This window comes from Diceros bicornis, chromosome 23 (genome assembly GCF_020826845.1).
Source record: "Diceros bicornis minor isolate mBicDic1 chromosome 23, mDicBic1.mat.cur, whole genome shotgun sequence".
NCBI lineage: Eukaryota > Metazoa > Chordata > Mammalia > Perissodactyla > Rhinocerotidae > Diceros > Diceros bicornis.
The window spans coordinates 262,513-511,608 of NC_080762.1; the positions used below are offsets into that span (position 1 = coordinate 262,513).

The 249,096-nt window shown below is 45.7% G+C and overlaps 1 protein-coding gene across 5 annotated transcripts; it reads left to right on the plus strand.

Annotated features, from left to right (window-relative positions):
• The first annotated feature begins 122,783 nt into the window (after positions 1-122,783).
• NHSL1 (NHS like 1) lies at positions 122,784-243,418 on the plus strand. 5 transcript variants are annotated; one of them, XM_058566178.1, is made up of 8 exons: positions 122,791-123,822; positions 186,509-186,661; positions 205,969-206,096; positions 223,180-223,372; positions 227,794-227,925; positions 233,137-236,043; positions 236,496-236,628; positions 240,705-243,418. In XM_058566178.1, exons 1-8 carry the CDS (start codon positions 123,621-123,623, stop codon positions 241,438-241,440), a joined length of 4,584 nt encoding a protein of 1,527 aa, XP_058422161.1. In that variant the 5' UTR covers positions 122,791-123,620; the 3' UTR covers positions 241,441-243,418. The 5 variants fall into 5 exon arrangements, with proteins under 5 accessions (XP_058422162.1, XP_058422161.1, XP_058422163.1 ...); XM_058566180.1 differs by lacking the exon at positions 122,791-123,822 and adding an exon at positions 183,485-183,777; XM_058566181.1 differs by lacking the exon at positions 122,791-123,822 and adding an exon at positions 205,060-205,219 and having other exon boundaries at positions 186,620-186,661.
• The last annotated feature ends 5,678 nt before the right edge of the window (positions 243,419-249,096 follow it).

Sequence of the window (249,096 nt, forward strand, 5' to 3'; positions counted from 1 at the left end):
TCCCTCCCCCATTCCCCTCTGGTAACTACCAATCCAATCTCTGTCTCTATGTGTTTGTTTATTGTTGTTATTATCTACTACTTAATGAAGGAAATCATACGGTATTTGACCTTCTCCCTCTGACTTATTTCACTTTGCATTATACCTTCAATGTCCATCCATGTTGTCACAAATGGCTGGATTTCATCGTTTCTTATGGCTGAGTAGTATTCCATTGTGTATATATACCACATCTTCTTTATCCATTCGTCCCTTGATGGGCACTTAGGTTGCTTCCAAGTCTTGGCTATTGTGAATAACGCTGCAATGAACACAGGGGTGCACGTACCTTTACAAATTGGTGTTTTCAAGTTCTTTGGATAAATACCCAGCAGTGGAATAGCTGGATCATACGGTAGTTCTATCCTTGCTTTTTTGAGGAATCTCCATACTGTTTTCCATAGTGGCTGCACCAGTTTGCACTCCCACCAGCAGTGTATGAGAGTTCCCTTCTCTCCACATCCTCTCCAACACATATTGTTTCCTGTCTTGTTAATTATAGCCATTCTGACGGGCGTGAGGTGATATCTCATTGTAGTTTTGATTTGCATTTCCCTGATAGTTAGTGATTTTGAACATCTTTTCATGTGTCTGTTGGCCATCTGTATATCTTCTTTGAAGAAATGTCTGTTCAGGTCTTTTGCCCATTTTTTAATTGGGTTGGTAGTTTTTTTGTTGGTGAGATGCATGAGTTCTTTATATATTTTGGAGATTAAGCCCTTATCAGAAGTATGGTTTGCAAATATCTTCTCTCAATTGTTAGATTGTCTTTTCGTTTTGTTGATGGTTTCCTTTGCTGTGCAGAAGCTTTTGAGTTTGATGTAGTCCCATTTGTTTATTTTTTCTATTGTTTCTCTTGCCCGGTCAGACATGGTGTTTGAAAAGATGTTGCTAAGACTGATGTCAAAGAGCGTACTGCCTATGTTTTCTTCTAGAAGTTTCACAGTTTCAGGTCTTACATTCAAGTCTTTAATCCATTTGGAGTTAATATTTGTGTATGGTGTAAGGTAAGGGTCTACTTTCATTTTTTTGCATATGGCTATCCAGTTTTCCCAACACCATTTGTTGAAGAGACTTTCTTTTCTCCATTGTATGTTCTTGGCTCCTTTGTCAAAGATTAGCTGTCCATAGATGTGTGGGTTTATTTCTGGGCTTTCGATTCTATTCCATTGATCTGTGTGTCTGTTTTTGTGCCAGTACCATGCTGTTTTGGTTACTATAGCTTTGTAGTATATTTTGAAATCAGGGAGTGTGATACCTCCAGCTTTGTTCTTTTTTCTCAGGATTCCTTTAGCTATTCGGGGTCTTTTGTTGTTCCATATAAATTTTAGGATTCTTTGTTCTATTTCTGTGAAAAATGTTGTTGGAACTTTGATAGGGATTGCACTGAATCTATAGATGGCTTTAGGAAGTATGGACATCTTAACTATGTTAATTCTTCCAATCCAAGAGCACAGAATATCTTTCCATTTCTTTGTGTCTTCTTCAATTTCTTTCAGAAATGTTTTATAGTTTTCGGTGTACAGATCTTTCACCTCTTTGGTTAAGTTTATTCCTAGGTATTTTATTCTTTTTGTTGCAATTGTAAATGAGATGGTATTCTTAATTTCTCTTTCTGCTACTTCGTTGTTAGTGTACAGAAATGCAACTGATTTTTGTATGTTGATTTTGTATCCTGCAACTTTACCATATTCGTTTATTACTTCTAAAAATTTTCTGGTGGATTCTTTAGGGTTTTCTATATATAAAATCATGTCATCTGCAAAGAGTGACAGTTTCACTTCTTCCTTTCCAATTTGGATCCCTTTTATTTCTTTCCCTTGCCTGATTGCTCTGGCTAGGACTTCCAGTACTATGTTAAATAGGAGTGGTAAGAGTGGGCATCCTTGTCTGGTTCCTGTTCTTAGAGGGATGGCTTTCAGTTTTTCACCATTGAGGATGATATTAGCTGTGGGTTTCTCATATAGGGTCTTTATTATGTTGAGGTACTTTCCTTCTATACCCATTTTATTCAGAGTTTTTATCATAAATGGATGCTGTATCTTGTCAGATGCTTTCTGTGCATCTATTGAGATGATCATGTGATTTTTATTCTTCATTTTATTAATGTGGTGTATTACGTTGATTGATTTGCGAATGTTAAACCATCCCTGCATCCCTGGAATAAATCCCACTTGATCATGGTGTATAATCTTTTTAACGTATTGTTGTATGCGATTTGCTAGTATTTTGTTGAGGATTTTTGCATCGATGTTCATCAGTGATATTGGCCTGTAATTTTCTTTTTTGTGTGTTGTCCTTGTCTGGTTTTGGTATCAGGGTAATGTCAGCTTCGTAGAATGAGTTAGGGAGCTTCCCCTCCTCCTCAATTTTTTGGAAGAGTTTGAGAAGGATAGGTATTAAGTCTTCTTTGAATGTTTGGTAGAATTCACCAGGGAAGCCGTCTGGTCCTGGACTTTTATTTTTGGGGAGGTTTGTGATTACTGGGACACAGTTTTAATAGCCTAATATTTGATCATATTTCCCCATTTCTTCTTTTTTCTTTTTTTGGTGAGGAAAATCAGCCTGAGCTAACATCCATGCTAATTCCTCCTCTTTTTGCTGAGGAAGACCGGCTCTGAGCTAACATCTATTGCCAATCCTCCTCCTTTTTTTCTTCCCCCAAAGCCCCAGTAGATAGTTGTATGTCATAGTTGCACATCCTTCTAGTTTCTGTATGTGGGACGTGGCCTCAGTGTGGCCAGACAAGCGGTGCGTCGGTGCGCGCCCCGGATCCGAACCCGGGCCCCTGAACCCAGGCCACCAGTAGCGGAGTGTGAGCATTTAACAGCTAAGCCATGGGGCCGGCCCCCCATTTCTTCTTTTTGAAGATGAAGAATGAAATAATTAAATTGCTCGAAGAGAGGGAAGAAGGGGAAAGAGGCATAGAATTAGGATTCTCGTTGGGAATTTGAGAAGGAAATGATATGAATTTATTGAATAATAAATTCGTCTGACCCACCTCATCCTCTCATGAAACCATACTGGGGCATGGACACTGGGGAAGAGAGGCCCTGTGTACGTGGAACGGTTTGGCACCCGATGGGCAGGACCTGCTTGTCTGTCCAGACTGTGTGGCTGGTGGTCACTGCAACTGCCAGGTGGGCCCACTCGGTTCAGATGCCGCCCCTTGAGGATGGAAAACTGTATTTGCAACCTTAGAATGTTAAAAATAAGAAGAAGGGTTAGTTGAGAATGATGGCACTCATATTAAGTAATTAATTCATAATTAATTTAAATTTAATGCACACTCACCTTTTTCAACCAAGGATTTGAAGCAGCTCACCAGATACACATGTACAAAGTAAATGAATACAGTTTCTTAAAAAGTATGGCCGTTGAAAATGGAGTAGAAGTTAGTAATTGTGGTGGTGGTATTGGGAGCAGATAGAACACATACGTCCTGGCCAGGAGGGCACAAGACAACAGGACAATCGATTTGTCTTGAAGCTTCTTAGAAGCCAATGTGAAGAGAGAGCTATGGTCAGTTAAAAATTTAATTAACCATGAGAGAAAAAACACACTCATTTCTTCTGGGAAGCAGTGCTTTTCCTAATTCCAAAAAAAAAAGGAAACTGTCAAGTGAAGCTGTAGTAAACAGTATCCGTAGCAAACAACACAATGGGTCTATAAGCTGTTTCTTATATGGTCAGTTGACGAAGGCCGGCTGAGTCTTCAGAAGGCTGCTGGGTGGAATTAGCTCTGCGGAGAGTAGTCTGTACAGTTTACCAAGCAGTTACCCAAAGCGTGAAGAGGGAAGCAGTAAGCTCAGATAGTCTGTGGTCTGATACCAGCACCTCCAGTCCCCCTCCATGAAGTGCTGCTGAAGCTGGCTGAGACAGATGTCTCTGCCCTGGATCTGACTCAGGTTCTGCTGTCTTTGCCCTTGTTCTTTGTAAGCTTCATATATTATAGTTGAATAACTGGAAAATACTTTTTTCTAACTGCTCTGGTTGAGATTTTAAAGGATTTTTATTTGCTGCATTTCTTTTTTTTTTTTTCCTGAGGAAGACTGGCCCTGAGCTAACATCTGTTGCTAATATTCCTTTTTTTTTTGCGTGAGGAACGTTAGCCCTGAGCTAACGTCTGTGCCAGTCTTCCTCTACTTTGTATGTGGGTTGCTGCCACAGCATGGCTGTTGAGTGGTGTAGATCCGCACCTGAGATCCAAACACGCGAACCCCGGACCACCAAAGCGTAGTGTGCCGAACTTAACCACTACACCACCAGGCCGGCCCCTGCATTTCATTTTCTATAGTTATTTTCTCTCTGAGTAACAGGTCCATTGATCCTTCTTGAGATGGTTACTTGTAGAACAGAAGGGTGGAAACGTGCTTCAGTGAGGCATCTGATGGGTTCCCATGATATCTTATAGACAAGATGGAGGAATATAATTTGGGTGGCAGATTTGTAGCCAGTTGAACAACGGTATCCCAAAAATGTTGATGGATAGCTGGCTGTCATTCTGGAGGGAGGACTCTGGCATGCTGTGAGGGTAGTCCAGGGTAAGAAAAGCTGAGGGAAGAGCCGGTGTGGTGGTGGAGTAGATGAGCTCAGTTTTGGACATTTTTGTGGGACTTTCAGGTTGAAATGTCCTTTATCAGTTGAGTAAGTTGATTTGGAGCAGGGAGAGAGAGAGAGAGACCTAGTTATATAGCAAACATTTATTAAGTACTAATCAGCTATGTATCAGGTGATGTCTAAGCACACGTTGTAACTCATGTGGGTCTCACAACCACCGTATAAGGATTATCCTATTATGATCTCTGTGTTACAGACGCAGACCTGAGATATGAGAGGTGAACCTTGTCCCAAGGCCACATGGCTGGTAGGTGGTAAAAGCTGAGAGGCGAGCCCTGTCCCGGGGCCACACGGCTGGTAGGTGGTAAGAGCTGAGAGGTGAGCCCTGGTAAAGATGGAGAGTTGGGCATTTGCACAATCGCTGAAGTCGCAGGTATGGTTGAGTTGCTCAGAGAACCTGTATGAACTGAGGTACGTCAACTCCTCGAGGATCTCTGTGTTGGCTTTAGAGGTTCAGGAAAATAAAAGCCACATTTTCTGTGTGTGTGCATTTTCTGAAGAGTGTATTCATAGCTTTTAGCCCCCAAATTAGGAAAATATGATATAGAGACAGTAAAAAGAGGAGCAGGGCAGAAACCCGAGACAGTTTCACAACAGTGGAATGGTCAATGATGGGGGATGCAGTGCAGTCAAGGCCGAAGCAGGCACAAGGACATTGGTGACATCAGCAGAGCTGTTTCAAGGAGGGATGGGGAGAAAGGAGACCACAGTGGCTTGGTTTGTGGACCTGGAGACATTGAATGCAGACTATTCTAGAAGCTTGACTATGAAGGGAAAGAGGGAGAAGGGGGGTGCTAATTATACAGGGAATCAGGATGAAGGGAAGAGTTTTACTCTTTTTTTTTTTTTTTAAGATTTTATTTATTTTTTATTTTTTGCCCCCAAAGCCCCAGTAGATAATTGTATGTCATAGCTGCACACCCTTCTAGTTGCTGTATGTGGGACTCGGCCTCAGGATGGACAGACAAGTGGTGCCTGGATGCGCACCCGGGATCCGAACCCGGACCGCCAGCATCGCAGCGCGCGCACTTAACCACCAAGCCACAGGGCCGGCCAAAGTTTTACTCTTAATGAGAGACTTGAGTGTGTTCTAAATGCTGGAGTGGCAAATAGAGAGAGACAGCTCGAAGATAGCAGAAAAGGGGGTCATCGTAGGAGCAAGGTGTTGGAGGATGCAGGCACGGATGGAGCCCTAAGCCCAGGCAGGAAGCACACCCATGTGGCGATGGGGAGTGATGAGTATGAATGCAGGTAAGTTTGTAGTAGAGGAGACGCCTCTATGCTTCTCGTCGAGAGGAAAGAGAGCCCAGGTAAGCCAAGTGGGTGGTGTAGGGTCTCACAGCCAGCTTGCAGTACTTCCAGAACTGGAATCCACTGTTTTCCATGACATTATATTCTCTCCCAATGGAAAACTTTCCCCTTCCTTGACTTCCAAGATACGAGGTTATTTTTGGATCTTCTCAGGCTTATTTGAAGAACTCTTTTCTATTTCTTTTTCTGGATTTTTTTTCTTCTCTTGCCATTTAAATGTATTCTGGGCACCCTTGTAGTGTGCTGTGGTTGAAAGCTAGGGATCTTGGTGCCTGACCTGGGCTCAGACGCTGACTCCGCTGCTTCCTAGCTTTGTGATCCTGAGCCTCTCAGTTCCCTCGTCTGTAAAGTGGGTACAATAAAACTTAACTTCAGATCACACGAGGATTGAGTGAGATAACATGCACAAAATGCCTGGCACAGTCCCTGGTATGTGAGAGGCACTCAGAAATACCCCTTCCGGTCTAGTCTCCTCCCTTGGTGCCGTCCTTGGAGACCCAGGCTCCCCGCCTCTATGCAATTTTGAGAAAGTCACTTAATCTTTCTGAATCTATTTGCTCAAAAATGGAGACAGTCCTCTTACTACAGCACACTGTAGTGAAGATGAAGATGACTGTGGCTCCAGGAGGGGGCTCAGTAGATCTTTGTTGAACCTAAATCTCACCTACTTCCTGAGCTTCTCTTATCACCCCTGCAAATCTCTCTCCAGGCATATTTTCCAGCCTGTTCTTGCTTGAGCATTAGGCCCTTAATTCCAGCTGCCTATTGGACGTTGCTACCTGGATCATCTGCCAAGTGGTATAATTGTTTTTATTTTTAACTTGTTGTATTCACAACTCATCTATGATGTCTCCCATGTCTCAGATCCTGCAGGGTGAAGGTTTGGGTCACCCAGCAGGTGCTGCCTCAGGGTGCGGAGGACGTGGAGCGGGTGGTAGAAAGAGGGGTTGTGATCACCAGCTGTGACCCAGGGCTAGGTATAGACATGGGTGCATAACTTATGCTATTGATTTTTTTCTTTATCCTTCCACTTTCCTGCTACCCTATATGAAGTTCCAAAGGCAGTTAACATTACGATTTAGGTCCTGCTCAGAATGTGACTGACATGTGACTTGTGACTGACACTAGTTAAAGGTGTTTCCCACGTGTTGGGGTCAGAGTTTCTTTGAGGGAAGAGCAAAAGTGATACTGAGGGGCAGAGTGGTTAACCTGCATTTGTGTCACTGCCATCTCCCCAGCACATCTGTTCTCTGCTCTGTGCCACCCCAGGGCCTGATCCCTGTGGATTATATCACCTAGCGGCTCCCACTAGTGGGAAGTACAGGCAGAGACCGGAAGTGGGGCGAGGAGATTGGATAGTTCTTCTCCACCCCTCCCTGCCCAAGTGCTGTGTTTTTGGCAGTGAACACTTTTTCATGTTTACAGGGGACCTCCTTCTCCATGGCACCAGCTCTTATGGTGCTTAGGTGACACTTTCTTCCCCTGGGCCCTTTTTCCAGGCCAGGTTCTGTGGGAACGGACTCTGATTCTGCCTGTAGGAGGTTTGCTGGGGAGGCTCTCGGGTCCCTACTTGGGGTGGGGGAGTGAGAAGCAGGATTGGGTAGAGCCAGCTGGGATGGCCCTGCAGTTGGTAGACCCGACTTGGGGCAAGTGGGCTGGACCTTGATACCCCTGTGTAGACCAGCGTTGGGTGTGGTTGCTCCTGGGGAAGGGCGTGTCTTTGTGAGGAAGTTCCCTTCAGTAGAGGACAAGTCCCAGAGAGGGATTAGGCCAACACCCCCCAGCACCACCAACTGCTGATGGATGAGAGCTTCAGTCCTGGAGGGGAAGGAGGTGGTGCCCCCACACCCCTCAAACCAGGGCTCCTAAAGGCTTCCTGCTGTTGCTCATCCCTGGTGTCTCAGCATCCATGGTTGGTTCTCTTAACCTGCCCACACCTCTGTCTATTGTCTGTGTGTTAAGTTCTCTTAATTGAACCATCTGAGTTGATTTATTTCCTTTCAGGGCCCTGACATTAATAGATATTAATAAAATCTATAATTAATAGATATTAATAAAAAATCATATAAATATATAAATACAAACTCTCATGTGTTGAAGAAGGTGAAGTACAGTATCCTGTACAGGGAGACCTGATCTGGCTGCAAAGGTGATGGCAGGTTTTGTCAAGGAAGTGACATTTGAATCAAAATCTGAAGGAGGAGCCAGATTAGGTGTGAAGAACAGAGAGAGGGAGAAGAACATGGAGTCGTATGGCCTGAACCTCCAGTGAGGGGGAGAGGGGAGGAGGCAGGAAATAGAGCTGGAAAGAAAGGCAGCCACTGCACCCTCTGGGCTGTATGGCCTTCATTAAGGATAACCCTAAAAGTAATGGAAAAGCTCTGAAGGTTTTTAAGCTGAGGAGGGACACAATCAGATTTGCATTTGAAGAAGATCTGTCTAATCAAAGTCCAGTGTCATTTTAGTTTGTGGGAAAATTACCACTTTCCTGTCTGTGTCTGTTTAAAGCAGAAAAGACTTTTTGGTTTATAGAAGTCTCCAGACTGGCACACTCCGCAGATGCGACATACAAGCTGCAGCATTTCCTGGACAGAAGAATGTTACGTGCTGACACATCATGATAATTTGTTGCTTTTTTCCCCTACAGAGTAAGATAATGCTATCAGCCATCAACCAGTAGTGTGTTACTGTATTAAAATACAGTAACAATTTGTACTATATATCAAAAAGTTGGAAAATGTTATATACTGTATCAGGACTTCTTATTTTCCTTTCCATTCGTTTTTGGAGGCTTTACAACATATATAACTTCCACAGTTTTGGTCTTGGAATTAATTTAATAGGATTTCTCTTTATTCTTTCTTCAGATGTGTTAATGAAAAGGTGGGCCTAGGGTGCTGGTCATGATTTCACATATAGGTGTAGCTTAGGACCTCAGCTCCTTTCCTCCTGTCTCAGTCTTGATGATAGTTGAGCAGAGGTTAGCGGCCCATGAGACAGAGCCCAATCGCTCGCTGAATTGATAGGGTGAGGAAGAGGGGGTGACGCTCCAGCAGTAGCAGCAGCAGTGCTGTGACTGGAGCCAGAGCACCAGCATCACCCAGTCTCTATTGCGCTGCCCTCCCCAGCGCCCCCGGCCTCCCCGGAAAGGTCCAGAACCAGGACCTGGGAGGGATGTGCCATTGTTTTTTTGCCTCTAGTAATTTGGGCATGAAGATTCTCTTGATCTAAGTAATTGACCTAAAAACAGTTTGTTTCTGTCATCTTATTGGGTCAATATTATTGGTTGAATTGTGTCCCTTAAAAAGATATGTTTAGGGGCCGGCCCGGTGGCGCAAGTGGTTAAGTGCGCGTGCTCCGCTGCGGCGGCCTGGGGTTCACAGGTTCGGATCCCAAGCACAGACCAATGCACCGCTTGTCAAGCCATGCTGTGGCGGCATCCCATATAAAGGGGAGGAAGATGGGCATGGATGTTAGCCCAGGGCCAGTCTTCCTCAGCAAAAAGAGGAGGATTGGCAGATGTTAGCTCAGGGCCGATCTTCCTACAAAAAAAAAAGATATGTTTATGTCCTATCCCCTAATACCTCAGAATGTGAGCTTATTTGGAAATAGGATGTTGGCAGATGTAATTGGTTTAGATGAAGGCTTGCTGGAGTAGGGTGGGCCCTTAATCCAGTATGACTAGTGTCCTTGTCAGAAGCCCTTACAGAGACAGAGACACAGGGAGAACTGGCCATGTGACAATGGAGGCAGGGATTGGAATGGGAGACCGGTCTATAAGGCAAGGAGCACCCAAGATGGTCAGCAAGTACCAGAAGCTAGAAGAGGCAAGGAAGGGTTCTCCCCTGCAGGTTCCAGGGGGGCAGGGCCCTGCTCCCACCGCGATTTCAGACTTCTAGCCGCCAGAGGGGGAGACCATACATTTCTGTTGTTTGAAGCCCCCGGCAGCCTGAGGAAACTAATACAGTTGCCTTTCGTTTTCATCATAAGCCCCTGAGCTGAAAGCCCATAACTACTATTATTTAAAGTGTGAGTCATTTTTGAGAAGATTTACTGAGTACTGTGAGGATAAAAAAAGATTTATTAAGCACTGTAGAAAATATTTTGTTTCAAAAGGGGTGAAATATTTATTTTATTTCTATTAAAGATAGATTTTACTTTTTACCTTTTGGATAATCATCTGGTTGGTTGGTGCAGTCTGCTTTTCCTTCTCATCAAGAACATTTGTTTTTTGGTTCACAGGACTGTAAGTCATCATCCAGCTCACGTCTCAGCTCTGGTGTCTGTCTACCCCCATGTTCTGGGCTGTTTCCCCTCATGCCCCCAAGCACCTGGGTGTCCTGGGCCCAGGGCTCCCTCGCTGCACTCAGTCTGGTCTCTTACTTTTGTCACCGCATTCTTTAGTCTACCCCCTACTCCACGGTCAGCCCTTTAAAGATGATCTTAATCGTGACCTGGTCCCCGAAGTTCCCGCGCTGTTAACCTGTTCCCTCTGCTCTCTGCTTGGGCTCTAGGCTGCAGGAAGTTAGTTTGTTCCTCTCAAGCCCTCACTCAGTGATTCTTTTATTCACCACTTGCTGAATCACTAGCAACTCCCCACCATTTCCTTTCTCATGTCCACTCCACACAGATGATTTTTACTCTCTCCTTACTGAGACCTAGGCCTTCTGGCAACTTCACTTATATCCTTGCTTGAATCCTTCCACAGTCATTTAATTCTCTCCAGAATCTTCAATCCCTTAATCACCTACTACTTCTCCCCCTCATAAATTCCTGTGTTTTCAACTGAAAGTAACAGAAAAACCCAGCCAACAGGAGTTTAAACCAGTGCTTCTCCAAGTGTAAAATACATACGTATCACCTGGGAGCTTGTTAAAATACAGATTCTCACTTGGTGGGTCTGGGGTGGGGCCTGAGACTCTGCATTCCAACAAGCTGCTGGGCGATGGTGCTGCTCCTGGTCCCCAGACCACAAGGCTTTACACCATCCGTGCGTATGGGCTTGTCCTCATGGGGTAGGTTCAGCCTTCTCTAGTTGCCCCTTTTGGTGTCACGACCCTGCTGCAGCTCCAGACATCACATCCTAAGGCAGGAGCAAGGGTTTGACCAGAGATGAAAATGAGAGGCTTTCTCCTCCCTCTTTCTCCTGTCATCGGGGAGGCGAACATTTCTCAGAAGCTTCCCGCCTCCCCTGACAATTTCATTGGCTTAGAACTGGATGACAGCTGACCCACACTGTCAGAACACAGTGGGCTAGACGAATTATGATCTCAAGAGGTTGGACGTGCTAGTAAACAAATTGGGCTGTCAGCAAAAAGAGAGAGGACAGCCCAGCAGGATGTGCAGTTTCAGCCATACCTAGTTTCAAGCACTACCTTGAGGAAAATATCTTGTTGACATTGCTTCATCCACCAGGGTTTGCGCTGCTCGTCCCTGCGGTCTCCTCTCTGAAGGCTCCAGCCCTGTCTCACGTGTGTCCCCTCTGTTCACCTCACTGGCATCTGGGTTCCGCCCCCACTGTCACAGCACAGTTACTCTTTCGAAGGCGGCGGTGACCTTTCCCTGCCGCCCTCTCTCTGCCTCTGTGGGCCCTTTCTCTGCCTCTGGGATGGGGGAAGCCACACTCAGATTTCCTCCTGGTTCCTTGAAGGCTCCTTTCTTCTCCTCTTGCCCCCTGGCTGGGAGCTTTCCCTCACCGGGACCTTGGTTCTCTGCCATCCGTCCTTATGCTCCTCTGTTAGCTCTGAGGACATCTGACTCTCATCTGCGGCTCCCAGTCCTCGTCTGAATCCCCCTCGAGTCTTGACCTGCCCACCAGACCCTCCTCACCACTGGCCTGTCACACTAAACTTCTTCTCTCCCAGACTGGTTTCTTTTCGCACTTCCGTAGCTTAGGAGGTGGCACTAAATTCTTCTTGGAGTGAGTCCGCGTAGCGTTTTGTTCTGGTCTGTATGTTACTTATAGGATGTTAAGTGGGTCGTGATGGAGGCACCAAGAAGTGACAGGTGTCAGACACCAAAGTGAGTTGTGATGGAGACCACAGTGTGGACATTTCAGAGTAAATGGCTGAGGGCTGGTTAGACACTCAGTCACACAGAGGGGACCAAAGAGTCGGGTGGTGAAGACAGGGGGCTTTGGGAGGAGGGCTTGATGGATAGAGCCACACTGGGGGTCCTGCCCTCGCCCGCAGTGGGCAGGGCACTGCATCTAGCACCAGCTGGGAGAGAGAGACGCGCCCAGCACCCCCCAGAGAGCTCGCTGGATGACGCCCGACTCCCACCTGAGGCAGGTCGTGCATCCCGTGGCAGCAGAGAAGAGGGCTCTGCCTGGGAGGTTGTTAGTCCGTCTTCCAACCATGAGCTTTTTAAAGGTCGTGAGTCTCAGAGACCATATGTGGAGTCCACGGGAGGAAGGTCGGCGGGGGTCACTTTAAAAGGGATTCTGTCTAAATGGTCTCACTGGAGGGTTGACGGGACCCCAACAGCGAGTCTGTGTGGGGTGGACGGAAGGAAGAAACAAGATTGAGGTGGAGTAAGCAGTTAGAATTCATTGCCTGTCTCAGGCATTCTTGCCAGACATTCCCAGGAGGGGACCACAGAAGTGTTTACGACAGGCTCAGCCTCCCAGGTCCCCAGGCCCAGAGGGTGCAACGCAACTCGGTCAGAGTGCCAGTGGGTCCAGACTCTCCTGCGGCCTCCTCTCCCCCTCGTTATTGTCCGCACGCTGGTGGCCGGGCGGAGGGGAGATGAATAGGACCAAAGCCCCTGCCCTGAGTTCTGCCCACAGAAAGCCCTGCTGGGGAAGGGTGAGATTTTAATGACTGAATTGAGATGTGTTTTCTCTCTTGAAGTGATGCTAAGATTTTCTTTATCTGAGAGAGAACAAAATGGTTGTGGGACTTCTCGAGTTGTCATTCAGTGGAAAGGAGGAACTATCCTCATTGAGCAGATTCTTTTTGTGCGTGTGAGTGAGGAAGACCAGTCCTGAGCTAACATCTGTTGCCAATCCTCCTCTTTTTGCTGAGGAATATTGACCCTGGGCTAATGTCCGTGCTCATCTTCCTTTACTTTATATGTGGGGCACCGCCGCAGCATGGCTTGACAAGCAGTGCGTAGGTCAGCGCTTGGGATCCGAACCTGTGAACCCTGGGCCGCCAAAGCAGAGCCCATGAACTTAACCACTGCACCACCAGGCCAGGCCCATCACTGAGCAGATTCTTAATGGGACAGCAGGCAACAAAAATTAAGTTGATTTTATGGGTACACTCCACAGATCCTGTTTATTCAATGTTCTGGTTACACATAGAGTTTAAATTCAGCTTCTGGAGCAGTGAAATCATTTTATCAAAAAATTGCATTCATATTGTCCCAGGATTACAAATTTACAAAAATACCCCTGCTCTTCTTCTGTTAGTTTATGTGGTTAAACCATATGTCTTTTCAGATCAAGAAGATAGGCTCAAGGGATGAGAAGAATGAACACAAACAACAATGCTTAACCACAACACACTGTTGAAGCAGCTGGTAAGTAAATGTTACACATGATAGAGGACATGTATCTAGAATAAATAAAGACTTGGGGCCAGCCTGGTGGTGTAGTGGGTAAAGTTTGTGCGCTTCGCTTCAGCAGCCCAGGTTTGCGAGTTCAGACCCCTGGTGGGGTGCTACACCACTCATCGAGCCATGCTGTCGTGGCAACCCACATACACAATAGAGGAAGTCTGGCACAGATGTTAGCTCAGGTCCAATCTTCCTCACCAAAAAAATAAATAAAAATAAAAATAAATAAATAAATAGAATAGAATAGAATATATAAAGACCTGTGACATCTTAATAGTAAAAGGCGATAATCCAATTAAAAATGGGCAAAGGTGGGACTGCCCGGTGGCGCAAGCGGTTAAGTGTGTACCCTCTGCTGTGGCGGCCCGGGGTTCGCAGGTTCGGATCCCGGGCACGCACCGACGCACTGCTTGGCCAGCCATGTTGTGGCAGCGTCCCATATAAAGTGGAGGAAGATGGGCATGGATGTTAGCCCAGGGCCAGTCTTCCTCAGCAAAAAAAAAAAAAAAAAAAAAGAGGAGGATTGGCAGATGTTAGCACAGGGCTGATCTCCTCACGAAAAAAAAAAAAAAGGGCAAAGGATCTGAACAGACATCTCTCCAAATGTGTGTTATCTTCTTCCAAAGAAGATAAACAAATGGCCAATAAGCACATGAAAAGATGCTCAGCATCATGAACTGTTAGGGAAATGCAAATTAGAACCACAATGAGATACCACTTCACAACCATTAGGATGGCTATAATCAAAAAGACAGATAATTATAAGTATTGGTGAGGATGTGGAGAAATTGGAACCCTCACACACTGCTAATGGGAATGTAAAATGGTGCAGTTGATTTGGAAAACAGTATGGTAGTTCCTCAAAAAGTTAAACATAGTTAGCATACGACCCAGCAATTCTACTCCTAGGTATATACCTAAGAGAAATGAAAACATGTGTCCACACAAAAACTTGTACATGAATGTTCATAGCAGCAGTATTCATAATAGCCAAAAAGTGGAAACCCAGATGTCTATCAACAGATGAATGGATAAACAAAATGTGGATCATCCACACAATGGAATGTCATTCAGCCATGCAAAGGAGTGAAGTACAGATACGTGTACATGGATGAACCTTGAGAACATTATGCGAAGTGAACGAATTCACTAAAGGGCCCCTATTGTATGATTTCCTTTATGTGAGTGTCCAGAAGAGGCAAATCCATAGAAACAACGTGATGAAGGAGTAAAGAGAAGTGCTTTTCTGGAGGAGGGGAGGAGTGGTGATTAACATGTTCTAAAACTGATTGTAGTGGTGTTTGCAGAACACTGTGAGTATACTAAAAATCAATGAATTGTACATTTTAAATGTCCTTGTGGAGCCACCTGCGGATGGGATGGAGCCAGCTCTGCACATCACCTTGTCTCTAGGCAGCGCCCCACACGCAGGCACCCGCCAACACTTCTTGAGGAAACAGCACTCTATACTGTACCCGGTGGGAACAGAGCTTCGTAAACGTCAAAGCTCTGATGTCAGGATAGCAGCAGCTCCTGACAGCCCTGAGGGGCTCAGAGTGATGAGGTTGTTATTCGCCCATATTGTGAAAAATGAGCTGCTGGACAACAGGGGAAAGACCGAAAACCGTTTCTGTCTACTGAATTCCCCCTGGAGATGCTCCCTCAGGACTGTTTGTTCTGCGTTTCTGAGAGGGAATCCACCTCGTGGGACGGTCAGCACCGCTCCGAGAGACTGACTGCCCCGCTGCAATCACAGTGCGGCGACTCGGCCCCTTGGGGGCCTGAAACCGAGGACCCGAGATTCTCCTCTGAGCAAACACAGCGAAGAGGCCAGTGGGACTGTCGCTTCGGGGTAGTGGATTCGGGCTTCCCAGATACTTGTAACCAGGTTTGCGTTAGCGAGGTGTGTCGTGACCATGACTTACACAGCATTTAGCTTAACCGTCTTCCAGGCACCGAATTCAGGGTTCTAGGTTCTGGTTCTACCCCCCACGCCCCCCTCGCTTGGGGGAAGAAACTCAGATTTGGCACATTTCAGCTGTGCCCTTTCCAGTTGTCGGGGGAAGAGCCATTCCCCACCCGACCCCGCCAAAAAGAAGAGGTCCTCTGAGTTTTTTCCGAGTGGGACTCGGACTCCTAGTCGGCTACAGACCCCCTGCCCACTGGACGATTTAATGGCGTGCTCTTTTAGGTCCACCGAAGCAGCCCAGGAGCCTTGGCCGCCTTGCAGAGGACTGGGAGAGACCAGAGGGACCCCGGAGGCCTCGGGCGTTCCCCGTGGGGCGGGGCGCGCCTGACTCAGCGCCGCCGCGGGCCGGAGCGCAGGTGAGCCGCCCAGGTGAGCTGCCCGAGCGAGGCTCCTCGGCCCCGCCCCGCCCCCGCGGCGCCCCGCCTTCCCGCGCAGGGCCGGGGCCGAGGGCCGAGCCCACCCGCCGGGGCTCGGAGGGCGCGGGGCGCGGGCCGCACCTCCCGGCGCCGCAGGTGGCTCCGGCCGGCCCCTGTCTCCTCCCCTTCCCCCGCCTCCCTCCCTCTGCCCGGTGTCGGCGGCACTTCCCCCGCTTCCTCCTCCCTCTCCAATCGCGAGGGAGGGAAGGAGCGCGGCGCTTTCCTGCTCCTGCAAACTTCGGCGGGACCCGCGCCCCGCCCAGAGGGGCTCCGCAGACGTGTCCCCGCGCGGCCCGGCGCCGGCGGTGGGGACCCGAGCCTCCCGCGACCCCTGGGCAGGGCCCGGCTCCGCCCGCCGGGCCCCCTTTGTCCGGCGCCGCCCGCCATGCCCTTCCACCAGAGGACCGTGCGCGCCGGGCCGCCGGGGGCCGCGCTCTTCCGCTCGCTGGAGCAGGTCAGCGCGCGCGCCCTGGTCCGCCTGCTGGCGCAGCTGGCCGACCTGTCGCGCTGCGCCGGGGACATCTTCGGCGAGCTGGAGGGCCAGGCGGCCGCGCTGGGCCGCCGCACCGCCGCGGTGAGCCGCCGCCTGGACGCCCTGCTCGCGGCCGCTGCGCGCCTGGACCCCCGCCGGGTGCAGATCCGTGAGTGGCCGGGCGGGCGGGAGGGCGGGGTGGACGCGGGCGGCTCCCTCCTGACCCCTGGTGGCCGGGCGCCCATGCAGGTGGCGGCGCTGAGACCCCCGGATTCCGGGGGGGCCGGGCCGCTGGGAGGAGTGGGCGCCGAGGTGGGCAACCGGCCGGCCGTCCCGCGGTCCGGGCCCCTGGCGGTTTGTTTGTGTGGGCGGCTGGGAGGAGACCGGGTCGCTGTAGACGGGGGAGGAGCCAGGGTCGTGGGAAGGGGCAGGGGAAGGTGGCCTGTGCGGGAGCCAGGGGTCGATGTAGGTACGGATGTAGGGTGGCAGTTCTGGAGACTTCGGGATCTCGGCGAGCGGGGGTCTGCCTGTCCCCACCTGCCCGCCGTCCCGGTACTCTAACTGCGAGCCAATGAGCAGAGTTTTCGCTGGAGTGTCTTTGTTGGCGCTCCCTTTTGTCTCTCCTCGCCCCGCACTGACCCGTCGGCTCCTTGTGATTGAGACGGCTGGCCGTGACCTTGAGCTCAGACTCCGAATCCCATTCATCTTTGACCGCCTCCACGCCTGAAAATCAAGTCTGTCCTGACGTAGTGAGCTCTCCAAGCACCCATCTCATTTCGGCAGCTCTGACTAGCTTAACTAGTCAATGAAGTAGCTGGACTTTCCTGCTGGTCCAAAGGGGAGAAACGTTCTGTGTGATGTTTGCGAGCTCTGTCTCCTTTCCGTACAGGGGTTGCGCATCACCCTGGTGTGGAGGGTACACTGGGGAAGGCGGTTGGAGTGAGGGCGGGAGGGGAGGCGTTGGTGTAACACGCCTGGATTTCAGCAGCTCTGGATGAAATGCCGTCTGTCTCAGAATCACTTCAGATGCTGTCTCCGGGAGCTGGTTTTCCATGCTAGAAAAACTTAGCTGTGTTTTAACTACCTTACAACTGGAAGAGTTCAAGTTTTCAGTACTTTAATACCAGTGAGGTTGCTTGCTATAATACATGCTTCTCCAGGTTGTGAAGTTACCACGTGATGGACTTACATTTACAGTTCATCTCTCTCTGCTGTCAACACATCCTTATAAGTTGTGGACAGTTCCCAGCAGGGGGTAGTGCTCCAGCCTCCCCCTCCAACCAAAGAAACGAAAGTCAGAGAGGGGAGAAAATGAAAGAGGTCTCCTAGCGTTGTTGGACGTAAACAGAACATATTTACCTGATGTGAGTCATGACCTCCTGCGCCGGGATGCACTGTCCTGGTGGATCGTAATCAGTAGTTGCTTCTTCGCCTGTCCTGTGTAGAGTGTCTGTGGGCGAAAGAGAATTTCGCCTTGAGGAATGATGTGATGAGGCAGATCTGCTGGGTGAACTGATCTGTTGTGGGAATTAAAAACAACGAAACCCCTGAAGGTCAAGAATGCCTTCCTTTGCTAGTTCTGTTTTACATCTAAACACATCACTTTTCTCTGTGCCTACATGAGTGTCAGTAGGCTAATGTCTGGACCCAAATTCCCTAAATTAACTAAGATTCTCCTAATTAGAGACGGAAAGAACTCTCTTTAAAACTTGTCACAAGTTTGTTTGAATCTTAAAGGGCTTTGATTTCATACCGGAAAGCCTGGCTCACTGTTTCGTGTACGATGGAGAAAGAAGGCTTTTACTGAGTATACTTATGTCTGAGAGGAGAAGTACACGTATAGAGAAGAAAGCTGAACTATAAAGACATTAGTTTTTGTGGGTTTTCACCTTCACACACTTGTTTACGTGGTAAAAAGCAATGAAACACCTGTGCATTCATTTTATTTAGCCTCTGTTAGGATTCTTTTTAAAAAATGTGTCAAACCTTGTTCCTATATAAAAGCCATGTTTTGAAGTCATTTTGGTGCCTTTTTAGGCAGGTCTTCAGAATAACATACTCCACTAGAATGGATGTGTGGACTTTTAGACTTGGAGTTGACTGTAAGGGCCGTCTGTTTCATTAACTCCTAACAAGAGAGGAAATCGAGTGGAGAGAGTTGAAGTGATTCACCCCAGGTTATGCAGGTGGTGGTGGTGGGTGAGGGGGTGGGGAGGGGTTGGGGGGGGTGATGGGACGGTGGTCTGGAGCCCAGAGCCTCTGATTGGCTTGCCTGCCATCCCACCGCGTATGTCCCTTCTCTTTAGGATCTGGGGGAAAGGCAGAACAAAGTTCAAATATATTCCATAAACAGTCCCAAGGATAACTATAACTGTTAATTTCATCCTTCGTGTCAGATAAACTTTTTATGTCTCCCAAAGAGCAAGTAACAAAACTTGCCGAGAAGCCGAGTGCAGAGGGAGACTGCATATTTCACTGCCTGGTAGGCCTTTACCAATAATGAAGGGTGTGGTGGAGCTGTTGTAACGCTGTGTAGACTGTCTTTGCACTAGAGACAGCATTTTAGTCGTGTAGGCAAGCCCTGCTGGTCTCAGTGATTCTAACTGGGTCATCAAGTTTGCCGTTTCTCAAAATCTCGTAGGTAGGAAGTCACCCAAAATAACTTGTTGTCATAAGTTGGAGAGAATGCATGTTACTGTTTTTCTCCGTTCATCCTGAAGGCATCCCCTAATGCTTTCTGTGACACCTGCAGGCTGGAGGGAGTGCTCACGGGCACCTAGCACGGGCATCAGGTGTGTCCCTCGGTTGCTGCACTTACCAGTGTGGACGGAAGCTGTGCTCACTTCTGCTCCCTCGGCTGGGTGGCGAGCTCCTTGCGGTCAAGGATGGCTCCCCTTTGTTTTCCAGAGCTCAGAACGGTACCTGGAATGCGGCAGGTCGGTAGAGATTTGAACTGAACTAGTGGTTAGTTTTTTGGTGCTCAGCGTCAGGGAGATAACTCCACAAACTTTCTGGAGGGACTGCCGTCCTGGCTGCTGCAAATCGGAGTGAGCAAGACAGTTACTTGAAAAAGCAATGAGAGGGCCGGCCCCATGGCTTAGAGGTTAAGAGCGCTCGCTCCGCGACCAGAGGCCCGGGTTCTGATCCCGGGCGCGCACCAACGCACCGCTTCTCCGGCCATGCTGAGGCTGAGTCCCCCATACAGCAACTAGAAGGATGTGCAGCTGTGACATACAACTATCTACTGGGGCTTTGGGGAAAAAAAGGAGGAGGATTGGCAATAGATGTTAGCTCAGAGCCGGTCTTCCTCAGCAAAAAGAGGAGGATTAGCATGGATGTTAGCTCAGGGCTGATCTTCCTCATAAAAAAAAATAAATAAATAAAACATCATTTAAAAAAAAAAAAAGAGGGCCGGCCCTGTGGCTTAGTGGTTAAGTGCGCACGCTCGGCTACTGGCGGCCCGGTTCAGATCCCGGGCGTGCACCAACGCACCGCTTCTCCGGCCATGCTGAGGCCACGTCCCACATACAGGCAACTAGAAGGATGTGCATCTATGACATACAACTATCTACTGGGGCTTTGGGGGGGCAAAAAAAAAGGCAACGAAAAAGTGAACTTTCTACCTTCTTAAGGTTTTGTGCTTGATGACCAGTGTTCTTCTTTCTATCAAAGTCAAACTTCGTTAATTTTGCTGACTCAATAAGTTCTCATTGAAAATAGTGACAGTAGCCCAAAATGTGGAGAGTTATGTCTGGGCTCTGTAAACAACCAAGACAGACAGCAGAAATCAGCAGACACCCAACGTAATAGCCCTGTTTCATTTTTAAGACTGGTGTGATTGGTTTCTTTTCATAATTAATTAACACTACACTTGTGTAGTGCTTTTATGATTGAAAAAATGTTTTTCAGGTTCATTATTTGACTCAAAAACCTTGTGAGGTGGTAAGACCAGGTTGTGTTGTATCCGTTTTACAGACAAGAAGGGCGGTTCTGGAATGGGGAAGAGGTGTACCTACGCTAGACGTTGTCTTCTGATTCCTGCTCCCGACTGTTTCCACTGCACCTTAACAGTGCTTCCTGGGGAAACATGAAACATATTTGTTGAAACAAAATAGGAGAAAAGATGACTTGCTGGCTTTTTTTATTTTTTAATAATTCCAGAATTATAGAGGTGACCTTCTAGAAGGTCAGGGAGGTTGTCATGTTGCCCAACTCCAGAGACAGCATCCATGCCTCTGTGCAGGTGAATGGTGCTGCCGTAGAGTCGACGTGGCTCTTGGCCTGTGCACCTGCACGTGATGGAGGGATGTGCACAGTTGTTACAGGTGAGACCAGTGGTGTTCAGTGTGGCTGGTGGGCAGGGAGGCTGTGTGGGCACTGTCTGCATGGACGAGGTGTGAGTCGTAGTGTCTGTGTTAGGCAGACCCTGCAGCCTGATACTTTCCAGATAGTGATAGTGCTCTAGGTGTCAGGCTGCGCTGTCCTGTCTCACAGTGGACTGTCTCTGACCTACCTGGAGGGTTGGCTGGTCCTGATGTCAGAAAGCTTTGCTGCTTCCTCAGGATGAACTTTTTATGCAAGGTGCTTGTCAGAGTTCTAAAGACGGAGAGTAGAGACGTCTCTGCACTTTTTTTTTTTTGGTGAGGAAGATTGGCCCTGAGCTCACATCTGTGCCAGTCTTCCTCTTTTTGCTTGAGGAAGATTTTTGCTGAGCTAACATCTGTGCCCATCTTTCTCTATTTAATATGTGGGTTGCTGCCACAGCATGGCCACTGTGGGTCCGCACCTGGGATCTGAACCCGGGGCACTGAAGCAGAGCACACCGAACTTAACCACTAGCCCTCGGGGCTGGCCCCTTCACTGCTCTTTTAAGAACAGGTCGTGTGATTGTTTTTGTCCCTGCCTGCTAATAAATGTATTTCTTGTGAAATTGGCATAAGTCTTGCCTTCATTGAGGATGCCATCTACTAGGAAGGTTGTTGGTAGGGGTGTGGTCTCCACTCACCCCGAATCCCTGGCAGGCCCCTAAATGTATTAACGGAAACTGACAGCGGCTGAGCAGCCAGGCTAGTGGCGTGTGAGGTGAAGCAGGTTCCCACACGTGCCTGCCTTAAGAATGGCCTGGAACTCGTGTTGATGTTCTGGGTTCCCAGCCCTCCCCAAGCCCTGCTCTGCTGGAGTCCCTGTTAACAAGTGCCACCATGCTCTTGGGCGCTGCGAGAGCGTGAAGTAGGCAGGAAAGCTCACTGGGTTGCGGCGGGGAGGCTTGAATCTGGCTTCCCCTCTGCCGTTTTCTAACGCGGATTTTGAGCGGTTTATTCAACACCTCCAGGCCTTAGTTTCCTTGTCAGTAAATGGAGACTTTGACTGAAGTAACCTCTGAGGGCCTTTCCAGTGGGGTGTGGGCATTTTGTGATTCTAAGGGGGGTAACTGTTTGATAGTAGTCATAGCTCTGATGACCTTGTAAATACAACTTTGATCAATAATCTCTGATTCTTATGATTAGGGATTTTAAAAAATCTTTGGGTCTGAAATAAACGCTTCATGACAGTATGGACTCTTTTAGTTTATGTGTTACCTGCTCCGAGCGTGAGCTGCACGTCTTGAGGGGTTAGTTGTTTTCCAAGTGGATCAGGCAGGGACTTGTTTCACACTTGCGTGTCCTGCCCACAGTCCACTCACAGCTTCCTCCGCATCTTTAGAAAGTGCTAACATTGGGGCTGGTCCAGGGGCATAGTAGTTGGGTTTGCATGCTCCACGTCGGCAGCCGGGTTTATGGGTTTAGTTCTCGGATGTGGACCAACACCACTCATCAGCCATGCTGTGGCGGTGACCCACATACAAAATAGAGGAAAACGGGCATGGACATTAGCTCAGGACCAGGCTTCCTCAGGAAAAAAAAAAGTGCTAACGTCATTATGAGAAGAAAACCGTTGTTTACAGACATTGCCATATGTCAGATTTCTGAAAAAGAGAGTTTTTTTTTTTTTTTTAATTCCGGGAGTGTGTTGTTTAAGCCAAAACATCAAGCTACTCATTGACTCTTGGGTATTGAAGATATATGTACGTGGTTCAGAAAGCTATCTAGATTTAGGTTGAAATGATTTATTTAGCAATAATCTAATTTTCCTCTATATTAGAAGAAAAGTCAACATTAGAATTTCATCTGTATTGTGTTGTTTTAGGATTGGGACCAGCAAATGAAAAACATTTTAAAAATGAGAGAAATATTTGAGATTCTTAATATTTTGGGAAAAAATTCAGAAACACAACAGTAATGCAGTGTTTTCCTCTGGCTATCTTTTTAATATCTTTAATAATTTTATTTATTTATTTTTTTTCCCCCTAAGCCCCAGTAGATAGTTGTATGTCATAGCTGCACACCCTTCTAGTTGCTGTATGTGGGACGCAGCCTCAGCATGGCCGGAGAAGCGGTGCGTCGGTGCGCGCCGGAGATCCGAACCCCGGGCCGCCAGCAGCGGAGCACGCGCACTTAACCACTAAGCCACGGGGCCGGCCCAATCTTTTTAATATCTTTAAAAAAATCAAGTTTTAAGTATAAAATAAAACGGTTTGCACTTAACAAGTCAGCTAGTAGTATAGTTATTTAATTCTGTTTCTTCTCGAATTGGTTTACATCCTGGGATGAACGGATTCTGCAGGATGTGAAGTTCAGAGTCGTCAGGATGGTGCTGACGACCGTCTTGAGTTCACGTGTCACGTCCGTGGTCTGCGCTTCCCAGAACGCACGCCTGGGCTGCACTTGAGACAAACGTAGCAGAAGAGAGGGAGCTTCTGTCTCTGGATGAGGTCTCAGCCTCAGTACCTCTCCTTGTGGATTAAATGACTTGTCTTGAGAAGTTGTTAGTATCACTCCACACAAATGGCACCACTGGTGCCAGTATCTGGGCAGCAGTATGGCTCCTGTCTGGGGTTGGGCCGTCCTTTTGGTGACTCTGTACAGCCTGGTGATGCCAACACTCGCTGTACAGACCGTGCATTTCAGTACTGCAACAGCTCTGTGTGGTGGGCTGTTGTTATTTCTGTGTCACAGACGGTATGATGAAGGCACAGGTAGTTTATCTGCCCACGTTCCCAGCTCATAAGCGGCGGGGCTGGGTTTTGAACTGGGCGGGCTTGTCTCCAGAGCCTGTCCTTAACCATTTTGTCTCTTGAAGTAATGACCTTCTGTACTCAGGTGAGGGAAATGATGCAAAGAAGAGATGGCGAAAGCCTGTCAAATATCTGAGGGGAAGAAACCCTAAGTCTTTTTGGTCTTTTCCCTTTTCCTTCTCTTTTTTGTTTTGAAACCTCTAAGAGGCAGACTGCCAAGAAATCTGAGACGTGCATCTGAAGCATGGACACAGGGCCTGGCACGCGTAACATGTGCTCAGCAGTTACTGTGTTTGGATGACAGAGAAGGCTGAGTTAGCGTCTCTGGGCACACTGATGTCCGTGGACCCAGACGGCTGGTCCCTGTGAGGCTGCTCAGCTGAAGCCTGGGAGGCGAGAGCTTGCATCAGAGAAGGTACAAGTTCTTCTGGTTTGAAGACCAGTGAGTTCTGCCCAGGGTATGTGGTGGGTGTGGTTACACTTAACATGCTAACACGTATTATACATGTACTCAGCGTAGATGCAGTTCCTGGCAGGACTGCATGAAGGTGGTGGTTTCTTTCTGCCTTACAGAGTTGGGGGCTGGGCAGCCGGCCCTTCTCCTGGGCCCCTGCGTAGACGGCCTTTCTCAGAGTCCCTTTTGCCTCCGTTTCCCACATTGTGGGAACTGCAGACTGACTTCCCAGCTGTAAGAGCTTCCGCTTTGCCTCAGTTGCCCAGGGAGTTGTCAGGGCCTAAACCTCCCTCCTGCCTGATTCCATGATCCCACTCAGAGGCGGAGGGGCTCGGTGGGGCCCTCAGCCTTCCTGGGCCTCCTGGGACTCAGGGCACTTGTTAGCACGCTCATTCCGCTCGGGTTTCCCACACCTTCTGAATCATCAGAGTCACCGGGGGCTTGTTAAAAACAGATTCCCAGAGCTTTTGGAGACTCTGAGTCAGCGAGTCTGGGGCGAGGCCAGGACACGCCTGGCAGGTGCCCCAGGTGAGTCTGATCAGCCAGGTTTGGAAACACCCGTCCGTGTTGTTAGGAATCTTGTCCATCGAGGGCGGCAGGCCGTTCCTCCATTCATGAGGCCGTCTGGGTTATTCTGCTGGTGCTGAGGTGTGAGGGCCACACGATGGATAGGACGGGCGCCTGCCTTCAGGTACTTCACAATTTCCTGTGGGTGGTTAGATATGTAAGTAAATATTAATGAGTAGAATTAATCGTTATTTACAACATTTCTAGGAGAAAATCTGTTCTGAATTCCAAATTACCAATTTAAATTGGATTTTTAGAAGGTATCTAACTTGTAAGACCTGCCTGTAAGTTTGTGGGACAGGGCACTCCCGCACATGTGAAATGCCGATTTTAAATGTTTATAGCATGTTTTGTCTAAAAATTATATTTCGAAAAACAAATATAAACCCTTCTGGAATAAGATTTTTTTCCTCTGGGATGGTGGAAATTTTCTTCTGTTAGTACTGCTTTGTTTTCGTTTATTCTTCTCATTTGTTTCATGAGAAATTTCCCCCCATGCAGAAAAGCCACGTCTTGCTTTGGGAGGACAGAGGGCTGTTTCAGGTTGTTCCCGCAGGGAAATCCTCCACTGCACTTCTCTCTACTTTCCCCCTTCTGATCCAAAGCTGGTGAGGGTGTTCTCAGTGACACGCAGAGGACTGTGTCGTCACTGCTGGTTCAGTTGCAGTAACACATGTAAGATATAGTGGGCCTTTCTGTATGACGATGTTAGACATCTGATGAAATGCTCTGAGGACTCAGAGAACATGGTGAGTCGCCGAGGAAATTGAATTAAGCAGGGGCTCTGCTGTGCGTAGTCAAATTATGCCTGATGATGTTGGCGCCTGTTGCGGTGCAGTGCGCCTTGCCCGCTGACAGTCTGGCTTCTGTGACCACCGTCCAGGCAGGTGCTGCCTTCCCTCCCTCTCTCACATTTTCCATTTGTGCCAACGAGCTGGTGGTGGCATCTCGGGCAGCTCCGGGCAGCCTGACTGCACGGCCGGGTTCTTTACTTCTGTGTAACGTGAGGCCTGAGGTTGGTGGAAAATTATGATGCAGCCCAGTTGATCGTAGCATAAATTTTCATTGAATTTATCGAATAGGCAATACATCTACATTGTTGAAAATATATATAAAAAGTTATGCATCAAAAAGTTTCATTCCTGCTTCTGCCCCTTTCCGCCTGCCCTTCCGGCCCCCCAGAACACTTTTGTTAGTTTCTCTTATTCTTAGAGTTTCTTCAAACATAAAAATATTAATTTATGTTATTTTCCCTCCATTTCCCATTCACATAATTTCTGGATTATCCTGTTGCTTTTCTTTATTCCTATATATAATCCAAAGGGATTATTTTCATTACTTTTATGTATGTTTTTCAGTTGGTTTCTTTTCTATTTGTGAATTCCCAGTTAACCTGTTTTTTTTGATATTGTTAGAGAATACAACTGATTTGGGAAAAATAAGATTAACTAACATTGAAGTGGATTGTAAATTTAAGCTCTTTCTAAATTTTTTTTTATTGCTAATGCTTTGATTGTAGGTATATTTTAAATATGAGCTTCTAAGAGATAGTTAAGCTTTTCCTGTGTTGAGAAAGGAAGAGGGAGGAGAGACTTCTGTTAAATGTCTGTGACAACACAGTGTAAGTTGAGTTTATGTAGAAGCGGGCGTTTTCTGACCTTTGTCTGGGTATCCTGCGTGCTGAGTGTGGATTCCGTCCTGACTCGGAAGGGGACAGTTGCTGGCACAGGGCTGCATTTGAGTTCTAGTGTGGAATGTTCTGCTCTGAGATGGTGACTTTGTTAACTAAATAAATGTGTTCGGTCTTGAGGTCTGCATGGCATGTTCATTTCCCCGGGTGTTTGAGACCACCTCGACTGCGGAGTCCAGGGGTGCTGTGACCCTGCAGACGACGCTGACAGCTTTGAATGAAGCACCTGTGGTTGTTTGAGTTCTTCTTTTTCTGGTTGTTACTCTGCTTAAGACCAAAGGTAGGTGCTGAATTAGTATAGAAATGACTAGTTAATGCATTATTCATGACTGTAGACTCAGAAGCGTACTCATTGAGTTGCACAACCTACTGTGTAAGTTTTGTGTAAATAAAAGTACATTAAAAGGCTTTCAGTCTTAACGATGTATGCCACAAAATAGTTCTGATTATAAAATTAATGTATATTCATCGTACTTTTCAAACCTATAAAGTGCAGAAAAGATGAAGAGGAAAAAATATTACAACCAGGGAGTGTCCGTTTGTTCTCTTTCTCGCTGGTCTGTCCTGTGTGTGGCTCTGTCTGTATCCACGTGTGGCTCTGTCTGTCCTGTGTGTGGCTCTGTCTGTACCCACGTGCAGCTCTGTCTGTCCTGTGTGTGGCTCTGTCTGTACCCACGTGTGGCTCTGTCTGTCCTGTATGTGGCTCTGTACCCACGTGTGGCTCTGTCTGTACCCATGTGTGGCTCTGTCTGTCCTGTGTGTGGCTCTGTCCGTACCCACATGTGGCTCTGTCTGTACCCACGTGCAGCTCTGTCTGTCCTGTGTGTGGCTCCGTCTGTCCTGTATGTGGCTCCGTCTGTACCCACCTGCAGCTCAGTCTGTCCTGTGTGCGGCTCTGTCTGTCCCCACATGTGGCTCTGTCTGTACCCACATGTTGGTCTGTCTGTCCTGTGTGTGGCTCTGTCTGTCCCCACACGTGGCTCTGTCTGTCCTGTGTGCGGCTCTGTCTGTACCCGCGTGCAGCAGCAGAGAGCATGTGGCAGACAGGAGATGTCGTTCTCTGTGTCCTGATTTTTTAAAACTTAGCTTTTATTGAGAGAATTTTCCCGTGTCGTAGACGTCAGAAGCTATTATAAATGGGAGAGGCTTTGGATGCCTCCGTGACAGTCTCTTATTTTGCTCTGGCTCCCCGGTGAGGTCCTTATGACGTCCCGGGCCTGTGTGTCCACACACGAGTTGTCTGGTGCACAGACGAGTGTTGTTCCTCTGGTGCTTTTTGGAGTTCCCTCTCTGTTGAGTGACGTGTGAACTGTAAACCGCGCTCGTGAGGTGGTGTCCAGGAGTCGATGTTGGGGTCGGTCACTTAGGCCAGGAGATTGCTGAGTCTTTGACGTCATCCCCCCTTCTGGAACAACGCACCATCTTTTATGTCTCAGATTGTTTACCACAGTGACGGCTCTCTGTTATCTTTACAGCGAACAAATCCTCGAGTGCGAGATAGTCTTCGCCCTCCTTCCTGACTGGTTCTTCAGTCGAGCCATGTGTCTGTCGTACTTAGAAAGTATTATGCCGCTGTTTTTCCTGTGAAGTTACATTTCTCTTTTTCCCTTAAAAAACAAATGTTTCCCTTCCCCCTTCACCCAAATGGCAACCAGACATCTGTGTCAAGGTTTCTCCCTTGGGGGGAGCCTGGTCTTGGCCACGTGTGGGGTTTGCTCCGAGTGAGCTCAACAAACTTTAAGACAGAGGTCTGTCAGCTGTCTCCTGCTCCAACTTTGGTTCTTGTTTTGTGGACAGATGAAAATATGCTTGTTCTTTTTATTATAAACGTTGGGTGGTTTAATTGAAAAATATATGGTAATTAGTAGAAAAATGAGACTGGGCAAATTCACCATGGTAGTGGAGGCAGGGATGAGGGGTGAAATGGGCTTTGAGTGCCTTTAGAACTTTTCACGTGATCTAGATATGTTGTTTGCCAGTTAGTTGCAAGGTCTGTTCTATAATAATATTAATAATAATTTATATTAACATTAAGGGGGAACATGTATAGCTAACATTTATAGGATACGTTCATATGCCAGTTTCATTTAATCCTCATAAAAACCACGTAAGAGAGACATGTTACCACCCCCATTTGACTGATTTTCCTGAGTGGTACAGAGACATAAAGTAGTCTGCCCAAGGTCACACAACTGCTAAGTAGTAGAGACAAAATACGGTAGAGGTGAGGTCTGTGTTAAACACTTTATTTGAGTGATTATCATGAATTTTTGTGAACTTTTAAGTTCATTGTAACATTGAAAAATTTCTGAGTTTGGTGAGGAGTTGATAGGTATTTTCTGTTTTATTCTGGTTGTTTTAAATCCTTGTGGCACCAGCCCGGGGTGTGACCAGGGAGGTGAATTAGGCGTTGTCAGGCTGTGACAGTGCTGCTGGGGATCTGTGTTGGTCTGGTCTCTGAGCTGCGCTGATGGCAGGTACTCTGCTCTCTAAATACAAAGTCTTTTTGTTGGTGCTTCCCGTCGTTCCAGCCTCTTTTCCTCTGCCAGACATTCATCATCAGTGTCAGAAGCAAGGTGGTGTAGGAGCACGTTCACTGTCTGGCTTATTGTTATCCGGTGCGTTAGGGGAAGACTTCTCTCCTTCTCTCTCCCCATCTGCCCGAGCTTGCTGTGTTTGAGCGCTGTGACTCTGAGGTGCTGTCTTGCTCATGCCTCGAGGACGTTGCTTCGTTTACTTGTTAGAGATGGAGGAGGCGAAGCAGGATGTGCCCAGCTGGCTGTGACTCTGCTCTCTAGTATGTTTACCTGGATAGGTGGAAAATACCTTTACCTACGTGGTAAGGTGGCTCCAGCAAGAGAACTGGGACCCGTAACAATTAACTTGAGTCAGCAGTTCTCAAAGTGGGGTCCCTGGGCAGCATCAGCATCTCCTGGGCACTTGCTAGAAATGCAGGATCTCAACCCCACCCCAGGCCTCCTAATCAGAGTCGGTGGGGGTGGGCCCAGTGTCACCAGCCTTCCGGTCAACAGCCCTCCTGGTGATTCTGATGTTGAAGTCTGAGACCCAGCGTGCAGGATCAGCTGGGCAGAGGAGTGAATCTGGAGAGCCCTGTGGCCTGTGCTGTGCAGGCAGTGATGGGGCTGCCAAAGCCTGTCTCCCAGAGGGGGCTTGACAAAGCTTCTGCCTCTGGTCTGGCACCACACGGTTTATGAACTAACGCTTCGTTACCGGACGGCAGTGCAAGTCCTGCTGTGAGAGCTCAAGTCCCTGCTGGTTGGTGCGCAGAGGGACACGTGCTGGTGGCCCTTTGCTGTTTGGGGATCAGTAACCTGGCCGATGGGCTTGCTCGTCGTCCTCAGGGCTGAGGGAAGCCTCTCTGGTCTCCCTCCTCCCAGGGACTTAAAGAGCGTCCAGAGAGCAGGGAGGTGACTCACCACAATCACAGGGTAGGGTCATACATTCTAAACAGAATCTGGGGAGAGAAGGTTGTTCTTTCTAAATACTGATTATGTAAAACCCCCATCTTGATATTCTAGTGAGTGCCTCCTAAAAACATAACCAGGAAAACTCGAGGCAGACGTGGGAAATTTTACTTGTGGACGGGAGGTTTAAATAAACAGGAGGAAAATATTCAAGCAGGAATGTCCTGACTGGTTGGTGTTCTGCTGCTGGTGGCGGAATCCTGTTTTGCTTTACCCAGTGTATTCAGCTTGTCAACTGATTAGTTTCTTACTTATGTGATCTGTCCATCAATTAGCCATTAGTACAATATAATCCTCTGTAATTTGGAGACGTCAAAGGTAATTGAAGGAGTTTCATGGAAAGCAGCAGAGCACAGTGGTTAAGAGACAAGATTTGCTAGCTGTATGACCTTGAATAGATTACTGAACCTCTCTGTACTTCAGTTTTCTCCTCTGTAAAATGAGCACTATACTAATGGTTTTTGTGCGGATAAAATGAGATTTTACAACAGTGCCTGGCCTGTAATGAACAATAAATATTAACTGATAGATACTTTGCACTGGCCCTTACTATTTTTTAAAACTATTTTTACTTTTCTTTCTGAGTGCATTTTTTTTCCTTTTTTTGGTGAGGAAGATCGGCCCTGAGCTAACATCCCTTGCCAATCGTCTGCTTTTTGCTGAGGAAGGTTAGCCCTGAGCTAACATCCATGCCCATCTTCCTCTCTTTGGTATGTGGGATGCCACCACAGCATGGCTTGATAAGTAGTGCATAGGTCTGAGCCCGGGATTCGAACCTGCGAACCCCAGGCTGCTAAAGCAGAGTGTGCAAACTTAACCAGTATGCCACTGGGCTGGCCCCTTTGAGTGTATTTTAAAATCTAAACATAAATAAAGTTTAAGACATAGGAGTGAAGGATTGGACTAATTTGGTTGGATCCCAGCAGTGTAGTTTCCTAGTGAGTGTGCTGTGTTCTGGTGAATTGGGTTTTCTAGAGAGCTGATAGTTAGGTTTGACACTTGGGCTTATTGTGGACTCAGGATTGTTTTGGACATCGTAGTAATTCAGTTCTGAGGGTCTAGAATACTGGATGAACTTTATTCAACATGTTCTCTAAAAACAATGTTTTGATTAAATCTCTAGTATGAGTTTATTTTGATGTCATTTTCCTCTTTTCAGATTGAGATCAGATAAAATCAAGTGAGGGGTTTTGGTTTGTTAGTTCCAATGAGTTGGTTTTATTACACATGTAATCTATAATTTAGAAAGCTGTCAAGTCACAAAGCTAATTTGTAAGTTGTTCTGAATTTGTAATACCTTTCCTCTAATGAACCATGTTTCCAAAGCATGGCCAGGCACAGGCCAGCCCCCAAAGCCCGTTCAACCTGAGACAGAGACACCGCAGGCCTGCTCATCACGCAGAATTTTCTGTGGGAAAATGGATTATAAGTGACAGCCAAGGATACAAGGTCACACTTCTATGTCCTCCCAACCCATCCCTAAGCCATGTGACCCTGGCTTCCTCTCTGCAGGAAGGATTCGGATTAGGGCCCCAAATTCCTGTTTTTGGGGGGTGGCCGTATGCTCTCTTGACAGCAGGGCGTGTGAGTATGATGCTCTGGGAGCGGGCGCCAGGGCCTGGTGTGTGACACTGGGCACTTCAGGTCCTGTGCCCGCAGACCCTGGCTGTGGGCTCTTCCTCCAGGTGGGGCAGGTGCCCGCAGGTTCGCTGTGCAGACCGTCGATGTCTGCGTGTGTGAGCAGGGCTGCTGCCAGTGCCTCTTGATTTTTTTCTAGCAGTTTCAACAGAGGAGGGTCAGCAGTTTGAAAAGCCAGTTAATATTTTTTTTGCTTTTACTTACCTCTCTTTTATATGGATATGCATTTACATTTGATTTCTGTTCAAAGATTGTGGGTTTTTTCCTTAACATTTTGCAAAGCATTAAAGATCCTTTCCACTCCCACTGTGCATTCTCTGTCAAAGGATCTGAATTGTTGATAGAATCCAACAAGCTTTTGGTATAAAATTCGTTTTTAAAGAGTGTTGAACGTGGAAAGAAAGTCAGACTTGAGCTTGTTAATAGTCATTCCTGTCAAGTCCATGTGGCTGCACAAGTCAAACATGGCTTGAGAATGTTTTCCCCAAGTGGCCGTGTCTTAACAATTTTTGTTCCTGAGGGAGTTCTTTGGAAGGGATTAAAGTCTGGCAGGTCACATTTTTCTTTCAAGTTCGATTTCCAAAGTGGAAATGAACTTCTGGTTTTTAATGGGAACTGTGAAAGGAATTCAGTGAGGAGCTGCTAGAGCTGTGGGGTGCTGTGTCGTGTGGAACGTGGTCCCCGTCTCTGGAGCCAGAAACAAGCCCCGACAGTTGTCCTTGGAGCTGTGAAAACGGAGAGAGAAAGGGAGGAAGAAGTAAAAATGCTGTCTGGGAAACACTTCTAGTCACTTACATCTCAGCTACGCAAGTGTCTGTTTATATCGAGGGGGCAGGACCAAATAACAATGGTCTTTTTTTTCTAGGTGAATATCCCTCCTCCCCTTCCCGAAAATCATTTTCCAAATTCTCACTGCAAGACCTTTTCATTGAAAACAGGAATAGCTAAAATTTAATATTTAGCGTAATTAGGAAATGTACAGTTTTTACAGTAAAATTCCGATCAAAGTGGCATATTTGGTTATTCAGTCTTTTTCTTGATTATTTGGGCTAATGGAGAAGAAGTAATAGGAATAATCTAGAAATATTTTTACTACGCTCAATCCTTGAAAAAGAGTATATTTCATGTTTTGAGTGTCGTAATGTAGCACTTGAAGTTGTGCCATGCTGATGTCTGTTTCAGAGAGATTGGAAAGTGTTCTCAATAACCCAGTGTGCCCCTTCTGTTCAGATAGCCTCTTGTCCCCATTTCCTGTGAGGAGGAGACCGTGTCACCTCCCAGCTGTCACTGTGGATCTAGACCAAGCTGAGAGTTCTATCAATAGATGGTGGTTTTTTATTTTCCTGGGTTAGAGATCATAAATAATTTTTAAGGGTTATTGTTGAAGGTGGGTAGTCAGAGAAATGACTATCAGGGGAAAGAAAATAATGAGAAGGAGGGGGATAAAATTCTTCATTGACTAATGGTGGTGGCAGAACACACCTTTCAGTAGTGTGTTCTCCTCCGCATAGGGAGAAGTGACCGCCGTGGACAGTATAGTGTCCTCAGCATTCGGAGAAGTGACCGCCGTGGACAGTATAGTGTCCTCAGCATTCGGAGAAGTGACCGCTGTGGACAGTATAGTGTCCTCAGCATTCAGAGAGGTGACCGCCGCGGACAGTGTGTTGTCCTCAGCATTCGGAGAGGTGACCGCCGCGGACAGTGTGTTGTCCTCAGCATTCGGAGAGGTGACCGCCGCGGACAGTGTGTTGTCCTCAGCATTCGGAGAGGTGACCACTGTGGGCAGTATAGTGTCCTCAGCATTCGGAGAGGTGACCGCCATGAACCGTGTGTTGTCCTCAGCATTCAGAGAGGTGACCGCCGCGGACAGTGTGTTGTCCTCAGCATTCGGAGAGGTGACCACTGTGGACAGTATAGTGTCCTCAGCATTCGGAGAGTTGACCGCTATGGACACTATAGTGTCCTCAGCATTTGGAGAGGTGACCACTGTGGATAGTATAGTGTCCTCAGCATTGGGAGAGGTGACCGCCATGAACAGCATGTTGTCCTCAGCATTTGGAGCGGTGACCGCCGTGGACAGTGTGTTGTCCTCAGCATTCAGAGAGGTGACCACTGTGGACAGTATAGTGTCCTCAGCATTTGGAGAGGTGACCGATGTGGATAGTGTGTCGTCCTCAGCATTTGGAGAGGTGACCGCTGTGGACAGTGTGTTGTCCTCAGCATTCGGAGAGGTGACTGCCGTGGACAGTGTGTTGTCCTCAGCATTCGGAGAGGTGACCACTGTGGACAGTATAGTGTCCTCAGCATTTGGAGAGTTGACCGCTATGGACACTATAGTGTTCTCAGCATTTGGAGAGGTGACCACTGTGGATAGTATAGTGTCCTCAGCGTTGGGAGAGGTGACCACCATGAACAGCGTGTTTTCCTCAGCATTCGGAGAGGTGACCGCTGTGGACAGTGTGTTGTCCTCAGCATTTGGAGAGGTGACCGCTGTGGACAGTGTGTTGTCCTCAGCATTCGGAGAGGTGACCGCTGTGGACAGTGTGTTGTCCTCAGCATTCAAAGAGGTGACCGCTGTGGACAGTGTGTTGTCCTCAGCATTCAGAGAGGTGACTGGTGTGGACAGTGTGTCCTCAGCATTCAGAGAGGTGACCGCTGTGGACAGTGTGTTGTCCTCAGCATTCGGAGGGGTGACCGCTGTGGGACACCTGCCTTAATTATCCCTGTGGAGGATCGTGGTGGTTCATTCCATGCTGGACATGTTTCCCTCTTTGGTGAGCTGGTTTCATGCTGTGGAAAGGAGCAGTTTTGTTGACTCGTATGAAAGAGTTACGCACATGGGTAGTCATTTAAAATTTTTAGTTAATTTTTAAGAAATTTACCTCCGTATCTTTAAACATCAGGTGATTTTGCTACCTCGTAGTGTTTGGTTTTAGGAATCTGTTGACTTTTCAAGGTGAGGACTTGCTCTGTCTCCTCCCTCTGTCCAGCCCCACCACACCCGGCCCGCCCATCTGCACATGCCCAGCGCACTGTAGTTCTGTTTGCTAGGCCGTCGGTGTCCCCAGGATGAGGACAGCCTGCACTCAGGGAGCAGAGCCGTGTCCTCCCGCCCAACTGCTCCTCACCGCACGCCTTCCGTTCTCCGTGTCCATAACTGCTCTCGTTGGTGTGTGTGTTTGTTATCTCAACTTCAGGCTCTACCTCATCAGGATCTTCTTTTTACCTTAAGAATTCTATCAATTTCATCTTTTTTGAAGACGTTTCTCCCAGAGCTTTCTGATCTGATCTAATCCAGTTGATTTTTCTCTGTGGCTGGTGTGTGTCTGTCCCCTGGGGTCTCCTTCCCACCCTCCTATAGACCCCACCCATGTCTGTCTCCCACAGCCCCTTCTTCTGGGTTCACTCCTTCATTTTGGTGGAGCTTGGCCTCTGGGTTCCTAAGAAAGACTGTCGTACAGGCAGATTTTTTGCATGTCTACCCTTCTGGATAAGGAATTCTAGGTAAAAATCCTTCACTTGTTCTATTTTGAAGACATTGCTCCTTTAGTTCTTTTAGTCCTCAGTTTCCAGTGTTGGTGTTGAGAAGCTCAAGACCTTCTGATTCCTGATCCTTTGTAACTTTCTTTTCCTCTCTGAAAGATCTTAGGGTCAGCTCTGTAATCCCAGTGCTCTGAAGTTTCACGGTGGTGTCCTTTGGTGTGTAGGGTGTGTTTAAATTAACATCGTTGAGTACTTGATGCGCTCTTTGAATCTAGAAAATCTTTTGCTTTAGTTCTGAAAAAAGATTTTGATTTACTTCTTAACTTTCTCTCTTCTTTATATTTTCAGCTGTTAGATCTTCTGGACTGATCCTCAGACTGTCTTTTCTCTCTGCTTTTCCATCTCACTGTCTTGTTTTGCTTTCTGAGATGTTTCTTATTCTTCTCCTCCAGTCCTTCTGTTGAGTTTTTCATTTCTGTTATCTGGTTTTTAATTTCCAGGAGCTCTTTTTTTTTTTTCTTCTGAGAGCTCCTTTATATAACATGCTGCTCTTAGTTCATTGATATATTGTCTCCTCTTATCTCTTTGAGAATATTAATGAGTTTGAAAAGTTTTCTTCACCTTGAATAGTGTTTCTTCCAAGTTGGTGTTTTCTGTTTTGGGCTTTGTTTCTATTTTGATTTTCCTGGTGTCTGGAGTCTTTGGTTGTCTGCATTTCCACGTGGAGGGACTCAGGCTGATTGGAAGGTCTGGGAGTTTGGAGCTGTCGACTGGGTGGGCAGGTCTCATAGGGGGAATCCCTGCTCTCGGTAACTTTAGGTCATCGTAGGCTGGTCAGAGTCTCCAGAGAAAACTCTTCTAGTCTCTTAGCTGGAGGGTCAGTCCTGGCTGTTAGTTTTCCAGGGACTGCATGGAGAGAAGGCTGTCAGGTGTCAGCGTCTGGGATGCGTCTGTTAACGTAATCTCTCTGCTTTTGATGGGTTCTCAGCTGTGCCTTGTATCCTCTGTTTCAGCCTCTTCTGCGAGTTGACCTCCAGTCTTCTGCTAGGATGGGTGAGGGGCGGTCACGGTGGCTTGGAGAGCAGGGTCGGGGGTGTAGGGGTCAGACGGCTTAAGCAATTTTCAGCCAATCCTTATTTTGGCTGTTCCCCCCCCCCCCAAAGAAAATCAATTCTGCTCGACTTCCAGAAGCCCTCGTTACACCAGTGCTGAGCTTAGAGACTGCAGTGGAAATCGCGTGGGTTCTTGGCTCTCCCCCAAGCTGCTCACCCTTCTGTACTCCAGCTTCAAAAGGTTTTCTTGCTACCTCCTCTCCCATTCTCTCCATCTTCTTAAGATAATTCCTCACTGTAGTTTTCGGGGGGTGTTGAGAGAGATCTAGATTGGATGCTGTCTTCACTTCAGCCTGGATGTTTTATGTGGTTTTCCTGTCTCCTCAAGCAGGACACCCTTCCCCACCCTCCCTCCACCTTCCCTCTTCTGGTGGGTTGACCACTGTTCTTCCAGCCCTCAGACCAGAACTTCAAAGTCAGCTTGAACTTGGCCATTTCCCTTGCTTCTGCCATTGCATGTCCAACCCATGAACAATTTCTTCCTGAATAAGATCTCTCTCATTCTGTTGTACGAGTCCGGGGCCACCAGGTCCCTAGAAGGGCCGTAAAAGTAGCCGAGTGGACAGGGCTGGATTGACAGCCTGTCCTAGTGAGGCTCAGTCCATTCTTACATGAGACACCTTGTTTGAAGGGGCCTGACAGGGCCCAGGAGGAGAGACGAGAGCTGGGTCTTCTAGTTCTCTAATTTTTTCTCAAGCCTTTGTGATGTCTCCTGGATGGAGTGGGAGCCCCACTGAGGGCTGATGGAAGGGAGAAACGCCTGGATGATCATCAACAGACCTGCCACGTCACCACCAAGAGCAGAATACCACTCACAACACTTCTGACACCAAATGTGCGGGTTTTCCTCTTATAGTCAGCAACTCCGACCTTAGCTCCCTGGAGTTGGCTCAGACCCCACAGTTTAAGGGCTCAGTCCCAGAAGGCTGCCACCTCCAGTTAGATGCTGGTTACAAGTCCCAGGTTGTCACCTGTATTTCTCACCACCTGGCTATAAATCAGGGGCTTCCACATCCCCCTCCTCAGGTTTGATAATTTGCTGTAAGCTCACAGAATTCACAGAATTTACATTTATGGATCTATTATAAAGGATATAGATGAACCACCAGATGAAGAGGTGCACAGAGCAAGATTCAGAAAGGTCCTCTGGACAGAAGCTTCTGTACCCATTGAGTTGAGGGTACACCACCCTCCCAGCACGTGGCTGCATTTGCCAGCCAGAAGCTCTGCGGACTCCATCATTTAGGATTTTTAATCGAGGTTTAGTGACACAGGCGTGATTGATTAAATCATTGGTCCTTGTTGATTGCGCTCCATCTCCAATCCCTCTGACCTCCCTGGAGGTGCGGGTGGGGGAGGGCGGGGCTGAAAGTTCCAACCCTCTAGTCACAGGGTTGGTTGCTCTGGCAACCACCCTCCACCATTAACATAAATTTAGGTAATTGAAAGGGGCTTGTATGAATAACAGAAGACACTCATCTCACTTCTGTCTCTGGAAATCCCAAGGGTCCTGTAAGCTTGAGCTAGGACCCCCAGGACAAAGGCCAAATAGGTGTATTTCTGGTATCACAACCAGCCACAGGCCCATTCTCGTACCTGCAGAGGCCACGTCCTTTCAGTAGTGTTTCCAGAGTCTTCTCTCTGCAGTCATTCCTTGGTTCATCACATTCATCTTGCATTTTGCTTCCAGATGACTGTTTCTAAAAGTCTTCTTCACGTCACTTCCTTAGTTGGAAACTCATTGCCTGTAAAATAAGGTCTGAAGTCCTGACACACAAGGACATTCCAGTTTGAGACGTGACTGCCCGTGGCCAAAAGACAGGTTTCTCGGTTCCATCCCTTTGCTGCCCGGGTGACCTGGCCAAGTCCCGGCTCCTGTCCTGGCTTCCTCTTTTGCAACATGGCAGGATTGTAATGCCCAGCTTTCAGAGTTGGGTGATGATCAAATGAGATAAATGTTATGAAAAAATTTGATAAGCTGAAAGTCTTATAAAGATCTAACTTATTTTTTATTCATATTAATAAATGTCTAAGTTTGTCTCCTGTTTTCTGTAGCATTAACCCTCTCCTCCTCCCAGCAGGGCTGGTTTGTCACTGCTCTCTGAATATAACTTGCTCATTTCTGCACCCACATCTTTCGTTTATGCTGCATTTCGAATTGATTGATGGCTGGATTAGTGATCGATCATTTGACTGACATCTGCTCTGATTGGTCAGGGCCCCATGCAGGCGTTTGTGGTGATTGCCGTGTTGAGTGTTTGAATGGCACTCCTAGTTACAGTCCATCCTAGAATGACCCGCCCTTTCCTCTCCATGTGTCTAAAATGGTGCCTGTATCTCTGGGCCCAGTTCAAAATCCCTTTCGTTCCAAGTGTCTCTCTTTTCTATTTAAATAGTAATAAAAATTAGGAAATGGTTTGCTTTTCATGTTATATATCTGTCTTTGAAGTCCAGCCGGAAGATGAACTCCTGAAGACTGGGAACGGCCTCGAGCTTCCTGAGATGTGTTCTATGCCCACAGCCCCAGACGTTCAGACAGATCCCAGTGTGGTGTCAGCGAGTGGAGTGGACGGTGTTGGAATTGGGGAGATTGTATGCTCAACGCTGTGACACCCGCTCAGGTTGCGTCACCTCTGTAGGCCTCAGTTTCCTCATTCGAAACATAGATGAGTGAGATCCTGTGGTCTCTAGAATCCAAAGTAAGGAAAGGGTTTTTGTTTTGTTTTGTTTTTAAATTCCTTCGCAGCTGTATGAATTGTGATAGTGTGCACGTCAGGTGGAATGGATGAGTAGGTAAGGACCAAATTCCTGGTTATTTCATTGTATACTGTGACTTTGGTCACTGAATGCAGCCGACATTTCTCTATTTTGGGTAATAAAAGGGAGCTGTATTTTCCTTGGAGTCTTGCTTAAAGTCGAGGCTGTCCATGCTGGTTTAATATTTGGCACGTGTCCATTATAATGAGTCCTTTCTGAGTGGCCCTAAGGTTTTCACACAGTCTCTAACAAAGATGTTAGAATATGTTTTTCTGATTTCAGAGGAAGAGTTAAATATTAACTGAAAATTATGGAACTGTGTCAGTAATGAGCTTCCATCGCAGTCCTGTCCCCAGAAGTGACTGCTGTTGGCAGTTGGTGTGTGACAGAAGGATTTGAAAATCACAGGTATTTTCTGATTATTAATACTTCATTTGATGTTTCCTTTCTAAATTAATGTTAATGAGAGTATGGCAAGGATCTGAAAGCAGAGAAGATGATGAACAGAATAAAGACACGTCCTTGAGCAGGCGCAGAAAGGGTCTGGAATTCTGTTTAGCGGTTCAGCGTCTTGACTTACTTGCGATTTGGTGAGTGAGTGAAATTCTAGAAGAGAATGAAAACGTTGTGGTTGACCAAACACTGACACTTATCCTCCTTTTCTTTCCCCGTTCTTTAGAACAAGGTCTCGAGTGTATGCATTTCTGTTCAGTCCTCTCTGAGGGAAAGCGTGTGGTGTTGAGTGATGGTCGCGTTCTCTGTAAGTTGTGCACATGGCAGAACAGGGCTTTGCTCAGACGGTCTTCGCGTCATCTCAGACTGCGACATAACACTTGCAAATCCAGAGTTTCCACGTGGACTGGAAAGCAGTTCTTAGTGCTGAAGTTTTCTGTTGTTTCAAGCTATGTTTTTTTTTTTTTTTAATTTTATTTATTTATTTTTCCCCCAAAGCCCCGGTAGATAGTTGTACGTCATAGTTGCACATCCTTCTAGTTGCTGTATGTGGGACGCGGCCTCAGCATGGCCGGAGAAGCGGTGCGTCGATGCGCGCCCGGGATCTGAACCCCGGCCGCCAGCAGCGGAGCGCGCGCACTTAACCGCTAAGCCACGGGGCCGGCCCTCAAGCTATGTTTTAACAATGCGACAAGTTGCTTCATTGTTTTTTTTTTTTAATTCTTCTTTTTACCTCCTGTTGATCAGTTGTAGAAAGAAATATTCTTTAATTTCAGTAAGAAGGACATAACTATATGGTATAATACACCTTTCCCTATCCTACAAAAAAGCTTAACCTAAGGAATTGATTCATAGACTGTTACTGGATTCCGAACTCGGAAACAGCCCAGGAATAGGTATTTTAAAGTTCTGTGGTTTTTCTTGTTATGCTTGTGCTATTGAGTTCAGACATGGTGCTCTGCCTGCCTGTTCCTGCATTGAGCCCTGCCTTTGCTGAGGAGCAGCTTTATCAAAGGGGTGTTGACAGCGGTAGTAATGAGCGCCCCACGTTTTCCCCGGAACACACTCTGGACGCCAGTGGTTGCAAATGGAAAGACACAGTTTGACATTGAAAAAACCTGACAAAAATATTCTATACCTTTCAGTGAAAGCATTCTTTTCATAATAGTCACGTTGAGAGTGTGTATTTAATCCAGTGCTGCCGGTGTGGCTAAAAACGTCGTCAAATTAAAGAAAAAAGAAACTGGCCTCTGTTAGCACGTTTGCATTTTTGGTTTGTGTTCGAACATTGGTTGTATGATAAATTCTCGTTGAAGAGATTCCAGTGTTACCCTCCCCAGTCCCTCTGCCCCCTTCGCAGTCAGTCAGAGTCCTCACAGCCCCCATTCTGACGTCAGCACACGTGCACACATTGCTCTGGTTAAAGGATGATTGGATCATAGCATTTATCAATTGTGACTTGAGGGATTTTTCTTCTAACAGTGTGTCTTGCAGTTTTTCTCTCTGTGGTATAAATTTACCACGTTTTCTCCAATGATTACCTGGTTTCCTGTAGTATGAATGTTACACCTTGTTTGCTCATCTTCCTGTTGATAGATGTTTGGGTTGTTTTTCAGTTTTTATCATTTCCAGCTATGATGCTGTGAAAATCTTTCACCCCCTCACTGTGTGGTGGTGTTGACGATACTGGGCGTCACTGTAAAGCTGTCCTCTGAGGAGAGTGGATTAGGTTTTTGGAAGCAGCCTAAAGTTAATGGCAAAAATCTGGTGATTGGTGTGTGCTCAGCTCTTGAGGAATTTTGGTATTGATAGAGTGAGAGTTTCCAGCTCATTCCTGGAATGAAGTTGATGTTGATCTGGATATATCGGTCCCTGGGGTGGGTGTATGTGTGTATTTAATTCATCTTTTTATTATAATCTGACCATTGTACTAGATGTGGCTTTCGAGTTGTGTTTAGTTATAGGAGATGATTTTTCTAAACCTTTAGTTAAATAAACATATTTTGATTCCTCATTGACTGCCCCCCCCCCAGCTTATAATTGCTGTTGCTTTTGACTGGATGGCCTTTCCTACAGTTTGTCCATCTGGCTGAGTCTACTGGCTCTTCCAAGGGGGTGGCCCCTGAGCTGTGTTGTGGCCTGTTCCCCATTGCCCCGTGCCTCCCTAGTCTGCTGTGTTCTCACAGCCCACCCCGTTAGCATCTGAGCCTGTGAGGTGTCCGCCCTCTACTGGGTGTCCTCTAGACAGGTTCTTGCAGGTCATTCCATCCCCAGAGACACAGTGTGTGTTAAGTGGGTGACCGAAGGCAGTGTGGGGATAACCGCAGAGAGCCTGGGGCTTCACCTGGGAGGGACGTGGTCGCCAGGTAGAGGAGCCCTGTGCTGAGTTCAGTGGGCAATGGGGAACCCACGGGGTTTGAATGGAGGGTGAGAGAATGATAGTGCTAATTAAGAAGATTAAGTGTAGTAGTGTATGGGATAAAACATTAGGGGTTGAAAAACAAATAAGGATATGGTTAAAGTAGTCTGGCTTGTATTTGTGTAATGATAATAGAAAAGAAAGGAGTGAAATTTGGAATACAGTTTGCCACAAATTAACAACTGATTGGGTTCGACATTCATTCGACTAACTTCCTGCGCAGCACGATGTGCCAGGCGCTGTGTTAGACCTCGGCCGTGAGGTGCAGAGACGAGCAGGAACCGAGGGCACTGAACCTGGAGCGATGATGCCATCCACGGACGTCGCAAAGCCAGAAAGGAGGAACGGGTATTCCTGGACAGTCGTGTTAGCTTTTGGACTAAAGTTTAAGCCTCCAAGGGACATTCAGCAGGGTGTCGGCAACGTGAGTTCTTTTTTTGTTTGTTTGTTTATTGCGGTAATATTGGTTTATAACATTGTATAAATTTCAGGTGTACATCATTATACTTCTGTTTCTGCATGGATTACATCATGTTCTCATGTTCACTACCCAAATATTAATTATAATCCATCACCACACACATGTGCCTAATTATCCCTTTCACCTTCCTCCCTCCCCGCTTTCCCTCTGGTAACCACCAATCCAGTGTCTGTCTCTATGTGAGTTCTTTTGAAATCCACTTTGAGTTTAATCTGTGTGGAGGTGACTGTTGAAGCCGCAGAAGTGAAAAATTGCAAAGAATTAGGTTCTGAGTTGCTAGACAGTTAAGTTGATCTATGTGGTAGCGTGGTACAGAAGCAGAGGATTTCTGAGCACCCTCCTCCTCGAGCAGAAAGGTCCGTCAACACAAGGGCTGAGAAGTGAGTACTCAGTTTGCGTCAGAGAAAAGGGAAGATGGAAAATAGACAAAACAAATGAAGACAAAGGGCTGAAGAACTCCCGATTTTATGAGACCTGTGATTCCACTTTTCTGACGTGGCTTGCATGATGGTTAGTTTTATTTGTCCCCTTGGCTGGACTGTGGTGTGCAGATGTTTGGTCAAACACCAGCCTAGATGTTGCTGTGAAAGTATTTGTTAGATGTGAATAACATTTAATGAGTAGACCTTGAGTCCTGCTGGTTTCCCTGCACGGTGTAGGGAAAGATCTCATTCTGTGAGCTGCGGGTCTTAAGTTGAAAAGACTGAGGTCCCCAAGGAAGAGGAGATTCTCCCTCTCAATGGCCTTTGGACTTGAGCTGTATGGTGACTTCTTCCCTGGGCCTCCAGCCTGCCCTGCTGACTTTGGATAGCCCCCACAATCGCACGAGCCAGTTCCTTAAAATGTGTCTCTCTCTAGATAGAGGGATGGATACAGGCACGCACCCCCCCACACCCTGTGGGTCTGTTCTCTGGAGAACCCTGACTAATACAGGTCTCAACACAACTAGAGCCACGTTGTATTTTCTGTTTACTGAGCTGCTCTTGAGCGTGCAGCTTCATCGGGGTTGTTGAGTCCTTTGACAAAGTTCTCCTCTTCTCAGGGAGTTACCGATTCCCCTCTTGCTCAGCAAGTACCCGTGTGTGTCCCTAGATTATTGTAGTTGTTGGCATGCGTGCCCATTTCCCCAAACGAATCCGTAAGCTTCCTGAAACCTAGAACTTGCTCCTACCAGCTTGTGGAGCTGGGGTGGCCAGCCTCGTTGGCAGGTAAGAATTTGTCACGAGGTGTCTGTTGAGTGAAAGAGTTTAGCTCTGACCTAGTACTAGAAAGAGGTTGAAAGAAGCACCAAAATGGAAAGTAATTGTGACCAAAAATCAGCAGGAGAAGTTTGCAAGCACATGGCAGCATCTTCCAGATCGTAGTCTTGTCCTGGATGGCAGGTGTGAAATGTACGGTGGTGGTTGGGACACCACGGTGCGCGATTATCTAATCAGTATTTGTTTTTAAATTTGTCAAATATTTATTCAGACGTGATTTCAACAGACATGGCCAGATAAAGCCAGACTTAAAAATATTTCATAGTTGGGGCTGGCCCGGTGGCATAGTGGTTAAGTTCATGTGCTCTGCTTTGGCAGCCCAGGGTTCGCGAGTTCTCATCCTGGGCGCGGACCTAAACCACTCATCAGCCATGCTGTGGCGGGGACCCACATATAAAGTAGAGGAAGATTGGCACAGGTGTTAGCTCAGGAACAGTCTTCCTAACCAAAAAGAAATTTCATAGAGACATTTTCAAAAAAACACAGAAACATCAAGAAGGAAAAAGAAATGCTTGTAACCTCATTACCCACAGTTAACTATGAGCATTTTTTGTGTAGATCCACCTAGAATTTTAATATGCTCAGGCATATACGGCGATAGCATATCATATATGCTGTTTTGTTACTTGCCTTTTTTCAAATAAACATGTTATCACTCTTGCTGGTATGAACTATACATTATTATTATTATTATTTTTAAACTTACTCTTTTTTTTTTTTTTTTGCTGGGAAAGATTCACCCTGAGCTAACATCTGTTGCCAGTCGTCCTCTTTTTTTTTTTGTCCCCTCTCCAAAGCCCCAGTACATAGTTGTATATTCTAGTGGTAAGTCCTTCTAGTTCTTCTATGTGAGCTGCCATCACAGCACGGCTACTGACAGATGAGTGGAGTAGGTCCGCACCCCAGAACCGAACCCAGGCCGCTGAAGTGGAGCACACTGAACTTTAACCACTAGGCCATCAGGGCTGGCTCAGCTATACATTATTTTTAATACCTGTGTAGTATTCCATTGCAGGGAAGTATATATTACTTAATTGCCTTATCACTGGACATTTAATCTCACCCTCTCTCTTTTTTTGCTATTTAAACATGGGCTCAATGAACATATATGTTTGTGTGCCTTTGTGTACTTGGCTGTTGTTTCCTGAGAATGAATTGTTAGGAGTATGTCTGGTCACAGGTGGCCAACTTTATTTTCAAAGGAGGTTCCTGCTGTATGTTACCCAAGTGCCCTCCAGAAATGTCTTACTGACATACGTAATTCCAGTGGTGTGAGAGCTCCATGACGTGTTCTTAAGACACGTACAGCTGTGTGACTGATGTATTTATTTTTTTCTTCTAGGACAAGTTGCTCTTTCTTAAGTCTTGAATATTCTGCCTAAGATCTTGTTCAACCTGTTAATTTATCCTGGTAGAATCACTGATAGGCTTAATAGTCATCATAAACCCATGCTTGTTTGAACAAAATGCTCAAACATCCTAAATATGAGCAGCCAGCCTTGCAGCATTCGTGAGTCACTCAGTTGGAAGTGAGGAAAGACGGGAGGAGGCAAGTCAGATGGTTCTGCATCTTCTTTGGAGGAACCATAATACAGCACAAGAGACCGAGGCCCAGCCCCAACCCCAGCCCTTGGGGAGAGTAAAGCAAGTTAAATCATGGTACATTGTCATAAAGTTCCAAACTCTGATAAGTGATACACTGTCAGTTAAAAATAGTGGTTCCCGAGGACCAGAATCGTGACTTTCCAGTTAGTATCTTAATGTGTCTTTGGCAAGAAATGTTAAAAGAGTAATAGTGTAGCCTCAAATTGAATTTTTCTCATATGGATTACAATTAAACTACGCTTGTAATATTACTTAATGATACTCCAGGAGCCTTTTACAACAGAAGGAATCTGTGAAAGCTGTGGTGCTCATTCCTGTTTTTTTGTTGTCCCTGTTGTTCATAAAGCCAAATTTATTTAACGTAGAGGCCTGTCACTTATTCTAAGACCATTTTTTTTGAAAAACAGGTTTATTCTAGGAATAAATTTATTTTCTCGTTGAAATTATTCAAGACTCTTTATCCTACCTAGATTTAATTCATTCTCCATGTACCTCAAGGACATTCTAGAAACTTCAAATTTCTAGCCAGAAAATGAAGACATGGTTTCATAGGATCAGTCCCGGTGTTCTGATCTCCGTTTACTGCTGTTAACAAATGTAATAAAAGGTAGATCTGTAATATGAGAGATGAAGTTTAAATTTTCTCATGTTTAACCATTTTTATTTTTTGATTAAACATCATTAAACATTTATTGGAATTTTGAAAATGTATGGGTAAATTTAAAGTCGTTCCCATGGTATCTATAAATTAAGGGGTATGTGGGACTGAATGAAGCTGGCTTTCTGTGCCTTTGCTTGGATTTCTATGTTTTTCTTTCCCGGAGTTCAAGGGAGGAGTACTTTATAAAAACATTTCTGTGGAATCAAGTTTGTGTTTGGTCCTTAAATATTCAAATGGAAGTCCTAAGACACACGTTGACTTGAAACTCTGTGCTTAGACTCAAGTTGTAGATCATTGAAACCTGAGATGATTAAGAGGTGGAGGAAGTGTGCAAATGAAGATGTGATCTAACAGCGCTGATCCTGGCGGTGCTGCTGGCAGAGGGGACCCGATTAGGTGCGTCTGCATGGCCGGGTGGCGTCAACACTGCCGGGTTCAAGTACTGGACTCCTGGGTCTTCAGTCATGCAGACTTTTTACAAAAGCTGTAGTATTTTGGGTCAGCAGAGGAGTACGAGCAATGTGGGTGCAGTGTGAAGGAAGGACAGGACGTCAGGTTATGATTTAGGAAGGGTGAGGTAGGGACATACTTGCACTCTCTTGATTAGCTTGTTGTGGGAGTTGCCTGGCTTCAGCTTATGTTCAGTTAATATAATAAGTCACAATGTCACCAAGTATTTTTAGTGGGTATTTTGGTAATTCCCATGCTCTTCAATCCTCAGTGAGTCAGTTGTTAGTCGTTGGAGCCTCACTTTCTTAACTCCAGATCCATAATTTGGCAGGAGATGCCCGGGATTGTCTTGGCTTTTCTTTGGTTGTGGAGAAATAGTAATTCTCCTTCACAGCTGCTGTTCAGAAACGTCTTAAATTATTTATACATTCACTAGTAGTTAGAAGTAGGAGAGTGATGTTATAGGACAAAAGCTCAGAACTACAGTAAGTCTCTCAGGCACATTTGGCATCTGCTCCTTCCTGGCTCTCGTGGCTTCTGTCATCTGTGTAAATGCTGAGCACGTGGTCCGGCCCCGACTTGGTGTAAGGACAGCTCAGCTTTGCAGCCGTTGGATGCCATGTGTGTGGGAGAACAGGGTGCAGCTGTAAATTTGAAAGAAACAAAACATTTTCAAGGTTCTTCTCCTTCCTGCCAGCTCCAAGAAATCCTTTTGTCATTAGGGTGGGTTTTGTCAAAGTAACTTAAAATTCTTTTAATTCCAGTTTAAAGTTAGCAGGCCTGATACAGCCATAACAGGACTCAGTGATATACAGGCGTCAGGTGTAGGAGATGATGGTAGATAGCAAAGGATTCTTGCCAAGGTAGTTTATGATTTCCTCATCAGATACTCTTTCTTAAACCGTATGTTCAGAAATTTTTTTCTTTTAACATTTCCAAGTATTATATCTTAAAACTCCTTTTTTTGCAGTTGTTTTCTTGTTGAAATTATTTATAGACTTTTTTCTTACCTAGATTTAGTTCATTTTCCAGATAGTTCAGGAACATTCTAGAAACTTCCAGCCTCTACACAGAAATTAAAGGTGTGCTTTCACAGAGATGGCGGATCAGCCCTGGGGTTTCTTTCTCTACTGCTGTTAACAGTAAATGTTATAAACAGTAAATGTAGTAAAAGGTAAATCCTTTTACCATACAAATAGGAGAAATGAAATTTAAATTTTCTCATGTTTGATAATTTATATTATTTTGAGAAATTAAACATTGGTCTGAGTGCTGACATCATACTAGGAACTGTGTCTCTTCTAAAATGCTTGGGGATTGGCCCCTGTTGGGTGGAATGATTTTCTCTGGTCTCTTGTAAAGAGGAGTCTTTGGCCCTGAGTTTATACTGTCTTCCAAGGCTTCTGATAATTTGCTTATAAAAGTTTTCTGAAAATTTATATGAATTTCTTTTAAGAATTATGGAATAGATAGTGTAAATGTAAATAAAACCCCCAGTAACTCCAATTCTATAAACTCTGGTTTTCTTTCCAACAGAACAAAACCTATGTTGTTTTTCAGGTACCTGATATAGGTACTTTCCTGTTTTGGCTGTAAATCGTGCAGCCTTCTCAGAGCTGCTCGTTAGTGTGTGTGGTTGCCCAATCATGCATGAGTTTGGTCGTAGAAGAACATCAACATGGGTTGAAATGTGAGTGTGTGTGTGCGCGCTCGTGCACACGTGCTCTAGCAGAGTGGAGGACAATATGTGCAGAGTAAACAATAGTAAGTCAGGCTGAAATCCTCTATAAATGAGAATTGATTGTTGCAGCTGATAAATGTGGAAATGGGTAATTAAAACATGATGTGCAAGGAATGTGCATTTGCTTAGTGGTTGTCCTCTTAGGATCATTTGTGGTGGTGAGAATCTGCCTCAGGTCTCCTAGTGATGTTTTCTTAGCTGACTAATGAGGATGTGCTACGGATGTGCTCCAGAAGTGTTCATCTCCAAAGAGGGGAAGCCTGGGCATGTCCACATCTGGACGTGGAATGCCGATTTTATTTAGCAGTGAAGGGCCCTAAATGTTGATTGCCGGTGTACACCATTGCAGCGTGCGTTAGCAGCCTCGTCTTCTCTCTCGCCTAGTTTACGTACAGTTTTCTCACCTCGATCAGACCTTCATTTCCCTGACTTATTCTGGATCCCCTCACGGTCTCAGCAGCAGGATTCCGTGCTGCCTGTGGTGCTAGTTTCCCCCAGAGATGATGTAACACCAGGAATGTTTTTGGCTGCAACAGAAAACCCCTGTGCTGGGGTCAAGGGATGCTTATTTTCTCGGGAGCAGCAGGTGGAGCAGGTGCGCGTTCGGGGCCAGGCAGCTGCTCAACACTGTTGTGGCCAGGCTCCTCCTGTTTGGGGGCCCCTTGTTGTCGCATGGGTTCCTCCTTGGAGTCACCCAAGGAGGTGCACCTCAGGACTGCACCTCAGGACTTATTCACGACAGAAAGAAGAGGAAAGAGGGAGGGCTTTCTCCTAATGAGGCTTTTTTTGGGGAGGTGATCTCTTTCCGGTGACTTCTACCTACTTCTCATTGTCGAGAACTGTGTGTGTCCACCACTGGCTGCCAGGGGCCCTTGTGTTTTTATCTGGGCATGTGGCTGTCCTGGAAAGCAATTGGTGTTATGTTAGTAAGAAACAGGCGAATGGGTCCTGGATTGGCAACGCAGTGGGGCCACAGAGCGCTATTATTATTCTGGTGATGTTATTTGGTTATAATCTTTTTGAAATAATTGCTCACGTAAAATGATAGTACTTTATGTGGCTTTGCTTAATTTGTTTAGTTTCAAAGTTACTAGAATGCAAAAAACTTAGTATTCATTATATTAGAAAGGAAAGACCAATGGTAGTTTTGTTTTCAACGATTGCTGTTGAATATGACCCATTTCTCTGACTCATCTCAACACTGTAAACTAGTTAAAGCTCATGCCAAGTTAGGTGTTTGTGTCACAAATTTTTAAAAATCCCTCATTCAACAACCTCTTACTGAGCCGCAGCTCTTCAAGGTTGAGTGACCAGTGGTTGAGACCTGGCCTCTGACCTCTCAGGGTGGGTCTGCTGGGGCAGGTCGACCAGCCCCTCCCTGTAGTGACAGAAGCAGCCCATCATGGGGTTGGAGGTAATACTTGACGTGTATTGTGGGAAGAGGGCGACAGTGAGGACTTAAAGCATAGGTGGTGTTCTTGTTTAATTTCCACATTTTTAATTGTCTTTTTATGTATGTTTAATAGTATATCAAAGAAAGATCTTGTCACTAACAGGAAAGGAAAAGGTGTGTTATGAGTAAGCATGTCGTTAGAGACAAGCCGTCTGTCTTACTCTTTCCCTCCTGGTTTATCGCTCTTCCATGGGCTCTGCTCAGTCACAGTTCCCAAAATAGCCACCTAAGGTTTGTGAATATATTATGGATTTTAGTTTCTACAAATAAAATATTGTTAACCTAATAAAATTAGGCTATTAGTACAGAAAGAATTTTTTTTTTTAAATCAAACACGATTGGAGCTCATGGAGCAGAATTTGTAAATCTCTCTTTGCATGTCCCCAGATTCACTACACTCACACGCATCGCACACACACCCGAGCGTGGTTGACCTGTTTTCACACAGTTATAGTCATTCCGTGTATTGTTCTGTAACTTTCTTTTTTCTTGTAACGTCTTTTTTTGATTCTTTTCTACATAGCACACATGGAATGATGGTGTTCTCAATCAAGGATGGTACCACCACTGCCCAGGAGTGTGTTTAAATAGGTGGTGGCGTTTTATGAAGAAATACCCTGCCCAGAATGCCAGTAGCATCCACCTGAGAAACAGGGATGTAGGAATACCTCATCTTTTTAACATTTCTTTATATAATTGAAAAATGTGATTGTACCATACATACGTATTTCCTCACCGATGGTCACTGTCTTTAAGCACATGTCTCTGTGCACCTGTAGGGGCCCAGCATAAGTTAGTAGAAGAATTGCTGGGCCAAAGACCAGGTATGCACACTTAAACTTTAGTTACGTGCTCCCAAGCCCCTCTCTAGTAGCTATACAAATTACAGTCCCGATAGCTGTGCACACCTGTCCCATGTCCTCTCAATACTAGATATTATCATTAACAATGTTTTGGCTATGTAATAAGAAAAAGTAAAGTCTTGTTTAAATTTCCGTTTTCCTGTCCAGAAAGGCCTGTTGTGGAGTTTCCACATAGTGACAGTGACTGATTTGCTCTGAGAGGCACAGTTGGTTCCATCTGCTTGGGTGTCCTGTACCCGGGTCACTCATGTCTCAGAAACAGACCTGTTCACGAATCTGTCACCCTCTGAGTTTCTTAGTGTCATCTGCAGGGTGTCACACCCACACTGACTGGCAGGAGTGAGTTTAGCAAGAACTGTGCATTGGTGTTTGTACGGAGGGTTTACCAGACTCTGGGTGCTGCCCAATTAGTAGGCTGATGAAACCAAATTAGGGATCATGAGCAGCATACAAAGAGAAATAGAGAATATTGGAGAGTCATGTATAGTAAAGGGAAGACCTGTTTCACGAAACTTATTTCGTATGTATTTTAGTGTGTGTTTTGACTGTGTTTATATGTGATGTATATGCAGATTTAATATGTCGGAGTGCTGCGATGATGTAAAATATATCAGTTCCAATGCTGATCTTATGTTGCTTAGAAAATTACCTGTTGGTGATTATAATAAATGGTGGTAATTTTAAAAAAATGCCATGGAACCCTCTGCATGTGGGTGTATTTAATTACCTGGCAGGTGTGCATATTTCTAGAGTGTGAGACTCATGGTAAACAATGGCCTTTCTGTTATGAATTCTGCCCACACTCGGTGTTTCTTACCCCTTCCGGTTGGGTTTTCCCGTTACTGAGCGCAATGGTGATGATTGCTCTGACTCGTTTGTGTGGTTGTGTGTTCCCAGGTGTTCACATCTTTCATTTGTTTTACCTCAACCAAATCTAGTTTTCTTACTTGAATTATTCAGTAATTGCATCTTTATAAAAATGATATGAATGGAAACTTATAATCTTATTTTCTGGATTTGTAAATAATGACGTTAGAAAAGTTGTGCTTCTAAAATTCTGTGATACAACCATACGTTGATTTATTTTCAATTGTACGAGGCATTAGTGATACATTTTGGCAAATGTAAACACTAAATAATAAATACTATCTCACAGATCAAAGAACATGGAAGTGAAAGTTCTTTAAAGACTGTCAACCATCACTTAATGTTATTGGGTGCTAGTGTTCTATGTTGTTAACATGAAGCGTAGAGAAGCAGTGTTGACTTGGAGCACACTTATTGTGTTACTTTAAATTCAGGTAAAAACGTTTAACCCAAAACATGCTGAAAATAATTGTGTACATACTCTTATCCCATCTGATCCTGTCTATGAGATGGCGTTCTGGGGACAGAGCAGGAATGTTTCTGTCCATCTCAGGGTTTGCTCGGTGGTGCCAATGTATCTGATGCCCTGTTGTGATTTTGGATCCGTGTCTCCCGTTCACGTAACATCAAGTTTGCGTATTCGAGGACTGGAGCCCTTTGCCCACGGCTGTGACGAATGACGTTCTGTACAGCATCTTGTGGAACTTGGTTAATTGAACAGATGAGTTTGTGAACTTCAGGAGGGTTTACACTTATCCTCTGGGTACATGTTACTACTCTTCCTCCTCCTTGAAAAGCACTCCTCTCCTCTCGCCTTTCATCTGACCAGGCTGCAGCATCAGGAAGAAGAAGGAGGGCGGGTAGGGTGAGCTGAGGGTTAGGCTTCGTTGTTTCTACTTCAGTCCTGTTTTGTCGACGTGAGTCCTAACTTAAGGTGATATAAATGCTCGTTCCACCAGTTGGCTCCATGAGAGCCTTGCATATTGCAGAAAGAAAGTCTTATTAGTAGATGTTTAGAAATAAAAAGGAAGCTAATGTTGTGACACATTATGTCCCACGTGTTAAATTGAGAAGAACATATTGTGTGAGTTTCTTTGAATAGAATTATTTATGCTCTCAACAACCTTTTTACTTTTGCTCTTCTTTTTCTAAGATATACCCTCTCCAAATTTAAATAATAAATTAAAAGGACTAGTCAACATTTGGAAAAAACTAAAGAAATGCCAATAGAAGTCAGTTGTAACATATGTGATTTTTCTCTTTGAAAAGATTAGATATTACATTAGGTTGGTTGGCATGTGCTGTTGTTAAGATTTAATAGATTAAGTTTTATGGCATGTTATCAAAATATGAGGCAATTAAAACAACTGTGTTACAAATAGATCTAACTTGCTCTAATTGAGCAAGACTCACACAAAGCCTTTCAGAAGAATTCCAAGGTTCTTTCCAATGGCCTTACAGAAGGAAACAAAGATCTCTGTCATATGCAGGTCTAAGTAATGGGCGCCCCATAGAGCGTCAGGCTTCATTGCTGGAGGAGGTCAGTGGTGGATGGAGTGAGGGTGCTCTCTGCCTTCCAGGGAGGGACGGGAAGAAGCTTCAGCACCCACACTGCCCAGGGCAGTGGGCTGTGAGGCGTTCTGGAGGTCAGGTTGAGCCCTGCCTGCTGTTGTCTCTCCGCTGGTCCTGCTGGTCAGCCTGATGGTCATCTAATGGTGACGTGGTGTAGTGTATAGACTTTCCTGTAATAACCTGGTGTATCATGCTCCTTGTTCGGCCTTTTGAGGATTATGTAATACACAATAAATAATGGCACACTAAGCTTCTATATGCAACTCCTTAATTTTACTAATAAACAAGTTTAACGGTTTTAAAAAAACACAATGTAGTAAGGTACAGATTTTCACACCATGTCTGTTTGGTTATGCTGTTTTGTGGTTGACTGTATTCATCTTATCAGCAAGGATTTCCTCCTCCCTTCCACCATCCCTGTTTATTATCTCTCTTACAAATATTTTACGTGAAAGCTTTTTTTATTCTTGCCTCTTGCATGGCACTAACTCAAAGAATTACAGTGCAAGTTTGCAAGGTGGAGTGTAAATTGCCCCTATAGTCTGTTACATTGGGAAACTCCAGTAAACTACTCATCCCAGTGTTTGCAGGTTGTGTGGGCCCCACCCTCTGGATGTGGGTTTGGCCTGAGACTTTAACTGACAGAATCAGCACAAGTGACGCTGTAAATTCCAGGCCTGAGCCTTAAGAAGCCCCAGCAATTGCATAGAAGTCCAGTTCCCCTAATGGAGAGGTCATGTGGATGGAGAGAGGCCTGGCCCTCCCAGCATCCTGGCTGGTCCCTGCCAGCTCCAGGCAGCCTCAGGTGTCGACAGCCAAGATGAGTGAAGGGAAGAGCTGCCCCACTGGGTGACAGAGTTGTGAGCAGGTAATTGTTTTCTAAGCCACGAAGTTTTAGGGTGGTTTGTTATGCAGCAGTAGGTATATGAAGGCACCCTATGTTGATGTACACTGATAAATGCATTTTAATGGCTACTTAGCAGTATGTAACTTGTATTTATGTGCTAGAAAAGTAAAATATAAATTATTGCTACTCAGCTGTTAAAATAGATTTATCAGTGTATTATGTGCCATTTACTAATATAGTGAGGTCAAGAGGGAAAGAAATGAAGCAGCCATTGAAGAGATTTGAGTGTCGCTTAGTGCTGTCCTTAAATACAACTTCCCCTCTCAACTCTGTAAGTGGTGATGACTGAAAATTTGGCAACAATTTAGACCACAAAGTTGGAAGAAAAATGTATGTAAGAAAATTGAAAATATTATTTTTTGATGGGATGAATTTTCAAGTTCCTTTTCCTCCCAGAATCTTTTTTCTTTTTCACTTGACGTTTCAAGCTCAGTGCTCTGTAGGTTGACTGATTACGAATGTTTTCACTCAAGCACACGAGCTTCTGAATCTGCCTGGAAGCTGCTTTCTTAAAAAAGTGAATAAGCTTAGGAAATAATTATTCCTCAAAGTACACAGAACTCCGAGCAGGCTTTTGTTCTGTAGATAGGTCTGATTCATCAAGAAACATCAAGATAATTGTCACGATTTACATTTTTAAAAGAAACCAAGAAGCCTTTGGCTCGAGTATAGAACTTTCTGTTGCTTTCCTGGCGTGATGCCTTGAGTTGAATGTTTTATGCTGTACGTTGCTCCATTTTTTGTTTTGTTTTGTATTTTTGCCCCTGAGACAGGAAACTGCAGAACAAAATATATTCGTTTTGGTAACCAGTGCTGGTCCTTGGGTGACTCACTGTTCTGAGTGGTTCGTACGGGAGGGGCAGCGGACACTCGAATACTGCTCCCTGGTGGATGCAGGTGATGAGCAGGTGATGAGCCAGCATCTTGTTCTTTCATCGCAGGTATTTTGTAAAACTGGGAATCGCTGTTTTGAAGCCAGAACAGCAGCATTCGCATTAAAGCCCTCTCCTGTCTCATAAGTTGTTTCTTTCAGGCGGTAGTATGCTCCATTTTAATTATAATTCTCCACGGGTTCAGACAGTTTCCATTTGAATACTCCAGTGTTCCCTCCCTCTTGGGATTAATCTGTGTGATTGTGTAAAAGTAACTTTATAGAGAAACATTTTCTTATAAGGTTGTAAGCTTCACAAGGACAGAATCATGTCCCACTTGTAAAACCCAGAATCTAGGACAGATCCTACCATTTATGAGTCCACACTCAAATTATTTTTCGAATTAATAAATTTAGCTTTTTGATCAGCATTTCTTTTCCAGGAGTTGCTGGTCTAGACATAGCGTCAGCAATTCTAGACTGGCAGGTTATGTTGAGGGAGCTGTTTCCCACTTCTTCCTCAAGGGATAGTCCCTGATTTTTTCCTACCCTGATTCCATAAAGTATTGCTAATAACTTTTAAATCAAGTATCTGTTACATGCTAAGTCTTTTCAATATATTATTTTTAATCCTTACAACAGATCATTTGGAGTTAGGAGTTAAAAATATTGGTGTAGTTGATTTTCCTATAATTCCCTATTGAAAACCAGTGTAACAAGGGATTTATGTTGTATGTTAAGAATGTTTAGATGTTTCTGGAATTACTGAGTTGGAAGATACTTGAGTAAGAAAGACACATTGGAAGGCCTTTTATATTCCTATAATTATATGACAAGAAAATTTTTAAGTTCTTGGGAACTTCACTAAGATTCTTTGTTAACTGCTCGTATTTAAATTTTTTCCACCACCTGAAAGAACATAAAGAAATTTTGGTTTTAGGTTTATCTTTTTGCTCAGATTGTATCATGCTCTATTTCATTCATTTTTTTTAAACTTTAAGTAGTGTATATAGAAAGTACTTATTTTATGCCAGATACCTCTTAAATTCTTGAGGTTCCTTGATGAGCAGAAAGCCAAGATCCCTGCTCTGGGAGGTTTGCGCCATAGCTCTGGAACAGACAGACAATAAAAATAACAAAAGTCGATGCTACAGTGGGCTGTCAGGTGATGAGAGCTGTTGGAGACAGTAAAGTGGGTCATGGGAGTTGGGGAGAGAGAGCCGGCTCCTGAAGAAGGGGACTTAGTGCAGCTGGAGGAGAGGGAGCGAGTCTGGAAGGTGCTTGTGGGACAGCCCTCCCTTCCTGGCAGGACCAGCAGAGTCAGGGCCAGGCCCCCGCTGCCTCTGAGGGATGCTTTGAGGGTTAGACTTGGTCCAGGCTGCTGCTAGAACATCTGGTGTTGATGAATCTTATTAGAAATGATCACTGTTTGTCACTATGTTACCCTATCATCAAATCATAAAATAACACCGAAGATGGGCCAGCCACAGTGGCCTAGTGGTTAAGTTTGGCGTGCTCTGCTTGGGTGACCTGGTTCGGTTCCCTGGGCACGGACCTACGCCGCTCATCTGTCAGTGGCCATGCTGTGGCAGCGGCTCACATACAAAATAGCAGAAGATTGGCAGTGGATATTAGCTCAGGGCCAATTTTCTTCAGCAAAAAAACAAATAACACCAAAGAGAGAAATTACCAGTATAGAACCACATCCTAAGATGTGACCTTGAAACGTTTCCCTTGTTCTTTATGGTTCTGAGAGCCTGTATAAATCCTGCAGTGCCTCAGGGACAGGGAACTCGTTCTAGAATTCCTGAGCAGGCCCCAGAGGCCATTTATTTATTTATTGATTGATTGATTGTGAGGAAGATCAGCCTGAGCTAATTATCCATGCTAATCCTCCTCTTTTTGCTGAGGAAGACCAGCCCTGAGCTAACATCTATTGCCAGTCCTCCTCCTTTTTCTCCCCAAAGCTTCGGTAGATAGGTGTATGTCATAGTTGCACATCCTTCTAGTTGCCGTATGTGGGACACCGCCTCAGCATGGCTGGACAAGCGGTGCATTGGCGCACACCCGGGATCCGAACCCGGGCTGCCAGCAGCAGAGCGCGTGCACTTAACCACTAAGCCACGGGGCCGGCCCCGGCCTTTTATTTTTTATTTATTTTTTTGTTGTTGAGGAAGATTTGCCCTGAGCTAACATCTGTGCAAATCTTCTTCTATTTTGTATGTGGCACACCGCCACAGCATGGCTGCCCATGAGTGGAGTAGGTCCGTGCCCCGGATCTGAACCTGAGAACCCGGGCCGCTGAAGCGGAGTGTGCTGAACCTTTAACTGCTTGGCCACGGGGTTGGCTGCCCCAGAGGCCTTAGGATTCAAAACCATTGAGTGTGCGTTCAAGGCTAGAGACCATATAAATCAGCTCTTTAGAATTAAAGGAATTGGAGTATGTAAAATTCCTTAAGTCTGTGCTGGTATAGAGTAAGTACCCTACAAATATTAATTGAATCTAGAACCAGAATTTTAAACTGGAAGATAAATTATAATATTTATATACCTAGAAAACACGTGTCAATTTTTAAGTTAATTTTTTATTTAAAAAGTAATAATTTATCTTGTCTCATCTCCATTTTCTGTCCTATCACCTTATTTCTTTATCTCATAGTCCCTGTTCCGCTAAATCAAAATCAGAGTTTGAAATAATAACAGTAGTAATAACACAGCAATGCCTGTGTCTCCTTTTTGAAAACATTGCTTTACTTGTGTGTTATATATTTTCAGCTTTTCATACAGATGGATTTTTTTTTCAGTTTTTTTTTTTATTGCTGTTTTAATAGTTTTTAACATTGTGAAATTTTGGGTTGTACATTTTTGTTTGTCCATCACCATATACATGTCTCCCTTCACCCCTTGTGCCCACCCCCAACCCCATTGCCCCTGGTAACCACAAAACAGTTTTCTCTGTCCATGTGTTGGTTTATATTCCACATATGAGTGAGATCATACAGTGTTTGTCTTTCTCTTTCTGGCTTACTTCACTTAACATAATACCCTCCAGGCCCATCCATGTAGTTGCAAATGGGACAGTTTTGTCTTTTTTTATGGCTGAGTAGTATTCCATTGTATATATATATATATATACCGCATTTTCTTGATCCAATCGTCGGTTGAGGGACACTTAGGTGGCTTCCACTTCTTGGCTATGGTGAATAATGCTGCAATGAACATAGGAGTGCATAAGCCTCTTTGGATTGTTGATTTCAGGTTCGTTGGATAAATTCCCAGTAGTGGGATAGCTGGGTCATAGGGCATCTCTATTTTTAATTCTTTGAGGAATCTCCATACCGTTTTCCATAGAGGCTGCACCAATTTGCATTCCCACCAGCTGTGTATGAGGGTTCCTGTTTCTCCACATCCTCTCCAACATTTGTTGTTTTTTGTCTTGGTGATTATAGCCATTCTAACGGGCGTGAGGTGGTATCTTAGTGTTGTTTTGATTTGCATTTCCCTGATGATTAGTGATGTTGAACATCTTTTCATGTGCGTATTGGCCATCTGTATATCTTCTTTGGAGAAGCATCTGTTCATTTCCTCTGCCCATTTTTTAATCGAGTTGTTTGTTTTTTTTGTTGTTCAGTTGTGTGAGTTCTTTATATATTACGGAGATCAACCCCTTGTCAGATGTATGTTTTGCAAATATTCTCTCCCAGCTGGTGGGTTGTCTGTTCATCTTGATTCTGGTTTCATTTGTCTTGTAGAAGCTCTTTAATCTGATAAAGTCCCACTTGTTTATTTTTTCTTTAGTTTCCCTAGCCTGGGTAGGCATGTCATCCGAAAGGATTCCTTTATGACCAATGTCAAATAGTATGTTGCCTATATTTTCTTCTATGAGTTTTATAGTTTCAGGTCTCACCTTCAGGTCTTTGATCCATTTTGAGTTAATTTTTGTGAATGGCGATAGCAGATGGTCCACTTTCATTCTTTGACATGTGGCTGTCCAGTTTTCCCAGCACCATTTATTGAAGAGACTTTCCTTTCTCCATTGTATGTTCTTAGCTCCTTTGTCAAAGATTAGCTGTCCATAGATGTGTGGTTTTATTTCTGGGCTTTCAATTCTGTTCCATTGATCTGTGTGTCTGTTTTTGTACCAGTACCATGCTGTTTTGATTACTGTTGCTTTGTAGTATGTTTTGAAGTCAGGGATTGTGATGCCTCCTGCTTTGTTCTTTTTTCTTAGGGTTGCTTCAACTATTCGGGGTCTTTTGTTGCCCCATATGAATTTTAGTATTCTTCTTTCTATTTCCGTGAAGAATGTCATTGGGATTCTGATTGGGATTGCATTGAATCTGTAGATTGCTTTAGGTAATATAGACATTTTAACTATGTTTATTCTTCTAATCCATGTGCATGGAATGTCTTTCCATTTCTTTATGTCATCATCGATTTCTTTCAATAATGTCTTGTAGTTTTCATTGTATAGGTCTTTCACCTCCTTGGTAAGATTTATTCCTAGATATTTTATTCTTTTTGATGCAATTGTAAATGGTATTATCTTTTTGAGCTCTCTTTCTGTTAGTTTGCTATTAGCATACAGAAATGCAACTGATTTTTGTAGATTGATTTTGTACCCTGCGACTTTGCTGTAGTTGTTGATTATTTCTAATAGTTTTCCAATGGATTCTTTAGGGTTTTCTATATATAAAATCATGTCATCTGCAAATAGTGAGAGTTTCACTTCTTCGTTACCTATTTGGATTCCTTTTATTCCTTTTTCTTGCCTAATTGCTCTGGCCAAAACCTCCAGTACTATGTTGAATAGGAGTGGCGAGAGTGGGCAGCCCTGCCTCATTCCTGTTCTCAGAGGAATGGCTTTTAGTCTTTCCTCGTTGAGTATGATGTTGGCTGTAGGTTTGTCATAAATAGCCTTTATTATGTTGAGGTACTTTCCTTCTATTCCCATTTTGTTGAGAGTTTTTATCATAAATGGATGTTGTATATCTTGTCAAATGCCTTCTCTGTGTCTGTTGAGATGACCATGTGGTTTTTATTCTTTGTTTTGTTGATGTGGTGTATCATGTTGATTGATTTGCAGATCTTGAACCATCCCTGCATCCCTGGTATAAATCCCACTTGATCATGGTGTATGATCTTTTTAATGTATTGCTATATTCGGTTTGCCAATATTTTGTTGAGGATTTTTGCATCTATGTTCATTAGCGATATTGGCCTGTAATTTTCCTTCTTTGTATTGTCTTTGTCTGGCTTTGGTATCAGGGTGATGTTGGCCTCGTAGAATGATTTAGGAAGTGTTCCATCTTCCTCTATTTTTTGGAATAATTTGAGAAGGATGGGTATTAAATCTTCTTTGAATGTTTGGTAAAATTCACCAGAGAAGCCAATATACAGATGGATTTTAAATGGACTACCTGACACTTTGGAAGGAATTGCTTCTTATTGAATATTATAATATGAAAATAAGTGTTTTTGAGAAATTTTTGCAGTCTTCTTGTTCTGTGGTTTCCTTTTTTAAATGACTAGTACATATAAATTTGAGAAAAGTTCTGTCTCTTATTGAAAGTGTAAATCCTCTGATTCTGTTAAAATGGTACCTCGTCATACCATGATCTGATGGCTGAGGTGTATTTACCAGAGCACACTGTGTGCCAGGGGCTCTTCCTGCTGACACAGGTGTGTCTTCATCCTACGTGGAGTGTTACGCTTCTATAAAGGAGGGTGGGTTTGAATATTGGCCCTGCCGCTTTAGAGATATGCCCTTAGTCAGGTTAATTACTGAATTCTGTGAGACTCAGTTTCTCCATTTGTAAAAAATAGAGCTAACGGTATCTACATCTTCAGAATTGTGAGGAATGAAGACCATCTCTGCAGAACTCGAGGCGTGGCGCCTGGCACACTGTAGGCCCTCACTGAATGGCAGCTGCTGTTATAAAAAGAACGATCTCCTCACTTATTAGCGTTTGTTTTGGTTTGGTTTGTTTCCATCTTTGAGATCTTTTACCGAAAATTTTAAGTGTACATATCCCAACCCTGTTCTTCAGCCTTTTGAAAAGAACCCCATGTTGGACGTGTGTGTTTATGAAGCAGATCCAGTGTTCACGAGAGTCTGAGACTACGATGCTTTGAGAGTGATCATCTGGAATCATGGTGTCTCCTCTGAGCTCCTGAGTCCCTCTCTACTCTTCCTCCTGGTGCCCAGAGCCCCTCCCCTGGGCTGGGCCCCTGTGGGTCCCTCCAGTCCCTCCTCCCTCATTTGGCACCCCACTTCTCCTCCACTCTCTGCATTGTTGCCTGACCAAATCTTCTAAAACACCACTGGCCCCTTCTGTTATTTTCTTAAAAAAATCTACCTTGGCTTTTGTTGCCAAGTCTGAAGTCCTTTGCCTGAACTTCTTGGCTCACTGCAGACTGGAGCCATCTTCCTTCCTCCTTCGGTTTCCTCTTCCCTGATCCCTAAACCGTGCGGGAGGCTGCGCACACCCTGCACGCCTCACACGCCTTCCTGCCCTGAAGCTTCTGGGTGCTGTTCCTTCCTCATCTTCTCTACCTGAAGTCAAGCCCGGTTGTGAGGATGTAGTCAAGTTTCTGCATTCTCTTCAGTGTCTTTTTCTGACTCTGGTTTCAGTGATTTTAAAAAAAATTTTGAATGTATAAAATGGTAAAAAATTAAATTAGAGACTGTGTTTGTAAAGTATGAAATGCTCACTGTAGTCTTACATCTTGAAGAGAAATATAAATTCTTATAGAATTGGGTATTCTGTCACCATGTCTAGCTGAGTGCTGACTATTCAGTAAATATTTGAGTGATTTGATTCTCTAAACTCCTGGTTTCTTTAAATGATCTTTTATATGAATTTGGAGGTATAATATAATATGGTTTATAAGGAAATTTAATCAGATGTCAACCTGAAAGATTATTTAAAAAAGAATAATCATTTGGAATAAATGTAAAACATAGATACCTTAAGCTTTTTTTCTTCTTGTGGTCTGAAACGATATGTTAGAGAACATGGAATTTGTTATCACTTCAGATTTTTAGAGCTTGATAGGAAGAAAGGAAATATTTCTCAAGTAATTTGCAAACAGTTTAGATTTCTCTGATATGAAAAAGAACAAAAAGAGGAGAGAGGATGAAATGGAAAAGACGCACCATGACCCAGCTCACGTGACTTCCTCACGACCGTCTTGAGTTGGTAACTAGACAGCTTGGTGCTTGGTATTTGTCTAAAGGACTTTTACTAAGGTATAATTTACAAACAGTGAAATTCACAGACGTACAATTTGATTAGTCTTTAGAAATGTGTATTGACCAACAACCCAAATCCAAATTAGGACATAGAGTATTTATGACCCACAGAGTTCTCTGACCTCCCTGTGCCCTTTCCAGCCAACAGCTCCCCGCCCCCTAAGAGGCACCTGCTGTTTCTGTTACCACGTGTTAGTTTTGAACTGCATACACGTGGAATCACAGCGCACCTACTTGTTTGTGTGGGGTGTCTTTCATTCCATGTAACATCTTTGAGGCCCATCCATGTTGTTGCATGTTGTTCATTCCTTTTTATTGCTGAGTGGCATTCCATTATATGAACACACCTGAGTTCGTTTCTCCATTCTGCTTTTGGTGGACATCTGGATCATGTCTAGTGTTGGGCTATTGTGAGTCAAGTTGCTGTGAACATTTGTGTACAATCTTTGGTTGAACATAGTGTTTCCATTTCTCTCAAGTAGATGCCTACAAGTGGGATCAGTGGGTCAAAGGATTGGAGTGTGTTTAAGAAACTACTGCGACTTTTTCCAGAGTGGTTGGGATATATGAGAGAGTTCTGTCTCTATGAGAGTTTTGTCCTTGCTGACATGGATATTATCCTTCTTCTTAATTTAGCCTTTCTGTTATAAGTAAAGTTATGTCTCATTGTGGTTTGAGTTTTCACTCCCTGATGTTTAGCACCTTTTTATCTATTTATTCACCATTTGTATATCTCCTGTAGGGGAGAGTCTGTTCAAACCTTCTGCCCATTTTTATGGGTTGTTTGTCTTTTTGTTATTGAGTGGTAGGAGTTCTTTATATGTTCTGGATAAGTCCTTTGTCAGCTATCTGATTATAGCTGATTATAGGGATATTAGCTCATCTTAGCTTTTTGTTCTTAGCAACTCAGAGGCAACAGTTCTGGAGAACTGCTGCTGCTTCAGACCTTCTCTCTTTAAGGGACGGTGTGACGGCAGGAAGTTGAGGGAGGAGTGGAGGCCAGGCAACAAGAGAGGACTGCGACCTTGTGTTCCCTCCTTCCATCTTCTAGGAAATATTTTCCTCTTTTCCACAGCATGTTCGTCCTGGCCTCCGAAGACTTCTCTCTGTGTCTTGTCGACAAAGACTGGGTTACGTGTTTGTCCCGTTTTAACTGCAAGAGTGGCTGAGAAAGTATCTTTTTAAAAACAAAGTCTTGGTGGTGGTAGGTGGATGAGTGAGAAGGAGGTTGAGAATGTGTGTGGCGTGAAATACCTATATGGCAGGTCAGGGGCGGGAGTCTTGGGGAGGAAGTGAGCCAGGCTCCTGGAGGTGCGAGGGCACAGCCTGCTTGAGGAGTGGGGCTGTTGTGAGAGGAAAGTACACTTATTGCTTGCAGAACCTTCGTGGGTGTCTCTTTGAATGTGCTGGGAGCCAACAGCCAGAATGTCTGAGCTGGGGTTTGATGTGGAAGCACTCAGGGAGCAGGTGGGCCTTGAAGCCATGGCAGTGTCGAGATTGCTCAGGGAGAGCTCATAAAATAAAGTCTGAGAAAAGGGCCGAGTGTGGGCCCTGGGGAAAAGTTGCTCCCAGGGTTATCCAGAGGAAACTGATGTGCAGAAGTGGACTGAGAACAGCTACTGGGAGAGTCGGCAGTGTTCACATGGCCATGGGAGGAGGGTCAGGAAGGAGGCGTGTCAGATGAGTGGACAGTCCCAGAGCAGGTTGCTGAGGTGTCGAGTACCGTTTGGACTTGGCAGTTAGGAAGACGTCATGGATCTTCTCAAGAGCAGTTATCTGCAGTGAAGGGAGTAGAAGCCGTGTTGTAGTCCGTGAGCCAATGTAGAAATGAGAAGGTGGCAGCGTGGAGTTAGGCTGCTTCATCAGGAAGCTTGGCTGTAAAGCCATTAAAGCACCTTTTCATATGGAAGAAGCACTGAAATGTTTTAGAGGTTGGTGATAGATAGGAGGGAGGGAGGAGATGATAGCCCACCTTCCCTGAGGAGGTGGGAGCAGAGAGGGAGGAGTTATCATTTTGGATGGGAGTAGGAGGGCCTCCACATCTTCACAAGCTAGAGGAATTGGGCAACGAATAAGGGACACTTCATCCTTCAAGGGTGGAGGGAGGAGTGGTGCAAGTATTTATGGGAAGGCGGTGATGGGCGATGGGTGGTTTGGGAGGGCACATTGACTGTTACTGTTTTCTTTCAAATAGGACGACAAGAATGGTTGTCTGCTGGGCTTGTGTTTGGGATAGATGGGAGAACTGTTTTTCTTTTTCTTTTCAGTTCTACTTTTGACCCAGTCTACAGTATTTTGGAAACATTACTGACCAGTTAGAAAGATTGAAGTCAGCACAGCTGACGGTTTGTATGTTTGGAGAGGTCAGTCTGGTAATCTGTCAGCCTGTGTGCTCGGATGGGTTCAAGATGGAAGGTGGCTTCAGTTGTATCCACCAGTAAATATTTTTAACATGCCTACTACATGCTAGGCATCTTTATAGGTGCTATGAAAATACTAAGGAACGCTAAGAAATGACAGAATAAGTTGGTTGCCCTAGCTGGAAGTCGCAGGACAGGTTCCTTTCACTTGTTAGCTATGCACTTTGTTACTTGGGGGAACTTTGGGCCCCAGAATTTCCTTATCTATGTAATGGAGTCTGTGGACTAGAGGAGACTGAGATCCTGTATGATAGTAAACAAACAGTTAATAGACACTTGATGTCAACAGTAAGAAGGGGAGAGGTGCCAATGTTCGAGATTCACCTGTTTGTGTGGTGACACCAGTGTTCAAGGGTAGGGCCGTTTGCCTTTCTGAGGTTGCAGCGCTTACCTGACATGCTGATAGAACTCAATCCGATATTTATGGTGAAATACAGCATTCTGGACAAAAAGCTGAGTTGCTTCAAAAAAGTAGCTAAAATTAAAAAATTAGTTTGTATGTAAGGATACGAAGGTTGTGTACATCAGTGTTTTAAGTGCTTAATGAGTAAAATTCATTCCATGGCAACCACTTATTTTGTGGTGAATGAAATATACTAATGCCAGATTCTCAAGTTTTTAGATAATGCTTTTTATCCTGAAGATATATTCGGAGAATATCCTTAATTGCTCCCAAAAGTAAATGGAGAGAAGAAGTAATTTGACAGAGTTTCCAGAAGGTCATTAAGAAAAAAATAAATTTCCTTCAAGTTCCTGATGACTAACGCTATGAATTTTGTTATATCTCTTCTCCAGACAAATCAAGTAATTCTGATGTGAGTATGAACCTGCGGTAACCCAGATTTAACTTTATTAAAACAGATGGTACAAAAGAAGAGGAAAAGTCTTTTACCATCCCCTGTGGGCAAAGCTCAGGCTTATTTATCCTCATCCAAAGGCAGTTTCTCTCTGTTTTGGCCTGACTTCTGGGAGCCCAGAACTCTTAAAAGATGTTTTCTTGAAAATAGTGAGCTCTTTTCTTGTCTGTCCTGGCATTCTTGGCTGAGCTTCCCGTATTCGGCTGCTTTTACTCGTTAATATTCAGCTTCATCCATGGTGACTGGGAAGGCAGCAAAGGGCTGGAAGTTAGTGCAATGAAAGGTCCCCTGGGCTTTGGAGGAAAGATGCAAATGTCCCCGGGAATAGTGTAACAAGTCTCATTCTCTCCAGTCAGTTGGATGCTTAAGGCTTTCAACTGGTTTAAATAGAAAGTTTGTTTCTTTTCCTTTTGATGTAGATTCAATTAGGACTTAACTTTTCTGCCTCCTTTACAGTAAGTATGCTTTTCTTGTTAAAAATAAAATAATGAATCAGGTTAAGAAAAGCATAACACATTTCTTAGCTCAAGGATATTTATACAGATCGACAAATATTAAATTGTTTAAGAATTGCTGTCAGCAACTTGGCTGAGGTGAAATTGATTGTAAAAATGGAAACTGTATAACTTCAGAATGAGTTGTTTGCTTTTCAGCATTTGAGAAACATTTAGCTATTCATCCAAGGATATAATTATTTCTTTCAAAGATGGCTTTGAAAAGAGTAATCAACATATATAGTTTACAAAGTTTTACAGTGTATATTTCTATTAAATCTTTTAATAGAAATTTTGGTTTGTTTATTTTCAGGAGAAAGTGGTTGTGTTCTGTTGAAGAAAATCTAAAAAATACATAACTAAAGAGTAAAGTCATTATTTCTCCAGACTATACTATTTGATGAAGCCTGCTTTCGTAGAAATCCACACTAATTACCATCTGTTTGCTTGTTAGTGTTGAGGCTTCATATAAGGTTAGTGGGAAATCGTATTACCACAAATGGTTTTGTAGCAATTGCCTCCACAACTAAATCTTTGTATTAAAAAAAAAAATTCTGGCAGATGTAATATTGATATAAAAATTATTGGGCAACAGATAAATTTGGTACTTTCCAGTCATGATGGAATTTGGCCTTCATTGAAATAGTAGAGATGAGATTCCTTGCTGTCTCATTTACCGTTGAGTTGTCCAACTCAGTAGTAGCCAGGCACATTATAGAGAAAAATATTCCTACATGTACAGGTGGTGGGACTTCGTAAGATTATCTCCATGTTGTGCACTTTTCTTGACGTCGTGGGCGTGGACAACTGTGTTTTATCATCAGAATTCTGCCAGTGCCTGTCAGAGGCTGACTGGGACGATGGGAAGTGGTTGAGCTCCATAATGACATTCCTGATGTTTTCTTCTCAAACCTGTCAGTGTTTGATAAAAATGTGAGTTTATTCAGCATCCATTTATCCCATAAATATTTACTAAGCACCCAATTATGTGCCAGGGACAAAAAGTTCTTGGAGTTACTGTTTCTGCTAAGCAGTGTGGCTTCGGGTGACTTCTAGTCTTGGCCAGTGGCTACTGTGGAAAAAGAATGACACAGGAATAAATCCTTCAGAATCGGTATTTCGAGTTACGTATTGGATAATTTTTCTCAGGGTAGTCTGGGTAAATTAAAATATTGAAATGGGAACTTAGCCTTACTGGGGTAGGATGTGGTATTACAAAGTGCGAAGATAAAGCTATCAGTTATCAGTGCCATATAGCAACTCAGATTTGCCTTGTTGTTTGTAATGCCAAACATTAAAATGCTCTCCAAGATATATTAAGGATGGAGTATGGGAAATTAATAAATATTGATCATAATGTGTGATTGTATAGATGTGTATATTTTGTGTATGTGTGTATATATTTAAAAACTTAAGGTAATGGGGAACCCAGAGGAAGTAGATGAGGGGGTTCCTACTCCAGATCTATTTTCATGTACCAAGGAGAATAGATTCAGGAACATTCCATATAGTAATATTGTTGGGACACATCAAGCAAACGTTTTGTGTATTAATTATTCATCCCTGAAATACAGGCCAAAAGAAAGATGATTTTCGTGATTATGTTGACCTTCAGAAACTGACAAACTGCATAGGGAGTAGTTTGAGAATTGAATTTTCTAGGTGTAGAATTTTGTGGTCCTTGTTCTCTTGGGGACAGGTGACATTAGCTTGGTATTTTTGAGAAATGTGTATGTATTCCTGAGAAGTGTTGAGTAGAGAAGACTATCTCATTAATCCTAATATTGCCCTTAGAGGGGAAAAGAAGAGCTAGTCTTCCGGATTTCTCTGTGGAGAGACCAGAAAGTGGACTTCACATTGTTGTGTGCTGCGCGTACTGCAGAGATATAGATGTTCAGAAGTGTACTGATGGGGTAGGAGCGTCTGCACGATACTGCTCAGTCTTGTTAATAGTGATAGTCACCATTGAGAACATGTTTATTTGATTATATAAACAATATGTACTAATGCTGAAAATTTCTATTTTAGATTTTGAGGGGTAGTTGAGATTTGTATGTATATATACATTTATGTATAGACTATTACAGTTTGATCTTCTGGTTGTTTTCCATTTACCATTATCATAAGCATTTCCTCATGTATTTTTATTGTAGTTGTTAATGAAAACATAGTATTCCATCGTACATGTGTACCATAATTCAACCATTTCCCTGTTGTTGAACACAAGGTTTTCTCTAAGTTTTTGTATTAATTTATTGTAGTTTGTCATAACCCTTAGTGGGAACAGGTGCTTTATTCTTTGATAGGAGTATTTTTGTTATATGTCTCTCATGAAAAAGTTTATACATGAAATATGTATATGACTTTAACCATTATTTAATTGAAACTTTGATATGGGGGTAGATATATATATATTTACACACACACACACACACACATATACATACACACAATTACTGTCTTGTTTTCGTTTTTGGAAATTGTGGCATTATTCAGAAAAAATTCTACTTTGAGTGAAGATTGACTAGGTACCGTTTTGCATTGTTTCATTTAAATATTTTATTTTTTTATTTGTGTAGCCTTAGATACGATCATTGTCATCTTTTTACAAAATAAAAGAAAGCTGTAGAAATGTCTAATTAAGTAAGTTGCTGAAAGCAGGAGTATATTAGGAGAGGACTGAGGAGACAGGAAGAGAGGAACGGGACTAGTGTCTGATGAACCTGGGAAGCGGAGGAGGTGAGTCCTCCGTGTCCTCATACTCCTGTTTAGAAGTTTTGTAACTTGGTGTAGGCATAACTCTGAATTGAATGTTGACACCCTGTGTGCCAGTCATTGAATCTATAACACGGGGTCTTTAATGCAGCATTCAATTCCTACATTGAACAATTAGCTATGTTTTAAGTTCTCTGGCAGGAGCAAGCTATCTCTATTCCTGTCTTTATTTCCCCATTATATACTATATTATTTTTTAAAAAATATTATTTGCATAAAATTATTTTTTAAATTTTCTGGACATGATTACTGTGTGGTAATTTGTTGTCGTGTTTTCCCCAGCTGTGTCGTTAGTATGTAAGAATAGTTGATCTTTGTGGATTTTTTTCTCTCTCAGGTAAATTGCTGCTTATTTGTCATTCTAAGAGCAAGCAAAGCACAAATCTAGTGAGGAAATTTGGGATAATGGGCTAAGAAGGGCTGGGAAAACCCCAAATAGCCCCACGGGGCAAAGAGGGAATGTTTATTATAGAGACTCGCATTGCTCAGAATGGAGAGTGGGAGTTGGAGCCGGGAACAGGGACGCTTCACGGACTTCTGGTCTCTTCCGTGACACACACGTGCGCACACATGCTCACTCACACATGTGCCTGCTTACACACGTGCAGACACAGGTTCTGGGATGGAGAGAGACATTTGGAGGTCGGAAGGAGTGCCCTCAGCCCCTGGCTGCCGCTTGTCCTGCCAGGATTGTCTTGTGCCCCAGAGGAAAGAGGAGTATTTTATTCCAGAGGTTCCTTCCCTGCCAGATGGTGAAGCCCCAGAGGACAGCTTATTGGAGAAAGGACCTGGTTTAGCATTTTAATGTTGTGCCTTCAATCCCAAGGGGCCTGGAAAGTGTTTTTCATTTTTGACACTTAGTTAAAGCCTTGCCTTCACAGGTACGTCTGGTGATTTAGCAACACTTACAGACTGCAGAATCAAGCCATCTACCCGTGTCGACTGTGAGAAAATTACTGCAGCTGTTTTGGGATTTTGCCTTAAGAGGAAAGAGATTCCTGCATTAACATCCCACCTACAAGAGTTGGTTCCAAGAGCTGAGGGAGAGTCTTTAGATTAAGTAAAGTGGACCGATCAGGCAGGGCTGGCTGGTTGTTTCCAGATGATTCCCAGATCGCCATTGGTTTGTTGGCTGAGGAGTCAGGTGGAATGATTTGGACACCTCAGTGCCAGGGATTGTTTGATCCATTAAAACCAGACTGTCTGGAGACAGCCGTCTGCCTGTTCCTGCTTCTCCCACTGGATTGTTGTGCTGCTGATGCCTCCTCGAGGGACAGGAAGTTGGACCGATGCTGAAGGCAGGAGGAAACCCTCAACAGTGAACTTCTGTGGAGAAAAGCTAAGATGAGGGAGCAACATCCATTCAACAAACACTTCTGAGCTCATGCTGTGTTGATGGCACTGTCTTAGAGAGAAAGAAAAGAAATCCTACTCTCTGGGAATGCAGAGCCGTGACGTAGTGAGGGGTGACGGGTGCCGGACTGGCAGTGTGGAAAGACAGCAATATGGAAGAGAAGTGTCTGGCCGTAATCAGGACGCATGATTGCCTGAAACTTTAGAGAGTTAACAGTCCATTCTTCTGGTCATTTATTCCATGCTTACCTGGCAGAACTGTAGGAAAACCTGTAATTCAAAGTAGTAGAGACAGGTACAGATATTTTAGAAATGTGGTTCTAATGAGGAATCCTTCCAAGGACTAGCTGAAGTGTTTGTACACACCCCTTCTGCTGCCATTTAGGGTCTTTGGAAATATTAAAGTTCATTTGTATGGGGAAGAAATGTTATATAGGGTTCGATTTTATTTAATCCAGGCGGGAGAGCATGAGGAGGAGGCCGTTCATGAGCGGAGCCACGCCCTGGTGTCACTCAGCGAGGGGTTGCTGAGAGGTTAATTGTCCACTCAGGAAAAATGGGACACCCACCGTTCTGCCTTGGCATTGTGTAATTTCCCTAAGTGATCTGACTTTGTCCATTCTATTTTTTTGTACTTATTTGAATTACTCTCAACTGTAACTCCAGGCAGAGCACCAGACTCAAACATCCACCTTCAGTGACCCAAGTCACCTTGAGGGCACACAGTGAGCTCTGACACTGCCCCTCCTTCTGTTTTCCCCTCTCTGCCTCCTGGTGCTGTCAGACCCTTGCTCCTCAAAGTGTGGTGCACGACCAGCAGCCTCAGTGTTGCCTGAGTTTGTTAGAAACGCAGAGGCATGGGCCCCACCCCAGACCTGCTGAGTTAGAATCTGCATTTTAACAAGCTCTCTCGGTAATTCTACACGCGTGAAAGTTTGAGACGCACTGCGCCAGACTCTGCCACCTCTCCCACCATCTCACATCCAGTCAGCCATCAGTCACGTTGAAAGACTGTCCTCCCCAGTAACCTCCCGTAACCAGGAGAGTGGTCTGGTGCATAAGCTGTTAGGAAACAGGCTCCCGGTGGGGGGGCCGCAGCTCGGCGGCTCTCGCTGCGGGCCAGGCTCCAGGGCGCCCCTGGTCTCCTCGCCTCCTTCAGCTGTTTACCTGCCTGCCCTGAAGACCTCTGTTCCAAGCACCTTGCCTGTCCAGCTGTGCTTCCCTGTGCCAGGTCAGGCGGTTGCTTTCTCTGGCCCAGGTGACTGCAGGGACCTCTTACAGGCCTTTTGCCTCAGATGCCTGGGCTGTAATGGAGTGAGGTTTCGTAAATCCCATGACACACCTGCTGAAACTCTTGGTGGCTTCTCGTGGCTCACTGCTGTCCTCTGTAAGGCACACCCTGAACACACCCGGCTGTGGCAGTGGCCTGTTTTGTGCATACTTCCCATTTCCCTGAACTCTCCTGTGTGTCCCTGTCCCCTCACCTGCTGTCTCCTCCTGACCCCTCTGTCCTACACTCGGCTGCAAAGGAGCAACACCCAGAGGGATGCTCCCATGCGGCTGTGTCTCTCCCACAGGAATGTGACTCCTGGGAGCAGGGACTGTATTTTTATTTATCTCTGATTCCTCATGGACCGAGCACAGTGTCTGTTATAGATTACAGTGAGTAATCAATAAGTGTTTGTCAACTCGAATTGGTTACACTGACTAGGAAATTTTGTTTGTTTTCCTGGAATCGTTAAAAGATAGCTAAGTCTTTTTATCCCCCTTCTGGAACTCTGGCACACATCATTAAATTAATCATAATGCTTGGTTTATGGCAGATTCTTATCGCTCCCTCTTTTGTTTATTTAATAGTAAATTAATGCACACTCATGAAACCTCCTCCCCCCACCTTGAGAACCAGTAACTTCCTGGTGACCTTTATCTATGTGTGCCCTCCTCCTTTGTGTCACCCTCTGCTTCCCTGCTGCCGCCCCCGTCCCCCCAACCCAGACAACTTATTCTTGAATTTTCTGACCACTTACTCTGTGCCAGGCACGGTGGTGAGAGAATTCTTTATTGATTCACTCAGTCCGCCAACAACCCCATGAAGTAAGCCACACTATAACATTCTCCCTTTTCTCTAGTCACACAATTGAAGGCAGTAGTTACTATCATCTGACCTAGGAGTGGTGACAAGTGGCGTCCTCACCTTGTTGCTGGTTTTAAAAAAATGGCTTGAAGTATTTCTCTAGGATGTGTGAGGTTGATTTTTGGTTTTAAGTGAGTTTATTAGCACATTTAGACAGACACCCGCCCAATTGCGTGACTGTTTTTTTCCAGTAGGATTTATGTTTAGAAAGGTTTGCAGCCTTCTTGACATCTACTAAGATAAATACTGTACGATATGCCATCTCCCCTGTTAATATGAGAAATCACGACTGTTATTCCTTTTGTAAAAGTCCTACTGAGTTTCTGATTCTGTTTGAATCAAATATGGCTTGTAATTTTCTCTTCCAATGTTTGGGATCAAAATATTTTCTCTTAAGATAAATGAACATTTCAGCTTGATCTATATTTTATAATAATTTATCTACTGTAGGTGGAGTGATTATATTATGTGAATTAAACATACTGGGACTAACTGTTTGAAATGAGAACTATAAACATCATGCTGTGTGGCCACCTTATTATAGGCATGATTTGTTTTTTGAAAGATTGTCAGGTTTCTCCAGCCAATTCACTTGAATCTTTCCTGGGGAATGGAATTTTGTTAAATTTTGAAATTTCTTTTTTAATATAGATTTTCCTTCCATTTGTTGAATTTATTAATGTATTTCCAATTCACATAACCTGTAGTTTTGTTCTCTTTCTTCCTAATTTTATTTATTTATTTTTTAATTTATTTTTTTTCCCCCCAAAGCCGCAGTAGATAGTTGTATGTCATAGCTGCACATCCTTCTAGTTGCTGTATGTGGGACTCGGCTTCAGCATGGCCGGAGAAGCGGTGCGTCGGTGCGCACCCGGGATCCAAACCCTGGGCCGCCAGCAGCGGAGCGCGCCCACTTAACCGCTAAGCCACGGGGCCAGCCCATCTTCCTAATTTTATTTTGTCCATTCTTCTTAGTTTTAAAAAAAGCTATTAACTTTGTGCGTCGATTGTTGATTTTCTCAAGAATCGTTGCTGGTTTTGGTTGTCACTTTCATTGCGTTTTCTTTCTCTACTGTGTTGCTTCAGTGAGTTTGCTTTTTCTAACTTTATTTCCATTTGTTACTTTGTCCCTTTTCTAGGTTCGTTATCAAGAGACTGGGTTTATCCTGCTTTTCTTTCCCTTTAGTTCATCACCATGTAGTCACGTAGAGCAGTGACCCTCTCCTGCTTACCAGCTTCTGGGGGTCTTGCTGTTACCTCATCTGTTAATACTGTGTTGTGTTCTGGATTTCTTCCCAGGTTCCGTCGCTAAGACATTTTGTTTCTCAGTTTGCATAGATTGAACATTATTTTGGACTGACTTTTTTCTATCTGATTTTGTCATAATAACTGCTAATGTTGGCCAGATTTTTGACATGTGCATGATCCACTTTTATAAGTGATTTGGTTAGAATGGAACATAAAGTGTGTCCTCTTGTATTCATTTATCCCTTTTCTGCCACTTCGGTTATTCAAGGCGCATTTCATTGTCTGCCCCGACAGCTGAGTCTGAAGTTCCTCTTGTAATTCCTCCTGCTTCGTCATCCCAGCCCACCCACTTTTGTTTACATTGCTGCCAGCTTTTCATTTGTGAGTTTGCTTATTTGCTGGCTAGACCAGAACACTTAAAAATGGATTTGCACGGGGCCGGCCCCATGGCGCAAGTGTGCGCACTCTGCTGTGGCAGCCCGGGGTTCGCCAGTTTGGATCCCGGGCGCGCACCCACACACCGCTTGTCAAGCCATGCTGTGGCAGCGTCCCATATAAAGTGGAGGAAGATGGGCACGGATGTTAGCCCAGGGCCAGTCTTCCTCAGCAAAAAGAGGAGGATTGGCAGATGTTAGCTCAGGGCTGATCTTCCTCATAAAAAAAAAGAAAAGTGGATTTGCTTTAAAACACTTTGAGATTCTTTGTTTGAGTCCCTGAGAGCTGGCACCTTTTGAGCGCCTGTGCACACTATGTAGTCACGGTCACACACCTTGTCTTCTCGAGTCTGCTCAGGAGCCCTGCAAGTCAGGCATTGTTCTCACCTGACAGAGGAAGAAGCTGGGGCATTCAGGGGTGGACGGTTTCCCTGTTGCATGTGACACACATAGAGGAGAAGGACCTGCAGACCGAGGGCTGTCGCCTTGCTGGGTGGCTCGGAAGTGGGGCCTTGCCGTGATGGTGACGGATGTTGTCGTCTGCTCTGGTGTTTGCAGACACTGGGTACATCTGGGACTATCCCCTGGTTTTTAGTCTGCGTGCATTTTTTGGTAGGTAATCAATTACATTAAAAAGTTCAGTAGTACTTTTAAAAAATAGGAAGTTAATTCTATTTGTTTTCTTTTACGTTTGTGGTATTTCACAGTAATAACTGCCAGGTGTGTTGGACATTAGTGCTGTTCTCCACCATCCTTATAGGTTTTGCATTTTCTTGCTTTCGCCCCTTTGGGATGGACTTGAAACTTTGATTTTCCATGGAATTAAATTGGAAGATAATGATTCATGCTTATTATCCAGGGGCAGCTCTGAACTTCCCATGTATTTGACTTTTGTACCAATTGTAGTGTAATTAACCTTTCTCACGCGTCTCTTTATTCAGGATTCAGTCGTCTTCAGATTTCTTACCCGACGTCCACATATCAGCAGTGGACTCCAGTGACTCCAGGGGAGGCGGCAGAGGGGTGACGGCCCCTCGTGTTTGTGTGCCAGGGCCTGATCTGTCCAACACTCCCCTCCCTGCTCTGCTCCCTTCCCCCCGGGACCAGCTCCTAAGGAGGCGAGTCAGGAAGGGCTGCTCCAGCAGTGGGCGTCCCTCACTCAGCCGGCGTCTCCTCCTGGCTGTGGAATCGTCTGTAGGGCTCCCGTCTCCACTCTTGCTTCTGCTCCAGGAACCCAGCACGTCAGATGGTCCTTGAAAGCGGAGACTGCTCACAGCGTCCTGGGGGAGGGCACGGGGGACATATGCCTGGCTCGCCTCTGTAGCTGTGTCCCACCCCGGGGCACGCGGCGATGTTGCCAGGTACTTCCGGGACAATCATCCAGAATATTATTACATGATTTCTTGATGCTAGAGTCCTCTCCCCTCACGATTCAGAAATGTCTCTGTTCAAGCGTTAGATGTTTGTTTCTGTATGCTTTTAGAATAGCATCGTGGACAAAAAAGAAATGCTCTTATTTCCATTAGCATTTGTAGTAAAGGTGTTGAAGGTAATTCTTCTTATTTACATTAGCAACCCCCCTCTTGACCTCTTTTCTAGAACTGACGTGGAGTTGAGCTCTTTGAATCCGTTGTATTCCATCGTTAGGGCTCCTTGGTGGAGTTCTCTTGTTACCCTTTTGCTCTTCTCCAAACGGTGGATTAATGTTACAGCAATTATAACGTTTTGCTAACATGCAGTTGTTTTGGGGGTCGTGAGTCTCTTTCATAAACTCTTTCTACTCTCTTGCTTTTGTTGTGACCTTCTCAGATGCTGGTCTTGTTGACAAATTGTTTCAGGTCATTTAGGTCATGAAATACTTTCTTCTGTCTTCAAAAAACCCAAGGGTTTGCCTCCGTTCTAGGCCTGTGGTGATAATTTCCTTTGTGTGGATTTTCTTTCTCTTCACCTAAATCTGAAGGATTCTTTTCTTTGCATCTGAAATGTTATCTTAGCTATCTTTGGCAGGTACTAGGGAGCATCTTGTTTTTTTTGTCTTACAGTTTAAAAACTTGGCCGTTAGGCTACGGCTGTTTTGTTGTTTTTATTTGTTTGGTGGCTTTAACTTGAAGATCGCTTCTTCGTGATTTATATACTAGTCCCCTTCAGTTCTTAGAAATTAAAAAAAAATATTGCTGTGATTTTGATTCATATTGTTCAGTTTCTCATACCTTTCCTATCTTTATGGTTGTCTTGGCCTGTGAGGTTACGTCGTTATCGTCATTCACTTGTGCACATTGTACTAGTATGTTCATGTCGGGTAATTCTTTGCAGTGGGATATGGTTTTGATTTTGTCATCTTATTTATACCTTTAGTTGCTTTCTATAGTTCTTACACTTTTTGAAATAGTGGACTCCTTTCTGGGCCTGAACACAGCTATGATGAGTGTCCTACAGAAAACTGTGACCCTTCCCCAGAAACAGGGGACATAATCTCAGAGCCCCATGGGTCCGAGGTTTCTGTATGGTTCTCTCCTGTCTGAAACCCCATGGAGAATGTACATTATGCACACTGTTTGAGCCTGCGTTCTCACTTGGATGTAGACTGTGGTGACTTTGCAGGCCCTCTAATGAGGGGGGATGCTGAGTGCAAGTATCCTGCCTGTCATGGCCGGAGTCAGTGACGTTTGCTCTACTTCTGATTGCCCCAGCTTATCATCACATTGTTATGTTATACCTCTGTGAACAGGCACTTATCCTGGGGAGACTTGGATGGACCATTTGGTACTTACACATTTTCATTTTTTTATCTTAAATAACCTGAATGCTCCTCTGTCTCGCTCAGAGAAGTGGACGATGCAGAGGAAGTGCCAGAGCTCCTGACCCCAGGCCCAGGGGCCGAGGCAGCGACTCTGGAGATGAGAGCGTCCTGATGCCTGAGCCTTATCTTCTTAGCTGATGATCTGTGTTTTTTTATCGTTTATTTAAAAAAATTTCCCCCAGCTTTATTGAGATGTAATTAATGAATGACAATGTGTATATGTATTTTTAATATCCAGCATTACAGATTAGATTCAGCAAACACTTATTGCTCAACTCGCTGCCAGGTGTCAGACGGGCCTCCTGTTTCATCTGGATGAGACTGGGGTGGTTGCTCCTCACTGGCAGGTTGCTCTGTGCAGCTCAGTGTGTCTCTCATGCGGAAGTGTCTTAGAAGAGCATACGATTCTGTAGAGGCAGAAGGAGGAAGGACAATATTCTTTCCTACCGTAATGGTGCTTCTTCAGTTCCGTTTATACCATCCTCCTCTGAATACGATAGTTAAATTTTTTAAATCGATTCCATATCTTGTTGTCAAGATATCCTGTGCTTCTCTGGTCATATTAAACAAATGAGAGTTTTTTCTGCAATGATCTAAACAGCTATTCAGGAAATGATATTTTCAGTCAGTGCTTGCTCTTAGTTTAGTATATTTGTTATTTGAAAAGTGCTTCATCTTGGGCCGGCCCCGTGGCTTAGTGGTTAAGTGCGCGCGCTCTGCTACTGGCGGCCCGGGTTCGGATCCCGGGCGCGCACCGACACACCGCTTCTCCGGCCATGCTGAGGCCGCGTCCCACATACAGCAACTAGAAGCATGTGCAGCTATGACATACAACTATCTACTGGGGCTTTGGGGGAAAAAATAAATAAATAAAATTATATAAAAAAAAAGTGCTTCATCTTTTGAATTGGACAGGACTTGGACACCACTGCTGATGAAGGTCGTACAGATTGCTGGAGTGTTCTAGTCATTCCAGACTGTGGTTTTACACCAGGCTTTGACTGTGTCAGAACCAGTCAGAACCAGGGGCTGGGCCAGGCGGGTGCTCCTGGCAGAGTGCCCTGGGGTGGCTGATGCACAGCCTTGGTGAGGAGCTCCTGGTCTGACGGGTTCTCCTCATGCAGAACGAGGAAAGTTTGCATAGCTTGTCCAACAGGAAGAAGTCTCTGTTGTAAGTTTCTGTAAGTTAGTGCTTATTAAATAGTGGCATACAGAATCACATCCACATACCCCTAGTTAGTGAATTTGCCAATGGGTATTATCTATTTTTGGAACTTCTGGTCAGCTCTGCTTCTGTGTATGTGCAGAGTTTTAGTCAGAACCCACGAGCAGGCACAAGACAGCTTCATTAGATGGTTGGTGGTCAGAGTCCGAACCCGTGCAGCAGGGACAGGCGCTGACGTGCGCCATCGTTGCCCTGCAGTACCGCACTCCACAGCCCCCAGCAGTGGAGCAGCGTCGATGGTGTTGGGGTCAGATGGGGGTGTACCTGTCCGTGTTACCCAGCCTTCCTCCAGGAGTGATGTGTGGGTGGACTGGCCATCTGCGGAGCTCCTGATGAGCTCAGAGGCTCTGCCAGGCTTAGCCAGTGGTTGTCTGGTGTCTTAATTTGTTTTGGTCTGTTTTTCCTTCTCAATTTGTTTCCTAAGCGTGACTTTCTCTTTGTAACAGTTCTCCACGTGGCAGATGCGTATCCTGGAGAACAGTGTTTACTCTAGAGGCAGGTGGTGGAGGGAGGGAGGGATAGATTAAGAGAGGGACGGGTGATTGAAGCGTGAACTTGATGTCTTTGAGTGCAGAGGGTGGGAGAAGGAGAAGAAGAGGGGGGCAGTTGGCTAATTAACTTTCGAGAGTCTGGGAGTAAAGGGGTTCGTCAGGTGGGCGTTGGCAGTTGTCTTGCTTCCCGGGACGTTCTTCTGTGTGCTGGACACTGACTTGACCTCATGCACGTGTTGCCTATGCCCTTCCCCACGGTCTCCTTTCCTGCCCTGACTGGCCAGCATTTTCCGTTGTGTGAGTCTCGCCGTCGCCACGTGGCTGCCCCTTCCCCAGAGCCTAGTCCTCCTCCCCCTGAGTTACTGCAGTGTTTGCATTGCCTGGACCATTTTTGCATTTAATTACAGCCTCTCTTGATTTGCTTCTTGCTTTACGTGAACGAGGGAATTTATCTTCCCAAACACACGGTGACCTTGTGAAGAGCACCCTGCATTCTGGTTGCTTCCTCATCCCTGTTGCACCCAGGGGAGCCGTGTGCATGCTCCCAGGTCCCTTGCAGACCCTCTTGGAGAGCTCGCAGGACCACCTCGTTGGGCTGTGGCTGGATGAGGGATAGGGAGAGGCCCCTTTGCTCTGCAGACTGGATCAGCCCTGTGAACAGTGACTGTGTGGCTGGAGTTCATCGTGTGTCTGTGACCTGGTTCTCGTAGCGTTTCCTCCCGTGGAGAATAGTCTTGGTGGGAGGAGGGGAATAGGCTGGTCTCACAAATGCCAGAGATCCAGCAAGACCTGTTTTGGGCCTGTCCACTCAGGGTCAGGTTGTCGTCAGGGGGGCCTATGGTCCGGTTCCTCCAGACTTGCAGGAGCGCCCTGAGCGTCGGCCCAGATACTTGGGGTGGGAGGGACACAGATGAACCTGCTCGCTCCTCTGCTCTCTCTCTGTCCCACCCTTCCCCCCCCAGCCTCTCACTGGGAAGGTTGTCACAGCAAGAATTTGCCTGAGCTGCCCCTACGTAAGTTTTGTTACTCAGCAGAGTGAGTACTGTTGTCCCCTCTTATCCACAGTTTTACTTTCTGTAGTTTCAGTTACTCGCAGTCAACTGCTGTCTGAAAATGTTAAATGGAAAATTCCAGAAGTAAACAGTTCAAAAGTTTTAAATTGCGCACCATTCTGAGTAGCATGATGACATCTTGGGCTGTCCCATGCCATCCCTCCAGGGGCGTGAATCGTCCCTTTATCCAGCGAATCCATGCTGTGTGCACCACCTGCCCATGAGTCACTTAGTAGCCGTTGGTTGTGGTGTTGCAGTGCTTGTGTTAAGTCACCATTATTGTACTCAATAATGGCCCCAAAGCCCACTTTATTATTAGTTACTGATGTGAATCTCTTACTGTGCCTAATTTATAAATTAACTTTATCACAGGTATATATGTACAGGAAGACATGTAATATTTAGAGTTTGGTACTCTCCACAGTTGCAGGCATCCACTGGGCCCTAGGGACGCAGCCCCTGCGGATAAGGGGCAACTGCTGTATTGCCCTTGAGTTAACTGTTGTCCATTGAGTAGTATCTTGGTGTTCAAGAAAGGCAGTGTTGGAGCTAAGATTCTAATGTTTATGGATCACACGTGCAGTTTTTTGACCTTCGTAGGAGCTGTAGGAGGTGATATAGCTGTTCTGCAGTGTTTGGAGTCCGACGTGGTCTCTTCAGCATGTATTCCAGGAACAACGCTGATAAGAAATAAAACCTGTGTATGAATTTGTTATTTGCTCTGCTTCAAAAGAAGAGCGAAACAGACTTGAGGTTTGTTGTTTCTGGCACTGGGTGAGTTTGGCTGGAGCGGGGCTGTGGAAGTGGAGCGCTCAGCCGGCCCCCAGGTTGGCAGAGCCGTCAGGTCGGGGGTCTTGGCTACACGTGGGCGTTGCCCTGCGCATCAGTGGACGTTACTTTCAGTTTGCGTATTCCTCCTCCTCCTGTTGTTATTATTATTATTTATTAAAAGTTTTTTTTAAGAACCTGATTTGCTTGGAAATCAGGAAAGGGTTCTTTCCGTGTCAGAGGGTGGTTTCCTAAACTGGCAACCTCCGTTCATGTATGACTTGAGTGTCTCCTGGTGGCTGAAGAAGATTGGGGGTGTGCTCATGAGCGCACTCGTCGTTCTCGCCGGCAGAGCAGCTGCGTCACAGGAAGGGCCTGGAGGGCGGCGTTGGACACGTGTGGTGGGAGGGCCTCGAGCTGGCCACAGGTGCTGTGCGGAGGGCGTGGCCGCAGGCTCTCCGAGCGGAGGGAGGTTGGGTGGACGGCACTGACCGGCCCCACTCTGCAGCAGCGCGGCCCGCGGCTTCGTGGCACTGGAGGCTGAGACCTGGGGTGCGCGGGGCTGTCTCGCTTTTCCCCGAGCCCTGGACTCTGCTGTCTGAACTCAGATCTCGGCTGTGCGGTTTTCTAGCTCTGTGCTCTAGGACATATTGTTTTGATTCGCGTGTCTTAGTTTCCTCTGCTGAAAAGGGGGATGTGGAGAGGAGCTACTTTGCAGGGTGTTTGAAAGGGCTCCGTGAGGAGCTCACTTCAGCACCAGGCCTGCTGTATAGCAAACACTCGTTTCTTTTAGTCGTCATTCACTGCAAGTAACAGACCCCAAACAATGGTAGTTAACACTTGTGGATGTTTATTTTTCTCCTGCAATGAGTTCAGAATTAGGCAGCCCAGGGTGGTATGGTGGGTTCATGAGGCCATCATCAGATTCCGGTATTTCCACTCTGCTATCCTTACTGTATGTCTTTGTTACCTCATAGTCACAAGATAGCTGCCTCATCTCCAGCATCATTCTTAGGTTCCTGGCAGGAAGAAGAGGAAGGGCAAAGGGTGAGCAACAGCTGAATTGCCTCATCTTATAAAGAGATTTCCCAGAAGCCCCACTTATCTATTTCCACTTAAGTGCTGTTGGCCAAGATTATATCACACGGCTTTATCTATAGGAAATGTAGTTCTTTAAATTGGGCACGTTACCATCCCCAACAGCATCAAGGTTGTCATTGGTAGGAGGAAGGAGTAGGAAATGGATGTAAGATAGACACTCCAGCGGTGTCTGCCACAGCACTCAAGAACATGCCTTTGAACCTTCTAGGAGATCCCTAGAGATAGGAAGCTGGGGGAAGAAGCTTTCAGGATCCTGATGAGGAACTACGGAAATATGCCGACCTCCTGGAGACTGATTGCTACAGTGAAGTGGCAGCATTCAATTCCAGCCCGTCCCAGAGCAGGTGGGAGCCCAGCACAGACCTCTACGTCCTCCTTCTGCTCTTTCCCCCAGACCACATGGGGCCCAGCACTGACCTCCACATCCTCCCCTGCTCTCTCCCCCAGACCACGTGGAGCCCAGCACTGAGCTCCACATCGTCCCCCTGTTCTCTCCCCCAGACCACGTGGAGCCCAGCACTGAGCTCCACATCGTCCCCCTGTTCTCTCCCCCAGACCACGTGGAGCCCAGCACTGACCTCCATGTCCTCCCCTGCTCTCTCCCCCAGACCACATGGGGCCCAGCACTGACCCTCCACGTCCTCCCCCTGCTCTCTCCACCAGACCACATGGAGCCTAGCACTGACCTCCACGTCCTCCCCCTGTTCTCTCCCCCAGACCACATGGAGCCCAGCACTGAGCTCCACATCCTCCCCCTGTTCTCTCAGCTTTGCCCACCTCTCCTCCCCAATTACTTCCCCAAGGACTTTAAGGTCGTTTTCAGACATTTTCCCTCTATTCTGTTGCCCGAAGATCCAGTGTGCCTGGGGGACCGCCTGGAGGTGATAGCCATCTGGTGGCCCCACCAGGACTGAGGCCGTGGTGCAGGGCAGCCCTGTCACCCACAAGAGCAGGGGAGTGGGCAGGCGGCACGTCTTTGGGGGAGTTTCCCTGTGTCCAGCTCTCTCCTGGCTGTGCTTTTTCTTCCTCTCATTGAGTTCTTAGACCTATGTACTTCCTCGATTTTATTGGCATTCCATTGCTGTGCTGAGTGTGGATGAAATGGAAAAAGAGCCTTTGCCGAGGGGCCGGCCCCGCGGCTTAGCAGTTAAGTGTGCGTGCTCCACTACCAGCGGCCCGGGTTCGGGATGCGCGCACTGATGCACCGCTTCTCCGGCCATGCTGAGGCTGCGTCCCACATACAGCAACTAGAAAGATGTGCAACTATGACATACAACTATCTACTGGGGCTTTGGGGAAAAAAAGGAGGAGGATTGGCAATAGATGTTAGCTCAGAGCCGGTCTTCCTCAGCAAAAAGAGGAGGATTAGCATGGATGTTAGCTCAGGGCTGATCTTTCTCATAAAAAAAAGAGGCTTTGGTGGAATTTATCAGCAGGGAAACTTGGCTCCCGCCCTTGGCCCCGGGCACAGAGTTTCCCTTGCGGCGGCCGACCCCATGGTGACTGCTTACAGCACACATCAGTTCTGCATTTGGAGAAGGACAAGAGGCCAGATGCTATCACCTAAGACTCCCTTCTCCATCAGAAATAATGAGAGATTTCTCAGCATGGGAGCAACCACTCAAAATTTAGGCTTCGGCTTTGTGATAGGCTGTTTTATTTAACAGTCAATATTTTGGCTTGCATTTTCTTAAAAGCATAATTCCAGCCAGCATTTAAGCAACTTTCCATACCTGTTTGCAGCAGTCACTTCTACTCCAGAATCTGTAAAGTTTCCATTAAAAAAAGGGCCTCATGTGGTCATTTCTCAGGATTTGTTTTAAATCCACTAGCTCTTAATAGAAAGCCAGTGCAGATACAATGACGGACAGCTAGTTATGAAGGCATAAATGCATTGTAGTCTGGCTGAAACTAAGAGTGGTATCTTCAGTGCCTTCTCCTTTAAAAAAGAGATTTTTTTCCTCAGTCAAGTGGCTTGTAAATCCAGTGGATCAGCAAAGAAAGTTAATTTTTTTGTGTGTGTGAGGAAGATCAGCCCTGAGCTAACATCCATGCTAATCCTCCTCTTTTTGCTGAGGAAGACCGACTCTGAGCTAACATCTATTGTCAATCCTCCTCCTTTTTCTCCCCAAAGCCCCAGTAGATAGTTGTATGTCATAGTTGCACATCCTTCTAGTTGCTGTATGTGGGACGCGGCCTCAGCATGGCCGGACAAGTGGTGCGTCGGTGCGCGCCCGAGATCCGAACCGGGCCGCCACTAGCGGAGCCGGCGCACTTAACTGCTAAGCCACAGGGCCGGCCCTTGGAAGTTAATTTTTAAAAAGGGTATATTTAATTTGTTTAGTGCTATGTAAATTCTGTAAACCAGCTCATTTAGTACAGAGAAGATATATTTAAAATCCCCAAGTAAAAGGTAAATCCTACTGTTAAAAAGGAAGATGGTTGAAAGATTAGTGTGTCAGTTCAGTTATAAATATATTTTTTGTATATGGAGACTTGCCCACAGTAGAATGTTCAAACATTACATTTCTCCCTGACCACTCCACTCCCTTCGTTGTCCCCTCCTCAGAGGTAACTGGTATTTTCACTCTGTTGTATATCTTTTTAGGATTTTTTCCATGCATTTGTATTTACCCATGGAAATTATCCTTTAAACTGCATATAGTGTTATACAACTTTCTGCTGCTAACAGAACAATATATCTTTTTTAAATTGAAATATATTTGCATAAACATTGTGTACGTTAAGGTGTACAACATGTTAATTTGATACATTTATACATATTGTAATATCGTTGCCATTGTAGCCATAGTTAGCACCTCTGTCATGTTACATAATTATCATTTCTTTTTAGTGATTGGAGTAATTAAGTTCTGGTCTCTTAGCAAGTTTGATGATCAGAGCAACATGCTGTGAAGACCATTGCGTACCAGTGCATCTTTACTCGTCTCATTCTTCTTTGTTGCTGCTTTGTATTCTGTGTTAGAGATTTAGTCGTTCCCCTGTGGTTGGCGTTTAGGTTGTTCCGGTGTTTTGTTTTTTGGGCATCACAGACGATGATGCAGTTCTTGTATTTGTCTCCCTATACATATGTGTACAATATGTACAATATTTGAGGCACAGATTATGTGCATTTAGAATTTTAATAGATACTTCCAAATTGCCCTCTAATGTGGCTGTACTCATGTGCCCTCCCAGCAGAAGTGTATGGAGTTTCAACATTCCTTTCTATATGGCATTTCTTTTCTCTGTTTTTAAATGGGCTTTATTGGTTAGCTTTTGTATAGGTTTTTATCATATGACATGTTCTGGGGCTGCATTTAGTACCTATATGTATTTAATAATGCCTCTAATTTGGAATGGTGGTAAATGCTACGTGGCTGTTGTCCCTGCAGCAGCAGCGGTCCCTGAGGAGCTGAGCCACCTGCAGGGAGCGTGTATGTATGAAAAGCACTGTGGTCACTCTGCTCAGGTGGCGCCGAGAGCTGCCTACTAGCCGTCTGTCCTCCCGATACTTTTCTTTTTAGCAGAACCTCTTTTTGTTTCTTCAGAAAAGTGACCCCAATTCAGGAGTAAATCATTGAAATCCCATTTTCCCAGGCACTGGAGTTGAGGTGTGAACGTGTGTTGTAGTTATGGCCTGTTAGGTGTGACAAGACACCGGTGCCAGACTGCTGAGGAGAGCTTCCTCCTGTGGAGGGGAAGATGCTGGAGGAGAGGGTCCTCGTGCTGTTCCTCGCGGTGCCGCCTCTGGCCATCGCTGCGTCTGTCTTCTGATAAGAACAACACGCTAAGGGAAGAGCCAGAAACCGGCCTGGGTCTGCCAGGCCAGTTAGGACTGCTCTTGGCTGCAAGGAGCAGGCGTTTGACTGACACGGCTTCAGCAGGGATTTATTTCCTCGTTTGTCTTCGCTCCGCTTCTCAGTGATGTCGTTGGGCGTCTTATCCACCTTCCACTTGCTGGCTCTCCCCTTCTGCTGGTTCCTCCTGGTCACGCGACGGCTCTAGAGTAGGAGCTCCCCTTCAGCAGAAAGCAGAGCCTCTTTGGTCTGGTCGCCCGTCCTGGTCCCAGGACTGTCTTGACCCCAAGAGTCACTAGGAAGTCAGAGACCGGGCCCTGGGGAAACAGTTATGACTGTTTGCTTGTTTGGCCAGTCGTGGTTTATCTCCTAGTGCAGTCTTCACAGTCATTTCACAAATGAGTTATCTTTCTGCTTGAGCCCTGTGGAGTTGGTTTTTTTTTTGCCAGTTACAGCTGAGACAGTTCTAGCAGATACAGTTAGACAAATGGGATTATAGTGCTGCACGCGACTGTGCCTCTTCCTAGAGTCGTGAATCTGGGTGTGTTCTCTGTGCCGTTCTAGCTTATGTTCCCTGCGTTTTCTGTTAACAACCTGTGCTTCCTTCTGGGAGACCTCTCGTCCTGTCTGGGCTTGTGGGCTTCACGCCAGGCCCGGACGAGACAGCATCACAGGCTCACTGAGCTGTCAGACGCAGGATAGGATGAAGCACAGAGACAGTGCAGCCGAGGCGAGGGATCTTGTCTCTGAGCTGTTGTCTTTGGACACTTCACTACTTGCGTATGTCTTTTAAATCTGTTTCTAGTATTTGCTACTGAGTGCCTGCCTCACTCCAGGCCTGACTCGCCTTTCTTCTCAGGTCTGGTCAGCTCGACATTTTGTTTTGGGCACTTGGGGAGGAGGCGTTGGTAGAGCCTCGTGGGAGCCAACAGCCAACCTCCTCTCATCGTCCAGGTTGACGCAGGTGGGGGGATGTGGGGAAGAAGAGCTGAGGGTGTCCTGGAGAATCCTTACGTCAGATAGATGAGGGGAGTCTGACAGGTGCCCGGGGCCTGCAGTGCCCTGTGAGCTGAGCACATCTGTCCCTGCACATGGCCACTCCAGGAGTGATGGCCTGGCAGTGGTGGCATGGCAGTGGCAGTGTCATGGCGGTGGTGCGGCGGTGACGTGGCAGTGGTGTGGCAGTGGCAGTGGTGGTGGCAGTGGCAGTGCGGTGGTGTGGCAGTGGCAGTAGCATGGCAGTGGTGTGGCAGTGGCAGTGGTGGTGGCAGTGGCAGTGCGGTGGTGTGGCAGTGTCATGGCGGTGGTGTGGCAGTGTCATGCGGTGGTGTGGCAGTGGCGGTAGCATGGCAGTGGTGTGGCAGTAGCGTGGCAGTGGTGGTGGCAGTGGCAGTGGCAGTGTGGTGGCGTGGCAGTGGCATGGCGGTGGCGTGGCAGTGGCATGGCGGTGGCACAGTGGTGGTGTGTTAGTGGTAGAGTCATGACCGTGGTAGTTATTGAGTGTTGCTGTGTGCCAGGTGCTGCACTGAGCGCCTGACATCCATTATCTCATTTAATCTTCCTAACAGCATCTGAGGTAAGTGGTACTCCTATCACCATTTGACAGAGGAAAATGAAGTTAAGAAACGTGGTCCAGGTCACTTGTCAGTGGCAGTTGTGGGACCTGAGCCAGGTGGTGTGAAACCCTCGGTGGTGTGTTTCCAGCTAGCCTGAGTGGGCTCCACGGGTCCTGCGTCCTTCGTGGTGGTCATGCTCTGCGCGGTTTTGTCCCCGGCTTCCCCTCCCACCATTCCAGAAATGCACTGTTTCTATTAACTCTGGCCCCTGAAACTCTGCCCCCTTTGAGGCCTGTAGAAATCTACGTGCTTGTCTGTCTTTCTTGGACATTTTTTGGGAAGTAACATGTTTCTTGGGACCTCTCCAGCAGGTATTGTCTGTATCAGCAATTCTTTATCTTTTTGGGATTGTACACTCTTTGAATAAGCTTTATTCTCCCCACTGAAAAATGTACGTATGCATGTAGGTTTGTGTACAGTTTCATGGGCTCATAAATATTCTAAAATCACTGTTTCTCTTTACGTGCTGGCACCTCATAGTCGCTGACAGAGTGGGTGTGTACATGGGATCAAGGAGACGTTCCCGTCATGTGAGTGTCTTTCCTGTGTTTAAGGTTTCTTCCTAACCCCCTGGAGGGGAGGGATGGTTTCATCTTATCCTGAATTTTTTTTTATCTTAGGTGTAACTAGCACAGTTCTTTGTCTTATAAATTGTAGAGTTTTGTTTATAGCGGCAGTTGAAGGAGACCCTGCTGCTGTATTTTTTGCCAAATCATCCTTGTTCCAAGTAGGAAGTGCAGTTTGTAGTCCATAGTAATGGATCAGGAATTTTCTTTATGAAAAGTTAACTGAAATAAAATAGGAGTTAGTAGAAATAAAACTTTGAGTATGGATAAGTTTTATCAAGCCTAATAGGCTCACGAAATGAGATGTCACATTACAGCAATGCCTGTTTTAGAGAGAAAGCAGAAATTCCTGGATATATACTGCATTGAAACTTGTTTAATGTTTTCAACTCTACTCTTTTACCAGTTTAAGTTGACTTGCACATATGGAACCTGAAAATGATCTAATTTTTTTTTTAAGACCAACTGTTAAAATTCTGTTGCATGTGTGAATTATAGCTTTTGTGTTTGGATTATTGGTGCTAAGATTTACAATCTCAGGACTGTTTTGTTGTTGAAAACTGATTTTCTTTATCTCAGAAGTTACTTGATATGAAAAACATGTCATTCAAAGTAGTTTTCATGGTTTTCTGACAGACATATTAATGCCTTTCAAACAAACTAAAGCCTTCATTTAGTACAATTTATGCTCTTGTGGATTAAAATATGTGCTTGGACAAAACAGTGTCTAGGTCTAGAATTCCTTTGTTGGGCTCAGATTTCCCTGCTGAGCGACTGCTGCTTTGCCCTGTGGCTGGACCAGGGGGAGGCCGCTGGGTTGCAGATCAGCATCAGGGTGCTGGGGAGGCAGCACTCTCCTGTTGGGATGCTCGGGGAGTGCTGCATGTCTCCTCTTGGTCCAGCTGTTGGACTGCTCCGTGGCAGGTGTGGATTTACTGACATTACAGAGCATCCATTTGGTCTCCCGAGTGTGTTCCTGTTGGCTAGTAGTCCTCTGAAACAGGCCTCAGCATTTAGCTTTAAAGCCACATGGGATGGAGGGGCAGACAGGGAGTCCACGTTGTGGTGAGGACTCCGGGCAGTCCTCACTGTGTCTGCTCTTGCTTTTGTGCAGAGTTCCCCAAGCTTTTGTTCACGGAAGGAAGAACCAGAGCATCAAAAGTCTAGTCCTGACTGTTTCCATCTCACTTCCAATTCAACTTCAAAGAAACTTGCACAATTTTAAGGCGTAATATGTGAATTGAAAATTGTATTCCTAGGGGATTGTTTTTTGCTGTTTTGTTTTTGGACCAGACGAGGTGTTTTTGCTTCTGATCAGTTTCGGGGCTGCTGTGTGTGAACGCTTCCTTTTGCTCTCAGTTGGCTGTATCAGATGATGGTGTGTTTAGAAGTGATGTTCGTGGCAGTGATGTCAGAACTTCTAAGAGGGAGACGACAGCTGATTCATCTCTGTTCATGACGTTGACGCTGTGGCTTGCGTTCAGTGAACAGATGAATTTATTGTTCGAGCACTTAGCAAGTGTCAGGCACAGTGCTAATTTCTGGAGATACAAAGTTGGATAAGGTACTATTGTTCTTAATGAGATGGGAGAGAGAGATAAAGAAGAGGAAATAATTCCTAGACAATGTGGAGTGTTACAGGCAGGTGCACAGGATCTGTGGTCATCCCAGAGGGCATTTTCTCCAACTCTGGGTGCCTCCTCTTGAGCACAGGTGAGCCAGGTGAGGGTGGGCAGGGGCCTTGTGAGTCACCGAACACAGAGGGGCAATAAACAGTGTGACATGTGCCAGGGAACATAGGCCCTGGGGACATGATGCTGAGTGGCTGGTGGCGAGAGAGCATGAAAAGGGCGAGGGGCCTTGTATGGCATTTGGAGGAGATTGGGTCCCAGCCTGTAGAATTGACCTGAGTGACGTGGTCAATATGCAGAATAAGTAAATGACTCTGCAGGCTTGTTAAATGAATAGATATTTAAAACATCCATCACAATGGACAATGTGGGACTTGGTATCATTTTGTTGTTTTGAAATTTTATGACAGTTGTTGACAAACTAATTAATCATAGTCTGTAGCAGGTGGGAATGAGACAGTGGTGACAGTTCCCTCTCTGAGGAATGAGGTATTTAGGTTTTAGGAGGAGGAGGAGGAGGAGAAAGTGGAGGAGGTTGTGACGTGTAGCAGAGGACTGCAGAACACAGTAAGGACGTGTGTTCATGAAGCTCCTTACTGCTTTGTGAGGCTCTCTCACCTGTATTATTAATTTTGAGCTCACAAAAATCCCTATTTAAAAAGCAGAACAATAATTCTCTTCAACGGAAGTTCAGAGAAGTTAAGTAAGATGTTCAAGAATGTGCAATTAGGAATTCAAGGATTGGCATAAACCCCAAATTTCTGACTCCTGAGCTCACAGACTTTCCATGTTCCTGCACTTTTGCCCTGCTTGGTGGCAGGTTAAGACACCTGGCCCTTTACCTCCCCGAGTTGCAAGCAGCTTCCTTCCCAGAGAGACCGCTGCGTGGACAGACCCTGCAGTGTAGACCTTTATCAGGTGATCCAGTTGGGCCTGCTCTCTGGAAGCAGATCCTTTTGGTGATATAATCCCCCCCCCTTTCTTTTTTGTGAGGAAGATCAGCCCTGAGCTAATATCCATGCTAATCCTCCTCTTTTTGCTGAGGAAGACTGGCTCTGAGCTAACATCTATTGCCAATCCTCCTCCTTTTTTTGCCCCAAAGCCCCAGTAGATAGCTGTATGTCATAGTTGCACATCCTTCTAGTTGCTGTATGTGGGACGTGGCCTCAGCATGTCCGGAGAAGTGGTGCCTCCGTGCGCGCCCGGGATCTGAACCCGGGCCGCCAGTAGCAGAGCTCGAGCACCCAAACTCGAAGCCACGGGACCAGCCCTGATCCCTCCCTTTGATGGAAATTTTGCCTTTATGGTTGTGCCTAATGTCTTAGAAATACCCTTCAAATCAGGTAGGAAAGTCATGGTGGGAGACGGAGACCGTCATCTTGTTTCTGCCAGGTGGTTCCTGCCGTGCTGAGAGCTGAGGAAGTGTATTCTATCTGTGACGCCTGAGGATTTTAGTTCTGGCAAAGTCCTTCTTGAGGTGAGCATGCACGAGTTGGTAATTTTGTTTGTTTACGTGGAAAGGCGATTAGATGAGCGCCTGCAGGAAGCGTGGGATCCCGGTTAGTCTGTGGCCTCGTTAACCGGCTGTGCCCGTCACTTCCCGCTTCTCCTGATGCTGTGGGTCAGTGAGAATCCACCACCAGGCAGGCGGGAGCGGTGCCCCGGTCTCTGTGCTGTTTTTGGAACTTCTTGTGAGTCTATAATTATTTCAAAATAAAAAGTTAAACAAAAAGGGAGAGAGGATGTGTTGTTAAAGTTAGTGTTAAGGAAATCTGGTATTTCCCCAGGTTTGAACCAATTTGCCGTGACTAATCCCAGCACAGACAACACTCACGGCTCGTGTTCATCCGCTAGCTGCTGACCGAGTCCTTGACTCCGTGTTGGGTGCTGTCCGGGGTCTGGAATCACAAGACGAGCCTTCTGCAAGGGGCTGGACAGAAGGAGCTCACCTTTGTTTCCGCTGCCGCGCCCTCAGGCCTCAGGACTGCCATCTGTGTGTCTGTGCTTTCTGCAGATGGTATTCTCGGCCTCATCAGGCTGTCAAGGGTTGAGGCCTGCTGCCTTGGGTGATTACTTCTCTTGCATGGATTTTGAAAAGCAATTTCGATATTTAGGGGAATCCTGAGTGCAGCTAGCCTCCTGCTCAGTCGTCCTTGGGAAACCAGCTATACAAAGTTTCTGTCAGACTTCTGTTTCTCTTTCATTGGCTGATGGGAAAGGTGTCAGATTCTTAGAAGAAGTTTGACTTCCTAAACTGAAATATTTAGAGCTGTTGAATCGATCAGCATAACGGATTTTGGGTGTGGTCAACTCATTTAGCAAAGTTTGCACTCATAAAGAAACTTCTAGAACATGTCTGAGGGAGCTTTTCTGTGACATCTAATACTTAACACTGTTAGCACTGAGCACAGTTTTATTGCTCCCTCCGTTCTACGTGGCCAACTTACCTGCACATCTCTGCTGTTCAGAATCTGTGTGGTCTTTTAAATTAGTTCCAGGTAAAGCTTATAATTCATCATATATTTCACATGTTCTCTCTTTTCTGTGTGGTTGGACAGGTGTGTGATTTTTCTCTCAAATAAAAAGTAAAATTGATCTGGAATTTACATTGAACTGTGTTGTCCTGCGGCTCTTGCTCTGTTCCTTGGTGGCAGTTAGTGTGTGTGACATGTTTCCATTTCAGAGGAGTGAGGTGTTCTTGGAGTAAGAGATTCAAAGTGAGAGGAGGGGATTTTGGGCTAAAATAGGTCTGGTTATACCTCTAAGAGTTTATCGTGGATGCTTCTAAGTCAGCCTCCTGCCACTGGACCGAGGGCCGCCGCCTGGACTGAGGGCCACCACCTGGACCGTGGGCTGCTACTGGACCGTGGGCCGTCAACTGGACCGTGGGCTGCCACTGGACTGTGGGCCGCCCCGGGATGGGGTCCAGCTCACTATCGTGGAATCTGGTGCTCTGGGCATCCAGTGATTGTTTGTTACGAGGCCTCCCGTGAGCATGATTTCTGCTGTGCAGGTCCAGCCAGACTTCCCAGTGCTCCCCTAGAATGCGAAGGGAATCCTTACTCTGGTCACGGAATCCTAGGGGCTGGAAAATGCTCAAAATCCTCAAGTGGTTTCCACTAGAGGTGAATAAAATGTTACTGTTCTCTCAGCAAACTCCTTCGTTCTAAAAGCTTGAAACTAGTAGTTATATTTTGGCTAGTTGTTTAAGTAGCTAATTTGGGGAGCAGAAGGCCTCTTTCTTCTTTCCATAAAAGGAAACTGAGGCCAGCAAATAACAGTGTGAGCTGAATTTAAGTGTGGTTCATGTTGGCAGTTTCTCTCAGTTTGTATGGAGGGCTTTCTCTGTGGGCACTTCACGTACTTAGCTGTGATGAGGTCCATTTTATATTTCTCAACTGTCTAGGAAGGAATCCTGTTTCAATTTCTCACGGCACAGCAGTGTCTTAAATGCGTGGATTCTTAATGTGTCGATGATGAGAATTATGCATACTGATGATGAAAAGAATAAAAAGCATACCATATTCAGTTCCAAGTGGATTCTCTTTGATTGCTGCATTATCCATGGAAAATGATAAATACCCCAAATTGGTGGAAAAAATCTAAAATTAGATTGAATAAACATTTAAAAATAATTCTACTGGGCCGGCCCCGTGGCTTAGCGGTTAGGTGCACGCACTCCGCTGCTGGCGGCCCGGGTTCGGATCCCCGGCGCGCACCGACGCACCGCTTCTCCGGCCATGCTGAGGCCGTGTCCCACATACAGCAACTAGAAGGATGTGCAGCTATGACATACAACTATCTACTGGGGCTTTGGGGGAAAAAAAATAAATACATAAATAAATAAAATTATAAAAATAATTCTACTAACATGCAAAAATCATTTGCATTTCTATGGGAGCTGAAATTAAAAATGCAATATCCTTATTTGCTCTGAAGAAAATGAAATAATAAACATGTACAGGTTCTGTCTGCTAAAAATTGTGGAATATTGATGACAGAAATCAGAGAAGAACTGCATACCTAGGGAGACGTACTGTGTTCATGAATCGGAAGATTCACCACGTTAAAGATGTCTGTTCTCCAAATTGATCTTAGATTTCACGTAATTCTTATCAAAGTCTCAGCAATGTTTTTTGTAGAGATAGGCAAACTTAAAATTCAGATGGAAAGGGAAAGGTCATAGGACAGCCAAACAACTTTGAAAAAGACGATAAAATGGAAACAAGCACTCCTGATGCTACAGCCTGAGATGTAGCCACAGTAATCAAGGCATCGTGGTGCTGGACATGTGGACAGCAGATCAGCAGAGCACAATAGAGAACTCAGAAATTGAGGCACGCAAATATGCTCACTTGTTGACAAAGGAGAAGAGCAGTTCAAGGGCGGAGGGGACAGCCTTTTCAATAAACAGTGCTGGAGCAGCTGGACTTCCAGAGGACATCCATCCTTGACCCAAGCTTTGTACCTTATACAAAATTAATTCAGGATGGATCACAGGGGCCGGCCCAGTGGCTCAAGCAGTTAAGTGCCCGCACTCTGCTTTGGCGGCCTGGGGGTTCGCAGGTTTGGATTCCGGGTGCGCACCGATGCACCACTCATCAAGCCATGCTGTAGTGGCGTCCCATATAAAATAGAGGAAGATGGGCATGGATGTTAGCCCAGGGCCAATCTTCCTCAGCAAAAAGAGGAGGATCAGCATCGGATGTTAGCTCAGGGCTGATCTTCCTCACACACAAAAAAAAGATGGATCATGGACTTAAATGTAAAACATAGAACTATAAAGTAGGAGAAAATCTTCAGGACCTAGGACTAGGCAAAGATATGCACAGACATTTCACTGAGGAGGATACTGATGGCAAATAAGCATATGAAAAGATATCCATCATTAGCCATCAGAGAAATGCAAATTAAAACCATAATGAGATATCACTACATACCACTCAGAGTGGCTAAAATAAAAAATAACACCACCAAATGCTAGTGAGGATGCGGAGTACAGCCACTCTGGAAAATTAAAACTAAAAATGGACTTGCCGTATGACCTAACAGTTGCCCTCTTAGGCATATATCTCAGAGAGGTGAAAACTATACATGAATGTTAGCAGCGTTATCAACTTTATTACATGAATGTAACAGCCCAAGTGCTTCAGTGGGTGAACAAATGGTGGTACATCCTCACCATAGAATAAGTACTCAGTTGTGAAGAGGAATGAATGGTTGGTACACAAAACAAAACAACCTGGGTGAACCTCAAGGAACTTATGCTGAGTGGGGGAAAAAAGTCAATCTCAAAGGAAATGTGGCACATGGTTCCATTTATATAACATTCATGAAATAACGTAATTATAGAAATGGTGTCAGGGCTTAGGGATGGTGGGTGTGGTTATAAAGGGGTAGCATGGGGGAGTCTTATGGTCATATTGTATAGATTGTGGTGGTGGCTCTGCAAAGCGACACACACATAGACACACGCGCACACAGACGCAGCGAGTCCATATAGCAGGTGAAGTCTGAATAAGATGTACGGGTTGTACCATTGTCAGTTTCCTGTTTTGATATTGTGCTGTAGTTACATAAGATGTTAATATTGGGAGAAGCTGGGTGACGGGTGCATGGGACTTTCCTGTGCATTTCTTTGTATCTTCTTGTAAATTGACGATTTCAAAATAATAAGTTTTTAAAAATAAAATTGATGCTTTATCTTCACACCTTAAAAAAATTGTGGCTTAATTCTTAGTTACCATTTTTCAGTGTATGCATGGTGCTGTCTCACTGTGTCCTCAGGAATAATGATACACTTATGTGCCATAGCGGTTTATAAGCTGATAGATCTTTCTTTAACCTTAGTTTTTGTTTTTATTGTTAAAATAAATAAATTTGTGCGCTTTTGTAGTGCTATTGCCTGATTTAAGAAGAACTCCTATGGTCAGTATTAGTCATCATTTTAGATTACTAAAGAGTAAATTTTTAAAAAACAGTGTTCTTCACGTGTTTTTCTGCCTGACGAGTGCAATTGGGCAATAGCAACACACGTGTAGGGTGGAACTGAATGCGTAACAAAAGGTTAAAGGTTTTCCAACAGAGTCCCAAGAATGTTGTGCGTTTCCTTGATGACCTAGGTGTTGGTTTAGCTTGAGACTGGGTATATGTAAAGCTGGAGAACATAACTGAACAGATTTTTAAAGTAACAATGGATGCGGTTGCTATCTTAGAATGAAAGAGTTAAAATCAGGCCAAGGAGAGTAGTCAGAAGATAATCAGAAGTAGCCCAACAATCCAGGTGAGGTTTACTGTAGACTGAAGTTCCAGGGTAAATGATTTAGTTTGTAGTGGAACCAGATGTTATAGTCGTTCCTCTTCAGTTAATCTAAATTCTGTCGTGCACATTTCATCTTTTAAAAGGTAAATGAAGGTGCATAATATTGGAATAGAATCCTTTGTCTTCTGTTGAATTTAATGCTTTCATAATTATGACAAAATACTTTCAGATGGTTAACAAAGGATTTAGAAATGGAGCCAGCCCTTTCCAAGCAGATACTGTATTCTAGTAGTGACACTTGCAGACATACTGTCTTACAGAATAAAGTGGCCATTTTGTGGGATGAATTTTCTAAAGAACATTTTGGAATATTGGAGGTTAAAATTATTGTAAGACATAATTTTCCCTCTCACAAATTAAAGCTTCTGATCCCTATAAAAAACATAAATTGTAATGAGGATATTAAGATCTAAGTGTCTGAGTTCTCTGTTTACTATAAACACTAAGAAAAGAAAATTTTAAGTAAAATTCTGGATTTTTAAAAGTACCAAAAATTATTTTTCCATTTAAATTTACTGTAATTTAATAAAAAACAAATGGTCTGAACCCAAGGAAGCATAGATTACAATTGATTTTGCTTAGCAATGTTCTCTTTTGCTTAAAAAGTTAAAGTTCAAAAACATTTGGAAAGAAAGTTCTTAGGTTTTCGTCACTCAGCAACCTAGAGTTTAATGACCCTTTATAGTGCTGATAAACAATTTTTGCAGTAGGTGTTGCTAATTCAAGTTGAAAGAAGATAGTGAGAGAACATCAAAACACCTCTGTGTTGCTTCATTTAAAATTTACTGCATTTTTTGTCTGGGTATCCAGAGTGTTATATCCTGAATTCTTTCAGCGCCAGTCAACAGGGAAGACATACAGGTGACACTGGAAAGTTACCTTCTGGGCCTTCTACTGGTACTAATCCAGCCCACCTGAGACTTGCCTTGAGATCAGATGGGACCAGACTGAACGTCTGTCATTTGAGCATCTCAAGGTGTCCCAGCACGAAGTGAGAGACTGCAGTTTCTCGGGCGTCTGGGTTACACACGTGGTTAGATAAGCCCATTCTACTCTTGTTAGCACCCTCATTTCTGCATATATTACACAAGGAAAAAACACTTCACAGAGCTCCAGATCTCCTTCATGTAGTGCAGGGTTCCCATAAAACACTATCACGTGTAGAATTTGTTTTGAAGAAATATACAACGGAATTCAAAACAATTAGGTAGCTCAGAATGTTTTATTAGGTTGTGTGTCCCTGTGTTGAGAGGTAAACAAATCCGCTGCTTGTTTCACAGTCAGAGAAGCGTGAACACACGAAGAGGAGGTGACGTGCTGATGTGGGAACAGGGGATCTGACGGGAAGCTGGGCTCTGAGCTCTGACCTCTGACTCGGCACCTTTCGCAATCTAACAATTGAGAACACAGGAGTGACCTGAATTAAAGAAGTTCATTTACTGTCATTTCATCTTCATCATGGTGCTTTGTGTGAGATGCTGCCATCCCTCAAGAACGAGGCAGGACTCAGCACTGGGTAGAATCGCAGCGTTTCTTTCTCACTGCTGCAAGGAAAAGTTGACCTTCTTGTGGTCTGTTTGGACAAATCCGAATCTGTGAGCATCATGGAGAAAGGGTCCAGGCTCAGGTATTTTTTTAGTAGTACTCCGAAGAAAGATAAACGGTGGCTAGGAAGGTGGCAGAGAGCTCACCTCTGCCAGCTTGGAAGAGAAGGGCAGGCAGGCAGCTGTGTCAGGACATCCTTTAGATCAGTGGTCCCACTCATAACAGATGTGTGGTGATATCCTTTTCTTCTCCTGAAATGGGAATTTCTTAGGCAATGTAACCCAACTATGCAGACAATTTTTAACAGTCAGTATAATGCCCTAATTGTAATGTAAAGAGAAATAAAGGGAAAGTCACTTATAGCTTTTCATATTCGTTGCTCAGGCAGAACTCTACCGTTCAAATGTAACGAAACAGTTAGATGCTTACACAGATGTGGACCAGCCGTGATAAGGAGGCTGGGGACTCCAACAGTGAGGGCGGCATTGTCAGTGATGTGGTTTTCAGAAAAGGTGAACAATTCTTGATAAAATTCCAATCTAAGCAAACTAAAATGATCTTTCAATTTCAGTGATATCTGTATTCCAGGGAAACTTAGCATACATTGAAGTCAAGCACAAATACTGTATTTTTATGTAAAATAGAGTTGAATTTCTAAGCTCAGATAATATGAAAAAGGTTTTTTTTTTTACTGACATGAGTCTAGACCTTTTGAACTCTGTGAAGAACGTAGGACAATACACTGTCCCTCATGTCACAAGATGTCCAGTGTCCCTGCTGCCTGCCCACAACATGCCGGTGATGTGACCCCGTCACTGTGACAACCTGGAATGTGTCACACGTTTCTGAGATGCCTGCGAGGGAGACGTACTGTTCCCATTGGGAACTTCTGTTGATTTCCTGCTTCTTTTGATGATTTTCTACTTTTCAGAGGAAGGCATTCTGTCACACCTTCTCCTAATTTTTCCTGCTCCCATGGGGTGTAGTTGTGTGGGTGGGGAGGGAGGAAGGAGAAAGAAGATTGTAGTTTGTAGTGGTGGAGAGCGTTTTGATGAGTTTTTGCATTGATTCGTGAGGGAAGGTGGGTCTCCACCCTTAATAGTGCTTTTGCCCCTGAAAAATCATTTGCCTAACCTCCATTTCTCCATGGTTAAGCTGGAAATTATGTTACTAACTGTCGTGAAAGGATTGTTAATCTGAATTTTCCTTAGGAACACCTAACTATTCAACGTTATTGACGATAAGATGTAAAAGCCTGACAACTGCTGAGTCTTGGTTGTCACAGCAGGAGTGGTTCCTGACGGTTGAGTGTGACTCTGACTTACCCCCGTGTTGCTGTATCTGACTAGTGTGTGCCAGCACTGAAACTGACAGAGCGAAAACAGTGTTTGCTGTAACACTGTAACAGTGATTTGTTATAATATTGTCCAAAAGTAATGTTACTGGTGTTGTTTCGGATGTTACACTTCGTGAAGATGCCCTTCTCTGCGTGCACCACCCCCACCCCAGACCCCGGAGCCAAGTGTGTTCAGGGAGTCTGATCCCCAGAGCAGTGCACTGGACTAGGTTGAACTCCAGTCCTAGGCTGGCCAGTCAGGGTCTCCTCCTGGTGAATGGTGTGGTGAAAGAGAGAGAGAGAGACAGAGATGAGAGAGAGAGATTGATCAATTTTGTCCCTCTGTGTGATAGACTTGGGTGGGGGCAGGGTTGGTTCCTTCTCAGGGCTGAGGGAAGAATCTGTTCAGGCCTCTTGTCTTGGCTTATAGATGGCCGTCTTCTCCCTGTGTCTCTTCACATCGTCTTTCTTCTATGTATATCTGTCTTTGTGTCCAAATTTCCCCTTTTTATAAGGACATCAGTCATATTGGATTAGGGCCCACCCTAATGACCTCATTTTAACTTGATTACCACTGTAAAGACCCTATCTCCAAATAAGGGCACATTCTGAGGTGTACTAGAGGTTAGAACTCCAACATAATTTTTGTGGAGGACACAGCTCAACCCGTAAGAGGTGCTCTAAGCCAGGGTCTTACTCTGTGGACTGGAGAACTCAGGAAGGTGATTTGCAGAGAAAGAATAAGGCACAAACAAGACATGGAGAGAAATAACTTCATGGAGTCCTGACTTGCAGATTCCAGTTCTTCCTGGAGCTCAGTTGTGTTCCTGATGTTGGTTCTGTGAGCTCCCGTCGTGGCCTTCTAGTGCATTCCCGTGGCTTACATTTGTTTCAGCTGGTTGCTGTTATTTTTAGCCAAGGAGTGCTAACTAATAGATAGCCAAGTTGAGACAGCATTGTAGCATGTTACTGTAAGGAACTGGATGTTATCTTCTCGATTTTGTGAAGCTGTTGCTGGTTAGGTGGACTTTTAGAAAAGGACGCAGGAAGAACTATGAGAAGCCCACTGTAGTAGAATCATGAGGTAATGGAGGGAAAGGTTGGAAAGAGCCAATAGATATTGGTCCTTTCAGAGTATCTGTTACTGTATGTTATGGGCTGAATGTGTGTGTCCCACCAAAATTCATATGTTGAAATCTTAACCCCCAATGTGATGGTTTTAGGAGGTGGGGCCTTTGGGAGGTGATGAGGTTGTGAGAGTGGAGCCCTCATGGATGGGATCAGTGCTCTTTTAAGAAGAGACATGAGAGCTTGCTTCCTCTCTGCTCGCTGCCATGTGAGGACACAATGAGAAGACGGCCTTCTGCAAACCAGGAAGTGAGCCCTCACCTGCCACCATCTGCTGGCACTTTGATCCTGGACTTCTGGCCTCCAGAACTGTGAGAGAGAAATTCCTGTTGTTTAAGCCCCCAGGCTATCGCGTAGTTATAGCAGCCTGAACAGACTTAAGACATCGTATGAGCCCTTTCATTTAATTAGGGCTTGAATTATGGACATGGTTTAAAGAGAGTCAAGGAAAGAAGGAAAGTGAGGAATCCATGTTGACTCTGAATTTCTGTCCTGGGCATCTGGGGTTGATGGGTTTGATATTACACAGCCAGAGAACTGTCTGTGTTTGAGGAAGGACAATGAGTTCTGATTTGGAATGCTGAGTTCAAGGGCCTGTGGGATGGTCAGGTAGAGATTGCTGGGAAAGAAGCCAGGTGTGGTAACTGGAGGTGTGCTGAGCAGATCGTTGTAGCGTCATTCTAACGTGTTCTGTTGTCTGAAGCTGTGTTGACGGGAGGATACCACCAGGGAGTAGAAGGGAGAATCCCAGAAATGGCGAGGGGCAGTCAGAAGAGGAGGGTCAGCAAAGAAGACTAAGGCAGGGAAGCAGCCACCTGATGTAGCAATTAGCTTGAAACAGACTCAAGAAACATCTAACGAGCATCTCTTAGCAAAGTGGGGACAAAAGAGGTGAAGTTGTGTTGCTGAGCGCTGGGGCAAGAACTATGCACTGGAGGAACGAACGCAACAACACAGATTGTTCCTTAAAGATACGAGAAGGCTGAGAGGGATTGCTTGAGAGGAAGGCAGGGTAGAAGGAATATTCCCACATGGAGGGGAAATCCACATTCCTCCAGAGATACACTGCTTAAAATAAAATACGCCTCTTCCTGAGGCGTGCAGGCTGCCTAGCACTGGCTGCTGCTCTGACGCCAGCCTTCCACAAGCCTGCAAGTCTTGAGAGAGGAAAAGATAGGCAGGTCACCAGACCTTTCTGCTCACCTCAGATTCATGCCACTGGCACAAGGTCAATCCAGTAAAGGAGCCCAGACATCCCTCATATCCACCTCCTGAAAAATCTCTGTAACAAAATGAATTCAGAGTATGGGCTAAGTACAAGAAAATGCAGAAAAGGAATTCAGGCCATCTCCTGGACTTTTTAAGATGAGATTTGGCAGGCATACTACGTTATTGAGTTAAATGAACAACAACAGGTTAAAAAAATAAAATCGTAGGGGCCAGCCTGGTGGCTTAGTGGTTAAGTCCTCGAGTCCGCTTCGACGGCCTGGAGTTCGCAGGTTCAGATCCTGGGCGCGGACCTACACACCACTTATCAAGCCATGTTGTGGCAGCATCCCATATAAAGTAGAGGAAGATGGGCATGGATGTTAGCCCAGGGCCAAATCTTCCTCAGCAAAAAAAATTAAAAAATAAAATTGTAAATGGTAGTAAGAGGCACAGAGGTCCTGTTTGGTATGGAAAGAAATTGGTCTGGATTTAAATGTGTAAATGAAATAATAGGAGTAGAAATTACAGATTCATTTGGATGGCAATCAGGAAAAAAATCAGGTAATGGAAAGCTAGGCGAGCACTTTCAATAAAGGTCGGTAACATTAAAGCTTGTGACTACGAGAACAATTAATCCACTAAGATGTGAGTGTCAGAAAGCAAGGAAGGCAAGAGTTTGAAACTAGACTAGGAGACAAGAAAGTCAAAGATTAATGCAGGAAAATTAAATAGAAAGGGTAGTGTGGAGAGACCCCCAAGATGAATATCAGTAGAGATGAAAGGGAAGAAATCAGTTAACTCACGTTGTTCTCCACTGGATAAGTCAGAATGGAAGTCTAACACTGATCCATGTCACATCTTTTCTTGTATCTATAAAAAGGGTACATGTAAAATAAAACCGTGTGTTCACAGGTTGGAACACTGTGTGTCCTCTGTTGCAGCAGTGCACACTTGCTCACATTTGCTGCCTTCCTGATGGTGAGCGCACTGGAGCAGCGTCTCAAGGACCCAGCCAGGTCCTCCTCATCCTGTGTCCTCAGCAGTTCCCACTCCGCCTGGTGCATACCAGCCCCCAATAAATACGTGTTGATTCTCTGTGCTCTTTCGTTTCCATTTAATGCAGGAAAATGAAGAGATTAAGATCTTCAGTAGATGATTTTAGGTCCTTGATCAGTGATTCACTAGCTCAATAAAGTAAACACTATTTTGTTTCTGTATCTGGAGTTGGAAAACTAAGAAATAGGGAATCTTAAGTTTACAGTAGATTTTCACATTATTAGAAATGATGTCTATTATCCCTTGGCTTTTGGTTACAGATCTGTATTTCTCTTCATTATCTTATTTTTAATCCAAGATGACCTGTTGGGAAACCTAATACATACCTTTATATTGAAGTGTAACTTTGTCAAATTGATACAAGGCTGTTCGTTACGTAAGAGAACAATGTTGCATTTTGTTGATTTCTCTTGAACTTTGATTAAGAAAATGACGTGCACACAGGGAAGTGCACAACTTACCTGCTGTTTAACAGATGTCTTCTGCTCATTGAACAGTTTCACAGAGGAGCTGGTTTCTCCTGCTTCTTGCACTTACTTTGAGGAATCCTGTTCACTCTGGGTCTCCCTAACGTGCAGCTGCTAAAGGAAGCAAGAAGAGCAGTGTTAGAATTAAAATAATAATGGAGAAAAGGAATATCACTTCCACAGGACCTGCTAGAAGTAAGGCATGTTGGGCTTTTGTGTTCTACTCAATATTCGGAGGTCTTGACTTTTTGATTGCAAGGTAGGAATCCTGTGCACTTGAAACTTTCCTTGAGAGGGTTTTTTTTGAGCTTAACTCATGCTTGGTGGGAATAATTTGCTGCTGCTGCCTCTAGCGACTGTTTTAAAGCATTATCTCGTTGAAGCCTCTGAAAGTCTCACCTGAACCTGGGTGCATAAGCTCGTTAACCCTTCGGAGGCTCCACTGGGTTAATTGCAGTCAAGTCCTCGGGTGTCCTTTTGTGGTGCTGCTGATTCTTGCAAGAACCTTGGGTATTTTGCCAACCGTATCGCTCCTTATAATCCTAGGCATTTTAACAAATGAAATGCTGTTCTATTTCTTCACGTGCCTTTAAATATGTCGTGATAGTTTAGAATCCACTTAGTTCATCCAAACTCTATTTTGACTTGTCCACATGATCCTTTTAGTCTGTTTTTAGATTTAAGTGCTTTCTTGTAGTTGATAAAAAAGCTTTCATTTAAAAAATTATTTCCACATGATCCTGGAGGCTTCCGTTGTAGTTGAACGATAGTTGAAATGTTGTGTTGTCTGTTGGAGTCCGTGCTCACAGGTCGGGGCTCCCTGGACGGAGGGCGGGGCAGCCTTAGGGGTGGCCGCGTAACCTCTTCATCTTGCAGTCGCTGTGCCCGGAGAGTTTCGGCAGCTCATCCAGGCCGACTCCACCGTCAGGCAGCGTAGACTCCGGCTCCAGGCCCTGTTCTCTTACCTGCATCGGATTGACCCTTGAAACCCTGACGACTTTCAGATCTTTGCCAAAGAAATGTCTTTCTTGTTGCTCTGCTTGAGGGCAGCCTGCATGGGAAGAGGTCCTTTTGTCCTAATATTTTCGGTTTAAGCTTTCAAAGAGAGGTTTAGGACCTTTTTTTCCATCCTTGGGGTTGGGAAGAAGGCAGCGTTCAAGTGGGGAAGAGACTCAGAAATGCCACCTGCTGTTGATAAGAAGGGGAGGTGGGCCATATTGGAGCTCCTTCTGTCTGTCACCTACACTCCAGTAGCATGTGCGTGTGCCGAGATGGTGGGGCAGCCTCTTGCACCCTCACCTCCAGCGAGACTCACTGTTTTGTTTCCTAACCACTTCTCAACTATCTTTATGCTGGTCTGTTCTTTCCCATTCAAGGTGCATGGATACCTTTTCTGCTGATTAAAGAAATTCAGACAGGAAAGAGGGAGAGACTCTTTTTATAATCTATTCCAGGGTCCACTATTATATTGAAGTTGGTTCTTTTTTAAAAAAATTTCATATACAGTCATGTATGGCTTAATGATGGGGATACGTTCTGAAAAATGTGTTGTCAGGCAATTTCATCATTGTGCAAACATCATAGTGTACTTACACAAACCTAGATGGTACAGCCTGCTGCATACCCAGGCTGTTGCTCCCTGGCTACAAACCTGTTCAGCATGTTACTGTACTAAATACAGTAGGCAGCTGTAATTGTGTATCTAAACATAGAAAAGGCACAGTAAAATTAGGGTATAAAAGATAAACAATGTTCTACCTGTATAGGGCACTTACCGTGAATGGAGTCTGCAGGACCGGAAGATGCTCTGGGTGAGTCAGTGAGTGAGTGGTGAGTGGATGTGAAGGCCTAGGACCTCACTGTACACTACTGTGGACTTGATAAACACTGCACACTTAGGCCACACTAAATTTATAAAAAATATTTTCCTTTAATAATAAATTAACCTTAGCTTACTGTAACTTTTTAACTTTATAAACTTTTTAATTTTTTTAACTTTTTGACTCTTGCAGTAACACTGAGCTTAAAACACAAACACATTGTACAGTTGTACAAAACTATTTTCTTTCTTTATATCCTTATTATGTAAGCTTTTTTCTATTTTTCAATTAAATTTTTTTTTTTTTACTTTTTAAACTCTGCTGTTAAAAACTAAGACGCAAACACACACATTAGCCTAGGCCTGCACAGGGTCAGGATCATCAGTATCACTGTCGGCACCTCCACATCTTCTCCCACGGGAAGGTCTTCAGGGGCAGTAGCACACATGACCCGTCATCTCCTGTGGTAACAGTGCCTTCTTCTGGAACACCTCCTCAAGGACCTGCCTGAGGCTCTTCCTGTGTCACTCTTTTCAGAAATATGTCCGTGGTGCTTTGCTTGGTTTGTTTCTTTTTTCTCATGGATTTGCTTGTAAGCAGATAATGCACCATGAACATTCCTCTCTATTAATGAAAAGCTTTCAGTGTTGGAGTCCATGTTTTCAGACTTTTTAAGGAGCTTGTTGAGTTGTTGAGGGCTGCAAAGGCTTCTGCTAAACCCTTCCCTGTGAATGTTCTTGGGGGTTGTTTTTCTTTCTTCTGCAGTCCCCTTTTCTCTGGCCTCTTCTTCAGCTGTGCATTCCTGTTCCAGTTCCAACATGGAACTTCTTCCAGACGCCATTGCTGCACTCCTTGGTGGCATCACCCCCAGGCCAGGCAAGGTTCCTGATGCATCATGGATCTTGTAATCTTTCCAGAACTGCACCAGTGTCTCTCCAGTGTCTTCTCAGTTGTAGCCATAGCCTGGGCAAAGGTCCTCCTCAGGCAGTAGGCCTCGAAAGCTGCTATAGCTCCTTGGTCCATGGGTTGGATCAAATAGGTGGTGTTTGGAAGGAGAAACACTGCTTTGATGTTAGGATGAAGATCACCAATAAAAGGACATCTGTGAGCATTATCAACAAAAAGCAAAATCTTGAAAGGTATGTTATTCTCTAAACAGTACTCCATTTCACTGACATTAGCAATTCAGGAGGGCGTCTTCGAAGAGGAGCTGGGTCGTCCACGACTTCTTATTTCTCCTGTAGACACTGGCAGTGTGTGCGTACTGATATGCTTCAAGGCCCTGGGGTTCTCGCTGTGCCAGGTCACAAAGGGTTTCAATTTGTAGCCTGCAACACTGCCCCCAAGCAAGACTGTTATCCTGTCCTTAAAAGCCTTGAAGCCTGGCACTGACTTGGCCTCCTTGTGGGTAGAAGTTCTTTCGGGCATCTGTTTCCAGAACAGGCAGCCCAGTAGGTCTGTTTACACAGCGTCACTACAAATGCCTGAGTCATGCACTGCGCTACTGTGTCACCAGGCAATATGAGTTTTTCAGCTCCATTATAACCTTTTGGGACCACCATCGTATATGCAGTCTGTCGTTGACCGAAACGTCATTACGTGGTGCATTTTAACTCTCTCCCTACTTCTGTCTGTTCCCTTTTCTGACCTACTCTGCCTAGAGACTGTCTGTACAAAATAGGCTAAGTAAATATAATTTAGGAAGAGAACTGGTTTTCAAAAATCACTTTCTGTCTTCCATAGGTGATGGACCTACTTATGAGATAGGTACTAAGGCCTGTTATGCGGCCTAGCCCCTATGCGGCATCTCATGGGGTAGTCTTGGCTGCAGCACAGGGATCACGCCTGGCTTCCACTTGCTCAGGTTTCCTCCAAAGGTTCAAGACATGTAATGACATGCTGGGTCCCAAATTTGGGTCGTGTGCTGGGTGGGCTGTGTGGGACGGGGAGGTAGCCCGTGGTGACCAGCAGACGCCAGCCCCTCCGTCTGCACCTAGACGAGCTTTGTGCCTCACTCTTTGTTCCCAGCTTTGTACTCCTCTCCAAGTAAAGACGTTTTTGTTTCTTTATGAAAACGTCCCAGAAGAGAAATGGGCCCCCTGCGAATGCTCTCGGTTTGTCTGTAAACTTGGGGACTCACTAAAATCTTGCTATGTAGCCCTTCCCTTGTTAACATCAGTGTGCTCAGTTCGTGGTACACGCGCCATCAGTTGTTTGTCTGTTGCCTCCATCTTCCCGGGAAGCAGAACGATAGTTTCAGTTCTAGCTGCTCCTTGGGATCCTGTTGGAGTCCGTGGATTTGGCATTGGGCCTCGATATCTGTAGAGTTAAGCGCTCCCCAGGTGATTCTGATGTTACAGCCGTGGTTAAAGACCACTGACACAGACTAGAGCACGCAGATCAAAGAGCTGGGGGAAAATACACAGCTCTTTACGCAGGGACAGGTCGAGGGGCTGCTTTTGCCTAGAGCCAGGGCATGATTCAGAAGCCCCGGGGCACTGGCGCTCTGTTGGCAAAGATAGCTTAAGCTCTCATGGACTTTGGCTCGGTTTAGGCTGCTCCTCCCAATTCCCACGTGGCTTAATAGAGACTCCCACCTTCTCCTGAAATAGTCGTGAATGGGAACCTAATGTTTTCTGCTGCTAAAGAACAAAAATATATGGTGCTTTGGGAAAAGCCCGTTCTCCAGTCTGTTGCTAGAATGATAGTAGTGTGTTTCTCATATTTTATTCCCACCCCCTTCCAGATGATAAATATGATCAAATATGCTGAAATCCCCACCCCCAATCCTTGGAGATGTCCAGTATTAGCATATCCAAGGCTGGGAAAGTTCTGTGGGTAACAAAACAAAACCTGTTTAAAACTTTGAGTTAAACAAACTTATTTGCACAGGAAGAGACTTCTGCTCCCATTCCTACAACTGAGCAGTTTCTTCTTAACACTAGTTTGGGAAATACCGGCCAAGGCACTTTTTTTTTTTTTTGGTGAGGAAGATTGGCCCTGAGCTAACATTTGTTGCTAATCTTCCTCTTTTTCCTTGAGGAAGATTGGCCCTGAGCTAACATCTGTGCCCACCTTCCTCTATTTTGTATGTGGGGTGCTGCCACGCTTGGCTTGATGAGTGGTCTGTAGGTCTACGCCCAGGATCTGAACCCATGAACCCCGGACTGTCGAAGCGGAGTGCGCCGACTCAAGCACTATGCCACCAGGCCAGCCCCCGAAGGCACTTTTCGACTCAATGATTTTCTTAGCGTTCATTTCTGACAGCTGAACCTCTCTTTAAAACCCTCTTTGAAGTTGAGCCGAATTAATAAATGGAGGGCTTGGCTCGGCAGTTTACTAATTCATAACTATATCCCTTTGCTTTCTTTGTGCCGCTAAGTACTATAATCTTTGACCCAAAAGGAAGAATACCGCTAACAAGTAAATATTTAAAAGGCCCCGTGAAGTCTGATGTCGTGCCTGTGCGTCTGGGGAGCCGTCTGCCAGATGACTCACGTTTCATCTCCTAAATCGCTGCTGTCTTACAGTAGGTTGAAAGGAAGTATTTTAAGTGCCGAGAGTTAGATTTATTTTTATTTGTAGACTTGGTTAGCCATTGTCTTCTCCGACTTGAAAGTGGCCTGTAAGGGTGTCAGTTTCTGAGCGAGTGAGCTAGCATTGCTGCGAATGAATGACTCTGACTTGGAATGGCCCGAGGAGACGGAAACACGACTCACTGATGGACGGGGAGAGTGTCAGGGACTCAGAACTCCAGAGCCCACCGAAGTGCAGTGAAGCGGGCAGAGCCCGGTGGGGCGAGGAGACCAGGGTTCCAGCCCCAGCTGTGCCTCTGACCGCCTCAGGGACTCGACCTTCCGTGTGAAATGGGAGATGAATTATTGCTGGGATGGCTTCCAGCCTCAAGATTTACTGTCTTTGAATTATCCTGGTCTTCTAGTTTGTGTGGAAGTGGGCGTGGGTCTTTTAATGGCCTTCAGATGGGATTCGTGGAGGCTCCGTGAAACGAGCCTTTATTTTTAAATTTGAGGAGAACTGGTGTGACAGAGTCTGGCTAGAGGACTCAGTAGAAAGTGAGGGAGCAGTAACTGGTTTGTGTGGCCGTGGGCCGCTGGTCTCCGTGGCTGCGGCGTTGGTAGATGGAGTGAGGTGTACGGATGCGTCCCGTCCCGTGGGAGAGGAGGAGGCTCCTTACAGTCTGCAGGCCGAAGTTTCTGTCAGGGTTTCTTTTCAAAAGCTGTAGAACAGCTCCTGGCTACCCTGTTTGATATGCTTTGCTATGTTCTTAGAAAACGTTTTGATCCCTCTCCTGAAGTATATCCACAGACATTCTCCTTCAGAAGAGCAGCCTGCACACCTGGCACCTTCCAGTTCTTAGCTCTTGCTGCGTGGTTTCTGCACAGTCAGTTGTGTAAAAATGCTCCTGTGTTCTGCTGTCTTCATTTGGTGATTCTCTTTTGTGCAGGCTGGATCGGCAAGGCCCCTAGATGTTGCTGCCGTGCGTAGAAACGACCTGTGTGTTCTTCAGAGTGATCACCTGGCTTATTTAGTTTCATGTTTTGGGGAGCGGGGGTAGTAGCACAGTTTTCTTGAGGGTCATGGTTAAGTCTCTAGTTTTATTATGGCTATGAGCATACATTAATTATCATGGAAAAATTGTGCAAAAGAACAAAAAATATTTTCAAATGGTAACTTTCAGAGTTAAATCATATTTGCAGGTTTCTGTAATTTTATCCCTTTTTTCTGCAGCTTAAGCCACAGCATATTTACTAGCAGTGTTTTTTTTTTTCTGGTACCAGTAGTCTTTTACCTGTTCCTTTTTCTGATGATATTTTACAGATTCTTGAGTACAAAAAGATTGGTCTGACAGTGCTTTCTGTCTGTTGAGGGTTTCCCATGGAGCTGCATACCCGACTCAGCTCCACCAAGTGGCAGTATTGCTGTTCTGTTTTTGGCTTTTTTCTGTGAGCAAAGGGTTCAGAGAGGCTGTCCTAGGACCAGTGTCAATAAATGTGTGTTGAAATCAAGACGAGTCCAGCTCTGCTCGGTTCAGATCTGGTGCTGCCTCTCTCTCCACGTGGCCCCAGCAGCCTGGCTTCTCACATTATCTGTGAAGTACAGTTTTACTGAACACCCACAGAGGTGAGGAGTTGGTCCTCGTTGGTGGACGGGGGGAGGGATAGCGTGGAGGGTGGACATCAGTTACCTAACGCAAGCCAGGGGTCTGCATGACCAGCCTCATGGTGTCATGCGAGTTCTCAGGACGGAGGGAACAGACAAATAAGCGGGGAGCCACCTTGGAGGTCAGAGATGATGCTCTGGGAAGGGCACCGAGACAAGAGGGCAGGTGGGACCCTATCGTGGGCCTGACTGAAGGTTTGGTTAGACGTGGCGGCCCGTGCGCAGGGTCGGCTGTGGTCTGAGGATGTGGCAGGATGTGTGGTCGGAGTGAACAGCACTGGTGCTCAAGTGGAGGCGGAAGGGACACAGGTCGAGAGCATCCTGACGGCTCTTGTTTGGAGGGAGGTTGTCTCTGAGTTTGGGAGTGAAGGCGGGAGTGAGGCTTCAAGGAAAACCCGCAGCTCTGGAACACCCAGGGCGGTGTGAACGTGAGGTAGATGTGGCGCAGAGACGAGGGCCGGCCAGTGGGCTGTTTCTCATTTTGCCAGGTGGTCGGGGACCAAGAGGAGGAGGAACGCGGGCCCCAGGTCGCTGGGGCTGAGGAGCTGGGGCGCTGAGCCAGGCTGGGCTGACTGCACACAGTTTGTACCGAGGAGCAGGGTGACGGGGGGCATTTTGTTGTTTGAAGTCGGGGGATCAGAGGGAAAGGAATGCAGTGTCTAGGAAAAGAGACTGAAAATGCGAAGTAGGGAGCAAACTCCTTCAGGCCACGACAGTCGTCAGGAGGCAGGAGTGAACCGGGAGAGGGGAGACTGATGAGTGAGATCTGAGGGGAAGGAGTGACGGGGGTGCGGTGGGGCAGCCTCGCATGTCCCCCACTGGAGGGAAGGCTTGCCCTGCAGGGAGAGGTGGTCTGTCACCCTGACCTGTAGTTAGGGCACAGGCAGCGGCCCCCTCGCTTGTCTGAGGAGCACCCCCAGGTGACTCCCGGGCCCTTTCCCCAGAGATTCTGTGTGTCTGGGGTGGGACTACCATCGGGGTCTGTATTGTAATAAGCACCCCCAGATCGCCGATGATCGGGCAAGTTTGGGAAACACTAACATGGGACTTGGGTGTCCAGAGGCTGGACGCCGCCCTCTGTAATGCTTCTGCTCCTTGGCTCCTGACTGTGCTGGCGGGAGCAAGTACAACAGGCACGTCTGAACCCTAACCCGGAGCTTGTTGGAGAGCGTGGATGCTCGACTGTTTGTATTTCATAAGATACCCTCAGGAGCTTCTGCTGGCTCCTAACCCAGTCTTGGCTGGTCTTTGAACCCAAATAGGTCTTTCCGTGAATCCACCCGTCTCTACCGCCTGGGGCTCTGTGGAAGATGGGTCGCTCTGTCCTGCCGCCTGCTGGCCAACCACCAGCAAGCCAGGTTCACACGTGGTTCTCAGTGCAGCGTTGATGAGGCAGAGGTCTTATTTCCAATAGAGCCATCTGCTCTCAGTTGAAACTGTCACACTTAGTGTTGCAAATATGACAGTTTCCTCTTCTCTGGAGCTGTCTTCCAGCTCAGGTGTTACGATGTTAACAACACCACATCTTGACAGATCAGTTTGCTGTGTCAGTCTCAGAAAGAGTGGTTTTGTTTGCTGCACGTCTGTTCCGTGGACAAATGATTCTGGCGATTCGAGGCAGTACAGAAAACAGGTGGGATTCCAGCTCCAGAGAAGGAGATGGGAAATGACTCTCCTCTCTTGGGATCAGTTTATTCTCAGCGTAGCTGCTGTTCATCTTTGTCGTCATCATTGTTGTTTTAAACTGTGTCTGGCCCTGGGTCCCAGCTTTGCCAATGACCTAGACTTGACATCTCATTTCTGAAAATCCCGTGGAGGCCCCGTTGGGCGCCGGGCCGCCCGGTGGTAAACGACGTAGCCAGCATCACAGTGGGGCGTGCAGCCTTTCAGTTCTTTGTTTGCTCGCCTGTAAGATGAAAGTGCATGGCAGGATGGTCTCTGAGGTCTCTCTCGGTCCCGAGCTTCTGTGACATGAACAGTCGGGGTGCGTGTGTCTCAGTTTCCCCGGTGACTATGGGAGGCAGTCTCCGCCTGTCTGGGCCTTGGGACGGGTGCTGGGCTTTCAGGCCCTGGGCCTGCTGGCACTGATGTGTTGTAATGGAAGCTTCTGAGGAGGCTAATTCATGCTCTGCCTCTGAGGCTCTTTAGACATTTTTAAAAATTACAATTGGAAAAATGTCAGGTTTCTTTATTTTTCTCTTTCTTTTAAATATTATCGATTGGAACACAGCTCTCGAATTTAGCTTAGCTCTATCTATAAACAGAATGTAAACTTTCTCAAAGATTGGTGGTTCTTAACTGGGGGCAGGGGCATACCTTATGTAGACCACGGAGCTTTTTGAAAACACAAGTGCCAAACACAACTCCAGAGCCCGGTCTACGCATGACCTGCTGAACAAGAATCTTCTGTGAGACGATTCTGATGTTTGCCGCGGCTGAGAACCAGGCGCTGACACGGTTTCCCTTGGCCTGACCCCTCCTGTGTCTCTCTGAGCAGCGCTAGGCCGGTGAGCATTGGGGGCATTACAGTGTCGAAGGCTCCGTGCTCAGCTCTGGACTCCGGGTCCCGAGAGATGCTCACTGACCGTCCCCTCAGTGCACATCCGTCCCCCAGCTTTACCAGGCTGGTGGCAAAGCGTTTTGCTGGACTCGTGGTGTCTAGTTTTGCGTTACTATGAGGCCGTCCCTTAGATGCATGAATTAGATTTTGGACTTTCCTCGGACGTCATTGTACTCTCATTCTGTAGAAGGCGTCTCTTCTGGAAATGGCCGAGCACATGCTTGTGTATTAATTCTTCTTAAGTGATGGCACGTCCTTAAGTAGCCTGCTCTAATTCCCCACGTGCTGACTAAGCGGTATTGTACTATGTGTAAATTAAAGGTTATTTGGCACCATTTTTTTTCTTATTTTGAAATGTAGCTTACTTTTAATCTAAGCAGTTACTTATCACTATAGTCAAAAATGTGTATTTTATGGGGCTATACAGTAACTGGTACTTTTCTTCTGTGTTCATTTTTTTTCCCTAGGAAAATTACCAGCAAAGTAAACTTTAAAAAATGTCTGAACACATTCTGAGTGTGTGTGTGTGTGCGTGTGGTTTGCTGAAATTTGGAGTTTTCTATTTCTTTATTTTTTAGCTATTTTAAATAACTGTCATTACTTATGAGGTAAGGTAGCTCAGCTGTGTTATTTTTGTAGTAATTCCTTTTTTAACTCGTCAGGATTTCACGCTTTCCTTTGAACCATTTGTTGCTTCACGTCATTTTCAGAAGAGAAATGTGCCTGACGACTGTGAGAATGACCCAGGAGCGGTTACTCGAGAATTTTGTCTTCAGAGGTGGGCTGGGGGCCCAGTCCTTTCCCTCACAGGCCTGGCGTTGAGGGACGTGACCTCTGTTCCAGCTCACCGGCCCCTCCCTGTACCTGCAGGTGAGATTTTAGTCACTGCTTCTGGCCTCACCAGGCGTCTCATGCACCAGCCACGTCCACGTGGGGGCCTAAGATCCATGGCTTCCTCTTGGCGGCTGCTGCTGAGATAACCGCCGGTTACCGACTGCTAACATGCCCGCATTCTCTTAGTTTTCGTTAACAGCCTGAGGCAGAAAGTCCCTGGAGCCCTTGTCTGCAGGGTGTGGGCACGGGGAGGGCGCGAGGGCCTGTTCACTCAGGGGCCCTGTGAGGCAGCACCGCCATGGTTCCCGGGGCCTCGGGAGAGGATGGGGGGAGCTGGGGGAGGAGGAGTGGAGTTGCGTCTCCCCCACTCGTCCCTTCACGTGTGCTGCCAGTCCACCCTCCGCGGACGGGGTCTGGTGTTTATTCTGTAGGGGTACTTCATCCTTCTTGGAAGTTCTTTTTGGTGGCGCATTTTGGAGTGGCGTATTATAGCAACAAAAGTTCTCCTGATTTAACATATCCGTTTTTGACCCTGGGGAACAAGTGTTTCGACCAAAAATTTTTGAATGTCTTAAGTGGTTTTTAGGCCTTTTGTTCTCTAAATTTCTCCTTATCAAGATGAGTTTATTACTTGAAGCTCTGACAAGTGTGTTTGCACAGGGACAGCTGAAGTCGCCGTTACAGATTGGATTCCCCATCCAAATGGCCTTTTTACTTGGAGATTTTGATGACTGTTGGCAGAGCTGGCCGTGTATGTGACTGTAAAAATGGCTGAGCTGAAGAGAAAAACATATAAAGATATTTACACTCTGTTTGTTGTGTTTTCATGTGTTCCAGAAAGCTTAGATTTGTAAAGACTTGTAAGAAAACACTCTTATGCAATGAATGAAATTTTAATAGACACAGTTTATGAGAGAAACACAACAGGCCATGCCCTTAAGCAGATTTGCACATTGACTATAGAAGCTTAGAAATCAACTTTTAGACACATCCTGCTGTGAAACTTTCCTTTAATTACCCGAATAAGGTTGTAGGAAAAGGGTCAGGTGAATTGGTTTATGAGAGGTACCAAGTCCGTAGTTCTTTTTGTTAATTTTATATTTTATAAAAATAAAAAAAAAAACTTTCAAAATGATTTGGGCAGTATAATACCATTTATGAAACTTATACAAAACAGTACTATGTCTTGTTGATGAACACACTGGTATGTAGAAAAAGTGTGAAAAATATATTTGTGAGTGATAACACACCAAATTTAGAATAATAGCTACCACTGGGAGATGGGGACAGTGGGGAAGATTGTCTGTAATATTTTATTTTTAAAAATTGAAGCAAATATAGCCAAATATTAACTATCAAATCTGTGCTTATTTCTCTCCTTTTCTCTGTTAAAGATAATTTTATTTTATTTATTTAATTAATTTTTTAAATGTTTATTTATTTATGTTTTCCCCCAAAGCCCCAGTAGATAGTTGTATGTCATAGCTGCATATCCTTCTAGTGCTGTATGTGGGACGCAGCCTCAGCATGGCTGGAGAAGTGGTGTGTTGGTGCACGCCCAGGATCCGAACCCAGGCCGCCAGCAGCGGAGCGTGCGCACTTAACCGCTAAGCCACGGGGCCGGCCCTGTTAAAAATAATTTTAAATGAAAATTAAACATTAGATGATTAAAAATTTTATGTTGTATGTTTAGCATACAAATTATGGAGAAATAGAAATGCCAAAATAAAAAAATTTAAAACCATTTGTTATGCTGTATCTCGCTGTGACATCCTCTGATGGTATTTTCACTGTATCACTCAAGTCCATGTGTCTTCATTTGGTGTTATATCTATCCTTGTGTCTGATGATGGTGCATTTTCAGTGAAATTATGAGTAGAGATTTGAACTCTGCATATTTATTTGAAATTGTAGTGTGGTGGTGTTGAAGCTGGTCATTTTCAGACTTTATTTTTTTCTGTGTGTGAGGAAGATCAGCCCTGAGCTAACATCCATGCCAATCCTCCTCCATTTTTTCCCCTTTTCTCCCCAAAGCCCCAGTAGATAGTTGTATGTTGTAGTTGCACAGCTGTCTAGTTGCCGCATGTGGGACACCGCCTCAGCATGGCTGGATAAGCAGTGCGTCAGTGCACACCCAGGACCCGAACCCGGGCCGCCAGTGGCGGAGCGCCAAGCCACGGGGCCGGCCCCCCAATTTTCAGACTTTAACATGCATAAGACTCGTCTGGAAGCTTGTTTAAATGTGGATTCCCAGCATCTTCTCCAGAGGTATGGGCTGAATAGGATCCCGGAATGTGCTTTTTGAAAGAGCCCCCCAGCCCCTGACCCCCCCAGGTCCAGGGTGATTCTGGAAAGGTGTCCTGAGGCACACGTTCTGGGAAACACTGGTGTGAGCTACCCAGCTCTGAGCAGCATTTGGACTTTCGCTTTTGTGAGTGAAGTTCTGTTGACGCCCAGTCATCCTGATGGCTTTAGTATCTGGCTGCTTTTCTGCCACATGGCGGAGTGAGTAGTTGGAACAGAGACCAGGAAGCTGGCAAAGCCTCAAGTATTTACTGTCTGGCTCTGTACAAAAAGGCGTGCTGACCCCTGTGTGTGATCCCGCACCTTGTGTGGGCAGTCGACGCAAGTGCAGGGAAGAAGCTGGTGTCTTCACCGGGAGAGGGTGAGTGTGACGATGCAGGCGGCCACCTGACCTCTTCAGTGTGACGAGCACTGATTGAGCCTGACTGTATGCAGGCACTGTGCGCACTGTGACAAAGCCTCGGTTTTCCCACTTGGGCCGATTTGGGTGTGATGGGGTAGGCGGGCGTCTCTCTTCCTGGGGTGCTGCGGGGACACATGGCCAGACACCTGACGGTCTAGTCCCTGCGGTCAGGGCTGGTGTCCCGGGAATCCTTAACCCTCAGCGACTTGTCCAGCAGGCGCCGGAGGCGGACAAGATCCAGAAATAGGCACCCCACCTCGGATGAGGGTTGTCTTGCCTGCCCCGGGCACGCTGGGCTTGGCCACATGCCGTGCTTCGCCAGTGGAAGGTCAGCGGCATGGTGCAGGTGAACTTCGCTCTTTGGTGCTATTGTCATGAGAAAGGTAACGTGGGCTGGCCTGCCGGTGCTCGGAGGGGCAAGAGAAGCACCTAGGGGCCCCCTAAAGTGACCGGCTGCCCCATGTGCCCAGGACTGCCCCCATTTTAAGCAGGTTCCATGTCCTGGGAAATTCCTGTCTCGGGTGTTGTGGGACAGCCACCTAGAGCAGAGCCACCCTGAGCCACGTCCAGCCTGGATTAGCTGACCCCCAGATGACCCTCGGACTTTGAGAAATCATAAGTGATTGTTGTTTTAAGGCACTGAGTTTTGGAGTGTTTGCTCTTCAGCATAGTTAAGTGATACCGTGTCCAATGAACATTTCGTATTTGAAGTGACACAGCTCCTGGTAGAAGTTCTGCAGGTGAGAAAAGTCCAGCAGATGGAGGGCCTTAGAGGATGGTGAGGGCTGGCATGGGGGGCACTGCAGAAAGAGGGAGGCCCATTTCCCTGGGAATGGCTAGCCCAGGTGAGAGACCTGTGGACCAGGGCTGTGGGCACGGGCGAAGGGAAGGCCACGGTTTGGGAATCAGGCGGATCTTCCTTCAAACCTCACTCCTATGCCCAGTAATGTGGGGACCTTAGACGAGTTCCCTTATCATTATCCTCAGTGTCTGCGTCTATAAAATGTAGGATGATCTGTGTTCCACAGGGTTTTCTGACAGGGAAGCCCGTGGTTTCTGCACTGACCTGTCAAGATGGCGGCTAGCAGTCAGGAGGGCGCTGGGACTGGAGACACGTCAGGCGTGGCGACAGCTCCTGTTTCAGAACTTCTGAGTTTGCTTTCCCCGACTTGTTCTTCTTAACTTTTAATTTCTCATTCATTTCTCTCAGTTATACACTAGGGGAGAGGGATTATCTGGGTTTGTGGAGATGGAATGCTCGGGTGTAACTGAGATTACTTATTGCGTTCATCTGCATGTTCTCAGTAATTTAAAAATGGCTCTTCAGATTACCGCCACTTAGGCAAAAAAAAAAGTAGCACTTTTCATCACGTCGTGGCCTAACTCACCCCAAACTAAAAATATTTTCATGTGTGGGGTCAGGGGGTATATGGGAAATCTCTGTACCTTCCTCTCAATTGTGCTGTGAACCTGCAACTGCTCTAAAAAATAAAGACTACAAAAAAAAGAGGAAGAGCTGAAAATAATTTCCAAATTAAATTTTTTTTCAAACAACCAGAGCAGGCGTTATTGGCTTAAAATTGAATTTTAAAAAGTAGAACCTTGCAACTTCTAACCTTTTGAAATTTTTTCTTATGAAAGCAAGTCACGCTTATATGACAGACTAAAAGTTCAGAAAGGGTGTGAGGTCACACTGTAAGTTGCCAGCCCAGTGTCAGCGACTGGGGATGCTTGGTTCCAGATCCTCATTGCGTGTTTTCTGTCAAACATTCTGTAAGTTGCCAATTGTTGGTAAGTGTAAGATTGCAAAAAAAGCCTGAGAAGAATTCTTACAAAATGAGCAGAAATACTTAAAGACATAGCAGATTGTGAAACTCTCCTTGGCGCCCCCCTGAATAAGTTTCCTACTGTAAAAAACAACCACAAACTTGGTGGCTTGAACAGTCCTGGAAGCCAGTCCTGGAAGCCTGAGACCGAGGTGTGGGGGTGCCGCGCTCCCTCCAGAGGATCCGGGAGGTCCTCCTCCCGCCTCTTCTCGGGCGGGGGGGTGCTGACACTCCTTGGCCTGTGGCTGTGTCTTTAGCTTCTGCCTCTGTGGTCCCATTGCCTCTCTCTCGTGAAGGACACGTGGGATTCCATTGAGGGCTCACCCGGATAATCCAGGGTAATCTCTGGTCTCAGGATCCTTAATCATGTCTGGATTCCCTTTTTCCATAGAAGACAACATTTACAGGTCCCTCCCTGCTCCTGTTACTAATACTAAAAAAATTAGTCACTATGGGGCTATTAATTTTCTACCAACTCGTTGTTTTTACCAAATTATCATGTTGGCCAAATTTGGTGGTATCCTGGAGCCAGCGTGTACTGGCTGTGAGAGCCAATTCTTAAATTTTCAGGATTTTGGCAGGCTGGTTGTGAAATTGTTGGTAGCTTGAAATTGGCCATGGTGGTTACACTGAGCAACTACGACAAATCAGGGCTGCCCACCCCAGAGAGCTGGTTTACCAAGACCCCCCTGACTGGCCCAGACCCCCTACACTCGTCCTGAGTCCTCACCTGAAGAGCCCTCTCAGCCCCAGGGCTCGGCTCAAGGCCCCTGCTTGTTCCTTTTATTTCCTTCTGGGCTTTCTGTTGAAAGTGGCTGTGTGCATCTCTCTCTCCTAGGATACACTTGAAACTCCTCTAGGGCAGGGCCCCATCCTTTGTGCTTTAGAACCAGCCTGTCTGGCTGATCTCCTAGCAAGGGGTCAGTAAATATTTGACTTGAACCCTCTCTCTGGGCTCTTGCCCATTTCTGGAGATACTGATGCTGAGGGGGGAATTGCGAATATCCCCAACACACGTCTTTACATTTCTGTCTCCTTCCTTGTTTGGGGACACGCTTGAATGTGGGTACTGGGTGCCACCAATTAATGAATTTTAAGTGCTTTATGCCCAATTCTGTTTACTCGTATTGTGAGAAGAAAGATTTGTCTGGTTCAGTGGAACCACTGCTGGGATCAGCGATATCTGACATGTGTTCAGCAATGAAAGGTGGCTGAATTGGTAAAATGTCTGTAGAAAACCAGATATATTCAGTGTGCTCCAGAGAGCCATAGAGAATATAGTTTTAAAGACAGAGCTAAATAGAATAAACCCTCCGGAAAGTCATTTAAGGCTGACTGAAAATTCTTTGTCTTAAACATGTACCAGGAAAAACTGATATAAAATGTTTTTGCATGGCCATGGAGCAGCTCGGGTCACGTGGTGGAACCCAGGGCCCCGGCCTGTCTGTGTGGGTCACGGGGGTTGGGCTGCTTTTCGAGTTGTGGCCTGTTATTGATTGCCCCAGGTTCGGGGCCAATCACTGGATTCTGGAGTTTTGGTGGATGGAAGTGTGCAGATAGCCCAGTTATAACCCTCTTTCTTCTCAAAGTGGAGCAGGTTAACTCTATGAATAATGAAATTTTATTATTAACCCTTTAATTCAGATTATATATAGTCAGTTCAGATTATACTTTTGTCTTTTGCAATTTAGCAGTAAAGGAATGGTTGCTATAAAAGTCTAGTTATTTCCGTGCCCTGAAACATGTTAAGATCAAAGTAGAGGTGATATGGAAGTGACTTGATGGTTCTGCTGTTCACTCATTCAGCCAGCATTCCTCCAGTGCTGGCAGTGTTTCAGGCCCCGTAAGGGACTCGAAGGTGGAGAGACGAGCCCCAGCCCTTAGAAGTGTTAGTCCAGTTCTGTGCTGGCCCAGAGGGGCCTGTGGACCGGCACCCCCCAGGCCCCAGGAGGACTCAGAGCTTCAGGCCACACCCCAGACCCGAGGAGACTGCACGGTAGTGAGATCTGTGATTCCTGTTCATGGCAGTTTACGAAGAACTGGTTGAGTAGGTAGAAAAAATAATTACAGTGTCACTGGAGAGGCGCCGAGTACAAAGGAGATCTTGGTTCAAACATTTGTTTATTTGGAATTTTATTTCAGTCTCAGAGTAAGTTCATCCTTGGTCATCTCATGTCAGAAGAATCTCCAAGTCAATGTCCAGTTTTTGGGACCATCTCGTCTGAACCCCTTGGATGGGGATGCTGTCTTGGCTAAGGTTGGGGCAGAGTTTGCATACTTGGTTATTGACTGCTCACCAAGCCTCCCACAGTCCACGGTGTCCACCAGCAGTGGCTCTGTCCTGGGCAGCCTTTGTCCCCTCGCAGACTGACCACCTGGGGTGGAGAGCAGTAATGTGTTGCCATATTGCTCTGGTATCAGGTGATCCCATGGCAACAGTTTGGCTGAGGCTCAGATATCAGTGCTATTGAGGATCCTTTTCAGACAGGAGGACATTGAAAGGTGGGGTTTAGGCTTGTGATGATCCGTAAATACAAATGTTAATGTTTAATCTTTCCATTTGAGGGAAACAGCGCTGTTAATTCCATTGAAAGGTTTCTCTTCTGACTGTTGACACTAGAGCTTAATGGAAGGGCTTTGCTTCTCTTTCTTTTAAATATTGAATCCATGGTGAGTGAGGGCATCTCCGAGGAGGTCATTGGCACTGTCTGTCTTCTGTGACTCCTTCCTTGAGTCAGTCAGTTGCTTAAGTCCTAAAGGGTGGGGGTGGCCGAGGAAGGATTTGCTGTTCTGTGGGAGCTGACTTGCTGAGGCCCTGGGGGTGATAGGTTTGTTTTGTTTTTGTTTAGTGACAAGTGTCTGGGTCCAGCTGTTTTCTTCTAGATATTGAGATAAGGTTTCATCATCAGTGTGTACAAATTACCTCGTAGAGAGTTTGCCTTTAAACCTGCTCCTGAATTATTTACCAGAGATGGCGGTTGGAAAATCTCTTGTCCCCTGTCCTGCCAGCTCAAGGTCCCCGTGGGTCGCAGGTGATCGTGTGGTAACCTGATCGGTGTGCCCTCCGCTTGGAACAGGACTCGCCTCACGACTGCATGTGGGTTTCACCTTGATCTTTGTTCATGAGCCTTCTGTGTGTGGACCGACCCTGCCAAACCTCCGGCCCCTCGAGGCTCCAACCTGTCGACGGGTCCCTGCTGGTTTCTGACGTCAGGGTTCTGCCCCCGACAGTCTTCCTTCCAGGTTTCAGGGAGGGTCAGGGCAGAAGGTGCCCAGGGAAATTAAAAGTCACAGCGCTCGTTTGTGGCCTTTGAGGCTGAGAAACTGATGGCACTTGAGATTAGTTCCTGCTCTTGGCGGGCATTTTACACAGATGGCAGGTGGCGCAATTACATGCCTGGGTGGGTCGAGGGGTTTGTCTAATCCCATATCCTGTCATATTGAACAGTTTTTATTAAATCAAAAACTTTCATTTGAGCAAAACTTCTTTCTAAGGATGTCGGTATATATTGAAACATGAAATATTGTTATCTTTTGGCAAGGACCTTCCAAATGTATTCAGTGTATCCATTTGACTCTGTAGAAACATACATAAATCTTTGCAAATTAGTGGGTATTTGGCTCAGGAATTCCCAAAGAAGATGACTCTGGAACTTCACTTATAATGTATTCTGGTGCCTCCCAGTTTGTATAGTTCACTTTTATTTAACGTATTACTTAAATCATTCCTGAAATAATATCGAGTAATTTCTTGTCCCTTTGTCGGTGGCGATGGGTGAATTTCCTACCCCCTCAGGTGCTAAGAACTTGATATGAAGGAGGCAATGGTCATAGACCTGGTGAGATCCATCTGAGGGTCATCATCAGAGGCTGCTCCTCAGCCGTTTCAGCCCCTGGACTTCCGTCTCGCAGGTCAAGGGATGGGGAGCCGGCGAGGGGCATCTGCAACAGTGCCCTTCCACGAAAGCTCTGTGTTTCGTTCTGTGAGCGCTCGTCGACTCCCACTAACCATATAATTTACACGAAGTTATTTTTCCGATTTCCCGACGCCTGGAGCTCAGCTGGGGCCAGGTGGTAGGAAGGGAGCAGTTATTGGCACGTATGTGACAACAGGAGTTTCATTTTGACAGCCTGACAGCGAGAGGGGAGAAGGAAAGCACAGCCCAGGGAGGGAGGCAGAGAATCTGTGCACAGGTCTGGGAAGAGCGTACCCTGTGGTAGGTTTTCAGGGGAAAAGTGTTATATTAAGGTGTTTTATTACCTTGAAGATTATAGCTGAAGCTGTTTGAAGAAACTGGTTATGCTCTACAAGCGGGATTTTCTACTGCAGGCTTACTGTGGGGATTGTAACAGACATGAATAGTAGTAACACACATGACGAGCATGCAGCGGAGCCACGACCCTGCTGTGCGGGAGGGTAAATGTGCGTGGTTCTTGGGTTGATAGTCCAGACAGTAAAAATGTGTGGTTCATTATAGTTGTTAAATAAATATAGTTTGAATGAATGTAATAGCTTTTCACACAGCCCACTTATGATTTTCTAAGCTGATTGGAGTAATATCTAACATGGATAGTTAAAATCTAAATATTTCCTCCAAAGCTGATTTAAAACATTATGTTCTATCTCTGCCACATAGGAACTCTGATCCGGTTGTAAAAGTAGTTACTGTTTTACGTAAATGAGGGTATTAATAATCAAGGCCCAATATGACAGAAATGTGGACTAGCTGGTAGATGGAGAACTGGTTATTGTGCAAACGTATCCTTGGTCCTATGAATAATGGGAAATCCATTGAGTTTCTTGTACATCCAGCCTGAGTGTGTACTTAGTTTGAGGGAGTCATGAGTCTCGTCCCTGATTGGACCCAGTGTCCTCTTGGTTGCTTGTCAGTGAACGTTCCTCGAGCTCCTCCCTCAGCTTTCTCCCAGATGTGTACGGGGACAGGAGTTACGAGGAAAACCCACTGGTACTGATGACACAAGTTAATCTGTGCTGTTGTGTGTGGTGCATGCGCCGAGGAGGGCGGGCTGGGAAGAGCATCCAGCAGCACTTCCTGTATCTGGTTATCTCAGAGCTTAGATGTTCCTAAATTAAAACGTAGCTGCAGGATGTGGACATCGGAGGAGACTCTTGTGTTCCTTCTTTGGGGTCCATGGATCCTTAGAGAATGAGTCCCTGTATCTCAGGGGGTCCCATGGACCTCTGAAACGGTAAGCAGGATTTGGGATGTTTATATATTTTCTGGCACGAGGGTCTTTTTTTACTTTTTTAGTTTATATTTTGATCCTCAAAAGTGTCTGGCTCAGAAAGAATACCGGATATGTGAACTTGGGTGTTAGCCGCTGGTGCTCTGCATGACTGTATCATTCTCGTCCTTGTAGTAGTGAGCGAAACGGAGGTGTCATTCCAGTTTAGTAGCTGAAACAGGCCCAGCCTGCTTGGCGATGGAGCCAGCATCCCTGGTAAGTGGCGAGGCTTTGGACCCCATGGTGTCTGATGCGACCTGGTCCCGTCACTGACTCTTTTGTGTGACACTGGACTTGTCACATACCTTCTCTGGGGCTGAACTTCTCTCTCTGGAAGTCTAGGGCTTTAAACTGCACATCTCTTGAGGACCCATGTCTGTTGCCCTGGACGGTTCTGTGGCTTCGCCCTGTTCCCTGCCGTGGTTTCTGAGGTGGTGCCAGCTGTCCATCCCAGGGGCTCGCCCAGCTGCTCTGTTTTCCTTTTACAGATGTTCCAGTCCTGGTAAGCTTGGAGGCCCTTTTTCTTAAAATCTCAGTGGATTGCAGTAGATGTATGACACAAAATCCTGCTTTTATTATTTTTAGTGAAACTTCATTTTCTACTGCAATTTGTTAGTTTTAATATATTTGCTCACTGCTGAGTAAAGTGAAGTGGACCCGGGTCTCTGCTTGTTGCTTATTAGCCTGGCTCTGAATAACACGTGTGTGTTTTGGGGTGGGGTGGGGGCCGGTGCTGACCCAAGTCTCCATGGTGAAAGTTGCAGGGACTTTGAACTCCCCTGGGACCGTGGAGTCAGGCTGGCCTTGGGTGAAATGCTGCACCCAGGTGCCTTCCACTGTGGCTCTGGATACTTTGCTGCCATGATTAAGGATTTACGTAGGAGCCTCGGGGCCAGAGCCTGCAGCCAATTGCTCTCAGACGGTGGTTCTCCGTGATAGGGTGCGCTTTCAAAGCTAGAGAGGAACGAACCCCAGGGGTCCTCAGCACACCTCTCTAGCTGCTGGTGGAAGACGGGAGAGGCAGCGGGAGGGGCAGGGATCCTGCGTTTCACCTCTGCCGAAAGCTGGGAGTGAAGTGGTAGCTGGGTCAGTTCATTCTCTTTGGAAATACATTTCCTCCCATGGTGACATTCCTTAACTACTCTGGGAATGCTGGATACGTGTCTATAACCATATACTCTTTTAAAACCCCTTCTCAGAGTCCCCCTTCAGAGGTGTGGTCTGATAATTAAGTTCTTTTTCTATCCTCAGAGCGTGTGTTCTGCACAGACGTGCGTTTCGGTCGCTTTGCTGGAGTTCAGAAGTTTGAGCCTCCCCTGGAGTGCTGGCTGCGGGAGGCGGGGTTTCCTGTCTCCAATGAGGAGCCTCCCGGGTCAGGAAAGCCTGTCGTCGTCCACAGAGGCTTCCTCTGTGATCCGGGCGGTAGCCACGCAGCCTGTTTATTGTTTGTGGAGCCCTGTGGTCCCGGGGTTCAGGGCCAGGGGGAGGGCGTGGGGTTCGTGACTGCGCTGTGCCGGACGAGCGAGCCGAACTCTGATTTCCCCGTCACCTGTGGGTGAACTTGAGACTGGGCGCCTGGGCTGACGCTGAATCTGCCTCTCCAGCCCGGGAGTTCCTTCCGCCTTACTCTTGCCCTCGTGGGGAGACGCCTGGGAGAGGCGGGGGACTCCCGGACGTGATGCTGGGCGCACACCAAGGAGCCTTGCTTGTGTTCTTCGCCAAGTCCTGACAAGTGTGCCTGAAATGGACACCCTGCTTCCTTTTTTACAATTGTACTTTTCTTTGTTTTTATTTTTATTTTGGGGGGAGCTGTGGACATCCCTGACCTAGAAACCAAGTACCACACTGTGGCTAGTGTAAAAAAATATATATTTTTTCTTAACCCCTCGTTTTCCTTTTCTTTGTAATTGGGTGATGTAGAAGCAGTCTTTCTGCGTGAAGCGTGCCTCTCTCTCAACACTGAGTAAATGGGAAGGAGCAGGCTTGATTAAAGGACCTGGAACAGTTTTAAACATCAAGGCTTTTTGTTTGTTGGGCTGTCCTTTGTCTGTAGTCGATTTTGATGTGAAAGAAGATGAAAAAGGACGGCTCATCAGGTTCCCTCAGACTCAAGTCCAGCCCGGGTTCTCTCTCACGTGCTGTGAGTTGGTTGAATTTCTCCTCCTTGTCCAGGCAGACAAAGAGGCTGTTTCGCAGTGATGGAGAGCTCTCGGTTTGTGGGCAGCAGGTGGAAGTGGATGATGAAAACTGGACATGCAGAAGCCAGCCGAGAAAAGGTGACTTGACTTTTTTTTTTACTTAAACATTTTTAGAAGTTTATAGAATTCTTTGTTTCTGTCACTGATTTCCCTTCATGATTTTTGGACCCATTAGGAGTTTCGTTTGTTTTTGTTTTGGAATTCAGTGTCATTCGTTTTCTGACATGTCTAAAATAAAAGTGCTCTTCCAATGAGATTCAGCATGAGATCACATCCTTTTGAGAAGGATGAAATAGCTGTTATTGTCCCCAGCACTCTCCCCTCCTCACATCCTCACGCTCACGTGACTCGTGAAAAGTTCGGTGTGAACACCCTCACAGGAGGAGTCGTCGCTCTGACAGCAGTTTGAGGTTGGGATGTGGAGCTCTTTTCTGGAGCAGTGAACTGAGGAGCCTGGGATCCTGGAGGGTCTCCTTGCATCTTTCTTCTAAGAAAATTGATGAGTTACGTGAACGCTTGAATTAAAGAGGTGTTGGGGTGACATCAAGGAAAAGGAACACACGAAGGGCTTGCTCTTGGTATCTTGGCCAAAAGGAGTTCTTGGATTTCTTTCAAGTTCCTTTTCCGACCAACGCTGGTCTCTTGTCAGGGTTAGCATGTTTTGCTTTCCTCAAGGTGAAGACAAACCTCAGTCCTGGCGGGGAAAGGGAAATATTTCAATATTTCTTAACACAGCCCTATTTTGTGTTTAGACTTTCTGAGTTCTTCCTCTTAGAACGTTTACTGTAGAGACTGGATTGTTGGGTCTGAAATGGTTTCTCCCTTCGGTGCTGAGGCAGACCCGGTGGGGAGCCCTGTTGAAGTGTTACAAAGGAGCTGGGTCCAGGCATTCCTCATGGTTGTGTTTCCCTGTTTATCACATTCCTCCCGTGCCAGAAGAAACCTCGCTGGAATCTTTTAGGGATGTGTTCTTTCTCCTCTTTTGGGAAACAAAACTGTGAAATGTGAGAGAATAAACTAAGTTAAATTGTGCTTATGGGTCCAATAATTATATTCCGTAGACTGAGAATTAAGTGTAGCCCTTTTTCATGGATGATGTGTGACACTGTTTGCTCTTGACTGTTAATCTGTGGCACAGAAGGAACTAGTTGCTGCTCTTTGAAGATGTCGGTTGTTCACTATGTCAAGAAGGTGACCAGCAGTGGTCCGCTGATGCTGAGCTTAAATACGCAGGTTTTCCTTCAGATGCAGTGTAATTGCCAGGCGTAGGGCAGGTGCCGTGCCTTCGGCTGGAGTCATGGAGTTGAGTGAGTCCACGGACTTGACTGTTCTAAATCAGGAATAAGCTGTGGTTCTGGTAAATGGCTGGGTTGTAATGTTTGAAGAAACTGTTTGAAGGGTGGATACAGTAGTGCTGTGGTTGCAAGAGGGTGTAGTTTTGATTCCTTTGGCTTTTGCTGAAAGTTGTTTTTTATGACTTGTTTTGTTTTAAATCAACTGCTGTCAAGTTTCTGTTGAAGATCGTGACATGTGAGCATTCGACTTTAGGGTTTCTATGTAGATGCTCCATCTCAGTCAACATTAAAGGGAAAGAGACTGTGGCTTTTCATGTCTTAGGGTTAGTGGGGAAATGAAGCAAATGCTGTACACTTGACTTGTGGAAAATAAAGAAGTCATTGTCGAGAACAGGGTGACTTGTGAAGGGAAGGAAGACGTGTTTATGTAACAAACAAAAGACTGTGCCCCTTATCGCTAATGGAATGGGTACAGTAGCCTCACAAAGATACTGGGCATAATGCTGCACATTTATATGTTCTTAGAAATAGTCGGGCATGGGTAATATTATCATTTCTGACATACGTGTTAGGGGGAAATCCTTAAAAAGCTGCCTGTAGATCAAAATGCGTGGTATTATCTTCTGGTTTCACATTTAACTTACAAAAGAAAATTGTCTCCCAACTTTGATACATTGTCTCAGGGGCATGTTATAACCGATGATCCTTATTCCACATAATTCTTTCCTTGGAGAAATACAGAAGTGACATTCGTTTACACTTGGCAGATCAAAAGAGGAAACATCTTTCAGAAAAATTATGCAGGATTGGAGTTTTTTCTTAGGAGTATCAAATAAGCTAAAACTCGAGCGAAGATTATCAGTCAGCGCTAAGAATGCCAAGTGGCTGTATTAGGATTTGGTTGCAAATAAATATGCACTGAAGACATATTGGTCTGATGGGAATTGTGTAGCATCTTTTTTTTCTTTTATGTCTGTCTGTCCAGACCACATGCATTTGAATCCACTTGCTTTTCAGCTTACTCCGCAACCCCCCTACCTTATATTAGTATTTTTGATTTACACAGGTTTCTGAAAACCTGCTCGCCCTCCTGCCCTCCGCCACATGCCCACACTACTGCCTCGCTTCAGTGGTTCCCCCCCACCCTGTGGGATCTCTGGCTGTGGGGAGTCCGGATCTACAGCCTCCTGGCTTTCTCCCTCCCGCCCAGCAGCTGCTGCAAGGCCAGAGTGCTTGCCTGCTCCCTGCCCACCGTCTCTGGGGTACATCGCTTTGCACAGGTAGCCCACTGAGTCCCTGTCAACAGTCTGGATAGTATGTTGTATAAGACGCACGTTCATTGTATAAAACAGTTCTTTCAAGTTACATTTTAGAAGATCTTTTTATAGTGAATCTTCATGCTGGATTGCTTATCAGTAACATCAAAATAAAGTTTTTAAGTGGTTACCTTCCTGGATATCTATCAGTACACAAACAGGTAGCTTTACAACCTAATGTTGTTACTTATACTCAAGAAGCTAAGGATGAGATTGTAGTGCTTGAGAGTTCTTTGGAGAAACTCTTTTTTTTTTCTTTTTGTGAGGAGGACTAGCCCTGAGCTAACATCTGATGCCAATCCTCCCTTTTTTTCTTGAGGGAGATTGGCCCTGAGCTAACATCTGTGGCCATCTTCCTCTACTTTATATGGGGCGCCGGCACAGCATGGCTTAACAAGCGGTGTGTTGGTACGCACCTGGGATCCGAACCTGCGAACCCCGGGCTGCCGCAGCAGAGCGCACACACTTAACTACTTGCACCACCAGGCCGGCCCCAAGGAGAAACTTTATAGGATAAGACGCTACTAGTGGCATCTTTCCAGCTGGACTAGTGTTTTCCTGAGCCTGAACAGTAGCTGGAAGACCCATGTTGATGTGTCCAAGCAGTCACTAATCAATCGTCAGCCCCTGGCAGGGATCACACTCTCCTGTGCCGACAGTTGTCCTCAGGACGATCGGCCAACAGCAGTGACCAGTTCTTGTGTTCTTGGTGCGGTATGACCCACTCTATGAGAGAAGAGAATGTTTCGACTTAATTAGCCGTGAAAACCAAGGGCGTGAGTTGGGATCCTCTTGAGTATGGACTCAGTGAGCCGTGCGCTCTTCTGCTAGGTGCCTGTGTAGTAGCATGGTGATGTCTAGATGAGACAACGTGAGCTTCTCACGTGGGGTCGTGCGAGCTTGCATTGTGGGAATTCTTGCTGAGCACCACGTGCAGGCTGTGGAGAAGTATAGCACACAGGCCCTGAAGTCCTGGGTTCATACTCAAGTGGAGAAGCAGACAAGACATATAAGAGGTAATTAAAAAGAAAATCCAGGATAACTGTGGAAAAGTGTAAAATGGAGGGCTTGGATGAGAAGGTCTAGGTGAAGATACTTTATCTGGAGCGTTTCCATGTTTTTCATGGTCTTCTGGCTGTTAGCATTGATTTAAACAATATTTAACGTGCTCAGCTTTGTTTCCAGCACCACGGAATGTTCTCAAGGGAGACTAATGACTAGTAGTATTTATTCTGTGCACCCCTATCTGCTCCCTTACCCTTCTCTTGTCACAGAAAATCAAAGAAGAGGAATAACAATGGGGTGTCCTGTCACTGAGGAGAGTGTGTTTTGTTGGATCCCCAGCTCTCGGCTGAGTGGGGCAGAGGCATGATTGATGATCCTGTATTGATAGGTGGGCAGATCCAGAGGGTAATTGACATGCAAAGCCTGGGTTTGAACAATGCTTTCCTTCTCTTCTTTCAGACTTGATCGTATGTACTAACAACATTACCAAATGTGAATCATTTGAATTTCAGTTTCCTCCCTTCCCAGGAACTTCAGAGAATGGCCTTCCTAGGCATCAAGGGTAATGGATAACCCATCCACTAGATAGTCAATTGTTGAACGTGGGAGTGGGCTGTATTTAAAGTAATTTCATCCCAGTGTCCTTGTTAATAAAATAGTTGCAGAAAACAGGATCCTTGTGCATAATTAGATTAGCAGTGATTTCAGATATTACAGTGGAGAAAAATGGCATGGAAGACCAAAAGCAGCCAAGATCCTGTTTCCATGTAAATAGCTGTGATTTACTTTTGATCATGACATCTTTAAAATTATGGGATTTAAGAATATTTTCTTCAGATGGGCACAGGTGTTAGCCTAGGGCCAGTCTTCTTCAGCAAAAAAAAAAAAACAACAAGAGAATTGGCATGGATGTTAGCTCAGAGCTGATCTTCCTCACAAAAAAAAAAACATTTTCTTCAAGGCATTGAAGAAGTCTGAAAAATATTGGCAAATATTGTCAAAGGAGCACCCAAATTTGAGAGTAAAACTAGGTAAATAAGTAATGTTTATTCTGAGGGTCGTTACGTATGTTGGAAAAATAGCTAAATGGAGTTTGTCTTGGTGTGTTAATAAAAGAGATAAGAATAGACTCAGTGCGGAATGTAGTGTTTTCCTTCTTTCTACTGAAGTTGACATTCTGTGCAAGAGACACACTGTGAGTGCCACTTAATATTTTATCTGGTTCATTGAGACTGCCCTTCATAGACCTTGGATTGTTTTGAGGTTGGGGATCTCTGTTGTCTCACTGCCTTGTTTTACTGCAAAAATGATTTCATTTGTTATTAAATAATGAAGTTCTATTGAAATGATGTTTTATGTAATTTTCTTTATTTATTTATTTTAAAAAGTTTTTGAATTTGTTTTGACACTTATTTAGATTACTAGAACTATCTCAGAGTGGTGAGAGAAGCAGCTTATTATCAGAGCCTGAGTTTGGAAGTGAGTAACGTGTGTTCTTTTCTGTTGAAATGTCCTTACTGGGTTTTGAAAAATTTTTTTGAAATTATTCTTTTCAAACAATTATTTTTAAAAATAATTTTAAAAGACCCTGCACGTTAATTAGGATTACTTTTTGTAATCTCTTGCAGTTGTTATATTTCCATGTAATTTCAAGGTTTTTTGGTTTAACTATAATGTTTTCTATCAATTAAAGTTTTTTTAACTACAGTATTTCCTGTGAAATACTTCCATTAACTCTGGTCTTGGCGGTTTTATCTCAAGGAGAGAGTCTGCACCCACGTGTCCCCAGCTGCGATGGGGCCTCCTCACCTCTTCCCTGGCCCTCTCACCGTCTTCTGCTCTTTCTTGTTGCCTCACCCTTATCTCCCTTTGAGCCACCCTTGAGTCCACACCGTGATCAGAGTCATCTTTCTGAAACACGTGTGATTGGGTCACTCTCTGTGGCTCCCCACTGCCTACAGAATGAGGCCCACGCCATGTGGCACAGCCCGAGGCCCTGTGCCACCTGATCCTCCCGTCCCCTGTCTTTAAACTGCAGAAATAGCAGAAGGACTTTGCTCTTTCTCAACTCCAGAACTCTGCGTCTCCCGTCCCTTGCATCCCCACCCCTGTGCAGGATGCTCCCGTCCCCTCCTCTGCCTGTTGACTTCCTGCTTCACTTTCTAGAATTTCTTTAAAACCCTATAAAGTCCTCCCTGGTCCCCTATGGGCAGAGCTGATTGCTCCCTCCCCTGTCATTCTCCACCGCCCACATGCCTCGACCACTGCCTTCATTGTACACTGGATTAAAGTTATTTGTTTACTCGTCTGCGTCTTTAGCTAGACTCCGAACTCTTCGGACAGAGACCTGGTCTTATTTATATCTTTTATCCCCAAGGCTAAGTGCTCAGTAAACGGTTGTTGGCAAGGTGAGCGTAACTCATCTGAACTCTGTTAGCAGGGCTGTTTGCAGAGGCCAGCGTACCAGACAGATCCTCTGAACTTGCCGAGAGCCTGGCAGGCCCTGGAGCACCGTGTGCTCTCTCTGTTCAAGGTGCTGATGCGTGTATTCTTACAAGCGCTCCCAACTCTGAACTCTGTGGAGTGTGGCGGAAGCGAGGTTCCGTGTTTGGGAACGTGGCTTTGGTGGCAGTCTGCTGTCCCTGCTGCTCCGCTCAGACAGGGTGTGGACCCAGCACTTCATAGCAGCGTTTGATCTGACAGCATTGGCCACTAGTAAAGCTGACCTGGTGGACAGAAATGGGGCCCGGTGAGGAGACCAAGCAGCGAGACTGCCGTCTTCTCAGCAGGTTCCCTGCGGTCGTTCCTGCTCCCTCCACCCCGCCCCCCCAGGTCAGCCTGTCTGAACACAGCAGCCTCAGGGGTCACATTGTGCAGCTTCACGGCTGGAGACCTCGGTGCTTTCCTTCTCGGACAGTTTAGTAACTGCAGTCTTTACAACGCTCTGTGAGGCCCCACGTGACCTGCCTGTCTCCCCAGAGCTTTCCAGACTTGTCCCTGTGCCTCCTGGCCTCCTCTGAGTCGCACCAGGCTCCCTGCTGTTTTTAGGACGGGCCCTGACCCGGCCTCCACTCCTTGTAGGACCCCAGCTCTGCGCACTGCTCTTTCAAACCTTTGCGCAGAAGTCATCTCAGTCACCCTGCTTAAAACGGTCCCATCTGACCCTCACCCGACCTTTCTATCCTCATCTCTAGTTTTCTCCAAACACTTAGCACCACCCAGTATGCTAGGTACTTTATGTGTTTATTTTTGGGACTGTCTGTCTTCTGAAACTAGAATTTAATCTCCCAGGCAGGAGAGGTTTTTGTGTTTCTATAGCCAGTGTTTCCCCAAGCCTGGCCTTTGGGGGTGTTCGGTTACGTCTTAGTTGACAGAGAGGGAATGATGCCTAGAGCACCAGGTCAGGATACCTGGACATTTCGCTTCTGTCACCTGCAGAGTGTGTGACCTGGACCAAGTCACCCAGTCTGTCCAAGCTCTGGTTTTCCTCTCTGCACTAGGGGATAATACCTATTCCTCATGCATACGGGCAGGTGCAGCTGATTGTTGAATCGATGAGTGTGTGTTTCATAGATGCTCTATCAGCCTACAAATTGGATCTGGTTGCATTTAATTGTACTGTCTGTGGGGGTGCAATCTCTTCACTCTCAGTAGTCAGTTAAGTCAGAAGATGTCTTTATCCTAGTATAGAATATACTATTCTGTAGAATTTTCAGTATAGAAATAAGTGCTTTTAGAGTACTGTATAACTTAGACAACCCACGTGGAAGCTGTCACCTCCTTTATGTCATCCTTCAAGTTGTGCTGCACCTCACGAAGTTGTCAGTGATGGACCGAGTATATGGCGGTGGCTTCATAAGATGAGTACCATCTAGGTTTGTGTAAGGACTCTCTGTGATGTTCATACTACGACAGAACCACCTAACGACGCGTTTCTCAGAATGTCTCCCCCTGGTTAAGTGACACGTGACTGTATACCTGAGTTTTTATGTCTAATCCTGAGATGGTTAAAATACTAAATTTCAAGTCATCTCTGTCAGTCAACCCACCCATAAGTATTAACAGTAGCTAACATTTAATGGGCGCTTGCCACAGCTAGACACTTAGTAAGTGTGATTGGAAAGCTTGCTTACAGTCAGCATGCACGCTGTGTGTGTACAGAGGTGTGTGGCCTGAGGCTGGGGATGCTGGTTGCAGTGATGGCTCTGAGGTCTGCCCTTCTTCAGCCCTCACCAAACTTCTCTGCACCATTGAGTGCAGCATCGCGGGTGCTCTCTGTCATTCATGGCTGACGTGTGAGGACTGACTAGTCATCAGAGACACCGAGCCAACAATTATTTGCTTCTTGCTGGAACACCTCCCTGTCCTGGACGCATCACATTTTGGCTGTTTAAACGTGTCTGATACGTGGTGAGTGCTTGCCTGGCCAGGCAGGTGTCTGAGACCATCTCCCGGGGAGGTTTGTTAGCGGGGTTCCCAGCTAGTGCACCCCCCACCAATACTGCCCTTTCCTAGACTCATTCTCAGGATCTGGGCGCGTGCTCTGGATTCTTGTGTTTTGAGAGCACCCATTGCCTAGTGACTCGATATAAACCAACACCTTGGGAAAGCCGCATGGAGGAGTGAGTCCCAGATTCAAGGTGAAATGGCTTGAACTGTGAGTGACCTGGAGTGACCTGGTGCACAGGACCTTCCCCAGAGCAGGCACTCATATGTCTCTGGAGTGAAAAGTGACTCTTCCCTGCCATTTCCATGCCCTCCTGTTTTGAAAAAGGCTGTGTTAGGGGCAGTAGTGAATGGGAGACAATGGAAGGAGGTGGCCCTGGGCTGGAGGAGGGAGGGGTGAGCTGTAAGAAGAGGAGAGATGGTGACACCTCTCCACTGTCTTCCCTTTGCTGGCCCTGTCTCCTGAATGGGTAAAGTGATGGCCACGGGGCTCGGCCGAGGTTCTGAGTGTGCTGCTTGCTTGACTAACTGTACACATGTAATGCTTTAGGATTGTTTGTTTTCACGACATAGCTTACTAAAGCTTCTGTATGTGGTTGAAAAAGGCGTGGAACAGGGCAAAGGCCAATCTCTTCACTGGTTAAAAAACTGTTAGTGGAACAAGTAAATTACCAGATTGGGTTCCATGGATGTTTATGCTTCTCGGAAGAAAGCTCATTTATAAGTGAAAGCCATAGGCAGTTGACATTTCAATAAGCCATATCACTTGATTTTTGTCTTTTCAGCAAACCTGAAGAGAAAATGAGAATAAGTAATTGTACTGTTGGTATAGTTCCCTCGCCTCTGTTCCTGGAGGCTCCCTTTCACGTTGTAATTGGAAACGCCCGAGCTAACATAGACGCTGGTGTGTGGTGTTCTGGTTACACTTGGAGATAAACCAGAATGCCCGCCTGGCAGGTGTGTGCTGCTTCAGTCTTGATGGGTCAGGATTCTTTTGAAGCACACAAGAGGCAGGTTGTGAGTTGACTCTGGTGGGGGCTGGTGGCTGGTGCTTGGCTTGGTTGCTGTGGTTGTCGTGACTGGTAGTTATTTATTTACATAATTTTTTTCACAAATAGAAAGTACACAGAGTGCTTTGACTTCCTGGAAAAAGAACTTTGATTTTTACCTTAAAGTGATTTTATTGCAGAGTTGATCAACACACTCTATTCCTACAATAAAAAGGTGTTTTAAGTACATTTTTTCCTTTCTAGCTTTCCATGTCCAATTCTTTGTAATTACATATGAATGCCTGAATGTTGTTCTGCTCTAAGGATCCCAGTTGATTTATAAGCAATTTTTGAGAAACCTTGTTGCATTTGGGGCGATCTTGTGGGCTACTGATGCTTCATGAAGCTGGAGAGGTTGGATTGTCTCTCCTTCAGCATTCCTTTGGGGGCCGGCCCCGTGGCTTAGCGGTTAAGTGCGCGTGCTCCGCTACTGACGGCCCGGGTTCGGATCCCGGGTGTGCACCGACACACCACTTCTCCGGCCATGCTGAGGCCGCGTCCCACATACAGCAACTAGAAGGATGTGCAGCTATGACATACAGCTATCTACTGGGGCTTTGGGGAAAAAAAGGAGGAGGATTGGCAATAGATGTTAGCTCAGGGCCAGTCTTCCTCAGCAAAAAGAGGAGGATTAGCATGGATGTTAGCTCAGGGCTGATCTTCCTCACAAAAATAAATAAATAAATAAATAAAAACATTCCTTTGGGTCATCAGACCTTGGTTACACCCCACACACTGAGGATGTGTTGGTTTATCCAGTTGATCACCAGACCTTGGTTTCATCCCACACACTGGGGATGTGTTGGTTTATCCAGTTGCTCTGTCTTCTTATGTCATTGTAACCAGGGAAAGGTTATGTAACTGACTTTAGAAATCTGGAAGGTTATGTTTCAATTCCAACTAATAAAGATTTGAACAAAAATCCAGTTAGTAAATTTTCTTCTAGTTTCTGAGAGAGTTGTGTTAGGTGTCCCTACAACAGATGATTGTTTGGAATGGGAGAAGAATCTTCTACAGTGGATCTATGGTGTGAATGTTTTAGATTTTTCAGTGCCCAAGAAGTTTAATTATTGTTGTTTTAAGTCAGTGATTTGAAAAAGTTTTGCCTGTTTCCAGAGTAATAAGTACACTTTACATTAGTTACTTGTCCACACAGTGGGTGTATACACACACACACACGTATATACATATATACACGCATATATGTAAATGAAACAAGAACTTTGTGAAACTACTTACGTTTACTGCATGTCTACATGTGATACTCTCTATTTTCTCTTCTGTTTCATATCTTTTCTATTTTACTAGACAGAAAATGTCAGTCCTGACCTACTGAAATGACTTCATGACTCCCTTTGAGGTCACAGCCTTTAGCTTTCAGTAGGCCTCCCTTCTTTGGGTAGGTGTGTCATGCTGTGTACCGGACAGCTCCTTCAGCGTCAGAGGTTACCACTCTGCTGGAGTTTCTGCGGACTGTCCGCTTGTGTATCAGTGTTGTAGAAGGCCTCGCACAGCAGCGGTATCCTGAGATGCGATGCGGGTCAGTGGTGCATCTCAGGAATCATCTGGTCTGAGAACTGACTGATCACCACGAGCACATAAACATCCCTTCTGAGTTCTCTCCTAGGTTTCCCGCTGCACCCCTAACCCGGGACACATTGGTGAATAGAGGGGAAGTACTTGAGAATTAGCAGGGGACAGAGCCACTTCCAGTATGACCCTTGTCCCCTGCGGGGCACTGTGGCAGAGAGCCTGCTGATGCACTCAGCGATACTTGCACCTGCCAGCTGACCCAAGGGAGAGCCCATGAATGGCAGTGTGCCATTCTTCTGGAGATGTCTCTGTCACTGTGCTTGCTGACCGACTGTCCATCCCCCATAGAGGAAAGTTAGTGGGGAAGTTCAGTCCGTTTCACTTTACTTTCGAATTGTTGGACTTTAGCCTGTCTGTATCAGAGATCCTATATCTGAACTGGAAGAAAAGCTGCATTTTCTTTGAAACATAAAGTTATTGTAAAAGAATGGTGATTGTTAAGGATCCTTTTCTACGTTGTGATCATATGGACTACGTGTTAGCTTACTGAGAATGTTCGAGGACTGTGCCTTTTTTGTATTTCCATGTAACAGAAGCTTGCCTCATTCATCTTTCAGAATTCTAAAACAATTTGAAGTATTTTTTTATGAACATCGTTCCCCCCCCCCCCCCCCCCCCCGCAGGGAAAGATTCACCCTGAGCTAACATCTGTTGCCACTCTTCCCCCTTTTTTGTTTCTCCCCAATCTCCCTTACATAGTTGTATATCCTAGTTGTAAGTTGTTCTAGTTCTTCTATGTGAGCTGCCGCCACAGTGTGGCTACTGACAGGCAAGTTTTGTGGTTCTGCTACCGGGATGTGAACCTGGGCTGCTGAAGCGGTGAGCGCCCTGCTTTAACCACTAGGCCATCAGGGCTGGCTCTATGAACACCTTTCTAAAGCAGACTCTGCAGATAGGGTCTGTTTGCAGGTCAAGGTCGACCCAGCACTCACACATGTGTGGTCTCAGGTCATTGCTGTGACAGTCCTGTGAGACAGGCAGGAGAGGGGCATTGCCCTCTTGTGGTGAGAAAGAAGTCCCTAAAAGACTAAGTGACTTGCCCAAAGCCATCTATTTAGTAATGGTGTAGATTGGGTTTGAATCCACTTCTCGTGATTAGTCCTGGACTCTTTCTGTGACATCATGCAGCATCTCTGCTCAGTCCTCAGAGCAGAAGTGGGCCTCGTTTTGATGCCTTGGTGTCACTGTGAACAGTCATTGAACGTTGTAAGAACATGGCGATGCCCTGGGGACGTTGAGGTCTGTGAGGATCCTTGCTTTGGCGTGAAGCTTGTCTCACTGCCTGCTTCTTGTTCTACTGCTGCCCGAAGGCTGTGAGCTTCCTCTTTCCTCCTGTGTGGCTGTTCCTGCCTCTTGTCTCCACCACACTCTGCTCTGGTGTTTCTGATTTGTGACCTTGTGGAGGGTCTGGGCAGTCCAGTTGATTACAACAGTATTGACGGGAGATTATAATGAGATCCTGAGCCCCAATCCTGTGAGTGATGCTATCTGGTCAGAGACCATGTTGGCTTCTTGCTTCTTGCCCATATTTTGAGTGATTGCGTTTGTCAGAAAAGTGATCTCTTGATGAGCGGGATGTTACTGTAATATGTAAATACGTTTTTCCCTTGTATCTGCTGTTGGCTTTTCTTCTTAGTACAGTTGAATAAAGGACGTGTTTGCATTAATGTTACAGAGTCATGACTATATTTGGGCATCCCAGTTTTCTTTATAAACATTAAGTTTAAACGCTTCTATAAAATCACTCAGTTCTCGAGCAGGATGACCGCACTGTCTCACGTGGTGAGCGAGGATGGCTTTGAAGCTCTGGTTTCCCTGTTAAGCACTTGCTCTAATAACGTGGAGTTCTCCCTTGCTCTCTCTTCTCTTCTCTCCATCTGATATTTGGACACCAAATGTATTTTCTTTTTTTTATATGGTTGAAATTGCCTCCTCGTATCTTCAATTTCATATCTTTCTTTACATCATCTGCTTATAAAAAAGTCAAAAATGGTAAAGGTAAGACCTATTTCTATTATCTGAATGCAGTTGTACTCCACCAGACATTTTTAGCCAAACACTTAAGTGACATTTGATCCTCATTAACACAAATGAGAATTATATAAAATGTGACTGGAAAAGCTGATGTGACTCTCTGCCTTTTCCTTAATAAATTCCTTGATAAACCCCATGTCCTGATACTCAGAATCAACATGATCTTCCCATAGTCTCTGTTGCGATGCCACAGCCCCGTCTGCGTCCTGGGCCCACAGTCGGTGCTCGGTGAGTGGTCTGATTGATGCAAGGAAAGCTGCACGCTGTTGGGTGCAGTCTGAATACACTGAAAGCAGAGATCTAAAAAAACTTTTTCTGTGACTCAAGAAGTGAGGCTCAGAGAAAAGTAACAGTTTCAAAAGCACTGTTCTGCTTCCTCTCGTTCTCCAATCACAAGATAATTGATAAAAGATGCTCACACCTGATGTCAAAGCTTTTGGTGCCCGAGTAGTTACTCTGTGTTTTGGTTGTGAAGTCTCAGAGATGATGACAATTGTAAAGATGTTGTTCTTTGTGGATGAAGTGAAATTTCAAAGAATTCTGACTGTTCTGTATACATCTAATTAGAGAAGCCAGCGTTAGCAATTATTTAGAGACAGAGCTTATTGAAACAATGACCATGTATTTTCCTCTCTCAGTCCTATCTGAGAGCATTTTACTAAATATTTGTGTTTTAGTCCCTAAATTGGAGTTATGAAAGGATCAGGCAGAGCTACCTCAACAGAACAAGGCTAGCTTGTTAGGACTGGGAGGAAGCTCATAAGGCCGGCGGCCGGCTGGCTGTGCCCTCACATCCCTTCTCCTCTCTGAAATGGCGCTGAGATTGTATTCCTCTCCATTTAGTTTAATTTTGACGTTCCTGACTGCCCTGTGAAGGTCAAGTGACAGATTCCTCTGCTGACCCCACAGAGCAGGTTTTGGAAGCTTCTTATTCACTCTGTCACACAGAGGTTTTTAAATAGACGTGCTGAAGGCAAGCAGCTCACTCATGACATCAGAGGCAGAGGAGGGATGGTAGCCCAAGAACAAGGCTCTCTGGGGTAACTTTTATTCCACTTTTCTTACAGCAAAATTTATTCAGCTTTCAAAGAATTAAAGGAAAAAACAAAAACCAAACAGAAAACCCCAAGGGCCCTGGGCTGCAGCCTTTCTTTTGTATGAAGTGAAGTCCTTGGAGGCCGTGAATAACTTACAGAGTGTCGTGAATAACTACCTGCCCCAGAAGGAGCACATGCACTATAAGACATTAAACTTAGTCTTCTGTTGTGACATGTGGCTTTTCTCCTCTTGAGGGGCAGTAGATTTATTATCATTACTAGCTGAATTTACAGAGATGCATTAAATATAAATAGAATATAAAGTAAATGCCAGCTATTACCGTGGACAGAATTGTAGGTGACTTCTGTTAAAACCTGACTTTACTAATGCAAAGCAAGGATGGGGAGGGAGGTAGGGAGAGAGAGGAGGGAGGAAGAGGTAAAACAAAATTAAAAGGGAAAAGTCTCAGATCTGTTTGGCGCGATCCAAGAGGAGAGTCAGAGAAGAGCTATTGCTGTGGGATGCTCTGCCCTCTGCGGGTCATGTAACTCTGTGGTTATCGTGCACTGAGGAAAACGCCACCCTGAAATTGGTCTGCCAATTCGGAGAGTCATTTTCTTGCTTATTTTTAAACTCCAGGACAGGGAAAAAGACTGAAGGAGCCTAAATGCTGTGGTTTCCCCAGACCATTATTGTTGTAAATCCTATGGGTCCTGAAATAACTCGCTGTTTCCAATGCTTCAAGCTGCCTGACTGCTCAGAGACTTGGCAGTTGAAAGGGAAATGATTTGCTCCTTCCATGAAGCGTTGTCCCCAAGGTTTAAGTGGATCAAAAGTTGGAGAACATGGTGATTTCAGAAATAAACTACCTTTTTATGGAAATCTTCTAGTTCTTTATAGAGCGGTGAGTTTTTCAAATATATAGTTGACTTCAAAATAAAATATTTTAAATTTATAAGTCTTAATAACTTAAATATTAGAGTAATATATTTGATTATGCAGGAATTGTCAGGAGCTTGGTGTTTTAACTTGGTGTGTCTTCCTTTTAATTTTCATCTTTTTGCTTGATGATTAAATGTCAGTATGGTCCAATTACTCTCGCTGGTTATGGACTGATTTTTTTTTTCCTGAGGAAGATTGGCCCTGAGCTGACATCCGTGCCAGTCCTCCTCTGTTTTGTTTGTGGGTCGCCACCACAACATGGCCACCAACTAGTGGTGTAGGCCCACACCCAGGAACTGAACCTGTGAACCCGGGCCGCCAAAGTGGAGCGCGCAAACCCATTGCTGTGGCACGAGGCCAGCCCAAGGGCCAAGGTTTCATTAACAAGTACCTTGTGGTGGGACTTGGTTCCTCCTGCTTGGCTGATGCACGAGGAATTCTGATGTGCAGCCCAACTTCTATTCAGAATGGTTAAGGGTGATTCTGTGGGCAGAAGAGCTGTACCTGTTTCTGTAGTTGAAGGTTTTTAATTTCCTTGGATTACTCAGACGTTTGTGAGAAGATGACAAAAGTGACCTCTCTGCTTTAGGTGAGTATTGTTTTTGGGGGGTTGCCATTGACATGTGTCTGTTGGGAGTCAGCCCCTCAGGGGACACTTGGATGGAATGTGTGGCATGACAGGCTGTGAGGTTATTTGTGTGTGTTAACCTAGACTCTCCAAGACATAATGACCTGTACTGGGCACAGTGACAGCGGCAGAGCTTTAAGGAATGAAATTTAGACTCTACTGGTTTTGTTTCTCTCCTAGAATACACTTCATCGTAAGTTCACTAAGAAAGGCAATTTGGGGTCATTATTATGGCATCTTTTGGTATCCTCCCTCCAGCTGGACACACTGACTTCAACATTCCTGTATGGATACTAACAGAAAAATTCTTTCTTTTTCTTTTCCACTTTCATCATCCTTCAAACATTTAATTTAGGCTGGATGAGAGTAGGAAAAACTGCTCTCAGAGTTTGCTCTGGCGAACTTGCCTTAAGAGAGAATGGTATTTGTGTTTGTGGGTTTCAAAATGAGGCCTCTTCAGACTATTAATCTTTTTTTAATGATGTATTTTTTTATTGATATATAATTGACATTAGTTTCAAGTATACAACATAATGATTCAGTATTTGTATATAGTATTGCAATAGACTGTTAATCTTTAAAGAAAGGATAATTTGTAAAAATTCCACCATAAGTTGAGCTACAGTCATGCGTCGCTTAACGACGGGCACACGCGCTGAGAAACGCGTCGTCAGGCAGTGTCGTCATTGTGCGAACTTCACAGGGTGCTCACGCAAGCCCAGAAGGTGAGGCCACTGCACACCTGCGCTCTGTGGTGCTCGTCTTGTGGGGCCGCTGTCATCTGTGCCTTCCGTCACTGACAAACGGCATTATGCAGCCCATGACTGTGTTAATGATCAGTAACTTATTTAATAGTGAGTCTCAGTACAGTTGTTTGTAGGGAAATAGTATCTTTAATTTTAAGGAACATGTTAAGTAAGTTTATGGCTTTTCATAGGAATCACGATGCGCTTAGCTGGATACCTCATCTGGGTTTTGTACTCTCTCCGTGAACTATCTGCTTTTGGATGAAATATTGAAGTGGTAACAGCTCTGGTGTATGCTGCATTGACCGTGGCACCCCACAGGGCCTTGGAGGTTCGTATGAATGAGCAAGTCCCCACCTTGAGGAACTCTCATTTTAGGTGGGCAGGCAGAATTGTGACACTGTGGTAGATGCATAAATAAAGGGCCGTAGTGACACGGTGCGAGGAGAGAGATTCTGCTGAGGGAAAGGAGCATGGTCAGAGAAGGCATAGGAGAGGTAAAAAGCAGGCTGTGGGGTGGTGGCTGCGTTCTAGACAAAGGAAATAATAGCCTGAGTAAGGATAGTCGCGGTATGAGGCCAGATGGAATATGGCACAGAGCCCACCAACAGGGCCACTTAAGGGGATGTGGCCAGAAAATTTCGGGAAAAGAACTGAGTCCAAGTCCAGAAGGGCCTTTCTGGCTACATGAGGAGTTTGGGATTTATTCTGACCTTGTGTTTTTTACATAAGTGGAAACATGCTTTTTTTTCCCCTGAGAGAGAGAATGGAGCCATTGGAGACCTTTTGGGAAGATGTAGTAGGTATAAAGGTGGGTTAAGAAGTCAGACTTAGAACAAAGAAACTACTACAAGATATAAAGGAATGTTGTAGCTTGAAGAAGCGTCTCAGCCATTGGCACTGCCTTTTGAAGCTACCTCAGGGCTGGGTGCACGCAGCAGGATTGCACAGTTAAGATGCCTTCCTGCTGCTGTTGGTCATGAGGTGTCCGTGCTTCCAGGGAGGGTGTGGAGCCATGGGCCAGAGCCCAGTGGACAGCAGCGGACTGAAGGCAACTGGGCATCTGAGAGGGGTCAGCAGAGGCTGTAAGATGGCAGAAGCTAAGGGCTCTGGTCAACGTGGAAACTCATTACTACCTTCCCTGGGAGAGTGGAACCAGAGGGCCCAAGAGTTCTTAAAAAAAATCAACTCGTCTGGGCGTTGGAGCACTAGGGAGCCATGGATGAGATTACAGATGGAGCCCATGATCAGGCCCAGGTGAGGGCTGCTTCTTGGTTGTGGTGTCCAGGAGTGCAGACTAGGCAGTGAAGGAAAGAAATGGAAATGACCCTCAGAACTGCTCGGGAAAGCATATTTAAAGTGACCAATTAGGGCAGAACTCCCATGCTTCCAGGAGGAAACCTAGTGAGTGCATGAGGCCGCCTGAGGCCAGAGCTGTTGAAGAGCCCGGAGAGCGCTGCCGGCTGCCTGGAGCTCCGTGGCCAGTGTGTGTCCAGCACCACATGGCCGTCTAACAAGCCAGGATCAGGAGTCTCCCGAGAGGATGGAGGGGGAGGGGGCGGGGTCAGTGATGACAGGAGGAGGCTGTGTCTGGGACCTCATGAGACCTGAGCACCAGATGCCCTGACTGGGCACCAGAGCTGGGGCCAGTTTAAACTGGGCAGGGGAAGCGTGAAGTTGGCCAATTTAACGTTATGGTGCTGTACTTTTTTCCTTCTTTGTCTTAGGCCTGTGGTAGTAATAAATAGATAGAAAAGCCTCTCTCTTTTCTGAGAAATTCAGAATACTGGTGAAAACTGAAGTATTCTAAAGCTGTAAGATGTTCAGATGGTGTCAGGCGTGAAGGTGCAGGTGCCACTCAGCCATGGCCCCAGGGGGGCTTCTCTTCCAGGGGACTGACTTCACCTGGCCCTCTTCAGAGGATCGAGGGTTCAGCGTCTTTGTCTCTTGCGGTGGAGGGAGCGAGGGTGACTGGGAGTGAGTCTCCAGTCTTCTCCGCTGTTTAGTGAGAGCTACAGGTGTGGAAACACCTGGTCTGTGGATTCTCTCCCAGTTGTTGCGAAGCAGCCCTTGACTCGGGGGGGGACATCTTTGCCTGACTTTTGGTGAGAGAAGAGTGAGGATGCAGAGGGAGAGCACAGGGTTTGCTGGCTTTTCTTGTATGATTTTGTTTGTGTTTTGCCAGGAACAAAGTAGAATTTCGAGCCCATCTGGACTCAAAAATTCTGTGCATTATGCAAATTAATTCCTAATTTATACCCATATCCTCCCTCTTTTATTGAAACCAAAAAAAATTTTTTAGCACACAAACATCTTAGCATGGGAGCGGTTTGGAAGACAGGAGTGTCTGAGGATTTTTGGCTGTGTGTGTGGCTGCCCTCCTTCCCTCTGGCCAAGGTGATCATGTTAAACTGGAATGTGATGCGGGTCTTGTAATCTTACGAGGGGGACAAGTGGCTGCTCTAAGTCATGGTTGGTTGGCGAAGGCAGGCCCTTCGTCCTGTCCAGAGGGTGAGCTTCTGGAGCGTACGCCACCCCAGGCCCGCTGCCTTCACCCAGGCTTCTGCAGGTTGGGTTTTCCTATCTCAGTAGCAGTGATCTGTGGTGGCAGATAATAATAATTCTAATGGGTAGTTCTTATTTTTTTTCCTAGTTTGAACGGTGTGCCTTTTCATGTTTTGTTTCTCAAACATATTCACAGTTGTTTGATGGTGAAAACAAGGGATTTTTTAAAAAATGATACTTATATTTGATAGTAGTAAAAGCCTGTTGCATTTCCTCTGCTCGAGTTTAGTGCTGTGAGCGTTTCAGATGGTGATCCCTGTAATTTCACTAATTTGATAGAAGATGGAATTTGTGCTGTTAGGGAGTGTTATATTTGTAGTAAGATTTTTTTTTTCTGTACAAATTTAGCCATAGTAAGTACAGCAGTATGGAAAACGCAGGTTTTAAGCCCATATAATCATAAATTAAAGTTGGTTTAAAAAGAAAAAGAAATCACGCCCCTCCCCCATAATTGTTACTTGCTAAGTGTACTAGTGTCCCAGGGCTGCAGTAACAAAGTACCACAAACCGGGCGGCTTAAAACAACAGAGATGTATTCTCTCAAGGTTCAGGAGGCCGGAGTCCGAAGTCAGGGTGTCAGCAGGGCCACGCCCCTCCCAAGACCCTGGGGAAGACTCTTTCCTGCCCTTCCGGCTTCTGGTGGCTCCGGGCGTCCCTGCCTTGTGGCCACTTGAGTCCAGTCTCTGCCCCGTCTTCAACGGCTCCTCTGTGTCTGCGGGTCCTTTTCTGTCTCTGATGAGGACACTCTCATTGTCCCTCACACCACCCTAATCCAGTAGCATTTCATGTCCATCCTTAGCTTCAGTACATCTGCAAAGACCCTCTTTCCAAATAAGGTCACATCCTGAGGTTCTGGGTAGACAGGAATTTTGGGGGGACACTATTCAGCCCATTACATTAAATTATAGATGTTTTAACCTGGTTAGCAGGTTAATTAAACTGGTTACTTAAATGGTAATAGGCAAGGAGCCATCATTGATCACTATTAATTTTGTGTATTCTTCTATTATGTAGTTAGCACATTGTGATATACTTAGCTATTCACCCACCTCTTGCACTAAACTGTAAGAAGGCAAAGATCGTCTCTTTTCCTGACATAATGCACCTAACAAAATGCTTATATATATTAATATACGTATCTGTATCTACGTCACAGCCCGAAATTGATGGAGTAGGCCAGGAGGATAGCGTCTTGAGTTAGTTTAGTCCCACGTTCAGTCCCCACAGCTACAGTCATGAACCGCTCTCAAGACCAGCCAGGTGCTGCTGCAGGGGTGGCTGCGTCTGCTTCTCTTTACCTCCAGTGCCGATTCTTTCCAGCACACACAGTCGTCTCTGTGCTAAAAGGCGTAACGGTGAGCGTTCACAGAGTGCTGTTAAAAGCACACAGCCACCCCAGCCCGTGTACTAACCTGTGTTCAGAAGTCTCTCCAAGGAGCAGAGTTTCTCTCTGTGCAATTTAGAAAGTTGAATCGAACCCACAAAGTTACTTTCAGGAACACCTTTGCAGTTCATGAATTGCCGGAAGACACTCAGGATAGGAGAGGACAAGGATGACTTGGGCCATCGAGGGAGGGTCACCTGGGGGGTCGGGTGGTCTGACTTGGATTTGATGCAGCCGATGGTTGGTTGGGCAGTCACCTCACCCCTGAGCTGGTCCACCGGAAGAGACAAGCTGGAGGTCCTCCCAGTTCTGTTCTAAGGGTCACCATTGCTTTGTCTTTCCACCCCAGCGAGTGTCTGGCTAGAGACCTCTTATATTTCTTTGTGATCAGGCAGCTGACGCAATGACTTCCTCGTGGTGGGGAACTTGTTAACCAGGCACTGCTGACGATACTGGGGGATGAGGAGCAGAAGCCCGACTAGGGTGCGCCATGCCTCGTGTTGAAAGCCAAAGCCGTAGACGCCCATGCTGTGCAGCAAGGGCTGCAGCAGGGACTCCAGGACAGACAGACAGACAGATTGGTCTGTGAGTCAGTTTCCTGCATCCTGTGGAGTCAAAAGGAAGACGTGCACACAACAGCGGGGCTTGTGAACAATGGCCGCTTCCTGTGACCAGGGGATGGAATCTCGAGGGCCGCAGGGCCGCTCACGGTGCAGATGGCACTTGAGAGCAGGGTGCTCTCGAGGCCACGTTTGTAGACTATTTTTCTTCAGATCTGCAGTAAAATTCCTTCTATCTCTTTTTAGCTTGCATTAAAGAATTTACAGTAAAGTGACCCTAACTCACCAGAGCGAATTTAGCTTTCCAGTGGAGGGGAGAAATTGAACGCTCTGATTATGGCTGCAGCGGAGAGAAATTCACGGTCTCTAACGCCGCTGAAGTGTATTAAAATCTCTGATTCCTCATCTGAAAAGTGGCAATACCGTGAAAGTGTAATGTGCTTCTCACTTTACCCCAACGCCCGAGTTAATCAGCTGTAGTGGTAACAACAGTGAGCGCCGGCACGTCCACGACTGTTTGAGCACTTCCCAGGTATTCGCCCCTTCCGTGGACTCACACAGCTGAGCACAGTTTCATGTCATGTTTAGTGCTGAGTAGGTACCAAGATGTGGGTTGTTCCACACCAGAAACACAGTTAGAATGTGATAGCAAAGGATTGGTGAGGTCAGAGGACAGTAGTCGTGATTCACAGCAGACAGTTACGCTGGATCGAGGGGGTTCTCGTCTGTGTCCTTGGTCACGTGAGCTGCTACGTCTGCTGCCGGGGAAATGCTGAGAGGAGACAGACTCTCGGGCTGGCCCTCGCACGGGGCTGTGTGGACAGCGATTGCTCGCAAGGCTCCCTTACTTTCCGGGACGAGCCTAGCTGACTCTGTGGTGTGAAGTCACGCGTGAGAGACAGGGAGGTGTCAGCGGCTTGGCCCGGGCCGGGATTGGGCAGTGGCTTCCTGTGGTCAGGGCGCTGGCTGACCGCCCCGCTCTGCAGTGTGGGAGGTGGGCTGGGAGACAGCTCTGCCTAGCTCTGCAGGCTGCTCGGCGAGCACGGCGCTCCAGGGGACTGCCTCAGCATGTTCTGCCTGAAAGGTGAGGGGGCCTGGGTTCCTCGGGTGGTGAAGTTTTATGGTTAGGAAAACTGTCATTTCGGCCAGAGCCTAAGTCACAGTGCTAGTTCTGCTCAAGTCAGAGTTGAGGGAGTTTTGTAAGCACAAAAGTGGAAAAGTCATTGTTCTTTTTTGTTGCAAATAGGAAGAAAGACCTCCTGCTGGGGAGATGGAATTTTCTCTTAGAAAGGATGTTTCTCTGTTGGCCTGTGTTTCGGCAGAGACAAAAGTAGTTAAAAGTTTAGAAATAAAGGAAACTTAACAGAAGCAGAAGTAGTTTGCAGTTGTGTGATGAGTCGCTCGGTAAAGGATTCGAGTGGATAGAAGGGGACAGTTCTTTTGCTTTAAGCTAATGTGTGAATTCAGGAATGAGGTTAGTTTTACTGTAGAACACACTTTTTGTTCCAGCTCCGTGTGGGTTGTGGTGCTTCCTAAGTGCTGTCAGGTGGTGGATGTGTGGGTGCGTGCAGCGATTCCCTGGTTAGTGGGGAGTATATTCTCTTTGGGGAATTTTTCTTCAACTCCTTTTTCTTCCAACTCTTGCGTAATGTTATTAATTTAGGTGTTTGAGGGTGTGTTTGTCTATGAGATTGTTGGAATGGGGGAATTACAGTGGAATCCCTGGGAACTTTAATAGACTATTTTGTTCATATCTTTCAGTCTGTGTCATTCTGTTGATGTGAAATTCTTGACAGCTTCTCAATTTTTGGAAATAAAGTGATCCTGGCTTGCTCCTTTGTCCTCAGAGTCTATTGATGAGATGCAGACATGGATTCTCTAGTCCTGCCTTTACACTTTTAACCCTAATTTGATAGCTTAAGAGCCACCAAAGTCTTTAATATTAAACTTTGAGTTTGGGATATTTGTTTATATAGTTGATACAAATTTGATAAAATTGAGGGGGTAAGAAAAAAAAGAACATCCTGTTTTTTTCTCCCTAATAATTCAGTTAATTCTCACTGTAGAGAGTATCTAGTGGCAGTGGATTTCTAAGGAGCTCCATAGGCTGAAAGGAATTTGAATATTTCTGAAAAATAATTTTAGATGAAATGAGTTATGAGCTCTCATGATGCTGTTTCTTAAAAATTTTTGTCTCAAAAAAAGTGTGAGTATGAAGAGGCCGAGTTCAGTATTATTGAGCGAGGGTGGACGCCAGGCTGGTGTGACTTCCACAGTTGGCTGAGCTCATGGTGACCGAATGACGGCCAAGGATTGGGATTTTTGATTGGGTGCAGGTGTGGAGTTGTGCAGGGTGTGACTTCTGCTGCTCCCACGCGTTTGTCTCCACCCATTCCCATGACAGCAATTTCGTTTTATTAAAGAATCCATCAATTTCATGGACTCTTAGTTTCCGTGGTAACTTAGGAAATTTTAGCAAGTCAAGTGAATGGCATGTGATCACAACTGAGAGCTTTATGCTGAAGTGTGTGTTCTAATTGGGAATGCACAGTCGCTTTTAAAGCCCCCTCTGATCCCCCAGCAGCCAGGACAGACAATTGACATTTGCTCTCTTCCTGTGACCTATGGTGTCTCCGTTTACAACAGTGATTTTTAGGTTGCTCTCTAAGTCCTCGTGTGAGGCAAACCCATGATAAAGTAGTGGTGAGTGCGCCTGAACCCAGGAATCTGAGGGCTTCTCAAGATGGTTTGTGTGCTTACTGTTTCCCTCTCCTGGGGGCTTTTCCTGAGGGTTTCGTTAATTGGCCTGTTTCTGTGGCAGCCGAAGTTCTAGGGGCTGCCGAGTCTGTGGTTGTGATTGGCGCTGCCGTTGGAGGAAACGTGATTGCCCTTCTTCTGGGTTGACTCACGTCCCTGTGTGTTTCTTCTGACTGCTGAAAGAAAGCATCCATGTGGGACAGCCTCCCAGAGGGGTGCAGAGTTTCATTTTCTCCATCGAGACACTTTTTTACCGAGGTCGTGTCTACTCAGCTTTTGGTCAATTTGGTGCTAGGAAGAGTGCCTTCTTGGAAGAGAGATGACATCTTTGTCCTCACCCTTGGCTCTAATAGCTCAGATAGTGACGATCTCTCTCTACCGTTGCTGTTGAAGTAGCCCAGATACATTCACTCCACCCAACGTCTGAGCTCCCAGCCTCTTCGAAGACGTGCTCTCAGGTTCTGCCAGGGTCCCTGTGGTTAACAATGCCATGGGTGTCGTTCCCTCTCTGTGTAATCAGTGATCCAGCGTGGTCTGGGAAGTGGGTTTCTGGCTAATCAAATACTATGATTAACAGCAAACCGTTCATGGATTACTTTGTTCAAAGAATTAGAATAAAATATTTTTACCACTAGAACTGCAGAAACGTAATTGAGTTTCTCTGAGAAGATTACAGAACACCAGCTTCATCTTTATAAATATTGTCTTTACAGCTCATGCCTGACTGTGAAGACTTTCTTTTAATTTCCAACCCATCACAGACAGATATTTTGTAAAACATAGAACCACGTGCTATGTGATAGTGCCACAGTGTCACAGCTGTAAAAGTCATTAAGCACTTAGTCTCTTTTCTGGTAGTAATCTTGTAGACTGGTAGGCACAGCATTGGCTGACGGGCACTGGTTAGTAGGCAAGTCTGTATGCGTTTCCTGGAGCTGCTGAAACAAGTTACCACTAAGTGAGTGGCTTGAAACATAAGTTTCTTCTCTCACAGCTGTAGAGGCCAGAGTCTGAAATCGAGGTGTTGGCCAGATCATGCTCCCTCTGAAGTCTCTTGAGGAGAATCTTTCCTTGTCTATTCCAGTTTCTTGGCTTTTGGCAGCATCTCTGCCTCTGTCTTCATGGACTTTCTTCCCTATGTGTCTCTCTGTCACATAGTTTTCTCATAAGGACACCAGTGGTTGGATTTAGGGCCCACCCTAATTCAGTATGCGGCCTCATCTTAGCTGATTACATCTGCAAAGACTATTTCCAGATAAGGCCACATTCTGAGGTTCCCAGTGGATGTGGATTTTGGGGGGACACTACTCACCCCATTTGAGTGGACCACGTGTGAAGTCGCATTGATTGAGAGTGGCATTATAGGAGGTGTGTTTAGTGGAGAGCTGTAAGAAGGACTGTCTGGCATAGCTGCTTTCATGATGCGTTTGACGTTTATGGCAATGCAAGTTTACGGCAAGTTTGTTTGTAGGTAGAAGTGTTGAAAATACGCACTATGATCAGTCACGCGAGGAAAATGTTGCCTTCTTATTTCCTATAAATGATCCAGTTTCTGTCGTGAACTCGTATCCTGCTAAGAACGGGAAAAACAAAAAACAAACTGAACTTAGTTCACTGCAGTCAACTCAGTGTGACCCAGAAATTTCAACAGTCGAATTCAATAGCTGTCTGCTGGGTAACTCAGTTTTTCCGAGTTCTCCTCTCATCCCTTTTCTCCAAAGTGGGTTCTGTTGCTGGGTCTCCCCTTATTAATATCACAGAGGTGAGGCATGCTATGTTACGTCCTTTTGAATCATTGGCTTGATCATTACATAATTTTAAAAGTTGTAAAGCAGGATACCTCTGTATAGTTGAGTTTAAAAAAATAAGGTATATTTTAAAAATGTCGTTGCTCTTAATATGGAAAGTGTTAGTACATACTTCCTTCTGTGCTCTAGGAATAATTTCAGTATGTTTATGGGCGTCATGGACCTTGAGTTTCTAATTTAATGTGGGGTTTTACCTGGTCAGCATTCTCTCTAGGAATTTAAACCTGGCTATGGTGTTGGACTAGATTCTTTCCCTTGCTCAGCTCTTATGTGTCGTCCAGGATCTGGAAATCTAGTTTCATGGATCAGAAAGTGGTGAGTTCTGTGGAGAGGGTGGATCCCAGCTGCCTGCATACTCAGCATGCTGGGTCCTCTCTGTATCCTTTTCTGCTTCACAAGTCACAGATTTAGGAAAGCCTTTGCGTTGTCTAATAATAGCAAAGAGTTATGTTGGAGATTACAGCTATGAACTATCTCAAGCATGTGCTTCTGCTCCCGTGAGGGCAGTTCCCCTCTCTCCTTCCTCCTCGCACACCCTGGAACAGATCGCAGCCTCTCTCCAGTTGTCTCGTGTATGTTGTGTATGTAAAAGAATTCCTTAGATTCTTTTCTTGGCAGCATTTGGAAAATAATGTCTGGAATCAGAAACAGATTTGTTATTTCTGTGCTGAAACAAGTGCATTTTTCAAGTTAGCCAGCAAGCAAACCATTTGCTCTGGAAGGTTCCCCACCCCTTCTTAAATCCGGTAGTACTGTCAAGCATTGAGCAAAGTTTATGCTATTTTACTATTTGATTCTGAGCATCATTTTAAAAGACTTTAACAATCAAAATGCAAAGTGACCCTGAGAATTTGCATCTGTGTGAATCTGGGCTTTTCACTGTCGTACGTTCAGATTTTGAGTTTTACTGAAATTAGCAGCAGCTTTTAGAACTACAGGCCTGCATGTCTTCCTGTTCTTTCCCTCCTTTCATTTAAAAATTGCATGTCATTGTTAGCCGGTAACCTATAGTTACTGAGGGGAATTCACGTTTGCTCAATCTGCAATGTAAAGTCGCACTTTTAGTAAACACACTGGTGATATCAAGCATTTTCCAAACTGGCAGGAAAAGCCGTTGAAATTTAATAAACCAACAAAACTGGTCTTTCATTTCCTTCATCTTCCCCTTGAAAACTTTGTCATGCCACTTACCACCAGGGCATCATGTCACCACCATCAGCCAGGCACAGAGGTATGAGGGGGAGGTATTTTTCTATTTTAACATCAGAAGAAAATACTGCTGAAAACAACCTGAGGGTCTTTAAGCAATTAATAGCTTTTGCATGATTAAACAGCTTGGCAAGATTTTGTATTGGGCATGCTGGGTGGGAAGATGGATATTCTTAAACTGAAAAATGTCAATTATTTTATAAAATCATATATAGCAATTGAATTTGAAATTAAGAGGTCCTACTTTGACAGGCAATATAATGACAAACTATTTGGTATAACGTTAGCAGTGTTCATCCTCCATCTACTGATTACGTGACATTTATCAGGTTTTGATTTGGATTGGGTTTAGAATTTTTATTGTTGTTACTGTCAAAACGTAGCTAATAGAGAGCCATTGAGACAAAAGGCCGTGCTGACTTGAACTCGGGTTTAATTTGCAGGGCAGGGTGGTTGTGCGTGATGAGAGAAATGTGTGCGCCAATGGCCACTTTTTCTTTAGTATGGCCTCTTATAATAGAAGGTGAGCTTTAGGAGCCATGAGTTGACAGATAATTGAAGTGACTTTATATTTAGGAGGAGAATAGGTTTCAAAGGTCAGATTATATATCACATGCTTGTTCTTGAGAAAGTTTTTTTTTTTTTTTTTTTGGTGAGGAAGATTGGCCTTGAGCTAACATCCGTGCCCATCTTCCTCTGTTTTGTATGTGAGATGCTGCCTCAGCATGGCTTGATGAGCAGTGTGTTGGCCCATGCCTGGGATCCGGACCCTTGAACCCCGGGCTGCCAAAGCAGAATGCACGAACTAAACCACTACACCACCAGGCCGGCCCCTGTTCTTGAGAAATTTTTCAAGATAGCATGTGAAAACAAAAGAGAGAATCTCTCCTTTGGATGATCATGAGGGGCCATCTCTGTTCTTTACTGTTTCATTTCACCGAGTGAAACTGTTCGAGCCTCGTTGTACTGAAACTTTCAGAGTGAGCGTTGTGACAGACGCCTCTGCTCTCTGAGCCCGTGGTCAGAGCAGGTATGAGGGAGGAACGGACCGTGACTTCTGGGGTTTCTTAGGACAGGGCGGCTGGGGGCGTCCAGGTGTGCTGGGCAGCTTCCTGAGAGAGGCAGGGGTCCAGGAGATTCCAGAGTTGGTAGAAGGTCCGCTGGGGAAGCTGATTGACAGCACAAGTTGAGGGTCCTGACTTTCGTGGTTTCAAACAGAAAGGCTCCTCAGCAGGTGAAAAGGGGCCTCAGCAGTGCCTCGGTGGCAGCTCCACGAGGTGGCCTGGCAGAAACAGCGAAGCCTGTGGAAGTGCCTGGCACTGGTGGGCTCCATCTCCTTCGTCAGCCATCTCCTACACATTTGGATCCAGACCCTTTCCTAATTTTAAGAGGACAGAGGAAGCTCTGGTTCCTTCTTGTTTCCTGGAAAAGTGTTGCTGTAATAGAATACCCAGTTTTATGCAAAAAAAGCCAATATTATCCCAAAGGTGGCTAATTTATATATCTAGATTCATCCAAAATTTGTTGATATTCTGAACAACTTCTGAAGTTCATCAAATCTGACCAAAATGTTTTGATAGAATTTTGTTTACAAGGGTTTATTTATCAGAGATTGATGGGCCCCCAACCACGTGCCAGGCACAGCCCCCCCGCCCCCACCCCCCGATAGCCTTCCATCTCCGAGGCTCCTGCACTTCTCCCAGGCCTGGGTCTCTTCTGCACCCAGGCCCTCTGGCTGCTTTCCTGTCCACTTGTGCTCACTTTTGGGAGTTCGTCTTTCCCCAAAATTGCCATTGAGAACATAGGAAAGCCAGAGACTTTTTTTTTTTTTTTTTGCTGAGGAAGATTGGCCTTAAGCTAACATCTGTGCCCATCTTCTTCTATTTCATGTGGGACGCCTGCCACAGCATGGATTGACAAGCGGTGTAGGTCTCTGCCTGGGATCCAAACCCGCAAACCCCGGGCCACTGCAGCAGAGCACGTGAACTTAACCACTACACCACTGGGCTGGCCCCAAGCCAGAGACTTTTTAAAGGGTTTCCCTGCTAATCATGACCCCAATAGCAAAAATAATTGACAAGTTAGTGAAGAATATTCAATAAATCCCAGCTCCGTCCATTAATAATATAAACTTGAGTAAAGATATCCTTAGAAGTGAAAATAGACTCTACCTGATAAAAAATTGAGGCTTAAATAACTTTTGTAAGATGCTAGACTTTTTCTCAGAAGCGTGTAGTGGTGTTATTTAAATTCGACCTCTGTAAGTGTTTCATAAAGTTACTGATTAGACTTACCTTGGACTTGTGAAAGTAAAGACTAATTTGTACCAGACTTTGCAAATATGGTGTACCTAAATAGTAAGAAAGGCAGATGTACTTCTGGTTTTTCATCACAGCATATTTACGCCAACTTTTGTCAATTTTTCTGGAATCACAGTTGTATAAATACACCCAGATGAATACAGAGTATATTAAGTCACATTTATTGGCAAAGGAGCGTTGTAGCAACACAAATGTTTTGAAAGCCATGGAAGCCAGTGAGAGCATCCTGACAACCATCCCTACTGCTCCATCAGAAGTGTTTGCTGCCATAGCGATTGAGACAAAACTTTCCTTGTTGGAAATGTTTCCCAGCAGAACAAATCCTTGATAAAGATTTAAAACAAAATTTGGACTGCTCATATGGTGCCTTTTATAAAATTGTTTTATTTTCACAAAACCTCTCCATCTCTAGACGAGAGGAATGGGTGGATGGATGGTTTCCTCCTTACACAGGTAGGAAGGTCCTTATTTGAGACTGACTGCTGAGGAGCTGGGAGGGAGCTCTCCATCATCGCTGGGGTGTCTCCCTCCCTCTCTTCCTTCTTCTGTTAGTACTCGGCAGCCTGTGTTCCACCTCAGAGAGAACAGGTCAGTGAGTGTGAGCGTTGTCCATACTCAATAGATGGCCTTATACGTCCATTCCTCCAAAGATGCAGAGTCCCCAAATGCCAAAAGGACTGTCTGCGGGTGAGTCGAGTTTTGATGGCTTTAAGCAACATTTAAATATAAAACGTGAGTTTAGTATTTGCCGTCACTTTTAGGGCTGAGTGTACAGGACTGTTCCTAGAGACAGCTTCTTTTCCATGGAGAGCAGCTAAGGCATAAACGTCCAGTGCTGTTTCCGTTTCCCACAGAAAGTTAATGTTGGTAGGGCAAATATTATAAACCTTTATTTGTATGCTTTTTGGCTTATGATTACAAATGTCGCTGAAAATGAGTTTGTCTTGGTTGCTCCCTGCTCCTCGCTCACCGTCATGAAATCGTAGAATGGATCCATTCTTGGTATGTTATCTGCAAAAGATAAAGTGTCTGGGGTCTGAGGGGGAAACAGGAGCCCCTGAAATAGATGAGATTCCTCTGGCACGTGACGTACCAGAGGTTCTCCCAGGCTGCTATTTTGGACTGTGCTGGACTAGATTTTCTTCACTCTGATTTTCCTTTTCCGTCGTTTCAGCACTGGAAGGTGACCTTCATGCTCTGTGCATGAAGAGCAGCCTCCTTTCTCAGGCTGCTGTTTGATATTGGCCCCAGCAACCCTGTGTGATGCCTAAAATTAGGTCAGACTGTATGGAGGCCCCACAGAAAATTGAGAGGAAAGGCGGTTAGACTGTATGGATGCCCCACAGAGAATTGAGAGGACAGGCGGGTCAGACTATAAGGATGCCCCACAGAGAATTGAGAGAGCAGGCTTCTCTCTGCCAGAGTAGAGCCTCCCTCACTGCACAGCGAGAATTCTCACTTGAAGATGCTTCTCTCGTCAGTGTCAAGAGTCTTTTGCTGTTTCTCAGTGAAGGAATCTAGTATTTGTGATATGCTGGTAACTCCCCAATTTCTTTCTTCAGCCTAGACCTCTCCCCTAAACTTCAATATGAGTGTCAGCTGCCTACTCCACATTTCCAGCCAGTAGACTTCATGAACTCCTAGTCCCCCTCCTTTGCCCCCACATCTATTCCACTGCACCTTCCTCATGTCAGTAGGTGGCAAGTCCATCTTTCCAGTTGCTTAGGCCAAAAACCTTGAAGTCATATATGACTCCTTTTTCTTTTGTACCCCACATTCACTGTGTCAGAAAATCCTATTAGCTCTATTTTTAACATCTTTTCCAGAATCTGACTCCTTCTCACCACCTCCACTGCCACCTCCCTGCCTGGCCTCACCTGGCCGCCGTCAGAGCCTCCTTGCCAGCAGCCAGTGACCCTTTAGATACTTAAGTGAGGTTGTGCTACTCCTTTGCTCAAAACTCTGTTTCGCTCAGAGTGACAGCTCAAGTCTCAGCAATTCCTCTTTATTTTGGGAGTGTCAATCACAGACCAAAACTAAACCACGAGGAGAAAGGTTGTTTTCTAAGCAGTAGACCTTGCAGTTGTGTCAAATCCTTTAGTCTGCCGAGAAGGGAAAGGTTTCCCCCTGAAACCACAGTCCCAGGTGAGCCATGCTCTTTTTTTTTTTTTTTTTTTGGTGAAGAAGATCAGCCCTGAGCTAACACCCATGCTAATCCTTCTCTTTTTTTTTGCTGAGAAAGACCAGCTCTGAGCTAACATCTATTGCCAATCCTCCTACTTTTTTTTCCCCCCAAAGCCCCAGTAGATAGTTGTATGTCATAGTTGCACATCCTTCTGGTTGCTGTATGTGGGACTCGGCCTCAGCATGGCTGGAGAAGCGGTGTGTCGGTGTGCGCCCAGGATCCGAACCTGGGCCGCCAGCAGCAGAGTGCACGCACTTAACCGCTAAGCCACGGGGCTGGCCCAGTGTGAGCCGTGTTCTCGTCGGATGCTCACGGAAGGTGGTCTGTAATGAGACGACTCCATCTTTCCTGCAGGGGGAATGAAGATTGGTCTAACCTGTCTCATTTTATCGTTAAGAGTAGCAATCTGTGTATTTAATGCAGCTACTGAGATGTACCTTTAGTCTTTATTAAATAAATTTCTGTTTCCAACAGAAACAGAGTTTCTGTTGGAATTTTGGAAAATTGATTCCTATGGCTTTTTTTTTTTGGATAGGGATTAATTTAGAACAAAACAGTAGGGAGCCTCTCCAAATTAGGAAGCTAACGTGAATGATGAGCAGCTCAGTTTTTATTCTTAGGCACGTGTTTGTTCTGCTGAGCTTTGGTGTGTTATAAGGAATATCAAGAAGCCCTTCATGGTAAGTGCAGGACATTGTACCCCTTCATTACACCCTGACTTTTTCTTTTGTAGCATCATTAAGTGGAGGCAGGCCCCGACCCGCTTGCTGAGTGGGTATGCGTGTTCTCTGTGACGCGCACCCGTTCTGTGTGGTGGGACGGGTACTTTGGCCTCCTGCTGGGTTCTAAGCTCCCTGAGGGCCTACCCCCTTAACTTGACCAAGATGGAGTTCCAGTTGATACTTGTGGATTAAAGGAATGAAATGTAATATTTAACCTAGTTTAGGTGAAAAGGGCGTTAGCTATCACGCTCCATGAAAATAAATGGGCTTTTTTGAGGAAACAGCTTAAAATATAAAAGAGGACTTTTGTACTTTCAATGGGACTGAAAACATGAAGGCAAGAAGCAGAGCAAGAAAGATTTTTAGCTTTCAGAGTTAAAAAAAACCCGACAGAAAAATCCAATGAACTATTTCAATCCTAATAACTTGTGAGAGGGGGAAGCTGGTCGTAGAGGAGGAGAAAGGTTAACGTCTTTCTGTAAGTTCACACACTCAGAACAAACGTGTCTAGACTTTGTGGTGACGAAGGGAGGTAAGTTTCCCAGGTGTCTCTTGGTCTTTGAAGTGGCAGGTCACCGTCAGGGAAGCGGCCAGTCCCTGCTGGCTCCTCTCGAGCACCGTTCTGAAGTGGTTGCACTGCTTCTTCTTAAAGGATTGAGGATTTACTCACCAAGGAGAGACACACCCTTTAAGCACTTTCTTCCCTCTTGAGTTTTCAATTTTTTAAAAAACCGCTCCAATGCATAGTCCCATGAATGGGCAATTGACCGTGGACAAAAGAAGAAAGGTGGTGGAATTATCTTTAGAAGTATGGGATTATTTTCTCTTAGCAAATCATGGTTTAAATATGTGTTTTCCCATTTCGCATCTATTTTATTTCGTTTAGTTTTCCCACCCCTTGTTCTAAGTTTTTAGAGCCACTGGATTATTTTCTAGATATCCCTTGTATGCATTTCGTTCTGTTTCCATTAGAACCTTTGTTACGCATTTTCTCTGTAAATGTACCTACGGTTTGGCTGCTGTGTTTTTCTGTCTGAATGTACCTACGGTTTGGCTGCTGTGTTTTTCTGTCTGAATTAGCTACTAGAAAAACAACTGGTTATTAGTTGGGACCTCATGTCACTGCGCCTGGAGGTGCCCTGTTAACGTCTGTTGAGTGGCTGAGCGCCTGGTTGCATTAGGGACTCATTTCCTCCTCTTTATCTTTGTGAACTGTGGTAGTTATTAACAGTTACAGCAACTGTGATCTATAGATTGTCTTTTCGGCTCAAAGGAAAATGAAAATGGTGGACCATTCATTCTACTGACCAGTTGAGATCTTACTGTAATGCACATTCAGGATGAAGAGCCTGAAATCTTCGTGATGTGATTAACCATGAGTAAAATTTCTGCATGTGAGGCAGGAAGACCCTTAACCTGGGAATCACAGAGTTTCTGATCTGGGTCTGTTGTTTACTGACTCTGGAGAAGCTGCTTAACCACTCTGAGCCGTATCCCCGACTAAGAGCAGAAGTCCTGGCTGCCTGCTTGACGAGTGGTTCAGGGGAAGCGAAAGAAGCAAGTTGCCTGGAGAGGAGCGGGAAATGACACTCCTCTCTGCCACCTGCACTCCCTGTCAATTCCACCTTGCTCATTTGTTCCGGAACCCGTCTTTCCCACCCCCTAGCCAGCGCTGCCTGAGCGGGGTGACTTTTGTTGCCTTATGAAGCTCCTGATGCCCTGGTTCTAGGCTCGCTGCTCTCCGATGCCTTCTCCGAGCTCTGTCCAGAATGTGGATGGCGACCCCATCAGGCTTCTTCTCTGGTTAACGCTCTGCAGTCCCCATGCCCCACACCTACCATCCCATCACCTTCAGGATAGTTTGTCTTCCTTAATGTGACAGTGGGAGCCCTTCATGAAAGGAGGCCTCCCCGTTTTCCTCTTCAGCCTCAGTTCTCCCTCGCCTCTTCCCCACCCGTATTCACCAATTCTGTTCGTCTTTCTTTGCCTGTGCCAGAACCCTCAGCTCAGAGGGAATATCGTTTATGCCCTGGTGTATCAGCCTAACGTTTAGATTGGACCAACAGGACCCAGTTCAGATGTCACCTCCTCCTGGAAGCCCTCTGTAACTAGAATTCAGGGGCTGGTTTTTGACCCTCCCCTGTCCTGCCCTATCACATTGTCACACAGCTGTCTGTCTGCTTGTGCAGGCGATAGGAACCAGAAGGCAGGGAATGTGTATTCTTCATTATCCTGGATGCCAAGAATCACATAAATGTTAGTTGAATTAATTCACTAATATTAGAAAATCTTTTAACAATATGAGGGAAAATTCTGGTGTATTAGAAGAAAATAGAAAGCATTTATATAAAGTTATAAACTGTTCACACTGGGATACTGTGGCTCATTCCAGCTGCTCTCTCTAAATAATTCCTAAGGGGTTGAAATGCACAAGAATTTCAAGTAAGATCATTTGTCTGGGGAGAAGACTAACTATGCCAGGAAATCCTAAAATAATCTAGATTTTACCTGGAAGAACCAGTTTAGGATGCAGTACCACAATAATCTATAGGAGGAAATGACATGGATGTTGTCAACTAAAGCCAAGTATTCAGGACTCGGGATGTAGTATTTATTACCTGGAATGGTGGTGCAGACTGAAAATATTAACCCATTCAAGAAAAGCACAGATATACGATTGATTGCTCCATAATTGATCATCAAGGTAAAATGGCCTGAGTCTTCTGGCATTGAGGAATCCAGATAATGGAGAACTCCTTCTCTGCTCCACCATCTGTGAAGAGGCAAGACTTTGGCCCCCATGGCTTTCATCCCCTGGTGTCGTGCTGTCAGCATGCCACACAACATGGCAAAAGGGACTTTGCAGGTGTAAAGGTTACTACTCAGTGACCTTCAGAAAGGGAGAGGAGCCTCGATTACCCAGGTGGGCCTGCTGTAGTCACAGCCATAGCAGCGAGCTTTCTCCCAGCTGATGGCGCCAGGGTCGTTGGAGACGTTCTGAGTGTGGGGGGACTCAGTGTGCTGAGCTGCTTGAAGTTGGAGGAGCCACCAGGAAACCACGAGGAGGAGCTGAATTCTGCCAACAACCTGAATGAGATTGGAAGCAGGTTTTCCTCTACAGTCTCCAGATAACCCAGGCCAGCCGGCATCTCGATTGCAGCCTTGGGATACTCGAAGCGAAACACCCAGCCACACCTGCTGGACTTGGGACTTACAGAGCTGTGAGATAATAAATGGATATTATTTTGAGGTTCCAGACTTGTGGTAATTTGTTACAACGGCAGTGGAAAACTACACCACCAACCAAACACAACCAAAGATAGAGTAGGGCTTGGAGCTTCTGGGTCTGGGAGCCTTTCTGAAGGTTTTGGGGAGATGTGGTTTCCGGCGGACCCTGGAGTTGAGTGGACTATGTCTGACAGACGCTGAAGTTGCCCTTTCCTACTGCTGTAAGGGTCTTTCCTTCTGGCTGATCAAGGTCTTTCCCTGACCTCAGGGACATCTTAGTTGGCCTGAGGCACGTCCCCACATGTGTCAGACTTCTAAGGGCCCCAGTGGAGAAGTCAACCAAGGGGCTCTTTTGTTCTTACAGACGACTTCATGCAAGAGGGCTAACAAAAATAATCAGAGGAGTGAGGGTGGCTTTTGCAGCAGAGTGTCAAAGGCCCGTTCTCAGTTTTTCCAAGAGTGTATAAAAGTAGACATTTGAGATGTTTACTTCTTTTTAGCATGATTTTTCTAATGTTGCCTTTATGAGAGCCATTCTCTGTCAAAGGACCCCTCAAACCCCAAATGCTTGAAATATACTAATCTTTCGTTAATGAAAAGAGATTTGATTTTGACTTCATTTAAGAAATACTATACACTCATATCGCAATTCTAAAAGCCATTCATTTTAGCTGTGATGCACAGGACAGGCAAAGACTTAAGTCTGGGATGTGCTTTGCCAGTGTGGTGAATTCATCCATATTAAATATTAAAACAGTTGACTTGGTGTCAAAATAGAGACCAGTTGTGTCTGCATAGGATGGTAATAGCAGAGTGGAAATTAACAGAGTTGTTAACCCTACTTATTCACCTTTGTAGAAATTGACTACTGCCTAAATCTTTCCAGAGGACAAATCATGAATTATACACTTGTCCCTCTCAAAATATGCAATAACAAGTTTATAGATAATTCTTTGAATGATTAGTTAATGAAAATTAAAAAGACAGGCTACTGACTTGAAGGGCCAGCACTGCCAACAAAATTCAAAAACTTGACACGTTTTTTTTGCTTTGGTTGTTTTGTATGTGTAATGAGTTGAGGTGTAATTCTTACTTTGGAAATGAGAGTTTTGTTTGATCTTCTGCACATTAAGTTCATCACTCAGATGGTGTCTGCCTTTTCTTGCTTTTCTAAGCCAGTCTCTTCTCTTTGTCTCAGCGTATTTATTTTTCCAAGAGAAGCGTTTACTTGGTGTGAGCTTAAACCTCCTGTGCAGTGGTGTTTGAAGACCAGGCTCTGGGTCTCCGTTCCTTTCTCCCTTTGTCCTAACACTTGGCACCACTGTGAACCCAGACCTGCTGGGTTTTTCTTCTGAATGTGTTCCTGCCCTTCCCTCTGAGTGGACCCCATTCCACCCCTTTCCTTCACTCCTCTTGCTCTAGTCATTCTTGGAGTGTTAGGAATGTATTTTAAAAAGTAATATCAGAAACAATATCTTGGTATTTTAGGCTTATCATGTAATCATCTGAAATTACATTTACTTAAAGCCTTATAATTATGTCGGATAATCTGCTGTCTCTCCATATCCTCTCATCTGAGTCTTACATGTACAATTTACCAGTTCCCAGTAAATTACAAAGTATGGATTGGAAATGGCCTGTGTACCTCAGGGGAGGAATCTAGGAGAACTGAACGAGGAGGAGGGTCTGGCATCCAGCTCACAGTGGTGGTCTCTCATGATGGGCTCTGCCGGTGGAGCCACACAGCTGTGGCGCAAACCATCTAACTTCCTGGGTCTCAGCTCTTTCATCTCTAACACACAAACGGTAATTCCCTAACTCACAAGATCTTCATGAACTTTAACTGGGATCATGCACGTAAAGCTTGCGTGGAACCTGATTGGACCCAATAACTGTTAACTGCCGTTTTTCTTTCTGTTGTATGTATGTTCAGTGCGGCATAGCCTAGGCCGTTCTGACTGGTGCTGGGCACGCTGCAGCGTCCACGAGGACCTGTGCACTGCAGCTTTTCAGTTCCTGAATGGATTGGTAAGGGTCTGGTGTGAACCCACTTCTTTCAGCTGTGCTTATTTAAATGCTGTCAGCAAAGCCCGACACTGGTCACCCTGCTGCCCTGACCTGACATGCTACAGGAGCTATAAATTCAGCGCTATTCACGGATGTAAATGAGGAATTTGTTTGCATGCTGGACAAGCCTTGTAAGCCTTATTAGTCTGTCACTAAAGATTGAAGAAGAAAAGAAGCATGTTTTTTTTCTTTTGGACTTTGGTCTTCCCTGCTTCAGAGTCCCAGACTGCTATTTGTGAGCAAAATCGGACTGGCCATCCAAAGGTCTGTATGGTTTTGGGTGTTTCATAGTGTTTTTTTTCCTCTGTACTTAACTTCAGTTCCCAAAGTATGTGACTACGAAAGAAATCCTTATCTGTACAAAACCCAGTGCAGCCCCCAGCCCTGGCTTGACCTTGTCTGTCACCAGGATACAGAGGAGGGGACTGAAGAGACAGCAGGAGGCGTGTGCTGCTTATACAGTGGGCTCAGTTTGCTTTCTCGTGTAAACACTGCAAAGCAAAGAGAAAGAGGCTAATGTTACACTCATGACAGGGTGTGTCACCTTTTTAAAGCATGTCTTTAAGTGTAAAGAGGATGGATGCTGGGGAAATTTCAGAAAGGACCAAGATTGACAGAGTTTTTATGGATACCATCAAGATGGATTTTATTCAAGTTAAGATCATGCATCAGATTATTTTAAAATTCATTAGTATCGCAGCTAAAATATAGAAGGAAAATAAGATATTTATATAAAAAAGCAGACTCTTTAGAAAACAGTGATATAGAGAAAGTTAAATTTCAAAACTGATGAGATGTAGCCAAAACTGCATGCAGGGGAAAATTAGTAAACTTACACGTTTTTATTTTCAAACAAAAAAGTGTAAAAAGCAAACTCTCGACTCAAAGTATTAAGAAACATAGTTATTGAAAGAGCTTGCGGTAAAAATAGGAGAAAAGTGGTAAGCCCGCTGGAATTTGTTTCATATATTACAGGTGTTCTGGGTAGAAGAGGAGAGAGCAAGGAAGTGGCTTATGTAGGAAGGAAGAGAAGTGGGACTGACGGTGGCAAAATAGGGTGTTTTAACATATGACTTGGGAACCCAAGAACACATTATAAATTTTGTTTTTAATCTTGGGATTATTTTGGCCAAATATTTTCAAATCATTTTTTTCCTAAAAAACTTCCTTATCAGATCCCAAAATACTTCTCCACACTTCACTTGTCCTTAGAACTCCCCTGCGTGTACCAGCCCAGCTAACCTGCATTTCTGTCTTGTTTTTTATTGCGCAACAAAAGTATATCCATGGCCCAGAAATAAACCCATACATATGTGGTCACTTAATTTACAACAAAGGAGCCAAGAATATTCAATGGGGAAAGGGCAGTCTCTTTGATAAATGGTGTTGGGAAAACTGGACCCCTATCTTACACCACACACAAAAATTAACTCAAAATGGATTAAAGACTTGAATGTAAAACCTGAAACCATAACTCCTAGAAGAAATCATAGGCAATAAGCTCCTTAACATCAATCTTGGCAATGACTTTTTGCGTCTGATACCCAAGGCAAAAGCAACAAAAGCAAAAACAAACAAGTGGGACTACGTCAAACTAAAAAGCTATTAAATTAAACTAAACAAACTAAAAGCTAAACAAACTAAAAAAATTATTTGCAAAATATGATGCATAATCTGATAAGGAGCTAATATCCAAAATATGTAAAGAACTCATACAACTCAATAGCAAAAAACAATCCAATTAAAAAATGGGCAGAAGATCTGAATAGACATTTTTCCAAAGAAGACATACAAATAGCCAACAAGTACATGAAAAAGATGTTCAGCATCACTAATTATCAGGGAAATGCAAATCAAAACCACAATGAGACATCACTTCACACCCGTCAGAATGGCTGTGATCAAAAAGACAAGAAATAACAAGTGTTAGTGGAGGATGTGGAGGAAAGGGAACCCTTGTGCACTATTAGTGGGAATGTAAATTGGTGCAGCCACTATGGAAAACAGTATGGAGGTTCCTCAAAAAATTAAAGATAGAACTAACCCCACTTCTGGGTATTTATCAGAAGAAAATGAAAACACTAATTTGAAAAGATATCTATACCCCCATGTTCATTGCAGTATTATTTACAATAGCCAAGACATGAAAACAACCTAAGTGTACATCGATGGATGAATAGATGAAGAAGATGTGGTGTATATATACAATGGAATACTACTCAGCCATAAAAAAAGAATGAAATCTTGCCATTTGTGACAACATGGAAGGACTTTGAGGGCATTATGCTAAGTGAAATAAATCAGACAGAGAAAGAAAATACTGTATGATCTCTTATATGGAATCTAAAAAAAATTAAAAAATAAAATAAAAAATCAAGCTCATAGATGCAGAGAAAAGATCGATGGTTGCCAGAGGCAAGGGTGGGGCATAGGAGAAATGGGTGAGTTGTATTTTGTGTTTTTTTTAGTTTAAATAAATTGAATAATAATTTAAAAAGTATATCCATGGTTTTATATCTTCTTCTAACTTTGGGTGTGTTATATAGTGAGTACATGGGACTGAATCCTTACTGTTGCTGACAAGCATTCTATCTGTTATCTATCTACATCATATAATTTTGCACCCGTAATAGAACTTAGAGCTCAACTAGTGTGACTCTGTCATTATAGATGTGAAGAAACCCAGGCCCAGAGACGTTAAGGTTCCAGGTCTCATAGCAAGGTGAAGACTAGAAATTGCAGTCCTTGGCCCACGGCCACTCTGTCTCCACTGTAGTTTGTAGCTAGCCCGGTTGCTATCTACACCAACTCTCTCAAGACCCTTTCAGCCAGTTTTCTCTTTAGCTTCTATTACATGAAGGTTTGACAAGCAGGGCTTCCATCCTTCAGATGACTTTCAAAAAGACTGTCTTTTTAGTTTATTTCTGATATTTAAAAATGGCCCTGTGATAATTTTTATGATACCTTTCAATATTTTAAAATTCTGCTTTTACTTGAGTGCCCATCTGCTATAGAAGAAAACCTTCAAATCACGCTACTAGCCTTTCCTCGTTGGAAGACTTTCTGGCAGTATCTACTGAAGTTGAATATATGCACGCCCTATGAACCAGCAAATTCTCCTTCTAGCAACATACCCGACATAAAGGTATAAATATATTCACCAAAGGACTTGTCTGAGATGTTCATAGCTGCACTATTTATAAAAAGCCCCAAACCAGAAAAGAACCACATGTCCATTAATAATGCAATGGATACCATGCAACAATAAGGATAAACTACTGCTCTGTGCAACCACATAGTGAATCTCACAGGCAACGTTGAGTGAAATGTATGATTCCAATCATATGAAATTCAAAATCAGGCAAAACCAATCTATGGTGATGGGTCAGGGTAGTGGTTACCTTTGGGGATGGGGCATGACCAGGGGTTCTGCGAGCTGGTAACCATCTGTATCTTCATCTGGGTGCTGGTTACATGGGCGTTTACTTTGTGGCAGTTCACTGAGCTGCACACTTGTCATTTGTGCGCTTTTCGGTGCCCGATGAAAAGTGTACTTAAAGTCCGGCTTGATTTTAGCTTTCGGTTCTCTTGCTTTGTGTGAGCCTGTGTGGGGCTCAGCCCTCTGTCTGCCTGTGCAAGTGCTCATTCCCGCCATAGGTCCTATGGAACGGTCATTGGGGGCCTCCAGCATCCCATACCTGGCTTGAATTCTCCTCCCACCACTGGGCATGCTTATGGCCTTTGTAAATTACTTAGCTTCTTACTGAGTCTGCATTTCTTCAACTTGAAAAATGGGCAAAATAACAGCTTAAACATCTCAGGGCTGTGTGTGAGTTAAATGAGAGAAAGCACAGAAATGCTCAGTTCAGAGTAACACTATTAACTCGAGCTTTTATTTTAATTTTGTTTCCCTGAAGACCCTTCTGTGGTTTTAAAATACAGAGCAGTCTTGCCGTGTGGCATCAGGCTAAACCTACTCCAGCATAGACACGGCTGGGCTTCCCGCTCTTGAGTCCTCAGACTTCTTGCTCTCGATTACTCACCTGTTCAGGGCTTCATAGTCACAAGGACTCGATGTCAGTGAACCGTCCACGGGCTTCTACTCGTGGAGCTGTCTGCGCCAGCGTTTTATCTTCAAGTCTTCTCATTGATCCACTGCCTCTCTCCCCCACTCCTCATTAATTTTTTTCTTTATAAATAGGAAATATCCTGGTGAAACTGCAAGACTTTGTGGGCCTGACTTCCCCTAATGTCCTTGGTAAGCCCAAGTGAGTGATTCTTCTCAGGAATGTTCTGGAACCTGAGCCCAGCATTGTTGGTTGGTGGGAAGATGATGATTGCAAAGTTGTACAGAGAGATCATAAAAGGGTGAAGATGGGGAGTTGGGACCCTTTTTTCCCATTAATGATACTCATCAATTTAGAAAATAATTCCTAGCCTTTCTGCCTGAAGATTATGGTTATTCATTAACCCAGATTGCTGTATCTTATTTGTAATGTGAATCTAAAAGGGCTGATTTTTCAGTGGCCCATGGACTCAGAAACAAATTAAGAGAGCTTGAAGAGAAACAAACCAGAAGTTTTTGTAAAAGCAAGTTACAAGGATGCGTTTCATTCTGGAATTACTTTCTTGACCGCACACACTCTTCAGTGCCCACCGGTTTTTCTGTTTGTCTTCAGAGCAAAACTTATAATAAGACAAGTGGTCTACGTCCCCTCCACCTTTCCGTGTGTCGGGATCTGGATTCTGGTCCTCACTGGCTGTGCGTTCTCCTCAGGGACACCGACAGCTTCCATGTGGCCAGGGGCAACCTCGCCTCTGTCTTTACTTAGTGGCACATTCAGTGAGTCAATTACTGCTTTTCTCCCCCTGAAACAGTTTCCTCCCCTGGATTTCATGACACTACTTCGTCGTCCACTTCTCAGCTCCTCCTCTTTCTGACCAAGAGCCTTGGGGTTCAAGCCTCTGTTCTCTTCTCAAAACTGCCTTCTTTCCCTAAATGTTCTCCTTCCATGTTTTTAAGTACCTTTGACATGCTCGTTTCCAAGTCGTTTGTAATCTTCAGCCTTGGACTCTCCTCTGAGCTTCAGACTTACTTGCAGCTGCCCACGTGAGATTTTCCCTCACGTGTCTGATAGACAGTCCCACGTGAGACTGTCACCCGCTTGTCTGATAGACGGTCCCACGTGAGACTGTCACCCGTGTGTCTGATAGACGCTCCCACATGAGATTTTCCCTCACGTGTCTGATAGACAGTCCCACGTGAGACTGTTGCCCGAGTGTCCGACAGACGGTCCCCCGCATGTCTGATAGATGCTCCCACGTGAGACTGTCACCGCGTGTCCAATAGACACTCTCACGTGAGATTGTTGCCCCCGTGTCCAATAGACGCTCCCACGTGAGATTGTCACTGGCGTGTTCGATAGATGCTCCCACTTGAGATTGTCACCTGCATGTCAGATAGATGCTGTCACGTGAGATTGTCACCCACGTGTCTGATAGATACTCCCATGTACCATGTTCTGATTCCTTTCTCCTTCAGCCGTCCTCCTCCTGGGTCCCCTGTCTCAATAAGTGGCGTCGGTAACCTCTACCCAGGCACCTACAGCAAGAAACAAGAGCTCTCTGTGATTCTTCTCTTTCTTTCTGTCCCATATCTAATCTTTCAGTTCTACCTCCAAAATACATCTCGAATCCATCCATTTCTCTCTCTTTCAGCACTCGTTCAAGCCCCGTTATTTCTTGTCTAGTCCGCGACAGTCGCTTCCTCCTCCTACTCACTCATCACAATCTGTTCTCCACACAGCGGTCAAAGAGATGTTTGAAGCTCACATATTATTGCAAAAAACAGAACTCAAGGTGGAAATGGCCAACTTTCCATGCAGGCCCTGTCATACACAGAGATGACTCTCGTAGAGATAGATGACTCTCGTAGAGATAGATGTCTCTCGTAGAGATAGATGTCTCTCATAGGCAGACATGTCTCATGGAGAGATGTCTCTCGTAGTCAGAGATGTCTCTTGTAGGCAGAGATGACTCTCACAGAGAGATGACTGTCGTGTTGCTTTTTTAAAGATAGGACATTTCAGCAATATAAACGTGAAGCAAAAAATTGCTAATCTACCCTATCTATATGTTGAACTGGCAGGAATAAGAAATACTGGCAATGTAAGAGTTCTGGATCTTTCTCCGGATACCCTGCCAGAAACCCCTAGTTGTGTGTGGACAAGCGTCCTTTCTGAAGCAGAGGAGCAACCAGCACCAGACAAGAGCCTACAGATCCTGGTTGTTTCCAGGGATCGTTTGTGGGATTTCCCGGCTCCTGCTGATCTTCTGAGGGGGTCTGTGTGCCATGGACAGCTGAAAAAACGTCTCCTACAAATGTCATTCTAGCCTTGCAAAATTAAATTATTAATGTATCAAGATGGCAGCAAATTACTTTCTTCATCCAAGATGATATTTCTCTTATTTTTTAAAAACTGGGTAGGAACATTAATGTTTAATGCTTATATTATTATAATATCTGGGTGATTATGAAGAAATAAATATTTTTGAGTTATGAGATACATAGAAATTCCATTTGATTGCCATTTGTTTCTCTATAAAACTTTGAAGGTCATCACTTTATCAAAAGGAAAATTGGTTACCAGAGTAGAATTTTTTTTAATTTTATTTTTAATTTTTACGTTTTTTGGTGAGGAAGATTGGCCTTGAGCTAACATCCATTGCCAGTCTGCGTCTACTTTGTATATGCAATGCCGCCACAGCATGGCTTGATGAGCGGTGTGTAGGTCTGTGCCTGGGATTCAAACCCTCGAACCCCAGGCCGCAGAAGCAGAGTGCGAGAAGTTAACCACTACGCCACTAGCTTGGCCCCAGGGTAGAAATTTTTTAAGATTCATTTTCTGTTAAATTATTACCATTGAATTATGCTTTGAAAAAATACTATTGAAGATATTACCATATACATGGAAAAGCATTTTTCCTTTCTCATTCAGAGAAGCTTATTTGTGCAGTGGTGCTCAGAAAAATTGTATTTTCTCAGTAGATGTGTACTTAGGGAGGGTTTTATTCTTCAGCAGCATTTTAGAATGTGGCAGTATTGAAGTTACTATATCATTGCTTAGATTATTTACCGTCTTCTCCATGAGAACATATTATATAGTAGAGAATTAAGGTCAAATGTAAACTTTTCTAGCGTTATTTTTATTTCTTTCCAATTGTAATGACATAAGGTAGTTGGAAAAGTGAGTTTGTTGAACTTGCTCTTTTAATTTGTGAGGTCAGATTGCAACAACTATGCAGTATTCCGGTTTCTGAAAATTGTTCCTGTGAATGTCACCCTCACCTCTGTTGCCATTGTTCTCTTATATAATGTGAATCTGAGCGTGTCTTTAAAAAATCTGCTGTAATTTTGTTTTCTCGAGAAGGGGAGTCCATGGAGAGAGCCCGCTCCTGGGCTGTGTTGGTTGATGCACTGAGCAGGTGACAGTGCTGAAGGTGCTTGGGGAGGTCTTGTGGTCTCCGAAGCTATTTGATGAAAGAACTCCCCAACTTTTTCAGCTTCTGAGAAGTTCGGATGTCAATAGCCGTGTTTCTGGATTTGAGTCCAAACTGAGAGATAAACGACTACAAACCCCAGTTGACTTGGAGCATGTTAGTAGTCTTTCTTCTTCAAGAACTTGCCAGAAGTCCTGCCGCAGGTTGTGCCTTGGGCTCGCTCGAGTCCTGCCCCACTCCTGTGGCCCGACTTCCTCTCGTCTCGCCCGCCGAGCTTGTGCCTCCACTTCCGAGACTCCCTTGCAGCAGGAGTGCCGGTGTGTGACCCAGGCTCGCTGAACCGGCAAGCCAGGCTGAGGAAAGCTGGGCAGCGGCTGTGTAGGTTGTCTGCATCTCCTGCCTCGCCCAGCAGCACCGGCCACTTGCTCTTCTGGCCGTGGCTGTGTGGACGCTTGGCACCCAGACTTGCACGTGAGGGTGATGACCAGCAGGTGGCAGCGGTGCGTCACTGTCACAGTCCTGGTGTGGCCGGCTCTTGGGGAGACTCTGAAATCTCCCTGATGTCCCTTAAAGATTCCGTTTTGCTCAACATGATGAGTAGGTTCTGTTGACTGCGTCTGCGTGTTCTGGCCTCACCTTCCTGGCTGCTTTAACAAGGCGCTGGCCATCTTGTGTCAATTGTCCGACGTTCTTTCCCTGAATTCTGATAGCGGGTCGATGTTCCTGCCTGTTCTTTATCAGACTTTTGCAGTATTTCAGAGTTGTATGTAATTAAGATTGGGGAAGAGTCAGCATTTAAAAAATAAACACAGAGAATATGCTTCTTTTCACTTATGGGCTTAGATCACGACCATACAGTTTATGCAAACCCCACTCTTAGGAAAAAATCAGTCTGTCAAAGTAGGAAATAATCAGGAACTGAAATATTCACTCAAAGTTGCTCAACAGCATGAAATCGAAGGAGAGACTGGTGGGACCAGGGGCTGCCCCAGGTCAGTAGGGGCCGCTATCCCACCTCCACTGTTGGTGTCCCCCCTGGAGCAGAGGGGGCATTTCCGCAGCACAGAAAGCGTTCTGGCTCAGCCAAAGGCAAGGCGTGGAGAGTCACTAACACAAGGAGGACAGACTGTGCCTTGTTCCTTCTTTCATCAACATCAGTTTGCCTTGGATTTATAGAATTTGTCTCCTTTTTCAATTCAATTTTCCTTTGCCTCTAAAAGTTTTATAAGACACAGGTCACTGTCTTGCACGTAACCATCGATGTTTAACCATTACTAACTAACCTCTCTGACTTGGCAGGCAGGGTTCCTCACAACTGGTCCTGCCCGACTTTTCCAGCCATGTCTCCCCTGCCACCCCCATGAGCCCCCCTGGCCACTCCCCCGGCCAGCGGATTGTTTCAGGCGAGTTCAGTTGCAGAAGCAGTGTAAGCAGAATGGGATTTAACACGGAGTGTACAGATCGTTGGGCAAGCTCAGGAGCTGGGGGTGACACCGCCTCAGAACTGGCTCGCCAAAGGAGTGGTCACCTCTGCTGCAGTCAGCAGGCTGGCGCCCGGAGTGTGACTGCAAGACCACACGGCCTCAGCAGACTGAGTGCCCCCTCCCCGCCCACCAGCCCCATGAAAGGGGGGCCTGGACACTGAGGCTTGTTACCTCTCCTGCTGCAATGCCTCCACAGTCAGACTTAGCACCAGCAGGACCTGAGCAGCAGGGGCACGGACTCAGGTCCACGGCCAAGGTGACCAGGTCCCAGTCACCAGGTGAACCAGCTTTGCTGACCCGGGAGCCCAGGTGGAAGGGAGTCTGGGGAACGTGTTTCCAGCTGCTCACACGCCGTGTGCTCTCCAGGGCAATTTGACTGGGACTGTGGGATGCAACGTGCACCCTCTGTTGTGCACGGGACTTGGTTTCCCCACACGGATGACTCTCTCTCTTCCTTTGGCCTGTGCTCTTTTGTCTGGTTGGAATGTGTTTCATGTCTTCTCCACCCAGCAGACCCGTCTTCACCCATCAGGGCCCCTAGCTGCCGTGTCCTGTTTTACCTGATGTTATTTCCTCCTGCCCCTCTTAGAGGGTACCCTCTATTTTAGAATGTGTCCTGTTAGCATTTGTTGTATCTGCCTTCTTCCATCCAATAGAGTTCCTTACAGACGGGAACAGACTATTTATTCATTCACTTTGTCATTCGATCAGCAAACTGGGATCTCCGGAGCGATAAAGGCTGAGTTCTGTCCTTGAGGAGGGGAGGTCCTGTAGGGGAGACAGATAAGCCCAGTTATGGGGCGGATGATCCGCTGTCCGGGGGTGAAAAGTCTTCCTGAGAGCAGGCTGTCGTGTCTGTGCCTCCAGGGCAGAGCAGGGCTTCCTGTGCAGCGTCTTCAACCAACACGTCAAGGCTGGAAATGAATGGTTTTTTGAAATGCATTTTTGTCTCTGGTTAGACTGTGACACTTTAACATTTGTTATTTTTAATGCCATAGGACAAAGCTGAATTCTCCAGAGCTCATTCTCTTTAAACTGTTTCGTTTCTTCCTTAATTCATTCTTTCATAAAATACTATTAATTGCTTGCTTGCTGTGTGTCAGATCTGTGCTCGGCCTCTAGACCCCGCGACCCAGCAGCTGTGGCTTCTGTCTGTGGTCCAGATCGTGAGTCTGGTGGGAGATGCGGTCACTCAACAATTAACCACAGAAACGGTGGTGCTGGAGAGAAGAGTGCTCGATGAGAGTGGGTGCAGGAGGTGTATGCAGAGTCAGAGGGCCGGGAGGGTTTGCTTCCCTGTGGAAATGCTGAGTCTGAGACCTGAGGAGGGTGGGAAGAGAACTGGTGGAAAGGAACCCTGGTTCTTCCTTTTCCCATTTCTACGACGACCCGGGGTCTCCCCTCTAACTCTTACTTCTCCCTTTGTGCACCAGCTCCTGGAATCATATGGTTGCCAGGAAATAAATTCCCATTTCAACACACAGGGAAGCTTGTCAAAGAGGACTCGAGTGCATGAGGTGAAATAGCCATTATTTCTGTGGAAATTTCTGTTTAGTGTTGGGAGGTACCTCCTGAGGGAGGTTTGTGTGGTGGGTAGACAATTCTGCCTATTCCGTGATTAACTGTGGGACAAATGCTTTTCCATTCTCCAGCCCCGTCCCTCCCTCACCCATCCCATGAAGATGGGTGACGGTCCCTTCTCTGATCCGCCCATGAATGTCGCATGTTGTCACGTTGTATCAAGTTGCAGAGCGGCTGGCTTCATGTGGCCCGAGGTGGGTGTGCGTGAGCCATGTAGATTGGCTCTGGTGGTCCAGGAGCTCACAAAAATAGCAGCGGGGGGTTTGCTGTGTGTCGAACACACAAAGCATTGAGCCAAACAATTTTAAAACCGTTTTAATTAACCTAAGAATGGGTCATTGATGCTAGAGCATGAAGGGATTGAGGGTAAGTACATTTTATTAGGAAAGTAGGAAGAAAAATAAATTTGTTGTGGAGAATGGAGGCAACTTTAGGGAACCCGTCCAGACAGGCTGAGGGGAGCTAACTGTCCTCCTCTGATCATGGTGGGAATCTCCTGAACCCGCCTCTGCCGTCTGCATGGACCTGAGAAGGATGGCGGGCCCTGCTGAGAGCCGTCCTCTGCCCCACGCCCTCAGTGATCCCTGTGCCGCTGTGATGTTTTTAGGACGTCGGCCGTTTTAGTTCTCTCTAATGGACATTCACGCGGCCCTGCAACATGTCCAGTTTGGGGTGCGTTCTAATCAAATCGTACAAGAAGCTGTTTGTGGCACTCAGCAGCAGCAGAAAGAAGAGGCCGTTTTTGGGGGGGTGGTAAAGGATGTAAGCGAAGCCAGAAAGTTCAGAATGTGGAGTTGTCGTTGTGGACGGGCGGCTGTGACAAGCGGGGGAGGGGGGTCGCTGAGGGAAGAAGCTGATGCTGCCTGTTTCCACGCGGGACGCCCGGCTGGAGGGAGCACCCCTGGAGGCTGCGGGGTGTACTTCGAGGATGAGCGTACCCTATTGTCCGCAGTCTGGGGCTGAGTCCTCCGTCCAGTGGGGGTCGATTGGTGAGTGTTTCTCTTCAGAAAACAGTTGCAGGAATTAAATTCCAGTCAGATGAAAGCTGAGTGTGTATAGACATCAAGACCAGCCTGGAAAAGTGCGGATATGTTAGGACCGCCGTCGATAGCCGAACGTGCACTCTGTCAAATACGCTTTGCTGTGCAAGTCGATGTGGCAGCTTCATTGGAACTTGTTTTATGGCTTAGTGGTTTATATAGATTTCCGCTCACGGCAAGAGGGGTGTTTCAGATAAGTGATAAAGTGGATCGAGCTGCCTCTTCTGAGAGCTGCCATACACTTTGAGAGGGGTTTGGGAAAACTGGTGTTGTAAGAACCTATCTGTTTTATTTTCTCTCCAAATATCTTACTTTTGTTTTTATTCTGGTTCAGGAAAACATTGCTTGCCTGTGTCTTCATTGTCGGTCAAATTCCTGTAGTCAGTTCTTCCCCCTTCACCTTTTTTCTTTAGTGAAAAAAAGCAAAATAAGTAAACAGTGAATCAAATTATGAAATATTTGCACCTGCCTTTACAATGCTAAGCTTCATATTTTTGACTGAATGTTAAAAATGTTGTTAGGCGCATGAAGAAAACTGATCTTAATGCTTCCTAATATGATTCTATTTGCTGAGATGTGAAGAATTCCATTATTTTTTCTGCTTTCTCCCCCATGATGCTGACAGGGAGGAGCTAAGCACATCATTGATATGGAGCTGGTGGCCAGCCATTGCCTGGTATTAGCATTGTTGTTTTGACTAGCACTTGGTCTTTCTTGGATTCTCTGTGGGTCTGATTATGTGGGCTCTGCAGCCAGCACGCCCCCTCCCCGTCCAGCAGTGCCCTTGAGTGGGGGGCATGCCAGCGAGCAGGAGGCTGCTGTCTCCACTCAGAAATCTGCAGTTGACGTTCTTCCTTTAGAATGTTAGCTTACTGGGATGCAGAGATACTGAACATATGTCTCCAGACAATAATCGATGTTTTTATTCTTGCCTCTTGCTCTCATTTGTTGTTTACTTATTAAAAATACTCTTATCTTTTTGAACTGAGAAGAAAAATCAGTGAAACAATACCAAACATTGAGTTTACAGCAAAGTTTTATTCCTTTCAGAAGTCTTTGACATGAATGGAAGTTCCTTACTCTCTGGACTAATTCTCACACCATTTATGCTGGGTTGACCTTCCTCTGCTCCTGCTGTGACCCCTCCAGTATAGTTTAGAAAACCTTCGTAGCGTCATGCCTAGTAAGGAGCTACGGTTTCTCTGAAGAATTCTGCTGCTGTTGATTCATTAGTTTAGGACAAGGTAAAGTTTTTTGAACAAAGCTAACATTAATCAGATAAATATTGTCCTCACCTAGGTCAGCCTTCACTATTTCTAGGAAACCAGACACAGTGGAGATATTTCACTTAAGTATTGCTCTCAGTTCGCCAGGAAACCAGCAGTCTATCTTAATTTGTGTAATTACCATTTCACATGTGAACCAGCTGGCCTCTTAACAAGGCAGTGGTCAGACCCGCTTATCAATTGTAGGATTCATCTTAACCGCATGTGAAACAATGTAAGAAATCACAGGAAGTAGAGAAAACTGAACAGTTCATGAAATGGTTCCATTGCTTACAAAATAATTAGCTCAAATGATTCTTTTCTCTAAATCTTTATGCTTATTGATCATTAATTGGGACGAACTTAAGTGATGATAAATCTGATTTCTCTCTGGTCATTTAAAATTAAATAAAGTATTTTTTGTGTTCCTGGACAATATGGTTTCAGAATCATCTTCTCTCCACATGAAAACACTCGCCTTTGGGTTCCTTTATTGTGAGATTTTACATTTGGGTTGTAAATTGATGGGGACCTCTTTTTTCTTAGCCCTAGTTACTGAGTTACGTGTAGCTTCACTGATGCAGAGATATTTCTATAACTCAAGGTGCTTCCTTAACCGAAGCTTGGTTGCAGAGCCTAGGTGGTGTATGAGTATTCACAAGTCAGTCTGGAGGCGTGACATCGACTCTGTCTACGCTGAGGTCTGAAGGGCACAGAGATTGTGGCGTCTGGTCTTTCCGTGGTGGAAGAAGATGAGGACCTTGTTTAGAGATGCGACCGTGAACGGGAGCGTGTTAATCCAGAGCCCTTTCTTCTAAGGTCCTCGGTGGACAGATGGCAGCAGGACTGGTTTCCCGTCCAGGGTTCTGCTGAGCGGGCAGCATCCCGCTGTAGGTGGTGACTTTCTTCTTCATCTTGTCCCATCTCCCCAGTCTTGATTAGGAAGTCTCCTTTGCTCTCAGTTTTTTCCTAAGTGGAAAAAATTCTTCTCAAGTATGGATTCCTTGTAGGTTTTGTAACACCATCAATCAAATGGGTCCTTAATATTGTCCAGTTTAAAAGCTGTAAGAGAGCCCAGAATGTACAGCCCTTTGGCTAATGAGTGTAACATGACCCTTAAATTAGATCTCTAAGATCATCACGTTATACTTTGGCTTTTTCATTCCACAATGAGATTTTTTTTTCTTCCCTGAAGATTTTAGAAGAAAGGTTGCATTGATCTTTTTTCTTTTCAAATTTTGAGATTTGTTTCCCTTTATTATAAAAGGATGTAATTATGTTAAATTTAAAGAGCACACAAAATATATTTTAATTTCCCAGTGACTGAAAATTATTCTCTTCTGTAAGATGTGCTAGATCCTCCATATGCGTTCAGAGAAGGTGTTTTGATGAGTGACCTGGGAAAGGTAACGTGATTGAACTAACTGGTACATAGCTGCACTCATGTACAGCATCACTCCTGAAGTGAGCCTTGTGTTCCTAACGCAGGCTGAGTGAGTTGGTACCACATGGAGTGAGTGGATGGGACTGTACAACAGCCATGAGGAGGCATCGGTTCAAGTGTAAGAGGCTCACTGTTTGTGAAATTGTTCATTCTCTGTCCACAAGACAGACATGCTTCACTTTTGAGGAAGTTGTCCTTGAAGTAAAATGATGTATATTTTTGAAATGAGTTTCTAAAGCTCTGTGAAGGGATGCTTCTTAAGGAAGGTTAACATTTGAATTATCCCTTGAGAAATGAATGGGGGCCTGCTGAGTGGATGAGTCAGGGACCAGCATCCCAGGCTGAGGCACAGCAGGTGCCAAGGCACAGAGACAGGCACGTGTGGGGACCGTGGTGCCCCCCCCCCCCAGTGGACAGAGGTACATGGTCTGTCGAGAGCTGGGCAGAGACAGAGAATTAGCTCAGCTGCTGGCAGCTCTGTGGTCTACTGCAGGCCACTTATTCTGTGAAATAAAAGCAGTGGACTGGACGCTCCTTAGACTCTTTTCAGCTCTGACTTTCTAGGAGCCTATGAAATCTCCCCTCTCCCTTTGCCCTTGCTGTGTCCCTACGCACCGTTATTCCAACCTCAGGGCCCGTTCCCTCCACAAGCTCCCCTGCCAGCCCCACCCGTGTCCATCATCTCAGGGCATCGTCTGGATTGTCCACTCCTGCGTTGGAGAGACAGTGTGTCCCTCTGTCCCCACAGGCAGGGGGACTTCAAATGCGTGTCAGCAGGGCTCCCGTTGTGTTAGGACGTTCGTTGGGGTTTCTTTTTTCGTGGCATGTTCTCTGTCTGCCTTGCCTTTCATTCGTCCAACATTTGTCACATGAATATTGTGGCTTCACTAAACTAGTCACAGGGAGAGCAGACGTTGTGAAATTGACCGAGCAGATGGTAGCAATGGTTTTAGATTAAATTATTAACTAGGATCCATAGCAGAAGCCTTTAGCTTCAACATGTGCAGAGTGAAGGGTGTTTCCTGCATCAGAATTAACTGGCAAAGTGGATGCCAGATCAAGTTCCTTGTACAGACTTGACACACTGTCATCTCTTAAGATTCCCCTTTCTACCCCCAGCCCCTCCCCACCAGATACTGATGGAGAGATTTCCATTTGTCTTGTTTTCAATATGCCGTATGATTCACCATGAAAAAATTAATTCAGAAGCAGAAGGAAGAAAAGATCATCGTACCAATGAAGTTCTCAAATAGTGATTTTTAATATACTTTTGTGAAACAACATGATTCATAGGACAGTTGAAATAATTCTTAATGACATCTGTCATCAAACGTTTGCGTTCTGTGGGCAATATCTCTATGTTACTTTTTAAACGTTTGTGTTAACCTCGTTATGCAGCAGTAAAAAGCATGAGAAGAAGGTGACACCCAGTCCATGTTCAGATTTCCCCAGCTGTCTAAAAAAGGCCTTTCTTTACGGGGGTTTACCCAACACTGGTGTCCTCTCCAGGATCCTGCGTCCGGCTGTGATGCTCCGTGAGTCTCTTACTGTGGCACAGGCCCTGTTGTTTCACGGACGCGTCGGAGGTGCGGGACCAGTGCAGCGTCCACTTGTCGTTGGTTGTCTTTGCTTTTTCCGCTGGCTCTGTCTCTTGTGTTCCCTGTAAACTGGAAAAACTTCACTCGTCAGGAACGTTTCCCTTGAACTTACCGTGGGTGACGTGCACGCGCAGCAGGGGCGCAGTGTTGCTGGCCCGTCAGAGGCTGTGGCGCAGGGCGCTGGCCCTTCCACTGTGCGTGGGTTCCACCAGTCCTTCTGTAGGGCAGCTTGTGGGTGACAGCTGTGACGCTGGCAAGTAAATCACAGGAAAGTGCTTGGGATCTGAGACCACTGAGAAGATTGCTCCTTCAGTCACAAGTGACCACTCCTTTTAATATCATGAGTAAATTATAATATTATTATATAATAATTATAGAATATAATATTCACACATGACTTTTCCTGTAGGTTTTTTAAAATCCCTTGATTGTAAAATTTTGTCTCTGAAATTCAACTTCATCTGGGCATCCTGTATTTTATCTGGCAGCCCTGTTTTTAAAATTTACTCTTTTATTTATACACTTATTGATTGTATTAATTCACTGCCTGTGTTATTAATTTGCTTTGCAGCTTCAATAATGCCTGTTATTTTGATAATGCATTTCTATAATTCTTATTACAGACTGTATATAATTGTGTTCAATGTGAAAGTGTTTATAAAAACATAAAACACAATTCTTACCTCTAACAGTTAAAGTTATGGGAAAACTTTGTCCTTAATAAACAGAGGATGGGCTTCTTTGGTTTTTTTTTTGAGGAAGATCGGCCCTGAGCTAACATCTATTGCCAATCCTCCTCCTTTTCTCCCCAAAGCCCCTGTAGATAGTTGTGTGTCATAGTTGCACATCCTTCTAGTTGCTGTATGTGGGACGCGGCCTCAGCATGGCCGGAGAAGCGGTGCGTCGGTGCGCGCCCAGGATCCGAACCTGGCCGCCAGCAGTGGAGCGCGCACTTAACCGCTAAGCCACGGGGCTGGCCCCCCAGGGGCTTCTGTTGGGTCCTTGCGGCTCTGATGTTTCCCAGTGAGTCTGAAAAGCACAAGAATGAATGGGTGTGACTGTGGATTTAAAAATTGTATTTCTGGGGGCCGGTGTGGTGACATAGCTGTTAAGTTCGCAAGTTCCATTTCTGGTGGCCCTGGGGTTTGCAGGTTCGGATCCCGGGCGTGGACCTATGCACTGCTTATCAAGCCATGCTGTGGCGGCGTCCCATATAAAGTAGAGAAAGATGGGCACGGATGTTAGCCCAGGGCTAGTCTTCCTCAGCAAACAAGAGGAGGATTGGCAACAGGTGTTAGCTCAGGGCTACTCTTCCTCACAGGGAAAAAAAAAATTGTATTTCAAGTATTTTAACCATGCATGGAGATAAACACCTAAATTAACTTAATAATATACAGTCTTCTATTTCAGATGCTGAGCTTGATTTTTAAAAATAGCCTAAACAAATCAATACTCAGTAGAAGCACTGTTTATAGATAAGGTTGGGCTGAGAAATTTTTTATTTTGAAGAGCTCAATTCCTTTGAGAAGTGCTTAAAATGGCGATTTAGTACACAGCTCTGACCAGAACTCCACTGTGTCTGATGTTTCTTTCCTTTCTCTCCCCTTCCAACTTAGAAGACATCAGTGATCTTTATTAATTATATGTTCCGTTTTCAACTGATCAAGGATTCGAATTTTGTGTAGTTCAAAATGTGTATATATCATATGACATAATTATGCCTCGTTTCTGCCTGTAACTCCTGTGTACAGTATTTCAAAATGTTCCTTTTTAGTAAATAGTTTAGCAAAGTTTGCAAAAGTTTTTGGTTTCAAAATAAAGTAATGCCCTAACTGCATTTAATGCCCCAGGACGGCTGAGGCCTTGTTTGTGAGTCCTGGAAGCTTTTAGGTCTGAACATATAATCTTTTGTCCTTAATAAAAATAAGACGTGTATTTTAAGGTTGTGCTCAAGATGAAAGTGTGTGTGGTAATGGAGTCATTTATTAAGTAGCTAGGGCTTAATTTTTAAAATTGCATACCTTACGTATGTAATGGCTCCTGAAACCTATTACAGGCTGTTAAATAGGGGAAATGGGACCCAGGAGTTGTGGAAAGGTCACCCTCAAGTGGGGAGGGGCTCTGACCTCCACCCCTCTGCTGATGTGCCAGCCCGATTCCTCCCCCTGCCTCCGAAGGCACTGTTCACCTGGCACTAGGATCTCTCACACACAACTCTGGCCACACAGCTTTAAACTCCCACCAGCTAAAATCCACCCCTGCCGAAAGCACGCCCCTCAGGGTCTGCCTCTCTCTCCACCTCCTTTGCCACCTTCCCCACAGCGCCCCCACAAGCTGACACGGAAGCGTTGTGTGTCCCTGCTGGCCTCCCCTGAGGCCCCTCCTCTGTGCTCTCACGTCCGATTGCTTCTGAGTGAGGTCGGGCCCTTTGTCCTCCTTCCTGTTAACGTCATGTCTTACCTTCCTCCCTGCACTTACTCATGGTTTTATTGTTTTTATCTGCTTGGGTGTGTCGTCCCCACTGGACTGTGACCTTCCGAAGGTCAGGGACCAGGTTTGATTGACTTTTAACCCTGATGCCTAACACGAGGCAGCCAAGGGCTCGATGTGGAACGAGGCAGCCAAGGGCTCGATGTGGAACGGCTGCGTGGTTGAACAACAGTGCATAGTTACAGTTAAAATTTTTAGAATGTGTGTGACTTTCACAATATTCTTGCATCTCTTTGCTGGTATGTTGTATACGTTTTCCTGGGAACTAATCCGATAACTGTAGACATAATCGGATGATTCCTAGAAGAAAAATTTTAAATGTTGGTTAGAAAGAAGATTCAGTTCAGTAAAAGATTAAGCAGGAACTTTATGAATAAGGATGCAAATATTTATATGATAGTAGTGGTAACAGAATTTCAAGATACTGGACCAGGATAAGCCTCTGGGATCATTCAAGTGATGTCAGAGCGTATTTTTCTTTGTAACGTTTGACAGTATTTTTAGAGAACAATGAATTATTCTTAAATATTTTATTATGTGTCCTAATAAGGACTTTTGTTTAGGATGTATTAACTTGAACATGCTAACTAAAGAAATCTTTTCAAAACTTTTCTGTGCTCGTGAAAGAGGGTTCAGGATGCCCGGATTCTCACCTTGGCTCTGAGACATGCATTAGCGTCTAGATCTCAGTTTTCTCGTTTTTAACTGGACATTGTTTACCTGTCTGGTTCATTGAAAAATTGACTTTGGCCCTAATAGAAATGTGGAAGTTCTTGATAAGCAGCTAGGGTTTGGGGGAAAGCAGATTCGCTCATATTAGACACTCCGCTTGAGAGAATGTGAAATTTGAGTGGAGGCTGTCGGTATGGAACTGGAGGACAGACAAACGAAGGATGAGAGGGGAGATTAAGCAGGTGTTTAAGGCAGCAGTTTAAGCCCGGGGTCAGCGTTGCGGGCCGTCCGCCTTGGTCTCAGCTACTTGACTGCTGTTGTGCGCAGCCCGGGAGCGGTGTGGACGACAGGTAAACAAGGGGTGTAGCGCTGTTCCATTACAGCTCTGTTACTGGACACTCATGTTTGAATTTCATGTCATTTTCGCATGTCACAAAATATTCTTCTTATTTTAGTTTTTTCCAACTGTTGAAAGGGGGCCAGCTGGATTTGGCCCAAGGGCCGTAATTTGCTGACTCCGCCCTTACACCAGCAAAATCATGAAGGTTTCTGGGGGAAAATAGGTAAATAGCATAGGACAGAAGTTGCAGGACCAGCTCTTTGCAGCTGATTACAGGTTTGTCAGAAGGCAGAGAGGAGCAGTCAGATGTAGGATGGGAACAGCGCGCTGCGGTGCTGATGGAGAGGAGCTGTGGGCTGGGTTGTCAGCAGCGTATGATTAAAAAGATAGTAGAAGAGGAGAGAGAGACCATTGGTACTGGGTAGAAGTTCACTGGCAACCACGGGGAACTTTTTAAAAACTGTTAGAGGTAGAATATGAGGCAGTAGAAAGGATAACGTAGAAGCTGGAGGTGGTAGGTTAGAGCAGCCACTCCTGGAGCTGGCCTTAACTCGGAGCCCAGGAGAGACGGCTGTGGGGCTGGGCCCCTTCTGTGACAGCGTGGCCCTTCATGACATCGAGGGCTGCTTCCTCTTCCTCAAGGTTGTCTTCATCCACCTAGCACTCACCACATTCCAGGTACTGCTCTGAGCACTTTACCAATGATAACGTTCACTTCTCGTAATAACTTTGTAATAGAAATACTGTTAGTGCCTCCATTTCACGGATGAGAAAACCGAGGTGTGGAGATGCCGCTCCAGTGAGTGGCCTGGATGGTATGGCTCCAGAGCTGGCTCTTCACTCCCGTGCTGAGCCACCGAGTTTTCATTGTCTGGGATACGCTGTGGTAGAACTTTTCTTTTTAACTGCTGCTGTTGTTATGGCTGAAGTTGAAATAGGAAGGACTGTGCATTTATGTGTTTTCTGTTGAATGTAAAAATTGAGCAGTTAAAAAATCTTCCATAAAAATATAGCTCTTCAATGAACTATGACCTTAAGGCAGTGCAAATTGTAAGATGAAGACACTTCCCTGTTCTCATGCTTATGCGTGCAATATAAAGTAAGAGATGGTGGAAGTGTTGGGGGAATCTTGATAATTAATAAGCTCTTTCAGAACACAATGCATATCACAATAAATGCGGTAATTTGTTGGGTTGTTACCTGAAGACTTGGACTTGTGGAGTCAGGAGGCAGCGTGGAATAGCGCGTACAGGATGGAGTGCCCGGCACGCTGCGATGGGAGCCTGCTCTCTGTCCTGAGATGCAGACCTGCCTGCTGTGTGCCCGGACAGTGGCGTTATCTTCACACAACTGTGACCACTGCATATCAGCCTTGATACCGAGGGAGAAAGGAAATTCCTGCCTGTGTGCCTCTTCCTGCAGCTCATTTCCTAAGAGGGGAAGCTCTTCTCTGAGTGGTCCTAGGATTGGAAATTCTCTCTACCAGTGGTTGTAGGTCCTTCTTAAGTGAGAGCCAGAGGGATTCACCAAGTTTTTACTCAGGTCTCCCCTTTTCCATGAGGTCTTCCCTGTCCCACAAGGCCTCCCCTGACCCACGAGGCCTCCCCTGACCCACGAGGCCTCCCCTGTCCCACGAGGCCTCCCCTGACCCACGAGGCCTCCCCTGTCCCACGAGGCCTCCCCTGTCCCACGAGGCCTCCCCTGACCCACGAGGCCTCCCCTGACTCCTGTTAATGCTGCAGTCTGGCCGCCTCCCACTCCTGTTCTGCTTCCTTCCGTCCGTGGCTCTTACCACGGTCTGATATACCCTGTGATTGTGGTTTATGGCCCAATAACCTGAACTCCAGGAGGGCAGCGTCTCACCGACATGTCCCAAGTGAGTGGGCTTAGCGTGTGCTTGGTATTTACCTCTTCTGTGAAGGAACTGGCATTCCGATGCCGCTGCTGTGCCGGCGCAAAGCTGTGCGCTGTTTTCAGTCGTGAGTCTGCATGGTGCCATTGGACCTCAGAGCCTGGGCTGTGAACAGGCTCCGTCCAGAGCGCCCCTCCTGTCCGTGATGCCGTGAGGGGGAGGCAGCTCGAGAAGCGGAGCCCGGTCACCCTTGCTCATAAACCTGTTCCTAAGGGGAACTTTGCTCACTAATTAAGGCAGCTTTATGGTTTAACTTAGTCTCCGTCACTTCTCGTTTGCCATCTGGCCGTGTAATTACTTTAAATAAAGCTATGTATAGGATGAAAAAACACACACGGGAAATCTGTGGTGATGTGATAATATATGTGTTCTAGTTTGTTGTTTGCTTTGCTTTGTTCAAAAAATAAGGTTATGGGGGGATAAGATTTGAGGAGGAATCATCCAGAACTTTCCCTAGAGGGAGCCCCTTATAGAATTTTATTCTTTGAGTAAGAGCTTTTGTTATAAACTAAATGTTTTGAATTAGTGGATTATTAGGTTTTTCCATTCAGTTGTAAGTCTGGCCCAGAGCCGTGAAATAAGAGGTGGTCTAACGTGTTTCAGACGTTTGCCGTGAAGTGGAATCGGGAGAGGGTGGGCGTCCCGTCCTCCGTCCCTTCATGGCCTTTCCTTTCCGTTTTGTTCCTGTCCCTTTACCCCAGAATATGTTTCTCTGGTGCCTGCTGATTTACTGTTATTTCTGATTCTTCCCTCTCTGTTCTCTGAGGTTAATTGCAAATGGACAGAAGAACTAGAACTCAGTACAGCATATTCAAGTTAGAGAGAAACCCAAGTAATGTTTGTCTGAAATTGCTCTTCTTCCCGTCAGGGAGGGCGTTCATGGAATTGTTTTTAAACCAGGCACTTAGAAGATAATTGAATTTAAAATACAGATTAAAACGGTTAAGGTACTTCATCTAATTTCTCCTTTGGAGTGGGGACGTTGGTTCTTTTTGTTTTTACTTTGGAATAATTACAATGTTGATTGGCGAAAAAAAAGCTGGGTGAGACGACTGGGCATGCTAATATGCACAAAAATGCAACCAAGTCACATTTACAGCTCCATGGAAATTGTGCTGTAATGTTTTACTGCTTGTGAACGTTCCTTCGGTGTGGGAGGCAGAGCCTCGGGGCGTGGTCCAGAAACAATAGTTTGGCCCTTTTTTCCCCCAAATCAGTTCAAATGCCTGAATTAACTGAGAGCCAGAGAATCAACATGGACTGGCCCTAAGACTTGTCGGCTCCACAAAAAAGATCTGGTGTTCATAGTGGCCCAGTGAAAATGGGGACACATTTGCTTCACCTTGACTTCCGTAGAGGAAAATCTGCGCTATTTTTGTGAACTCCAAAGAGGAGAAACTTCTGATCTGTCGGAGAGAAAAGGGAATACGTGAGCACCGAGGCAAAGAGGGTGATGTGGCTGTCATGCAAATAGGAACTCTGATTGGCTTTCTCTTTCTCTCTGCACACGTTGTCACTGGCGGCTCTCAGCCTTAAAGATTAGGTTTCAGTGGGAGCTTTTCAGGTTCAAGGACTGTTAATGGTTTGTAACTGCCTGACAATAAGCCCAGCCCCAGAGTTACATCAGATGTCAAGGATTCCAGATGGGAGGAAGAAGTGAGATCTGGAGTGGAGGGCAGCTTGCCACCTGCCTGCTGGCCTGAGCTCTTAGTGTGATTTAAATTTCTGAGTCCTATGTAGGCATCCTGGAGATGGTGGTCTTGATCAATGCAAAGATCAAGTCTTTCATTAAACTTTTTAAGAAGAAAAGTAAGTAGTTTCTTTTCTCCCCGCTCGTGTGTGTGTGTGTGTGTGTGTGTGTGTGTGTGTGTGTGTGTGTTTTAGGTACTACTTCAGGAATTAGTGTGTGAAACAGCATAACGAGAATAAGATCAAGTTCTTTCTGTACCAGTTGTTCAAATACCTTAGACTTTTGTAACTTTAGGGCAGATCGTGGGATCTTAGCACATCTTATTTATGGTTGGGATTTTAGGCGAGGTCACTTGTTTTGTGCTTCTCAAAAGAAGCCCTTTGAAGAAGAAAAAAAGCCTTGTAATTACTTTATGTCCACCTCGATGTATGGTTTTTGATTCTTTGGCTCCATGTGCGGGGAGCCTCTGTGAGATCCATCCTGTATTTTTGGTGGAGACGATCCTCTGAACTCCCCGAGCTCTCTGTTACGGGTTTCAAGCTCTGTCTAGACTGATGGTCGTCGTTGTAAAGAACACAGCTTTGGTGGTGTGACTTCATTGCCTGCTTACCAGTGGTTTAAATTTCTCTGACCCAGTGCTTCTTCATTCCCTGGAAAGCATAATTTTTACAATACGTGGTTTTGTTTTTCGTGGTTGTTGGTTGGGTCTAGTTCAGTTTCTGGACCAGTGATTTGAACTGGACAAGTGTGGATGGAGTGTTGGTGAGAGGAGCTTGGGAGAGAACAACAACGACAGCACTCTGGCTCTTGGTCTGCAGCTCCTGTGCTCCAGGGCTGTCAGTGGACGGACTGATGAAAATCTGCCAGGGCATGAGTCAGACACAGCGGGCGACACTGCTCTTAGAGCCCGTGGGTAGCTGTGCATGGGGCTGATGGTGCAGTTACACAGATGTGAACACAAATCCGAATTACTCGGATTTGATTTGTAATTGGCAAATAGGAAGAGTTTCAGTTTTCAGTGTTTTCCAACTAGGAAGTATTGCCGTTCAGTCTTGCAAATAAATGGAGGTCAGCACACAGCATTGTGGTTGCCTGCGGGTGCCCTTTGAGGGACGTGTGTGAATTCCGCACTGTGCAAGATTCTCAGGTCCGTGAATAAGAGCAAAGTCGGATCTTTGGGATTTCCTGTGTGGAGACTGATGGTCGTATGCACCAGGCAGGACACTTGGTCAAGATTGCCTGAGACACCAGGTGCCTACTTCACGTGCTGCTTTTGTCAGACATTGAGAGCAGCAAGCACACAGGACATTTCTGTGTTTGACTTGATATCTAGTTCTCAGTGTTTATTTTCCCATATAACAATTCATGGAGAAGGTGGGATCATTTAATAAGTGAATTATTGGGAGGTGAGGATTGTAGGATTTAGTGTAGAAAACATGGTATGTGGGGTGAGAGCTAACCTGTGGCTCGAGTTCCTCGGGCGCTGAGAAAGGCCGAGTTTCTCCTCAGCAACGGTTGTAAAGTCCGGGGCTTAATTTAGAGCAATTCCACTGCCCTGCCACAGCCGTGCTTTACATAAGTTATCTCGTGAGCTAGGACTTTACATATGTTAGTTCATTTGGTCTTTATAATAAACAGCTCTAATAGCTGTGCTGTGGGCATGGTGAGTTAATTTTAAATGTGTTCAAATAGACAGATTCAGTAGTGCATGCGTGCCTGTTCAGTTTATTTTGGGAACCTTCTTTCTGTCTAATTTCCAGGGCCTTGTTGTGTTGTAGAAATGCACATGCCCAGGGCGCCCTCCCCACCGAGGCCGGAGTTGGGTAAGACTGGCCGCTGACTCGCACCTCGAGTGGTGTCAGACCTATCCCCCCGCCGTGAATGCCTCAGCACAGGGTCTTTCTCTTCGCTTCTCTGATCTATCCCACCCTGGCTCACAGTGGCGGATTTAGAGAAAGTATTAAAACGCTGTTGATGAATTTGTTTGCTTCATTGTCACCAGGGGCTCCACTGGTGTCCCTTAGGTTGCGTGGTCAGGAAAAAGGAAATAGAATAATAAATAAATGAATGAAATGCGGGATGAAGGAAAATTCCTGCAGAGAGTTAGCGTTCTCTCATGACCATCTAACACCATCGGGCATTCTCATCTCTTGTGTGTTTGCAAAATTCAATTGAATTGGGCTGTGTTGGGGAAAGTCAATTGCATTGAATTTTTTTTTTTTTGAGCCTTTTAATATAACAGTCTTCCATGAAAGCAAGAAATACAGAGAAAATCTTGTACACAAATTGATTTCCACTTCTATTAGATATGCCATTTAAGTGTATTACATTGTTTATGCTTAATTTTTAAAAGATTTAATTGAGTTTATAAGAGTGATGTTTAAAATAGTGCTTTAGAGGGGAAAGCTTTGGTCTCAACCTCTCAGTAGGAAATTGGTTTCTGTCTTGAGAATCTAATGTTTACCAATGCAACAACCTTGTACAACTGAATAACAGGCGTTTGTCGTGGTGGAGTGAAGTAGGAATCAGAGGTCTCTATCAACGTTGTGAGTCGTTTTCTAACCTTAGAGTCCAGGGAGGGCCTAAAATGCTGGAAACAATTAAGTGAGCAAACAATTCTACCAAAATGTTGTGGGGATGATGGACAGTTTCAGCTTTTCCTGTAGAGAAGAACCCCTGTGGGGAGGACCCCTGGAGTCTAAGATTAAACCTCATTCAGAACTTGCTCCGTGTCCCCTGTGGGCCCTCTCCCCAGAGGTGGTGGGCACCAAGAACCCATCTCAATGGAACACTTTGGAGCCAGTAAAGCTTAATTTGACGCCTGAGTTTATTCCCTCTCTCTTTCTACAGCGGTTTCCAACCTAGATGAGGAGAGCAGATGGACGGTCCACTACACTGCCCCCTGGCACCAGCAGGAGAACGTGTTCCTTCCCACCACGAGGCCGCCCTGCGTGGAGGACCTGCACCGCCAAGCCAAGCTCAACCTCAAATCAGTGCTGAGGGGTAAGGTTGCATCTGGCGGGCTTGTCCTTGATTTCTGACTGTTAGAGTTGGAAGGGCAAATGTGATTGCTATTTGTAAAAGACCACCTTCTCATAATGAACATATAGGATGCTGTTTCCCTAGAAGATGCCGTGAATGCTCACATCCTAATACACGCCTAGTATGTTCTGGTCTCTGTGGAAACCTGTCTGTTGAGATACACCACTCTCTCCTCAGAGCCCCCTGCTTTAGCGTGTTTAAACCACTGGGACTGATTTAATCCTAATAAACCCCTGCTGACATGGGGAATTTAGCCACTGCCTTTTTTAAGCCATTGTTAAGTATTCAAAGCAAATTTGTTAAAGCTAATACTTTCCAAGGGTTTGTTCTAGTTAGTTCAGGTTGGGTGGAAAGGGGGCCTGCGTGTAGAGTGTGACAGATGCGAGTGGTTTGGCTCATGAGAACGTGCACAGTGCCCACCTGGGCTCCGGTGCGTGAGGGTCTGTGGGCAGACGGCAGAGACGCTCCGGTCAGCAGGAAATATGGAATATCTAGTGTAAAATTCTCAGTTTTGCTTCAACTTATTGTCAATGTGAAGAAGTGTAAACGTGAGGAGGAGGGCTTCCTAAAAGTGATCAAGAAGGAAGTTCTTTAAAAGACGAAGGAATGACTTCAGAGTCAGAGACTTTTTCTTAAAGCAGCAAATCAGTGTTCTTATTCTGCCAGATGCTGTTCTGCCGGCTCTCCCCGGCCATGCAATGTTTGGGACATAGTTTTACTAAAAAAGTACTTGTTTATCTGAAATTTAATTTAACTGGGTGTCCTGTATCTTATCTAATTGTCAGAGACTTAAATCTGGAAGAAATCTGTTATGAGGACCCCTCTAATTTTTATGATAGTTTTTCTTGTCTGTCGGTCATTTATTAATGACAATTAATTCATTCACCGATGTACTGTTACTACGACTGCCGTGACCACTGGCTAATGTTGATTAACACTGGTCTGTCTGGCAAGTGCAGTGCTAAGCCCATCACACGTGTTATCTCATTTACTCCCCACGATAATCCTGCCTGTTACTATTGCTGTGTCGTTTTGCAGATGATGAAATGGAGACACAGAGACTAGAAACGTGCCTGAGATCTCCGGGTCAGTGAGTGGTGGAACCAGGCTTTGACGTGGATGGTCTGAGGCCGCAGCTCAGAACCACCTCACTGTATTGTCTTTTACAGCCGTTTGTTGGAAACCTGTTATTCTGGCAGAAGTGCAGAACACAAAGGCAGGGTCTTAGCTCTTCAGGAATTTATACTTATATCTATAGTGCAAATCACCCCATGAAAAATAGTGAAGAGATGTGCCAAAAGTTGCTGTGTGGGAATTAAAGAAAGCAGATAATTTCTTCTTAGAGGAAGAAGGAAAGCTATCGACAGTCTGTGATGGATTTGATGTTCTGGACAGAACTGTACCAAAAGCTTAGATGGTAGCCCTATTGTTCTCCTTCAGTCTTGAGAACGCTCAGGTGATCTCATGTGTGTCTGACAGCATCTTGTATCTTAGCCTTGGCCTGTCCAGAAATGAGGACGCTCCTGGGTCCCCTTTTCCCTTTAGCCTGAGTGATCTCTCTGTTTTGTGACTATAGCTTCGATGAGAAGAATCGTGTTAGGTGGGCCCTTGGGTCTGGCCTTGGTGTTGTTCTTTGACCTCTGTTGCCCATGATGAACCTAAATCCAACCAAAACTTCTCCCAGATCCCTTCAGTCCCTAGAGGCTCATCTTCAGTAAACTTGGACAAAGAGCTGCTCTACCGAGAGCTCACCTTCCTCCACCGAGTAACTAATGAGAATATTAAATGGCATGGTTCCCAGGACAGACCCTGAGGCAGGGCCATTGTTAACATTCTCTGCGAGCTCGGAGGCACTGAGCAGGGTCTGGCTTGTAGAGAATGTTCCGGAAGGTGTGTGCGAGTTTGAATATTCAGGCCTAGCTCTTTTTGATCACTGTCCAGGAAACTGTGCTTCACTCCCTCGTTCATGTATTTGCAAGTACCAGCTCAGAGCTTCTCTTTTCTTCCTTTAGAAAAGTGAAGATCTATATGTAGATCTTTCTGATTTATTTTCTTCTCACTTTTCAGCAGGTCACAGGATATATCATCACCAATGGTTTTGCCTGCACTAGAATTTTATTTTGAAAAAGTAAATGCTTTAGTAATTGTTTTAATGCCCTAAAGTGGTTCATCAAAGGGATTTACTATTAATAAAATTAATAACTTTGGAAAATTCTTGGAGCACAACTTTGTCTGGGTTTAGATACTCCTAAAGAGATTTTAGGTAACAACTTGAAGAACAGTGGTTGAGGAAGATGCAATGAGAGAGCGTCTGAGCTCTTCTGTTCTCCATTTATTTGCTTTGAATCACGTGTTTGGAACTTCACGTCCTGCTGCCCCACGACAGACGGGTTAGCTGCCCGAGATACACACGGCAGGGGCAGAGGGTTTCCTGCCTCGTTATCAGTGAAGACTAAAAAGAAAACTCCAGTCCCGAACACAGAGCACTGTTAAGGGATCATGTTATGTAAGGTCATCAGTCTAACTTAATTTGACCTCAGCATTCTTTGCTTAAAAATATAGAAAAGTAGCTAATTATTCACAATGAGTGATCTGTTTTGCTCCTCCCCCTCCTCTTACTGTGACCTTGTCCACAGTTGTAAGAAGGAATACCGTTCTTTAATGTTAAACAGGTTGGTGCTTTTTCATAATCATTAAATGCTCGTAGTATGAACGGTTCTGTCGGTTTTTATGGGGAGCTCAGCTCTCCTCTTGAGGATCATAAAATACGGAGGGAAATGATACAGTGAGTAATAGTAAGTTAGTAACTAAGTGTGGTAAACATTTGCTTCTTAAAGTCATGCAGAAACGCTCAGTGGTCAGTAGAGTGATTGAGGAAGACACGGGTTTACTGAAAAATGTTTTTATCAAAAAGCCAAGTTTGAGTTAGTACATAAAGGCAGATAGTAGACACAATTTAATAAGTATTTGAGCCCCAGTTGGTACTGTGCCAGGGGTTTTTAAATGAATGGAGGAAAGTTGGAGTTGAGCTTGCTGTCTTGTGTCGAGACGGTGGTCAAGGGCCAGCAGTGTGATGGAGGGCCCGGGGTGAGGGCCAGTCAGGGGAAGGAGAAGCGCTGGGAGAGCCCACCCCATCCCCACTGGAGAGGAGAGGGCTTCGCGGTGTGCAGAGCGGCGCGTGGAGCGCCTGGAGCAGGGTCTTCCCTGTGCAGTCTCACTCTGTTCTGGTCTAAACAGAGCAGAGACTTTGGTGTTTGTTTTGTATTTGGAGAATTTGATAGAATTTGGCGGCCATGCTCTTAGATCAAATGATTTGGTTTTGTTGATTTATTTTGTTACTAGACACTTAGGTAATAATTTACTGCTAACGATGATACAAACATGTACCTGGATTTAGAAATTGTATTTTGGTATTTGGTTCAACAGACATCTGGCTGGTTGTGGAGAGTGAATTTCCAAAGATAGTTCCCGTTGTCCATAAAGAATTCACTCAGCTTTTCACTGAATTTCCAGACGGCTTCTACCCTTTTCATCTCCATAGTTCTTTTAACCCTTCAATAACTTCATAACATAGCTGTGATGACGAGTAACCTTCAACTAGATTTTTATCTGGATAGTTCTCAGCTTTATTTAAAGAGCCACAATGAGTGGAAAAGGGGAATCAGGGAGGGGGCGCTGAGGATCAATGAAAGGCTTGGATTTTATTTCTTGACAACTGTAGACCTCATTCGAAAATTATGAGCATATTAAAGGCTGAAATAAAGATATTATTTTTAAGGCTCCATCCCCCAAAAGCCCAACTTGGGAGAGAGAGAAACACAGTTTCTCACAGCACGTGTAACAGGCGACTTGGTTACTGTGTCCGTTACACTCCGCCTGAGTTAGTTCACGGAGCATCTGTTATTCTCTCAGAAATGAGCCCCATTCACAGCTCTTTCCTGAAGAAGAACATTTTAGCAGGTCAGCCTGCCCGGGACTCCAGAATTAGAAGTGTGGGCACAGGGGGGAATGTTGAATCTGGCTGTGTAAATTCAGTCAGAAGGTTATGGTTACTGATCTGGAGAGATAGGAGCCAAGGATTTACAATGTGAAGAAATGACTGTGTACAAAGTCGTTAAAAACAGTAGTTTGTGTGTGTGTGTGTCTACAGACCAACCTATTTAACACTAAAGTATGGTCTGCCTTTCCTAAATTACGGACACGTTTTCCCTGACAGTTCCTGGCACACAGACTTGATCCAAGAGTCACTGTGTCTGCCCTTCATTGTCCGGAAGCCTCCTGGTTCTCTTGACTTAGACAAATCAGTCTGATCTGGGAAAGGCTGAGGGTTCTCTCTGGAGTTCATGAGGAGCTGTGCTGTCCTATCTGTCTGCCTGGGGCACACCAGTCCCTGGGACGGCCCAGATGCCCTCTGTTTTGGCCACAGATTCTCCTCTTGGGGGTCCTGTGGCACTTCTCAAGGGACGGATGGGCGATGCCTTTGTAGGTGTGGCCTCGTGGGTGTTGCCTGAGCACGCTCTCGCTCGCTCGCTCTCTCTCTCTCTCTCTGTCTCTCTCTCTGTCCTCTCTGTCTCTCTCTCTGTCTCTCTCTCTCTGTCTCTCTCTCTCAGTGAACAATGTGTCTGCTCACCACCTCAGACAGACTCGGGATGAACATCTGCTTTGCCCGCCTTGTATGATGACTCTGAATTCTTCATCTTTTTCTCTTCTGTCACTTTTTACAAATAATGGCATATGACACAGACAAATACATAAAACATGCACAAGTTAACAAATAATTATAAAGCACATGTCTATGTAACCATTACCCTGGTCAAAAAATAGAATGTGACCTAAACTCCGGAAGCCTCCTGTTCTTGCTCTCTAATAGGAAAGTCTGGGTTTATGAGAAGTGAGTGGGTTACATGTAGGTCAGATCCTGACCTGTGTACTAGGTGTATATGATTTGAGTTTGTTTCTTCAACAATTTGAACCTGTTTGCTCATCTGTAAAATAAAGATCATAATATGTATCTGTTTTTGTGGGAATAAAATGAACTTATTTATGTAAAGTGTCTTAAAGTACCTGCTCTCAACGTGGAAGCAGTGTTGTGGAGGGAAGGATACGTTTTAATTTAAGCACAACAGAACACAGATGTGATTTTATAAATCTCAGCCCTCTTTCCCAAATGGCTGTCGTGATTCAGCTGGTGCTTCCTTCCCACGCACTGTGCTCCAGAGACATGCTGTGGGGAGGAGGGGGAGGAACAGAGCAAGGAGCGTCGTCAGACGGCGGTGACAGTGCAGACACTGGACACCGGAGTTCATTTCATCCACGTCATTAGGTGCCTGTGTTTCCCCCTCACCATCGGCCTCTGGAAGACGCCTCGCCTGACTGAGCTGGGGCCTCCTGGTCCTCTGATTAATAAATCCCCTTCTCATTTTGTGGATAAGTAAACCAAGGTCAGTACAAGCTAAGGGATTAGTTTATAGCTACTTTGCAGTTTATAGATGGCTGTGCCAGGACTCAGAATCAGGCTTCTTGCTCAGCCCAGGCTGGCCAGTTTTGATCTCAGATCCTGAGGGCACTGAGGAGACCTCCCCTTTAAGGCCTCTTCTAAGAGATCAGAGAGACAGGGCTCACCCTGGGAATCTAAAGGCCCAAGGCAGATTTGGTTTCTTTAGCTGATTAATTTAGGAAATGCAGATTAGCTCATGGATGCCCAATGGTGGTGGCTTCGCTGTTCTCATGAAATCGCCTTTTCACTCATTCCTGATTTCATTGAAATTCAAATAAGTTTAAGAGAAATGAAAAAAGGAAGCTTCATTATGAGACATCGTGTATGGGTAATGTCTGTAACCGTCGTTTCGTCCTAGGAGCATTGAGTGGGTATTTTTAGGGCTGTAATAGGTCATTACTTCCCCAATGGAGTTAACAAAAAGGCACGGGTTATGGAAGGAGGAGGGAAAGAAGGATGAGGTGCCGGTGACGTACCTCTTGCCAGTGGGTTTACTCTGCCTGGTTCATTACTTCATTCTTCCTGAAGAATCCTTTGGTAAAATTGACGTGTAAAGGAGGAGGTGGAATATCGCCGATTAAAGAAAGGTTATTTTAAATTTTTTATAATAAGAAACATTAAATTACTTATTCAAATAGAATTTTAACTTATTTTCTAGTTTAAACAAAAATTGGCATAGAATTGGGAGTGGGGGCGAGGGGAGTGGTAGGTTCTTCTGAAAAAGCCACTGAACAGAGGTAAGATATATAATTATCTCATCTTTCATAAAGCACGGCGGCATCGACACCTTGCTCTGCTATTGTTAACTGTTCCGGAAGATGAGATGGAGACCAGGATTCTGACCCTAGTGCTGCCAGTAGCCTGTGGGCGTCGAGAAATCACACTCCACTTCCGTACTAGTTCCTCCCCTGGAAAACAGTTCACGACGTCCAGGTCTCCTTCTGAGCTCTGAGATCCTGCCCGGCCTCTCAGGATCCGACTGCTCAGGGGTGAAAGGGGTGGGGTTTATTGACACAAAGTTATTACTTAGTGCTGAGTGTAAGTCCTGACAAACTGGGTTGTCTGAAATCTCAGTTTGTGTTTACATAACAATTTCCTCAGTCGTCCTGCAGCTGAGTCAAGGAGGAATGACGTGGCTGCTTTCCTCGGAAGCCTAAAGCTGGCCGGGAGATAAGATGTACCTATGAATAACTCACATACGGGTTGATAACGGTGGTGTCATTGAGCCTCACCCTTGTCCCTGGGTGTTGTCTTTAGAACATAAATCGGATCATGCCTCTCTGTTAAAAATTCTTTACCAGCTCACCGTCACTGACTGGATAAAACCTGACTTCCTTAGCATCTGAGGACCTTCATGGTCTCACCCCTGCCCAGGGAGCCTCATCTGCCCAGTCGCCGTTCTTCCCCACCCCCACCCTCACCCCCGGCACCCAGCGTTCTCCACCCTCCGCCCAGTCCTCTCCCTGTGCTTCCACATGTGAGGACCAAGTCCTCCCCCTGGAATGCCAGCTCATCTCGTCCACTCTCCCTGTCTCTCCACTGCTCGTCCATTCTCTCTCCAGGCCGCTGAATCCGTCAGTAGGTGGCCATTGGTGACCTTCCACAGAGCAGTTTCAGGGAGATCTTTGGATTTAAGAAGCCAGATTTCATGAAATAAGAATTACTTTTATAAGCAGAAAAATTCTACAGGTAATTTTTAAAGAAAGTAGGTGATGTCAACGAGGCCAAGAGAAAAGGGACAATATTCTGAGGTGGTAGAAGTGGTACCTCTACCAGGGTAGAGGCCATTTGATTACTTGTTGTAAAAGCTAGAGCCAGTTAAGACATGGATGTAGACAAAAGAAGCCCACCAGAGGGGACGGGATTGCAGACACAGAGGCGTGGAGGATGTTTGCTGCGGAGGCGTCGGCAGGGAACTCAGGCAAGTCAGGTGTCGGCCGCTGTCTGCTGGATGGGGAACTGGGGCAGCAGGTTTTGAGATGAAGCCGAAGAACAGAGACGTTGTTCGTGAGGTGGGCTGGCGGCTCGATAGAAATGTGGCCCCACGGTGTTGCTGGTTCTTTGGCGAGAAGGGTGCCTTCATCTGGTGTTCTCCGGTTCCGTGCTTGTGAATTTAATTAGGTTGACTTTTCAAAGACAAATGATAGTGTTATTACAGGCTTATATTTTTTTATGTGTTTGGTACTTCATTTGACTTCTTTTGGAATTTTTGTGCTTAGGGAAAGTCGCCCAACCTAATGAAAAAATGGATTAAATTCTCTATTGAGAAAAGAGAAGAGCACAGACAAAAATAAGGAAGTAACAGAATGGAAATTATGTACAAAAGGGGCTCTTTACCTTCTTGTGTTGGATTTGATGGAAATCTTCATAAAACCAACTGCTCTGAGTGTGGAAACCCTGACAGTGGTTCACCCCCGAGAGGGAAGTCGATGTACAGTGCAGGAAAGTGAACGGCATTTCTTGTTCAGTTGGGTAACAGACGTGTTGCCTTTCTTTTTAATAGTAAGCAACACAAAAGAAAGAATAGCAAAGACAGTCATTGAAATGACCCGGGTCTCAACAAAGCACTAGGATTGTCTAAACAAAAGGCTTTTTGTTTTGTTTCTGTGTCTGTAGCCAGTCTGCTGTTTCAGCAATTCTGTTTTAATTCCTGATAGAGTGAGTAACTTGAGTGCCTCTGTATTTCGCTCAGAGTAGCATAAAAGTGCTGCATTGAAGGGGCTGTGGATAAGGTTCTTATCATTCACCGCTCAGCCGAGTCTCTGTTGGTTTAGAATCTCTTATTTTGATAACGAGTGACCTGCGTGAAGCTCCAGGGCTGCCAGTGACAGGCTTTTTCATTCTAAGTGAAATGAGATCACCTCCAATCCACCTGTGCTCTGGTGGTGCCAGCGAGAACATGCAGACTCTTAGCAGACACACATTAACCCTGGGCATCAGAAAGCTTCCCCCTGTTTTAAATCAGATTTAGTTGTTGAAGTCTTCTTAAATTAATTTGGGTATGTGAAGAGAAGAAATGTTAAAAACTAGTTTTCTGCAATGGCAAATAACATTTGAAGAGTAATTCTTTCCATGGTTTGTAATGAAAAATAAAGCTGTTTTATCCAGTGGCTTAAGTTTTAATATTTAATCCCTAAGTTTTGGGGAGAGGTTTTCATTCCACTCTAATAGGAGTTAACCATAGATGGAGAGTATTAATCAAAGTGACCTTTTTTTGCTCTTCTACATAAAACGAGATGGCCTACGGTGTTTCATGTCAGGAACAGAGGTACAGGTCCCAGGATTTGGCGGGGAAAAGACTCTTTTCAATAGGTGTCAAACATCAGCAAGTTCATTTCCTGTTTGCGCTGGTGACACAGTTAATAGAGTATTTCTTGTCTGTGGTTCTCCACCTCCAGTCCTGATCGCTTCATTCCCCAAACACACCGTGGAGGTTGAAGTGAGAAGTCGTCGGGAACTGTGTGAAGATAACTTCTGGGCATGTGAGTTCAGTCAACCCGTCATTCGTCTTTTCCTCCTTCCTCCCTGGTGGAGAACCCGTCACGTCAGAGGCAGCACCGTCTCCATCTCCTCCTCCACCTCACTCCCCCAAACTTTCCTGGGCACCTTCTCTGAAGACGAAGCTTCACAGTGACATCTGTGCTATCTGACCAGAAACCTTGTGGGAGGTGCCTATGAGGCAGTTAGTGATTTAATGCTGGATTTGGTCAGCTTCCCTGAAATTCTACTGAGACTAAATCTCCTTGGATGGATAACCCTGAAGAGCACCGCACATCATCCTTCCATCTCATTCTGCTTCCTGCTCGTCCCTCCTCTTATTCCTTGAGCATAAGACTGGGGCTCCTCCCCCATTAAATCCCGTGTTGATGCTGGTCCCAACCCATTCCCCCTGTTGTGCTTAATAAACACTATGGCGTGGCTGGTAACCAGATAGATAGGCAGGTCACTTGCCTTGGGTTAATTAAGGTGGTAGGCATGGCCAAGGGTAAAATACACCTGGGTGAGGGGCAGAGTGCCATCTCTATCTCGTGGTCGTGGTACCCTTTCAGGAACTGATGGTTCATTCATTCAGTGACCTCACTGAGCACCTGCCAGCCACCTACCCTGAGTCAGGTCACGGAGGGCTTAGGAACCATTGGGAGGACATCGGCTTTTATTTTCAGGGCTGGGAAGCCATTGGAGAGGTCTGAACTCAGGCGTGACATAATCTGACTCGTCATCTTTAAGTGGCTCCATCTAGTTCTGTGTTAAAAGTTCACAGTGAGAGGATCAGGGTGGGATTACCACAGTGTGGTGGGGAGAGGTGGTCGTGACCACCTGAAATGGGATGAACTGAAATGGGATGTTAAAATAAAAGCAAGAACTCGGTGAGCATTCTAAGGGGATCTTGACATGGAAGGCACTTTTCCTGAAACAAAACAATATTCTTTAGGAACAAAAATAGGTACCAGATGTAGCATTTCTGCCCCTCTACGGTGATCTGTACTCTGTCAGCTAAATTCTTCTTCATCCTTTGGTACCTATGTCCTCTTAAGCTATTCTGTTGGTGAGTGTGGACCAGTGGCTCATTTGTGACTTAATCAAAGAAACACATTAACCCTCTTTTCCCCTCCGGCTTTTCATCACTTCTCACTGAGACTTTGTAGGAAATCCCCAACCTCCAGGATTGTCTCCCCCTTGGGGAGCCATGCCTGGTGCCTCCTCTGAGTGGACTTCTGTTTTCTCCTGCTCCCCAAACGGATGTCTTGTCCACCACCCTTCATCTTGTTCCTGCTGCTCTGTAGGTACTTACCTTACTCTGAGCGGTGTTCTCTCAGCTCAGCCCCCAGGCCAGAGCAGGAGGATCCCAGCCCCTGCAGACCTGTATCAGACGCTCAGAGTGGGCCCAGCCACGTGTCCACAGGCTCTCCAGGTGATTCTGACGCACCTGAATTTGGAGAACACGGCTCCATAAACTGTCATGTAAGCTTGCTTATTACTCAGTCAGCTGAACTGTGAGCACCTTGAAAGTTGGACTGTATCCCCTCGGCCCCACCAGGTCCTTGCAGGCTGGCCCTCGAACATACAGGGTCTGTTCACTTTCAGGGTCTGAGCTCCTGACTGCTGCCCTTCTGGTACCTGCCGTTAGCAGAGGAAGGCCTCAGCGACCTGGGACTCACTCCCTTTCCTTGACTCCGGGGTGGTAGTTGGCATATTTTCTGATGGGCCCTCTCTTTCTTCTTACCCGCAGTGAAGCACATCATACTCCAGCACCTGGAACGTTCTGTCTTATGGGCACCATTAAGGGAGGAGATGTTTACCTTCATAGAGGCCTGGGCTTAGTCATTAAAGCTGCAGTTCTCTCCTCGTCCTTTTATGTCTGTGGTGATTTGGGTGCTAAGTGTCTTTGGAGTAATAATTGGTGAAGAAGTGGTCTTATGACTCAAATATGCATTTATGGGAGGATAAATTTTGATTTAATACTTCATATATAATAATTGGCTTTTATGTCATCATAAGTATTCCTGGGTAACTACATACAAACTCTTACTCCAAAGGGGAGACGGAAGAGAAGAATGAATCATTAGTGTAATACTAAACCAAAAGGGCATATTTATTTGGAATCTGTCATTTAAAATTGCTATCCAATTATCTAGGAAAATATCCATTGAAAAGATGTATATTACATCCATGATGTCATTAAGATTGAACATGGCTTTTCAACTCACTTGATACGCTACAAATAACTGAGTCGCTTAAAAAACATTTAACCATTTATAGTCTCTTAAGTATGCTCCAATTTGTTGATTCTTGAAGACAATTTAAATAAATTGAAGTTCAACTGTTTTGAAGAGTTTATGGAAAATCCAAATGTAATTTTGGAAAATCCAACGTGCATGACTGGCGAGGCAGAATCTTAACTCTCAATATGATTTCTTTTCTTTTCCAGTATTGCCAAACCCAGTAAATCAATGAAATAGAAGGTAAACCCCTTCTATTTTAAAGTGCATTTTGGTTTGATTTTCATTAAGAAAATATGTTCTACAGTGTTTACAAAGCATAATATTTGAGTGCAGTAGATTTTTCCGATGTGCTTCCTTGAAAGCTCAGACTAGATTCTTCAGCTATATAACACCTGATACCGCGGTTGGACTGGAATTGATTTTCTTCTAAATGTGTGTGTCTGAAGTCTGCTGTGTTCTCAGTCCTTCATACTGGAGGAAGATGTACAGTAGAACTGGCCCTTCACCCCGCTGTTGATGATCCGATGGATACATAGCTGGGGTGGAGGTTAGGAAACCTAGATCTACCAGAAACTTTACACCAGGGTTTCATAATCCCTAGGACAGATACAAGATCTGCTTTCCTTCAGTTCCCACAGAAGTATTTTAAACACAAATAAAATGGTGGTGGCCAAGGGCTTTCAGTTCAGAAAATAATGCATTTATTAAATGTTAGTAGTAATGGCTTTAAAAATCAGTGATCTGGGGGCCGGCCCGGTGGCGCAAGTGGTTGGGTGCGCGCGCTCCGCTGCGGCGGCCCGGGGTTCGCTGGTTCGGATCCCGGGCGCGCACCGAAGTACTGCTTGGTAAGCCATGCTGTGGCGGCGTCCCATATAAAGTGGAGGAAGATAGGCACCGATGTTAGCCCAGGGCCGTCTTCCTCAGCAAAAAAAGAGGAGGATTGGCGGATGTTAGCTCAGGGCTGATCTCCTCACAAAAAAAAAAAAAAAAAAAAAATCAGTGATCTGAGGGGCCGGTCCGGTGGCCTAGCGGTTAAGTTCACGCGTGCTGAGGCCGCGTCCCACATAGAGCAACTAGAAGGACCTGCAACTAGGACGTAATCTGAGCTCTGGGGCTTTCGTGAGAAAAAAGAAAAAAGAGGAAGATGGCAAGAGTTGTTAGCGCCAATCTTCCTCAGAAAATAAATAAATAAATTAATTAATTTAAAAAATCAGTGATCTGAAAAGAATGTTTTTAGAGTGTGGTTCATCATAGGACATTCTCACTGAAGCACCTGGACCATGATTTTTGTAATTAACTTTGGAACTGGAGTCCTCCCTATTTTTAGAGACCTTGAATTATAGTAGAATTATGAAAGATTTAATACTGTTAAAAAGAAACCACATTGAGATTTTAAAATACAGTGTGTTTAGAATGCCATACTGTTGTGAAATATCAGAATTGTGCTTTTGACCTGAATGTTTCAAAACTTTCCCAGTAGTTCATACACGCACGCACCAGCACTACCCATAGGAGCTGCACAGTGACAGAGCAGCCTTAACTGTCCCAGCTCTCAGCGCAGCAGCACTGTGACAAACACTCATCGTTCCATCCTCCTCCTCACACAGCCTAACGGTCAGCAACCTCACTTTTTCCCGTTACCATCCACTCATCTTATGTGTAATTTCCTTGGGGAATAGGAAAACAAATCCCCTTTTATTCCCACTTTGCATTTAATTTCTGTCTCTTCTTCCTCTCATTTAAGCAAGTCTGACTTAGTACCCATTTATTTAAGAACTTTGTTCTCTCAAAGAATGTTTAAAAATCTTTGTAATAAATTCAGGAAATTTTCACTTGGTAGTACGTTTTCTCTCATGGAATAATACATATGAAAAAATCAATGATGTCAAATTATACAAATCAGTGGTAAACCTCCATGTGCTTTTACCAGCATCGCTAAGTGGCATCTTTTCCCCACCCAGGTGATGTTCAGACTCTTCCTGGACTTCTCTGGAATTTATACACCTGAGCAGTCTTGAGCCGAGTCCTAGCATCTTGGCGAGCGGTGAGCAGGATGAACGGGGTGCATACAAGTGAAACTATGTCACTCTGTTCAGCATCCCCAGAGGCAACCCCTTGGCCTTGTGTCCTGACAGTGACCACGAGGTCCTGGTCATCTGTCCCCTCTTCCCGTTTGACTGCGTCTCCTGTTCTCCTACTTCACTCAGCCGTATCACACTCGCCTCCAGCCCTTTCTCAGGATGGAACCCCCGCTCCCCGCTCAGAGGTCACCCTGGGGGGTCCTGCGTCAACACCGCTCCCTGGTCCCTTCTCTGCCTCGTTTTTCTCTGAGCGCCAGGAGCCTCTAAGATGCTGTGTAGTCCACCACCTTTTCTGTGTGTCTGTGCCCTGAGGGAGCATATGCTCCGTGAGGACAAGACTCCTGTTTTCCCCTCGCTGGCATCTCCAGTGCCTGTACCGCACTTGGCGGCAATAGATAAGTATGTGTGAGTCCAGGGTGAATGTGGAGGGGGCAGTGCTTTGCGCTGGGGTCGTAATACACGAGTAACGGAAGAAAGAGAAGAGTCGTGGGGGCTGATGCTTCTTGTGGTCATGATCCACAAGAAGTGCTATTGCTCCTGTACTTCCTGTCTTTGCTGTTCTTTCCTTAAAAACATCAGTCGAACCACCATGCTACGGGAGGCACCCCGGAGGACCTAAGGAAGCGGGCAATACTGTTTATAGGGTTGAAGAATTCAGGCCAGCATGGAAGGTTAGGGTGACTAGGGAAGGCTTTGTGGAAGGGAGGATTTTTCTAGGAAGGAGTTTATGGGCCCTGAAACCCCAGACTGAATGTGTTGATGTGCTGGATAAGGCCGGTATTGTTTTATACCCTGGTGAGTGTGGTACACAGATATGGAGGAGGGTAGTTCCCCATTGTGTGCTCTGTGTTGGTTTGCAGGTTGTTGCTCTCGGGGAAGAACAGCAGCTTTGGGGCCCAAGCACCAGGGTTCTGACGTTGGCTCCACTGCCTGCAGCAGGTTTCCTTTTGTGCCTCGAGATTTCGTGTGTAAAATGTGGATGATTGCAGTCCCCATCTCTTAGGGTCACTGTGCAGAGTAAATACTGTATGAAAAGTGCTTAGAACAGAGCTTACTCTTAGGGAGCTCAGTCAGAGTTAATGTTATTAATATGCAGTAGTTTCTGTTCTTCTGCTGAGTTAACATGTCTCACCTCTCCCCCCGATAAAGGGGCACTTTTCTTGACACCTTCAAGGTTGGTCCCTGAGGCCGACAGCAACTATTTCTTGCCCAGGGTGGCTCAGCTCTTCAGGAGTCCGATGGGCGTCTCCCGATGCCCAGTTCCTGGCGCAGTCTCGATGCTCTAAGGTTCTTACCAAGAGGCATCTCCCCCCATTTCCTTGAAGATCCTTATGAATTTCCATCTTAGCATCTCCTGGTTCCATACTATGTTGGTTTCCTAGGGCTGCTGTGATGAAGTACCACAAACTGGGTGTCTTAAAACAACAGAAATTTATTGTCTCACAGTCTGGAGGCCAGCAGTCCAAGATCAAGGTGCCCAGAGGGCCGTGCTCCCTCCAACCTCTAGGGGAGCCCTCCTCGCCTCCCCCAGCTTCTGGTGACCCCTTCAGGTGCTCGCTGGCCTGTGGCAGCACCACTCCAGTCTCTGCCTCCGTCTTCACCTGGATGTCTTCCCTCTGTCTGTGTGTCGCTGTCTCCACATGGTCCCGGTGTCTCTGTTTTCTCTGCTCATAAGGACAGTAGTCATTGGATTAGGGCCACCCTAATGACCTCATTTTCACATCAGAAAAGACCTATTTCCATATAAGGTCACTTTCACAGATACCAGGGGTGAGAACTTCAACAAATCTTTTGGCGAACATAGTTCAACCCATAGCACATACTTTCAGATCAAAGAACCTCGATCCTCTCTTCTTGCTTTAGTAGTTGCAATGCATCACATCCACTTACCAAGCACCTGGCTGATGCCCTTCCAGTGTGAAAATGCCACTAAGTGTGAGGCTTCCTGTTGTGTAAACTAATTTGATAATGACTGAAAACTCTGCAGTTAGCTCAATTCACACATTTTAGCTCTATTTTGGATTGAGAGGCCGTGGACAGTAAGAGAATCGCAGGATGAGTGTCGTACATGCTTAGGAAAAGAAATACAGCTTTGTGATGCTTTGGTAAAGGTGCAGCCAATGGCTTGGTAAAATTGTAGAATCTTAAAGATTGTGCAGCCAAGCAAACCTTGTTATGGAATTGCTTACTGGCTTTGAAAAGTGGCAGAGTTCAGATAGTTATGGTTTGTGTGGTGAATTCTGATGGCAATGACCAGTGTCTGAGCCCCCGCCGTGTGGAGGGTTCTGTGCAAAGTTCTGGTGCTTTCACCTCGTCTCCCCTCCAGAGAGCAGAGCACTCAGGAACCTTTGCTGAATGAGTCTCAGGACGGCCTCCCCGTGAGTGACAGCCCGGCTCCACAGGTGGTCTGAGTTTCCAGGAAGCTGGGATGCTGCCCCAGCTCTCATGGGGGGAAAGTGGTGCAGGTCTCTCAGACTCGGGACTGTAGCTGCTCCTCCGTGGAAAGTCCCTCCCAGTAGTTAACCTCCTGCTACTAAAATGCAGAAGGTGGCTCTTCTTGACTGCTGCAGATGCCACATCAGACCTCTCACCCTCCTTCAAGAAGGATTGGAAATAAACATTGAATGAATGTTGGGAGAATGGGTGACAGGAATCCGGAAAACCTTAGATTCACTTACCCCTCGTTTGGAAGAGTCATTGAAGCTATTTGTGGATGTTCTCTTTCTCCCCTTTGCTTATGAGGCAGCATTGCCGTTCCTTGTCTCCTTGGAAGTTAGGTATGGCCATATGGGTTGTTTTGTCCAAAGAAAGGAGCAGAAGTCACCTCTGATTGCTTCCGGCAGAAGTTCCCGGAGCCGGTGTGAAGCGCACTAGCTTCTCCTCGCACTGTCGCCTGATGGCGGGTTGAGGTGAACGCCCTCCGCCTGGTCCCTGGTGACTGTGGTGCGTGGAGATGCTGCTGGCTCTGCCTGGACAAGGAAACTGTGCAGGAAGGAATCTTCTGGTTGTGTTAAGCCACTGAGATTTTGAAACTGTTTGTAACTGCTGCATATTGTAGCTCATTGTGACTGATTCATTATATTTAGGAAAAAAACATAGAAAGTGGAAATTCATCAGTAGAGAAAATTATTTTGAAAATAACTCTTTACAACTTCTTGCAGTAGACTCTCGTAACGTGTCTAAAATATTAAAACGGAAAGTCTAAATAGCAGCTTAATGCATGAAGGTTTGGAGCCGAAGCAGAATTAAATTCACGAGATGGTTAGATAACATCTAGTTCTATGACATTATTTTTTCTTCTATATTTAAAACTTTGGTCAACCAAGAAATGTTTGTCCATTGTTCTCGCACTAAAGAGAATAGTTTGACATGAAAGGAAGGAGGACATTTGTGGTTGGGAAACCAGAGGACACAAGAACAGTGACGTGTTCAGGGAGCAGCCCTGTGAGAACATAACACGTCTTACTCTGCTTTCGTTACGTTCCGTGTCGTGCTTCCAGCCTGTAGGGGCCGCAGCCGCCCTCAGCCGAGTGTTTGAAAGTCTTTGTTTATTCATGACAGCTTGCAATTACTTACATCCCACTCTACAGACAATAAACGCAGTTTTTTATGAACAAAGCTGTGGTGTAGACACTGAGAGCTGTTGCAACTTGACAAGAGGAAATTTTCCTAGATTTCCCCTCCAGTTGGAATAAGATAAGTGACAATGGAATTGATGAGTTTACTAGATTTCAGAAATTTGATGATAAAACAGTTGGTCATCTGCCATAAATTTATACTGCCTCCCCTTTAATCTTAGACCCAGCATCAGATATCATTTGACATACTACTATTTAAACACTTTTGTGACATAAACTTCATTGTGGAAAGAGAGGTGGTGTCTTTTAAACCAGACTCAAAAGGTGACACACTGGAAGTACTAATAATTGTCAGACTTTCATGCTTCTCATGTTTGGATAATAATTTTGCAATATTTTGGTCTTTTAAGATTTAATATGTATCAAGTCATTTTAGCTGTTTTTAATATTATTGTTGAGAATATCAGAACTGATATCACCTTTAGAGATGATCTACTAGGAGTCCCTCCTTATTAACTAGCAGAGGAATCTTTTTCAGACACCGTCTTACATGGTACCCAATATGCAATATTATAAAATTTTATCATTTCAAACTTATACTTATTCTAGGGTTAATTTGTGAGGGAAAAAAGACTATTTTGAACACAGAAGGACTTAGTCTAAAGGGCCTTGGCCTTTGCTCTGTATTTTGTTGTGTTTGGCTGGTATTTGAAAATACCTGAACTACTGAGTAGCTGCAAGTGGTGACAGTTTTTATTGGTTTGTTTCACAAGCTTCGCCCTGAATCCTTAGAGACTTCAGTTTTATAGGACCACAGAAAAGTTAATTTCACAGCACAAGTTAATGAAATGTAGAACTATTGAGTTTGAGTGTTATTTTTTTATCCTAGCTTTAAATTAATTAGTTAAAGAAAATCCAATCAAAAATTTACAGAATCCCAAAACTCGCACAGAACCACATTTGAAAACTACTGAGCGTGCTTGTGGAACATTTTCTCTGTAGAGTGAGCGTGCGGATTCTGATTGTACTATTTATTGCACTATTTTTTAGAGAAATTGTCAAATATTGGAGAAAACATGAAAATATTTCTCACTGAGAAGGGTTATGTTAATACTAGTAAATCCTCGTTAAAAAATAAGTTGTGTTCTGGTGGTTTTGGAATTTTTTTAAATTTTCCATTTTACTCAATATTAAAAGTGGTGTCAGCCCAGCCCACAAAGGATTTGGCCCGTGATTAACTGACGTAGTGGTGTTCAGCTGTCTTGTGATTATGTATGCATTTCTTAGTTAGTTTGGCATTTGAAAGGTCCTCATGACTATTGCCAGGGGATTTTTAAAAGTCTGACTTACAGTCCTGGATTGGAAATGTTCCCTCTCCACTCCCACTGTGAGGGACAAAGGAGAGAGAGGTATTTTTGTTCCCCAGTTGGAGGTTTTTATCCCTCCACTAAAGTGACAGTGTGTCTCTTCTTTGGGGAAGAAGCGCAGAGCCTCGTGTTAGGAAGGCCTCCGAAGATGCCCAGCTTTAGTCTGTGCCTTTGCTGTCTGGTTTTGTCAAGCTACACAAAGAGAGGAGACTTTTCCAACACCGAGCATGTTTCACATTCCTCCAGCGTGCTGGGTATTTAAAGGAACCCCGGGTGAGTCCTTTTGCGGGGACAGTGCTGCTCCCGTAACAGGAAGCTCCTGGGGCTCCAGAGCCGTGAGAACTTTCCCTGCTGCTCCCGCTCCCACGACTGGTGAGAGCCATCGGTGCAGGGGCTCCTCTGTGAAGAGAACCCCGGTCTTTAAGCCGCCAGTGGCCCCATCCTCCCCGATGCAGGGCACCTGCCCCTGGTTTCCTGCCCCCTGGTGGTGCCAGGCGTCCCTCTGTGGACTGGCAGGCATCCCAGACCATCCGACTTCGCGTTAAATTCCGCACAGTGATTATAGGCTGTTTGGCATCAAAGTTACATTGAGAACTAAAAAAATGAGAGCCTTATAATCCATGATTTCCCATGTCACTTCCAGCTGCTGAGTCCAGGAAATAAGCGTAGCAGGAGAATTGCCTGTTTTTTTAATGTGGAGTTACATAATCGCTGTGTGTCAAAAATTATAGTAATTAAGACCCTGGGTTCAAATTCTGAGTCTGCTGCTTACTTGCATAACATCACAGAGCAAAAATTTTAATGACTCTAAACTTGTCAGAGGTTTAAGATAATCCAGTGAAAGTGTATTAACATGGTGTGTTAATGGAGTGGTTGGGATTTGACTAATTCTCAGTCATTTTTACCATCATTTTCATTATTAATATTATTATTGTTTTGAAATCTTATAGAAAAGGTAATTAAAGAAGATTCGACAAACTCTGATTTTCATGCCCTCTCTCCCCTCCCGCCTGTGCACCCAGAGTGTGACCAGCTGCGGCAGGATGGCTCCCGGAGTTCTCAGTACTACTCCCAGGGGCCCACCTTTGCAGCCAGCTCCAGCCCCCTGGCCCATGACGATCAGGACGAGGATGAGGAATCAGATCAGAAGGTAGGCCTCCTTGATTCCACATGGGATCCGGGATTGGGCTCCAGAACAGAGAAAGGGCATAAGCGGGAAATCTGGTGAAATGGGATAAAGTCTGTTTTTAGTTAGTAGTATTATCCCACGTTAATTTCTTAGTTTTGACAAATGTACCACGATTATGTAACATGTCAACATTAGGGGGCGGGAACACAAGGAATTCTCAATCCTGTCTTTGCAACTTTTCTCTAAGTTTTACGATTAGTCTAGAAACAAAAAGATAAAGTCAGGATTCAAGGAATTCATTAAAGGGACATAATCAGTGTATTTGTGCATTTTGAAGATTCTCTTTTGGGTAGAAGAAATAAAGGTCTTATTTCTGTTGTTTTGTTTTTTCATGTGAACCCAGTTAGATCACAAAGAAGAGCTGTGAGAATACAGGAAAAGCCACGTTTCAGTGTGGTCAGAGTTTTTAGTATGGAGGAGACACAGGCAGCGCTCTCACTTAACGTGACGGCCCGGTTGGTCCCCTCCTGGTGCAGGGTCGTGTTTGCGTGCCTTCCTCTCATCCATCTCTTCTGATATGTGCAAGCTACAGAGGACAGATATGTTTTCTCAGTACTAAAGGCACATGAAAGAATAACAGTGTATGGAGATTTTAACTTCCGTAGTTTTATCTTCATTTTATTGAGTAATGTGGACTGACACAAATTACTTCAAGTTTGATGAACAGGGTTTGGTTAGAAACCATTTTTAATTAATTTAAGAAATTTCAGTGGAATTAGGTCAATACACAAATGCCTTATTGTTTGGAGAACATTATTCAAAATTTATTATCCTTCCTCAAATGGGTAAATAACATCAGAGAAAAAAGTAAGATAACAGTTGATCAGAAATGGGAAATTAGTACCTTAAGTTCTTGGTTTTGTAATGAAGATTGGTCCCAGGTTTTTATTACAAAATGTTTTTCCTGTTTCTTTATAGGTGTTTTCACGTAGTAGATTAGGCCTTTGAGACTCTAAAATATACAGACAGTCTCTTACTATAAGAAGAAAAGCAGCTATTTCAAAATTGATCTGTCTTCAACTTTAAAAAGTTTTCTTTTTCTCTTGGCGTGAGTAAGGAAAATTAAAATCAGGATGAATTATGTAGTGAGGATTTTGTTTTGATTTAAAATTTTTTCAGCTTTATTAAATTATAATTGATAAATATGTATATGTTTAAAGGGTGATGATTCGACATTCTCATACTTTGTGAAATGATCCTCACAATCAGCTTAATTAGCTCGCCCCTAACCTCACATCTTACCTTGTGTGTCTGAGGCGAGGATGCTTAAGTTCCACCCTCTCTGCACATTTCCAGGATATGGCGCAGAGTTACCGACTGCGCCCCGGGCTGTGCGTTAGGTCCACTCTCGGCACGTTTCTGGGACATGGCGCAGTTACCGACTACGTGCCAGGCTGAACGTGAGGTCCAGAGCTTGTTCATCTTGGAACCGAGGGCTTGTACCTGTCACCAGCATCTGCCATCTCCCCCACCCACCAGGTGTTCTATCCAGATATACTTCGGCCTTTCACTGCTGCTCAGAGGAGGAGGAAAACTGGGCTTATAATGGGCCCAGTGAGACGGGTGGGTTGTACAAGTTGTGAGTTTCTGGGAGCACAGAGTCCCCTGGTGGCAGGTCGGCATCCCTAAGACAGCATCTTGTGATCTGGAAAGTGGAGACATAGTTTCTGAATCCTCACATAGCTGTGTATTTACCACGATGCTCAAACCTGAGGGACGTCCAGTCTCTGGACCAGATTCTACTCCTGAGCGTTGCCTCGGACCCTCCAGGTGGCCCTCTCCCAGACGAATCGTTACCCCAAGGACACGAGTCAGCAGATGATGATCATGGAAACAAGTGTCTGTGTAAATGTCCTCGTGACATGTGACACCCCCGTGCGTGTAGGAAGTCCCGTGGTGTGGTTGGTGGCACTGGGATCCACGAGAGCAGGAGCCAGGGAGGACCTTTGACATGTCTCCTCTTGGGGCCCCGTGCTCCTTCTGTAAATGGCGGCCAGGGGCAGTGGGGCCTTCCTGGGTGTGTGCTGGGCAGGAGAGACCCGCCGAGTCACAGGCTCCGTCACAGGGTCTGGACTGGTGCCTTGCTGTATTTGGACCCTAACAGACGCTCATAGCTGCTTCCAAATCTGACCTGTCCTCCTTGCCATATATTCTCGGTTGAAAGTATTTTGCAATCCTTGGGATATACTGTTAGTGATATTTAAGGGGAGTTTTTTTTTCTTAAGTATATAGAACCAAGTTGAATTATGTTCAAAATTTTTAAAATCATTACATCTGAATGTCTTCTCAAGACAGTTTCTGTTAAGAGTTTTTTTTCAGAATAAAATATCAAATTATATAATGTATTAATTATAAATGATTATATATTAATTAAACATCACCTAACAAATTATCCCATCATATTAATTAACTTTCCTCCCTCCTATGCTCGTTTCTCTTAGGCCACATCATTCAGTGTTGTATTAACTGTGCAATTTCTTAGTTCCGTGGAGCATCAGAAAACCCGCTTGCCATCCCACTACTGCATGTCCAAGTTGATGGTCTCAGAGCACATTCTCCATCTTTTGTTTATTTATAGTGATTGGATTAATTACAATGCTCTCTACCAGACAATATGCTTTTTCTTATTAACTATATAAAGTTAACAAGACTCAGTGCTGTTTCAGTGACAAAGGTCCTGAAACTGGTGTGAGAACCTTTGCATGTGCTTGTGCTCTCTCTCCTTCCTGTGGGTCCCTCACCGTCACTAGTACCCGAGAGCACCTTCAGGTCGAGGCAGCACCCCACACGGTGCCCGGGGCATGATTGGCTCATCCTCTCGACAGTGGTTCACTGAACAATTACTGCTAAGTGAACATTCACCCTGAGTGAGAAGTCTTTATTAATCTCTGTGACCCAGCACCATTCCCCCCGTCACGACGATGAACTCAAGCTGAGCAGCCATCAGAGGTGGTCACTGGGGACACAGACATGTTCCTTTTCCCTCCTCAGGGTGTCCCTAAGCAGAGCTACTTGAGCACAGAATCTTCATTCATTTGTAAAACAAGTATTTATTAGCACCTCATGTGTGCCAGGGACTGTGGAGGTGCTGGAGAGGTAACAGGGAAGCAAACAGAAGAACCCCATGCCCTCGATGGTGCCCTGATTTGATGGTGAGACACCGAGAGTAAATAAGCGAGGGTGCTGTGTGAGGAAGTACGTGAGCTCTGCAGTAAAATAAAGCAGAACAGGACAGAGGGGAGGTTGCAGATTTAAATTAAAAGGGTAGGCCTTCCTGAGCAAAGGGGTGGTTGAGACGAGAAGAGTGAGCCATGCAGAAATCGTGGAGAAGAACATTCCAGGAGGAAGAAGCAGTCAGTGCAATAAATGTTTCTTAAGGGTGTACGCTACACACCAGATGCTGCGACACGCAGAGACTAATAAGATACCGGCACTTGCCTCAAGGAACTTACGGTTCCCAGGTAGGGAGAACTAACCAGAATAAAAAGGTTTTATATGTTACATGTAAATGTTTGTCGTATGGTAATATGTGAGAGAGAAATCCTTCTGACTTGGGCAGTCAGGAGATGGGGGAGCTTGGGGGAAGGCCAGGTCTGCCGGAGAAGAGTTATAGGGCTGTTGCAATAGGCAAGTCACACCAAGGACCTGGACCAAAGAGCGTTTGTGTGGATGGCGGGGAGGACGGTGGCCTTCCAGGAGTTGGGAGACTGATTGTGAGTCTTAGCTCTGCCACTGTGCTTCTTTGGATGTTTCACCTGGGGCTTCAAGACATTAATTTCTCATCTAGAAAGTGGGGAGTGGAGTAACATTGCTCTCTGGGCAAGAACAGAGCCTTTTTGAACAGGCTATTCATTAATTCCCTGAGTAAGTATCATTCAGCATCTCCAATTTGCCAAGCATTGTTGTAGGTCCAGAGGAGCCATCGAGTGGGAAAGACGAAGTCCCTGCCACCGGAGGGAAGCGACAGTAAACGCACACACATAGTGTAACACCAGGGGCGATGAGTGTTGTGAAGAGGAATGAAACAGTGGTCAGGAGAGTGCCAGGCTGCTGTTTCAGACTGAGTGTCCACGGGCTGTCATCAGAGCAGGCCTCAGAATGAAGTGCAGCCTCCCACACCTGAAGATCCCAGGGAAGAGCTTTCTGGCAAGAAGAGGTAGTAAGTGCAAAGGTCTGGAGACACTGACGCAGTTGTCCTGTGGGAGGACTAGCCAGAGCCAGAGTGGTGGGCAGTGAGCAAGGGGAAGAGAGGCAATGATGGCTTTGAGGAGATAACCGAGGGCCAGATCGTGTCGGACCTGGACAGCCGTGGTGAGGACTGTGGATCTGTTGTTCCTGGGAGGGCAGGGCAGGCCCTGGAGGAGTCGGGAGAGTAGCAAGATCTGATTTGCCGTTGAATGCCGTTAGTCTGGCCAGTGTATGGAGATAAGACCATAGAGGGTTGAAGATAGAAGCCGAGGCAAGTCGGTCAGCTGTTCAGCAATCCTGGCAGGAGATCCATGATGGGGGCTGGGACCAGGGTGGCGGTGGTGGAGAGTCTCGGTTTATTTTGAAAGTGGATCGTACAGAATTTGCTGAAGTTATGAGAAAAAGAAAAGTCAAGGATGATTCCATCTGCTGTCTGTCTGTCCGGCTTGATCCCACTGGAATCCCATTACAAAAATTATTTGACCCCATGAGAAATTCTAATTCGTTGACCCTGCCCTCTTCATGACCTCAGGCATCTTTCCCCAGCCTGTATTACATGGCCCACCATTACAGTCACTTCTCTGTACACACATTCAACTCTGCTGGCCCCTCTCTCCTGCCAGTTTCCTGGAGAAATCCCAACCCCAGTCTTATCCATCTCTCCCCCTGCTCTGCACTAAAGCCTGAATCACTAAACAAGGCTAGAGAAAAACACTAGGTTATGTTAACTAGTCTCAACATAAATGTATGACTTCAAACCTAAAGTGCTGCCCAGCAATAAAAATATATTAACCCATCAATTCACTCTTCCACTCTCCCCAAGTAGATTTCATACCTTCTTCTCAAAACTCCAAACCCCACTTTCTCTGCCTCACTCTCACATGCTGTCTTTTACATTTATGCAGTAGGACAAAAACCAATCAGAAGGCGTGTCCTTTCACAACCAAACCTCTCAAACCTCTCACATCTGTTCCCGTATCCACCCACCCTTTCCTGCCGTTGCGGGTGCATGGTCCTTGCTTCTTCTCTGCCTGCTGCAGCCCTAATGCCCGGGTCTGGGCCTGGCACGCAGGAGGCACTCAGTGTTTTCCCAGTGGAACGATTGAGGCCCAGGACTTAATACCTGCCACTTTCCTCTCTCTCTCGCCTGGTCAGTTTTCTCTATTGCATCATAAATGTCATTATGCAAACATTCTGGATTTTCTTTCATCTTGAAGAAACTTTCCTTTGACCTTTCATCCTCCCCCAAATTCTGCCACATTTGTTGGTTCCTCTTGATAATACAGCTTCTCCAGAGAACTGACTAGATTTGCTGTCAACACAGCCCTTCCTCACAAGCTCCTCTGAACTCCCTCCAAACACTCTACTGAAAGTACTCTTGTTGAGTCCGCTCAGCACCCCTACCTTGCCACCTCTCATACTTAATTCTCAGGCTTCATCGTAGCCTCTCAGCAGCATTTGACATAGTTTCTTGTTCTTCTTAAACTATCTTCTTGACTCGGCTTCCGTGAGCCTACACACTCCAGGTTTTCCTTCTCCTTCACCAGCTGTTGCTTCTCAGTTGTTGGATGCTTCTCTTCTTCCAAATCCCTAGCCATTGGCGTGACCCTGGGGCCCAAATCTTGTGCCTCTGCTCCTCTGGAGCAGACCCGCTCCTTGGCTGACTTCGTTGAGTCCATGGTTTCAAATTCCGCATTGATGTTTCCTAAATGTATATCTCTAGCCCAGACTCATGCATTTATCTGCTTACTGTCCATCTCCACTTAATGTCTCACAGGTTTCTCAAACTTATCCAAATCTAAACTCGAGACTCTCACATCTCTCTTCCAAAAAAAGCCCCGCTCTTTCATAGTTCTCCCCACCTCAGTAACCCCAACCTCCATTTTACCAGTTGCTCAAGTTAGAAATGTTGGGCACTTCCTTGTTTTCTTTTTCTCACACCTTCAGCAAATTCTGTAGGATTACCAATTGTTGAACTACCTCCAGAACCTCAGTTCAGGCGTCATGTTACGAGTCTGTCTAGTGCATGTCCCTGAGAGTGGGTGGGCTGAGAGCGTGGGAGGTGAGGTTGTGAAGGGTTAGAGCAGGTGGACCGGCTCTGCGGATCTTGAGTTCCCCAAGAGTGGTGGCAGGATGTGGTGGAGGGAGGCTGAGGTGGGATCACAGAGAGGTGATGCTGAGTAAAGAAGTTAGCCTCTACTGCAGAGCTGATAGGAAATCACTAGCATATTTTAAGAAGAGGATTTTATGGTTAGGAATAAAAATTATATATATCATCTTTTTAGATGGAAGATATATAGATAATGTTGAAACTGATTTTCTAATTTGTATAATGTATCAAACCTGACTCTAGAACTTCTAGAGAATATTTTAACCTTTTATATTTAATATTTTAGACCGATTTCCATTTTTAAAAAAGAAACTTCATAAAAAATTTGCACCAAATTGGCCAAAAAAAGTAACTATGTGAGGTGATCATGCGTTAACTAACCTTATTTTGGTGATCATTTCACAATATATGCATATATCAGCATTACATTGTACATCTTAAACTTACACAGTGTTATATGTCAATTATATCTCAATAAAGCTGGAAGAAAAAAAGTGAAACCAGTAAAAAAAAAAAAAAATTGGACCAAATTGAAAAAAACATCAAGTCCAGATGGTCTCACAGAGAGGGTTTTACTAAAGCTTTTAAAGGCTGGGTAAACCCAATGCTTGAAATTGTTCCAGAGCAAAGAAAGAGAAGGAAAAGGTGCATTTTTTTTTAATGAATTAGTTTAACACTGATGCCAGAATCTGACAAAAACTGGACAAAGCTGAAAAAGAAAAACTAGCTAGTCTCTCTCCTGAGTACTGGCATTAGAAGTCGTAAATAAAACGTTAGGAAACATAATCTAGCAGCTCCTTACAAGACAAATACTCCGAAATCAATCTGGATTTATTCTAGTTGTAATGTAAGGATGTTCAGTATTAGGTAATCCAATCATATATTAATCATATTAATAGATTTGAGGAGAAGAATTATATCAAAACCATAGATATTGATAAGTTACTTCATACAATTTAACAGCCATTCTGGATAAAAACACTCAATAATATAGGAACAAGTGGATACTCATAACTTAACGAGATGTATCTGCCTTGTCACCAAATCCAACATAATTTTTAAGGGGCCATTCTCATTAGAATGAGGTGTGAGACAGGGCCATTCTCTGTCACTATTGTATCTCTGTGGGAAGAACTGGCAGCACCATTGGAAAAGCTGTGGAACGAGAGATACAAAAATGGGAAAGACCCAGGGGATATTATCCTCATGTGCATGGATACACGTACATCACAAGTTTGTATTCTTGGTGAATCCAGGAGAACAAAATGAAAAAACTACTATCAATAATAGAATTCAATGATATAGTAAGGTATAAAATTATTATATAGAAATCAACAACTTTCATATCTACAAAGGCAGGTTAGAAGATATGATAGAAAAAATATTCAAAATAGCTATAGCAGACAAAGTAGGCATAAATTTAATAAGAAAAGTACAAGATCTATATGAAAAAGCTCTGAAATACTGTAGAAGAACACAAATAAGATTTGAATAAATGGAAAGACATACCATGCTCTTAGATTAGAAGACTCAATATCAAAAAGCCATCAGTTCTCCCAAGATAATTTATAAAATTAACACAATATCAGTAAAAAATTGAGTAGTTTTGTTTAGTTTTGGTTTGGTTGGGAGTTATTTCGAGGGATGAGAGGAGGAGGGAGAGGACCAGGGAGGCTGAAGCTGAGGTTCCTAACTGGGCGGCTGTGAAGAGCTGTGAGGAAGGACGAGGGTCAGGGGTTATTCCACGTGGTACCTGAGTACAGACAATAGAACGGAACAGTAAAAACAGAACATAAAGTCCCAAAAGGGCCCGAAGTCTTCCCGGGGTTTAGTGTAGGATCATGCTGGCTTTTGAAATCCGGTGGGAATCCTGTGACTGAAGGGGCTCCAAGCCAGCAGTTGTGGTCTCCGTGTTAAGACCAAGACCCCGACCTGCAGTTCATGTTCTTACAAGTTGCTCCAGCAGCTGAGGTCGTGTTAAATGCAGAGCACGCAGAAGTCAGGTTAGAGGTGAAATTCTGGGAAAACCCTTTTCTTTATGTTTCCTGGGTAGGCGGTAGGGGTGGGGTGTCACGAGGACAGCGGTGGACTGGGTGGGAGAAGGGACGTGTCAGGTAAGTGCTCAGGCTGCAGACGCTCGGAGGTCAGAAGAATTGTTTAGAAGGAAAAGCTAATTTGCATTCAACAAATATTAAGTGTCTGCTCTGCGCTTAGGATGGAAGCCCTCTCCTGACATGAGGGTTGCTCAGAGGGCAAAGGTTCAGGATGTACAAATTAGAACAGAGAGCCTCAGGACAGCTGTTTTTTATTCTGGATCCTAATGTAAAACGTTTACTAGGTGGGACTCCTGTGTACAGTATGAAGAATGACGTCTTTCAAACTGGTGATGAAGTGTGGCGAGAAAAAAACTTGTTTGAAATAGTTCCAACTATATCTGTTATGTGTATCGTCTAAATATCAAACACGCTGCCTGAAAAATGCTGTCTACAAAAAAAGATGTAGAAATCTCATAAAATACCTTTTATTTAACTGGGAAATCGAAGAGTAAGTCACTGCTTTAGTGTTGGTCTAGTCTTGACTTTTTTTTGTTCTTTTGGTTTTCAGTGTGTGCCAGGTACTAGCAGAGAGATTATTCGAGTGTTTTGAGGAAGTTCAGTTACAGATGGCAACATGTTCCTGCGAGTCGATAGGGCATTTTTCCTGCTGTGTTGTTGGAGGTTATGCTTGATGATCTGTTCACTGGGCTGGGAGACATTCAGAGAGGCCCTGTTGTCTCAGCAGAAAGGGTGTCAATCACGAGAGTGTTGGGTGTTACTCAGTCTCTGATGTAAAATTCACCCCCAAACAGATAAAGTACACTGGGATTATGGTAATAAACGGTTGGCTTTGATGGTAGTGATAGAAACTGCAATTTTCTTTTCTATTTCCTGTTTTTCTTTGAACTGGCATCTTGGGTTCTGTTGTAGTCTTCCTTGATAAGAGATGTTTCAGTCGAAGGAGGACTTTGAAGACAGAAGGACGGGAGCCTTACTCTCTAACTGCAGATGCAGCAGGCTTGTGTGACATGACAGGCCCAGGGCACCCGTGTGGGGCAGTCTTCCACCTGTCGACGCCGGTGGCCTTGGGCAAACTGCTTCCCTCTGTGAACTTCGGTTTCCTCCACTGTAAAGAGTTGTAAACCACGTGTTCTCTTTGCTCAGGACAGTGCTGCTGTACAGCTGCCGTCCTGTGTAATCATTAATAGCACCCCCTTCACTCTTAAAGGCCGCCTGGTTTTGATAATAAACCTGCCCTGGAGGGTTGTTTTGAGATTGGAGTAGTTAACGTTTGTGAGATCCTTAGCGTGGTGCCTGGCACATAGGATGTGCTCAGATAGTGATGAATGGTACCATTAAACTGCTTGGTTTTCAGACCAGACTTCAAAGAAAATGACTCCATGGACTACGTCTGTTTTTATGAAAATTTGGCTGCTCTCCCAATCATTCTAAGGCTTTTATTCCACCCACATAGAATTTCCTACCTAAAGCAAAGAATTGAGAGGTTTCAGGTTGTCTGTATGTAGAACCGCCCGTGGTCACACTAGCACTAACTTTATAATAATATAATAGTGGAATATATATATATATGTAAAATATAATAATCATAGAACACTTTAGAACATGCTCAGAGCTTTTTCACAAATTATATCTCATTTTCTACAAGAACTCCCACGAAACAGGTATTTTAACAATCCTTACTATCATTTTAATGATCTGGAAGCTGAGACTCAGACATGAAATTACTTTCCCAGGATCTCGCAGCCAGAACGCATCAGGGAGGGCGAGAGTCAGGGCTTCACACTGTTTCATTTCTTTTTATTGCATCATGTTGGTTAAATAAAAGATTGCTAAATGATTCCTCCTCATTTTGCCTGCTGTTGTCACTTTTCCTTCCGTCTTTGGCTTGTCTGGTATTCATTCATTCCTGCGGTTTTTTCAAAGGCCATGTGGGTCCTTCTTGGTCCCGGTGTGCAGACGCAGTCCTGGCCTCCGTTTGCTTCCAGTCCAGAGACACTCGTGGTGCCTCTGGGTCCACGAGTTTCCTGCTGGGTCTCCGTGGTACTTTCAGGACACGCTGGACACGCAGGAGTCCTTGCTACTCCGTGTGTTCACTGCTCTGCGATCTGTGTACTTGTTACTCTGCACCCTACAGGCAAGGTCTCGAGGATTAGGGTAAGCCACTTCCAGGCCTTTGTGCTGTCCAACATGAGGGTGTCTAGAGTAGCTTGCTCAGTTTCTCTTGTTACGCACCTCCCATCACACTGGCAGAAGGCTCTGTTCATACTGCCTTCCCTTCTAGATGGGGGACAGCACCCCTGTCTTGTTATCTCTGCATTCCCAGCACGGGGCCAAGCACCTGGCAGGTGGGGAAGCTCCGAGGCTGGCTCAGTGCCATGTGTGAGTCCACCTGGGACTTACTGCAACCCCACGGCCCCTGGATTGTGCCCAGTTCACGGTGAGGAAACTGTTTCTTGGAGAGATTACATCACTCCCTTAAGATCACGTAGCTTTAAATACTGAAACTGAGATCTCTGTGTTTCTTAAAACGGATGTTACAAGATGTAATTTACATAAAATAAACAACACATACTTAAAGTGTACAATTTAATAAGTTTTGACGTATGTATACGTACATGGGACCATCACCACAATCAAGATGGCAAACGCATCCATCACCCCCAAAAGTGAACCAGGATTTAACTCCAGATCTGCAACTCCAGAGCCCGTTTCCCCCGACAACGAGTATGCGGAGAATTGAGCCTTAGCCACAGCCCTTTCCTCCGAATCACTCTCTCAGGGCGTTCTGAATCATTGAGATAATAGAAAGAACATCTTTACAGCCCAACCGTCCATCAGTAAAAGAATGAATAAATGTGGTATTGGAGTGGAGTGTGTGCTCCCGTGAAACAGGGAATTGTGGGCTCACGTGACAGCATGCATGTGTCTTAGAAACACAATGGTATGTAAATACCACCACAAAGAAAACAATACTATTTTCATAAAGTCAAAACAAGTCTAAACATGTAATTCAGACATGTTCATACACACACACAACAACGAGTAAGGGGATGATTAACAGAAAATTCAGGAGAGTGGTTACCTTGGGGGAATAGGGAGGAGCATGGAGGTAGATGCATTTATTGGTCATATTTTAAGTCGTGGCTTAGGTCGTGAGTTCCTAAATATTCATTATCTTATGTTACATAATTTGTATATATGATTTATAATAATAAAAAGATGATTAAAACAAGAAATTACTGTATTAGTTTGAACATTTATGCTAATTGTTTTTATTATTTTGAGGAAAAGATCACTTAATATATGATAGTTTAAATCCCAAGTATTTTAATTCAATATGTGGTAAGAAAATTTGGAGCCCTTGATAAAGAGGCTAGGTTTGTGGTAATAGAATGAGTAGGAGAGAAGGAACAACTGAAATGATTTAATAAGTGGACATGGAAACCTCCTCCCAAGGTTGCTGGAGGTGCCATGGACATGCTTCTGTGTGGGTCCATTTCCAGCACCCTGTGTTGTTGTTGTTGTGGGGTCCAGGGAGGAAAGGTTAAGGAGGGAGGAGAATTGAGTCAGCATCTCGTGTGTCTAAGGGTATCGAAGGTGGGAGAAGCACAGAGCCAAGAAATACTGCAGAAGCTTTGACACCTTATAGAACTCTCTAGAATCTTAACCAAGAGTCCACCGGAGAAAGATTTAATTCTGGAGAGAAACGCTGAAGATGAGTACGTCCCGCAGAAGGATTGGGATGTGTGTTGGTGTCTCTTAAGTAACACTCCACATAGTTTCCTCTGTTCTATGCCTGTTTTTGTGTAATAATTGCTAAATGAAGGCTAAGTTCAGCTCTGGCTATAATTAGGTTTTCTAATTTTTAAAAGCATAGCAGATTAAAAAAAAAAAAAAGCCTGGGCTAATCTGTGTTTCACAGTTACACCCAGTTTTTGGTAACTTGGCCGCCTGCCAAGACACCATATTTCAGCCCTGCTGTTGTCTGGGGGGAGTGTGTCTATTTCCAGACAGGACCCAGTGGTCTCTGAAATGCAAGTTAGCAGCATCCAGATCCACAGAACATGCTGGGGGGCAGGTGATGTCTTTCCAGACTGAGCAGTTTGACACAAGGAATCATGGTTTCTTAAGTGTCATTTGTGACTCCACTCCTTCCAGACAAGGGTGTGGGGTCTTGTGAACACTACTGACCAACTGACAGATTCAAAAACTGCATCTAAGTTCTGACTTAGTTCTAAAGTCAAGGCAGCTTGAGACTTAGATGTAACAAAATAACTCACATTATGTTGAGGGAGCCCCTTAACGTGAAGCGTTGGTGACGCCACCTGAGTTTTCTGCTCTGAGCACAAGGAGCTCGAGTACTCAGAGCAAACCGCTGGTCAGTGACCGGGCTGGGGCACTGACCTCCCCAGAGGTGTGGTTCCACCCACCACACCACACAACTGGCTCGGACACATGTCAGAAGGCTTTGTTCTTATTTAGAGAGAGAAATGGAGATTTTATCTTTAGGTCGGAAAACCACGTCATTGCGGGTACCACCAGGTTGCTATTTTGCACTAACAGCGGAGGCTTCAGGGTCCGGTGCGGGCTCTAATCCCAGTTGCCACGTGTGAACTTTCCAGAAGTAAAGCTACTTTACTCCATTTCCTTATTTATAAAACAAGGCTAATGTGGTAAAGATGAGTGAGGCACCAATTCCTGGAAAGCCTGTAACCCAGGGCAACAGCCATCAGTTACTAAATGGTGCCCCCTTTTTGAGCTCAAATTCTGCAGTAGCTCTCTGTGCAATTCTGATCTAAAGCCTCCTGGAACTTACGTTCTCGTGGGAGAGACAAACAAGATAAATCACCAAAATATTTGTATGCTAGTGGTATGTACTAAAGAGAAAACAGAAAGCAGAGAAGGGGGATACAAAATACAGGGGAGGAGTTGAAATTTTAGCTAGGGTGAACAGGTAAGACCTCAGCAAGGAGGGGCTCTGACTGCACACCTGAAGAGTAAGAAGGTGCTGTCTGCAAGGATGTCTAAGGGAGGGCATTTCAGGTGGTGGAGCAGCAGGTGTGGGGGCCCTGAGGCAGAAGCGTGCCTGGTACATGAAGGCACTGCGTGGAGGAGGGTGCGGCTGGGGTGGAATAAATGTGGGAGGGAGTAGTGGAGATGAGGTCAGAGAGAGGAGCATCTTGTAGGTCCCAGTAAGGATGTTGGGGGTTTGAGCAGAGGAGCAGCATGATCTGACTCGCGTTTTAAAAGCATCCCTCTGGCTGCTGTGCTGAGAGACTGTTGGAGCAGGAGGAGGAGGGCAAGGTGGTCAGCGAGGTCAGAAGCGTGGAGACCAGTTAGAGGCAGACGTGATGATCCAGAGCCCCAGAGTGTCCATCCTCATGGAGTAACTGTGATGTTCCTGACACGGAGCACAGGAGGGGTTTCCTGTGCCCCCGCTTGTTGACAGGTCTTGGGGGGACGGGAGTCAGAGCAGACCATCCTGGTGTTTGTTTCTCTTCAGTAGATTGTGGCACCGTGTAACAGTCACATTTGCAGAGAACTTTCTCCATGCACTGCTTGTCTGGCGAGTTTTCTTCTGAATGAGGGGAGCACGTTATAAAGTAGATTCTCTTTGTCACTTGTCACACTAGACGTCCCTGGCGATTGTCCCCTGGCAGTAAGGCTAAACTGAAGTACTGTTCTCATTCTGGCGTGTTGGTCCACCAAAGAGGAGCAGGTCAGCGGGGCTGATGAGAAGTGTGCAAACCACAGAATAGTCTCCACGACCCGCAGACTCGCGCGAGAAGGAGAAGGAAACCCTCTCTTCAGGATGTCGTCGTCGGTTCTCCGTCAAGCTGAAGCTTTGGCTTTTCTTCCTTTTAAACCTTTTGGGTTAGAATTTGCTTCTTATGGCCTTTGAAATTTGTGCTCTATTTAAAGGTGGCCTGAAAAATTATTTCTATGTCTGTATCGGAAAATTGGAGTAACCTTCAAATTTACTAGATAGAGATTCAATCTCAGACTTGTGACTTTCATGCAAACTGTCATGAAATTCTCAAATAAAATTAGTTGTAGTTGTGTGTGTGTGTGTCTGCACCTTAAGGGGAGACAATATGTATTATAAGTCAAATATAACTAGATTGTCACAACTGCAGAAAGGCTGGAGATAATTGATTTACATGAATTTACAGCATCTACTCCGCTGCTGCTCTGACTCAGAGATCCTTGAGTGTCTCTCAGGGACCTGTAGGAGTTGTGACCATTTTAACGAGAATCGGATCAAACATGAATGGATGTGGTGTAGTTTAGTAGCATAATCAGATGTCAGTAACATATGCTCATTATAGATTGAGTATATTTATTTGTCACTTTAATTACAAATTTATTTCACATTTTCCTTAGGTGGGAAAAAAACAAGATTATCATTTTACATGTTTTATGTATTAAGAATATAAAGTCAATAATATATTGAGATGTCTAATTAAAATTTATTCTGTGTTTTTATTTCCACAATGCCTTTATTATTGTTAGTTTGCTTGCAATGAAAGAAAAAATTGGGTACTTGCCAATTCATGATTTTGCTTTCCTAAAGTCGTGTTTGTGTGACCACCAGCTCCATGTCCATGGTATTTAACCATCCTAGACATTTTATGGTGTGATCTCATTAGGTCCTGGGAGTACCCCTTGTGGATGCAGAGGTACACATATAGCCCCGTCTTAGAGCAAAGGAAACATCAACGTTTAGGAACGGCCTCGAAGTCACTTGACTGGAAGGTCTGAAGTGAATAGACCAGGTCTTTGCATTCTTGGCCTAGGACCCTGTCCCCAACATCAAACTCCTTTCATTAGCTCGTGTGTGGTCTTTTTCAGATTTGTGGAGCTCTACTGGTTGTAGAATCAACAGATATTTGCAGCGAGATTAATTGAATAGCAGTGAACAGTGACGATAGTGTTCTTCTAAGTGTTTGAGGTTTCTAACTGATGCATTTCTGCACATTTCTTACCTGTGTCACCTTAGAAACGTGCATTAAACCCAGAAAGGCATCCACATCTGCTTTTTAAAGATAGATAAACCCTCACAAACATAATGTTGAGTGGAAGAAGTAAGTCACAAAAGAGGACATGTGGTGCGGTTCCTCTTAGAGAAAGCTCAGATCCAGGGAACGAATCTGGGGTTAGAGGTCGGGAGGGCAGTTACCCTGTTTGGGGTAGGGGGGTGTCCTGAATGGACCTGGGGCTGGCCACACAGGTGTTCCCTTGGGAAGGTTCATTGCTGTTTATTCTTAAGTAAAACTCTTTTAAATGCATTATTTTCATAGGTGTAGTTTAAATGCTTTCGACTTGAAGAGTAATTCTTACACATTTATTGTAATTATAACCTGCCATTTCCCAACAAAGTCCATTGCCCTTCTTCTGTTGTTCTTCCTGAGCACGTTGCGTTTCTTGTAAGTTCTTAGAGTTTCCTTGTCACAGAACCAGCTGCTGTGAAGTCCACGATAAAATGCTTGTCAAAACGACTTTTCTGCTTACACTTTTTAAGATGTTGTGGGAAGAAAGGTGTTGTTGAGAAGGCACTCAGTTAGGGTGTTAATCTGTGTCAAAGGCAGACGCTGCTGGAAATGCTTTCATGGAATTCTGATAAGGCTCGGAGCAGAGCCTTAGTCAGGTTCTTATAAGTTAACAATTTTACACCGATTTTTTTCCATATAAATGGTTTCAGAAGAGCACAAATAATTGAGCAACAATAGTTCTGTCATTTTTGAAATGTTCCATCAGGTCGGAGCCTAAAGGAAATGAGATTGAGGCTAGAAGTTACTTTGAGCAAAACTAAATTTTAATAAAAATGAAAACTGATGGCCACAGCTGTGATGTTTCTCTGGGCTTGTAATGTTAAACTAAACCCGTAAGCTTTCTGACCACAGTAAATGTAGGAAAAGCAGGAAAAACTTAAAAGATTTTGTGCGTCAGCAAAACCTCCTCATGGTGTGGAGATGAAGACCTCTGTGGGGGGTGGCGCAAGTGGTTAAGTGTGCGTGCTCCGCTGTGGCGGCCCGGCGTTCGCTGGTTCAGATCCCGGGTGCGCACCGACGCACCGCTTGTTAAGCCATGCTGTGGCGGCGTCCCATATAAAGTGAAGGAAGATGGGCACGAATGTTAGCCCAGGGCCAGTCTTCCTCAGCAAAAAAAAGGAGCATTGGCATCGGATGTTAGCTCAGGGCTGGTCTTCCTCACAGGAAAAAAAAAAAAAAAAGAAGACCTCTGTGAATCATATATACTGTGGGTCATGCTCAGGATGATGAGTAGGTTTCTTGCAAACCATTGCTTCTGTTCCTAAATGTGACCAATTCTTTTGACTTCCTTCAAATCAGTTTAAATTAAAAAAAAAGGGGAGGTCAGGCCCGGTGGCGCGAGCAGTTAAGTGCGGGTACTCCACTGCGGCAGCCCGGGGTTCCCTGGTTCGGATCCTTGGCGCGCACCAACGCACCACTTGGCAAGCCATGCTGTGGTGGCGTCCCATATAGAGTGGAGGAAGATGGGCACAGATGTTAGCCCAGGGCCAGTCTTCCTCAGCAAAAAGAGGAGGATTGGCAGATGTTAGCTCAGGGCTGATCTTCCTCACAAAAAAAAAAAAAAAAGAAATGCATTTTTAAATGTTTCTGCCAGCTGTTTACACGCTATGGCTTCTTCTTACTTTTTCCCCCTGCAGGGTTCCATCTCTTCGTCGGAAGAGGAAAGACTTATTTCCATCAGGAGACCTAAGACGCCAACCTCAAGTGACTTCTCCGACCTTAATACTCAAACCAACGGGGCCAAGTCACTTCCCTTGCCGACGCCGGAAGAAAAGACGCGGCAGCAGGCCCAGGCGGTCCAGGCGGACGTGGTTCCCATCAACATCACGGGTATGCGTCCTGTGCAGACCGTTCCCGGGGCTCGGGAGGGCGACATGGCTTCTTGTCTGTTGTGTGCTCTTAGCGTTTCATGTATTCACCAGAGGTCAGGAGCTGTGGCCTGGCATCTGGCTCTGTTCAGTGAAGGGAATGTTAACATGTGTATGTATGTGCACGTAGATATCTGTCACTCTGGATTACAAGCCTGTGTCACCACAGGTTGATGTCAAAGAGCTCAGTGGTCCAGCCAGTCATCTAAAGTGTGTCTTTCTTAAATGAATTGCTTTTAAAAAATATTTTGGTTATATGGGAACATCTTCTAAGTGTGATCCTGGGTAAGAAAAAATTATTTTCCCTTCTAAAGGGCTATTTTAAGTAATATTTATAGAAGTGAAGAAATAACAGTTTTGTAAATTTCCAAATGATAGATTTTCTTACCTTCTTGTTTTCTCAAGTAGAAAAGGGGGAAAATTACTTGAAATAAAAATATCGAGTGAATTAACAATAACTATAAAATATATTTTAAAAAAGAAATAGGATGGTAAAATTATATTTTTGTGTCTATAATTTGAATTCTGCAGTCTTCAAATAAAAATCTGTTCCTTCTGAATATAAAATTTTTAGAACATTAAGCTGGAGTATGAATGTTAATTGCCAAATGTGAAATTTGAGTTTTTTGAGAAATATTATACTCAGTTTTTAATCATCTGTGACAATTAAGGTGACAAATAACAGGGTAGGTAAAGCTCCAGGACGGTATTTCACAAACCTCGGGGGGCTGTGAAGAGTCCGGAGTCTTCCTGCCTCATCAGGTCCACACCAGCAGAGCGTGGGTCAGCTGTACAGAACAGATGTGTGTTCAAGAGAAACAGATTACCCATAGTCATCGCTGATAATCAGTCCATGCAAAGCATGGCCCAGGGGCCAGGACCTGAAAAAATCAGGTGACCAATCAGGATGAGTTTTCATAAGAAACTAGGATGAACCCCTAGCACCCTGGCTGTGTCTGAGGCTACAGCTGTTAGCAAGATTGTGGCCATGGCAGTGGTGCACTTGTCAGGGACTAGAACATTTCAATAGTTATTGAAGAATTTTTAAAAACATTACAAGGTGATTAAAAAATACATTTAGAACTCTATTTTGAATTCCAGAGAAATTTAATAGACAAGTGCATGAATTACTTTAAATTCCATGTGCATTTTTCCACATTTATTGTATATAAGCCTTAAAGGAATAGCATGGCATTTTATCCCATTTTCTTTGCAAATGACATTGTAGATCTTTCTTTTCTTTTTTTTTTAATAATTTTTTATTTATTTATTTTTTTTCCCCCAAAGCCCCAGTAGATAGTTGTATGTCATAGTGGCACATTCTTCTAGTTGCTGTATGTGGGACGCGGTCTCAGCATGGCCGGAGAAGTGGTGCGTCGGTGCGAACCCGGGATGCGAACCTGGGCCGCCAGCAGTGGAGCGCACGCACTTAACTGCTAAGCCATGGGGCCGGCCCTGTAGATCTTTCTGAGTGTGATTCACATAGATCATAATTTTTAAAGATTGTTTTTATAAGTAGCTATGTTTCAGAACAAAGTATAATGTTTATTGCTCAATGAAATACCTGGGTGCATATTTTCTGTAAGAAAACACATTACATTATTTGATTGATTAAAGATAGCAGAAATGTAATTACATTATATATGATTAAAGGCTGCAGAAATAATATTATAAGATAAGATGATTATGCTATGACATATGACAGTCGTTAATGGAATTAGGATAAAATGCATTATTGTGAGATTAGGAAATTTAAAACAGAGTAACTAGAGTTTCAGGAATAAAGAATTATTTGCAATGAAAATAGAAATTGTCACAACAGTAGACAGTGTCACAACAGTGGACAGTGTCACAACAGTGGACACTCACAACAGTCGACAGTGTCACAACAGTGGACAGTGTCATTGCTTTGAGCTTTCATTCGCCCATTTGGTGACTAAGTGGATATGAAGTACATAGAATTTAAAAGGAGGCCTTCAGAATGCCACACAGGAAAGATGAGTGACAGTAAAGAAATGAGCAATATGAGTTATGTCAAAATGCAATTTACTTTTAATTGACTGATTAGTATTTTCAGAAATGCAAAAATTAAATATAACACCTAATTATTGATCCATTTTCTGGATCCATGTGTTCACATACACACACATATATTTCATAAAGAGAGTGGTTTTTCTGATATCCTGGTATAAAGAAGCATTAAATTAAAAATGTTCACTTTCAGTGGTTAAATAGACACAAGTTATATAGCTTCCTGTTCTTTAAATTATATATTTCTAAAGACCTAGACGACTAGGGATAAAAATGTAGCTTCCTGTAGGGACTTATCACGTGCTCATTTATTTGGGTGAACATTGACTCTCTAGCTTTTCAATAAGCTTCAGCAGGGGAGAAAATGCCAATAAATACATTATTTCAAACCCAGAGTGAAGCCTGCCAGGCATGTAGGTGGAACTTTAGCACAAAGAGCTACCGGTTTGTAAATCGACTTAATCCCTTTAGTCCTTGTCCCGTGGGGACCCATCATGTTCTAAGAATTGCAGAGAAGAACTTGTCTAAAATGGAATGCGTGTATGAGTGCGTTCCGTGACCCGCCACGTGGGGTAACAGCTCTACCACCCGGAAGACGGACAGCGGGTCAACGCACTTGGTCCCACAGACGGGCCTTGTGCTGCTGTCTGAGCGACCAAGTTCGTTTCTGAGTAGTAACCATGACTGACTAACGCCCTTTTTCAGTGAAAGGGAATGATTCAGCTCCTCTCCATTCAACAGGTCCTTACTGAATTCCTACTTTGTGTTGGGCATTGAGCTGAATGCCACAGGGGATGCTACGGTACATGAGTTCTGGTCCCTTCCCTCGAGAAGTGTGTAGTCCCGAAGGGGACAGTCCTTCTAGGTCAGGAGAGCTTGGCACCTTTAATGGTGTGTGTCTTAGATGTCTGTCCTCACTGGTCGTTTCCCAGTTTCCTAGGAGCTTGAGTGGTTTATCTTTTGTTTTTGTTTAGGAAGCAAACTGGAGACTGAATGCAACTGTCTGTTAATGTTTTGTCCATTCTTAATGCCTTGATTCAAGGACATTTTGTTCCTCTGCTGTAGGGAACTGTTGGATCATTGAAGTCATGACTGACCCCTTACAGGCACCATATGTGCTATCACACATAGTGACCCATTTCTCCCCGTGATGGACCTTCTGGTGTTTCAGGGTCTTTTCTCAACCATTTCTGGTTTTCTTCATTTGGAACACAGTTGCAAGCATTTTCAAGTTTGCTAGCATCTGTTGCAGTTTGTTGCTTAGCAGGTGAAATGATCATTCAGATCTTCTGTCCTCTGTTTTGATTAGATAAGGTTCTATTCACAATTTATTCCTGTTAAAATAGAAGGTACATTGCTCATAGCATACTCACTTTTTAATGTGTGTCAACATTGCTAGAAAGAGTGAATGTTTTTATACTTTTCTTACAACAGAAGAATGACGGAAGTATATAAGTTTTGTGTGTGTGTATATATATTTTAAATCTCTTTTTGAGAAGAATAACCATTTAACAAGGAAAATGCTATAAAACTTGACACTGCCAGATAATTTAAAGCAGACCAATTAATATCTGATACTTTATTATTTTATGGTTTCCCATGGTGTTAATCACACAAAAGTTACACTCGAGAAAGAAAAACAGTCTCATGGGTGTGGCATTCTGGGTTTGATTACAACATTCCCCGAAATGTCTGAATGAAGATCAACTTCAGAAAGTGACTGTGAAACAGAGAAGCAGTTCACTTTAACAAGCTGTGCTCCTGGGTCTCATTGTGATGAAAGTACTTTATCATTATAAGGCTCTTTATTTTCATTATAATTGTATCTCACACCATAGCAATTACCACAGTCTGTCCAAATTGTCAGCCTCCTCTACTGAATGAAAAAGCTCTTCATCTAAGAATTCTGATTTTTTTTGTTTCATCACATGAGACCAGAAATGATATTGGTCTCGGGAGTTGACCGAATGGCGTCACCACGTGAACGCTGATGTGGAGAGTGGTTTCGGTGACCAGAGGGCCTGTGTGAAATGCTTCCAGAATGGTCCACCGTTTAATAGCACACTCACTCTTCCATGTGTTACTAACAAGTTTGCATTTGCCACTCCGCTCATTTGACAATGAGAGGAGGGTGCCTCCTTCGGAAGGACACACACACAACTTGGGAAGGAGCCTTATGATGAAAATGTGCTCTCCTGCCTTTTTTCCCTTCAGCATTCATTCATCATGTGACTGGCTAACATCATGATTAATACCTTCTTATCATTTTACAACAAGCTTCTGGAAGAACGTGCATGGTGTCCGCTTGCTGGGAATAACATGGCTTTGCTTGTTCTACTTGCTCCACATTAGGGGAGAATTTCGATCGCCAGGCCAGCCTTCGGCGGTCTCTAATTTACACAGACACTCTGGTAAGACGACCGAAGAAAGTCAAAAGGAGAAAGACTATTGCAGGAGTCCCTGACAGCGTACAGAAGGAGCTAGGTATGGCTCACCAGAATTGTGTTCTGTTGCCCTCGTTGCTGCTCAGCATTCCTGTGCTCACCCCCGCTGTGTGCTCGTGAAATTGATACGTTCTGACAGCCCGAATGAGGCGTTGGGTGCAAACCTTGACACCCATGCAGGTTTACTGAATTCTGCTGAGAAGGTAAGAGGAAGAGCTTATGTGAAAACTATTAACTGGGATGATAGACATTTACAGTGATGTCATCATCTCTGTGCACCGTGAACATGGGGTATTTCCACAACTAAATTTACTTTTAATTTAGATCTTAAGTTTTCATAAAACTGAAAACTTATTCTAGGACTTCAAATTATGCACATGGACTTCATTAGTTATACTGACAATATTGGTGGCATTTTGTCATCAAAGAGACAGCAGTGTGGGATAATTAGTAAATACCAGTACAAGAGAAAATAGTCATTTATGTTGCATAGTGCCTTAATGGTACTTCCGTGAAACAATTTCATGGCTTCTTGATTTGGTATTTTTCAACCTGTGATAAAAACAGAAAACAGAACATTTTCTTTGGCTGGAGGAGAGGGTGTTTACTTCATTATTCACTTATCCATTTTGTTTCTGCTTATCTTTGTGTCTGCTTTACGTAATCCTTCCATTCTCCTCTCTCTGTATTCACATCCTCTCCTGGTTCAATGGGGCCCATCAGAAATGTCTGCAGAGGCCGCAGAATCTAGAGGGTGGGGAGCAGGGCCCCCTGTGCGAGGCTGCTCATATCTGAGTCGAGCTCTGCCACTTGCTCTCTGGATCTCCCTGGTCACTTCACCCCCGAATCTCCTTCCTCGTTCCAAAAATGAGGTTGGTGATGTTGACAGAACCTCTCTCGTAGGGTGGTTCGAGGGTCTAATGAATTTGTGCTGGTGAAGCTGTGGTGCCTGGCGCCCCTGTGAACACAGCAGCTGCCGTTGCAGTTACTGTAGAGGACTCGTTACTACCTGGCGGGAAACATGCCCCTTTCTCTTGGGCCGCCCTGTGGAGTTAATTCCTGACGGGTACTTCCATCTGGTGTTTTCACTTGTGTTTCCTACTGAAAGTTACACTCTGGAAACTCAGAACATGGTTTCTGACTCGCCTCTTGGTCTTCTGGTCACAGTGAGTTCATCCTCGCATTCAGACACGATCCTTCCTCTCTGAGGAAGCACTGCAGACGCTGTGCCTCTGTTTCCTGGCCCCTCTTATCTGCCTCATGTCGGGAGGGGAGCTCACCCTTCTTTCCTTGGCACCTTCTCTCACTGCCATCCAGTTCTGCACTGGTGTGCTCTCCCTCCCGGGCTGTGGCGGCCGTGGGATGGAGGAGCAGTGCTTGGCCTCACCCCGTAGCTCCAGGGAGAGGGCAGACGGGCTCCTCTTAGCCAGCAGCATAGGGGCTCCTTACAAACAAGGGCTCGGTTGCGTCCCCAGGATTCACAAAGTCTGCCTCTGGCTCATGCCTGCGCCTACCCTTGATGTAGTGGTCCATCCTCCTGTATCCTGTGCTTTCAGACTCTTTTCCTCCTTTAGGTGACAGCTAATTAATTTGAGAAATTAATATGTTCTCGGATGTTCAGTAGATGCCTAAGGGGCTAATTCCTTACAGCACTCAGATAACATTTATATTTTAACTGATCTTTTAGAAGATGTACCTTGACCAAAGGAGTGACTTTAAAGGTAGGCCCTTTATAAGATAACGAGGTGACGTTTCAAGAGAGGCTACATTTTAAGTGGCTCTCCAACCAAAATAGGTAGGTTTTGGATGACTTTGTGTAAAGAGTATAAGAATAATTTGGCCCAGATAAAGATATACATACACATAAGTGTTCAGTGTGAATTATGTATCTATCTGTCTGTAATATGATTTCTAGAACCTCAGCATTATGAACTTTTATCACTTTTATTACTGAACCAACCAGTATGGAGCCAATAACCCAGTGGCCTCTTTGACCTTACCGGAATGATCCGACCAGCTGGGTAAATCATGTCTCCTGTAATTTTAATATTTTTAAGATCAGCAATTGAGTCCCTGGCGCCCACGTTCATTTCTCTTTTGCACGTAATGTAGAAACACCCCTGATGCAGGAGGAAAAAAGGCAGCTCTGCCCACGTCATCTGCGTGGTGATTGTTGCCATGGCGTGAGGCTGACGTCACTGCCTTGATGTCTAGGACGTGACCTGGGTCACAGCTGGGGGTCACCGGAGAAGGCTGTATCTAAGTTAGAGCTAGTTAAAAAAAAACACAGTTAGACAGCAGCTCTAGTCTAGGGATGGGCAGGTTGGCCGGACTGGTGGGTGGAGGAGGGAAATGACTCTTGAACACGGTAATACTGAGCACAAAGTCGGATCACAGCTTTCTCTCTTCACCTCATGACCTCTGGCTGACCTTGCCCTTCCTCCCCATAGGGTGTACATACACAGTGTCTGGTTTGAAAGCTCTGTGCTACCTGACGAATGACCATCAAAAACAGATACTTCCTATTTCTTTAAAAATTAGTCTCCTAGATTTACAGCATAGGGAAGTATGGCTGAGTCAAACAAATTAGATTAAAAAAGGAAATGATTATCTGAGGAAAGACAGTCACTGGGGAGGGGCACTGTGTCCACGAGACTCTGCCCACATAACCAGAGATGCCTCTGGAATTGGACAGTTGTATTGTGCTTAGTTATGTACACTTTTTACTTCAAAATCCATAAATAGCAGACTCGAGAAACTAGCCGATATACAGTGCTTTAAAGTCAAGGAATGATGTTTACTCTTTAAAGTACATTTATGGCTTATAATTTGTTGCTTTTCATTTAAATGAATCAGGCAAAATTTCTCACTTTTTCTTTACTCTTATTATCTTAAACGTACATAGAAATGTATTTGAACAGCCTGTTACGAGGCTTCGTCTTTAGAATCAGACTGTTTTGCGGGTCTGTAATTATATTGGCTGCTGCATAGTTTGGATCCTCCTGGAACTTATCCCTATATGTGCTCCCCAAGCAGAAAAAGCCTCACTTAAAGGAATCCCCTTCTGAATAATCTTTGATAGTTTGTACTAAGAACATTACTGAAGACCTGACAAAACTTTTAAAAAATTTATATACTAAACCTTAAATAAACTAACTTGTAGATTTCTATCATCTTTGATTATGTATATTTTTTATAAATTGGTCAAACCTTGTAGTATTATATCATAAGTCAAAGAAAAAATATACATAATTATTTCTTTACATTTTATTTGAAAATCAGATAAATCCCATCAGGATTTTTAGCAGCACTGAGAGGTCCACAGCTGTTTGAATTCTCCTTTTGTTGTCTGTTTTTGTTACTTAACTCTAGTTAAGGGAGCATCCATCTGTCTCCCATAACGTGGTGACACATTTTGTACTGTGAAGATAGTGGAGGACCTGTTTTGGGAATAGAGTTTTGGTGGTCCCTGTGATAAATATCTGAACTGTTTTTCATATGTTTTTAAAAGTCTTTAGGAGAACATTGTTATTTCAATAAGAAAGTTGTACTCAGCTGTAGATGGTAAAGAAACGGCCGTGCTCCCATTTTCAGAAGCTTAGAGTAGCTTCACGTTCAAAACTGCTAACTGAAATAATCAGGACTTTGTTAATGGCCCTTAAAAGTTAAAACCTACCACTGACTCCAGGCAAAAACGACTACAATTTTGAAAGAAAAAGATATTAAAACTCATTGAAGGGAATAAGGTATCTTGAATGTTTGGAACAGGCGCGGCCATACAGGTCAACCTCCCACCTCCTAAAATACCAAGTGGCAAACACGTGCATCTTTTGTTTTCTTTCCTCCAAGTGGTCTTTCTTCTGCTCCTGCCCTGTTGCCCACTTCCCTCTCTCTGAGGGAGCGCCTCATGTGCACACGTGAGTGAGTGTACTTGGCCAAGGGTGGGGGAGGAAACAGATCCTTTCTGCTAAAGACACGAGTATGAACATGACTCTCTATCATCCCAGTGGAGGAAGGGGCTGTAGGCTTTATTCCTCACAGGACGATGCGTCCTTTGTGGCTGACACAGAACAGTTCTGCCATTTTAGGAAGACCCTCTGCTGTCTGGATGAGCAAAAGGCTTTATGTCCAGACAGGGACAGGTGGCATGCATGGGTTAATTTACGTGGGGTCAGGCGGAGTTCCAGGAATCCCATCCCCACGAGGGTCCCTGCCCAGGGGAACAGCGATGCTGGGGCTCAGCTAACGTGGCTCAGCGAAGCCCAGGCTTGAGACTTTTTCAGGTCCTTGTTGGATAATGACGTAGAGAGAACTGTGATTTTGCTACTATTTTTCAAGATGTAATTTGTCCTCATGATCACTATGCACAGGTTGATTTTTCCCTGTACACGTTGGGTAAGTTCTTGGCTTCATGATTTTATTCAAGGCCTCTGTTTTTTCTTAGGTAGCTTGAAATCTGTCTACACTTAAGGTTTTTCCTCGTCCACTTCTCCCTGTTTGGCCTTCCTCATGCCTTTTTTTTTTTTTTTTAAACCATACTACTCTCTGTTTGGCTGTAAAGCTCCAAGAAATGAGTAACCCTCATCTGAGGAAATGTTCCCTGGATCAGTTCCTGCTTTCTCCCACCAGAACTCGACAGATTGCTACTGAGTTTTGAATGTCACTGACAGACGATAATGGCGTAAGATGGATAATGAAATGTTTGAAACACAGATGGGCCTGTAAATTGTTTTTCTTAGGATTTCCTTCTGACATAGAAAATAAGTGTGATTAGCACTGTTTTACACCAGTGTCCCTCATAGATGGCCTCTCTGTGGCCCTGTTGTTGCCACTCCGTCATCTGTCCTAGGAACGACGGTCACTGCTCAACAGATGCTCTGTGCACTCACCTGGTGGGTGACAAGCTTCCTTGAAATCTCCTGAAAGGAGGTTATTTGAAAAGTAAATCTTCCACAGAGCACTCATCCTTGGTCTCAAAGGGAGCACCTAGGAATTGCCGGTGCAGCATTTAATCTGTGGGAGGAGCTGGAGTTCAAATCCAGAGAAGTGCATGAAATTCATAATAAGGTTTTACGTTAGCAGCTGTCAGTAACTATTGAAACTCTCAGGTGCCTACAGGAGAAAAGAAACTAGATCAGATAGAAATTTTTTTAAAGTACAGCAGAGTCAGAAGGGGGTGTGGGTACAGGTGATGAACTAAGACAGTTGTTTTTATTTTTAGGTAACAAGACTCTTTCTGCTTTACCTCCAGCATTAGGCACTGGCCAAGATGATGGTGGTGGTCCCTCAGTGTACACCTCGGACCACTACTCTTCACTGGGACGGCTTGGCAGCTATGGGTCTGCTGGGCAGCGCTCAGAAACCAGGGACTCCAGCTGTCAGACCGAGGAGGTGCGAGTCGTCCCGCCGTCAATGAGAAGAATCCGGGCGCAGAAGGGGCAGGGCATTGCTGCGCAGATGGGTCACTTCTCCGGCTCCTCGGGGAACATGTCTGTGCTGAGCGATTCTGCGGGCATAGTGTTCCCTTCTCGCCTCCACCACGAGGCAGGTTTCCGCAGCCTGCCACGCTGCGCAGCCAGGGCGAGCGCGCAGTCCCTGGAGCCGAGGCTGGGGGCCCTGGGCCCTGCAGACAGCCTGGATGGCGCTTTCCCCTACGAGAGGGATGACCCGCAGGTAGAGGGAAACTCAGGACATTTAGGAGGCGCCTCAAGGACTGGGACACTTCTGAGGCCCAGATCGCAGGAGCTGAGGCACTTCGAGGGAGAAAACCTAACCAGCCCGGCGTGCGTGGTGTCTCCCCACGCGGCCTACTCCACCAGCATCATCCCCAACGCCACGCTCTCCTGCTCCTCGGAGGTCATCGTTATTCACGCCGTGCCGTGCTCAGGGCCGCTGGACAGCAGAAGTACCAGCTCCTCCCACACGAAGATAAAATCCAGGGACCGCCTCCTCTCCAGGCGCGCTGGTCAAGATGACCGTCGATCTCCCAGTGGCAGCTGGAATGAGGGTCACTCCTCTCTCTTACAGGCCTTAGGCCCCCATTCCCCCAGTGCAGCCACACTGCTGTCCCTCTGTGACTCTGCGGTCTCTCTAAAGACCCCGGCACATCTGGAGAACGGGTCCCCCGGCGCGGCCTTCAGCTGTAGAAACAAGCTGGGCTTCCCAGCGCTCCCTCAGGATGCGGACGGCGGGAGCGAGCCCAGTTATTCCGGAGGCCGGGGGCCCGGCGGCGCAGAGCCCTGGGAATGCAGCGCCACCGGGAAGCCAGGGGCGGCCACTCCTGGTTACTCCAGTCCCGTCAGTAACCTGAGCAGCTGCAGTCTGGACCAAACGTCGAACAAAGATGATGCCGGGTCCCTGTATTTGGGGGACCACGATGGCTACTACGCATCCGTATACCCCGACTCTGGACGCGGACCTGTGGATCTCTGCAGCAGCGGCGACAGCTTTGGGAACCCCAGGCACAGCGTGGTCAATGTTTTCGATGAGAGAGCTCAGAAGAGCCAAGGGAACCGGTCCCATTACCACGACAAGTCCCTTTCGCGAAGCATCTCTTTGAAGAAGGCGAAGAAGCCTCCCCTGCCGCCGTCGCGGACGGATTCTCTGCGCAGGATGCCCAGGAAGGGCGCCCCGGGACCCGGGCAGGCGCTGAACGGGGGCCCGAGGGCCTCGCCCCCGCACGCGCTGCGGCTGGACCTCGGGGGCGCGGGCGGCAGCTCGTCCTCCCAGAGCCCCTGCAGCGACGCAGACGAGCCGTGGCTGCCACGTTCCCGCAGCCAGAGCACGGTCAGCGCGGGCAGCAGCGGGGCCTCGGCCACCACGCCCACCGCCTCCTCCCTGTGCGGGGCCGTGCACAGCGACACGAGCAGCAGTAGGTCCGAGGGCGCAGAGCCCTGGCCTCAGTGTGCGGACGGCCCCGGCTCGCACGGGGACGCGGGGGCCGGGGGCGCGCCGGCGGGGGGCGCGCGGGGATGGCCTGTGCACGGGGGTTGCGGGGCCGCCGGGGCTGGGTGCTCGGTCACGGCGGGGAGCCCGGCACGCAGGGTAACCTCACCGTCCAGCGGGTACTCCAGCCAGTCCAACACGCCCCCCGCACTCACCCCAGTGCCCGCGCTCCTCAAGGCCAAGGCCAAGCCCAGGGTCCCCGAGAGGAAGTCCTCCCTGGTTTCCTCGGGGTCCTTGTCCGCGTCCTCCACATCCCTCTCCTCCAGCACCTCGGCGGACGGGGGTGGGAGCGCAAGGACGCCGGCCTCCGCACCTCCTTTTCCCCCTCCGCCCTTCCCCCCTCCGCCTCCCTTGGCGGAGACCCCCGAGGGCGCTCTTCTGCCTCAGTCCCCCTTGTTCCCCCCTCCGCCACCACACCTGCTCCCCCCTTGTCCCCCCACGGTCCCCGGCCCCCTGCTTCTGGAATCTTCTGCCCCTGCAGTGCCCCCGCCTGCCCCACCCCTGGACCCTAAGCTGCTGGAGGATGCCCGGCCTCCTTTCAGAGACTCTGGCCGGGCAGAGCCCCCGCGGGAGGCCCGCCGTCGGCCCCCGGACCCGGAGGAGGGCAGGCCGCCCCCGCTGATAACCCGGGAGGCGCTGCGCACCGTGCAGCTGCGGCCGGTGAGGACGATCCTGGGGCCCGAGGCAGCCCCGTCCTGCGGGCAGGGGCCCCGGGGAGAACTCACGCCGGCCACTCCCCAGGACCGCGGGAAGGCGCCTGCTTCCCCGAAATCCCGAAATAGCGCAAACGGGATGCAGAGCGAGAGCACACGCGCCTGCGCCCCCGGCTCGCGTTCCACTCCCGCTGGGAGCCCGGGCGGGGGCCGCGGGGACACTGGGGACCCGGGGGACCCAGGGGCTGGGCCTGGCCCCTCGCCCAGCAGGAAGCCACCCCCCATCGCCAAGAAGCCCAGGCTGGTGCTCGTGGTGCCGCCTCCGCAGAGACAGCTCCCTGCGCCCGGCTCCCCCGGGGGAGAGGCGGGGCGCTACGCGGCCGGGGCCGGGCCAGAGGAGACTGCCGCGGCGTCCGCGTCCCCGCACGCTGTGGACGCCGATGTCCCCGCGGTGCAGCCCGACGCCCGGCGGGCCCCCGAGCCGGAGGAGCCGGAGGAGCGGCGCGCAGAGGACGGAGCGGACCGCACGGGGAGCTGCTCGGCTCTGCAGGACTCGCGGCGTGAGTGCTGTCCCCTTCCCCTGTCCACACACCCCCCCCCCCCCCCCGCCGAGCGCTGACAGGTGGGCCGGCTCCCCCGAGAGCCAGCGGTGTGGGGCTTCTGTGCCCCTCGCGCTCGGGGTGCCCATTGCGTTTTATGAGATTTTCAAAATTCTAGACTTGAGGGTAGAGCTTATAGAGGAGAGAATAGAGGGATGTGGTGGCCTGCAGCAGCCGGGGTCTTCTCCTGGGGAGCCGCAGAGAAGCGTTACAGCAAGAGGAGGCTCGCGGGGGGCACTAGAGCGCAGGGGAAGAGCGGGCGCTGGCCTCGTGCCCCTCGTCCCCCTCTTTGTCAGACGCCCAGCCCCGGACCCATGCCCTCCCGGGCTCTCGGGATGGTGGGAGTCCTGGGGGGCTTGGCTGAAGACTGGGCTCAAATAGCTGTCTTGCCTTTCTCGCTTGCTTCTTCGTAGCTGGGGTGCCAGAGCCCGAGGCAGCCGGCCCTTCCTCGGAGGCTTGGGACCTCCCCAAGGAAGAGGGGAGCGATGAGGCCATGACCCCCAGCAGGCCCCGGACCACGGAGGACCTCTTCGCAGCTATTCACAGGTGTCCAGAACTGCTTTCTTGGGTTAATCTGCTTTGTGAGGCCCGTTACCAACGGCCTCTCAGCGTCTTGTTCTGTCCTGAGGTTTCTTCTGTCACCCAACTAGGATTCATTAACTCGATTGTTGGTTTTTTTTGGTGTGTTTCTATATTTTTATTTTCTCTGATTCCAGTATCTGTTTCATTTTGTTCTGATTTTTGTGGTGCTGGGGGCAGGGGCTCCATGCAGTGCCTCCTGGTGGGCACTGCGCTGGCTGGCAGAAGTGCAGCATGTCAGCCCCATGCCAGGGTGTGTGTTAGGGTGAGGGCCCCTCCAGGAGGAGGAGCACTGTGTCCTGTGGGTGGAAGGTGCACAGGCTGGTTCTACAGGACTTGTTTCCTCTTGGTGTTTTATTTTATTCTTATTATTTTTATTTTACAGAAAAATCAGGATTTTTGAGTGCAATTTCTTTGGCTACTTAAATGTTTCAATAAGAGAGTACATCTTTTTTAAGCAGAGGCGAAAGTAGCTCAGTTTGCTTCTTAGTGTGTACTGCTAGTGCCACCTACTGGTATCAGAAATTATTGGGCTTAAAAAAATGCAGAGTAAATTTTTCAAAATAACTGCCTGAACTGTTATACTTTTTATATGTGGTCACCTTGAAGAGGGAACATGATTTAGCACTAAAGTTTTATTTATTGCTTCATTTTGCTGGCTGTAAACAGCTGAGCACTGCCCCAACAGTGTTGGTGTAAAAACTGTTAGATGCTGTGTGTGCGAGTGCTCTAAACCGCCCTGCTGTGGAAGCCCTTGCTTCCTCCTGGACGTCTCTCCGCAGTGTTTTCAGACAACCTGTGGATGCCTTAGGCCACCAAGGCCTGATGTTGCCCTGAATCAAAGTCCCTTTTTCTCCTCCTTAAACAAGACATCCTATCAAATCGTTTGATTCTCTGTGAATAAGCTGTATCGGGATTGTTTTCCCGATTCTTGGAATCTAACTGAAAAGACTGTTGCACAAGCTGGAAAGCACAGTGGTGTTCCCACCTGAAACTCTTCATGTGACAGATAAACGCTGACTGAGAGGCAACCAGGCTGCGAATGGAAGTGTTTGTCAAGAATTACGTTCTTTACCTCGTGGCTCTAGGGTTGGTACAATAGCCCAGAAGACTCTAAAGACCATCCCTTTAACATGGACTGGTTTCCTTCATCTCATTAGAGATAAAAATGTAGCTAGTTATCAAATTACTTCTCAAAACAGGGAAATGAAATGCTGCATGCTTTGAAACCACCTTTAGCAGCGTTTCTGGAAGTTTACACAGATGTTTCTATGTCTAGCCATGCTGGACATGTGATCAGCACTCAATAAATATTTTCTGAATTAAAGAAACCAGTTGGAATTTAGCTGTTAGGAAATTCTTCCGACTCTCGACATCTTTCATTTAGTGTGGAGTGCACGGGGTTGCCAGCCACGCGGCCGTGTGTGTTTATACAGCAGTCCACAGAGAAGCTGTGTTGCCTGGACGTGGACTGAATACTTGGTCTCAGAAACTCAGTTGTTGTGGGGCAAATTACTATGTGCTTTTCTTACAAGTATGCCAAAGATATCTTCTGTATTTTGTTTTGGCACCCCTCTTAAGGCACTGGAACATCTGTGGTTTCTCCTATTAGAGAGTTGTGTCTGCTGCAGACGTGGAAGGAGGCTAGGCCATGTTGTTCTTTGAGGGCGTGGAATAAGCAAAGGAGAGGAGGGTACGGTTTGTAGAGAGAGCACAAGGGCATGCTGGTTTCCATTTTCACATTGATAATATGTTAACAGACATAAAATCCCACCTCAAGTCTGTGATTTTTAGGATTTTATTTTCTGTCCTTCAGCACCTAAGCTAATAATTTAAAAAGAAAGAATATCTAAATTGAAACACAGCTTTCAAAATTTATAATGCAGATTAATTCACTTCAGATTTAAAGCCAGACGGAAGATGTAGAGAGCCAGTCGAGGTGTGACGTCTTTATATTTATTGAAGTAATTAGTTTTCTAGCCAATGTTAACTGTTTCAGCACTTTTTATAGCCATCTTCTTTAGAAATACACATACAGTGTGTATATATGTGTGTGTGTGTTTACACACATATACATCCATATATGCAGAGAATTCATATGTTTAGATTTAATTCTCATTTTAGGGGGCAGCTGCTCTTGAGAAAAGCTTCATAAATTCCCATCTCCTCTCTTAGTTCTAAATCTACAGCTCAAGGCCACAGCTTCGATCAAGTGCAGCTGTGGCTTGTGCGGCTCTCAGCACACGTCACTCCTTAAACACCGAACAGAAATCACACCCCAGGCCTGGACCTGCGAGAAGCGAGTGTGCAGGGCTGCCTCGGGGCACGGCCGGCGTGAACACTGAGGGCCTTGCTGTGGCGGGGAGATGCTCCACCAGGTCCTGGTTCTTGTGTTCAGGCCGTGGCCTCGCTCTGTGGCCCTCAGTTACCTTCTCTGGGCAGACCGAGCCATCCCAAGTCTTTTCCCGCTCTGCGTCCTGAGGCGTCATTTCTGTGGCTTCTGTCAGTGGGTCACTAACTTACTCAGAGCTCTTCCCTGTTGACAACTGAGCAGGCCCATTGACCCAAAGCACCATGGACTGGGCTCTGCAGTCCAGACGGGCTGGTGCCACCCTCAGACCCCATGTTGGGTCCTTACCACCCACGGTCTTCCACTCTGGGGGCTTCTTTTTGGCCTGAAGCTGGAGAGGACCCTAGGAGCACCAAGCCCAGGACAGCCGCCGTGGGCCCCTCCTCCCCATGCCTGCCTGTGCAGGCTGCGTGACAGCAGCACTAGGCCTGACCAGGGCAGGAAGGGAGAACTGTTTCCCTAAATGACCCTGGAAGGTGTGTTAGCGCCTTCCTGACACTCGTGGCTGTTGCTGCGTCATCCTTACTGATAGACTGTGAGCCAACTACAGCTTCCCTTTCCAGGCAGGAAACAGGGTCGGGAGCTGTCTCTTGCCTAAGGTCTGTGTGGCTCCACAGGTTCTGATCTCACTGAATCCTCGAGCCTGTGAGCTGGGCGTCACCATCCTCGTTCTACAGGCGTGAGAACGAGGAGCAGCATAGATGGGTGATTTGTCCAAGGTCACTACAGTTGACAGTGCTCCGATCCAACTCTCAACCTGTGTGTGCAGATAGCATCCTCCCAGCCTTTCCCCGCTGCATGTCCTAGAACTTTATAGTTGAGAAAGAGATGCACCCACGTCTTTATGTTATTAAATGTGTCGAGTTTCCTTCCAGCAAGCCCACCTGCACTAGCTGAGAGAGCTCTCGCGTGCTGAGTTGTGAAGAGACCAGCAAGGGGCCGCTTGGCTTTCTTGTCTCTGACCCCCTGAGCAGGGGGGTCCTTAGAGACCGAGGAGGAGAAACACTCCCAGGAAACTGCACTTTCCCTGCAGGCCCCTCCTCCTTCACACTTGGCCCACACTCCTTACGTCCTCCCATCAGTGAGTCAGGAAGCAGGGTTGGTGTGACGTTCCCTCCTGTCTTCTGGAAACGTGGATTTCTATGGTGGACGTGTGGTCAGTGAGAGCCACGGAAGACTGGTTTGTGTCAGACTCCAGAATGTCAGAAGGCGAAGTGGTCGAGTTGTTCCAGAACCTGGGTGGGGGGCCTGTCTCCACGGAGCTGGCTGATCTGCGAGGCCTGCTCAAGGGCTGGCACCAAACTAGGAGAGGAAGGATGGGCTGGGCAACACCATGAGATTCTGTCAGCATCAGTCCAGCATGGGAGAGCTAAATGAAAAATGGCAGTTATTAAAAACTTGGGAAATGGTCCTCTCCAAAGTGAACTCATATGATGTCTGGGATTTGTCTCACAGTAATCCAGGAGGGTGGAGGTGAACGAGGGTGGTCGTGAGTTAATGACTCTCGTGGCCGGGCCATGGGCACGCCTGGTGACACGATGAGCCTTTGTGCACAGACTGCACAGACGTTTGGGAGTTTCCATGGTGACAGTAAGAGGTGGTGACCTGAATGTGTGGGGAGAAGCAGGGTGATATGGTGACATCCAGGGGCCCTGGGGGAATTCACCTTTATCTTAATGTCGTTAAATCTCAGATCCAAGAGGAAAGTCCTTGGCCGTAAAGATTCGGATGATGACCACTCTCGAAACCACTCCCCCTCCCCCCCAGTGACCCCCACCGGAGCTGCCCCCAGCCTGGCCTCCCCGAAGCAGGTGGGGTCAATTCAGAGGAGCATCCGCAAGAGTAGCACCAGCAGTGACAACTTCAAGGCCCTGCTGCTGAAGAAGGGCAGCCGGTCAGACGCCGGCGCCCGCATGTCCGCCGCCGAGATGCTCAAGAACACTGACCCCAGGTTCCAGCGGTCAAAGTCGGAGCCTTCGCCAGACGCGCCTGAGAGCCCATCGAGCTGCTCCCCGAGCAGGAGCAGGAGGGCCCAGGAGGAGTGGGCCAGGGGCGAAGGCCTGATGCCACGGAGCCTGTCCTTTTCGGGCCCCAGGTATGGCCGCAGCCGGACGCCGCCGTCTGCAGCCAGCAGCAGGTACAGCGTGCGGAACCGGATCCAGAGCAGCCCCATGACCGTCATCTCGGAGGGAGAAGGGGAGACCATGGAGCCTGCTGACGACAGGGCTCACTGGACCCTGGGCGCTACCAGGAGCTGTCCACTGGATGGACTGGCAGGGGACGAAGTATTTGAGGGCAGTCTGCTCCATGGCGGGGAGCCAGCCGCCTCCCTGCGGGCACAGTCTCCTGGCCCTGCGGACGAGACGGCCGGTGCAGAGGGCAGGAGTCCCTCAGAACAGTGCGCAGGTCCTCTGGGGGAAGAGAGTTAGGGGCGCGGATGTGGGTCTCCCCGGTGATGTGGGGGATGCACAGCAGGTCGCTCCACGGGGCCTGGCAGGTCCCCCCACCTGGCCCGTGGCCCCACTCAGGGTTATGTCTGGGCCCTGCAGTGAAACAAGAGGGCTCTTGAGGACTCTTGGGACTTGCCATGTGGCTTAAAAGCAGGTAGAAGCTTAACTTCTGGAAGTGCTTCCTGGGGAAGATTTTGTTTTTTGCTAAATGCTGGGTGTGTGTGTAGGGGGCTGTGTGTGTGTGCATTTTGAATGCTTTTTATGTTAAAAAAAATACACAAACAGCACGTACAGAAATAGGAGAAAGAAAGAAAGCATTAAGCTGGGTCTAGTAACGAGTCCTCTGGACTGGGTGGTGATTGCTTTACAAGTGTCACATCTGTGGCGTCGGTGAGTTCCAGAGGGGAGAGACCGTTACTTCTGAGCAGGGGTGGTGGGTGTGCTGGTCTGAGCGCACGGACACATGGGCACACACACAGGCATGCTCTGTGGCTCGGGGGGGCCGTGTCCTGGTTCACCCAGAAAGCTGGAAAACGGCTAAGTGACCCATTGGTTCAGGTACTTTTTTCTGGGGAAAAAAGGCTTTGTTTCTTTTTTGTAAAAATGAAACACAGTGGAAGTGTCCATGCTGTAACATGGAGCCTGCTGCAGTGCAGCCACAGACACACATCTTTCAGCCTGATTTTTAGAAATGTGGGTGATTTTTTAATGACTTCCTCCTTGAGCAGCAGCTGAGACCTTTGAGAGCTGGAGTGACGGGGCGCACATGGAGAGAGGAGGGGGCAGCGGGGTGAGGGACATGCTGCTGGAATGTGTTTCCTGCTTATTAAATAAAGTTATTTTTCAGGATTAAATTTAAAAACTTGCACTACAGAACTGTGGGTGGGGCTTTTCCTTTTACAACTGTTTTTTACCAGAGTTTAAACTTCCATTTGGCAATTTCTTATCACTTGAAGTGTCAGCATTTGTTAACTTTTGGATATCCTTCTGGTCACACCAAAGAAAAACGGCTGTTTTTTCTAGAATTCCCTACGGTTTCATGTCCTCATTTAGAAAGGTTTATCAAGATCTATTATATGTTATCTTACTTTGAAGAAAATGCTGAATAGCTCTTGTTAGTCAAATAAACTGATGAAAATTGTCAGGGCCTGGCTATTAATTAGCCCTGGGAAATGGGTTTTTAGATTAAAAAGATTTTTTGCCTCATTTGGTTTGTGCATTTTTATATTTTTTATAAATAATTGAGCTGGCTACTTACCTTCTAATCTTCTCCAGTTAGAATTTTAACACTTGTAGACAGGGGAGAAGAGTGTGTCGAGTATTTATTTTTATGTCGTATTCTTTTGGCCCCTTCCCCCATCCCTCCCTCCCGGATGCCATGTACATAGGCCCCTTGATTTCTTTAAATAAAACAGAGTCTTGTCTCCTTCATTAGAAGGACCTAAGATGACAACACTGAGATTCTTGGCCTAAATACCATGCAGCTGCCAATTGTCATCTTTTTTGGTATGAAAATATCATTTTATTATTTATCTAATAAAACTATAGATACCCATTTTGTTCCTGTCTTTGAGACAAAAACAAACCTGAGGAATTTAGGCTCCTTCCCTTCTCTGAAGAAAACAGATCACTTCTTTTCATACAAGCAGATCAAGACCTGACATCTGGCCAAGGGCAAAAGGCCTTTTTAGCAACATGGTGCACAAGGGTCTTTTCTTCTAAACTTGAGAAAAGTGGTGTTGGCGTTTGAATTCGCAGTCTTCTCATAACTACCTAAGAAAGATTAGAATGTACGTGGATATCAGAAAACTTTAATATATAAATCATTTATGTTGAAGGTAAGATAAGCAACATCAAAACTAATTATAAAACTATAAAAATCCCCGTTTTTAAAGGAAAAAATATATTAGGTTTTTAAATTTGCTTTGAATAAAACAACTGTAAAGTAAATATTTGACCCTTATTTCTTTTTGTTTGTACCTGCGTTTTTGAGTAATGAGATCGGTCTTTCGAAGAACTGGGGAGGGCTCGCTGGGTACAAGCAGAGGGGCTGGTGGGAGGTGGGGCCCTGGCAGGGAGGAGCTGGCCTGTTGCAGACCCTGCGGATGCGCCACGTAGAGATGGATGGAAGAACAGCTCTGGATGAAGTCCTGCGGGCTCCTGAATGAAAAATACGAACAGTGCGTTGACTAAGTTCAGATGTGACGTGGAGAGACGGGAGAACACGTCCCAGGCTCGGATGAGATGAGAGTCTAGACTCGCCCCTGAAACGTGACGGCACCGCGAGCATTGCTTCTTCCTCTGGCTCACTCTGTCCACGACGTTGTCGCATTTGAAAACTCAGGGTGGATTTGATGACCCTCTTTATCCCTGAGACAGTAGGTGCCAGGTAGTCGTAGACAGAAGCCCCAGGGCTATTTCCACCTTATTTTTCCTAAGAGTTGGCAGAAAAACAAATGGCCATTTGCTCTGCAGGTTGGAAGCAGCCTCCACTTTAGTCTGATTTTCTCCTATTTCTGAAGAAGGCTGATGGAAATCACTGCTTCTCATGTGGGGACGATCGTATTGTTTGGGGAGTGACAGGACAAGGAAAGAGAAGGAGGCATTTCTGTATCTGGGTCTCATCCCCCCACCAGCACCGCCCAGCTCTGGTGGGCATCGGCGGGCGGGCAAGATGGGATTGGTTTATTGGTCCTGCTGTGCGGTGTTGTCAGCACATTGACTGAATGTGAACAATGGTTTATATGCTGAGATTCGCCACCACGAAATGAGCACAACAGGTCAGTTCACTGTGGCAGATATGAGGATATTTTGGGGGGAAAAGAGGGTCTTTTGAACAAAACAGGGACCTGATTCTTGAGGTCTGGTTGATTTTTGAGGTCCGTTTTCCTGTAGTAAGCTATTCAGAGACCGCGATCAAGTTTCTTTCAGTGAGCTGCCCTATACCCTCTCCCCTCAGGCCAGCCTTTATTCTCAGAACAAGGACTGTGATCATTTGTTCCGTGGAAAAAGCCCTGTATTAAATGCTTGTCATGTGCAAGGTGAGGATGAGGGAGTTCTAGGATAGAAACGTGTGGATGAGATAACGATAAGGGGCTTCACACCTGGTGAAAAGACACACAGTGACCTCTCCTGTACCACACGTCAGTGTCAGAGCAGGTGAAGGGGAAGAGGGCAGGGACCCCACCTGACACGCACCCCTTTACCAACAGAGCACTGAAGGGGGTTCAGGCTGGCAGTGCACCCAACCCGACCTGAGACTCACAGCCCACAGTCAGGAGGGCCTTGGGGCAGTGAGACATGGGCAGGAGCCTGGGAATTCGCAGGAGAGCAGCTTTCCTCGAGTCGATGCCGTCCCTCCTCTGTGGCCTCCTTCCTCTTTTCCTCCCTGGAGAGCGCGGGGACCGGAGGGGAAGAGCAAGCTCTGCTGCAGCCTCTGAGGCACCAGGAAGCATGGGAGCCACGTGTCGTGGAAGGTGGATGAGAAGGGAGCCAATTGCTGCACAAGCCGTGGGCTGTCTGCCTCCAGACCCCGTGGGTGAGTCGCTGTTCACTCCCTTTGCAGTTGGGCGACACGTCTTCAGAGGGAGACGTCACTGCCTCTGACCAGGTGGATGGGGAGGGGTCGGCTGTGGTGACCTGAGCTGACTTTTCCTATTCAGAGGATCTCACCAGGGAGGGGCCGCTGCCAGAAGAGACATTCCAAAGGGAGGGAGAGTGTGTGCAAAGGCCCAGAGGCAAAGTGTGTGGAGGAAGCCATGTGGCAGGAGGAGGAAGCCTCTAGAAAAACTCTGGGACACAAGACTGGAGGTGGTCTCAGGTGAGAATGTCAAGGGATTGGGCTTTGTTGTGTCGTCCTGGGACAGGGGAGGTTTTTAGGAAGGGGAATGATGTGGCCTGGCTTGTTCTTAGCCTTATTCTCCCTTGGGGACTATACGTAATCGGAAGCATTAAATAAACATGACGTGTACTGGAAACCCCAGCATCTCCCGTCCTGACTTCCTCCGTGAGCTCCGGATTAGTATGTCACCTGCCTGCTCAGAATCTGCACTGAGAGGGGTTGTGAACCTAATATATCCAAACTGTGCTTCTCCCCACACCTTCACCTTGCCAGTTAGCAGCGCTACCATTCACGTGGCTCCCGCCCCGGATTTCAGCTCTGCCTCGTGGCCTCTCTCTGCTTTTCACCCCACGTCTAAACCATAAGCAAGTCATGTCAACCGTGTTCCCAGGATACCACAAATCCGATCACTTCTCACAGCCCCACGCCACCTCTCGGCCAAACCGCTCTCTCCTGACGAGACCGTTGCAGCGGCCCCCACTGTCTCTCCTGGTCTTTGCTGTGCATCTCCACCCGCTCTCAGCTCGCCTACAAAATAAGCTTCTAAAAACAATTCGCTGTGCTCCCCTGCTCGAAACCCGCCGAAGACTGAAGGTTACAGTTGGAGTAGGACTCGCACTCCTTGCTGTGGCCTTTAAGATCTGCCACTGGTCCCCTCACTCAAAAGATTTGGCCTCATTCTCCTGTCTGTCCCTTGATAGAAGCTCCTTCCCGCCTCAGAGCCTTTATTTTACCAACTGAGAAGAAAAGCTCCTGTATTTCTCTGCTGCTTTAGGTTCCTCAGGAAGTAGACACTGAGACAGGAAGGCCAAAGGTTTTGTTGGAGTGCCACGCCTTTGGAAGGAAAAGGGAGGAGGGCAGGGAGAGGTATCAGGCTGACGGGTCAGCCGGTGCGATGGGGGCTGTGGGGAGAAGACCACCCATTGGAGGAGTCCTATGTTGGACAGAAACAGATCGGTCCTTTCCCACTGCCTTGCTTGGTCTTTGGCAAGAGGCCACCCTGAGAAAATTGTGCCCTCAATTTCCAGGGCTTAGTGAGATCGTTGGCCACCAGCCCTTCTTGCCTTGAGAATGGCGTGACCTCGGCTGGAGAGCCGACAGTTGGAAGCTGTGAGCTCACCTCACCTCTGGCAGCTGGCTGGCAGGTCTTTTCTTGAAGGGGGCTCTAAGTGACATCTCCATGCCTGCCTCAGTCCACCCCTTGTGCCATGTGCATCTTCTTGCCCATAAACACGGGAAAAGCAACTCTTCCAGGGCTCTGGGGGACTTCTCTTCCTGAGGAGACATTGAAGAAGAAGAGCTTGGTGGGGGCAACTACAGCAGGGACTCATCTCCCCAACTCCAAACTCCTTTCTCCCTTGATGTCACCTCTGCTGGTCTCGGTGGCTTTCCTGAGAGTGTGACCAAGCTCTCACTCCCAGGGGCTCTGAGATCCCCAGAGCCAAACCCTTCTCAGGCCAGGGTTGCTGCACTGTCCGTTCACAGCTACAATTGGGCAAGGAGGACGAGGGGTGCCCCAGGTGGGTCCCCCGAGTTCCACACATCATGTGACAGCAGGCTCACCTCCTCTTGAGTTCAGGATCAATTACCCCTGACAAAACAGTGACTCTTCTTGGCTGCTCATCCCTGGGCACAAGGAGACAAGTGCCCAGGTGGCAGCTGTAGGTTGAAGTTCAACGGTACCCTTGCTGTGTTGCCTAGGGAGGGTCTACACCTTTGAGAGCAAGGGCTTCGGGCTCTGCAGAGCCCAGAGTTGTGGGGTGGAAAGTCCTGTGTCCCTCAGTGGGAGTGATGGTAAGTAGGGTCATCCTCCTTCCACCCCTTGGTTCCCAGATCCATGTGTCCTTGCTGTTGTGGACACAGCTCCCGATAGGTCCTCTGATGTAGTAAGTATACTGTGTCCAGGAGATGGTGCCTATCTTGGCAGGGTGTTGCCTCCAGCCAGCACTAAGGCGAGTCATCCCAATGTTCTGTCAGGCCAGCAGCTTCTGGGTGGTGCAGTGTGAGAGAGGACCAGTGGGTCCCGTGGCCATGGGCTAACTCTTCTTGACTAGACGTTATGATGTGTAGATCACACATTCAGTAAATCCATGCCAGCGATCAGAGGTTTTGTAAGTCCCTAGACTGTGGTGCTAGTCAAGGCCCTGTAAGCAGGAAAGAAAACTGCATACCTCGAATAGATGTCCACCCTTGTGCAAATAAACTGCTGGCCCCTCCCAGAAAGAATGGGCCCAATACAGTCAACATGGCGTCGCATGACCAGCTGGTCTTCTCACGGCCTCACCAGGGTCTCAGCATTGCTATCCGTGGCTGGCAGGTGGGACATTCAAAGGTAGCAGTATCTAGTCGGCCTTGGGAAGTGGGAGTCCATGGTGTTGAGGTCCATGCAGAGCCTCCGTCTTGGCCACCATGGCCACTCTGTCTGTGTGCACCTTTACCAGCCTGGGGTGGGCATCCACAAGAGCCGACGCAGACAGGCTGAGTCATTTCATCTGGTTGTTTAGTGCCTCTGCTGCTAAGCACTAAGATGTGATACAGAGTTTTCCAGGTTCTGTGTCCTCTCCCATATGTCCATCCGCAAGCTCTGCCCCCAGACCTCCTCGTCTCAATCATCCATTCTTTTTCTTTCTGAACTCCCAACCAGTTGGCCAGGCCAGTGAATGGAATCACAGCCATGATTCCATATGTATTTTACCTTTCCTCCCTCACAAAGTGAATGACCAGGTTCCTCACTAAAAATTCTGCCCTTTTTTTGCAGAAAGATTGCAGATCTACTCTTGAAGCTGCCTTGCAATGTCACTCCTGAGTGAAGGTGTAATGCACCTGCTGTCCATTTCAGCTTGCACCCACATAGCCAACTCATCGATATACCAAGTTCAGGCTTTTCCCTATTCCTTCAGCTGACCATACAGGTCTTCCAAACAGCCTTAGGGAGGGAGGAGGCAGGGGTGCAGCCGTGGTGCCATGGGAGTGGGCTCCCTGCTCGTGCAGCCTGCTTAGTGCTCTGCCTTCTTGTGATTGCTCCTGGAGGCATCATTTCTGTCTTATAATGGACTGTTGCTGGTCCCACCAGCTTGATTCTGACAGGACCCAGCTAGGACAGGCAGTTCTGCACACATCATCTCAGAGTGTCTCATTGTTCTGTCTCCACCAGGTCCCAGCAGAACACCACCAGCTGTTTTTCAAAAAGCATGTCATTCTCTCCTGCAGTTAGCACAGCCTTGCTTCAGGACCCCAGGGACCTGCACTGGGATTCTCCCATTGGGACTTGTCATAAATTCTACACTGCATTTTTTTTCACCATTGACACCCCCGATATCGTAGGATCTGCCAAATTACGTGATCCAAGCTGCTGATTCCTTCACATGTGTCACGTCTGGGTCTGTTTCTAGTGATTGCTTTTTTCTCCCTAATTATGGGTCATATTTTTCTGTTTCTTTGCATATTTTTCTAGTAATTTTTTCCTGGGTGTTGGGGTTGTGAGTGGATTTTGTTTCCTTCCTTTAGATGGTATTGGGCTTTGTTCTGGTGCACGGCCAAGTGTCTTGGAGTCAGTTTGATCCTTTCAAGGCTTGCTCTTGAGCTTTCTCAGGGGATGTCCCCAGAAGCCTTTGGTTTGGAGAGGGTTCAACCTCACTGCTGAGGCTGCTCCCTGATGCCCCAGGCTCCTCTCACCCAGCCCCCTTTGTGGTCCGGGGATTGTTTGTTCTTCCCCTTTCCAGTTGCTCATTTCTCAGCCTGGGCAGCTTCTCACACCTCCACAGGTGGGTCGAGGACCAAGGGCCACTGCAGAC

What these genes read in the sequence shown, in the direction of transcription:
- NHSL1 (XM_058566178.1), top strand. Translation starts at nt 123,621, where the DNA reads ATGAAAAAGGACGGCTCATCAGGTTCCCTCAGACTCAAGTCCAGCCCG. An exon ending in CCTCAAATCAGTGCTGAGGG is followed by an intron (nt 186,662 to 205,968) that starts GTAAGGTTGCAT and finishes CTGTGCACCCAG; the next exon opens with AGTGTGACCAGCTGCGGCAG. An exon ending in GGCTCTGCAGGACTCGCGGC is followed by an intron (nt 236,044 to 236,495) that starts GTGAGTGCTGTC and finishes GCTTCTTCGTAG; the next exon opens with CTGGGGTGCCAGAGCCCGAG.